The sequence below is a fragment of the Notolabrus celidotus genome, chromosome 9 (genome assembly GCF_009762535.1).
Source record: "Notolabrus celidotus isolate fNotCel1 chromosome 9, fNotCel1.pri, whole genome shotgun sequence".
Lineage (NCBI taxonomy): Eukaryota > Metazoa > Chordata > Actinopteri > Labriformes > Labridae > Notolabrus > Notolabrus celidotus.
In genome coordinates, this window is record NC_048280.1 from 14,647,944 (window position 1) to 14,864,138 (window position 216,195).

Sequence of the window (216,195 nt, forward strand, 5' to 3'; positions counted from 1 at the left end):
ATTCATCAGAGAAAATGGCTTTACCCCAGTCCTCAGCAGTCCAGTCCCTGTACCTTCTGCAGAATATCAGTCTGTCCCTGATGTTTTTACTGGAGAGAAGTGGCTTCTTTGCTGCCCTCCTTGACACCAGGCCTTCCTCCAAAAGTCTTCGCCTCACTGTGCGTGCAGATGCACTCACACCTGCCTGCTGCCATTCCTGAGCAAGCTCTGCACTGGTGGTGGCCCGATCCCGCAGCTGTAACACCTTCAGGAGACGGTCCTGGCGCTTGCTGGACTTTCTTGGGCGCCCTGGAGCCTGTTTGGCAACAATTGAACCTCTCTCCTTGAAGTTCTTGATAATTCGATAGACGGTTGACTGAGGTGCAATCTTACTCGCTGCTATAAACTTCCCTGTTAGGCCCTTTTTGTGCAATGCAATGATGGCTGCACGTGTTTCCCTGCAGGTAACCATGGCTAACAGATGAGGAACAATGGTGTCATGCACAATCTTCCTTTTAAAGTGTCCAGTCACTCAATCATGACAGATTGATCGCCAGCCTTGTCCTCATCAACACCCACACCTGTGTTAATGTGTGTGACACCTGTGTGTCATTGAAATTATGTTAGCTGGTCCTTTTGGGGCAGGGCTGAAATGCAGTGGAAATGTGTTTTTGGTGATAAAGTTCATTTTCAAGGCAAAGAGGGGACTTTGCAATTAATTGCAGTTGAGCTGATCACTCCTCATAACATTCTGGAGTATATGCAAATTTCCATTATAAAAACTGAAACAGCAGACTTTGTGAAAATTAATAGTTGTGTCATTCTCAAAACTTTTGGCCATGACTGTACTTGACACCTTATTGACTCTTGCTGGAACTGTACAAATAGCAAATGCAGACTGATGTTTATATTTTCTGATGCCATAGAATAATGAAATACTGAAATTATTCATCGCTCATCATTGAAGTTTCTCTACAAGGTATACTTGGATTTTAGTTAATACAATCTAACTGCACACTGTTTTTCTCATCCTTATATCAAAACTGGGCTAAAGATTTGACTGTTTTTTCTAGAGTTTCATGTACAGTTTCTTTTCATTACCATCCTTTATTATATGCATTTAACAGTCGACACAAACAACACCTGTCTGAGCTCTTGGGGATAAAATTAGCTGTATCAAACAGAAGTACACTGTTTGTGTGGGTTATTTTTAATAAGCAACTGTACCATTCATTTTTCTTCACTGGGTTTCTGAGTAGAAAATAAATTTGGATTTCACTTTCTGCATCACACTGCAAATGTTTAGTTAAGGAATAACAATCTGACTCTGATGTCTGCACGTGACATCAGCACAGTAGTTGTGACTGATGTTAAGGTTTGCTCCTTCAGTGATGGATTAAGCTTACAGCATGGACAAGCATTCTTTTTAACAAAACTATATTTTTATTCAACATGATCATATCAAATAATTTTATTACAATCAAACATACAAACAGAAGTCTACAATAACACAGAGGTTACAAAAAGTAGAATTTCCTTTAAAAAAAAAAAGAAAGCCCTGGTTTTTCAGTGTTGTTACAGCCTGGAGTGAGGTCATTTGTAATGTATGAAAACATGACTCACCTGGAAGTATTTCCAGTCTAAACTGTTAAGAAACAGATCATGACTTCAGACTATACAGTCATGAACTCACACCCACACACACACACACACATTCAGACTAACAGAAACTAACTTAAACACAGCAGCTCAGGTTCTTAAGCTTGAATGGAGGTGCTCTGTCACTACTCTTGACATCCTTCTTTTCCATCACACATTATTGAAAACAAGTAAAATGATGGAATGATTTTTCACAGACATAGTCTAGTCAATAACATTGTATCACACCACAAACAGACTTCTCAGATGTTCCTCTTCAGACTTGAATGAACAGAACATCTCCGCTCTAAAACTTGCCAGTTGGCCTCGGATGTGGAGTAAAAGCACATCCTTCTGGTGTTCTGCAAAGTCCCCTCTTCTGCAGAGGAAGAGGAGCTTAGTGCTGGACCCTCGTACAGCCTGTGAGCCAAGCTCCTGTCATTTCTGTCAGCAATCAGCAGCCTGGAATAGAGAAAAACATAGAGATTGGAGTTCTAAAGAACATATGGTAGATATCCACAAAACTCTGGCTGAACTGTTAGTATCTATCTAAAATAAAGGCAAACATTGAATACTATGTTCAGTCCAGATGTAACCCAACCTCTACTTGATGTTTTATGCTGATGTCAACTTTTTTACATGGGCATATCAGACAGCTATTTAAATTCCTTCCAACCTACTAGTTTAAAGTTAATAAAACACTCACATTATTAACCACAGTTAGACAGTGTCAAATTAACATTAGCAAAGCCAGCGCCACCAGTCTTTAGTCCTCCCATGCCAACGCTGGTTACAGATTGTTCCGGTGAGTGTAGGCTGGGGCAAATTGAACTGACATATAACCAAACAACTTTATCTTCAGATGACAAATGACTATCTGTCATCATGTGCTTGTTTACATCTGGGTAGAAGAGAATATTAGCATTACAGAAGTAGCCATTGACTGTTGATACAGCCCCAGCCAGTGGGAGACAGCTACACCTTAGAAACAACATTTGTCTGACATTTTGGGCCTGCAATTACAAAAGTATTAACATTTAATCTAACCAACTAGCAATTTCAATGCCAACTAGTGAGGGTGACAATAAATTAAATAAAATTAAATAAATTATTTAATTACTAAACATGCACATCCCTAATCTAAATGCAAATATGGCATTTTGCTGGCACATCTGGTTGTCTGCTGCTTATTGGTTCAAGAATGTCAATTTGTAAACTATTACTTCATTAATCCTTTTTCTTAAGTCAACAAAATGTCAGTGAACTGTGAAAATGTCAACTGCAATTTACTAGAAACTGAAGGTGACACTTAAAACTTGTTTGTTCTGTGATGTTAGTTATAAACCCAAAGAAATGGTGCAGGAAATTAAACTGAAAAAGAAAGACAATCATAATAAGGTCTGCTAATTCATTTGAATGGTTTGCAATTAAATTTGAAGAAATGAACTCATGGATCATCAACAAAAGGTTTATAGATATGAATGATTCATCTGCCAGCAGATAATAATACCCCAACTGATGTATCAGCAGTAAGAAGTTAGCAGTAAGAAGTTTAAAACCTAGACAAAGTTAAGACACTAATACACACTTTCATATACAAAGTTCTCAGAAACTCTACTTTGTATTAAGGAAATGAAGGGTCTACAAATACGTATTAGTTGTACAATCAAGGTAACATCATCTTTTGAGGAGTCAAACATCAAAACCCAAAGATTTTAAGTTCAGATTTTTAAGGAGAAAATTGGTTATCGTCACACCAGAAATTATATTTAAAAAAACTTTCAAATAAGACTCTCTACATGTCATTTGTCTAATCTGACAGCAGCTCTTGAATGTAAGGAAAAGGACAAGTCTTTGGAAACTTGCACTTGTGTTTGGTTGTGTTTTCGATGTTGAGTGGACTGGACTCCTGTTCCTGCTGAACTGAGCCAGTGATTCTATAGGACTGATAATCAGCTCAGTAGGCACAGGAAGCCGAGCCCAGGTACGTCTCTCCTTCTCATGAAACACTCGCTGGCTGTGAACACATACTTTTCCCTCTTTTTTTTCCCCTACTGCGTCTGTAATGAAGTAAAAAAGCAATGCCAATTTCAGGCTGCGTGTCAGGCTGGGTTCCGCTTTGCTAAACAGAAACCACACAACTGTCGGACCATTTCAACAAGATTGTTGAATTTCTGAACTGCTGGTGAAAAGGTGTGGTTGTCACGGCAGAAACCTCTCCACCGCAGTGTCAGCAACACCGCTGCTAAAGAGTGGAACATATCCAGAATGATTGGATGGCATAAAAAGACTGACTATTTCAAGAGTCTGATCATAAAAATGTAACTATAAATCCTTCAGTATCACATTCCTTCACCTCCTGTGTGGAGCGTGATACATACTGCTTTACTTAGAACCAAAACGTCCTCTTGTCATGCTGCAGCCTACCAAAAAAAAGACCGGACATTAAGGAGACAATCAGTCAAGTTAAAGTGCGTGTAAAGAAGAAGATGTCAGCGATGTGGGCTCAATAAGTTTATTTTTGGTGTCTCTATAATGTTGCTTTGTCCTTTGATGTGCACTGCACCATTTCCCCTCACATTAGACTGTAATAAATCACCTTTTGGATACGCGCTCTGATGGCAATTCCTCTTTTTTTACAGTCCTTTGATGGTCATTACTCTTTTAACAGGCCCTAAATATAGGTCTAAAAATGGCAGGCTCCACATGGCCCTCATTTCTAATTCACACATCTGTCCTCGTTTAGTCGCCATTTTGTCGACGTGAATATAGAGCGCTATAATATACCTCCTCACGGCTCATAGTGTGATCGCCAAAAAAAGTCTGACCAGTTCTGAAATAGATTTCCAGCCATCTGTCACTGTTTTGATCAGGGAGTGATTTGTCCCTGACAGTATAGCTTTTCATTTCAAAGAGTAGGTATAACAGTGGAGTCTGGCAGACCTCTGACACATTATAGTTCAGTGATAAAGTCCCACTGTCTTCTTTACATGACGTCCAGATGCTGTTATTTTCAGTGGGGTTGTTTGCTGATGAGTGCACTTCGCAGGACTCATTCTTTTCTGTGAAACTTCTTGTTTGGTAGGGAGATGTAAAATGAGTTTTTTGTTCCACTGTCCCTTAACAAATCTTTTCCTTGGGACATGTGGGACAGATTGAGAGTTATTGATCATTGTGTTGGCAGAAACAGTTGGCAGTCTGCATTGTTTAAAGCTTATCTCGACTAATTTGGGAACCCTCTCTCAGTACACTTTGTGATGCAGCAAACAAAGCGTGTGGTGTAACCCACTTACAATTCCTGCTTTTCTAGTTATCAGTGGGTGTTAAACAGGATCACAGTCTTTTGTTTCTCCTATCTGAGACTAATAGTTGAGACAGACAGTGTGCAGTAAATCCAATGTAGAAACACTTTATTAGCCCAATAAAGTAAAAGTGACATCTCTAAATGATGGAAAGTTGTTTTATGACTTCCATCGTCTGACACTTCGGTCTTGTTTTCCTTCCCAGTGTGAGAATACAGCATGTCTGCTTTATAGATTTCTTTTCTCTCGTCTTCCTCCGGCAGAGATTAGATCAGAAATCAATACGTATCAGCCAGGGATGCACAGACGGTATTTTCACAGCCAAAGTGATTTGAGGCACTTTAAGTACTTAAAGGAAAATTCTGATCACTGATTGTCTGCAGGCTTTGCAACCAGTTTCTCTCAACCCTAAGTTTAATGAATAGTTTGATATTTTAGGGAATGTTCTTTCTTGTCTGAGCTACTTGAGAGAAAATCGTCAATGCACTTGATCAAGAATAGTCTACAACATGCCAGCTACTAAAACTGCATAACCTTTTACCCTACAGTTTTTGTACAAATAAAACAAACAAGATATACATTTCCAATTGATGAACTTTAGAGGTGTTCATTTTCTTCCAGTGGACAGAGTCAGGCTAGCCCTCTAGTATCCTGTTTTCATGCTAATCTTAGCTAATGTAGCCTTAGAGCTGCACTAATACACAGAATGGTATTATCTGAAAGCAGATTAAGCGTTGTTGGATTAATGTTGGCTGATGATTTACATGAAATTGTATTACAGAAATGCCAAATTAGGTTTGAGGTCAACTGTTAACAGTTGTTACTGTTATGTTTTTCCAGCCAAGAAAAGTGAGGAGGTGAAATTGGAGTTACCTGCCCAATATCCTATTTCTCCACTAAAAAAGAAAAAAAAAGGTAAATAAAGATAGTCAAGATTGCTAACAAGCATACGGCCAACCTTTCAGTAGTTCCAGTGTGCCGGCGGTTAAACCTCTTTCAGCATGCGCTTTATTGTTTAAAGCCCAAGCCGAAAGTGTAATGAAACTCGCCCCACTAGATTTTTGCAGATACCTGCAATGTCATATTTTTGGGTTCATTATAACCACTGGGGTATGTGCCTTTCATCATTTTCAGGTGAGTCTCAGTTTCACAGTAAATAGTAAGCTAAAAAATGGGCCTCACTCTGGCTTACTACAGCAATATGACCCACAAAGTAATTTAATTTTCTTGTGAATTTCTAGCAATTAACACATCTTAATTTTGCTAAAATAACATCTTAATGCAGATTTGTAAAAGTTAAAATGCAGACTTTGTCAGGTCTGTTCTCGAGCAGAAAAGGAAACCTAGTCAGGAAACTGAACACTGATTGGCTTCAGCAGCAAGCAGATTGTTTAAGTTAAAATGTTTGATCTAGATCAGATTGACTCGTATGAGGATAACTGTTTATCAAGATAAATAAGTCATCATCAGAGATCCACTGATGGGTGCTGCTGGGAATGTCTTGAAGTATCTCATGTTTACTCAATTTTGTCCAACAGAATGTGTTACAGCACAATGGCTCCAGGTGTCTCTAGGGAAGGCTTAAAAAAGATCACCTTTGACCTAGGCAAATATATGGTTGACAGTGACAGCTGATGTCCTTGTAAATACTCAGAACAAGGCGTCCATAAAAAGGAGTCAAAAAGCAGCTAACTTGAAACTTGTGTTGAAGAGCCCATATATGTATATGTTTGAAGGACACCCTCATTCTAATTTGAGTGCACCTTCATAGTATTTAAGCCAGAACGTGGAGATAGAAGAGAGGCGACTTCATCTGGCCCGGTCGTCCTCCAAGCAGTCGCGATGCTTGTTACTGATGCTGATGCTGTTTGATTGTAATAAATCTGATTACTATCCAAGATGGCCAGTGTCACGAAGTTCATTCTACATCTACACATCACGGGCTGTTAAGATACGACAGTCTTCACAGTAGAATGCCTTCCACTTGCTTTTGCTCCCAACACTGAAGCCTGCCGGTACATGATTGGTCAACCAAATGTATCTTAATGTCAAACTGTTCCTTCAAAATGCTGACTAATCAAACCAACTTTAAGTTTAAGTTTAAGTTTAGACACAGCAAGTAGAGCCAGCGAAGATTGTGATGATGAGAGTGATGTTGGTGACTAGCTACTTCTCCTGGGTTGATGAAAGATCTATCCGCAGCATTAAGCTGAGTTTTGCGTCTCCTCAGGCCTCATTAGCACCGAAACTGCACTCTCTCAAAACCTCCTCAGCTCTCACCTTCACTAGATCTACCGACATCATCTGCAGGTTTATCTTTTCTACTACATAACTAAAAAGAAACTGAAGCAGAGGAGGTGGAAGTTGAGAGCAAAGGAAGGAGGATGAAAGAAGAGAGGAAGAACAACAGACAAAACAGACGAGACGCGCAGCGCTCATTAGTGATGTTACACAGCGTTTTGAGTTTGTGAGGAGGCTTGTGTGTATGATTCTTCTGAGTGAGAGGGTCTCAGTGGAAAGTTTAGAGACAGGCAAGAGAGGTTTGGAGAGAGGAGAGTTATTTAGACCGAGGAAGGGAGGAAAGGAGCGATATTAGATAAGAGTGAAAAAAGCAAGGTGAAAGAGGACAGGAAAATGAAATAAGGAGAAAAACGGGACAAAGGGGAAAGAATTGTGTGACTGAAATACGTAAGCACACATTAGATAACAGAAAACAGGAGAGGACAAATAGCAGCCACTGTAAAAACTTGAACACACTACTTTCTTTCTTTTACACTCGTTCATTGTCTTCCTTTTGTCTGCTTGTCGGGGTCATGCTCTCCTCAGGTGCAGAACTTAGCCACTGTGAACAAAGAGGGAATCAATCACTGTTCACCAATCAGCTAAGCTCTGTGCCTGGCTGGAGAGAGGACACAAAACCTGTCTGGGGGACTGACATGTACACACACACACACACACACACACACACACACACACACACACACACACACACACACACACACACACACACACACACACACACACACACTCTTACAAAACACCCACGTTAAGACCCCCCTGACTTCCTCATCATCCCTTTTTTCTTCTCTGCACTTCTCAAATCATCAACTCCTCCAACACAATCACACACTCTCTTAGATAATCATGTCTTCTTTAATTTTAAGTTTCAAGGGGAGGAATAAGTGTGTGTGTGTGTGTGGTGTGTGTGCATGCGTGCGTGTGTGTGTGTGTGTGTTTAGGACGGGTTTTGGTTGCTATGGCAGCCGGCTGGGTCAGGGCTGTGTGGTAATCCCTGGCAATGTGATTTTATCATAAGTCACAATCAGCACGCCAGGAACCCTCACAGCCCAGACATGAAAGAACAAGATCTTCTCTCTCTGTCTGTTTTTTTCCACATCCTCAAGTCCGGCTCCCGACTAGTTTTTTTTAAACCTCCCGCACCATAAAAGAAAAATCTCCAACTTCTCTCCTCTTTTACATCTGCCCTCTGAGTTCAGTCATAAAAAAACACCAGACCTGTAGCTCCTCTCTCCCTCTACCTCTTCCCTCTTCCCTTTTCTCTCACACTATTTCCTTAGTTACCCCTCTCCTCCTCTCCCATTCGCCACGCTCGGCTAACCCGGCGATATGCCCCTCATTAAGCGGATCAAGAGGGATTCCAGAGGCATGTACCGGGGGAAGAAAAGAACGAGGGAGGGGGAAAAAAGGACAGGGCAGGGAGAGACCACCCTTCTCCTTGTAAAGGGTTGTGCTTTTTTAGGTTTTAAAAACACAGAGCAGAAGAGTGCGCCTTGACAGACGTGTTGTTTTCAGTTAAAGCCTGCTCAGCCCGCCTCAGACTAATCCCACTGTACTGTGGTGTCTTTGTGAGTGTGTGTGAGGGTGAGGGTGCAAAAGGGTAAAAGGGAGGACTGCTCTACTTAAAAGAAGACTATAGGGGAACACAAACAGAACAGTAAAACATGACTCCATCTCCCCACAGTGCGATATGAAAAAGCAGCGAGGAGGCTGCTTCATCCATCATTTTAATTGGAGAGAGATCTGGACCCCAGCTCAGTTGACCAACATGATCCATTGATGTTTACAGAGGCATGTTTGGTCCGGTCCAATGGGAAGAAAAAGTTAAGATATTAATCTCTAAATTCTCCTTTTCTTCTTCTTTTCTCTTAAAGGTGTCTTATGCTGCTCTCTTTCATTCCTCCTGTACTTGTAGCGAGGCTCCACTGGGAGGTGTAGTGAGGGAGTGAAGGATGAGGATAAAAGATCTTTGGGCACAGACGGATAGGCGCTGTGAGAGTGTGTGTGTGTGCGTGTGTGTGCGTGTGTGTGTGTCAGAGAGATTTATCAGGACTGTGCCAGATGCCGAGCACTTGTCTAGAAAGCCTTTCACATCCTGCACAAATGCATAAAGCTGTGTGTGTGTGTGTGTGTGTGTGTGTGTGTGTGTGTGTGTGTGTGTGTGTGTGTGTGCGTGTGCGTGTGTGTGTGTCTGAAGATAAAAGCCTGTCTTGTAGCGGCTTGGTCACGGCCTAAAAAAGGATTTAGTGCTGTAAGTCACTCAGGTTGATGGGGACTAGTATTTAGCAGCACCTCTGTGTGGACCAAGGTCATAGACGCCTTGTTTGAACTTCCACTTGCTCATCTAGACATGGTTCTGAATAAAATGATAGGACATGAACATGACGTCATCACTAAGTTGAATGTTTTTGAATGCTCTTCTAAGGATCTTTTGGTTTACGTCACTTTAGATGGCCTCTGAGGACAAGATGTTTCATAATTAAAAGTTATGCTCTAATAATTTTGACCTTTATCTCACAATTTTGACCTGACAGTTTTTTTTTAACGGGAGAAATGGGCAAAGAAGTTAACAAGCCGCCATAACTGCAGTGGCGAGTCCCTTCAACATTAGCCTGTTTTACTGCAAGCTGTCTCAGAGACTGTGTATATTTCTACTTCTACAATGGCTTTCTATGTAAACTCTACTCCTGGACTCGATGTATAGAACATCAAGAAGAACCAGTGGAGCTTCTAGCTTTTTCTTTCTTGACCGCTGTGACAAACTGATATTTCATTAACTTTGCACAAAACACTCATTCACAAAGTAATATTTGTAATTCCCAGAGGACTAAGATATTCTTCAGAAGAGGATCAAGAATAGTAACATTATTTTAATTTTGTCCCTCTCCTAGTGACTTCTATGGTGTTTTGTTCATCTCCAGGCAATAAATAAATTGATTATGTACAGTATGTAATGTTCCCATTCTAGCTAGCAAGCTATTTAAGTTAGAGCTGCTTGTAACCATTGGAATCCAGATGTGTTCGAATAAATACATGCTCAATGAAGATGTATAGAATGTATTACTCTGTAATGGTTAAATGTAAGTATTGATTGTTAATGTAACCAGCATTGGAGAATAAACCTTTACATAGCACTTCATCACAAATATGTAGATGGCCATGTTTTATTTCTCCATGTAAGATGTGATCAAGTAGTTGCAGCCAATGCCCAGTATGTAAGATCTAAACAATGAAAGCCGGATTAAGGTCTAGCTGAAGACCGCTTCAACAGCGGCTGTCTAACGTCTTCAGTTTAACTTCGTATGCTGCCATCACAGTCAGAAGACAGCAGCAGATGCTGAGTTGCCACCGCAGTAATGGCAGCTATGCAAGAAGGCGCCGTAGAAATGGCTCATAACTGCATCTCCCCGATTCTTTACCAGTTGTTGACCTTTCATGTTAGATTGTGAAAAAGCAAAAGAAATGCTTGATTTAAGAGGTTCATAATTCTTTCAGCAATATCTAAAGGCAAAAAATGTCTCTTTTATATAGAAGCTGTTCAAGGGAGTTTGATTTCACAATCTCTACAGCTGTAGCATTTGATCCATTTTGCTTTTTGAGTCATAACCCTGGATTGTTAAGTGTTGAAGCTGCATGAAGGGGAAAAAATCTCAGAGTTGTGTTTTAACTACAGTTGAATGTTTCAGTCAGGATCTTTTTAATTGCCTGCTCTCATCATTCAAAGGTTAGCGTCAGTAATAACAGAAGAAGATCAGCAGCTTCAAAGAGACCTGTCTTCCCTCCACTCCTCCCTTCCGCTCTTTCTCTACCTCACTTTTCTTTCAGTCTGTCTGTCTGAACCATAAATCTCTCTCCTCCCTTCATTTAGTGTAACACCAATAAACCCCTCACTGTCAAAACGCTAAGAGGTTGATAGTTGTGGCAGTGCGAACACACAAAGGAGGAATTTCAGGGTCACCGGCATAAAATCACCTCACATTGAGTAAAGAGCGCCTGAGCCCCTCAGAAAACGCTCACTGACCCGTTCAATTTCTCTCTTTTTTCTTTCGTTTGTTTGAGGAACACATTCCCAAATTCCTTCTCTGACAAACACATCCTGATGGCGCTGCTGTGAAACCACGGAAAAGGCCCCATTCTGAGTCTACACACACACACACACACACACACACATAGTGAGCTCAGAGAGGAATGTGAGGTAAAGGTAGCCAAATGACTCAAGTGTGGACTGTCCGCTGGAATCAGGATCAATCTAACACAAAGCTTTCTTTTATGGAGCCCTTTACAGAATAAAACGTCAGACATGAGACAGAAATATTGTCTTTGGTGTGCAGAGAGAGAAGGAATGACTAAAGTGTAAAATGATTCAATCATTTGTCAAATGATCACATGATACAGAATATTTGACAATCTTTGCTGTAATAGTTATGAGGCGGATGTTAAAAGGTTCCTTCTCCTCGTGGAGTACAAGTAAACTTCACCAGCCTTCAACAAAAAAGACATTTGGGGATTTTGAAGAGTCTGAAAAAACCCTGAGCAGATTGTTGGGATCCTGTTTCGCAATCCTACACAAATATATTTTTAAACTTCTGATTCAGCTTGTGAGGAAACCTGTTGATGAATTCTCTGCCCACATAAAGTGCTGTTAAGAGCAGGTGCACTCAAATAAAAACTGGAGTTCCACAAAGTTTCAGAAAGAAAGAAAAAGGGTAAAAGATACAATTTAAAGTTTTCTGTCCGTCCACTTTTTCCTTATGTTAACGTAAGAATACTAACATGGACTTCAGGAACAGTATGTTCAAACCTCTCTGAATGAAAAGCAGGATAAAGGTTTCACCTCCAACATCACAAGACCATCTCCTCCACCACTCTGCGGGCTGATTGGTCCATTTCTTCCTGCACCAATGAGAGGCAGTGCCTGGCTAGAGCCTGCTGCTTAGAGTTCTCCTGAACCATCAGCTCGCCGTACAGATACACACCCATTGCCTGGAACACAAGCACACACACACACACACACACACACACACACACACACACACACACACACACACACACAAAATGAATGTGTTTATTTCATGTAGAGGTTTTCTTATCGGGTTGAATCAACCGTTCTGTGTATGTACCTGCTCATGAACCAGAAAGTGTTCCACGTCTCCATAAGCCTGAGTGTACACATGTTTGACCACCAGCTCACACCAGCGATGTCGCACCTGGAAGCCAAAACAGAGGAGAAAATACAACCACTGTTAGTGGAACCAGAAGAAATATGTTCATCCATTATTCTTAATTTGACCATTCATATTTACTTCAACATGGACAAACACAGAACCAAAACTCAAAGGAAGGAAGAAAGGAAGAAATTACAAGTGCTAGAGATTATTTCTTCAAGCTTAAACTCTACTTCAAAATGATTTCAAGTGCCCATATCAGTGCTTTTACTCTTGTTTTTCATTTAAAGCTAACAGAGCTGACCACATAAAAGCTTGACTAACTTGTATGTGCCCTCAAATTAATGAAAGATACTTCATACCAAGAAAAAAATATGATATGAAGCAGGCAATCATTTCAGTGGTTTGATTTATCAGTTTAAAAACACCTTATGTTCTGCTTTAGGCCTGTGCACTCTCACATTAATGCTCTCAGGTCTCCCTCAGTGCCAGTAACTGAAGACAAACAGCTCATCTGACACGCTGAGAGACAAAGATGGAAGCTGCTCGGCTCACAATGAATAGATTCATCCTGAATCACAGGATTAACCGACGAGAACTTCGCTCCAGAAAGGAAACATCTCAATCTAAAGGTTGTGTTTTTAAAAGGTCTGTTTCATTCTTTGGCAGTGTGCACGTGTGGCAGTGCAGTTTGTGCGCTTATAGGTGTGTTTTTACTGTATGGGTTCATGTGTGTGAAAGCTAAAGCCTGGCCTTTCTCCCAGAGGATCAATAGGAGCTCTGTTGCTGCAGTTACAGGAGAGATCAGAGGCTGGCTCTGTCCCTGCCTCTGCCATCATCCTTCATCATCTGCTATGAGCGTGCACGTGTGTCCGTGCATGTTGCGCTTGCGTTGATACCTAGCGCAAGTGTGTGTATGTGTGTGAGAGAGGATACAGGGACTGAAGGATGATAAAAGAGACAGCAGAGTGATAAAAAAATATCAAGTAGAGAAATCTTTTTTCAAGTACTGTTGCTTTCCTTTAAAGCCTGACAGTTTCACTTGACTGCTTTTCATTGGGGTTTTCAATCCCTCTTCATAACTATCTCCTCTCACTCAGGATAATAAACTAGTTCTTCTGAAAGTACACTGACCAAGCAAGGGATTTCTGGTGACTGATTCTATTTTAACAGCTCAAGCTTTGGGCATTTAAAAAGCGCTTGTACAGGTATTCATCTTGAGGCTGCCTTCAAGAAAAGAGGCCAGATGGATCAACCTGAGAGCTGTGTGACTGTGTGCACACTCTTAGGAGCTTTTTGCTTTGTTTGTTGCACCACTGCTCCACCTGTTTATGTAGTTTATGAGGATGGAGTCTGAGCAATGCTCCATTTACTCCAACAGCCACATTTAAATCCTCACAGTACCTCTGCAGTCTACTACATAAACATGAGTTTAATTGGTCTCAGAAGGGCTTACTAGTTCCTCTTTCATCAAAATCTTAAATCTTCCTTTCCACCATATATTCCCTGACTGTGTTTATTCTGGCAGGCTGCAGAAACCCTGAAGCAGACATGACAAAAGAAAAGGGTATAAGTCAAGTGTAATGGCTCTTTTAGTTCTGTCCACATGGAAACAAGGATGTGCGTGTGTGTAATTCATGACTGTGTACAGTATGTGTGCCCTCTGGTGCCAGCCCTGCCCTCCTGGCCCGCGTAGCCCCGGCAGCTGTTCCCTGTGCTGGGTTACATTCCTGGGGAGAGCCCTGGGGCAAAGCAGCTGCCTGGTGTACCTCTCCTTACCCCCCCTTTTTAACTCTGCTTCCTCTCGCTGGGCCTCTCTCTCTCTCACTGACAGCCCATGCAATAACACAGTGACATTCCTTCATTTATTACTGCACCCCCGGCCCTCCTTCACCCTCCTCAACCACCACAACCTCGAGTACAGAGTCCGACACACACAGAGGCTACAACTGATTCTAACAAACTCAGTGTGTGCTCACACTTACCGTGGCAAACAAACGTATATATCTTGTACAGTCAGAGCCTTAGAAGCATGGCAGATGGTTTATAGTATGTATCGCTAGAAGTGTTAGCAGTGTTGGCACCTAAACACAGTCTCAAACAGGAAATAAGCTTCAAATTGTATATAATTAAAACTAACTGCAACATAATGTTAAAGTAAAAAAAAAATCTTTCTGTTCTTGTGTCTTCTGACTAGAGCTAACCATGCCAAAACTTCATCACAACACTATCACATACGATACTGGGTAATAATGTGCAACAATATTTAAAATGTGCAATACTTTTTAATACATTTCAAGTGTCACAGTACCTTATATGGTCTCTAAAATCTCAGGAAAGGTTATCATAATATCCCAAAGGGTATGGTGTTATCTCCTAAATGCTTGATTTCAACCATACACTGTTTAAAACATTGACATAGTGTCAGTGATGTCACCCAAGTGAAGTGGGGTTCTAAAGCCTAGTGATTGGGGTCGCCATATTGCAAATAATGGCGCGATTTAAGCCTCCCAGCAAACAGCTAAATGTCAATTGAGTCAGCCGCACCCCTAGTTATGTCTAATTATGCAAAGTGTATAGTCTTAGTTTCTTCAAATAAGTCATGAAACAATTCATTCCTCTTACAATTAATAGTAATAGAGAAAATGGTTAAACCACAACTGTATTTTGTACCAGGCTGTAACAAGGGGCATGGCTTTGAGAGGGGTTTCCTGGGCTTCTGGAGTCAGCCTCAAGTAGACACTCTACAGGTTTCAGCACCTCCACATTGGATTTATTACATAAACATTTGAGGTTGCTGCTCAATTTCAAGAAAATGTACTATTAATACCGCATAAGACAATAATAAAGCAGAAAATTGTCACATCTGACAAGCTGACACAGGGGACTTTTCAGCATTTTTGTTTTATATCTTTGCTCCATTATTGTATGTAATTATAGCTGCTATTGTTTTTCCCATTTAGGTGTTTGCCCAGTGGCACCTACGTGTCCTGGAAGGGGGATCCCTCCTTTGTTATCCTGCTCAGAGTTTTTAAAGTTTCCCCGTAGATTTTTCAAGGGGGAGTTTTTCTTTTTCACTTGAGGAGCTGTTTCTGTTTCCAGTCTGTGAAGCCCACTGAGACTGTCAATGTGATGAAAGGCTACACAAATAAACTTGGTATGACTTTTTTTTTACTTCTTCCCTAAACACTCTTTGGTTTATTCATAATAACTCCTTTTCCTCTTCCTGTTGTTTCCTCTTCTTGGCTCCACATGTTGTGGTAAGACCAGACTTAATGTGGTCCAGCAGAGACTCCAGTCACTGAGGGAGCGAAGTTAACCTGAGCTCAAGAAGACAATGTATCCTGTGTGCTTGACCGACAGACGGCCTTTGAAACACACAACAGTGCATGTTCGCTCATAGAAGAAAGAAATTCAGAAATTTGCACATGGAACCACCGCACATGCATGCACACACATGCACACATGCACAGAGTCACACAGAATCTCACATCACATGACGCTCATATGAAAGAGACGGGTGGGTGGTTGGGGGGAAGGGAGTCATGAACTTTCTCTCATACATGCAAACACATGCTCCAGCTCACACACGTATTCATGGTCACTAACACCGTTCACAAAGCGGCACGCACACTGGTGGTCAGCCACATATTTCCTGTCGCTATCAAGTACATACGCAAATTACACACACAGGAACTTAAGCTTGCACGCCAGTTTTTACAGGACCTTTGACCCAGTGACTAGCTCCTTTCTCACTTTCTCAGAACTCCCTCTGTTGTAGTATGCTGTGCCTCCATAGAACACATCTTGTGCTGATCCAAATTGTGTGTTCACAGTTTGCTAGATTACATTTTGAAGCTATTTTCCCCACACTTTTATCCCTAAGATCAAGATCTTTGCAGTTATTGTAGAATGTATTGTTATTAATTAGATAAGGAGCAGCTGTTTAGCTATAAATAAAACAAGGGGCCATCCATTAAGTCTCATAGTGAGTTGTTTAAAATGGCAAAATAATCAGTAAAATAGGGCAACATGACAGAGACTGCAGCATTTCGATTTGTAAAAATGAGAAGCAGAGCCCTGTAAGGTCATAAAATGTCGAAATAATTCAACACAGGCCATCGCAGCTTTGTCACCACTTTGAGCTAAATTAGCTTCTAAAATGGACAAATATATTCATTTAAAACTGCAAATCAGAGGGTTTGTCATTAACACAGATTAAAATCATCATCAGAAGGATTACTCCATGCAGCAGGGGCCGACAATGCTTCTTCTATTTTAGGCCGAACAATCTGTGTCCTGTTTTGTCGAATCACGATGCTCTCTGAGTCAACGTCTTACTAACCGCTCCTCAGCAGCCAAGAATCATTTCTATAATCCAATATTCATCCACTCTGAAAAGCTCTCACTCTCTGTGAGGTAAACACTGAGATGCTGCAGAGGCTGAACTGCACTCAGTCTCCCAAAAATACATAGAACAGATCAATCTTCTGAAGAGGATGCATTACCAGACAGAGAGAAGCTGAGTGAAGAGATTGAATGCAATCAGACAGAGGGGAGACAGAAATGGAGAGAAAGAGAGGAGAATAAATGGGCACATTTATAAGGAGAGACGTAGGTGATTAACCTCTCTTGAATGAGATTACCAACATTAGGAGAGGACCATTGCCTTTGGACAGGTGCTAGCAGGTATGTGTGTGTGTGGGGTGTGTGTGTGTGTGTGTGTGTGTGTGTGTGTGTGTGTGTGTGTGTGTGTGTGTGTGTGCGTATGAGAGAAAAGAGTGTGCATATGTGTGAGTGTGTGTGCCGTTTCATGCATGACTTTGTGCATAATGGCCTTGTGTATTTTTAGCAAACACTGAAAGTTTTTCCTGGAAAGTGCAGATGTGAATCTGGTTTTGGCTGCCAGGAAGTGAGACTAAAGAGGTCCAAAAACCTAAAGCTGGACCCGAGGCCAAACACAAACTCACCCTAACTTGTTACCTCGAGTTTGATTACTTTAATTAAAGACGAGACAGAAACATCTAGAGGAGTGATGAAAAAGATGATGAAAAGTAGAGGGACCTTTTTGAACTCGTTAGAGCTGGTGATCTATGAAGCTTTAAAAATTGAAGTGTCCTTATATGCAACCTTTAACGTCTGGATTCAATTCATTTAGCGTTCAATTGGCTGAACATCTGAGCCTCATTATAAACATTACTGCCCCAACAAAACTCATATATTTCACAAGAAATAAAAAAATAAATAAACGAAATATGTATCATATTTTTCTTTTCAAGATGAGCCGTGTGTTAACAACAGCGGTGAGAGTGGACTGTTTTCACACTCAGTGTCCAGTACCGAGGGGTACAGGAGAACACTTCAGTCACCAACACACACATGCAGCTTGGGAGCACAAACACAGACAGGAAAAAAGTCATACACACTCACAAACAACGTTAATAGTACCATTAAGGAACTGTGTGCAGTACTAAAACATAAAGTGAATACTTGTGGGATTTAGTCGGTAATGATGGCTGTAAAGAAGAGAGCTGCTATTACTGCAGATTTACTACACATTACAAAGCGCTGCGCCTTGGGATGGAAAGAGAGAGGAAACCTTCCACTTTTTATTATTAGAGGGAAGATTATGGAGCTTGGATGCATATGCTCACTTGTCTGGGCATGTGTGCGTGGGTGAGTGTGTTTTTTTTTCTGTGTGTGTGCGTGTGTGGTCCCACCTCAGCGTCCTGGTTCTGTAGATTGTAAGTTCTCTGCAGAGTGCGCATTGTCGCCACTTTCAGTTCCTCTTCCTCGAGTAGAAGCTCCAAAAGCATCACAAGCTGCTCCGACGTCACCTGAGGAGACAAAACAGTTCATGAGATTAATTCTTCTGCCTGACACAAGCTCTCTCATTGAACATATTGAGACATTTTATTGGGCATTATGAGCAGAAAAGACACATCCTCCTTACACCAGCAGCTTTGAACTGCTAAACCAGAAAGTAATAAACATATTGCATGCTGCGAGACTGTTCTCAAATCTATTATTATTTAAAATGTTCATTTTCTTTCCAGTGCAGGGGAAGGCTTGATGAAAAAACACATCAATAAAGTCAGGCAATTAATGCAGCCTACAAAATGGAGGGAACAGAAGCATAATAAACAGAACTGAAATGAAATTAAATAATATGGCTAAACCATGCAAATCTTGTACAAGAGGGGAAATATTACAAAACAGGCAATAGAGGACAGATAAAGGGGAAATATTAAGATTTAAATCAAGGGCAGGGAGAGATGTGAAACAAAGCAATGAAGTTGTCTCTTTGATATTACCCTATTGTACAGAAACAAAGGGAGCAGCAGTGTTCAGACACACACACAGCCAAAGAAAGACATCTCTTAGAATAGTTCTTCTTGTGAGGCTGTAAGAAATCACTGATTGCAGCGATTGCAGGAGCTTAAAGTGTGAAAGAAAAAAGTTTACAGGAAATAAGAAATGCCTCACTGTTTCTGATTGAGTTAAACTGAGCTAAACCTTAAGGAAACAAGCTGTTATATTCCACTGTAATAATGACTAAAATCCACTGAGACAGTGAAAACTCAGCAGTGAATTCAGACGATTATTCTGAGGATGGATGTGGGCAGCGATATGAGAGAGCGACTTCCTCCTCAGGAGAGAGAGAGGGAGAGAGAGAGAGAGAGAGAGAGAGAGAGAGTGAGAGTGAGAGCTGTGCCCAGCCTTGCCTGCTTCTCTCCTGCGCACACCCAGCGCTCCCAGCCACACTTTCTCTCTGCTCCCAGTCTGGGACACAATTAATGGCTGAAGGCTCCGCAGAGACTGATGTGAAAATAGGTATGAAGCCGGTGTGTGTGTGTGTTTGTGACTGAGGGAAGCAGAGCGCGAGAAAGGGGGAGAGAGGACTGGGGAGAAGAAAGTGAAAGAGATGGAGGTTGGCAGACTTAACTCTTTTATCCAGGTAAACACGTCCAGAGTAAATAGAGGCATTGGTGCAATATATATTTTGTAAGACCCGATCCATTTAAAGCAATCCTTGGTAACAACCTCCTTAATGCTGCTGGGAAATACCTCAGCTAAAAGCAGGAAGTATTTCAGCTTGTAGCAGCTGGAGCATTGGGTGTTACACCCAGACCCTGGCTGGCAAATGGTCAAATCAAACACCACAACCCCTACTTCACACACACTCATGCACACAACACTGATGACCGTCTAATTCCGTGGAAAATCTGATATCCGGCCTCTCCCTTCACCCTCTATGGACTCTCTCCCTCCATTTTGTGAGGGCTGAGTGTAGTCTGAAGTGGTGTCTCCATCTCTAAAGGGTCTCTTTGGGGCCCACACATGATCCTCCTCACTCTCCCACCCTTTGAAAAGTCCACAGCAATAAAACACTGCTAATAAGACACATCCCCTGTGCCGACTGGGAGGTCCTGTTGTGCCTGTATGTACTTCTGTTGCTATGGTGGGTAATCAATATGTCTGCTCCAGTGTCTCCAACACAAATTCCTGGTCAATGATGGTACACTGCAAATCAATTCAAATTGTTTTGATTATCCTGACGTGCACACATTGTACACATTTTCACAGAGACATGATTGTCTGCTTCATCATGTGCAACATCTCCATGGTGAACAACAGCAACTAACATCTGCGTCCAAAGTCCATCCACCTCTCGTATACTAATACACAAAGTGCATGAGCTGCAGAGTTCTTTTGAAGCACAACTAGTAATCTACCTGTACTGCAGAACTTTTCAGTGCACTGTACTGCAGAACTTTTCAGTGCACTGTACTGTATTTTTACTTTGCTACTTACATGGATCTGTATTCTTGTGCTTGTGAGTGCATTTGCACAAAAACAGACTCCCAGAAAATCTAAATCCTTAAATGTTGCACCCAAAGATTACTTAAAAGCCTCTTCCAAGAGTGGAGAGCTTCCTACTCACCCAGCATGATTTCTGCACATTTAACTCCTACTGCATGCACCTGTAACCAGTACATTAGGTGGGCTGGGACGCTCTGGTTTGCAGTTCCGCCTCTTCCTATTTGAACCCTTGGCATACCAGGACTTTTTTTTTTGGCGTACCGGCACTTCTCACCAGCAGCTGCCTGTACTCTTTCATCTCCTCTTCATATGACAGTTTCTCTTGGCAATTATAATAGCACCTGAGAAAAACATGTGTGACACTCACATCCTTCACAGGCCTTACATGACACATATTTTCTGTTTTCGCTAGAGAGTAACTTCAAACTAACATGAACTTGCAAGTGTCTACAGTGTTGGACAAACTAGGAAAATCATGGTGAAAAGAAGATGACAGAAATGTTGGCCATGCTCCAAAAGGGCACAATGAGGACACGAACCGAAGCAGAGCTGCATGATGACACAGGTCTGCATCATGTCTCTGTTATGTGATGGAAGTGGAGTCCACTTGTTTTCATCACTCTCCGGTAAGACTTCTCCAGTGAGGGCCGGATGACTCCTTGTGCCACACATCAAACTTAATGAAATAAATTGAATGTAAATGTTTAAAGTGAAGCTGAAAAAAGTCTGGACAAAGGTTTCTTGATATCAGGGATGAAAAATATCAAAATGTCAATGTGGAATAAATTGCCGTCCTGGCCTGTGTGGTACAATTATCAATGCGCTGACACTGAACATCAACAATCTTATAAAGCACTCTAAACACATTCAGATCCCACCTACAACATGACTACTCATGATGGCCTTTAAGGCACAAATGAGGGAAGTAGTTGACTTCAAGTGAAGGCATGAAACTTTGTGTGCTGCTGGTTCTGTGTCATATTTCTGAAGTGATCAATAGAGTCTTAAGGGCACCGGCTTTTGGAAAATATGACTCCGAATCGTTGACTGAAAATGTTTCTCGGGGTAGCCTGAGTACAGATGAGTGTGTGTGCGGTGTGTGCGGTGTGTGTATATGTGGTGAGTGAGATAGAGGGAAAAAGAGAGCAATTATAGGGGAAAAGGTGAACTCCATGGCTGAGTACCCCCTTATTAATGGGTACAGCCTGGAGAACGGCACGCAAACACTTACAAACGGCCAACACACACACGCACACGCACACGCACACACACACACACACACACACACACACACACACACACACACGCACACACACACACGCACAGTGTCTCATGGCATGACCAGGTCATGGGTAGCTCTAACAATAGCCCTTAATAGTACAGCGCTGAAAGCCCTTTACCACTGAAGGGGGAAATGTATCCCTCTGTATCTCAACGATTCATGTGAAAGATCTCCTCCCTTACACACACACACACACACACACACACACAACAAAACACACACACACACATACACAAACACACACACACCACACACACACACCCACACACACACACACACACACACACACACACACACACACACACACACACAGACACACACTAGAATAGTAGAATTTGGCCACATGAAAGAGGCATTTGATTCCCGCACTGTCCGTCAAAGCTGAGGAATGCTAATGGCACAAAAGAGACAGGATCCACAGTCTAAATGGTGCACTCTGTCTCTCCAATAAACACACACACACACACACACACACACACAAACACACACACACACAAACAAAAACACACACACACACACACAAACAAACACACACACACACACAAACACTGCCTGTTTACCCTAAGTCATATGGACATTGTATATAAAACTGTGCACACACACTCCACTTCTGTGCAAACCACTGACATGGGCTGGTTGCACCAGCTCCATATTGAGTTGAGCCATGCAAGGCCCTCTGGGAAATATGCCGCTGAAATGTCCCCTTCACACACTGACCTCAGCTGAACAATGGAGCTCACAAAGCACAACCATTGAATGTATACATGCACAAATATAGAGTTTGCCCCAGTGACTGAGAGCTCAATGAGATGGTTATAGTAAACACAGGACATGATGTCCAACACAAACTAATATACATCACATGTTTCACTCAGCATATGTTAAGCAGTGTGTGTGTGTGCACTGCTTAACATGTTGTTCCCATGGGAATATGAGAGTTGTAGAAAACAAGTGTGAAGAGAGTCAAAAGGTCTGTGAGTGTGTGTGTGAGAGTGTGTGTTGTTGAGTGCTTAAGTGTGGGTGTGTATGAGACTAAGCAACAATGGTCGTGCAACTGCTGAAAAACAGTCCAAAGTGAATCGAAGCTCTTTAGCCCTTTGTACTGAATGTGCACACACACAAATGAAGGCATCAATAGAGAAATTTTTGTGTTATTGTTGCTTCAACTCTCACAGGACTGCAACAATGGTCAGGGAGAGAGCTGCTAAAATTGTGTTTCTGTGACATTTGTGAGTCTCTGTTGCCTTCACTGCACTTTTCTGAGAAGTGTAAAAGTCTGAAGAAAGGCTTGAATAAAATAAAACTGTTAATCTTAAATCTTTTTCTGTCCCCTTCCAATAATCCCTCACTTGTTCAGTATTTCCAATGGCAACGGCACAGAGTATCACTCTGTGTTCCGAACAGAAATATAGAGAGTAAGCACGTGTCCTTATCAGGAGCCCGAGGATTGATTTCAAATATTTCCATTTTCTCCATCTATTCCTCCACATTCTCCTCCTCCTCGGTGCTAAAGAGGGTCATGATCTGCGCCACTGCTCAGTCTCAAGCTTCTGTTAGAGGTTACTCAAAGGTTAACATCACATCTCTGCATGAGGAACCTCGGATAACCTCTGCAGACTGAATCATCTCAGCAAATATCTGCTGCAGTTTTTTCCCTATTACTTTGTCTTTTTTTAGCCGTGCTCTCACTGGACTGTGGGCAGGGCATGCCTGCTTTTTATGATAAGCAGAGAAGTAAAGCTCTAAGTGAAGTTACTTGTTAGAAGAAATAAAAATGGGGAATTGCATTAAGAAGGCTAACAGAAAGAGTAAGAGAGGAGAAAAAGACCAGCAAAGGTATTTTCTAAAGAGAAAAAAAGTCAAAGATTTGACTAAGTGGCCATAAAATCTATATAATGAGTCCAAAGAACATAAGAGAACCTGTTTCTATGCCCTTGGCACAGTTGAAAGGAATACAGAGGTGTTGCTAATGCTTTCTTTTCCTCACTCTACCTTCCTTCTAACTCCCTGCCTCTGTACCACCAGGGAGAGTGTGCTGCTTGTTCAGTCACACTGCATTATGGAGGCTGGAGACATTGAATAACTGTGACATTATAAAACCAAACTGTGAGAGGCTATTGAATGGTGTCTGTGTGTGTGTGTGTGTGTGTGTGTGTGTGTGTGATGCCATTCAGCCGCTCGGTTGCCTTTTATTTCCGTCTGACCGCAGGCTCGTAAAAGCACATTCTGGCACCAGCAGCTAAAGGCCTCAGCCCACGCCTCAGGTACTAAGGTTTCACTCATTCTTTCCCTCAAATCCCTCCCTTTTCTCTCTCGCTCTGCCTCTGTCTCCACCACTGTCTGCGCCCCCCCTGTCTCCATACCAACTCCTCCTTTCACTCCTCTTTTCACTTGACCAAACTGTGCGTCTGGCTCCTCCAATTATAAGCCCCTCCCTGCTTCCTTTATCTCTTACAGTCTGTCTTTATTTTACACTTGATTTAAGAGCCCAAGCATTCATCTGTGGCTCAAACTGCAAAGACAGTCTCAGGTCCTGAGAAGAAACAGTACACCAAGCAGCTGTTAAGATTCTCTCTGCAAGTCATGACAGTATAAATAGCATGACAATTACTTACACTTTTAATTTGCCTGTTACTGCTCTTATACAGCTGCATAGAATAAAAGTGTAACAAAAACAGGGCAGATGGTCAGGAATAAAAAGCTAAATTGAAAAGTAAACGATGTAAAGAAACTGTTGGCGGCTTGGGAGTATTAAATGACAGCAACTGGTAACTAAGCTTTCTGAATTCACTGTGTGAACTCTGATGCAATGTGTGAATATTGTTCAGCATTTTAAACCAAAAAATAAAGGTAGGGTGTAAAAAAAATGATGTTTTTTTAGCATATTGGGTCTTAACATCTTCTCAGGAAATAACACAACTCTACTTAATCAACAATTATACTGTTTGGTCTAGGGAAATTCTGAAGTTGACTTGGTTGACTTGACTGACCTGCGGACCAATTGTAGCTGGACGCCAAAGGCTCAACCTCTTTGCCTCTTGCCAAGTCGATCGAAAGTTAGGCTAAGCCAACATTTATGTGGCAATATGTCAATTGGCTTCAAGACTACATCCATGTTTTTACAGTCTATGGAATCGACTCATTTCCTAATCATTTAAGTGGAAAGTTAAATACCAACTAACCAACTAGTCTAAATGTCAGTAAATGTAAGAAAATTGTCAAAATGTAACACAATTTAACTGCGGGTCAATAATGTCAAATTGGTGGCTAACCAATCGAGTGTGGCGAACATTAGCAGAGCTAGCACCACCTGCCTTCAGTCCTCCTTGGAGTTGACAATCAAAATACTGCCACACCAAAACTTGCAAAACATGCTATGAGATGCCATCTGTACATGTTGACATCTACGTAGTAAAGCATTACAGCACTAGCTACAGCCCCCACTAGTGGTGGGTGGATGCACTACAGGCATAGACTGTATAAAATATGGTATCCGTGACGTCACCCATCTTTTTCTGAAGCGCTGTTTTGCGGCCTATCGGTGGTGGCAGCCATATTGCTGCTGTCGAGTGATTGTGACGTAAAGAGGCAGGCTTTGAAGCTCCTAGCTACAGTGTTCCCGCCTGTCAATCAAGTCAGCTGTGCCTCTCATTGGAAGACTCGTAATCTAAATATCTTTGAAATTGCTGCGTTAGAAAAAAATTCACCCCCCATACAGTGTGTGCCGATCTAGAAATGATCTATCCAGACTACACTCGTCTTTTGTACCAGGCTGTAAACATGTTTATTTCTGCTGTAAAGATCAGCTTTTCTGAATGGGTGTGTATGTGGTTTCCGGTACTTCCGGAGCCAGCCTCAAGCGGATCCTCAATGAACTGCAGTTTTTAGCACTTCAGCATACTCATATTTTTAGACTGGAGGTTGCCGCTTGGCTACAGGTTAGACACAACTTTAGATTGGTATTTTAGGCCTACAATAATAAAAAAAATTATTATTATTGTAATGACTTGTAATTCTGGTACTGAGCAAGGGTGAGGACTTATAATCATTTATGACTAATAGCGTATATCTCAAACCCGGCAACATAAATGAAGGACACTCCTCTAATGTCAAATCAGGAGTCAGTCCATAAAAAGTGTGTGGGAGATTTGGATAAAAGGCAGAGCAGCAATGACCAGACAATATAAATATAAAACCTATAAATATGATAAGTAGCCAACGAATAATACATCTTCACTCTGTGGGGATATGATACCGCAATCTTGTGGCCTTGCAAGGTCTAAAAACACATTAAAAAAACGGCCTGCTGACATCGTAGGTTTTGTAAACCAATTTCTGGTAATGGATTGGAGTGCACACACTCACAAGTACACACACACTTACACACACAAACGCACACAGGAGATGCTGAAAGGTTATCTTTGAGTCACATGTTACCCTTTCAACTTGTGAAAATGGAGCTGTCCTCCGTGCAATCATCCCCTGAAATGATGTCACACCTGCTGCTGCAGCACAGTGACGATCGCACCGATAGTGCTGGTCACAGACTGATGACCTCGTCGATGACCTACAGCAGCAATTGCCTATCTGAAGTCCAATCATTAATAACTTTAATTCTTTGTTTTTCAATTTGCAAGCTGCCATAATCAACAGCATCTAGAGCGAGCAAGACAGGGGTGTTTGTGTGTATGTGGCTGTAATAATCAGACTTGAAGCTAATCAGACGGCAAAACATAAAGAAGGGTTTTGAGAGAGGCAGACAGCGCAAGAGAAAAAAGAGCAAAAGAAGAGAAAGAGAAGGAGAGAGCTTTTGAAGGTTTGACCTTGCAATCAAAATAACTGTCAGGATCAGCTATCTCATCAGAGTGTCTTTTGACACAAGCACACGCGCTGACAACAAGCAAAGTGATGGAGAAATGGATGTTCACCAGCATGAGAATTATATAACAAGTATTCACAGCACGCACAATACTTGCCAATCAACAGAGCCCATTTGGAAACAAACAGTCTGTGTGCCTCATTTATGCTAGAGTTAAATGTGCTGGATACTTTTTGAAGCATGTGCCAGAATGTATGCGGGAAAGCTTGCAGAATGCGCTACCCAGTAATGTGACCTCTTCCCTGATTCTAACCCAGTCTGCACTCAGGGATGTTGTGTGAAAAGCCTGTGTTATTGAGTGGGTGTTTGATCAGCTGCTGCTTGTTAAGATGGGCAGCCCCTGGTAGCTGTTCTTTCCCCCTGCATTTCCTTACTGGCCTTCAAGTTCACAGTCTCGGGCCAATCAAAAAGCAGTGTGGGGTCACAGCAGGGTTGTGAGTCAGGGGTAAGCTGAAAAAGCTCACACAGTAGGCCCGCCGGTGAGGAATGACTGCTCGCTCTGAGGGGGAATCAACCAGGCAAACATACACACACACACACAAAGAGAAGTACACCCACATAAGGAATGTGTGCAAGTACATAAATGTGCATGCACTTTTAGGGGCATCTTCATCTCATTAGTAGCTTTCCTTCATTGTCTAGTACCTTGTGCAGCTGCAGGTGCAGCATTTTTATGTAAAAGTCTATGTTCTTGCGATTTGGCATTGATAGCCAGACAGTTAACATGTTTTCTCTCCTACTCATCACCACTCTGACTCACACTCATTCACACATACACACACCTCCAAATCAGGAGAAGTTTAATTAATCTCTGGCACTCTTCGCTTTGACGCAAGCCACAGATCTAACTGTCTCCAGTTGATTCCTCCCTCTCCTCCCACAATCCATTGTTCCAGTCCCGCTACTGACACAAACAAGTCCTCAACACATGCTCCCTTCAGGTAGGTCCTTTTTTTTTAATCCTTTCCCCCTTATCTTCCAAATTTGGGAAAGCACAATCCCCCTGTAGGACTACTTATCTTTTCTTGGGCTGTATTCCTGCCAGCACTGTCACCTTCACCGGAAGAGAATAACAAGCTCCCTTAGATCACACTACCCTCCGTGCTAGGTTCCTGAACCAACCAGCAGGAGGTCTCTACTGGGAACTGAACCTCAGTGGTGGCTGGCTGGTGTTTGGCCCCTGTGACACCACCCGTAATCCTTTGAAAGAGAGGGGCCTTTGAAACAGAACTGGAACAAAAGGGCCGCTGTTTCTGTGTGAAGGAGAAAAATCTGTTGCATTCGTACCACAGTGACACATCCAAACAGCTGGACGTCAGCTCAGACAAAGAGGTGAGAAGAAAGAGAGGGTCGAGCAACGGAGCCTGAATGATATTGAAAACAATACCCATTGTAGAGAGGGAATATTAAATGATGTCTGATACCTTGATTTTCTTTGTTGATTTTTATGTAAAATGTGCACAGGCTGCATTCTTTCATACCTAACTGTATTAGAAAATACTTTGAGTCATTAGACATGTTCAACCAGTATGCGCTGTGAACCACCTTCTGTTCAGCTGTGAATTCTCTGCTCCATGTGCTGCAGACAGTGCTGAGAGCAGTGTTACCTCTGGAGGTCAGGACAAACTGTGCTATGATACCAACGTTCAAAGCAGCTGAAACATTGTGTCCTGCAATACATGTTCTGCAAAAAAGCATGCATGTTAACCAACATTAGCATATCACTCAATCGTATTGACCGATATATGACTGGACTCAACAACGAATATGTGAGTCCGACTTTAGGGAACAAAAGTAGGACTTTAAGAAGTAGTATATTTTGCTTCTAACAACAAATCCCTTGAAAAATTAAATTTCCTTCAGGTCCTTGTTCGTGACCATCATTTAAAAATGTATATCATAAAGCTTGGGAGCCACAAGGCTTTTACAGATTGCCAGTTCAAGGTGGGATATTTACACCGCCTGTTACGCCTCGTCTGCAATACATAATGCACTAAGACTTAACGGTGTGCAAAGTTATTCCGCCTTTGATCCCCAATCCAAAGTAGCTCCAGAGGTGGAATGGGGCGAAGACTGTGGCATTATGTTGCATTGAGGCCAGTAGGGCCCAAACAACAACAGTGCCATGCAAGTGTGCATGTCTGAATGTGTGTTTGAGAGGTGCTTGAAAAAATTAGATATTTCGGTCCATTCATGAGGTTTGAGGATTTATTTTTTCATGTTTTATTTATTTGGAAGTATTTTGGTATTGCACATGACACTGTTTTTCTATATTTCCTTACATTTCTAATTATGAACTTGGAAGATTTTGGCAAGATTTCTCCTGAAACGTCTTGCCAAGGAACACGGCAATATCAACATCACCTGTTGGCTCATATATTGTGAAGGCAGAAAATGACTTTCTTATACACTGCATTTGCTGTGACTGATTGTGAAAAGTGCTCTAGTGAACTTCAAGTTTGATAAAGTTACACAAAATATCCCATCATTGCTGTTATTGTGGCTAAATACATCATTTGAAAGTAACATTATTTTGTGATGGTCTAAATCCTGCTTCGGTTGATTTCAGTCTGATGGAAAAACTGACATCTCAATCCTGTAATCATCACACCAGGTTTCAGATTAACTTAGATACTCCATACTTACACACACAGACCAAAACACACACACACACACACACCACACACACACACACACAACACACACACACATGGAGCACATCCGGTTATCTAAAAGATAACTCCCTGAACACATAAGGTACGGAAGTTTAAAATGTGACTAAGGCTGAAAATAGCAGAGCACCAAAGTTTAATTTCCTCATGTCATTTGTTCTGGCCTCATCCTGAGAGGGTGAGAGCAGCCTGGGGGACCTGGTTAAATATTATCCTGATGAGGAGATAAAAACAATGGTGGTTACCAGCCACACAGCAGTTTCCTTTAAGGGTTGTGGATAATAAAACCACTGTTTTGCTGCTCTTGTTTGTAATAATTACGAGGGTTAATAGGGCACAGACACACACAGGCACTCACACACGTGTGTTTATAAATGGTCAGAGAACCCTGACTGAATCGTGGCCATGTCACCGTGCCATTTTGTGGGTTTCTGAATGCCAACAAGGACACACACACTACAGTCACACACACACAAGCTGCCAGGGTTTGTCCATTTAATCCAGGTTTAGGTGGACAACTACAATATATGGGTAAAACACAAACACTGCAGTCTCACACACACACAGGCTGCCAGGGTTTGTCCATTTAATCCAGGTTTAGGTGGACAACTACAATAATATGGGTAAAACACAAACATGCTCCAGTGATGACCTCCAGCATGGAAAGATAGCATCTTACTGCTGTTGAAAGAGGCACTGAGAGAGAGAGGCAGAGAGCCAGAGAGGGAGGAGGAGAGATAGGACGACTCTGGCAGACGGTGTCAAACACGAGGAGGCAGCGAGGGACCAGAGGGGAAGAGGAGACAGCAGGGAGAACAGAACATAGCCAGAGCCATCAGAGAGAAAGGTCATGTTCAGGAAAAGACTCTGAGTGTGTCTTTACGCATTTGTGTGAGCTGTGTGAATGTGTTTGTTTGCCTTCGTGTGTGTTGTCTCCTGTGTGAACTCCAGGCTGACTGGGTTTAAACAGTCTGAGCTGACAAAGGTATGTGAGATGGACCAAGCCCAGATATCTGTTGCACAGACAGATGCACACACACAGCTGTGGAGTCGCGTACACACATAGAGAAGAGGGTATTATAAAATGATAGCAGACACCACAGATGGAGTAAGAAAGGCATCACAGACAAAAACCTATTGGAAAAACAGATGGAAAGAAATCTAAAACTCGTTGTTTACTTTGCGTTTAAACCCCACAACATGATCTTTCAGTCTCCTTTCAATGATAAGACATCTTCCCGCTCGGCAACACATGATATCCCAGTCTGGGGAGTGAGGAGCTGAAGCTGTCGCCTGCAGTGTGGCCGTTGGCAACAAGCGAATGGCTTTCATACGTGTCTGTCTGCCTGCCTTAATACTAGATTACTACAGACTTTTAGAGAGATTAAAACAGTTGTTCCATGTTGTCATCCCCTGGCAGCGTGAATGACACAGTGTTGTGTTGTGATACACATGTTCACCATACTGAGACTTGTCAGTGAGTTTCATTTGTGTCTATTTTTGTGTCACTAAATGCCTTTGAGCGAGGCCAATATTCCAAAATGCCTGTGTATGTTTTTTCACCGGGCCTTTAATGGAATCACTGACATTTCATAGGAAAATGATTTTACATCAAAGGTACTTTTGAAGCCTAAATGCCAAACATTTCCTCATGTCAGCTTCACTTTGAATTATGTGAAAGTGAACAGGGTATATTTGGATTTTTGGCTAATATCCAGACAAAAGTTCTGGAGGAAATAACTCAGGATTTAGGAACTTGATTTTTTTCCACTATCTAATATGTTTTAAACAAAATTATTTATTATGGAACCATTACACATTTCACTCAGTGTGGAAATGATTTGCAATACCGAGTCTGGAAATGTAATTCTTATTGACCCATTTAGAAAATGACTGGTTTAAAAATACATGTTTCCTTCATCTGGAATCACTCCAGGATTATTGCCCATTTGGATTCTTGGCAATAAGCCACATGATTAAAAAATTGGTTAGAGCAGATTTTCTTTTCTGCTTCTCATGAACTTATGATTGAAAAAGTACTATGGCTTAGAGGGAAAAATAAACACTGCTGATCATGTTACCACAAAGGGTATCAGAAGTCGGTTAGCCTCTGTGGAGACAAGCTGCACTAAAACACATCATCAGAGGTCTTGGACACTTTTTAATGATTTCATCACAAGTGACTTCTAAATTTGAAGCGTCTCTGAGTGTATTTGCACTGAGCTCAAAATGACTTTGCTTTTGTGTGTGTGTAAATCTGTGTGTGTTTGTTAAATGGCTAATTTCTTCAGGGCAGTCCGAGCACGTAGTCGGCTCCCCGGTCATTATACCAGGACAGACAGATGTTTAGAACTGAGAGCACACAGACACACCAAACCACAGCATTACGTACTGTACCTATGAAAGCTCTAAGGTGACGCCTAAATCGCTTTATGTGAAAAGCATTGATTCATTTCCCAACACTAAAAAGCGGGCGCCATTTTACAGCCCAGCCCTATGCTGAACATGACCCTCCACTAAATATCTGGCTAAAGTGCCCTGGGTTTAACTCAGCACCTCCACGCTACAGTGCATTTTTACAGGGCTCTGTTTTACTGAATGTCTCAATTTCTTGTTTGAATCGACTCCAAATAAAAAATGTGTATTTATGGGAGCGACAAAGTGCTTGTTTTGTACGTATTGTGGCGACGTATTCAGAGGGCGGTGTTCTCTCTCTCTCTTTCTCTCTGTCCCTCTCTTTCTCTCCCTGATGTGTTTTCCATGTGTGCTGGAAAGACAAACACAGCTGCACTTTAATGACACTCAAATGCTTCTGGGATTCAGTGAGCATGTGTGTACTTATGTGTGTCTGTGTGTATGTGGGTCTTTGTACGAGGTTGTGTGTTTCTTTTTGACCACTTCAGTGAAAAGCCTGTTGAAGCTACTCTTGCTCAGTACAACTACGCCCCAGAACTCCCTACCGCAACTCATGGCCTCATCTTGTGCGTGCGTCTTTGTGCCGTGATCGGGCATGGGTGTGTTCTTTAAAGAGTCATGAAGCTCAAAAGTGATTTTCTGAGCAGCTTTGCCTACCGTAAAATGGGTTGTCGGAATCACAAACTATGACTGTTTGACTTTTGCACCCATTTCTTTGACTGTCAACCCTCCCATTTACAAACACATACATGTAGGCCCAACATGCGCACACACAGACAGACGGGAGTCCCCGGACGAGATTGAGACAGGCTGTGAGCTTCAAATGACCCCGAAAACAGAACTGCCGCTGAGTGATAAATGAGACAAATACACCTGGCACTCTCTCTCCCTCTCGCTCTCTTCCTGTGTTGCTCTACCTCATTAGCACAACACAAATGGAGCATCTCCTCTCTCGCCTCTCCTCCCATCTCCCTAAATAAATCTTCCCATCATGAACACTTGCATCGCTGATAAAATTTAATTTGCTTCATTCTTATTCTATTGCTTTTTACTACCTGTCTAAAGAAACTTTCACTTTTCATCAGCACAGATGTCGTGAACTTCAAATGCACAAACCATGAGTAACTGAGCGGTACACAGCCTCATTTTCTATCATTTAAAAGACTTAGACCTGCTGTAGCCAAACTCACCAATGAGACAAAACATTTTTAGAGACATTCTGTGGATTTTACTTACTGTCAGCTTATTCAGCCATATCCTGTCATGATACGGCATGAGTTTTACAGGTTAAACCCTAGAGTCATATATAGTAACCACTGCAGTAAAGTATGTGAACACACATAGGAGAAATACGCAGATTCATAGCTGGTAACATCAGCTCTGAAAACCTTTGTTTGCCAGCCTGTTTGCTCCACAGCATACCAATTTAAGTCAGAGTTCAGAAGATGAATCAAAATATTGGTTTGCCACAATGATCCCTTGATTCCCACACAACCTGCTCCTCCTTGTCAGCACTTTCACAACAGTCCTCTGCAAAATGACAAAGCCAGTGATACCAGTATCGATCTGTTGGTTTACTCCAGCTCTGTTGTCTCTTTAGATGCCCTGGACTCACCCTCTCTTCTGATTCTCTGGTGCTCTTTCACTATCTCTCAATCTCTGTCAGAGTTCAGCCTTGAGGGACCTTTCATCTAGTGTACTCAAAGGAATGCAATAATGCATCCTTCTGCAGCTACAGTAGGCACGTGTGCCCTGGTGCCCCTTGTTGTCTGTCCATCTATGAATGTCAGTGTATTGCATATAAAAACGAGTCAGCCTTCCATCTCCAGTTGTCATACACCATTGAGTCAAAATACATCCATTGTCCGTCCATTTTTCCACCTATCCATCAATTTCCTCATTGTGTCAGCTCTGGCTACCTATTGAAGCCCACTCAAAACAACATTCGCACTGCAAAACATCTTCCCAAAATCTGAGCTGTATAAAATTGGTGATTCAGAGATTACTCACAAAGCTACTCGGTTGCTCATGAGACAGTGAGTTCATGGAGCTATTCAAACCACTGCACACTATTACTTTTATACGCCGACAGAGAGGGCAAAATAAAACTGTGAAACACATCTAATGGCCTGCAAAAGCATCCTCTAGTTTTTCCTTTCTCTTTCTCTTTAAGGTCTGCAAAGCCACAATGTGTGCTGTTGGTTAACAGCAACGAGCCAGGTTTTGGTTTTCACCAATTTTTTAAACCTGATATGAAAGACTTTGGAATATATTTTTGTAGTCTAACATGGAAGTGTTGCCAGCTATGGTTCATGTTGTCACGGGACTAAGGATGAATACCTCTTTTTCTACCTAACCTGTGTGTTTCGGTAACTCCTTGAAGCCTAAATCATATACTTATAGCCACTCCACAAAAGGGATTTTGTTACTCCGCCCCATGGTCCATCTTTTACAGTAGGCACATGGCAGCTGCTTCTTCATAAATCCAGTTATTGTTCTTGCAGTCCGTTACTTTTGAACAACACTTCAACCTTCAGGTTTACAACATAAAATCTTGCAATTCAAAGAACCAAAGTGAGATCCAAAGCACCGAACCTGGGGCGACAGGGCTTACTTCATTGCTTGCCCCCGCCCCTCTGGAACTCCTCCCCAAACACATACGCAACTCCACCGACCTACAAACATTCAAATCCCAGCTCAAAACACCCTCTTCAGAACTGCTTTTAACTGTTAATGTTTTATATCCACTGTGTTATTTCCATCATTTTGTTTCTTTATTGTGTATTTTATTGTGTGCTATTTGTGAATAGTCTTTGAGTTCTGTGAAAAGCGCTATATAAATAAAATGTATTTTATTATTATTATTATTAGATCTAACAATACAGATATACATGCCGAGAGAACGCATTGCTCTTGGGCTGACCTAAGTTGGCACCAGTATGGAATGGCAGTGTCCAATCAGGAGAGCATGATACTTCAAGCAACAACCTCCATCATGAATAAGGTGAAGATTAAAGGAGGTAAAGAGTACACCATAAACCTGCATTTGACCCATAACAGAGAGGCAAAGAGCCAAGCATAATAGTCTGTCTTGCAATTTTATTCATTGTGCAACAGGATGCATTCTACCAGAACGAGGTCTGTCTGTGTCTCCACATGTGTGCAAAGCTCAACTTTTCCTTTCATTTAGAAACAATCACAACTACTGTTCGAGGTCGTGGCTCACAGTAGTGGACTCAGTCTGAGCTGCACATAGCTGATCCCCAGCTGGTCTGATAATGCAGAAACACACAGACACACACTTACGCACACACCCCTCCAACCATTTCCTATCCTGATGTGATGAAGTCTGGCCGGAAACAGCCATTTCCCTGAATGTTCCCATCTCCTCCTCCGGCATACTCCCTCATCCCTGATTCATTGCCAATAAATCAGAGAGAGAGAGAGAGAGGAGAGAGGAGAGAGAGGAGGAGAGTAGACGAGAGAGAGAAGAGAGAGAGAGAGAGAGAGAGAGAAGAGAGAGGAGAGACAGAAAAGACAGAGACAGCATCAGTAAGAAAAAGTGTAAGAGAAGGGGAGAGCGCGCTGGAGATGAGAGAACAGAGATGAAGGAAAACCAGATGTGTGCTTGCGTCCCCGTCAACACAGCTCAGAGGGGGAGTTCACATATCTGAATAAGGCAGAGGGGGGCTTTGAAGTGGTGACATCTTATCCAAGAAAACAACGAACGAACAACAGCTGCCATGAAAACACGATTACCAATCGGAGTCCTTTATTTCATGAATACTGTCAGACTCTAAATAAAACAACCAAAAGAGGAAGAGAGCAGACTGCAAGAGAAAAACAGAGAAAAATGTTGGGTTCAAATCAACACAGACTGAAACAATTTCCTCATTAGTCTCCTGTCTTTTAGTCTCATCCTCCACTATAGAAGGAAAGTAAGGCAAAGTACTATACTGTACGCCACCTGCATACCACACCCTACAGGAGAGGCCTTTTGATTATGCTCTTCCTGATGTTTACCCTCCCAGAGGGCTCCAGTTACCTGCCTCAACACAAAGGATTTTCTCTTTAGGTTACAATCTATCTAAAAGTAGAGACTGGTATCTGTGTCCATATGGTATATACCTGCACCTCTAAAGGAGCAAAACCTTTGTGGTGAATTTAACTCTATGGTCTTTTGTGGAGTTTGAAAACAATCACAAAAGCTAAGGAGCAATTGATGGAGCTAAAGAAAATTCTGACGGTAATCAGCGAATAGAAGGAACTAATGAAAAGATAGTCACATGCTTGAAGCAGTCCTCTCTTAACAGCAATCATGGCAATGTCAAGTCATTGAACATGATTTCATTTTGTTCTGCAACTTAGTATTGATGGCCATAACAAGACAGCATAACTTTAAAAAACACAAATTTTCCAGTACCCTGATGAATGATTGTATATAACGTGGTCATGGTCTCAGTGACTCCACTTAACTTCTGACTACTCTCTGACTACTAAAAACGAGCAAGAAGGTGGAGTTGAGGCCACAGTCTCTAGCTATACTGACAGCTACACACCCAACTGTTAGTCAAATAAGCCCTGCCTCTAACCATGCCTAATAATGCGTACTAGAGCCTTAATATGATAAAAACGGAAGAGTTATACAAAATTCAGCAATTATACAGTTGGTATGAATAAGAAAGGAGCTGTGGAGATCAAAACCATATTTTTATACCATGCATATGGCTCCTATTGAAGTTTCTTTGGCTTTTGGAGCCTGCCCAAAGTGGACACTTAAGGAACTGCAGTTTTTTTACACTTGTGTATTGGCTGCATTTCAACACAAGTGTTGCCACTTGGTTGACGGCCAAATTAAATGACTGGAACTTATGATGCCTCTTAAATAAAAACACTGAGCTTGTTCAAAGTAGTGTAGTTGGTATAAATAGTTGCCCTTAGTAATTCTTTAAGTAGCTTCGAAAACAAAAGGTCCTTTTTCTGCAGCTTTCATCGAAATCTGATGCCCTTTCTTAGCTGATGAAGTTAAATCAGTTTTCATGAGGATAGCTTAGTTGACATTTTAAGAAACATACATGTATATCCACCACATATGGCCACAAATTATAATGTGATCTAAGATCTATTCTGAGCTACACCGTCGTGACTAAAGTTCATCAATATCAACTAAGAAACATTTGACTGCTGTGGAAGACCATAATAACATTGGAAATCCTGATGTCAGTCATCAAGGTTGTGATTCCTAGGTGCAAAGTTCAAGATGCCTCCATAGAAACTCTTTCAAGAATTATAAGCTAGTCCAGTTGCCTTAGTCTTGGAAAATCAGATAGACCATTAGAGAAGACTTTCTTTAAAACCTGAGATCCAATTCGATATGCTAACTGTCTTTTCCAAATGCTCCAAAGTGACGTATAAAGAGACCGGTCCAACATATCTGAAGTAAAATTAACTCTATCACTTCCAACAGATGACACTGTACAAACATAGAAGTTTGAGGACAGGCTGTTCCTCCAAACCTGCTGCCATCGACATGTCCTCAGACACAAACACAAACCTGGCAGTACATGTTTTCACAGCAACCCGTATCATTGAGCAGGAAGGTGCAGACTGCCATGAAGGTGCAAATGAGGTGACAGGGTGAGACTGATATGGAGGCTGACTCATCTTCTACCTATTCTGCTCCATCTGTGAGGTTAATGTGGCACACAGAGAGGTGTCCTTGTTCTGAGATAAATCATGCCCTGTACTGCTCTGTACAACCAATGTCACGATTTTATCGAAAAACATATGTTGCTGTTTAAAACATGTAGGATTACAACGAAAAAAATAATTACATGTGGTTCAAACGATTGATTTACCTTCACTCATTTTACAATATGTATCATATTTTTGACAATGCATGGCTGTTATCTAAAACAAAATAACCAAATAAATTGGTTTTTATTGGTTTTTAGATGAAATGATTGTGCTGCCTGCAATTTGGACAGGTGAGCAATGTCAAGTTAAAATTAGCTTGATACAAAACAGCTTCTTCAGAAATGAAAAGAATTTAGGATTACACCATTTCCCGGATTTGTTTATCCAGAGGAAGAGCTATTTAAACACTTTCTATATACAGAACCTTATCACATCTGCACCAGAGGAGCAAAGATGTGTCATCCAGTATCAAATATATTTGGTGCCTCAGTTCTGGAGGACATTGATCTTAGTGAAACCAATAATTATAAATGACCATGTTTAACTTATAGTTCTATATGTCAAGACTTCACATAATGTTTAATAAGTCATTAGGCATTAAAGCCCATCCTACAGCCCAGTTATTCCGTGAACCCTTGTTGAAGATATTCCATGTAAAAGCAGCACTCTGAGGTTTCAGGGAACAATCAGGTTTGTTGTAATGCCGATTGATCATCTTTGAGTCATTTAACGGTGGAGTCCTGTAGATCAATACGAGACTCAGATCAATTACAACTCACAGACAGCATCTTTACAGTAAGAGCAGAGGAGCACGTAGTTCCCAGGAAAATAAGCCATGGCCTCCCGCCATTCACAGCTCTTTCCCCCTACAGGGCTTCCTGTCCTGATCAGCAGGGGCAGACGGCCCCTCTCATTACGGAGACCACAGATGAAAATGAGAGCAAAATGAGGCCCATTACCAGGCGGGCGTGACTAATATCCTCCTGCAGACCCCTCCACAACGACTGGACTCATGCACGCTCATGGCACACACACACCCAATTTACACGTGTACAAAAAAAGAAGTCAGAGGCGCGCGGCAAGATGCTTGTGAATCAATAGCACAACAGAAACACAGGCGAGGAGGAAGTTGGTAATAAAGTTTGACTCTATTAAATGGACCAGATCTATGGCTGCACTGCAGGGGTGTCTGGCTCTTACCAATGAGTGTATCTATAGCTTTTTGTGACTGGTGTGTGTGTGTATTTTTCCTAATCATCCATGATGTCATTAGCGCTAACTGCGACCCTGGCTCTACCTAATTCCTGCCCGCTGAAAGTTTCTCTATTTCCTCCCTCGCCGACTCATTCCTCTTCTCCTAACCACTCTTACATCACCCAACCAGTCCTGTAATATCTCATCTCTTGTATGCTTCCCTCATCTCTTCAGATATCCTCATTTACTCAGATTCCCATAACAGATTCATTACCTTACTGGAATACTTAATCATTAACTTCTGAGTCATGACTAGTCTCACTCTTGCCTCAATTCTCGTCTTCAAAAAAATCCATTCACACCACTTTCTGTTCTGTTTGCTCTACTTTTCTCCATTTTCTTTATCCTCACTTTCCCTTTCCATGCTGTCATTTTATCACTTATTTATCCTCTTTCCAGAAGCATCCCCGGCTTTTGCCTTTCTTCTTTTCTTTTTTTCCACTTAAGTGCATCATTTTGTGGCCTGAAATGTTTCATTCCAGTTTGAATGGATCTATAACATAACCACATGGGAAACATAATGCCCAGCAGTGTCAGCGTTTGTTTTTTCAATCTTTACTTCCATTGCTCTGTCCTCAAGTTTTAACTTCATTCTTTATCCAGATTTTTTAAACATTTTCTTCCTTTTCTGTCTTCCTGTCTCCTGAGTTTTAACCAACTTCCTTCCACCGCTACAGATCAGGTCTGTAGGGTGATTTATAGCTTTGTAACTGGCTGGCAGACCCAGGAAAAAAAAGAGAAAGGGAGGAGAGGTAGATGAAAAGAGGTGGGGCCGGGTGGAAATTGGGCTGTTTGGTGTTTGAAGTACATGAAGGAGTAATATAAAATACACCTGGTCCATCCATGGGGCTCGCTCTGTACACAGAAACAAAGGGAGGGGAGGGAGACGTAGAGGTGGAGGAGAGCAACATAGAGCCTGGCCACAGGGGGAGAAAGGTGGATGGAAAAGGAGGGGGGGAGGGGTCACTTCGTGTTTCCTTTCAGGATGGCTTTTATGGTGTAACTTCAAACGCTGACCTCCCACAGCCCCGCCCGTACTTCCCCCTCTCTCCCTCTCTTCATCCATCCATCCGTCCCTCCCTCCTCTTTTCTCACTATTGTGTATGGCCAAGTGGACAGTAATTGGCTATTCTTTCATGGGACTGATTTCGGCACTCGCTGCCCCCCTCCCCACAGGAAGAGGCCCTTTTTGCTGCCCCCTTAGAAGTGAACGTATGTGTGTGTACATTGTAAATGCACCAGACGGTGGGTATCAGGTGGTTGGAGGGGGGGGCTGCACTGGCAACAGACTCTGTAGGTATTTCATTCACTGCAAGCTAAATTACAGCACATCTCAATTGGGGGTAAAATTATGTTCCAACATATAGTTAAATACTCTCCGAATTGCAGGTACGGCTTTAATATGCACAACTTTTCTGAGAGCTGTATTCCTAAATGTTTAAAAGGAACTCTTAAAAATGTAAAAAGTCACAGAATACAAACAGTATTCTTGGCAATGAATGAATGTTTTATTTCTCCTTACAAAATCTAATTCAAAGACACCCAGGGGCGCCAACTTAACACATTCATGCCATAAAATGCTGTGTGCAGAAGATGAGAGGTTTTGCAAATGTTTCCCGCAGTTTTCAATATATGAGCATATTGAGTGATATATAAAAGCTGCTCTAGTCGCGCTAATGACTTCTGGCCCTGTGTGGCTGATAGATCAGTGTGCGTTCATTAATGATACAGACGTGTGCAAGAGTGTGTGTCAATTAGTAAGAGGAGGGGATTAGCCATCCCTGGAGAGGCCTTATTAACACTTTGCACACCAGTGAAACTATCTTTTTTGGATATCTTAAAGCATTTTTCAACATTTCATTTGGTAGTAAACTGTGAGAATTGACAGGAAAGTGTGGGAAGAGATGCATCAGATTCAAGGATAGAATCAAAGGCAAGAATGACGAGGTTTCCAGCCCCCCTCCACACAGGCACAGGCTCGATCCCATGACCACACACACACGCACGCACACACAGGAGGAGGTATGTGATATACAAGCTCTTAAAAGGTTAAATACATGGAGGACAACACAACATAAACACAGACTTAAACAAGTACAGGGTTAGTGTCCTCGCAGACACAACACATAAACACACATGGGGATAATTGTGTTGTCTGAAAAACAAAAATACTGTGCGGCTCGTGAATCACAGCCACTAAGGAAGGACTTCCCATACGAGAGAGAGAGGGACACTTGCAGGAGTAAGAAGTAGAGCAGAGGGAATATAGGTCTTAATACACCTGAGTGTCTCCTACCTCTTTGTAGTTCACCTTGGGCTCCATTCTCTTCCGCTTTCTGCCCTTCCCCTGATGACTCTGACTGAGGAGAATCCATTTTACAACCTGCAGGAGGGAGGATGAGGGAGGGTGAGGTGGTGAAGGCGGGAAAAAAGAGGGGAACGTGGAGGTAGAGGGAGACAACAAAGTGGTAGGATTTGAGTGAACGGAATCAGGCAGTGTTAAGGAGAAAAGAGAGGATGAATCGGAGAGGTAGAACAATGACAGGGAGACGGAGAGGAGAAAGGAAAAAGAGAAAGAGGAGAGAGAGAGAGAGAGAGAGAGAGGGGGGGGGGAGTGAGTGGTCACATCCACTGGCAGAAAGTAAACATAAACAGACTTAAGGTGCTCTTTCCAGTGGAAGTGGAAAGGCACACAGGGATATGCATAGACACACTCTAAACAAACCACTAGTAGGCACACAAACACACACTTTGAAATATACAGCAGCCAATAGCTCCTTCTCTTCCTCTCTCTTACACACGCACATTAAATCCAGCCTTTGAGCGCTCTCTCTTGTGCTCCATATATAACCTACACAAACGGCTGGCTGAGACAAAAGAGTGATAGTGTAAGTATGTTGTGTGACGGAGCCTGGAGCGCAGCTACTCCCTACACCATAGATCTCTATTAAACAGCCAATCACTATCAAGGCAAAACTCAATCTCCTCTCCTCCACTTGAGGTTATATCTCAGGGAAAAACATCAGTGTGACATAGTTGGGAAAGACAAAAAAAGTTAGGTTTCTTAACTCTTAAACAGTGCGTAAAGTTGACAAGTCACTCCTAAGATGCTTAATCACTCTAGCAATCTTTTTGTTTAAGGTACTGTTACATATTTGACAAATATTCTTGACATGTTAAGGCAGACAGATAACAGAATTGCAGGATAATTACAGGTAACAAGAACAACATAGGAGCGTCATAGGAAACCTGATAGGCAGCAGAGAATGACACGCAACAGATGTACAGCGCTGTGCCGCACTTCACTCAGACACAGATAGAGGGAGAGACTGAAACAGGGAGCGAAGGAGAGGTAGATGGAGAGGAACAGAGGTAAAAGATAAGACCTGGTATCAAACAAGGCAGAACAAAGAGTGTCAGTGTGAAACAGAAGAGAAAAACAGGGATCTGGCAGCATGGAGGGGTAGTGGCAGAATAACTGAATGAAGGAAAAGAGACAGCAATGAGATCAGATGACAATCAAATCACGGAGTCTGAGGTAGAATATTTCAAATCTGAGCTGTCCCCCCGAGTCTGTCTGCCACTCCCTGAAGACGAGAAGAAGAAGAAGAGACAGGGAAAAGAGGAGGTGTGAAAGAGTGCTTACCTCTGCTTTGACTTCTTCCACCAGTCTCGCCTGTGACCACTCGGCGCTCCTTTCATACAGCCACTGAACAACAGAAGAGACGGGAAAGCAGTGAGCCGGGGGCAAGTGATCGGGACAGAGTGGAATGCTTTGCAGAGGCAGAGAGAGAGAGGGGGAGAGAGAGAAAGAGAGAGAGCAAGGCAGGAAGGGGAGGGAGAGAGAGGAGAGGTGGGAGGAGAGGGAAGAGGAGGAGGAGGTGGAAGCATGATCACTTGTTCCTCTGACGGAAACTCGCGATTTTGACTCCGGAGGATGAGAGAGAAAGGAAGGATGGAGGAGAAGAGAGACAAGGAGGAGAAGGATGGAAAAAAATCTCCCAAACAACTAGCAACTACAACACACACACACACACACAACAACACACACCAAAAGCAGCTAGTAGGCACAAACACACAGCACTTACTCTCTAACCTTATTAAGGCTTTCAGCAGAGCTCGAGTGATGTGAATCACATATCAGAGCTATGACGACAAGGCTTGTGTATGTGTGTGTGTGTGTTTGCCATTGTGTGCATGTGTAAACAAGGAGACAGACAGGAGAGGATGCAAGCAATGTGTTTGTAATGTCACACCACTCACCCACAAAGTCAGTCACAAACAAACCCGAACAAAAATCAGAGATACAGGAGAGACAAAATCAAGGATACCCACCCTCGTATGATCTCACACACACACACACACACACACACACACACACACACACACACACACACACACACACACACACACACACACACACACACACACACGAGATTTAGCGGTAACATAGCCACACACAAAGTTCAATACTATAACTTCATGCCTGAGTTCTTCTCTCTGTTTATTATAATACAGGTACTCCAGCTGAAATAGCACACACGCACACACACAGAGGTACAGAGATAGAGGGAGGTGTTAGAGTGGGCTGTATAGAATGTAGTGAGTGTTGAAGCAGTAAATTGGCATTGTGTAACAGGATACCACACGTAGCTCTTTTGCTGCCTGGATCCCCACTACCATTCCCTGAATAGCAAGGCTTTTGTCTACCTCAAAACTCTCTCTTCAGCTCGCGCCCCGTCTCTTTAGTGTCTCTCCAGTGGATCAATATGAGATATACTGTGTGGAAGTTCAGGAGGTAACTCTCACTCATAAACACACATGAGAAGCAAATAAATCATACAGGTTAAAGTGGTAATTTGTGATGTGTCATAAATCTGGCACTATATCTCTCTGGGATCAATACACAGTTTAGTGAGTGTTTGTACAGCCATACTTCGTTTGAATGAGCAACATTAAAAAGTACTTTAATGTAGCTGTATTTCAAATTGTATTTTTTGATACTTTGTTTGACAAACTACAAAAAATAATCTTATAAATAAGTCCAACCTATCACATTAAATAGTATAAATACCAAGCTTTATAGTAATCACCCTGTTGTGCTACCAAGCGGCAACCTCCAGTCTAAAAATATGAGTCCAATGCGGAAGTGTTAAAAGCTGCAGTTCATCGAGAATCTGCTTGAGGTTGGCTCCGGAAGTACCAGAAGTCACATACACATGAATGGGAAAAAGACGATCTTTACAGCAGAAATAAACATGTTTACAGCCTGCTACAAAAGACGAGTGTAGTCTGGATAGCTCATTTCTTGATTGGCACACTGTAGGGGGGTGATTTTTTTCTAACGCTGCAATTTCAAAGATATTGTGATTACGAGTCTTCCAATGAGAGGCACGGCTGACCGTGGGAACACTGCAGCTGTTGGCTAGGAGGCTCAAACTCTGCCTCTTTACGTCACACTGGCTCCACAGCAGCAATATGGCTGCCGCCGACGATTGGCCTCAAAGCAGCTCTTCAGAAACAGATGGGTGACGTCACGGATACTACATCCATATTTCATACAGTCTATGTGTGCTACCTACTTGATTCTGATTGGTCAAAACCCATAACAATGGTAATTCATTCTCAATAGCAAAGGTGACGCCAGGGAGAACCTGACCATACATATCAAATCAATCCATGAAAATAGGACTGAGGCATTATACCACTGCCTGTTGACACTGTGGCAAAAATGTAGTTTCCACTAGCATTCTGAAACGGTTGGATAAACAACATGGAGGATATTTTAATGTTGGATCCTGTCCTGCATCCAGGCAACAGTGCTGGTGACTGCTTTTCTAAGTTGCTGATCACGAATCACAAATAATAGCCACAATGCTAAAATGTCTGTTTAAAGGTGAGTCAACTGCAAAGCTCTGAGAAGGAGAGTCAAATGAGGACAGAAATATCAACAAGTATTCCTGCAGAAGTCCTGTTCACCTTAACTTTACCCTCAATATAAATGTTTGGATAACTGTGAGTTATGAAAAATAAGCAGGCTAACACATTAACTTGACGGATAGAAATGTTTAGTTTTATGTTTATTCATCCCGCAAGTAGACAGATTAGAATCCGTTGCAATGGAAGTGCTACCAATCAAAGGGACTATTGTCTTTTAAAAGTTGTAAACATAATTATCTGTAAATTAATATATATGTCAACTTGTTTAGCTTTAGTGGGTTGCTGGAAAATAATTCCTTCAGGGTCAACTCACCCTGTCAGGGTTCTAATTCCCTTCATCACCTGCTCATGTTTTACAAGATCCCTTACTTCATTTGACCTTTTCAGACACAAACATTCTACAATAATGTATAAGGATTTCCCATAAATATTCTTATACTGACACTTATTTATATATTTGAAAATGTATTTATTCATGTATGTATTCATGTATTTATCACTAGTGGTTTGATAATGAGTGAGGGTCAGGGCATGGTGACAGCGTTGTGGCTTTTGCAGTTTCTTAAGGGTGGCAGTAGCTCAGTCTGAGACTTCACTTGGAAAACAGTTTGGACCAAAGAATGAGAGCTGGTGCCTGGAGAGTTCCCAGTTCACCTCCCAGCAACTATTGAGCAAGGCACAGAACCTTGAACTGTTAGGCCCCTTTACCCTGACATTTCTTTATTACTGCATGTTCATAGGATCGTGTGTGCATAAGTGTATTTCTGGGTGTGTGTAGCCTGTTCAGTAATAGAGTGAAGTGATTAATCATCATCATCATATCATCACCTTAATCCTCAATGCTGCTAACACAGCTGAGCTGCTATATTCAAAAAGTACTAAAGTTTGACAGCCAGCCCATTTACACATCTTTGAATTCTTCAGCTTCAGTAATTGGCACTTTTTTCTTTGTCTTATGAGCCAAGTTGGCTCTTTTTTATAAGCTACTCTGGCCTAAAACCTTGAGACAAAACATTGTGTACATTGTTGAAGTTAGGAGAAGGTATCAGACTGAAAGCCGATGATTGAAGTGCCTTCCCTATTTAAACAAAGTATCTCAGCCGAGATTCATCCAAAAAGGAGTGCTTACTCATCTAAACTCTGAGGTCTAAAATAGGTCGGCAGTGGCCTTCCCATTCCACATCCTACTCCGGGATCGCTGAATGTCATTGTTTATTATTAGGCCAGGCCATTTCCTGCCTTTCTCCAATTCACGCACATTGTAGAGGGATGATGGGAGGCAGAGAGAGAGGAGAGAGAGAGAGAGAGAGAGAGCGAGAGAGAGAGGAGAGAGAGAGAGAGAGAGAGAGAGAGAGAGGAGAGAGAGAGAGAGAGAGAGAGAGAGAGGAGAGAGGAGGAGAGAGAGAGAAGGAGCTTTAAAAATGTGTTTGTGTCTTGTGTACATAATAGATAAGCACTTGCATTTGTAAAATGCCTCGATCGATCTGGCTGATCTTATTAGTAGGTGACTGGCACATCAAACATTTAAAAAAAGCCTTTGCGAGAACACTTTAGCCAATGCCATCATCACCCAATCAGGTGTGAGAAACAGCAGCCCCTCCACACAGCCCCAAGAGTCCCCTGAAAGGCTCCATTACATCATCACATAATCTAGAAGGTGAAGGTTCCCAGACAGCTACACAGGCACCGACACTCAAACATGCACACACACACAGTGGTAATTAAGATCAGTTACCATGGAGATGGGAGAACTGAAGAAGCTGTAAAGTGATTGATTGTGTGAGTGGGTTGTGTGGTATCCAGTATCTGTCTATGACGGTGGGTTTATCTTGGTTAAAGGGCAGAGGCAGAGGCGCTCACCTTGTCCAGATATGACAACGGTCGGAACAAAGGTGATGATTATGACTAAACAACATTACGATAGCATTTACAGTGTGATAATGATCACTGAACGAAGAGTGCCTCTTAGAAAATGGAGGTGATCACAGGTCATCGTAATATCTTTTTGGAACAGACTTGCAACCTTTTTTTCCTGTTGCTGTGAGGTTCCTGCTGTTATCAGGGAAAGCCATCACTGTCCTCGCAGTTCAGGAATGCCTTCTGGCTCATAGTCACGAGTCATTTAAGCTGTAGGATTGATATACTTACAACCATTTACTTCTAATAAGAGACATCATTCCATCAAAGAGTGTCATTACACTGTTATTTACAGCTGTAGCGTACTGAGAGAAACGCATTGCTGCTGCTTTAATCTAAGAGCACTGACATCCTCTCAAAAACACCAAATCGTATATTGTCATGTATCTAGAGTTAGTATTGTGTTAGGTGTGTGGCTTTCTAATCCATATCAAAGCCAGACAATTGTTGAATGCTGTCCCATAAATCATGAGCAGGAAGTTAACACTAATTGATAGGTAATTAGTGTCTCCACAGACATCCCTGCTGGCCCCCTTTGAACAGCAGCTTTTCCAAGAGAGGTCAGGTCTAACTCAAACTTAACAACATTAACTCTTCAATTTGGGTTTGAGGCTCTTTTGAACCTCAGGCAGTTGATGTAAAGTACACTGAGTCAAGAGCAAAATACATAAAAGCTCCTCCCTGTGCAATACCTGTACTGCACATGTAATTTTTAGTATTGTAGAGGTTGAACTGTTATGTTATACTTTTGTATATCACATGTGCAGTAATCTGATGCCAGACTTAAATAGTTAATAGAACAGCAGAACAGGAAAGACACAGGACAGGTGCAGCAAAAGTAAAGTTGGAATTTTACTGAAGATTGATACAATTACCTTAATTGTTGTAGCACTGGAAATTTGACAATTCTAACTAAAAACTAAAGATATGGTGTTTTATGGTTTCTGATATTCTTTATTGATTCTTATTAATCTTTAACTGTTATTCATTATCATTTAACCACTCATATTATCTTTATTTCATTATCTTAATCAAACTTTATCTCTTAATATTTTACTTTTTAACCACTCACGCATTCTTGGTATTTTTGTGTTTAAAGTCATCAGTAAATCTCTACTTTTTTATTATTTTAACTACTCATATTTTACTTTTAATTCTGTACATTTTATCATTTTTACTACATGCATTTTAACACTTTATGTGTGCATTAGTCTCTACAACCTAATTCATTTTGTTTTTAAATATATATGTTTTCTGTTGTCTTTATTTGCTCCTTTATTTCCATCACTTTGTTATCTCTTTGTACTAACAGATTTAATGATTGGAAGGAGCAGTATAAATTGATTAACTGACTGATTGACTGATTGGTTGATACATTAATTAATTGATTGAATTGATTGTGCAGTAAATCATTGCAGTGCAGTAAACAATTTCTGTTTTTGTCTTCTACATCTTCTCATTTAATACATAAAATATGATCACTGTTAATAAAGAAGATTGAGAACTTACTGATAGAGCCAAACTCTAAGCACAACCTAATGCATATTGCAAAATCAATAGCACTGGCATTGTGGTTTGTCAAATGTACATAAAGAGTAGTGATTTATGTAATGTGATGAATTATGTATATAAAAACAACATTATCAAACTTATATTTTGATAAATATCAACTGTCAGAGAGTAAGCAAGACTCTACATACCTCAGGAATTCCCGGTTGATCGAGCCACTCAGCATAAATAGCACTTAGGGTGAGGCCTTTTCTGCAACACAATGGCACAAGTGTTAGTATTATTCCTGTTATTATAGCAATGACTGTTATTGCCCAAGACACCCTACAAAAACATGGCTCCGGGAAAATATTGTTAAGGTCACAGTGGAGTGAGTTTTAGGCCAACACCTTAAACAAAAAGCGAGGCACACCCATTTTCCAATGCAAGGACAAGCAACAGGCATGTACTGACAATGAATTGGATTTACACAAATGCGATACGTGTATATGTGTGTGACAGTGCAGCTCAAACATACTTACACACAGCATTAGTGCTTAAAGGAAAATTCCACACATGGCTAGACTGAAACTATTACTGTTTAATCTACAATGCTGGGCACATTAAAGGCGCCATTTGGTAATGAAACGCTGTAATTTACATTTTTGTGTTTCCATTGACACTTTTTTTAATTTGGAGCTCAATTAGTGATTCTGCACATTTATTAAAAGTATTTTTAAGAGGACATTGCACCAATCAAAATATGCAGATAAGGGAACCTCAAGTGAATACATTTACATCTTGTTTCTTGTTACACAAAACCACCATAGTTCAAACGTGTTTTTTAAATGATGCCCTGGTAAAGAAAATACTGAAGAAACAGAACCACTTGTGCTATAAACAGAAACACACTCTGAGAAAAATAAGTAGGTAACTTATCTCAAAGACTCCTTACCAGGGAGACCCAGCAGGGTTTTCTAAACATAAGAAAATACGAAACACTACAATACAATATATCTATTCCAGACATTAAGGTATTATTTTGCCAAAGCTTGCAGCATAGAATTGAATTTAGGCAACAGTTGAAAAACTTAGTGCCAAAAATATGACTGTATGACAGCCAGGTGTACAGAGTGAAGCTAAAAAACATCGAGCTTTTAACCCTGTCCAAAGTGATAGCTTCATTTTTGGTACCCTGGCCAGCCTCTCTGAACAGGAGCCATGCAGAATGCTATCTACAATGGCCGTTTAAGGACATGCCAAATCCAGATTGTCACGCTCAGCTCTTGGTTTAATTTGCATGAGTGAAAATTTGCTTCATTCACCTCTCAATGACTTGAGCTGAAGGCTGATTTAGAATGCCAATAATGTGATGCGTTTGTCAGATTTCATGGACATCTGTTTAATAATAAGTTGAGATATATAACTTTGGAACATAGTGACTAACACCGAGCCACAGCACTGCTACAGTATTTAAAAATGCTTCAGAAGGGCTGACATTTTGCTGTAAAAAAAGTTCAGGGCTCTGCTCCTTGCTTCCACAAAACTAGTAAAATCCCCTGCGTCATTTCCTATTCTATATTTGCTGGCGTTTTTGGCAGGTGGAGAATGGTCTGTCAGTCAATTGAAGCCCATAAAAATCACTTTGCAATATAATAGAAGAGGTATTACTACACATAAAGCACCAATTTGTATAGAAATTGGACACTTTAACTTCAACATTGAGCTCACCACAAGAAAATTTCCACTCCTGGCATGTGGAGGTGAATCAAAGAAGGTATAGAAAGACTAAACATCTGCCAAATCATACAGTGGGATAACATGGGATTATTTAGGGATACTTTTTTGTGTGGGAAACAAAAGGTTTGTACAGTTAATGCACCGCATAACTTCTCAAATAATGTGTTATAATACGACGAGATAGAAATAAGCTCTAATTCTCACGAGAGCAGAGAAGACAAGTTTTTTCACGTTAATCTTTGTGACTGTATTTGCTTCATTGGTTGTTTAACTTAATGGGGATTAATGAGAATGTACTGTACAGTAAAAGAGTGCCTTTGTTATCTGGAAGCAGTGGTTTCTTATTAAAGAAAATCAATAAATGCATTGATTTTGTTTAAAATGTTTGTTAATCATTATAATTTATAATATCTCCTGTTTGGTCTGAGGGATAGGAAGGATGTGCACAAAGCAAACAGAGTGCCCTTGACCCCCAGCACTGTCTGAGTGTCTGTTCTCATCCTAAACCTCACTCCTCGTGCAGATTGTTTACTGAAAGAGGCATCAGATCCAAATATTGACTGTCCCCAACTCCCTCTGTTTAATTCAATCAATCCCTGTTTAAGCAGCAGCACTCTCCACATGACAAAAAAGGCTACATTCAGGGAAGAGAGGAGTGACAAAAGATGGAAAAAGAAGTAAAAGACAAACAGGGAAAACGAGAGGGACAGATAGGCAGGGAGAAGAAGAGGTTAATGAGGCAATTTGGAGAAATAGAGAGCTGAATGATTAAGCAAGCTCAGACAGGGAAAGAGAAAATTAGAGAGGAGGAGAGCAGGAGGAGCAGTTATCCCTTTACACTTCAATTAATATGAGAGGGGATGAGACTGCTCTCTTAACAGGATTGGTGTTGGAAGCTTTTGCTGGCTGTGTTTCCACAGCAGGAACAAGTTAGTCAGAGGCCAAATCAACACATACTCATGTATTTGACAGAAAACCTACTAACAAGGCACATCTGTTGAGTACGAAAAAAGCTTTAGGGCTTGGTTCAAAAAGAAAAATGATGAAAAGCATATTTTTAATTTGTCTGGAAATGGAAACTATGCTGCCAATACTTGAGCAAAAAACGAAGTGGTTTTAATGCGTCAAAGCATTTTTTTTTTCATTATTCATGAATCACACTGGAAGCATTATTCATAGCCACTTACATACCTCTCCATGTCGGGAAAGGTAATCAGCAGCATTCGTAGGAAATCCTGTTAAAAAGAGAGCAAAAAAAAAAGATACAGAGATGAAGGCATTAAGGGAGGTGTGGGAGGCAGAAAAAAAAGAAAGAGAAAGGCATACCTGATCTTAAGTCAGGCGTACAAGGTCAAACAGTGTTTATGTAGCATCCATTATTTAGTGGTAAGACTCAGTCTGCCACTGAAGAAACAGGAGCCAGGTGGAACACGTCACACGTCACACACTGACACAGACACACATGTGTGCATGCCAACATCCAGGTGGGATCACTCAGCTTCATTACCACAGCAGAATAAACACAGAGTATATGTAGTTTAACTGATGCACATGATGAATTTGAAAAGCCTCCTAGAGAATTAACAAATTAAGCTTACATCAGCCTTCAATTAATTTATGGAAATAACAGCGTGCCTCCGAGACAGGTCATCAAAACATTTCAAATCTTAGCTTAGATTTCATTAACAGGCTCTCAAGGAGCTGTAAGGCAACAAGATTCTCTGTTAAGTCAATTCACTTAAAGTTTGCTTTTTATGCAACAGCCTCACCTGAGACAAAATGAGCTGCCCGTGGAATTTCTTCACAAATAATCGGAAAAAGTTAATGAATTGTTGCTCTCCCACTTGACTGGCCAGGAACCTGAGAAGGAAGTAACCCTAGGATGAGACAAATACAGACAAACAAAAACTGTCATCAATCAATACAAACAAAGAGAAATCATTAAAAGTGCTGAACAGCGTTTCTACTCCAAAAATAGTCAGAGGATTGTTTTGTTTTTTTTTAGGTTTGATTTGTTTATCAGTTCCTTTTCCTTCCTTCTATTCCCACCACCACCATCTATTTTCCTCCGTTCCTTCCTGTCTTTCCCACATTTGTCTCACCTTGAGGTAGTGGACTTGCATGAAGGCTTTGTCAGGGTTTAGGGCATGTTTAACTATGGAGGCGCCAGACTCACTGACCTGACCAGTGTTCTCTGTGTTGGGTCTGCAGGAAGACAAATAGAGCAAAGAAACAAAAAGACACATAGAAGGAAAGGTAAGAACATGAGTAAACACAGAGAGATATTCTGCACAGACGGTGAGCAAGGGGTGAACAGAAATTCATACAAGAGGCATTATTTGATCTGGTTGGAGTTACAGAGCCTAAGAAGAGACTTTTAATTTTATCTTTCTTCTACAGACATTTTAGTTTCAGGAAAACCACAATTTCTGCAGAGTAGAAATACTCTGTCAGCAACACTGAATCCAGCCACTCAGCCAGTCCTCTCAATGGCAAGCACGGTGCCAAGTTGCCATAGTTTGCCTGAGGCAGGCTTGAAATCAGGCTGCAGATTTATAATAGCATGCTATACTGTTTATATGACCTCACAGTGCTGCGCTCTGACTTTACTGCCCATGACTCACTGAGCGAACATATAACACTTCCACACAAAAAGCACCCCCGTTCACAGGCACAAAGGAGGCATGCTCTAGATTTCTTTTTCCTGCCACACAGATACAAATCATCCCTTCAACCTCCGTAAACACACAAACAAAGACACATAAAACCAATAAAAGGCAGACAAACACGGCCCTGACGTGGGATGCTGTGCAATGATAGTTTCAGTTAGCCTTTATTGATCAGGCTGAGCAGATTAACTCAGTGTGCCAATAGGAGGGCCTTGAAGGATCACCCTCCTGCCAAGTCGATACGCCAGGCGCCTGGTCCACTAATCAATACACCCTTCATCACCGGCTAGCACTTTTCCACGGGGCCGCTTCCTGACAGGGCTAGACACACACATACACACGCACACAAGTGAACAGGGAGACCACAAACACACACTCATAGTAATTTCCCACACTGATTCATGTATGATTTACAGCATCAATGTGTAATCTTCCTAGTAAGGCTTCAGCTGTGAGCAACAAGTTGGTCAAATATTTGATCTAATGAAGTCCAGAAGAGTAGGAACATGAGAGAGATAAAAAAAAAAGAAGAAGAAATAAGGATGTAGGACAAGACGAGGAGGAGAAGGCAGAAGTGTGGGAGAAATCGAGGACAGGAGATTGACAGGGATGTTTGGTTTGCTCGGCGGAAGGAGAAAGGAAGACATCAGCTTACTGGAGTTTCTAAATTTGAGTGGACACCGTTACATCATGTAAACAATAAACAGTGTTTCCTCCTGTAGCTCATGTGCATGTCATATGAATGTTTTGTTTTAGAAAAAAATCAGTCTATTTTTGGGACACTTAATGATGCCTAGTGTTCTAAAATAAAAGCAGCATGTCAATATTATGAGCCAGTCAGAGCAGTGTTGTATATTTGTAAAGCAGAGGGGGGGCTACAGGCTAAACCTGCATTATTGCTTTTCTACCCATGGTGCCCATGCCTGCCTGTGACTGCTGATAGCATGTCAGAGACTCTTTTTAGGACAACAGGACAGGCTATATCTTTGGGAAAATATTGTGTGTGTGACTGTATCTATGTGTGTGTGTGTGTGTGTTTGACAGAGAGGTACAGAAAGAAAAAAGCGACTTGGGTAAGACAAAAACAATGACAGAACATGTATTTCCAGAGGAGAAGAAGTGTCTGTTAGCACGTCAGAGATACTGGCGGCAAAGCACAGCGAAAAAAAAATGTTGCTCCATCACTGCTGTGTTAGACAAAGGAACCCCACCCTTCCTACTGTCCAGAGCAGGTATGTATGGATGTGTAAATCCTCGTCTTTCACCGTCTCTCTTTGTCAGAGATGATTAACTGCAGCTTTAAGAGGAATCGCTACTGGCTGCCTTGGAGAATCACACAATAGCTCAATGTATTGCAGAATAAATGGTGCTCTTATCTGACTTGTAGGCCATGTGTGTAAGAGGGAGGGTGTTTGTCTGTCTGTGTGTATGTGTGTGTTGCCATGCATACACCTGGGTGTGGCTGAGATTGAGAGAGAAAGAAAGAGCGGGGGGAAATCAGGAGCTATTACTGACAGAACTTAATGTGAAACGTACACATACACACACACATACGCACACACGCAGAGGTTTATAGCTCCGAGAGTCATATCCTGACAAATTACACTGGGTTGACTGTGGAAACCGGATAAGGTAGAGCAGCACTCCCAGCAGCCCAGTGAATCAGCAGGGAGAGTGGCGTCTGGCCCAAGCTGCCCTAAATATAACTCATCTGAAATGGTCTGATAAACGCTGGCCACCAGGGCCCCTGCTGGATCAGGGGGGTGTCGATTGTGACCCACTGAACTTGGCAAGCACAATCTGCCATTTAGCCTTCTTATGTGTGTTTTTTGTGTGTTTACTGCGGAGGTTTTCCATATCTCTTGGTACATCCCTTTTTCTCTCTTCTTTCCCGCCATGAACTCCTCTCCAACATTTCTCTGTGCGTTGTGACGACCCGTTCATGTTTATTTATACCATGTTGTTATCCCGCAGTTAAAATTGGAACAGTTGGAGCCACATCAGGATTTGGACGTGCATGCTGTCTAGACCACATCAGAAACTGGATTTGCAGTCAAACTATGATTTAAGTCTGGGGGATGTAGTTGAAATAAGCATCCTAATACCAAGAGATATTTTTTTCTGTTACAGTATCAATATATATATCCTTACATGAGGAAAAAAAGGAAGTTTACAAACTAAATGGTCAAACTGGTTCCTAAGGGGGAATGACACACTGAGTAGACTGCATGAGACACTGGAACAAACTGGTCATGGCATCAACTGGGAGGAAGTCAGTGACTTTGGTTGGAGAAAGATCAAGAACGCTACTTACAACAACACAGACTTTCCTTGACCTTGGATTAGATTACAGTCTCCCTCCAAAACATTAACACACGTGGCCAACGCTACTTAGTGAAACCAAGAGTTGAGATTTTTTTGTAACATATATTGTTCCAAAAGGCACAGAAGTTTTCTCATGCCAAATTGTTTAAGCATTCAATTAAATTTTGCTTTAAACTTGAATTTGGTGCAAAAAACTTTGACTACACTTAATTTAAAGGGTCTGATGATTTATGGTCAGTGTTTCATACTTAAACAAAATGATTCAGTGACTTAATTTTACTTCTTTAATTTAGCACCCAACACTGTAGCTAGCAGCTATATTTCATTCTATTCTCCTAATTATAGGTAATATTGTATATTTAATAACATTATATATTATTGCCATTTATAACTCAGCTGTGTTAAATACTTGATTCTGATTGGTCAAAACCCCATAACAACATTGATGAATTCTCTACAGCAAAAGCAACGCCTGAGACCACCGGATCAAACATGACATATCAAATCGATCTGCAGAAAAATCTGCACATTTCACCTCTGTCTGTTAACAATGTTGCATAAACATTAGCTTCCATTGGCATTCAAAAATGCTAGCTTCTGTCTCAGGCTAGTCTTGACAGTTAATGGGGCAAGGAAAAGTGGAGCAAGATCCTGTCCTGTAATCTAGGTAACGGCAGCAGAGCTGGTGAGTTCGAGGGTTCACTACTAAGCAACAATAAGCCGTGGTGACAGTACCAACAATGTTAGAAATTGTGACACTCATTTCTGTTTAAAGGTGTGTCAACTGCAAAGCCCAGAGAAGAAGGAGAGCTGAATGAGGACAGAAATGTCAACATAAATATCTCTGCAGGGTTCCCATTCACCTTGTCTAATGATAACTTCAATAGAAATGTAAGTTTAATGTGATTTATAAGAAATAAGCAGGCTAACGTGTTTACTTAACTGTATACTGAATTCTTCAGCTTCGTCTTAATTCTCTTCAAAATGAGACAAGACCTCAAAGGCTCTCTGTCGGGATTCTAATCTGAATTGACCTGAATCATGTATATCTATACTGAGGCAGAACCCATCTGCCTTGAATGGGAAGCACCCGGATTGGACTCCTGTTGTTTTTCAATGTGCTTTTTAAATAAAAGTAAATGACCATGCAAATAAAGGACAATTAGGGACACAGGGACAAGAGTAATTTCCTTGAATAAACTAAGCCAGTTGACCTGCTGTCAATGAGACTCTCTCAGTTACACGGCAATTAACCTGAGATAATTGAATACTAGCACCTTTGTATTAACTCCCAAATATAAATGCAGGTCCTTCAAAAGAGACTTCTCGGAAAATGTTTAGACATTGCATACCCTCTGCACAGTTTCTGCAGTATCATCATGACATTACAGAATTTAATGTTAATGAATAATCATGCCAACATACACATCTGTTAAACTAAAAAACACATGTTCATACAACTACAAATCTCAAAACGGGTCACAAAAAGTATCCTATCTATTTGATAATGTTAAACAAGGCTCACAGGCTGTAAATATTCAGATTTTATGTTAATAGGTTCACAGGGTTCTTTTGTGTTTCAGCTCTTTTAAACTTTCTTTTAGAGTTGTAAGGATAAGAAATTACTTTTACTTGCGTGACATTCTTCAAAACAAATGCGTCTCCATGTAACATAATCAGTCAAATCGTATGCATTCAATGAGTACGGGCATGTAGTCTGTCTATGTGTGTGTGCATGTTATATTTGCATTTTTCAGATGTTGGCTTTATGTTGTTGATTTAACCCTGTCAGGTGCAGAGAAACCTAATCCTGATCCTCCAAACTGCCTGTGTCTGCCTCATAGGGGAACACCCTGTTAGACTGCCAGACAGACACACACACACAGCTCTCAAGTTCATGTTTAACCCTTTCACTCACAGACAGATTCCTATCTCAAGACCAGTTCTGTGTCACAAAGTGTACAAGTTTCACAAGTTTAAATTGGAATCTGTGTCATCAAAACATGCATCAGAGGTAACTAGCATTTGAGCATGAGAACAGTTACATTGTGAATCTTTAAAAGATCACCTTTTTTCCAAGGACTGGAGTTCCATAAACACAGATTGCACTTGTCAGTGATCCTGAAATAATTTGACTTTTAAATAAATTCCTAAATTCAAACTAACTATTGTGTGGTAAAACCCATTATTAGTTAAGTGACACAGTGATGAGTTAGTGCCAAGCAGAAGTGCCATTAAATCAATAAGTTATTGATTTGCTGCAAGGTTTACAAGCGTGAATTCCAATAGCACACTGTGCTACAAGTGTCATCTACGGAAAAGAGGGTGCTTTCTTATTTAAAGGGAAAATATGAAAGGTACAGCGCTGACAAGTGTTAACATTTCTCCCCTTAAACAGTTAACTCCAGGCGTGGTTATACACCTTTAATCCCCTGATGACACTGTGCTTCCACCCTGGATAAAACAAACAGGGTGTGGGTCCCACATCGTCAGTATGAAATGAAACGTTTGTGTGTTTGCGTTCGCTTGTCGTGCAAGAGTGCAAAGCTTTTCTCAGACATGATGGTACAGTGCACCGGCATATACTCGCCACACCTGCCACACCTGTACCCCTGGAATGTATGTACCTTTAAGCTCACGTGTGCGTCTGCACGTGCAGACACAATTTAAGACACAATTTAAACTCAGCATACTGTCTCCCACATTCATGAAAAGTCTATGAGTAAAGCAACATATCCCATTATTTCCTCCCCTGCTGAAATATGTTGCACTACATTTCATTGTGTATGGTTAGAATTTCTGAGGTGTAGCTGTGGTTACTTTACAGGCTTAAGACATGTTTTGTGGTTTAGCGTGGGCTGATTTTAACAGCGATGAGTCACTCCACTTAGAATCATCCTTTTGTCCAGTTATGTTTGCTTTGGGTGTGGCGTTGCTGGCACTGCTAAAGGTTATCATTTAGCTTCAGTTGGTGAGAATTATAAATGTCTACTTACAGTGTATATTTGCATAAACTCCATGAGATAACTGCAGATATTAAGCAGTAATTGGGAAAGAGGAAGTCAGTGTTTCGGGTGAGTTTCATGACCGTTAATGTGATATAGTTTGAGCATGCTGAACATAGAAGCAACAGTGGTTCATCGTTAAGGTAGATGTCCTTAACCGAAAAACATACACACCTGAGGATTTGAAGTGCCTCCTCTGAGTTCTGCAGCTCATCAGTGAGTCGCCTCCACCTCAACAGTGCCTTCAGGTCAGACTGCTCTGCTGTCTCTTGTAAGGAGGGCTGCAGGGAGAGACACGTGAAGAGTCAGAAAGATGTGAGAGAAATGATTAGGTTAGAGCGGAGAAACCAGAGGAGGGAAAATTAAGTATGGTGAATTCAATCAGCAAGAATATAGAAACAGATCAAATCCACACCACAGAAGTAGCACTGTCTACTGTTTCTGTGTCTGTGTCTTCTCGATTTAAGCAGAAATAACAGGCCTGCTTGGATCAGTTTTTTTCAGAGCCAAGCTCATGTCTGAAAGGTGACATGACGCAACAGCGCAGACACAAGAATAACATTTGAGTAACTCAAGATGGTGTGGGAAAGCAAGTGGGAGGATTAGATCTGTATAGATGTCAACTCCCTGATTAAAGCTGAAGTTAGTGTTGCAAGCAACATATTCATGCCAATAACTACACCCTTTCTTTGAGCTGTTGTTAATCTTATTTTCCCTGCAGGTGTCCTTGTTAACAGGCATTAATTAGAGGACATCTGGAGCTTTCTTTCTTTTCTCCCTCATGTGTAATCGCCTTCTTTAAAATGTTCACTTTTGTGAAAATGAGTAGGTTGCAGTACTGCAGTGGTTCAGTATCGTGTACTTACTTCTTATTAAGTTCAAGAAATTTCCAGATTTTTTTTTTTTTAGGTTGCCAGAAGGTCTACCCTTTTTTCTGTCTGGCCAACCCATCTGAGCCTTTCAGATGTACTTTATAGCTTTGAAACTTGGATTGGTGTATACCTTGTGTGTCTTATGTATGGTTTGATGACAGTAATGCAGTGGCCGACTCCTTGAGATGCATACCAACCATACCACACAGTAACGTTTGAAAGTCCCGGCACAGAGGTTGTGGAAATGTAAGGCTTCAGTATAAACCTTTGTTTCCATTGGTTGTTCCATGTTATGCTGCTATAGGCCTAGACTGCCGGGGGAACTGGCGCACTGACACACTGGGATCCTAACTCACCCCCTTCCCCCCAACCCCTTCATCACTTACTTTAACTCCCCCTGTCCCATTAAAGTTACTAACCATAGACCTTTCTGGAGTCCCTGAGCTCCATTGTCTCGTAGATTCCTCTGAGCTGCTGTAGACGTCCTCCTGCTGCAGACGATCTGGACTCCAGCTGATACGGACGTGCTGGACTCCAGCGGCAACAGCTTCTACTACTCGTCTCATCACTATCACCTCTCTCTCTTACTCCCCTCTATCTGTCTTTCCAGACCCAACTTAGTCAAGGCATGATGGCTGTCTAACATGAGTCTGGTTCTGCCTGAGGTTTCTGCCTGTTAAAAGGAAGTTTTTCCTCACCACTGTAACTAGCTAAATACTGCGATGTGCAATGCTCATGATGGATTAAGGTGGGGTCAGACTGAGTCTTACCCTGTCTTGAAGTTGGGTCTCTGTTCATAATTTGACATAGAGTGGTCTAGACCTCCTATGTTTGTAAAAGCGTCTTGAGATAACATTTGTTGTGATTTGGTGCTATACAAATAAAGATTGATTGATGATTGATGATTGATTGGTTGTTTGCATCATACTAACAGTGTAAGGGTGCTGCTTTCTCATCTAGTGACAAAATGAACCACAGAAACATCACAATTATTCACTTTTTAGGGAGTTTTTGGACAGATTTTCATTTTGAATTTCTCAGTTGTCCCTTCAACAAGCTAGCCTGAGAAAACAAGGTGCAATAAGTCAACTAAACGTGTATATCAAATGGAGCATGTTTTACAATGTTCTTTCTACTTCAGCTGTGGTAAACTACAGTCCTCAAGTATCAATTGCACTTCACCTTTTGTGCTTGGGCCCAGATGATGTCCTCCAGGTATGTGGCAAAGCCTTCGCTGATCCATTCCTCAGTCCAGTCTCGAGCTCCGATAACCAAACCAAACCAGGAGTGAGCAATCTCATGGCAGATCCTGGACCCACACAGTGAGAGGCTGTTTTCTCCAGATCCAGGACTCCCAGTGCCCAACACACTCTGGGACAGGAAGATGATATGTGGGCTGGGAAGGAAAAATGACAGAAATAATTGATGAAGAAGAGAGACGAAGCTGGGTATAAATCTTAAAACAGAGTGAGAAATGTGTGAGGGATAAAAAAAAGGACATGGATCAGAGGATGGGAGAGTACATGGGACAGGATGTACATCAAAGAGAAGTAAATGAAGTTGGGGACAACAACAGGTAACCCAGAGGAAAATAAATGACTGGTTACAAAGAAATAAAAACCTTAGGGGGATAAAGATGTACTGTCCCACCATCTTAAAAGATCAAAGCGTGACTAAGACAATGTTCCACACCTATGATTAGAGAAAATTTAGCCTGAACACGCCATGCAAGAAGAAGCAACATGTGTGCGTACTAATGAGTGTGAGAGTCACTCACTGCCCTTCCCTTCCTCTTCTTTCTAAATTACATTAAGAGGCGGGAAGCTTAGTCATCAAGTGTTCATGCAAAAAAACATACAGCCCTGTGTAGAGATCAAGAAAGCTCATCATCAAATTAAATAAACAAAATGTGTTGTAGAGAGGCCAGATGTAAAGTTTCAACTGCTCCTCTTGATCTTTGTATCGAAAGAGAATGCAGCCAATTCAAGACCTTTGAAAGCTGTCATCATTTTTTAAAGTGGACAATAATCAAACATTAAATCCTTACTCTTTAAAATCCTCATAAGCAAAACAAAAACATTGAACAAAGCTTGAAAAATGATGATATTTAAACAAACTGCAAGCAGCTGTTCTAATTAAATATTCATTACTGATTTATTGAGCAATTATGTTAATTGAGATTTACCTCACACACTTCACACGAGGAAATTCAACATATGGTTCTACTTATGATAAAATTTAAAGTGCATTTGAAGTGTTTGTAGATATGGTAAGAAGTGTTTCCTTCTGTGCACTCCTGTAAACAGATAAAATATGTCAAACATTCACATACTTCTTGACACACCAAAAACACTTAGAGGTACTTTCAGTATTTCAGTTACACTACAGATAAGAGGCTAGAGTGCCTTTGTACAGTATCTATGCATGGTTGTGTGAACTCAACTATTCAAAAGCTGTATTAAGTTTGTTTTAATGAGCAAGGGAATACAAAAACCCTTAGTTGTTAAATTCCAGGATAATTGTTATCAAATGTGTGTTTTTAATTGCTATTCTATACATAAAAGTTTCCCCTAATCTCTATTTCAGATATCTGAATAACAAGGGATATGTTAAGAATGTGGTTTTCCCTCAACTTTTCCTTTCTTCCCAATCAAGGAGGTAAATTTTAGGTTTGATGAGGCTTTGGAAAATGTCTTTTACTGCACATTAAACTTGGCAGCAGTGAATACTGTGCTGCTAAAATGGGATTGGCACAGGCTAACCACTCTGTCAGATGACTCCAAAGCGGACTTTTCTGTGAAAATGAGGTAGTGTTATAGGAAAACTTTTTTTTTTAAATGTAGTTTGGGATTTTCTTCAAATGGACCTATTCCAGAAATAAAAAAAGGATTTCACAGTCAAGTATCCAATGTTTTTCAAGGACTATACCCATAAAATATACTGACAAAGGCGATGTGTAGAGTGCCAGCAAAAGGTGCCAAAACCATATTACACTGAATCATATCTATTTAAGATGCATGCCACTTTGTAGTCATTCAAGGGATGAATTATGCAATGCAATCTCAGTAGGAGCATTAATCTGACTGCGTGGCTTACAAGATACTCAAGATACATATTTGTCACATCTGGGCACAGCAGGAGTCACAAGGTAAACACAAACATAAAAAAGGTACAATGGAAGCAGTCAAAGGAGTGACTTTGACTTTGATATTCTTTTTATTGTGCATCTATGTCAGCTCTGGGCTTTGACTGGTTAACATATATTCTAATTTAAAAAGCAAGGTGAGCAATCAAACTTAAAAAATAGAATCAAACTCAGATTCAAACTAGGGCTAAGAATAACGTTCAATCAGAAGGTTGGTAGTTTGATCCCAGCTCCTATACTCGCGTGCTGAGGGTTCATTGAGCAAAACAATGCATATGAATGGAATGAGTTAGCACTAATGTTCCTCTGCTATCAGTGTAAGGATGTGGTGTGAGTGGATGAACGTGACATGGAGTGTAAAAGGGCTTTGAGTGGTCGGAAAGACTAGAAAAGCACTATATGAGTAGGAGTCATTTTACCATGATAGCACCAGAGGAAAAGCTAAAGAGAACACCTAAGACACTATAATTCATCCTGAGGTGAAGATAAATGTGTGCAACAAACGTTGGGGCAATCCATCCTGTAGCTGTTGAGATATTTCAGAATTGACATTTCAAAAATGTCAACCTTCTGGTAATACAAGAAAAAAAAAGCCACTGATGTGAGTGGGATATATTGGCTGGGAACCTGAAGTTTCTGGATATAAGGATATAAAGTATAAAAAGGGACTTAGAGACAGATCAACACTGCCACACTTGGCTCTAAGAGGCTTTGGTTGTTGATAAAGAAAATATGCATTTGCCATTTCAAACCATTTTGAATCAATGTTATTCTTGTTAGCAATCAATGATACTATTTTGAGCGCCGAATACCAATGTTCAGCTCCACATAATGCAGGACATGTGACTATTAACCCTGGCTAATAGGAGAGCTCAGTCAAAGCCAAGGTCATGGCTGAAGACTCTTGTGGAGCATTCTTCACTTCTGCCTTACGCAACCGGCTGCGGGTGCCCTGAGGGGCTTAGGTCGGACTGTGCGTGAGAGTCGGGGCTATTCTTCAACAGAAGGACTGGAGAGGGGTCACGGAGGTGCAAAAGAATGCTCCCACCCTCTCTTTCACACTACCCCCTCTCTCTGTCTCTGTCTCTCTCTCCTGACCCATACAACAACACAGGACTGTCTAGAATTCCTTTCACACTCTCTAGACCTCAAGTGTCCCAGCCACTATTGACCTGACACTGGTGGCACGATTTATAGCACTCTACTTTAAATTAATTTTCAAGCATTTTTCAGAGGTGTCCACCCCACTTCTTTGCCAAACATGTTAATTCTGCCTTGTAATAAACTACAAAATGCCGTTATCTCTGGGTTTCATTGTATTCAGTCATTTTTTAAAATTCCTAATGAATGTTAACTACAGGCAATCAAGCAATAAATCACACAATTAAGTGTTTCCCCTTAAAAAAAAAAACAACTAACAGTGGTGCTTCTTGTCACTGCTGTGACACAGTAGCTACAATTACCTCACCTGCAGGTTTTAGTGTACTCCCATAGCTACAATAAGACCACATGCTGCAGTCTATGCTGAATTACAGCAAATTATAATATAAGCTGATGTCATCAAGGAAAGATTAGCATCTTAAAACACCAGATGACAGAGTTATTTTCTACCCTAGCCATAATCTAGTTATAGTGACAAGTCAATTACAAAGGAAAACATTGACTAAAGACAGAGGTTAGGCCAGGGTCTTCCAGACAGGCTATTTTGCAGGGAAACAAAATTGGATATGTGAAGAGCGCAACTATGTTTTATTTCCCTGAGGATAGTTTTATCAGATAGAGGGCAGGCCTTGCATTCTTCTGTTTAGCAACATGTCAACATCACACAATGGGGGTCTTACGGGCATCATTTCAGAGACATCATCTCAAATCTAATCCTATGTTTTTCCTGATTACACAAACAAAGGGCCTCACTGGAGCAGGAGATGCTAACATTAGCCTTATGAGTTTCTTTGTAGCCTAATCTTATTCCCCTACAATTGGATAAGCATGCCTTTGTTGTCAGCTCCAGCAGTGCGTTATGTGTGTGTGTTTGTCTGTGTGTGTCTCCATGTGTTTGTGTGTTTGTGAGCGAGTGTGAAACACAAAGACAGCCTTTCAGAGACGGCGCTTGCACATGCTCCTCTGAGGGATGCGGAATCCATCACTACAGTGACAAATAGTGTCATCCCACCATGGAGGGGATGAATAACAACAGCATCTTTCACACTCACTGATACACTGACTGACATTAGTTGACATCAGGGACCTGTCAGGGCTACAGACATAAGAAACTTGCAGAAACAGGCATGAATATGTAACACCTGTACATGTGTATAAACCTTTTATCTGATCCGAATCTATGGTCTGCTGTGGGGATGAATGCTTGTCCTCTGACTTTCAGGAACAGTTTCACTTCTTTCTTTTTTTTACTTTATTGTGCAATAAGAAAGCTGTTTTAATTAAATATTGTGTTAAGGGTTTTTCAGTTTGCAAATTAGTATATGTGACTTGCAAGGGCAATAAACCTGCTGATTAAAGCGGCAATTGCTGTATAATCAATCACGCATTCAGATATGGTTCTGCAACAGTCTGAAAATGTGCAGCTTCTTATCCATCACAACTTTGCGTCACATATTATTTTAAATTCTAAAACCTTTACAAAATGTTTCCAGATTTGTCCATTACTCATCATTATAACTACAATGTTAGTGTAACTCATCATTGATTATTCAGAGACCATTCTACATCTATCTAGTGTGATACTATGCCATATTCGGGGATGTGGTTCTTCCAGATTTATCAGTAATTCCAGATTGTCTGTCCATACTCCACGGTTCTTTGCACACCAAATCAAACAAATGGTGGACTCTTGTGCAATCAAGTAATACACTATTAAATATTATCATTTAAATACATTAGTATAGATTTCAACTCAGGGGACTGGTGAGGGACACAAATGTTTAAAAAGACAGACACATTGAAGCTCAAAATTATCTTCAAAGTCATGGTGATGATGGTTAAGCGATACGTGACGCTAGTTATGTTAGCTGGTTAGAAAGCTAGCTACCTGATGCTAGGTAACAGGAGCTAGTGATCAGTCACCAATGACCCTGCTCTTATGTGAGGGCTCAAGCTGCCTGTTTTAAACAAGCGGCAATTCCGGTCTCAAACAATGAGGCCAATGCGGAAGTGCTATAAACTGCAATACATCGAAAATCCGCTTGAGGCTGGCTGCAGAAACACCTGAAACCACATAGAAATGAATGGGAAAAAGATGATCTTTGCAGCATTAATAAACATGTTTACAGCCTGGTTCAAAAAACGGCTTGGCCCTATGAAGCTAATCTCTCTAATGGCACACACTGTACGGGGGGTGAATTTTTTTCTAACGTGACGGTTCAGAAGATATTAAGATTACCAGTTTTGCCCAAATAAGGACATGACTGACGTGACTCCCGGTCGGGAACACAGCTATTGGCTAGGATGCTCACACTACGTCACACTCTGCCTGGTTGAGTTCAGCATTTCCAATATGGCTGCTGCCGTCGATTTGCTTCTAAACAGCTCTCAGGAACAGATGGGTGACGTCACGGATACTACGTCCATATTTTATACAGTCTATGGTTTTAAAAGGACAGTGGTGAGCCTTCATGGCCGTTTGTGTTCATTTGCCATGCTATGAAAGAACTCTGAAATAACACAACATGCACATGTTAGTCGAAAGCTAACGACACAGATGTGTTAGAGGGTAAAAGTATGAGGACAGGATGCACTGTGTTTTGATGTTTCCTTTACAAAGATGGCTGTTAGCTATGACTTTGTCATGGTCCAGACTTTGGTTATTATTTCTAAATTAAAAACAGTGCTAAATATCCATGTATGTTATATAGTGGGGTGTGCAGTGTCTGTCACTCTGATACTTTCTTATCACTCTTCATTTTGCTGCCATAAAGTAATCTCAGAATAATATAACGATTTGTTTCAAACCTCAAAGGGGAGATGGTACTACAGTTGAGACAATAACCCTGCAGTTTTTTCATCTTGATAACTGAGATACTTTGGTGTGTTATCAGGAGGCTTTTTCAGATTCAAGAGGAGGCTCTTCAATTTATCACACTAAAATGCCTGAATAAAAAGTCTAATGTCTGCTCTGGCCGTGTAGTCTAGACCCTCTTATCGAGGTCACTTCTAATTTTCTGATATTTGAAGTCAGCTGGATTTTTAAATGTTTGATTTAGACTTGGTCACTGAAGAGCATGTAAATTCTTATAAGCTGGCCCTGTCTCGTGTCTGTTTTTGATGTTTGTGATCTCTGTCTGCTTTTTAATTAACTGCTAGCTGTGCAACAAATTGCCCCTTGGTAGTAATAAAGATTAACTGTCTGCTCTTCCTTCTTTAGTCATGTTGTTCTAAATAGATTTAAGAAATGGATTAACAATCTCTGACATTTCATTGGATGCCAAACATACATTTCTGACTCTACTGTTAATTATATTTTCTGTTCTTGATTGCTTTCATGTGGTATTTTAAAGAGGAAATTATGCAAAAATCAACTCTCACAAACTGTGCTATAATTTGTATCCAGAAGGCAATAAACAAGAGTAATCACAATGTAAGGCTGTGTGCATACAGAATAACAGACAAAGACCTGAGGTGACCTTTGTGATGGTGGTACCCCATCGAGTCTAACGTACGAAATTAAAGACTGACTAAAGCCTTCCTGTGCCAGCTCACACGACAACCTCATGACTCTTTGTCACCCAGGGTGGCTTGGCCCGCAGCCTGAGAGGTGTGTGCCAGGGAAAGTCTTCAATTTGCTTGAGACACAGATTGCAGTAGCTTCTTGCTCCTCCATCTCTCCATCCATTATTCATCCCTCCATCTCTCCATCTATCGTTCCTGGCTGTAGGCCATTTTTTCCCCAGTGGGACGCTTCCATGCATAATGCAGCAGGGGCCATATCATAGTCCTGTAATTGACATCCATAGCCCAGCTAAGCTCATAGCTGGGACACCAGTAAAACAGCCCCATGAGACTGAGGAACGAGGAAAAAGATGATGAGGGTTGAGTGTGCAGTGTGTGTGTAAATGAGAGAGTTAGTGAAGCAAAGTGAGTAAAGAAGGATATACTATTCAACGTGTTAGAGAGAAAGATTGGGAAAATACCAGCACAGAGAGGAAAAGGGATTCAAAAAAGAAAAGGCTTATCTAAGACTTTAGATATTTCTGGAGACAGAGAGAAAAAGAAGAAAAGATAGAGCATCCTCCATCTGTCACTGTGTCATGAGTTGTTCTATTTCCCCAAGTGCAGCATCAAGTCCCTGGTGTGATAACTGTTGAACTACTGAACCAGTGTGACACAGACATTTCACACATTGTGCACATAACTGCATATCCCAACACAAACACACAGACAAGCACTTCTAAGACACAATGACAGACAGGTAAGAAGACAGACAAAAAGGAACACAAAACAACAAGCACACAATGTATAACTTTATCTATTCTTTCCTTTTTCAAGCAAAGATTGGTGGGCTGGCCTTTCCTAATGTCAGCTTACGGGAAATAGCTTTGTCTCCTTTCCCTCCCTCACGGACAAAGTCTGTGGGCTATTTTAGACACAGGGGCCTATTTGACCAAACTCCTACCACCCTTCGTTCTTTTTTAACAAGTCTGACTTCAAATGTCTGGCATTCCAGGCTGGCTGCAGATCAGCTCTCTGCTCCCAGACGGGGCCCCGCAGGGCCAGGCCAAATGCCACTCCATGTAGGGCCTGATCACATGAACGGGGGCCAGACCGAGGCCCCAAGAGAGACACCCCACCCACATACACTGCATCGCATCAGAGCCTGAAAATAAATAGCAGAAAAGATATCAGAGGTCACCGGGAACAAGGAGTCAACTCCTGCTGCTCCAGTCTGAGGAAAATGAGGCTTTGTAGTGCCGGCACATGAGAAATAAGCGGCAGGTTTCAAGGTTAGACTGCAGATTGTAGCTGTTGTGAAGTGCTTAATCTTAAAAGCTCATTCATGCATACAAAGACAGCTGACTTCAAGCAGGTTAAGGTTTGTTTCACACTGATGGGATACATGTAGGTCACAACCTGATGAGGTCAAGAATGCTTGTGGAAACAGACAGAGATACACATGAAGACTCAGGCTTACAGAGCACTCTCATAAAGCAGCAGAAAATCACAAGCCCAGACATGCACACGCAGACACAAACCCCCACATACTTTCAACAAGTCTACTTTGAATCCGTATCAGCTGGGAAGTGATAGCAGATGTCAGATCCATCCTCTCTTAAGAGTAAAACAATCCACAGAGCGGTTTGTTCCTTGTTCAGAGCAGAGTCCAAAAAGTGATGTCATCCTGGGGGAATGTTCTAGTGTGTATTTGTAAGTGTGTGTGTGTGTGTGTGTGTGTGTGTGTGTGTGTGTGTGTGTGTGTGTGTGTGTGTATGTGTGTGTGTGTGTGTGTGTGTGTGTGTGTGTGTGCAGGATGCTGGTGCAGTGATGCTGGAGAACAAATTTAAAACAGTACGGGCACTTATTTGTCTATGAGGGTAAGCTCTATTTCAGTGACTGAACTCCTGTGCTGATATATTGAAGAAAAATTGCAGTAAATCCCTGTGACTGACACCTCAGGTAACACTGACACTTCTGAGAAGTCACCTGAACAAGCAATCTGAGGCAATGTGACAAGAATAATCCAAGTCTAGACACCTCCTGACAGATATACATTTCATTAACAAAACACTCCTATATAAGTTTCAGAGCTCTATACAGTCTCCATGTATACAATTTAATGATATTACTGTAATTGGTATGCACTGTGTTACCATAAGAACTAACACAGTGCACCATGAGTTCATCTGGTTACAACAAGCGCCTGTCAAAGGGGTGGAGTCAACATGATATTTATGTGACATTAACCACATTCCCGTATCACTGTAGCTATTTGCAGGCAAACATCATCAATCATCACACAGCAGTGAGAAATCCTCTTTTTGCTTCCTCTGCGGTCTAACCCAAAAGGAAAGGACAAATCTATTTCACAGGATTATAATTTGAGATATTTTCTTGCCTGTTGGGTAATGAATAGACTAATTTTTTCCTTGCTTACGTAACAAGAGAGAATGAGACAGTGAAGAGATGGAAAGTGAGACGGCTCAGTTCTGCAGGGCTATATGAGAAGTGTTTGACAGAATGGAAAGATGGATGAAGGAGAGATCGAAGTGAAATTAGCTAGCGAGCAGAGCTGTCTCCTCCACAGACGCTTCAGGCTGCCACCTGGTCAGACTGCCTACCTGTCAGACAGAAACCTTCAGTTGATGAATGTATTGCACGTTCAAGGTGTTTGAGGTAAACACTTTTGCAACAGCCCACACACACACTAAACATAATTGCTGGGAAAAATGTGTACAGTGATTGTCACTTGACAAGTACTGTAACAAGGCTCAAGAAAAATCAACAGGTATGTACACATGCAGAGGAATGCAGACCAAACAATGTAACCGTGAAGAAGAAGAAGCCTTTGAGGGATAAAGTTGAAGGTCTTTGTTTTTCTTACTGTCTTTCAATTTCATGACAGAAAGAATTACTACCGGCATGTGTGATAGTCTGTCTCCATGTAGTTCCCAAACCTGCATGTGGCTCTCAGTCACAGCCGCACTGCAACACAGATTGCAAATTTTTTGAAAATAGGTCAAGATGTAGATTTTCTATTTTTCTCAATGCAGAGTAATTTCATTGGGACTGCATAAAGTTGCAGAATTACAAGAAAGCAAACCTCTTGCACTGATAGTACCATATCGACATGAAGTACCATGCCCATCTTCATCATTGTGAGATGACATAGTAGCCATGAGCGTGGCTCACAGATGGGTTATGGGACAACAAGGGCTCCTCATGACTCAAGGTAACAAAATCTATCAGGCTTACGCTTCACAGACAACCCTTGAGGATCAGTTCTTTGTTTGTTTTGGTCTTTTTACAGGATTTGTTTCCAGAATGAAAAAATAAAGAAGATTACCACACTTATCTGTCAAGAAGGCTTAGACAGTTTAGGATGTTTGCAGGAGAGACTGCAGGCAAAAATAAATCAAATAAATCAACTACACATAACTCTAATTAAGTATTATTTAGATTTAAAACAAGAATTAGTATGTATGCCAGCAGCTCTGAGAGGCTGGCACAAGACACAGTCACTCTATATGCTAAGTCTTCAACATGTTCATAATGTCAATGCTTAAATGCCTTCCAGAAGTTTACAGCCTTAGTTCAGCATGCTAACATTTTCCAATTTACACTTATCCCAGAGTAAAACTGAGACTGATGGAACCGTCATTTTATATTTTAATATTTATGAAAGTAATGGGCAAGGAGCTTGTCATTGATTTTAAGAAGACCCCCACTGCCTTCTCTCCTGTTTTTATGGATGATCTAGAAGTGGGCATTGTGAACAGGCACAAATATCTTGGCACTTTTATTGAAGACAAACTTACATTACATCAGGTCGACGCTGTCTGTAAAAAGGCCTACCAAAGAATGTACTTTTATCAGAAGCTCAGGGGTTTTAATGTGGACACAACTTTTAAGAAGATGTTTTATTCCTGTTTTATTGAATCACTTTTAACCTTTTCAATGGTGTCCTGGTATGGGTCAACAAGTCTAAAAAATAGAAATAGACTGCAGGCTATAGTGAAGTTATGCAGCAGGGTTGCGGGCACACCCCTGCATGACATGTCGAGCCTTCACCAAGCCAGGACCCTCAGCGAGGCCTGGTCCATCGTGGCTGACCCGTGCCATCCTCCTTTTCATGAATTCCGCCGGCTTCCCTCAGGCCGCAGATTTGCGATGCCAAAAAGCAGGACAAATAGGAAAAGAAACTGTTTTGTACCGGTAGCAGCTAGCCTGTTTAACGATGCCAACATGGCTGTTGTTTCTATGTTGTTACTGTTGTTACTGTTTTGAATGTTTTGATATTGGTGTGACTTGTTGTACTGTTTTGTTTATGTCACCACTGACTGAAAGACAAATTGCCCCCCGGGAATAATAAAGAAACATTGAACTTGAACTTGAACTTGAACAAGGTAAACATTTAACCTTAGAATGCAATAAATTAAAAGATAAGGGGTCACCAAAGGGAAATGAAAACATCAGAAAATGGAAATCCATCAAATGGCAGTTGACAGATTTCACTCATTGTGCAACTAGAGATATAGTTGATCTCAGATGTCAAGATAAGATAAGATAAGATATTACTTCATTGATCCCCGGGGGGGGGGGGGGGGGGATTGTTACAGCAACCCAGACATAAGCACAATCAAGAAGAAGTTTCAATACGTAAAATAAAATAAGTAAAAATAAAAACAGATAAATAAGATAGAATACAATTTAGATATATACAATGTTACAAATGGAATTTAGATTAAATAGCATTAATTACAGTGAGATTCAGTGAGATTTATCCTCTAGACATCATAGATACCTATAGAGGTGTGTGCCTGTTTGTTTAGCAAATGTTAAAATAGTGTATGTCACAAAAAAAATAGTGGCGCAATGTGAACAGTCAGAGGATAAGCAAGTATTTTACGATTCATCATCTGAATGTTCATTAAGCTTTAAAACAAATTTTACATCAATACGTTGCTTTGTTTTTATATAACTAACAAGTTTTTCGTCAGTATGAGATCATGCATCAGAGGCACATGAGGTCAACTGCCTTGGTCCCAAGCAGCAACCTCTGGCCTCACAAAATGAAGCCCATAGGATAAGATAAGATAAGATAGTCTTTGACGTGTCCTACAACAGGAAAATTCAAGTGTCACAGTAGCAAAGTAGACAGTGCAAAAAACAACAACATATACATATATATATATATATATAAAGCAAACAAGAGCCTATAAAGTAATAATTATTAAAAAGTAATTAGCAATTAAAATTAAAGAGGTAAAAATAAGCATATCTTACACACATATATATATATATATATATATATATATATATATATATATATATGTTATTGGTTATAGAGTCTGACCACTGCAGGAAGAAAAGACCTACGGTATCTCTCCGTGAGACACCGCGGGTGAAGAAGTCTGTCACTGAACGAGCTACTTAGTGTTGTTATGGTCTCCTGGAGGGGGTGTGACGTGTTGTCCATCAGAGAAGATAGCTTTGCTATCATCCTCCTGTCAGCCACCACCTCCACAGGGTCTAGCGGGCAGCCCAGGACAGAGCTGGCCTTCTTCACCAGTCTGTTCAGCTTCTTCCTGTCAGCAGCAGAGATGCTGCTTCCCCAACAGACCCCCCCAAAGACGATGGCTGTGGGGAAGTGTTATAAACTGCAATTCATCAAGCATCCGCTTGAGGCTGGCTGCAGAAACACCAGGAACCACATACACACCGATTCAAAAAAGATGATCTTTGCGGCTTGGTTCGGCACACACTGTACGGGTGGGGTTTCTAACACGACAGTTCAGAAGACTTTAGTTTTGCCCATTTAAGGACATTACTGACTTGACTGACAGGCGGGATCATTGTAGCGTTGGCTAGGAGGCTCAGAGCCCGCCTCTTTACCTCACATTACATGTGGTTGAGTTCAGCATAACCAATATGGCTCCTGCCGACGAGTGGCTTCAAACAGCGCTCAGGAACAGATGGGTGAAGTCACGGATACTTTGTCCATTATTCATACAGTCTATGCTTGGTCCTCCGTTTTGTATCTATTTCTTTAATGTAAAAGCTTCAATGGGCTGATGTTATCCAAGAACATAAGCTTGATTTCAACAATTATGCTGATGACACACAGATATACTGTATACGCTTTTGGATTCAGATAATGACCGAACTCTCCACAACTTCAAAACTAGTTTGGCTATGTAGACTAAGTCTCTGAAACTGTCTTTAAATATAAATCCAATTTGTTGGTTTTCAAAACAAAAGAGAACAAGCTCTCTCAAAACTTAGTAATTTGACCCTCCAGGTAAAATCAGAGGCCTGACTGAACAGACTTAACTTTTACATCTGACAAAAAAAGGCTGCAGCAAAAAAAAAAGAAAAGAAATTTCACTCATCTCAGAAAGGCCTGACTACTGCAATGCTTTTCCACACTGGTCTTCCAAAACAACTAATAGACAAAGTGCAATTAATTCAGACCTCTGCTGCCAGGCTTTTAGCAAGAACAGGAGAGAAGGAGAACATCGCCCCAGTTTCAGCTAACCTGCCCAGGCTCTCAATGTCTTTAAGAATTGATTTTAAAGTAACTTGTTTACAAGGCTCTTAATGCTCTGGGACCACCCTGAATGACTAATCTTTGTTGTTTTACAATCCTTCACTACCTGTTAGATCCTCTGCAGGTGCTTCTGAAACACAAAATGCCTCACAAATAAGAAATCATTCCTCTCAGCCTTTTTTAACAGTGCACCAAAACAATAGTACGCCCCCCTACAGCTATTACAGGTGCTAACTTCATGAAATATTAAATTACTGTTTAGATTTGACCTTTTAGAAGTTCATCATTTTTTTCTTTACTCTGTTGTTTTCACAGTTCTTATATTCTAATTCCTGTCAGAAAATTCCCATGTTGGCTTTCTGGTGCCTGTTTTGTTTCAAATGTTAATTTGATTGCACGGAAATATGCTTATTTTATTTCCTTCCCCGGTGCTTTCAGTTTATTTTAAAGAAATTGGAACAACTTCATCTGTATGGAAGGAGAAAAATAAAGTAAGTTTATTATTATTGAAGTTTATCATTATTATAAATTCAAATAATGATGTTTGAGTCTGAACCAATTTGTCAATGGACCAACCATCAGATAGATAGACAGACAATCCAACACTGCCATCCCATGACGCTCTCCGCTGGCAGGGCTAAAAACAGCCAATTGCAAAAGCTGGTTGACCGGCTGGGAGCACAGCCCTTTCCCCAAGGCTAAAAGCACACCCAGACATTGGGAGCATTACCAGTGAGCATTTCACAGCACTTTGTTCCAAATATCTCATTTTGGCCGGTTCAGCACAGAGGTCCCTTGGACATTAAGCCGTCTGGCTTTGCACAGACAAATGAAATTACCCCCAGCTTCCAGGGTTCCACTCTCACACACACGCCCCAGGATGCACACCGAGAGCTGCAACAGCGTCCCCTACACCATACGATGGACCCATCCATCACCTGAGGGAATGGGTCCTGTGGACTCATCCATTAGTTAGTAGAATGGGTGTGCAGTGACAGGCCTGTCTTGCCAAAGCCTCTAATCCAGAGTTATGGTACAGTGTGTCTGTGTTACTGTTAAATGTACTTCTATATGCCAGCTGTTGCCAGCAGGTTCACATCTGAGGGCGGTTCATAGCAAAGCACCATAACTCTCAACAACCACCGAAAACAATGGCAGCTTATAAGACACCTGGGGATAAAACAGAACACATTACTGCGGTCATAATTTTGAGGATTGCTGCACATAAATCCAAGCAATCATTCATAGATATCAAATAGGGATTCACAATACTGGGGAAAACTGATATTGCAATACTTATCCTCTCTGTGAAGTACACAGCAACATGAAAAATACAATAACTTATACCAGGCGAATGCAGTGTGTTTTTATGCACTTATAAGCAATTAAAAAATTAATAATACAATTATACTTTTTATTATTTGGATCTTTAAGCCAATTTGTGGTTTCAAATCATACCACCCTCTTACTTTAACTTGCATAGAAAAGTAGAGCCAACAGGAGGGAAAAGTACAGATGGAGAGACATGTTTCTTCATGAACTTTACAAATTCATGTAATTGACTTACATGTCATCGATAATGTCTAACAATGTTTAAAGTTATGTTTAATTTGCGTCACCAGCCCTGTGATGGTAACTTAAAGGAAAGCTCACCGTCTTCTTCTGCATGTGATATTCACAAAACTACACTGTGCATGCGCTACAGGTGTAGACACTAAAAGTAAACACACTGCAGTTCAGATAGCAGTATTGCCTGCAAGTTTACCTTTTACAGTCATGTGAAACACAGATGCATGCTCAGTGGTCAGGTCTTTGTGTTCGTGTGAGGGGTTGCACTAAAGTGATATCAGACAGACTTTTATTGTAGGTTATTTCTGAAAAACAAGATACTGGTGACAGCATGATGTTTCAGGTCATATGTCTGACATTGCATGTCTTTGCAATGCAACTATTGCACATGAGCAAATCACAGTTACAATTGTCAAATGATATATTGTTCAGGCCTGATATCTAACTGAAAAAAACAGACTGTCTTTATCTCCAGTATTTACAACTTTGTTTCATCCTCTGACTTTGTTTTAAACATATTACAAAAACTGAGCATAATATTAGTTCAGCCAGGCCACGAAGTCAAGCTCAGCCCACAGTACATCAGCTGATCTTTACTCCAGCCCCTATCATCTGACAGCTCAGCCGATTACCTTGAATGCATCCAATTGGCAAATGTCAAAATGGACGTTCTATTTAAACTCCTTTGGTCTGCCTACTCTTGCAGCTTCCCCTGCAAACCGCTTTGCAACCCACCTCCACCCCAGTTCCTCCTTTTTATGCTGTGTCTGATTTTACCATTGCCATATATATTGTCACTGATGCCTGCTCTGTTCTGTACCCCAGGAGTGTTTGCTGGTGCTCTCCTTACCCTGCTTTTCAGGTATACACATGAAAAGCAGGGGAGGTCTCAGGCTTTGGTATTCCACATACCCACACGGAATGGCAGGGGGTTCTCAGAACAGAGCCATACCACCAAACATAACTTATTGCATGCAAATAATAACTATGTTTGACTAAAGTGGTTCTGACTGAAATGTGCTGGTATGGTTGAAACATGTGTATGACACTGATGAAACCACATTCAGAAGATATATCTACAAGGTGAGATATTTTATAAAATCATTAGAAACGTGCTCAAATTAGTATAGAACAAATAAATATTTTTGTTATCATGGAAAAGTCTCTTTTATTAATGGCACAGATATATTCATAAAACTAGTGTTTCTACTTCTCAAGATATCCCTGACCTTCAAGAGACACTGAGCATTGGATGTTTTATATGATGCATATTTGTTTTATTAAATCACATTGAAAACCGATTCACGTCTCCTGTCTGGTAGTTAATGAGTTAAAAATGTCTCCCTTAGCTGTGAGAAGGGACTGTAGGAGTGCAGGTAAACCTATACTGCAGATAGAGAAAGGGAAGTTGAGAGGCCCCAGATAACCAGCGAGGAATGTTTCTGCAATAACAAAACACTTGCTTAACTGGACCCTGTTATCTTCATTAAGAGCACAGAGAAAGGTCTGACAAGAAAGAAACAAGGAGGCAGCAGAGATGAATAGTAGTGGCAAACATTTTTGGGGCCTAGAGCTGTCCCGTGTGTGTTCAGCAGGACGTGAACAGGGTGAACAAGAGAAGCTGCAGAGAAAGAGTAATAAAGCTCACCTAAAAAATCTTAACAACTTGCAATCCTTTAAAAGTGTGCACAGGACCCTCCCTCTCCCTGTGTCCAGGTGCAGGCATGCAGAGCTGCCTTTTCAACTTGCCAGGCTCTCTTTTGTGTGGCCACAGAAGAAAAGGAGATCGACTCAAGGTGGGAAGAAAGAAACACCTCATCCTTGACTATTTGATTAACAGCTGTCTCCTGTGCCAAAAAATACGACCCCCCACATCACACCCGCCCCGCCATGAACCCCTCAATTGCCTCCTGAAAGGGCAGGTCTGTGTCGCACACTTCTAGGGTTACTGCACAGATCAAACCGGAGAGGAGAGCAGAAAGGCAAGAAATCCACCGAGACGTCAGAAGGACGAGGGGAGGACAAGCTGTGGGAGGACTGGGGAAGAAGTAGAGGCAAGGAGGAACAGAGAAGAAAAAGGGCGATACAGGTCAGTAAAGAGGCAGGAGGTGCAATTCAGTAAGGGTGCAAAGTGATGAGGATTCATGGCCAATGAGGCAAAGAAGAGAGAGAGTCATTTCCAAACTGGGGGAGGTTAAGAGTCAAATATAATCTTTGAAATTTGCATTATGTGGTCTTTTATTATATTTCATTAAGCAAAAAAAAGACATTATTTCTAACAACTTTTTATTTATGGAAATTGAAGATTGTTGTATTCTTGACAGCAGAAAGCATCAGTTTCTACTTCTTTTTGAACACGAATAATATCAAGCAATTTCTACAAGAGCAAAATAGATGAAAACAAATGTTGCTGTAAAAACAACAACTGTAAGATCACATTTAAGATGAGTGTTATTTTCTGAGAAAGTGTCAACATTCATGTGAAAAATCTGTGTTGATAGTTTGAAAAATGCAACACTGTTGGCCTGGACCTATAAAAGATGAAAAAGAGCTCAGGTGGTATTCCAAAGCGCTCCAGGGCAGCAGGGGATTATCCTGCGGGGTACTAACTCCCCCTGGCACTCCAGCTCCGACTTCCTCCCAACAGGGACCTATGACTGGTGTAACTTCCTGCTAGCCCATAAACAAACAATGCAGTCAACTGAAGTCAGGCCGAAAATCCTCCAGTGCCACTTAGAGAGGTCAAGAGGTATACACCAGTCATAATTTTGACATAGTGCCTGTGACAGTTATATGGCTGCCTAGTTTAGCTGCACTGGAAAAGGAACAAGCAGTTTTACTACTTGATCCTTTTTCTTTGTATTTCTTCAGGCGGTCACATCACCCCACGTGAAGTGAGGTCTGCGAAGGGGGAAAAAAAACTATGCAGGCGATAAGCATGTTTTCTAGAAGTGTGTATGAGCCATGTGTTTGTGTTCTTCTGCTTAGGAAAACAGCAAGAAAGCTGGTTACAAAAAGGAAATGAGAGCTGAGAGACTGATATGTTTAAATATGTTTTTGTTTGTGTGTGTGTGTGTGTGTTTGGGGGGTTGTTATCAGAGCCCGCCATCAAGTAGTGTAGAGTGGCCCTCCTTTCCCCTGCTCCAAAAAACTCCCTCCAGCAACAGCAGAAAACAAACTACTGCCTTTGATCTGGATGAACTAAAGCTATAATTTGGGATAATCCCAATGTCAAGAACATGTTACTACAACTCTAAAAAATGTTTTAATTTCACCACGATACAAAGAGGCAGACACCTGACAATGGCACATGATCCAAGTAGCATTCCTCTGACGTCATTATTGCACACAAAATACACATCCTTACCCTATTACTTACACTATTATTTGAACAATGGTCACATTCATATTAGCACAAGCAGGAATATGCCTGTCTACAGTGAAGCAAAAACAAAACCCACAGCCCCCACATTATGAGAAAAGACCCGTTTCAACTCTTGTGTCACTTTAAAAAAAATAAAAAAAATACAGGGAAAGTACCACTCTCTCCGGAGCATCAGACATGTCTTCATTTGGGCACGCTGCAAACAACAATGATCTCTGATTAGCACTTCAAGTCCAGCCGGTACTTTTTGGACACACAGACCTCAGCTTGAAAGAGGGGGAGGAAACGCCGTGCCCTTCCTGTCACTCCCTGACGGAACCCAATGACGTGGTTGCGATGTGATGAGATTACATATCCAAATGAAAATAAAGGATTACAAAAAAATGGTATGAGCTAAGGCATGTTCAAATAAAGGTGCAATTGTTTGAGCAAAGGCAAGCACAAACAAATTACTGAAGCTTTGGGATGGTTTCCCATGTGTCCTTAAATTACTCTGGACAATGAACTTTTATACCAACTTTAACAGTAACTTAGAGGGATTCCACATCTGTGCTCACTGATAGCATTTTATAAACATTGATTGTTTCCTTCTGTCCTGTACCCCTTTATCAATATTTAACCACACTGTATTTTTCTTCCTGTCAGCTAACCGGCTCCTGGATGTCTTATAAGTTTTACTAATAGCCTGGATACACAGCAGTGCTTCTATACTTCACTCCCTAAGCCTGCTTTGTGTAAGAAAATTAACGAAAAATGACAGTATGAAAGTCTACAGAAGGACAAAAAAAGAAGATGTATTGTTTGGTTTATAAAATCTGTTGATAACTTGCATCGTCAAACTCGGACATAAGGATTATGTTAAAACATGACGGATTGACGTTGTTATTGTAAAACAAACTAAAATTGATTATGTGGAAATCCTATAAACTGCTGACTGGCTTCATCGCCCAGAATCTGTGTGTGTGAGTCAGAAAGTGCACTGTGAGTGCACAGTGTAGGCGGTGCAGCCCTTGAATACAGACCTGCCCTTACTTGACTCCTTAATCTTCAGTTTCCTGCCCTCCCTCCTCGTATCTCAGTATAAAAACTTCACGCCACCGTGAATCCTCCCCTGTTTTCGCCTCCTCCCTCCCTCCTCTGTATCACACTACAACAGCTTCCTGCCTCCTTGCCACAGCTCCCCCTCCACTCCTGCTGTTTCCACTAGGGCACTGCTCAAAAAACTGTGCTTGGCCTGGGTCCCAAGCAATGGGGCCCACATACCTCCCAATCTCTAGATTAAATAGCGCCAGTCTCTGAAGTCCTTCCAGGGGCTAATGGCTTTTGTTGCTGGGAATAATCCACACATCCTCTCCCACATCCTTGGGGTCTACTGGCCTGTCGTGAACCCAGCCTTTACCCTCTCTGTCTCCCTCTCATCTCCATCTAAATCTACGCTTCCATTTTGGATGACCTCCCCGCCTTCCCATGGCACAAACCCTGTGGTTTAGAGCCTAGGCATGCAGGACCAAAACCACCCGCACTGAGGGGAGGATGCAGAGGGCTGACATTGGGTTGAATCCCATGCAGAGTTTAATAGGCAGTTGGTGCAGGTGATGTCTGAAGCTTAATGAAGGCCTTAAATCTCTTCTCTGTCATCTGCAGCTAACTGGAGTCAAAGCAGACGAAGCAGGAGGGATAAGTGCCCGGGAGCTATCCTCATAAGGGGAAAGAAAACATCCGTCAGACATCAGCCGCAGCAGAACAGCCTCTGTGTTTGCACTTGATGTTCGTTCAAAATAAATACAGCAGGGAGACAGATTTTCACAAGATGAGGGAAAGAGATCAAAGGAGCACTCTATTTTGGGTGTTGCAGTCAAAATAAGTATGCAGAGTTGTGAACTAAATCCAGACTGCCACCCTCTTGTCGCTCTCTGTCCTTCAAAGTATCTGCGATGGAGACCACTCTTGGCTATAACGTCAGATATTCACACTGAATACATATTCAGGTCTGAGCTCATATCCTGTCTGGGGCACTTTTCTCCAGGGAGGCCGCCGGAGAGAAAAAAGGCAGAGTAAGAGAAAGAGAGACTGTGGTTGCAGACCGCAGACACTGGGACAGCGTTCACGGACCACCCTAATCAGTTTACTTTATCAACACAATTTTAAAAAAGGTCATTGATGGTCTTCATTTTTTGTCATTTTAACTGCATTGAAAAGGCTCCTGGCTGACTTTCAGTAATCTCTGCAGAAATGCAATATGATAGCTTAAAGGACTTCATTGTAGACAAAATACAAAACTTGATTTCCAGAGAAGCTAGCACCATTGTAGAATGCTTGAGGACAGACTGAAGAGTGATTGACCGCACAGACAAGTGAAGAGGACAGAGAGGGAAGGCAAAAACAGGGGGCTTGAGGATTTAGGTGTATTATGAGGGCAAGGAAAGAGAGTCAGCAGATAAAAGAGAAAAATACAAAATAGAGAAGAAGTTACAGAAGCAGGACACTACTTTTAGGATAGTAGAGGAGCAGAAAATTGTTACAAAAAAGGGGATACACGTGGAGAGGAGGGGACATGGTGAGTCATGGAGAGAAAAAAGACACACACAGAGGAGCATTATCTATAGAGCGTAGGACAGGGAATCTGTCAACCTGTGGATTTTTCGCCCACCGGTCTGCCCCCAGACCTCCACTGAAAATGCTCTAAATGTACATATATAAATACACACAGGTCTGGTATGGAGCAGAGAGCATGGAGACCACCTGAAACCTCTGTTTGTAAAATAAAAATAGAAAAGACATTACACACTACCATCGACCATCTTATTCACTGCGCCAATGAAGCTGTGACAAGGGGAGAGGTTTGCCTCTCTTAGTGTGAAGTGGGCCAGGGTTAGGGGTCTTTGTGGTGGGGAAAATTAATTAAAGGAAAGAACAAACATTGTTATGTTTAGGGAAAGGGATTTAGAAAATACAGAGAAAAAAATGTTTGACTTGTGTGACCTTTTAAAAGCAAAAAAGAAATGTCAAAAAAAGGGAGCTCATTAGGAGACGCAATGAGAAGTGCTTACAGGTAGAGATTTGTTTGGGGTGGAATAAGGGACAAAGGAGGGGGAGCATTTTGAGAAAAGGGGGAAATTGAAGTGTAGTGTTTTGAAAAATAGATGATGAAGATTTGGATTGAACAGAATAAAGAATAAGAGTAGAAGGTTAATGATGGGCCAATGAGAGGAGCCGGGGTAGTGGAAAAAGGGTTTAATGAGAGGCCTAGTGAGAGGAGGCTGAAGTTGCCTCTGTTTGCCAACTGGCTTCCATCGAGTGCTTCTTGAGTATTTAAATGTTAGTTTTAGACAAAATTCAATCGTGGCAGCATTCAGATGCACAACACGCACTTAAAGTTGAAATACGTCCTTTAACAAGCAACATGGACATGCCAGCAGTCAGAAGATGAGTCCCACAGGCCAGTGCTGAAAGCAGTAATGTTGGAGAAAAAAAGGGAGATGAAGAGTGACTGGACGGAGTTTAGAGAGAGTTATAGTGATTCTTTTATAAAAGAATTCCAAATATCTACAAAGAAGATTGAGACAGAGTGAGGCGGTTTTGAAATGTGAAGTATGTCATTAATCACGCAACACAGGAAAACAAACCAAAAGCAGCAGCATCTCTAAATGAAAAGTGCTTGCCATGGCTTTGATGTTCTGTTGTTTTTTTATTGTCTAAATATTTTCTAAATATTCCAACTCAAAGCATCTGTTGAATACAACATTTCTATTCCTAGCATTACTTGAGTAATACTTCTCTCAGAAAGTGGTGGAGACCAAAACAGAGCAAGAGAGGGGGTGTTACTGGACACAGTAAGACCATCAGGAGGCTATAGGAACAAATAAAAAAGCAGTTTTCCACTCAGATGATACCTGGGTAGGCTGTCCATGTATATTTTTGCCCATCCAAGTATAACACCAACTAATTTTACACTTTTCTTTTACCTTTTTATAAGATTAATATCCTTAATCAATAATTTAGATGGTCTCATATCACTCTTTGCCCCTCAAGTGTGATAACCTGCAGAACCTGACACATGCCCTGCAACGTGTTCAAAGAGGGAGAGTCCTACAGTATGTCCATCTTAATGCATGTAAGTGTGAATTAAATATCATGTTAAATATTAACTTTCTCTTTCACTGTGTAATAGTTATGTCCAGCTGATTGCTGCTGTTGTCATTCTGCACTACCTTAGTTCTGGGGCATTGAGAAATGATTTCAAGATGTGAGATGTTGTATTTGGTCATTTTAGTAAACGTGCTGTTGATAAAATTCCATCACAGGAACAGTGTCTTTCTGTGGAAAACACTGAAAAGAATTCCAATGTTGCTTTTCATGTGCTTTATGTTTAAAAAGGCATCTGTTTATCATCAGTCCTTCCTACCCTATAGCTTTTCCAGCATTTAGCTCAAATGAACATCTCCCTCAGTTTGACCCAAGACCTAGTTGTGCTTACCTGGCCATGCCCAGACTAGAGAACCCTGCAGGGACAATAAGAACATCAAGGCGAGGAAAAGGGTGGACCCCGAGAACCGCGTAAGCTGCAGCCAAACATTGAGGCAACAGCTTGAGGACCATCTGCAAAAGAAAGCACAATGACTTACTTTAAACCTGAATTAGATGTTTGTTGATTGATACACATGGATAGATAGTTGACTTTGGTTTAAGGGTGCATGTATTTGGTCTTTAGCATAGTTCTCAATCTTTGTAATGGTTTTATGTGCTCCAATCAGTAGATTGTATTTAATCTACAAGTATTTAATCAAAGACAATGTACTGTTCTTTCATAAAAATGATTCACCACTCTCAAGAAGACTCATCAGGTCAGACTGATATATTTATGACGTAATTTAGTTTAAACATTCCACTTGTAGAATATAAAATTTGTGTAAAAGGCCCTCATGGGTGAACAGTGTAATACTTTAAGCACTCTACTGAACGTTAGCAGTAATAAGAGCTGGCACAGTGACACAAACACTGAGTGATGCTCTCTGTCTCCTCTGATCATTTAAATATTATTAGCTCATGTCTCAGAGGCTCTTTGTCAGATCTCCACCTGGGCATTGTGCAGCAAGCAGACGGGGCCAAACACACGGTGTGGGATCACCCACTGGGACCTCGCCAACTGCTCAGTAAATCGGCAAGGGTAGTCACCATGGGAACAAGAGATGCCGTCATCTGCAATGCCTGAACAATCCAATTCAGAGACCCCCTCATCCCTAAGGGAAGAGTAACAGAATGCAGAGTCTGAGCGGGGGGTTGGATCTTTGCTGTTACAGATTAAAACAGGGGGGAAAAAAGTTGAATCCAGGGTTAATAAAGACAGCTTAATGGCATTTCATACCAAGAGAATAAACAGTGTAAGAGTAAGAGACCCAAATGTGGTACAATAAGATCTGTCTGTCCTAGGCATGGAAATTAAAGCAGTGGAAATATGGAATATATACGTCACAAAAGCAAACCACAGTGATCCCAAAAATATCTAGGTGCCGACATGCAATCCCATTTGCTCTAAATCCAAAATCCATCGCTAACTCCATCCTCAGCATCAGAACTGTTCCAAAGGTTTCGAGCCACTTCCAAGTTTCCTTCCAGCCATTCACTGAAAATAAAGGCCTTCCTTGTAGCAGGAGATTCCTGGGGCCAGTGGCGGGCTACAGCTGGAGGAAAACCATGAGGGGAGGAGGAGGATTACTGGAAACCACTGGCAGACCTGCCAACCTGCTGGCCACTGAGGAGGGAGACCCCAGCCCAAACCTGCCCTCTCTAAAGACTCAACCTTCTCTCCATATCCTGTACCTCTTTAAAATATATGTCCACTTTACTTATTTTGCTCTCCAAAGATAATTTCTGCTGGGCATTGAACCCTGTGTGCTACGGTGCAAGCTTTAATGTACTTGTCATAAAAGGTAGATTGAGATCTGCACTCTATCCATCACCCTAACTTCACCTGCTTCATTTTTGGTATGACGAAAGGAAAGTTTTACCATGGAACGTCTAAAGGCCAGACTTGGGTTAACAACAGTCTGGAGGAGGAGAAGGACTTACAAGAAGAAAAGAATATAGGAAAAATAATATAATACCTGCCAGTCTGGAGTTGAGGGCCCTTTACTACTCCACTGGTGGAGCTTCCAAGTCCAGACAAACACTCAGCTTCAGTCCAGCCCCCATCTTGAGCCTTGGTTTTGGCTGCCTTGCTGCAACCAGCCCTGTCCATCACCCCACTTTCCATAGATGGGGAAGAAATATCTGCCTTGACTTGGCACCAGTGGCCCACAGCCAAAGTGAATGTGGAGGCAGGCATGGGCATAGTGACGTAGTAATTCCAGATTGAGAAACCTGCAAAGAGTAATGAGAGGGGAGAAGAGAAAGGATGAAAATGTCAAAAGTAGGGAACAAGAAAAGAGTCCAGATAACAATCAGAAAGTATGGAGGAAGAACGGAAGGAATTATTTGGACTGCAGTGCCATTTAGCTTTATTCTTCATTCTAACACTCTAACATAGTGATCCCCCAAACGTTTTCTGCAGGGCCTCCCTTAGTAGATGAAAATATTTTCAAGCCCTTCTCTACCCTCACCTTACACACTGACATTTAAACAAACACCTATATATTCTTAAACACACTATCAGACACTCCCTTTGCCAACAAATGTCTGTATGTTTAGAGTCTATTTGAAGAATTGTCTGGAAAAAAAAAACATTGCTGCAAAGTCAGAGTCATCAAACTAAAAAATCATTATCGGCAGTGAAGCCAATGCCATAATATCTTCATTTAGTAGTTGGGATGCTTGCTTTAGAGCATTGTCATCTCATTGTCATCTATACTGGGCATGTTTTACAAGCAGGAACTCTGTGCATTTATGGAGCGCCGCCTGCAAGCTAGTTCAGGCAGACAACTCGAGCTGCGCTCATTCATACTGACACGTCATCATCCTCCCTATTAGTTGATCTCAACATCCTCTCATTTGGCGGTCTATTTAAGCTGCAAGTCTCCCTTCCTCTGCCTCTGCTTTGCAAGTGCTCCTGCTGTCCTGCTCAGTGCTGTGTGCAAACTTCATACCCACCTCCTCCCCAGCATCCACCTGTGGGCTCCGAGGGGGGTTAATGGGGGATTAATGAAGTTCCGAGCCCATACGCCAAACACAATACTATATGCTGCAATAAAATGTATCTTAAGTAAATGTGAGTTGTCTGAGTGAACTGTTAATTAGCCTAGCCACACCCACCTATCTTAACTCCATGCCTCCCCTTAAGGGTCGTATGCCCATTAAGGGAATCACTTTTCTATCAAATCAGTGATGAGCAACAAATTCCTCTTCTGTGACATAGAGGTTAACAGATGGGTAATAGAAACAGCAAACATCTTTAATGTTATTATAAAATAATCATATCTCGCAGACCTTTTAATTCTTTCTGACTTGTCCGATTGACACAAATGCCAATAAACAAACAGCAACACCTAAGTGACAACATTTGAAAACTTAGATTTTAGACACCTGGAAACAGGATGGAGAATACGTGCTTGAAAAAAAAAACTGTCTTTTTTTAAATGTTTCTGCACAGATGCAAAAAAGATTCCCAAGTTAAGATCCTATTAACGCCTACAATCTTCTTACAGCAACGGCACCTAAATTGTTGCTGAATTATCATGGAATGTAAGCTGCTACGGGTGTCTTGGTCTAAACGGTATAAACAGATGTGGGTTGATATTGTCCTGAAGGATCATGGGAGTTAGTGTCCTCATTGGTAAACAACCACCACTGCAAATGAAAAGATTAAAACCAATCTAATGTGACTCACAAAAAGTATGTCCATGGATGAAGTATTGTTGTATTAAAGCTTTTTAAACACTTGGAAGTGCATTCCCTTTGTGCCATTTAATTCTAATGAAATATCAGAGTAATGTTAGCTAAAGATAACAGGCTTTTTATTCCCTTCACAGCTGTCTGACACAAGCAGGTATCTTTTGTGTCTCCTCTGATGACAAATGACCAAATGAAAGGCAGTGTTACCTTTGAGTCAAAATCCCCTTATCCAATTTTACATGTAGCTTAACTTCTGCTGTTATTCTGAAAATAAAGTCTTATTTTCTAATCAAAAGTCTTGACAGAAGACATCATATGTAGTACAGAATTAAAGCTGTGATGTTTTTTAATATTAAAATATACTGTATTCATGAAATCGACTCGACCTCTTCAGGGTTCAAGACAGAGTTTGTGAAATAGCAGCTTACGTGTGTCCTCGTCCTCAATAGGTACAGCCTGCTCCTCTCCACTCATCAAAACCACACACTCACTGGGGGCCCGTACTGTTGCCTGCCATGTTGACATGGCAACAGGCGGCTCCTGGCAGGGGAAGAGGGCTCGGTTGTTGATGGGAGAACCGGCAGTGTAAACACACACCCTGGAAGGGTAAACAATGGTAAACTATAAACAACCCTCATTTCAATGCTCAAAGGATCCACCAAATACATACAAATACACAAACACACACACAGACATAAAGCATACACACACAAAACACAGCAGAATATAATAGCCTGCAGCGTGTTTTTGTGAGCTAATGAATCAGAATTATTCTATTCTAACATGGCAGGCTCAGAATATTACACTGCAATTCAAGTGGCAGAAATCAGAGCAGATATGCTGCCAGTTGCCGGATTTATAATCTTTAAGAGGGGGTCTTATTGCGCAAAAAAATAAAAGCTTTGATTGAATGGTTTGAATTGTTCTCATCCTGAGACAAACCTGTTGTTCTGGTCTTTAGTCCACCTCACAGAGCCTCCTGTTGGCCTTGTCTCATAGCAGATCCTGAGAGCACGAGGGAACTCCTGAGGTGAAGCAACACCTTTCTTCCTCACCTGCAGACTCCATCCGTCTGTATGGAAACGCAGTGAGCCACCATCCTGAGCAGCAGGGGCTCGGCTGCACAACAAGAAGAGCTTATGTCTTTCCCTCCATTGGCTAGAGTGCATGGAGATAAGATTATAGACAAATGCTGAGTGTGGGTTCAGGGAACTGACTCCAGACTCCTCTGATGTGGCCTCTGGTAAGAGGCCAGACATGGCTGACACTGTGTTGATGTCCAACTCTTCCACCTTTGAGACATCAAGATCACAGGAGTCTAAAACCAGGGTGAAATCCCCTTCACAGTTGGTTTCCCACAGAACACTTGGGTGTTCAGCACCTGGCATCTCCTCCATCCTTGTCATTGCCCCCCCAAGTGCTTTCGTACCATCCTCCATGATATCCACATTCCTGAAACTGCCCACTTCTCCTGACTCCTGACTTCCTTCAGCATCTTTGAACCCAGCTTTTTCGTCAGCTCTAGTTCTACTGTTATCCTCAGTCTTTGAACCATCTCCAGAGCAAGGATCCAGGAACACAACAACACTGCCACTGATTACTTGCCTGTCAAAATGAACAGTCAAGTCCAGGACATAATGTCTGACAAGTATGTGGTTAGTATTGGCTCGAAGTGGAAGGTCATCTGTGTCTGGGTTTACATCCCCTTCTAGCTCCATGTCACACAAATTGCATCCAGAATAGCTTGACCTAGGAGGCAAAAAGAAAAATAAAGCTTTATTACTCAGCCTTGTTGTTTTTTGAGTACAAACTTTTAATTAAACTTATTATTATTGACCAAGTAAATGTTTATGCTATTTTCAAACACAGCTTTACTTGATATGCTATAGCTTCCTGTATGCTGAGATACTTTAGTCTGTGAATATAGCGTTCTGCCAGCACACAATGATGAAGCCAAGCCTCCCTGGGTCTGTATGCTTCACTCATATTCATACTTAAGAATCAAACTCAATCTGTTCACATTCAACAAATGTTTCACAAACAGGAAAATAGTTTCAAGATCCCATTTCTGATCTGTGTTAATAAAGCTGTGCTAGCAAAACAACTTAGCCCGATGCCAGAAACAGCTAGGTGTCTGCTATAGCCTACATTAAAGCTCTCTTGCTGTATATGAGTTTCTGCTGTCACAATCCCTCCATTTAGCCTTCTTAGGGCATGACGCAGACTTGGCAGGACCAAGGTGCAATTACCATTTACAACAGGAAATCCTTAGAGGCTATTCAGTGCAAGAGTATGTTCATAAAATCATGAACACACAAAAACAGTATATAATATCTGCAGCAACAGAAAAAGGCAGGATAGTTATAAAATATTCCATTAAAAACATCCATCTCGGACCCGTTTGACCTCTCTGGTTCATAAAATGATCTAAATAAAATGGTATAAAATTGATAATTGCACTGTCCTGTTGTGTACTGTCACTGTACTGTTCCAAATAAATGAGTACTGAATGGACGAGATGCAAAGGGACTCCTTATGTGAAGTGTCTGACAGTTCACATTTGTGAGAGTTAATGTAACAACATAAGCAGTGGTGGACAAAGTACACAGCTGCATTACTTAAGTCAAAGTATAGATCATCCAGGTCAAATATTACTCCAATACAAGTGAAAGTTGCTCCGTCAAATTATTACTTGAGTTAAAGTACTGAAGTACTTCCTTTTAAAAATACACAAGTATTCAAAGTACTTCTTATAAAATCTCAAAACTTTGTATTTTCACAATACATAAGTGCAGTCAAGAACACATAGGAGCACATTCAGTTAGATTATGTTTATTTAGAAACCATTACTTAAAATCTCAAAGAAATATACCATGGAATAAAAACAGCAACTAAGTTACTCCGAGCACAGACAACTTAGTTTGAAATGTTCATCTGGAATGAAAAAAACACACTCTCTCAGGTTGGATAGTGAATATTTGTTTGTATGTTTGGGCAGAGTGGGAAACAAGGAGAACATTTCCAACAATACGTATCATTCTTTATTTTTCATTTCAAAAAACCTCTAACACAGGCTGAAGATATGACCATGGGTGCTCAGGTGGAGAATTATAGTCATCATTACCACCTCTAAATGAACTGCCTGATCTGAGTGAAATCTGCTCTGTGTTTGCTCCACGTTCAACCGTGGAGACGCACGATATACAGGTATGACTAAACCACTGAGACAAACAGAACTACACAAACACATTTTACTGTCTTAGGCATCAGATTTCAGAAAAGAGAAGGAAATTCATGAAATGACTTCAAAGCAAAAGTAGTGAGTAGCTAGAGCATTGATAGAAATGTAAAAAGTACAATAATTCTAAATGTAGTGGAGTAAAAATAAGTACCCCCAAAAAAATAATACTCAAGTAAAGTAAAGATACTCAAAAATTTTACTTTTTACTTTGTTATTGTCCACCACTGCGTGTATCTAGGGATAAATGGTCTATCAACCATGACAGCCAAGGGATAACTTTCAACTTTGTTTTCAATTTAAGGCTACACAGTCAAAGTAGAAAAAAGTTCATTGTTTATTTCAAATAAAGTATATGAAGTTGTCAACTCTGCTATGTTAAGTACCTGCACAAACATACACATAAACTGGAAGGGTGACACAAAGCACGTCTGTCTTAAACCAGAGGACAGTTCACGAGATGTTTTTTCCGGAATCAACGCACGAGTGTAACGTGAACTCTGAGGCAAACTAATAATATGACAGGAATTGTTAAAGTCTCACGTACAATCTATCGTCCATTGTCTATCGGGTAAAAATCAACGGAAAGCAAGTCTACGGAAGTCACAAGCTTCACTGTGCAAGGAAACAGCCAAAACCATCTATCTGCAACACAGTGGGTCATGCAGCGCTTGTTTTGTTTCATGAAATCTACAGCTTACCTCTACCAGGCATGCCGAAGTCGCGGGGTGATGACGTCAGTGCGACAGTAGAACGTTGTAGTTTTCCTTCCTGCTTTTCCCGCTCGTTTTAAGACCTCACCTTCCTCTGTAGAGTATGTGTGCAGTTAATCCCAGACAAAGGAGAGAAAAACCCTGAGTAGACATTTACCTGAGACTGGTGTCATTTAACCCTCCTGTTATGTTCATTTCTCTGGAACAGCAATAATGTTCCTGGGGCATATTCAATTATTATTATATATAAGTGTCAGAACCCCAAAAATTCCAATACAATTTTTTTAAATCTATTTTTTAAATCCATCACTGACCATTTAAATCAAGATTTAGTCCATTGGTGTTCTCTAACTCTCACAGATCATGGTTCAATGAGGATAACTCACTCGTTTTACATTAAAATTAATGTTAAAACTTTCTTTACATGTACATTGGAAAGCCCTAAATATAAATACAGTAGTTTTACATGACATAGATTTTTGTTTATTTTATTTTACATTTAGATTTTTTATTTTTTTATGAAGTGATGTTGATAAATTAATGTGACACTTCTGTCACATGCTGCCCATATTTCTATGCTGTATTTAGCTGGTTAGGAAGGCATATATTGTCTAAAATAGAATTTTAAAAGGGTCATAACAGGAGGGTTAAGCAACTTGTTTATACGACTACATTAACTGCTGCACTAAACACATCAATTAAAACATTAGATTTGTTATGAAATGCCTACTGGCAATCAAAAAGTATTTATAAAAAGCCTCTATAACTAGAATAGAATGTACTTTATTAATCCCCGGAGGAGGATATTCAGGTGTCTGGCAGATAAAATTATAAAAATCACATAAAACAAGTAATTCAGGTGTCTGTCAGCTCATCTTCTATTGGCTAGAGAGTTATGAAGCCTAATGGCTGTAGGGATGAATCTGAGTCTGTATCTCTCAGTCCTGCAGCGCAGAGGGATGAGCCGTCCACTGCGGCTGTTTCTCTGTTCCACAAAGAAGTTGTGAAGTGGATGATCTGTGTAATTTAGAATGGCCTCTAGCTTCTTCTGTGTGAATCTCTCCACCACAGCCCCCAGTGAGTCCAACCTATCAATATATGAAGATTAAAACAGGAATTGTTGTCTTCTTGTTAATTGTTAGTAAGAAAGTTATTTGACAACTGAATAAAGAATAATAAGTAATAAGGTACCAGCTTAACAGCAGTGACAAATGTGCATATATTAGGTTTTATTCCGGTGTTTCAACAGCATTATATGCATGACAAGTTAGAGCTCCACATGATAAAACACAACAGGTAAGGACATTAAATGACAGATAAAAAAAATGCAGTTTCCAGTGGTTGAAAGCCACATATCAAATAATAACAACTTAGAGTAGCCTATGATGTGTTTCAAAAATGGGAGTACTTTTTAAATAATACACATGATTAATACGTTTATTGTAACCCTTTCATCTTGTTCAGCCATAAAAAAAAATGCAACAGTTCATAAATAGGGGGTGTACCTAGATCAAAACATGATCAAATGAGTATTATCAAGGTAAATAATGTACCTCCATTTCTGAAAAACAAAACTCTTTTATTGAAATACAGTATGAACTGCAACTTTACACCACAGAAGAGTTGTTTCATGGATGTCTATTAAAATAATTTTTCCACAAATTAATACTTTTTCCACTGGAATGTAATCTGAAAAATTGAGTAAACATAATTCACACTGCAAAAAACATCCAAATGGTGTGAATTTTCAAAATATTGTATTTCTAGTTAAGCATCTGAGCTCCTACATAAATAAATTTGGCACTGTTGTGTTGTATGTTGTCTATTTACAAACCTGTTTGAAACTACTGGAACTCATGATGAGATTGTGTCAGTACAATGAGCCACTGATCTAAGTATTTTCACTTGTGGTTATTGCTATCATTGATCTAAAAAATACCTTTCAATAAAATAAAATGCAAAATAGTTTTTCATACCTTTGTAAACATCTCTGTAACTATTTGATGCAATACCTCTAATATGTACAAAATGTGGAATAACAGGTAAGATATGTGTAATGTAGAGCCTCAGATGAGTCTATTGTCCTGCAAAATCACAACTCTTAATAAGTTAAACTCTTTGATTAGCTACTGAGCTAGGCCATATATGTCTAACAAAATTACACAAGAATAGCCTCCTTTAACAAAGGAAATTGTGTCTATATTTCCAGTGCAAATCCGTCAATACACTGTTCCACCTGGCACATGTCACACACAGGAAGTATTTCAAAGGCTCTTAAGCACATAACAGAATCATTTCACGTCACTGAGTACAAAGTGACTCCAGTATGGCACCAAAATCTTCTGCCTCAAACATTACCAAAGTAAACACATATCCATTCACACATTTACACGCACATACAGACAGGTCACAAGCATCATTAGCACACATACAGTCCCTGGGACAGCAGGAATATCGGAGGGATACCGTCTTTAGAAACCCAGAGGAAATGATTGCAGCATTATTAGGACTTGCAGTTTTCTATAAAAAGGAAATCGACAGAGCTAATGCATCTGAAGATTTTACAGTGAAATGCTCTAAAAGCTACACTTTGCTAAGATTCACACCTCTCTAATTTATATGCTCAGTCTGCTGTGCTTCCTGTAACAAACAACCATGAAATCATAAAAGTAGACAAACAGTGGACATCAATAAACACTGCTGGACTGTTGAGAGACTCAGTCTGTCACTATGGACACATTGTGCTGCTCCAGCGCAGAGAAGTGCAGGGGTATCATCAGCAGTTCCCTTCCTTGTCTTTTGTGCTCTTTCATCTTATCTTCTCTTTTCCTGTCTCGGTTGTGTGACAGACTCCCCTTCCTCCCTGTAGCTCTCTCTCTCTCTCTCTCTCTCTCTCTCTCTCTCTCTCTCTCTCTCTCTCTCTCTCTCTCTCTCTCAGACAAGCTGTGGCATCTCAGGAGTTTTCCTCCTGATTTCTGCGGAAACTTAAACGTTTGAAGGAATCCCTGTGAGAGCATTAGATGAGAGGAGAGAGGAAAAACACAGAAGACAAGATTAGTAGTTATGATAATGATGATAATAGGCAAAGCAGGTAGCAGATGGGCAAAGCAGGTAGAACGAATAATATGCGTAAGGTAAACGTTTTCATGATAAAGGCACAAAAATGTAATTTCAAGGTTAATTACCTGCTCTGCATAACCTGGAATGCCAGATTTAATAGGCCTATCCCAGTCATAAATGCTTGTGCTTCCTAAAGTGTTAATTTTTTTGTACCCAGCTCAGAGTACTGGCTTAAGTATTGGCAGTGCAGCCAATGCAATTCACCGGGGCACATGCACTTAAAGGGAGGCCCATGGAACGTCCACTGCGGCCACTTTATTAAACACATCGGGTGAGAGGCAACCTTCTGACCGTGACGTTGTAGTAAGCTTTCTAAACAAGCTGTGCCAGGCTTCCAATAGTTATTTGTTCCCCTAGCAATTGATATGGTTTACTAATGGTTTTGAATCAGTCTTAAATACTCTTCATCATTTAGGGTTATTTAAGTGTTCCTAAACTATTTTTTTTCCTAAATAAATATGATTTGTAGCAATCACCTATTTACTCTGGTTACTTTCTTCTCAAAATGTATAACCGAAAGGCTTGCTGGGAAATGTTATTTTGCATATCGAATGACCTTGTGACTCTACGTTACATGATAACTTGTGTGAACCTAACTCTTTCACCTTATGAGGACACAAGACTAAAAGTAATCCGATGACCAGTTATTTTTTTGCATTTATTTATTTATACAGTTATTATCTGCATAATTTATAGCAAACTAAAGCCTAAAAATAGTGCTCTAAAAAGAAGGAGATGAGACAACAGGATGGGTGTTAAACAGGAACTGATAAAATCATATTTAAGCTGCAGCATGGGGCAAGAAAGACTCAGCAGACTGAATGCTGTCAACAGAGAACAGCAGAACTAGAAATGTGTACTTTAACAGTATTATCACAGACTTTGCTGAGCACAAAGGCTGTAGGATGAACCTCTATTGGTAAGTAAAGGTTTCTCCTTGTTGTGGAGTGGGATGGAGTTGAAATATAATTGTTACCTCTCATATCCTGGGAAATGCACATCCACTGTGTATCTTTGATAAAATTTGGCTGCCATGCAATTGATAATGAAAGTCTGCATGTAACTGTATCAGGGGACTTCCATAAAGCTTCAGTGGTTTCCATTTGACATGTTTTATGCTTATCAGTATCCAGTGTAAGCTACCTTTAGTCCCGACACTATTTCCAATGTATTTTGTAGTTTAAAGAAATCAGGCAGTGGTGGTTTGAGGCAGGCTGTTAGATTGGGGTAGACAAATGTGTTGCTACAGCTTGTGTCTGCAATAATTGGCTGGTTTGGATGGGAGTTGTGCCGTGAGTCTCTACACTGTGATATGAATTGTCTGCTATAAAATTGTTTGGAGTGCTTGTGTGTGTCCATCCTTGTAAGTGCATATGAGGTTGTTCTTCTGTTTAGGGCAAGATGAAGGGGCCAAAAAAAATATTTGCACTAGGGCCCCATCCCAGTTATGTTATGCTACTGTTCCTATTTGAGACAGATGCAGTTTTTTCAAGTCAATTTAAGGCTAATAACCGTCCTAAGGGTGGTCTGCACTCCCCTTTCTTGTTGCAGTTGTATCTGTATCAATACATCTTCACACAGTGTATTGTTGTGATATTTCTTAAAATATTAGACAGCAAAATTGGAACTTATCCACAGAAACCCCTGCATTAGTTTTTATATCTTTCTTTAGGATTTTCATGTTGCTTCGCTGGAATTAATGCCTGCCCTCATTTGAGTTCTGTTTAAAGAGGTTCTGAATATGACAGAATGTATCCATTTAAAATACACACTTAACCTTGAGAGAAAAAAAAGCATTTCAAGATTTCTTCAGAATTATCAAAGGCGATCAGTAAAGCTCTTAGTGAGGAAAAATGCCTGGTTATACACCAGGCATTGCTTGAAATCAATCTGTGTACAGTGGCTGTGGTTCAGCTATCAATATTTGTGGAGGTGACACGGACAGTGTGAATGGATCTCTGCTCGATTCCATTTGTTCTCGCTTTCCTTCGGGTTCAGCAATCATACAACGTGATGAAAAGATCAATGATGTGTTTTTTCCCCTCCAGTCTCTTGTGTCAAAACAGAATTGGCTGTTTTGTTTGGTTGGTCTGTTTACCTGTTCTCCAGCCGGGGCCTGATGATGGGTTTATACAGCTCGGGGATCTTCCTCTCCAGCATAGGCCTCAGGCTCTCCCTCAGCCGGTTGTAGTTCTTCTTCAGCTCCTGCTGGTACTCTTTCTGGTCTGATGTGATGAGGTGCTTGTTTTTCTCAACTGCCTCCCCACACCTACAAAACAGAGAGCAGAGCAACACATGGTCTTATATGAAATTGCATGAGATGAATACAGAGTCTTATACACTCCTTGACCTTTATGGTGCAATTACATCAAACTTAAGAACAGCTCCAACAGTGATTCTATGCAAACCAATGTTGCAGTAATCCCCTCTCTATTCCCAAGTCTTCAGAAAGGCACTGCACTTCATTCTAACGACAACCTGTAACTACTTGACATAAATTGGACTGCTTTGCATGCCAGACATCTGAGTGAGTTAACAATGTGCTTGACTGTTAGGAACATCCATATGCCTTTCAGATCTTTCCAAGTACCTCAGCTAGAATAAACTGTAAATGACCCACAGGGCTGTTTCGAAACACAGTAAATAAGTAGTGGAGGTAAAATGCCAAATTCAAAATGACTAACAGAAAAAAATGTATTCTCTATTATGTGCTGGAATTAAAAAAATGTCCTGTGGAACATGAAAACAACAAAGCATCAGAGCTGAACTAGAAGCAGGGGGCAGGTATGGGGTCTCCATCATGACATGTATAATGGCCAACCTACAGGGTAGTCTGCAGGAAATCAGAGAGACTGAGATTATTGCAAACACATGTCTGGGTTTATCTCTTAGCTTTTAATGAGGGTAATATGGAAACTGCTGTCGTGTAACATTATACAATAAAATACGCAGGCAGATGTCCATTACAGACAGTTTATGAAAGTTAAAGATTTTCCAAGCTGTACATTTACTGACTTTAGCTCAAGTTATGACAGCTTGGTTTAAAATGTTAAAAACTGATTCCACTGTTGAGTATCTACAATATCAAGGTATCCTTAAAAAACAGGACTTTAAATACACTGTATGCTTTGCTCTCATACGGTCATCATTGTCAATACCCTACCCAGTCTCAAAGAAAACACTTTTTAATTGCAATGAATACAGAAGTGATATCATGTGACATGGGTTTTTGAGAAGAGGGTGGATTTTCCTCTATATTTAACAACAGTAAAGGTTTTTCTAAAAGGGATGTTAGCTTGTGCAGAGTGATGACGGCTTTTATTTCTTTCTATGCTTTGATGTTTTCTTTCACCATTCTTTCCTCAGATAACTGCCTGTTTGGTCTCATTTTATCTCTTGCGCCTTTGGCCAGTATTACAAACTAAAATTTGAAGACTCCAGAAAATGTCTGTTAACTCTCATTCCTTGCCTTTCATCTAAATGTTACAATTGAACCTGAACCCAGGTAGGCTGTTATTTCCATCACGTATCCTTTGTTGCTTGATTGGTATCATAACATAGTTTTGCTGACATTAACACTTACTGTGCTAAACTATGGTTTGGGTCATAACTAAGCAACATTAAATGCCCAGATGAATCATTTCGAACTAATCATAGGTAAACAGAATCTAAACGGGATATTCTTTTTTTATTTAAGAGTGAATAAAGTTTTGTCTAATGTTAACATAAAAGCAAAAACAGTACAAAGTATACAGGACTTAAACTGCAATATTTCATACATACGTATGTTGGAAGAATATACAAATATTCATTTATGGTTTAGTTCTTAGGAATGGATACAAACTGAGAACAGCCATCCAATGCAAGTATCATAGGGTTTGTAGCAATGCTAATTTGGAACACCCGTCCCAAAAAGGGCTTTTGAGAGAGTAAAAGAATTAAACAATAAGTTAAAATAAAAAAAAAAGGTATATATACTGCTGCTTTGTTAATGCAGCTTTACAATGCAGACCCGTTGTGAACATTAAAGTGCATCTTATCACCATTTTAGATCAAAGTATTTGCAATGATTACATATGACACTTGCAGATGAGATGTTTGATGAGAGACTCAAACGATGACAAGCAAATGTGACAGGAGAACTTTGATTCAGTGGAGAGAAAAAAAACTCATCAAAAAAAGAAAGAACAGTGTTTCCTAGGATGGATTTCTTTCTAACACCACAGTAAAGAAGATTGACATATAAAGGGTCCAGTGCCAGCTTCTTTGGATTAAGTATAGAAAATAAACCTTTCTAAAATTACAGTAAATATTTGCCAACCTGCTTATAGCAATCAGGGCTGGTGGAATGGGACATGAGGGCTGGCAAATGAAAACCACCTTTCTGAAGCAAATGGCACATGCTCACAAGATTAAAGCAAACACATATAAACATATACACGCACGCCTGCACAAATGACACACATCTGCCGCACAAAATCTGCATATCCTCAGACTGTGTGCTGCGAGTAGGGTGGTTTAATTTATGTTAGGAATATTCAAAATTTAATGAAACTCTTGGGAACAATAAACCTTTTCCACTTTAGGAGAAAAAAGTGGATAGCAATAAATATATATTTGACTGTCATTTGGGAAATGAAAAAAACAAACAATGGGTTATATTCCTACAAACTCTCATTATTGCACCTGTTTAGTTTCTGTTGCTGTGACGTACTGAGCAATTTGGCGAGGTTTGTCGCTTGCAAGGCAACATATTGACTGACACTCAGCTAAAACGGCAGGATATCAGTCTCCATCAGTCACAGTCGTCTACACTTCTCTTTTATCTTCTTTTACTGACATCAGCACTAATGTTTACAGAGAGCATCCTAGAAAAGTCTCTCATTCCTTCAAAGACATATTTGAAGTAAAAAGAAAGTGGATTTTCTCCTGAAGAATCGCTTTGATGTTTTATTTTTTTTTAACAATTCTACCAACTGAGCCATTCCTTGCCACTGGTAAGAATAAAAAAGGAGTAGAAATGAAAACTCTAGTTGAACAGGTGATGAACATGCTTTACGTTAATGGCTAATCATGAAAAGGTCTTGTTTTTCTTGATTCTTATGGTGTTGCTCCTAATTTTTGCCTGACTTTGGTGCAGTGCGTTGTCACTCGGTGGTGTTTCTTTGATCGTATCTTACCTCATTATAAACTCTTTGAAACACAGGCGCAGCTTATTGTGGTGACGGAAGAGCTTCGGGTCCGCTGGGATCTCATTCAAGAAGACCTGGGCCACCTCCAATGGGCCCTAGAACAGGGGGCGGAGAGAGGAGGGAAGGGACAACAACAAAGAGACAAAGTTAGAGACACAAAGAAACAGAGCGAGCGAAAACGAGGCGGAGGAAGGAAGGAGAGGAGGTAAGAGAGGAAGCATTTGAGAGCGTAGGAACAAAGGAGGGATGAGAATGCCCTTCATTCAGACGGGGAAATGACTTCCTAAGTGCATGCATAATGCAGCTGAGGGCCCACATGCTGAACTCGAACATGGGGAAGATATCAGATCGGAGAAGGGGCCATGATCAGCATCCTGCATGGCTAATGTCACTGCTAGCCCTGCATACATTAACCATTTGGCTCCCATTTGCCCGGCATGAGATCTTGTTATCCTAACTTATATTCATCATAAAACCACAGCACGCTCACACAGCGCCTGCATCACGACAGGCACAGTTAAACAGCTCTGATTATTATCATAAACGCATTGGGGCCTGGGCCTCAGTCCTTAGTTTGAGCTGCGGACCCACACACAGAAACCCAGCCTCCTGTGCTGATTACAGTCAAGACTTATATGTTTACGGAGCTGTTGAGCATTAACGTTATGTATACAACCATCAGAACGGAGCAAGGGACCTGTCAGATTAGACGCTGGAAGATAAAGCACAGAAAGGGGGGAAGGAAGCAGGGACGCTGTAGCTAGCTTCATCATTACTCCAACATTCACCATGCTGGCAGGACCTGGAAGCTATCAGATCAAAGAGACCTCCGGTTCAGCATGGCGTGCAGCAGAGACATGAAAGGAAGAGGGGGCCATGAATTGACAATTTAACTAAATCATGGGAAAAGCAAAGGAAGGATTAGGCTTGTGGATGGGGCGAGGGCTTTGATGTGTGATTGCTGTCATGTCTCCCACCTGCACTCAGTGACTACAATGGAAACTGTAAATGTGATAAGATAAATAGGGGTAAATTATTCTGCTTTATTTTCCCTTGCACATTAAGAGGGAACACTCAGGGGGGACAAAGGGGGCTGTGTGAAATAAAGGGGCAATCATTTTAGGAGGACAGCCATCATTTTGTTAAACAAGAAGTACCGGTAAGCGATCATTTCAGCTATAATAGAAGCAGACAGGCGGCAGTGTAAAAGAGACGCAGTGCTTCCATTCATGTGATGCTTGTACCTGGTTAACAGTAGCTCCCACAGAGCCTTGTAGCAACATCTGTAACATCTTAGCATCAGGCTGTTCTCTATGTGTGGCCACGGCTAGCTCCCTCGTCTTCTTCTGCATGTCTTCTATGGCAACCTCGATGGGAGTCAGGTCAAACTGGAATGTGAAAAAGAAAAGGTCATATCGTACAGACTATCGAAAGAGACACTATATTTTCCACACCATGAATTTGTTGTTACCTCTTCTTTCTGGATGACATTGATGCGAGTTTTGACATAAGGGAAGGCGTGCATGGTGGTGAGGATGGTCTTTCTCTTGTACTGCTCGTTGAGTTCACCCCGCGGTCGTCCGCTCTTGGTGAAAGGCGTGGTGTACATGAAGCGCCGCAGGTTGAAGTTTTTCTCAAAGTTTGTCAGCCGGTCTTTCATCTCGTAGTCATCGAAGTAGGGCTCCACATAAGTGATCTGGATATATGCCTAAAGAGGAGTGATGGTTTTTGGTTTACAGGTAGTGTTATCAGACTTGCATCATAACAAATGACAGTGCAGCTTGTGGTGGATAGTCATTTTTGTTTTGTAGGTAGGACTGAACGATAATGGAAAATAATCTAATTGTGATTATTTCCCTTAATATTGCGATTGCGATTTAATATAAGATTATTTTTTCAAGGTCCTCTTCTCATGTATTTTTCAACAAACACGAGCAATAAATCAATCTGTATTATAATAAACAATATTAGATTTATTATACACAATTTTTTGTTTCTCATAGGCTAGGCTTATGTTAAGATAAAGGCAAATGAAGCATGAATTAATATGAAATATGGTTTATTTATTTACTTGAATTACAGTTGCAAACTTACTAAATACTTTGACTTGCAGTCTTGTAAGCATTCACCACAACTACATAACAAAATTCTGCCAAACAAGTGTTTTAAGTTTAAAGCATGTTTGATCAAAACTTAAAGTGGCTGAAGTTGTTTTCTTCATCCCCCACTCGCACGTGTCTCGTTCTTCGGAGATTTTTGGCCGTCTGCAAACCAGCTGAAAGGTGCATTACGGTCACCTATTGTATGCGTGTCATGTAAGGTTGCGTCTGTGTACATGAAACTTTTTTTTTTTTTTAATCACAGCCTTTGCGATTTGAAAATTGCATTCTATTACATTGCGATGTCGGTTTGAATTCGATTAATCGTTCAGCCCTATTTGTAGGTTACACGTTTGTTTTGTGTTACTCTAAATGTGCATGTCCTTTTGGATTCACATTTCAAAATGGGTTTGAAGTAAAGGCACGTTGCCCATTCTATAAACAGTCAATGATCTTGTCCTGTACATGTGTAAGTAGTGCTTTCTGCCATTTTTCTGTCTCCTGACAGTGAAATGTGTCACTCACTGTGAATATTTGCTATGGCATGCTAAAAATAGTCTCAGCTGACATGTGACCCCTTGCAGCCATTTCAGGCATCAAATATTCAAACGCAGAAAGTGTCAATCTTGTCACTAATGGTCTCTTTTGCTTTTGCTTTTGAAGAGGTATCACTGTTAATTTCAATGTTAAAAAGTCCTCACATGAGCTTTGATATTTGTTATTACATATTCTGTACTGTCAATGCAGTATAGACAGATATGTAGAAGTCACTCACCTTGCTAGGGTCCAGCTGTTTCCTGTTCACTGGTGTAGAATCCTTGATCATCACTAATGTCGCCTCTCCAAAACACTGGCTGTAGAAGTTCTAGGAATCAGGAAAATGTTGTGGTTAGTATAAACGGTCTTCATTTTTGTATTCAAATCCAGCACAGATTTCATGGTATTTCAAAGAACTTCATTGAAGAACATGTAAAAGGAGCTGAATAAATGTTGCATGAATGAAACTTTGGCTTTCACTCAGCATCTGATTAAGTGACTCAAAATCAAGAATGTGGCTCTACATGAAATTTCTTCTCTGCATACACGTTTTCAAACCTCTATTTAAGCTCACTAAAAGCAGATGATTTTGAGTCTTGCCCTCAGTACTTATGTTCACCAGAGTCTCTTAGTCATTACCAGATTCCAGCAGTCCAGTGAGGCAAAATCCTCGCCTCGCCCTCCAAACTCATTCACACTTTAATTCACAGCATACATAAGAGTGCACACACAAACATTTTCCTTATGCTCATACCTCCAGCCGGTGTGATATCTCAGGCAGATGTGTGATCCCCGGCTCCTTGTAAATGAATTCTCGTCCATCCAGGTCCCCGAACTTGGCCCCATAAAAACCAACCCGGAAATAAGTTCCAAACATCCTCTTATGGCCCTGGAGGGAAACAAAGGAAGGTTTTATATTAGTCTCCAGTCAGAATGACATATTGTTTCTCATTATTTTCATTGCCCTTTACGGGATCCTATTGTTAAGAGCACTTTAAAGAGATGATTCTAAAATTTGATATGGCTGTGAATCCTTTGGAAAAAAAACACCATAATGGTATCTATCTTTTTCTAGTCTCTTAGTTACAGAGAAGCGTTTTAAAAGGAAAGATTATTACTGCCTGTAGAAGAATCTTTCTTTTAAATTGCTCTTACACTCTATAAAAGATCTCTCCCACAAGGTCGTCTACTGTATACTCTCTTTCCTATTTCCACCTTAATCTTAATTGAATAAATGAAGCAGCTAATACTTTATTAATCTGTTGTTTTTTTACCTTCTGTATGATGTTATCAAATGCTCTTTGTAGCTTGTCATGAGTGGATGCAAGTTTTCTGAAATCCCTGTGAGCCTCTAGGATTGGAACGATAATCTTGTAGACCTCATTCACCGCCTCATAGAGACCACCCTGTTGAAACAGCAATCACAACTGGTTAGCATGAGTTATTACATCATATAAATAAAACACTTAATACAACATTTTTTTTAAACAAAATGAGTTATGGCATGGCCACCACAGGGGCATTCACAACTCAATGTAAGCATTTGGGTACCTTGAATTCAAACTAAACACTACAAGGCTGCTTAGTTTCAGCATTAACAATTGTTTTTACACATACAACAACTCCACTACTACATGGTCGAGGGTGAAGAAGGGGTAACTCTTAGTCATCTTTAATGCCCACTTTGTCATTTGGACAACAAATCTGACACATTGTGATTTTTTCTACCAATTTAGGGCAATGTCCAAAAATCAATCTTTGGAAAAACTTCACATAATTCATTTTAAACAATGTATTTTATTAACCCTGGATTTAATATTTAATGTATTTTTTGGGGGGTAAATAATAAATAAAGTTGAGGAAACAAGACTAACTTTGGTGTACAGTGCCAGCTTAACTTCCAATGAGACAACTAATTGTTTCGGAAAAATGATCATCTAGCATTTGAGGGGCGCTGGTGGCCTAGCGGTCTAAGCGCCCCACATACAGAGGCTGTAGTCCTCATCCCAGAGGTTGCAGGCTTGATTCCAGCCTCGACCATTTACTGCATGTCCTCCCCCTCTCTCTGCTCCCCACATTTTTTTTCTCTCTTCAGCTGTCCTATCCATAAAGGTGAAAATGCCCAAAAATAAAAAATACAATAAAAAAAAAAAATAGCATAGATTTGCGACACAGCTACATGTTTCTGTGCTACTACAAAACAAAGAAATATCACGGCAGCTTCATTGTCTCACATTGCTGAACAGCTCAGCTGCCTGCTCCAGCAGTCCCACCAGGCCGCTCTCTGTGAAGTAGCGTCCTGAACACACCCCGTCCTCATCAGGGGACAGGATGTCATCCGACACCGCTGATTCCTCCAGCACGTTGGGAGAGATGTTCTGAGGAGAAAAAGTCAGCGAATCGATCAATTAGTTCTCTTAATCAAATGATCAATCACAGGGCTGACTTTAAAAGGAGATGTCCTACAGTGGGAAATGGAACTAATTTGATGGCTGTCCAATCAATGACCTGCTGACTGCTACAGGTTAGAGGGTCCTGTACCAAAGCACCACAGAGGTCCTGTGTGCGACACGGCCCATCGATAACACTGTCGTCATAGTGACTGTCATAACTGTTTGTTTTCGGTTCAAGGGAACAGTCTGTTCACATGATCCCGCAGGAGCACATTTGCCTTTCCCCTCCTTCATCTTCAAAGGCATTGTGTTAAGCAGTGCTATCAGGGGACCATATTTATATGTTGACGTTATGAGTGTACAGCTCCCCCCTCTGGACACACGACCAAATTTGGATATAATCCATGGGGAGATGTGTGATGTTGTGCGCTGTACAGGGAAGGGTTTGCCTCCGTTCAACTAAACAACCAACCGTCACAACAAACAAATGATGAATGCTTAGTTTGTGTGGTTGTACTTGCTCCATTGCCCTGTCTGAACATGTGTTTATTATTGGTCTCTTGCTAATGTGGTGTGCATATCTGTGTTTGTGTTCTCTACCTGGAAGGTGACGCTGCCAACAGGCAGGTACTTATGATCCTCCAGCATGCTGAGATACTCGGCCACCAGGGCAGCAGCATGCACCAGACACATGGCCGACTCGGTGTAACATTTCCTGTTGTTGTGCTTCTCTGCCATGTTCTGCAGCCAGGTCAGACGAAGGTCAGGAGACGTCTGGTAGCCCTTTGCTATCCTGAAGGGGGGAGGACAAGAAGTGCATTGTTACTTTTTTCATATTTTCTTTCCCTTACTTAACCAGGTAAACGTTTCAGTGAGATTATTATTCCCTTTTGTGGGGAGACTTGGCCAAGAAAACGGCAGAGAAACAGTTTGATACAATAAATACAATGTGCACAGGAGGCTGAGAAATCTGCCAAACCACACAAAAGTGGCAAGGTTGCAAATGAGGGTATTTGATTTGAAAAGCCATCCAAATAAAGTACTGTAGAACAAGTTTGTTAGTGAAATGATGAATTTGATAATCACATTACATTTATATCAATTCATTTTGGCAAAGGGCTTGAGAAGAAAACGACAAAGAAAACATCAACAAGTAAAACTGAGACCCCCAAGACTATTTTTAAAGCTCCTGTGTGGAACCTTTGGTTAATGTGATTTTGGCACCCCCTGTGTACCCTTTTGTTCTGTAAATTTTTAGGTAATGTTTGCTCACAAAAACGTATAATCTTTTTTTAATATTTGCAGTGGAACATGTAAAAAAAAGTTTCTGCAGTGGGCTGTAACTCACTTTGTCTGACACCTACCCTGCAGCAGCAGTTCAAGGCATAACATATTACTTTTTTAGAAATGAATCAATCTTAATGCTGATGGTCTTGTTTGCTTTTGTGGCTCAAAAAGAGGTATCAGTATAAATTTAAATCTGTTCCATAACCAGCAAATAACTCCTCAAAGTAGCTTTAACTACAAACTGAGCCAGGTGAAAAGAAGAAAAAAGAGCTGTAAAAGTTTATGTCAAACCCATGATTTTTAATTTTAGCATTGTATGTATTTGTAGAGGACTTCTCAAGACAGGAGCACAAAGAGCTTTCCAGAAAAAGTTAAAAGAGATGAGCAAAAAACACAGAGAGCAAAACACAAGCATACTCAAGCAGAAACAACATCACAAATAAAGATAAAAACAATACAAGGTCAAATAGAGTTAAAATATTCACACCAGAGCTCTGAAAAAATGAACTAACAGCTAAAAAGGCAAGTCTGTAAACATGAGTCTTAAGATGATGCTGATTGAATACAGAGAGGAATGCTATTCCAGAGCAGAGGTGCCGTCACAGCAAAAGTTTGACCGCAACTTTGACTCTGACACGGTAAACAGGCTGATATACATTTGTCACCGTCATACAGTTCAACCCACGATTCATGTTTTTATCTGTATGGAAAATGTTTTCCTGTTCGTGGACTGCATGAATAATCATAAGCATAACAACACAGGAATACATCTGACACAGTCTGAATGAATTTATTTTTCAAAGCAGGTGAGTCAGTGCGCTATACCTACAAATGAATTCAAGCATCTGGAGGCCAAATGTGTTGTGCATCAATGACCAGTGTGTTTTGGAGCTTGGGGTGAGTCTGGGTAAGAATATATAGCTAACAGGTCACCGTGTGCAGCCATCAAACTCTCAGGATCGAAACCGCAAAGGTGTGTGATAAATGACACATGTAGGTGACATTGGAACATGTTGAGGTATAGTGCCTGAATCAACATACAGCACATGTATGCTCTCTTTGTCTCAGTATTTCCCTTCATGTTCCTACACACAACTCTGCAGACACACACTGTTTGCATTTGCATATACACAAAGCCAGATCAGAAGACTAAACTGCTACCACATGGTTTCCATAGTGAGGGCAGCAAATAGAGGCAAAACAGCCCAGACCACAGAGAAATAGGAACCAGCAGCACAACATAGAGAGAAGCCACAGGGTGATGAGAGAGAAGAGAGTGGGATAAAGTGAGACAGATAGAGAGAGACTTGGAGACAGACTTTTTGTATAGGTTTTTTGTGTTTCTAACCTGTACATGAGATCCATGAGCATTTCCGGATCTTCCTGGAACTCCCTCATCTTTACTGTGTCTGACAGAATACTGTTAAGGTTTCTCAGAAGCTCATCCACCTGAAAACAAAGACAGGCTCATGAAGCAGGCATAAGCTGTCAATGCAATCAATATCAGTCATGTAAAGCAGTGCGTTATGTGAGTTTGTGTGTGTGACTGTATACCTGTGAGGGCAGCTGAGTGCTCTGCATCTCAGTGTCCTCCTCAGCGTAGGCCAGGATGGTGCGGAGAGAGCGTCTCAAGTATTCCTCCTGGAAGTCTGAAGATTTACCCACTAGCGAGGCCAGAGACATGGTGACCTGCATTTTCACTCTGGAGAAGTTCTGATCATGACAAAGAGGGCGAAGTGAATACCGATGATCACAATGTTGCAGAATTAATCACGCAATAAGAAACAGTCCTGATTTCTGATGTGAATCTGCAGGACAGCAAAGCAGGATTTCATGCCTCAATTAATTACTGAGGACTCCAAATTAAAACATTTTTCCTCCCCATGTGTTGACTGTGAAGTGAACTACAGTAAAAAGTAATATATTCACTGACTAGACAAAGCAAAATAACATATCCCTCCTCTGTGCCCATTTGACTACATTTGCCTCTAAATTGCTTAGTTACCATAAAAATGATAATATTCCCAGAGCCTTTATTAACTTTGACAGAAGAGGCTTTTTATTAGAGACAGGCAATTTTTGATGTGGATTTCCCGCTGCACTCTGTGTGGTTAATATTTCATGAGAATCATGAGTCATGAGAACTGTTCTATAACATAACTTGTTGTGAGCAACAGATTGACAGACTTCTTGTGATCACTCCTGGAAACATATCAATGAAACATATGAACAAGCTACCGTTATATTTGGAATAAAACAAGCTACAAAGCTCTACAAGTGTCTGAGTGTGTCAGCATTTCTACATGCATAACAAAAGACAACACACATTTGCATGCTGTACTAACAGACTGTAAAAACTTCCAAATGGTCTTTGTGATGTCAGCCATTGGTTTCTGGAGGGACAGTTTGAAGCTCGGTAATTGTGGGTGCCATGTCTGAAATGCTGACTCTGTCTTGCTTTTGATCAGCATAAATCAAACACAAGCAAAAAGGTGGAGCTGGGGTTGCAAACAGCTACAATTCACCCAACTGTAAGGCAACTCATCTGTGCCCCTCGTTATGCAAATGTATGTATAACTACTACCCATTATCCACAGGTTACAGTCTTACAAACAGTATGGAAAAACAAATTAAGACATATAGTTTTTAAAATCACATTGAAATGTTTAATTTTGCTGTAAAAAATTGCATTTGCACATTTACATGGGACCTAAAACAACCTCCACAGCACGGACTTAGCCTAATGGTTAAGTTGCGTGCTCATGAAGCTGTTAGCCCGGGTTCGAATCCAGCCTGCAGTCATTCCCCCCACTCTCTCCCTGTTTCCTATACTATCCACTGTCCTCCCCTCTATATTAAAGGTGAAAAAGCCCCAAAAATATAACTTTAAAAACAACCTCCCTGGCTTTTGCAGCCAGCATGCAGTGGACACTCTGGGTACTGAATTTTTTAATTCTCATCAACAGAGGTTGCTGCTTGGCTATGCTCGATTCACTATTTCTTATAATAATACCATACTTTTTTTTCTTTCTTTCTTTAATCAATTAGTTTCTTTGCTTCCCTGGCTTTTTTGCAATCAACATATTTTCATTTTTTTAGACTTCCCTATAGAGCGATAAAAAACGGAATAATATGGATTAACTGTACTCTGGAAATCAAAGCAGTTGCATATTTCACTTGGTTGGGTCCATTGTTGGATGTCTGGAATTTTTCAAACTGCAGTGCAATAAAAAAATATCCCACATCACCATTTCAATCAATATTTAGTAATATTAGCTTGTTGTTAATATTTAGCTTTGTATTTAGTTTACAAACAATATGCAGAATTGTTTCTAGATTATTCTAAATGCTTGTTTTATTATGTATATATATAACTATGATAATAGTTCCTTTTGCTAGTTATTTTTTGATAACCATAAACATATTAAGCTTTTGCATAATTAGTTTGTAATGTTTGGTAATTAGTTAGCACTCAGGGTACCTAAGGTTACACAGGTAGGCAGGCAGAGGACCAGCTTGTACATGGGTGGGCCGATAGTTTTTACAAGCACTGTGAGGAAGCAGCAGTCACGATTTTCTTTGTTCTGTTGTCTGCTTACTTGCTGTTGGAAAATAAATCTGAAGAAATGCAGAACTCTTGCATGGACAATGAGCGTCTTTTGCCTGCGTACACCACATCCCCCACGGCACGTCAGTGGCCCTTTGATTATGTTTGATGATGTTTGATGATGTTTGATTGAAACTTGATTTTGAATTTTCAGACAAATGGCCACTCAACAGTTTGTTGTGTCTGGAAAACTTTGCCTCTGCTGATTTTGGTAAATAAACACACAAAAAAGAGAGAAGAAGAGCTGCAAAAGATTTGTTATTTTAAAATTAAAAAGGCTAATGAGCAATGGTAATATTGGTGAGCTGTTTTTGTTTATTTTCCTCCATTTGTGTCCCTTTCCCCCTCCCTTCCTTTTCACTCCATCCTTCACACTACCTGTCAAAGATAACAGGCCTGACAAACACTCCTCCATCCTCTGCAGTGAGGACCGTGTGTGTGTGTGAGAGAGTGAGAGAGAGTGTGTGTGCTCGTGTATGTGTGACGTCCCATCTATCTCCGGCATGACCAGCTAAGCGGGAAATGATCTCCCATTAGCAGAGACATAATCACCCATGGATCATCTCTACGGCCCCATTCTGTTCAACTGAGCATGGAGCCAGGGCCTAACCACCCATCATTGCCCTCTAACTCGGGGCGTACGTGTGTGTGATTGTGTGTGTGTACTAAAAAGAAGCCTAAATGATTGCCTAAGTCAACACATAACCCTCCTTGACTTCCTCTCTCCCTTTCTTTTCTCGTCTGCCCCTTTTACTTTTGCTTTCCATCCAACCTTTCAGTAACTTGAGTGAATTAGTTTTGACCACAGGTATCTGTTTTTTTGTTTTGTGAATGGTTCCATTTCAGAGGAAAAATGCGATTTTTTTCTTTCTCTTTTACCACAAACTAAAATGAGAGTAAACGATGGAGAGGAAAAAATAGTGTGTGTGACATACAGAGAGTAAGGCGCAGGCGGACGAGGGGATGAAAACATAAACAAAGGAAGAGGTAGAGAGTAAGTTCTGTATGAATGAGTCATGCGGCTGCTACGCTAATTCAGATCACAGCTCCTTCTGTATACAACGAATAAACAAACAAACGCTGGGACACGCAGATGGGAAGCGCTCTCTTCTAACTGGAGACACTATATGCGTGTGTGTGCAAGAGTGCTCCACAGGCTGGTGTCTGACTTTCATTAAAGAGCACAGACTGTAAACACAGGAAATATCGACTGCAGAAGCACTTATCGAACTAGCAGAGAAATCGAAAGAAGAAACTCTGCCCTAAACCTCTCTTCCTTCAGCTCCGTCTCTTTTAAATCTCACCCCTCCATCGCTGCTTCACCTATGGCAAAAACACTCCTCTATCTCTATCCTGATTTCCTCCTTTCCGCCCTTTTCGCATTCCCTCTCTCTCTTCCTCTCTGCCCTTCAGGCGCATATACTTACACATTCACACATATGTAACTGACACACACACACGCACACACACACACACACACACACACACACACACACACACACACACACACACACACACACACACACACACACACACACACACACACACACACACACACACACACACACACACACGCGCGCGCAGAGGTCTGGCTGTCATTAGTTAAAGAGGGGTAGGAACATGGCGAGGCAGACAGTGACATATCTCTCTGCTCTCTTCTCAGAGACACATCCTTCAGCAGAAAGTTTCTGCGGCATGCTCAAAATAGACATGGAAAAGACATTAAAGCCAAGCGGGAGAGGAAAAGTGGAGAGAAGATGGGATAAGATGTGTGCGACATCCTGCTTCTGTGTGTTCATGAGAACATGCATCATAAGCAATTCGGTGCTCTCATGTGCACTTAAATCCAATTTAGCCTGACATCAATGCAATTTCTGCAGCAGGCTTAGATGTTAGATAAGGTTTTATCTGACAGAAAGGTAACACATGCCTGACATTTGCTTTGTGTGGCTGAATCTATGGGGTTGCAACCTTTTGGAGCATATACAGAGGATTTTGTGCATGATGTGTGTGTGTGTGTGTGTGTGTGTGTGTGTGTGTGTGTGTGTGTGTGTGTGTGTGTGTGTGTGTGTGTGTGTGTGTGTGTGTGTGTGTGTTTGTGCTTACACTGGCGTTGCTGTAGCTGTATCTCATGATGAGGTAGAGGGTAGCACAGGCCTGGCTCCTGTTCTCATCGACAGGGCTGCTGCAGTACTGAAGCACCTTCTGGCATAGGTCTGCACACTGCTCTGCCTCCTCCTCAAACAACAAGTCCCCAAACTGCACACAAACACACACACATGCAGACAAATAAAACAAGACACACACACACAGACACACACACACACACACACAGAGGAACACATTGACACACACACATTTATACAACCAAGCTTGGATCAGCAGTTTTCCACCCCCACAGGCTAATGAGAACATTTAATATAGACACAGATAGTGCCTGTGTATACACATCCACCCACACACACCTCCTTCTGAATTTTCACAAAGTGAAAAAAATTTAAAGTACCTTGACAACAAGCGCTCGGAGTGTGCTGAAGGTGTGAGAGAGGAAAGTGGTGCTCTGGTTGCAGGTGAGAGAGTGGAGTAACACCTTCAACACCCCACCAACCACGCTGTCCTTACAGTCAGCCAATGGCACTGCCTGAGCAGGAGAGGACGAGAACAGAGGTGAATCACATTTTTTGTTTAACAAGTTTCATAACAAGGATGTCATCTAAACGATTAAACATTATCACCCTTGCTAGTCAGCACCAGAAATCCTTGGGTCCTAAATGCAGGTTATAAGTCATCTCTAAGCTGTAGCACAGCAACCTACCACTATCTCTAGCTCCGGTTAACAACTACCACCATAATGCTGTGCTTCACTACCTGAATGTAAAAAGCACAACTGAGAGATGGTATCTCGTAGTATAGCATGGTTTGGCAGTATTTGGTGTAGAAAATTGAGATTAAGTTGTATGTAGACTGTGTGTAGTGAAACTGGCATATAACAACTTCACTAAAACAATTGGTGACCAGAACAGAAATGTAGCAACACCTGCAAGGAGGATCCATGGCTGGTGTTGTTAACACTACACATGTTAGCCACACTTTGCAAATCATTTTGACTTTTACCCCCAGACTCTGTGATCTTGTGTTCAGCTGTGTTAGATGAACTATACTTAATTTTGACTGCTTTCTGACTACTTCATTTTCTCCCTTTATACTAGTGAGGATTAGTTTTCTGTTTTAAGACTGGGAAATGAGTTGATTTAGAACATCCCTATTTCATAACGTGTTCACTTTCAGTGGTTAAAATAACTTTCAATTAACCCCTTTTCTTCTCCTCTTTATGTGTGAAAAGAGATGGCATGGTGCTGTTCTGGTTTAGACACAAAGAAAGCTGATCAGGGTTTACTCAAATAGCAAATCAGGATCTCTGTTGGTATTTTAATTATGCATACAAATTGACTGACTTTATATAGGGCTCACTGATGAAAGACAATCTCTCATTGACTCTTGGGATTTCTCTGCAGCTGAAAAATATTATGATGCGGTGCAATCCGATACAGAGCGTCCAATTGCTAAATAGGATGCATATCCATGTCCTGATCTTTTCTCTGTTTCATGTGAATGTTTTAGACATACTTTGTCCAAAGATGTTGCACTGGTGCAGGTAAGAGTTTTCTTACCTGTACGATGGTTTCCAGCAGGTCCAACACAATAAGGTTAGCCTCTGTGGCTAAGTTCCCACAGATCAGAGCCTCCTGGTCCAACTCTGCTTTAGTCCTGAGGGAAAAATAGAAATTTAGAAAGGAAAAACAACAACTTATAAAATATCAAAAAAGAGAAAGGAAGGCAAATCAGCTGACAAGCTCAGGACTTACTTATCCTGTCTGTCATTGGTCTGTCTCCACTGAGTGAGGTCTTTCCTCCATCGTAGATGCTCCCTCTGGCCCATGGTCCTATCCATTCCTATGAGGAGTAAAAAAAGAAGCCATTCATTTTATGAAAACACATTTGCTAGAGAAAACAGAAAATGTACTAAACCAGGAATGAAATGCATGCAGCCCATGAGACAAATTAACATTATGCAAAAACAGAATGTGAGGTTTAATGAAATACAAGAAGCAATTTAGATAATATGTGTAAAAAAAAAGAAAGGGAGACAAAGTCAGAGCTGTTTTTTCACAATCATGAAAGATTTACTTAGAGTGCACATACATCAGAATTTACCCATGTTTAAAAACTGCAGGCAGAGCACATATAGGATGCACAGAATCCTGACTATTGCAAGAAGGCTGGAAGTGCCTAAGCACACACTCTGTGACATGAAATTGGTTCCTACAGTGACTTGCTGACCGCACATTTCTAAAATACTGATAACATTCTAAAAATCTGAGTGTTCACTAGTTTTGTGGGTAGATCATGTTCAAAACTTTGAAATATTGCAGAAAACGCAGATCTAAATCTGACAGAGAAGCAACTTTACAAATAAAATAGGTAGTTGTTAAAGTGTGTGGGGATACACTACCTCCAACTCGTTTCATCATTTCCCCGCGGGCTCCCATTCCTCTCAGCAAGGCTTCTTCCAGCTGCAGCTTAGCCTGCTGGGATTTCTGTAAGGCCTGGGTGCTCACTTTGTCGCTGCTCTGTTTACCCTAAAAACATACAAACAAACATTCACATAGTGCAAATGCAAATCGCATAGTTTTAATATTCTGAACCAAAGAGTTTGAATTTATCCCTTCATTCCGGGATAAATACAGCTGCAGAAGAGAGAAAAAAAAACTACAAATTTCCATCTGTATTTATATAAACATATCATGAAACTCAAATGACTGTCCTGATGCAAAGTAATATAAACTAGTGGATTCATGTGCAAACTGACCCGGTACTCAAAGCAGGACACACAGATAGTGAGGAGCTCCAGCAGCTTGTTTAGCTGTGAGGGAGGCATATCTATGGTCCAGCGCTGAATCACACTCCTGTCAGCGTTCTTCATCACCCACAGGAAACACACCAACAGGTGGCGACTGGTGTCTGCTGCAAGGGCGGCGATGGATTTACTTTGCTAGTAGGAGAAAGGAGAGAGATGGATATGCAGTGAGATATGGGTTTAATGTAGAAGGTAAGGAGACCCTGCCAGAAACATAGACACAAATCTCCATCCATGCATCTGCCCTCATCAACACTGAGACATAACGCTCCAGGTCACTGGCAAACACTGTAAGATGCAGTCTCCTTGAGTTCCGCAGCGTGTATAATTAGTGTATCTAAAAAACTAACAGTGTTGCTGAAAGCTTCAGTACACCAAAAACATTATTGACCATACTAGCTTGACTGAATTATGTTCTCTTGCCCATTTTAATAGGAGTTAAATCTACTGCAGATTAATTTACCTTCATTTCTGTGATGATGAATTGCTATTATAGAGAGCTACTGCTGCTTCACTGTGTGGCAGCTTTGATAAATGTACCCATTAACCTCCGAGTGCTCTGGATGTCCCCCTAGAACCTGGTTTCCAGGTCTCTGTATAACAGCAGGACTGAGCGAAGCTCACCAGAACCAACGTCAAAAGAATTTGTAGGATGTAATCGAAACCATCACATGTTTATTTGTAAAATATGCACCATGTAAAAAACCATGTCTGTTGCTATGAGTAAAAGAGTCAAACATTGTTTGAAGGGGATCAGCATGAAAATGAAGAGCGAGCGCTCTGGCAGCCATGTTTGGATCTGTGATGGATACCAGGTGATGGCTCAGTTCTGTGAAAATCAGTTTTTCCAAAACAGTATTTCATGTTACAGCAGAGAAGGAACTGATTCATCTCCTGGAAAGAAGCAGGAAAAGAGGAAGAGAAGGGTGGCGCTCAGCTTTTTTATGTTGCTTGTGTTGTTGCTGTAGCTACACTTGATGGATCTGTTTGTCAGGGAGGACGGCCCTGTTCACTTATGATGGCAATTCCTGCCCATAAACCATCTCCTACAGACATGTGTGTGTGTGATGTATGTGTGGGTGTGATTTTTCAGGATGGATGAAGTGTGTGTGTGGCACCGACAGCGAATCAATCTGCTTGAGTGCAGCTCACCTGTTAGGACGCAGAATACTTTCACACACACGTGTGCACTTTTGAACTTTTCAAAACAATAGCACAAACCACAATCTGTTATAATCTTCACATTAAGAAATTATTCCTTAATTTTACCATGGCTGCCATGGAAACAAGAACATTCCGTCCCAGCGTGTTGAAGGGGTTCCCGGCGATTGCCATGGCAACAGACTGATTGATGGGTGGGACATTTTCAAGGTCATCCTCAGGTCCACCCGTCTTGTTTTTCCCGCTGCGTGTGTCAGAAACTACAGAGAAAATTAAGGGTCAGGTATGTAAAACTGAAGAAGAGAGAAACTGAATTCAATTAAAGCCTTCAACGTAAAAAAGCAAAAACTTTGGAGTCTTTGTCATGGTTAAAATAGACAGAATCTTAGTGTTCAAACAATATGGAGGGACAAGGCACCACTTTATGCAGTATATTGCAGAATACATGAAGAAGAAATATGGTAAGATACGAGTGGATTGAATGAAATTTGAATGAAATTTTGTTGCAAAAGTGAGTACAATAAATTGACAGTTACACTAAATTCATTGGAACATGCCAAAGACCAATCCTCCTGTGTCTATAGAGCAAATACAATAGGGCTCATCTTAAGGAAACAAGTTGATTTGTTGGCAAAAGTTTGCAAACATAACCTTCAAATTTTGCTCCTTCCAAGTTTAATGACACCACAAACTTCCTCTTGCATTAGTGCCTATGATCTGGCACTTGGCAGCTCCATCCTCACACAGTGTGCAGTGTTTAGGCTGAGGGATACAACCCCACTGCCCGCAGATTGATGCCAAAAAAAAGTTCGACAAAGCAGAAAACTAAAGAAAACACAGGCAGGGGGCGGGGCCAGGATCACACTACCAGTGCTTCGTAGCTTGTAGTGATGATTCACAGAGGTTATCTTTGTATGAGTCTATTCCTTGCTTTTAGAAAGGTCCATTTTGTTCTCCCTTCAAGGGTGAAGCCATTTTTCCATTCTCAAAAAAGCTTCACTTGAACTTAAGAACCATTATCTTGTGTTAAACCATAGTTCCAATAATGTGTTGATGTGTTCTTTCTGTGTTAATCTGCATTGACAAATCTAAGTATTTTGTGTATAGCACACACAGATTACATGTCAGGATGGTTATGAGTCTGTGAGTAGAATACCAGTGAAGTCCAGATAGTTGGTGGAGTCGATGATTATCCCCACCAGGGAGAGGTAGAGGGCTGCAACCTTGGCTCTGACTTCAGGTTTGATACAGCGATGGTCAAGATCATGAGAACATAGCAGACTGTAGATGGCGTTGATGGCCTTTCTCTGGACCTTTCCCCTGGGAAAACACAAACCTGTTATAATCAGTCTATAAAAGGCAGGTCCAGAGTTTAGGTCAGCGCTCTGCTTTCATTTGTGACAGTTTGATTGGTATAAGCTATGTCATTTATGTGGGAAACTTACAAGAAAACGTTTCTAAAACAACATCATTAGAGAGTAACAGCTGAGGTATATTTTGAAGGTGTTGGTGTTTCCATACCCCTCTGACTCCATGTCCAGGGCTGCACTGAGCTCTGTCAGCAGCAGGCCAGTGAGGTAGTGCTGCTGCTTGAACTCCTGAGAAAGCTCAAACAGCGCCAATATCCTCTGCTGCTCCTGGAAACCGATCGAGCCAGAACTCTGAATAGAATTATGAAATGAAGAAAAACAGGGATTGAATGAGAGGGGCGAGAACTAAAGGATGATATTTACCTTCTTACCTTCTAAAAAGAAATGACAAATTCCTTATTTATTAGTCTTTCTAGAAACCACCTTATTTTCCTCTGCTGATCTCTATGAAAAGCATAAAGGTCCAAACATTAACACTGCTAACTCATTATTATATTGCATCTATGATGATATTTTTCTCCCATAATGAATGGCAGTGCAAGGAGAGAGGCTGTCTTAGGCCATTCAGACGGGTGTATTCATTTGCAGCGAGCATGAAATCCCCTGAATACCTGATTTGCAAAAACACAGCAGTTGAAACTTTGACAGACAAAGTGTGCAGACCTGTGAGGAGATAGAGGGACATGGTGAGGCAGGAGCGGAGGCAGGGCTGCTGAAGAAGAGGCTCAGGTTGAGGTAGTGCTCGTGACTGCACAAGATTCGCAAAAACTCCAGACGCATGCTGATCAGTGTTGGCATCGACACATTCTTAGCTGACATCTAGGAGGAAGAAAAGATAACAGTGAAAACATAAAAGTCGACCGAAGAAAGTACCGAATTTATGTAATATAAGTAACATGCTAATGGTTTTTGTTTTTCAGAAGTGTTATTTGTATTATTTTGACCTGGTTGCAGTAGTTTTTCACCAGCTGAAAGACAAATCCTCGGTCCATGAGAGAAAGCAGGTCGTAGAGGAAGAAGGCCAGACTGATGTTGACTTTCTCTGCTTGCTCTACCTCCTAAAACAACAACAACCAACAAAGAGCAATCAGTAAGCCGCACTGAGTGGATCTTGCCAAGCAAATAGCCGTGAAAGCTGAGCTTTTGATACCGCAGAGGCAAATATAATTAGCACCTCCATCTCCCCTGTTGTTTGGAGGACACTGACAACATGTACGCTCAGGATGAAACTGCCTCTGCTGCACCAAATCCAAGGAGAACAGGAGGCAGACAGACACAGTATAGAGAATAGGATGAACCTCAGTTACAGTTAAGGTTATTTCACCTTATGTTGTTTGACAAGGATGGTCCCAATCTCAGCTGTAACCACAGAGACAATAGTGGTGATGTCATCCTTAAATCGATCCGAGAAGCGGCTCCTTCGAGGAACACTGTGCTTGTCGAGATGAGACACATGCTGAGCCATGCTTTTCACCTGTTAAAGACATCACACATCAACACACATAACAAATGAAAGTCAGATAAAAAGCAAGAGTAGATACCATGGAAATGAACGTTAATGGAAAGTGAGAGCAATGAATATGCATGTGAGTCAATAATCTGTCAAGAAACCTGACAGATGAGGAGCTGAGCTGATAAGACAAGGGCATTATTTCACTATTCATCAATGCTTTCAATCTGATTCAGATTATAAAAGATGCCTTACAAGATGCCTTATAAAAATTAGCATCCTTAAGTGAGGTTATGGAAGGAAGAAGCATAAATAAGTGTGATTAACTGGATAGATTTGGGTGAATATGAGTGATGATTCACTTCAAAAACTCCAAAAGAGTGATTCATTGTCAACCGGCTCCGTACATTACAGACTCCATTGACTGTAAAATGCTGTTTTATCCATCAAACAAAAAAACTATCATTTATCTTTTTAAGCGTGCCTATGAGGTCATGTACTGTTTTTTATTACTGCTTTCATTCATCATAAACACCAGATGCAGTTCTTATTTTTTCTTTTCAGTCAATCAAAAAGTAAACACCACACTGACCAGCAGCTCAAAGAAGAACCAGGCGTATTTGTACGCATTCTCTCTGCAGACCCCGGTGCTGACGACCATCTGCAGGGCCAATTCCTCATGAAACTGCTGCAAGAGAGAACACACACACACGCAAACTGGAGTTAGATAAAACCTTCATTTGTTAAACGCAAATAGTCTAAAGAGTATTCTATTTAATCATGCTGTAAGTATCACACTGACCCAGACTTTAAAATGATATATTGGCTGAGTTTTGAATAAACCAGAATATATGTGTCTTCAGTGTAACACCCCCACCCTCTGGTTATCAAGGGGAACTGATTGTTCAAAGCTTGACTGAGCAGCAAAGAGAGGCTGATTCATGTTTTTCTAACTGGCAGCCCAGACTTCTGTAATGCTCTCCTTTCTGGTCAGCCTAAGAACAAACTAAATCAGGTGCAGTTCATTCAAGATTCTGCAGCACGAATGCTACCAAGACCAGAGAGAGCACACATTACACCTTTTTTTAAAATCTACCTATTAGTTTTCCCTTTAAGCTAATGAAAATCAAAGTTTAGAGGGTGTTGCATGGCATCGCACCAGACTACATCTCAGAGATGCTTTTAGTTTGTGAACCAAGAAGGCTCCTCAGATCCTCCAGCTCTTCCTTTCTTAGCCGTTCAGAGTAAAACAAAAACATTTGGTGATGCTGCTTTCAGCCACTATGCTCCAAGACGCTGAAACAGCCTGCCAGAAGACCTGAGAAGAGCTGGAAATCTTGATACTTTTAAACATAATAAACTAACCTAAGCAAATCTCAATACATATCTAACGTCTACAAGGCTGCACAGTCGCTCACTGATTCAATGTCAGTGTCAATGTTCAGCACAGAGAGATCCTAACTTTGCTTTAAAGAAAGTGAATTCAACAAAATGCCCTTTTTGTTAAAATGCAACATGCAGACAGAAAAAACTGTCGTACCTTCCTATTGGAGGGCCTGGTGCTTCCTGTGAAGTTCTGGTGGTTGCTTACTTCCCCATATGTGGACATGCGGCTGCCTGGGTTGTTGTGGCCCTTGAGACGGAAACACAGGTTTCATCACCCTGAACGTGATTGATGCACTCATTATTAGGTGGGCATCCATTGGCCTATTACAATACCTGATGCACTGTGAGGATGTTTTGCTTTGCATACTGCACTATGTGTGTTTGCATTATGTCATGAATATACACAACCATCAGAAAAAATAAGGGTACATTTAGTCAAGGTTTGTCATGTACTTTTTAAATAGATGCACATTACTCTCTAAGTGTGCATGTAGAAGTCTATTTTAGCAGATGTAAAACTTTCAGAACAAGCCTAATTTAAGTGACACTTGAAATCACTGCAGATAAAGGTCTTCTAATGCTTGGTGACAGGGTTTTCCCTCTGTACCAGTGGTGTACAGATAAGACATTACCTACAATTTTTCAATAAAGTAACTGCTATTTCAGATTTGTCCTCTGGGGGCAACATACAATCATAGTGCTGATGGATCACACCTGAACGGCGCTCTGGGATAATATTTGCAGTTTGCATAGTCCAGTGGAAATTCAGAGACTTTTTAGAGCACTTCAAGATCCAATCAAGACTAAAGTTTTCGTAAATGTAACCTTGTAACAGCTGGAGCGGTGGATCCGTCTTTTTCATAAAAAGGAGACACGTATCGTACACATGCTTACCATACATGTGGTGTGTCATAGGTCCCACAATGAGACTCATCATAGTTCATGTAATGTGGAGATTTTCAGAATGTACTTTTCACTAAAACAAAGGGAAACATTTTTAGTTGTCCTTCTCTATAGGTTATTATGGCCGGATTATACTGATCCGGCCCACTTGAGATCAAACTGGGCCGTATGTGGCCCCTGAACTGAAATGAGTTTGACACCCCTGCTCTATACCTTTAGGATGTCTTTGACCTCAGCATCTTCAGCAGAGGTGTGTGGAGCAGGGATGTCAGGATTGCTGCTGCTGCGGATCCTGGACTGGAGTAGCATACTGCCTACTGTTGCTGCTGTGGCCCGGCCCATGGTGCTGTAGCGGCTCTCTGCTGAAGGTATCATACTGACTGAACCTTAACACGGGTTGATTGACAAAAAACTTTCATTCTTAAAACTATCTCAACAATGTATTGAAAAACAACAGTATTGATCAGTTTGTCAGTACCTGCATTCTGCACATCTTGAGGAGGATCAGGAAGACGAAACACCCAGTACAGGTAGGTTGCCAGGAGGCTGTTTCTCCCTTGCTGGTCTCTGATCAGCTCCTGACTGTTGTGTAGACTGTTGACAATCGACACCACTGATTCAAAGGCTATCTGGGCTAGATTGGCTGTAGGACATAAAACCAGAACAGAAAAAACAAGAGTTGTAATGTTAATATAATCAAATAATCGATACCTGACACTTATGTGCAGCTTAATCTATATCATGAAACAAAGGACTCTGAAATCACTCCTTTTTATCACTTCTTCCTAATATCTAAATAACGTTAAGTGCATCACAAACAACTTTTCAGTAATTACTTAACCTACTGGGGGAAACTACTACATAATAAGGAGATCATTTATCTGCAACAATTTCAGTAATTGAAAAATTGCTTAAAAAAATCCATTGTTAAGCAGAAATACTCAACATTTCTGAAATGGGCTGCTTTTCAAATTTGAATTTTTTTTTTTATTTATTTTTTTTCAGAAAATTATGTTCACAGTTCGTAAAGTTTGTGCTGTTAATTCAACAAAAGGAGCAATATGTGGTCGCCACCTTTAGCTTAAGGGTGTTTTTTCCCTTAATAGTCATTGTGCTCTTCAAAAATACACTGAAACTTAATCAATAGCTCTTAGTATTTCTGATTTGAAAATGTGCACCCTCTCTTTATCCATGAGTTAAAAAACTATCAGTTATTGATCATTCTCTTCCTTTTTTCATTTGTATATTTGAGTCAAAGAGTTGTAAATTACATAATCCTAATATTTAGGCAATGAAATGTCCAATTTTTGAATGATTCTCATCCCAAGATCTCAAAGCAGAATGTGTCAGTCTGAAATGTCTTTACCATTCCAACAGACACTGCTACACTGAAAGATGTTTAACTTAAAACAATGCTACACAAAAAAAAGTAGCAAAATGCAACACATGTGATTGACTTCATTCTGTGACTTGAGTCAAAATAACTCTTCACCTGTCTGGCCAGCGATGACCATCGGCTGCATGATGAGTGTGAAAAGCTTATCCAGCACTAGATGGAGGAAGAGGACAAGCGGCTCTAAACTGGAGGAGGACAGGGAGATGATGCTGAGCTTCAGCTCGTGCTCTAGCTTGTTCTCTGGAATCTTCTCCTCCCTGACCCGCAGCGGGAATGTGGCTCCACCCTCCAGGGCGTGACAGAGGGTGAAGAAACGCTCCAGGTGGTTGTCCTGGCAGAAAACAGTAATAGTGATTTTACAGAGAGCGAAAGGGAAAGCATAAGGATGACTAAGACACAAACAGAGAAACGAATGTAACCAGACAGGGCACATGTTTTACTCCAGGGGGGATGACTTAAAGCTGGGGTTGGTAGTCAGATTTAGATACACTTTTTGTTATACTGGTTAAAATTATCTGTATGTCCTGATGGCAATCAATACATAATGTGTTCTTAAAAAAGAGCTAAAAAAAGCTGCTATCTACAGCCGGAGTAAACCTGGGAAAACACCAACCAATCAGCCTTTTTTGGGTGCCAAAATTTTAAACCAATCAAATCCATTTCCCCGGCGTGCACTCTGAGTCCCTGTCTCCTGCCGCTGCTTCCCCTGACTCTATTGACTGCCCCTCTCGCTCGACCTCGGGACTGTCCCCTCTGACCCGATGAGATGCTTTGCTCAGGACTGTAGTCCGGATCAGAAAAAGCTCTCACCACAGGGGCTCTGACAAGCAGAAGAATGAATGACATTTACTAAGTCCTACAGAAAATGTAGATGTACTGCAGCGTCCGTCTGGACGCTGTAGGGATGACGAGCCGATTCGTGAACACGTTGAGCTTTAATAACCGGTCACTGTCGGCCATGATCACGACAACCAACAAAAGAACAATCAATGTTTGAATGAATGAAGAACTTCTCCTCTTGTCTCTCCTCTCTCCAGCTCACACACTCTACACCTCTCCTGATGCCTTCACTAACCGTCAACACTGTAGGAATTAAGAGCATCTACACTGAACACGTTTAACAAACAGTGGAGCTGTTACATTGTTATATGTGTTATAACTTTTCTCCTGATATCGTGTCACCAGTACAACTGGATAATGCTAGAATGACAGTTGTGAGTACTAACAGCAGCCATGTTTGTTTGTGTTTTTAACTTTCACTATGATAATGTTTTGGTGAGGACCGGTTTTGAATCAGTCACCATCATATGGTCGCAAGTCAGCGGCGCTCGTGCATGTGAGTGGGGGGAGGGGGGGCGTCGTTTTGGAGTAGCTCTGAGGGAGGAGGGGAGGGGTTAGACGGAGTCCTAAGGAAATGCTGCATTCAAATTCATGCTAGTTTTCCGAGACTGCCAACCCCAGCTTTAATACAGCAGAGTGGAGACTTGTTGTGCTATGTGTAAGTGAAGTCATGTTTAGTCTACTTTAGCGCATGACAGACCAAATGACGGTTAGGGGTTAGAGACAAAGGGGTTAGAGAAAAAAAACAGCCATCATGTTATTCTGTTTTTCTGTAGTGTGTAAATTCTTCTCACTTGTGTGTGCACAGATGAAACTGCCTGGATCTCGAGGTTGAACAGTCCTTTGTGACTCTCCATCCACTTGACTGGAGGGGTCTGCTGGGGAAGTTTCTACGTAACAAAACACAGGAAATGTTATGGTGTCATATACGTCTATGTCACAACTGATTCAGATATAGCCTTCGAGGAATAATTTCATGCTGCATGGTTTATTTACATGAGTGTGTTATGGATAGCTGTATATTCTGTATAATAGATTTGAATACCTCTGGCACGTGCAGGGAATAGTTGGGAGGTAGTCGCTCCAAGGCAATGGGCAGACAGAACTGACCAGTCTGAAGTCGGTCATTATTCAACATGGGCAGCCACTAAAGAAAAATAACCAGGAAGTGTTTGCACATTAACATCAGAAAATGTTTTATGTAGTCACTTCAGAAAAAGAAAAATAACTTTTTATAAGCACTAAAATTAAATCAACCTTGTCAATCCAGCATATCGTACAATGATGGCTTTGCTTCTGACACTTTTTGTCTTTGCAGAATGTGCTTTGAGGTAATTCCTAATGTTAGCATGCCAGCACTTTTATCTTTAAAGCCTTGAATATAAAAATGGGTAGAAGGGGACAAAGTCTCACTGAGTATCCAATGAGTGTTTCACAGCAACTCTGGTTCTGTTTCTGCTGGCAGCTGATGTGGTAGAAAGTGAACAGCAGGTGGTGTCTCTCCGTCAGACGGGCCGGGACAGCCAACTTCACTTCCTCGTAGAAATCTGGGGACCTGATGGAGACAGAAAAAGGAGGGGAACAAAGAAGAATAAACAGACCAGAGAGGGAGGGTGGGACAGAAACAGAGAAGGATAAATGAGCAAACAGGGGAAAGCACAGGCATGAGTATTAGAAGAGAGTCATGGACATAGAGAGTTACTAACCATGCTTAAATGACAGAAATAAGCTATAGCAATGTAACATAGTAAGGTGTACTTGCTTGTTATGGTAGGTAACAGGGGTGTAGACTTCTGATAAAAATTCAGGGCCATTTGATTTCCCAAAAATGACCTGAGAATGGACAGGAGAATAGGAAAAACAAAAATCAAAGGTAGGTTGGTACAAGTTTTTTTCTGTCCAGTCGCACAAAATTTGCTTGATACATACTGTATAGTTAGACTGGGCTGTTCAAATGCAAAATGGCATTGTAGTGACTGAAACAGGTTTAAAAAAAGTGCCTAAAAGATAGCTCAACATGGTTCTAAGTCTGTCTTAAACAACATCCTGTCTTACAGATTCCCCTGTTCTCGCTGGCTATGTAAGCATTATCATAATTTAAGTTTGATGCAAGTAATTAAGACAAAATACAAATTCCTGGGCAAGTTTGTGTAACCTATTATTTAAAAAAAAACTGTCTTCAGCTGTCCTGTTAAATTATATTAAATGAGTATCTTCTAAGTAACATCCTTTATATATTATATAAAATTCCATCTGTTTGTTACTGTCTTTCCAGTACAGCAAAAAAGATTGTAAACAGGTGATTCACTTGATTTTACCAGCCCATCATGAAAGCTTTAGATACATTTTGAATACAGAAGGAATAATCAATTTAAGCAAAACCTTCTCAGTGTTATTTCACATCCAACTATTCATTTGAGACAGTCTTGTAAAAATATGAACCTATTCTTTAACTTCAATGAATGCAAACATTTCTGTAACGGTAATCAAATCCTGCAAAGCACACACTTTCATAAGCACATATATTAGAAGCCTGATGGCAGTTATTTCCATTGTTATAACAGAGCTGTAACATTTCAGATTAAAAACACTCACAGGAAGACAGCAGGTCTGGTCCTCTCCGCTCATAAACTGGATTTTGATGGTTATGTTTTTTGCTGATGTGAGCCTGTTGACAAAGTTTAGCCTCTCAGGGTAGACATAGAGCAGGTTCCTACAAAGACAAAGAGAGAGCAAATTAGACTAAAGGGCATTTCCTGTTTAATTAACACATGAAATAATCAGCCAAAAATCCCTCTTTATGTGAGGAAGTGGTTCCAATATTCATCACTAGATGGCACTGTCTGTTCACCAACATCTCAGGCATGTAGTAAAGACACAGTTGTGTCATAGAAAGCCCACAACAACCAGTACTTTACTGTGCCCTGTGGTTTTTATGCAACATTGTAATCTTTACTGAAACTTTGAATACAGATTCAAGTGAACGAATGCTCAGAGAATGTCAGGATGTAATTACCACACAGAGGGCTTGTTCACACATGATGTTGCAAATGTTCCACGATGAGCGAAACAATTTGAGAACCGAGTGTTGATTTAAACCTCTGCTGACAAAGGCTGCTGTCTTACTGTTACACTATGAGGCAATTTTGCAGGTAGGCTGAGTAAAAAAGCCTAAAAATAGTCACCACACTGAAAGAGCAAAGCCGCAGAGGGATGTCAGCCCTTGAGTGATGAGTACAGCATGACTGTTTTTGTTGCTTCTGGCCTTTCAGAGAAATAAACTCTCTGTAAGAGCGAGCAAACCTGTTTACACCTCAGACCATGAATCACTTGCTCTTAAGGACCTTGTTTGTATTACATGATGTTGTGGTATCAGCAGTTCTCCTTGACATAATCTGTTTAACATTTAATTAGAAAAATAAAGAAACTCATTTATGTCTTTGTTTTGAGAGGTTTTGAGTAAAATGTGACAGGAATGTATGATGATTGACCCACCTGTAAATGTTGTGAGGGACGTAAACTTCACTGGATGCGAACTCCAGCACCTCTTTGACGGGCCGAATGTTTTTCTCAGCCACAGGTATCAGAGGGATGAGTTCAGTGGACAAAGTTGCCACTGGTGTGTCGTGGACTGGAGACATATCCACTTTTATGGAACCTGGAAGACACAAAATGAGTCAAATTCACAAATTAGTGAACAGAATTCTGTACGGTCTACTATGTGCTACATATATCATATCAAATATCACGGCATTTCAATCTTCACCTTTCTAATCAGGAAGCAAAGAGATAAGCTCCTATAAAAATCCCAGTCCACATTTTGCTTTCTTGCCGAGAGCAAGCTAAGAAGATCAATCTGATCTAATGTCTTTTAATTTAACAGAAGCTACAGTCAGTTTGCCCAGCTGACCTGAACAAAAGTCTTACCAAAATAAAATCCATCTGCCAAGTCTTAAGCTCACTGATCATTACATTCTATTCTATCTTTTTAAATAATGTGTTGATGATTTGAGAAAAGTGTAAGTGCAAGGTAAATTCCTGGTGCATCTGCTTCCTTAAGTTTCTTGTGATCTGGCAACATACTGGTGACAGAAAGACTCCAGGAAGTTACTGCACTTACCGAAAAAAAGCATTTTGTGTTTTTCCTCATACTTTAAAAAAATCTTAGACAGTTATGACAATAGACTCATAAATCTGCTCTACTTCTTTCAAGGCAAGTGCTGTTCCCGTAATGTGTTCCTTGATCTAAGATTAAAATAAAATGTTGGAGTGCGTGCTTCAGTGTGATGAGAGATGACCTGGTATTGTCTTGGTTCTCCTCTGTGGAGTCGAGGTTTTCTTGATTTCAGACAAGAACTTGAGACAATCCTCATCACTCAACCGATCTCCCTCCTGACACAATTACACAAACACACACAGGTAAACAGAGCAAATGAGTGATTATTTTCCGACAGAGCTAAGCTGCAGTACTACTGCAAAAGTAAAGAGGTGTTTTGTAGCAGCAAAGTCGGCTCTTCACACTTAGCAGTATTTATCCATAGTCATGGATTTATGGTGACTAAATCCTGATGGAATGGCATTTTGAGGTCAGGCAGTAAACACCAGCTGGTCCGTCTGAAACACTCTATCTTGCACCTCAAGGAATATACATTTTTTACAGATCTGTCTCTTTTTGTGCTCAGGTAGTGGTCCAACCTGCTTAAAGATGGTGCTGATAGTGATGGTAGCAGGTTTGAAGGCGGAAATGTTACAAAACTGATCATCGATGGTGCTGTAACGTTCAGAATTCCTCCTGGGAAACTGTGCTCTCCGGTCAATGCTGCTGGATTTACCTAGGATAAAATTGTATATGTTTGCTGTAAGTACATGGATACAGTATGATAAGTAAATGCATGTAAGTGACCACAAGGCATTCATGTCAAACAAAGACACTCTTTAGGACCAACACATAGGAACATACCTCCTTTCAAGCTGTCAGAGTCGGTGACATCTCGGTCTATAGTAGCAGTGGAGACGACCTCCATAATATTGACTGTTGCCCAGGCAAAAGGCATGCGATAGCGACCCAGCCTCTGGCAGAACGTCTCTGCCTGGGTTCTCAGCTTCTCAGCCTTGTCCTTGCTCTGGATGACCACAAGCAAAGTAAAGTAAATGAGGGCAGCAGTAACTTCTCTTGTGGTTGTCAAATAATTTCTCTGCAGCGTTACCTTTGTGGAGTCACATTCCCTTAATGTCATGTAGGGATCAGCACAGTCGCTGATCTCACCCTGCTGGAGAACCTTTTCAATCTAAAACACAGAGAGGAAGAACATGAGACTTTAGAGCAAATAATTGAACTGAAAAAAACACTGATTTACAAGGTACATAAAATAAGTTGGGAGTGTATATGCAGTACATAATCTCAAGCCAGAAAGAAAATAGCTAATTCCTCTTACTTATCAGCATCTTGTTCATGTGTAATAGACTGGCATATTACCTTGATGACCAGGTAGATATCTGGGGACGGGTAGGTGATTGAGAAGATGGCAGACCTGGCCAGGGTAGACTGATCCACATGTGGAGTGTGAGGTTTTAAGAAGTTTTTAAATTGCTCTGAATTCAGATCACAGTAGAAGTTCTCCGATATCTGCAGGGAGACAGAGATGATGTGTGTGAAATTTGAGAGCCAAAAAAATATTTTGCAACCAGGAGTGCATCCATGAGAGGGAAACTCAATTTATGCAGCATGCCACTCTTAGGTACAATCTCTTCCTGAAGTTTTGAAGAGGGATTAAAGAAAAAAGCACCACGATAGAGTCATTGTACAGACCAAAGACCTGAATCCAGAATATCATATGTTCAGTCCACTGTTCCCAAATGACCTCAGGCTAGGAACACCGCCATATGTCCTGCTGTGGCCTGGCCTGTGTGTGTCATGTGATCCTTTTCACTGGAAAGCCATTAACTTCTCATTGAGCTCATCCCACAGGACCTCTGTGACACCGACCACACTAAAGAAGACTTATAGACTGTTGATTGGACAGTGATGACAGGGAGTATGGTCAGACTACACACTCAGGAGGTATTTATCAAGAAATTATTCTGTACATACTTCCAGTGAAAGTTAGAGTTCTGCGTTGGAGGGGTTCACCAGGGGTTCACCACCCTCTGAGACCACCCTCAATCAAAGTCAGCTGCCTTTAATACAATATTTTTGCTTCACATTTGAACTCAATAGAAATAATGTATCAAACAAAGAGCATGCATTCACTGAGTGTACCATTCGAGAAATCAACCTTTTAACTCTAATGATGCAATGACATGACAATTTTTTGTTCGTGTACACCTTTGTAAGGTATTGATTATGCAATCCATCTGACTGACTGAAACACAATGTTAAGGACAAAGACTTCACATTTTCTTTTCTCTGAAGTTAACACACATTGAGCACAGCTTTAGTTAAAGCAGGCCATGAAGCCCTTCTCAACCCACAGAACATCAGCTGCTCTTAACACCAGCCCCTATCAGCAGATTACATCTATGCATCCAATTGGCAAACAGCAAAATGGTGTTCTATTTAAACTGCTTTAACCTGCCTTCTCTTCCTGCTTCCTCTGGAAACCGCTTTGCAACCCACCTCCACCCAAGCGCCTCCTTTTCTGCTGTGTCTGATTTTACCAGTGTCATATGTATTGTCACCCGCTCTGTTCTGTACCTCGGAGGTCTTTGCTGTTGCTCTCCCCACCTTGGCTTTTCCTATATGCACATGAAAGAGAGGGGAGGTGTGCTCTCCTCGCTTCAGGCTTTGGCATTCCAAGTAGGCACTTGGAAGGGCAGGGAGCTCACAGGAAAGAGCCATACCACCAAATATAACTTATTGCATGCACATAATTGAGTCTTTTGAGGAGAGGGGTCCTGACAGAAACATAGCGAACTGACATTATATACAAGTATCCACTGCATTCATAAATAACTCATCATGTCCTCCCTCACAGTTCAGTAAAAGTAGGCTGGCCTCATCTTGTACAACACTAACAAGAAGACTACCAATGCCTCGTGCTGATTTCCAAAACATTTCTTAACTCTTTTTTTTACTGTGCAGACATACTTGCCTGCTTGCGTGTCTACTCTTAAACCTTTGTATGTTTCTATCCATGGATCTCATATAACAAGTAGGCCACTTGTAGGGTCAAAATCCTGTGTCCACATCTCGGCTGATGGACCAAAGAGGCAACTAGAGTATTATATGGAATTATATGAACATCTGCTGCAGATTTCACAGATGTGAAACCAAAAAAAAAAAAACAGAGCAGCAGCAGCAGCAACAAAATTCCTACATGATACAGAGAAAACAGCAATGGAGGGGAACAGAGAGAAAAGAGGCAGCAGAAATGTGGCAGAAAATAAAGTATAACTCTCTTGAGGAGACAGAAAGAGTAAGAGAGATGTACTGAAGAAAGTTTGAGTAGGGTAAAAAAAGAAAGTGAAGGATTCAGAAGATAAATGGGTCAGTCGCAAATGCTTCACAGTTCCACTGAAATCAAATCTGAACGACAAGTCGAGCTTCTCCCTCACTCACAGACACATTTCATGGCTCTTTAACAGTCTGGATCCATCTCTGCTCAGCGTAATAGGCAGGGAGGTGTAGTAACCTTGACAGGGACACACTGGTTTAACACATAATAAAATTAGTCATCTTAAGTGAAACACACTGTGCCTCTAGTGGACTGACATCAAGCAGAACGGGGAAAGAATCAGGGATTTAAGGCGCACTCTTTCACATACTGGCAGAATATGTCGTTTGTGTTGTCCCCAGACTGGTTTATAAATCAATTTTCACAAATATAATGCATTCAATTTCCCTGTTTACCCAGTAGACAATCTCTGAGCCATCAGTCCCGAAGCAGCCCAATAGAGAAGAGGGTAAGGCCAGTGGCTAAAGCCCTGTCTCATTGGAGAGATCCATGAGTGCTTAAGTTCAAACTAAATCCTTCCAGCCCACCACCCAAAAAAACCATCCAGCTGTGTAAATCCTCAGAAAACATGCAAACAGCCTTGGCTCAAAATGAATGACTGGGAAAATGTGGAGTGGTATTAGTAGCTATAGAACCAAAACATGTCGACCCCCAGAGGGCATAAAAATCTGAGGATGAGGGGACATAAAACCTTGTAGATTACACTGATCCCTCACTGTCATGCTGCCTGCCAGAAGAAACTACAAGGCCTCCCAGAATCAAGTGGAAGCTCAAGGTACACAACAGTTATCATGAATAAAGGGTGTACATTTTTAAAATATTTACTGAAAACAGTTACTGGATTAGCATGATGATCAATAATGCCTTTAAGACTGTAGGCTGTTACATCCAAAAAGCCAATACTTTAGGGTTACATGTCTTGCCCAGGGACACTTTTGCATGCGGACCTGGGATCGAACCCCTGGTCCTCTGATTGGGAGACAACCAACTCTAGCACTGAGTCACAGCTGTCCCTCAACTAGGACTGTCAGCTTTAAAGCATCAATTGAAAAGTGATTTTTAAGTTAATCATGTGTTATTTTGTCCCTTTTGGCGCACCATAGTTAATTTGCATGGTGTCTTCTTGCTTCCTGCACCTCCTGTGACTAGAAATAACAGAGTCACTGCACTTTTGAGCGTCCCACTTAAAAAAAACTCCAGGACAGCTCAGTTGACGGGTCAAAAGTAATATGAACTTTGTGTCAAAAGAAATCAAAATAAAACTGAAGTACGGCTAATCAGACTGATGTTAGAGGCAAACCCCATCACTAAAACCAGCAGAGCACTATTTTTTGGAGGGTGTGGATCCCCACAGATCAGTGGATGAAAACTAATTGAAGAACTACAAAACTTGCTACAACGGCTGCAAGTGACTGCAGGCTGGTCAACATTGTGGAGGATTTCATTGCATTCATTTGACTCCCAATAAGAAGTGATTTACATTGTTAATGTGGACTTATCCTGTTTTGAAATGCAAAATACTGGAATATCAAACATGGGATTAAAAATGTGATTCATTGCAATTATAAAAAAAAGAATCCCTGACCTGTGATCACTGTTTCGTTTTCTTGTTACAGAGATTTTTAATACTTTTTTAATAAAAATACTTCATTTATTAATAAGATTAAGGTATTTTTTACAAACCAAATTGATGTGTCATCTATGGACTGAAATATAACTACATTTGGGGTTTCTAAGATCATCAAGATTTAAAATGTTGGTTCATTAACTCTGAAGTTTATGATTATCTTAATTATATTATTTAGGTTTATCTGATGAAATTTTGACTTTCAGTTAAATGTAATAGTGATTACATGTTCTAATATTGTTTCGATTTCAGGTTTTTACATCATTCTGTTTATCTTATATTCACTTATTGTGCCTTTGATAAGAGTTGCCCATGTCCTGCCTTTGTGTTTGTGGTTTTCTGTTGTTACTGTCAGAGTTAAAATTAAATCAACAAACAAAAAACACTATAGTCTGATGTAGCTACACAAGTCTCAAAATATTGCAGCAACTAGTCCTGTGGCTGAAAGTAGGCCCAACCTCTACTGAAAGACACTGACAGTCTCCACAACAAACACACACATAATGATCCTCACCCAAACTGTCAATTACTGCAAGGCTATTGTACTGTACGTGGTTATTTTGTCCCATCCCTGTACTGTATGTGGCAAGGTGAACATGTGACACAAGTTTCCAAGAACAAGACATTGGAAACACCATCAGGACAACATTAGAGATGGAAAAGATGATCTTGAGGCAAAGATTTCTCACCTTTTTCTTCTCTTTCAGGTCGTATAAGGCCATGGTGGCAAATAATGGCTCTATGTCAATCTCAAACCTAAGAGGCAATGAAAGAAAGGGAAAGAGTCATTTATTGATGCAAAAAAAGACAAGCACTGACCTAACTAAACATCTGTTTTTTTTCCTCCTGCTTTATTTTTTTCACTCCTCTTCCATTCCTGTAAATCTTTATTTTATTAGGAAGCAACGAAAGCAACAAAATGTTCTACGGTAAGTGATGACATGTTTGAACCCAGAGTCAAAGGACAAAGAGTGAGGTTGCCAAACCACTGCTAGCTGAGAAGTGATTTGAAATAAAACATTTGGCACTTTCATGGGTTGCAAAATGAGAATGAAAGGGATCAAGAGTGAAAGAAACCCAGTTCATTTGTGTGTGTATGAATGATAGAAGAAAAAGAGAAGAGACACAGATACGAAATCCCTCAGAGAGAGGGAGGGACGGTGAGTTTCTGGAGATGAACAACAACTGCTGCACAGCTCTCCTCCCACACTTTAACTGTCTATCTCTTACACTAAAAAGCCTTTTTGAACTATCAACTCAAACTTTAAAGTTAGGATCAAATGTGACATACAAGAACGCTCTGTATGTTAAATGCTAAGCTGAAGGTCACACTCATAATCAAGGGGGTGTTTGAATAGTTCCCTTTAACACACTCAACTGTCGGTTCCTTGTCAGACTTTTAAGAGAAACAGAAGGCAGCTGTTGAACGCCCCCCTCCCTCCTACAGTTTTATGAAAATGCATGACATACTTGATGGCCTGGCATCGGATCAGGATGCGGTCTCCAGTGTGTTCTTTGGGGCAGTCAGGGATGGGTCGGATCTCAACAGCATCATCCTAGAGAACAATGGCAGAGAATATTTTCAAACCATACGAAAATATGGAGAAATTGATACACTTGAAGGAGATTTAGGATAAAATAAGATTCATAGGTGTTTATTTGTCGCGGTTGGGCAGAAACCTTGCATCTCCAGATTTTATTGTTTTAATTTTTTTCCATTAATCAATGCTATTGATCTCACTTTATGTCTGTCAGTAGCTTTTTTTTTAAATAAAAGATGAGAAAATATCAAACAAAGGCTTGTGGTTGAATCTCATGCAGTGTTTAGTTATGTGAAAACCAAGTTTTTTAATTCCTGGAAAGGGGTAGTTTTGGAGATTTCTTTCTGGTGGTGATGTTATGTCTTCCAAGGAACTAAACTTGAAATAACAAAATGAAGAATATAGAACAAAAGAAAATACAGAACAAATCCATTTTAAAAAATAAATATCCATCTGTTTATCCTCTTAAAAGTAGTTACACTAGTATTTGTGTCTTTATGTTACCCAAACAAGTTTTTATAAACTTTTAAACACTAATACTGAGCATTTGTGTAACTTCTCCAATTCAGTGAAGTGCTCTTTTCCAGTAGCACAAATAAAGAATGGTACTGCCGTCAATGTTTTTGTTGAAATGTCAGAAAACAGTGAATAATGTCCTATTCAATTTAAAAAAAACTTGTTTAACTTTAGGCAAAAACTAAGCTATGCAATTGACAATGTCATAAATATTGAGACTGGTCTCATACTCATGTGATACTTTGAGAAACGTGAGAGTCAACTCTGTCTCCATACTTCACCTCGTCTGCGGGTGGGTACAGAGCAAACAGCTCGGGGTGTCTGTTTCCCTGCCGTGCCTCCTGATTGAGGCGGTCCAGCTCCTCGTGGCTGCTGAAGGCCAGCAATCCCTCCACTCTCTGGTCCGGGGTCAAACACCGCAAGTTAAAGTCAGAGGAGGTCAACGTGCGGCCAGAGTCATCACTCAGGCTTGCTAGAGTCGGAGACTTAACCTGGGGCAAAGACAGAAAGAGAGGGGTTGTGGTTGATGATGTGGACAGGGGAGGGCAGAGAATGAGAGGGGAATGAATTGCGTGAGCGAGAAAGATGGAGAAAAAAGAAGGAATAAAAGGACAAGAAAAGTTAGGGGCATTACGTCAAAATGGTCAGAGTGCATATGGGGACATCAAGAAAACGTGGTCAAACTAAAAAATAAAAAAAAGGCGTCCTTACTTGCAAACTCTGATTATCTATCCTGCTACTTGTTGGTGTTTATTAACAACACATTATTTACTCTACAGTTCATGGCTTTGTATGAACCATCAACAGCTCACACTGAACAGTAACTGCAGCCTCCATGGTTACTTTGGGAGCAAACACAACAAACAGACGCCTCAAAAATTCTGTTTTGGCCCAGAGACATGACAGTCTTTTGTGATTTCTTCTGATCAAGGCTTATCAAGTGCAAAGAACACACTACACACACTGACGTTCATGCTCACTGTATTATAAGACAGTGAAAATCTATTAATCCATTTCTTCTTTGTTATAAATATGCAGTTGTCCTGCTGTATTTTCATAGTCATATTCATAAAAAAAGGTCAGCTGAACTGAATTTTATCCTGATGAGTTACTCAGAACTAGTGATTTTAATTAATTGTGCATTAGCTGATGGAGTTCTGGAACCAGAGCTCTCCCTGCAGGCTGGATGCTTGCCAGACTAAAATGACAGCAGCAGGGAGGGCTGACCCAGAGACACAATAGCCCTGGAAATATTTTTGACATCCAGTGCCCTGCCAGCGACAGCACTAGACCACTGGACAAATGTGAGCACTCGGCAGATGCAAGAGCTTAAAGCCTTTCGAATCAACTCAGTCAACAAATCAGTGTGATGAGTAAAACTACACAGGTACCATGGGGGAAGATCTAGGAGGAGAAAATGACCAAAAGTGGTCCTCTGTTGTAAACACAGTACTTTGTATGCTTTTGTTACACAGGTGTCTTAAACAGTGGATTCTGATTGGTCAATACTCCAGAGCAATGGTCTGTTATTTCTCAATAGCACACACCAGTTGCTATGGATACTGTTCTAATAACTGAGTCCAGCAGTAAATCCTTACATTTGAAGTTGGTTTGTTAAAGGTTGGGGAAAAAAAAGGAAAGGGACTGAAACAGTTGAGAAAATGAAGTATAGATTAAAGACACAAAAAAACGTATGTTACTACAGAGAAATGTTCAAAACTGAAGATGGCACTTGAAGGAAAACTCTATCAGGTGCACAATCTTTAGTCCTAAATCTCTGGATTCCTCCCAGAAGACATTCTGGTTAGGCTAACTGGTAACTCAAATTTTTCTGTAGGTGTTGAGTGGTTGTCTGCCTCTTTGTATCAGTTTGTACCCCTACTCTACCCAATGTAAGCTGGGATCAGCTCTAGACCTGTATACGCAACCCTCAAAGGATAAGAGGTATGGAGAATTGATGGATGGATTTGGAAAACATTTGGGATAAAGTTGAGCATGCAACACAACAAAAAGTACGTAACAAAAGTCTAGTCAGTATGTATATATTTAATGCCCAGCTACTCCAATGTTATAGTCAAAAGCTCACAATCTCAAACCTTTATTCTCAGCATCATGCTAAATTTCCTTTATACTGTATTATAATCAGCTGACAGAAGCATCCTCTACCCATCAGTAAGAGATCTGCTGGCACTGGCACCATATGGAATTACTCAGACTCAGCTACAGGGCAGGGCACAACCCCACTGCTTCGAGGCTCCCTCCTGCTTCAATAATCACTGTTGCCACACTTCTCTTCCTGTCTCTTTCATTCCCATCATGCATCAATCTCACATCCCAGCTCTTCGACCACGGGCAAGGACTGACCGAGCTTCTACCACGGGTGAAGCTTTGCCCTTTTGAGGCTCAGAGGGGCGATCACACCATGATCCCAGGGCTATTACTAAACCAGATTGGACGAAAGAAGAGACCCATTACGAGCTGAAGGACAATAGTGCAGTTCTTCCTCTCTTCCTCTGTCACTCTCTTTCTGGCATGTAGATCATGGGAAGCCTGCAGTGGTAATAAGGGTCTTTTGGTTTGGGTGATTAACCAGAGTTGGCAAAGATGGGGTGACAGGAGGGGGGTGGTGAGACAGACTGGGTGCTGAGTGAGTGATGCAGTAATGGGACTTGGATTGGCTGGGGCTGCCTGAAGCTGGGAACCAGGGATTGGACCACTATGAGACAAAAGAGCGACAAGTGAGAGAGGATGGGAATTTGGCTCGAATAGAGGAGTGCTGAAGCAGGGATCCGTAATGAATTTAAAGGGCTGAGGCATGGAGATGTAAGCTATTCAGGGTTCCCACTCTTTTCCAGAGATCATATTCCAGGACATTTCCAGGACATTTGCATTGATGATCAAGCTGGTATGACAGTCTAAATTTAGTTCCTAATTTAGTTCCTAAATAGTCTAATATGTTCCTCTCAGTGGAAGTCTACATTAAAAGACATGTAGTCTACGGCTATCAATGAAATCATCTCTTACATACTTAAAAATGATGGCAACTTGATAATAGAATAATGCAGCCACAGATGTACAGCACTTCACTTCATTAGTGCAACCAAGTAACAATGATGGGCAACATCTCAGCTTTCTCTTTTCTCAAAAAATATAAAATGAGCTAAAAAAAACAAAAGAGCCAGCAAAGGAATCAGGAAGCTGCCTTACTGAAATAATTAAATAATAATAATGATCAGAGGATCAGTGCTTTAATGACCTAAATAGAACTGAAAGACAAAAATGGCCACAAATGTTTCTCAACTCAACTCAAACTCAAAATATACCTGCTTAATCATGATATTCATCCTGCTAAGTGGTCCATATAAAACAAAGCAAATGTCACGTTTTTTTGTTTGAGTTACCGTAAACTCTGAAAAAAATTGCACCGGTGTAAAGATGCACTCTGCATTTGAAGATCTCTCAGAGGTTTAAAAAAATGTAAACTGTCTTCCTGCGTGGTGATGTCTATTATGATCAGCGATGTCTACAACGTGGAGTTTCTGTGCAGCTGTGTCGCTCTTTTTGTTCCGCTTGTTTTCACTATCGGGAGTTTGCGCTCCTACTAGCTAGAGCAGGGGTTCTCAAACTTTTTGGAGCCAGGGACCCCTTACAGGTGAGAAAATTGTCCATGGCCCCCTCATTATTGTAACACAGATTAAGCACATTAGTGATGTGTCATGATCAAAAGCTGCGGCTCTGAGAGCCGATGCTTTATAGAGAATCAGAAGAGCCAGCTCACATAGAGAGAGAGCCGGCTCCCAGTTTTTTCCTTTCGCTGCTTAGTTCTCACAGTGCTCAGCCCCAGCTCTGCTCACAGCAGAACTTTGTTTTGATTGGTCAGCATGGCGGCCATGCGGCCAATCACATATGAGGATATAGGATTGAGGTGATGGAAGGGAGGCTGTGTATCCTGGCTACATCTGAGAAGGCTCTCTGAGAGCCTACGGTTCTGGTTCGGTTCTAGTTCGGGTCTGGTTCGGGTCTGGTTCGGTTCTGGTTGGGTTTGCTTGAGTTTGGTTCTGGTTCTGTTTTCTTGAGTTTGGTTCTGGGTCGGTTCGGTTCTGGTACGGTTCTGGTTCGATTCTGGTACGGTTCTGGTTCTGTTCTGGTTTGGTTCTGTTCTGGTTCGGTTCTGTTCTGTTCTGGTTCGGTTCTGGTTCGGTTCTGATATGGTTCTGGTTCGGTTCTGGTAGGTTTTCGGTACAGTTCTGGTATGGTTCTGGTTCGGTTCAGTTCTGGTTTGGTTCTGGTGCGGTTCTGGTTCGGTTCTAGCTTGGGTCTGGTTCGGGTCAGGTTCGGTTCGGTTTCGGTTTGCTTGAGTTATGTTCTTGTTCTGTTTGTTGAGTTTAGTTCTGGTTCTGTGTGCACGAGTTTGGTTCTGTGTGCTTCATTTCAGTTCTGGTTCTTATCACAACCCTAACCCTAATCATAACCCTAACCCTAACCCTAATCCTAACCCTAACCCTAATCATAACCCTAACCCTAACCCTAATCCTAACCCTGACCCTAACCCTAATCCTAACCCTAACCCTAATCATAACCCTACCCCTAATCCTAATCCTAATCCTAACCCTAACCCTAATCCGAACCCTAACCCTAACCCTAATCCTAACCCTAACCCTAATCATAACCCTAACCCTAACCCTAATCCTAATCCTAATCCTAAACCTAACCCTAACCCTAATCATAACCCTAACCCTAAGCCTAATCCTAACCCTAACCCTAATCCTAACCCTAACCCTAATCATAACCCTAACCCTAACCCTAATCCTAATCCTAATCCTAACCCTTATCCTAACCCTAACCCTAATCCTAACCCTAACCCTAACCCTAATCCTAATCCTAACCCTAACCCTAACCCTAATCATAACCCTTACCCTAACCCTAACCCTAATCCTAACCCTAACCCTAATCATAACCCTAATCCTAATCCTAGCCCTAACCCTAATCCTAACCCTAACCCTAATCATAACCCTAACCCTAACCCTAACCCTAACCCTAACCCTAATCCTAACCCTAACCCTAATCATAACCCTAACCCTAATCCTAACCCTAACCCTAATCATAGCACTAACCCTAACCATAACCCTAACCCTAATCCTAACCCTAACCCTAATCATAACCCTAACCCTAACCCTAACCCTAACCCTAATCCTAACCCTAACCCTAATCATAACCCTAACCCTAATCCTAACCCTAACCCTAATCATAGCACTAACCCTAACCATAACCCTATCCCTAACCCTAATCCTAACCCTAATCACAACCCTGACCCTAACCCTAACCATAATCCTAACCCTAACCCTAATCACAGCCCTAACCCTAACCCTAATCATAACCCTAATCCTAACCCTAACCCTAACCCTAATCCTAACCATAACGCTAACGCTAACACTAATCCTTACCCTAATCCTAACCCTAACCCTAATTTAACCCTAATACCTAATCATATCCCTAACCATAACCATAACCCTAACCCTAACCCTAATCATAACCCTTACCCTAACCATAACCCTAACCTAACCCTAATCATAACACTAACCCTAATTATAACCCTAAACCTAACCCTAACCTTAATCCTAATTTAACCCTAACCCTAAGCACAACCCTAACCCTAATCATAACCCTAACCGTAATCCTAACCCTAACCATAACCTTAACCCTAATCACAACCCTAACCCTAACCCTAATCACAACCCTAACCCTAACCCTAATCACAACACTAGGATCAGGGTGAGAATGGTTTTGTAGAAGAATAAATGCACAAATTTGGGCAATTATAAGGCTTCTAATAAAAACAGTACTTAAAAATATACGGCTACAAAAGATCCTAAATTAAGAGCCGATCTGGAGTCGAAAGAGCCGGCTCTTGTTCGGGAGCCGAGTCAAAAGAGCCGGCTCTCTAAAAAGAGCCAAACTTCCCATCACTAAAGCACATGCTTACTACCATTTGAACTCTTAGTTTCCCTTGGAACTATTTGTATTGTAAAACGTATCAATGTAAATACTTCAGACCTGTACCATAGTGATAAACAGATAACACTTCAATTTGAATCAAGTAAATACCACTTGTATACTTTAAAACAGAGGGTCATTTCATTCCTTGGACTCAACATGGCAGCATTTATACTTTTCAAGTAATTGCTCTGAAACGCTTTCAGAAAATGAACAGTAGCAAGACTGGCATATCCCTTCGAGGCACCAAATGGTATCATAACAATGGTGTATATGCTGTTTTGTAATGACACAGCACAATTTTATGATTTATTAGAAATGTATTCAAATTATTTCCCAGACCCCATGCTCTGGTTCGCGGACCCCCAGGGGTCCCAAGACCCCACTTTGAGAACAACTGAGCTAGAGTACGATAATTGAGCTCTCAGCCTGCAGAGAAAGTTGTGAGGCACAGGCACTTTTTCTCCCTTTTTCCAGGTGTTTTCCAGTACTGGAAAACTGGTCAACTGTTTTCCAGGTTTTCCAGGTTTTCCAGGACGCGTGGGAACCCTGCTATTGATTTAGAAAAAAAACATACCATGCCATGGATTAAACCACAGCATCTCGGTTTGTCTGTCTGGCTTGGCACATAGAGGTGACAAGAGTTAGAGTGTATAATATTACCAAGCTGAAAAAACCTTATAGAGCCAATAGCACAGTGTGAGTAAGCAAGTGTGAAAGGACAAATAAAATGCTGTTGTGTTCACTATTAAAGCAACTCCTAGCCCAGTCTCCCACTTGATCAGTATGGACCACCATACTGCTCTCACAAAAGGCCCTTTAACTAAGTGCAACACATCGACATTCAAGGACAAAGTTTGGAGACTGTTTTCTTATAGTTCCTTCTAAGAAAGCACAGTTAGGGACTTTAGAAACAAACTACAACAAGAACAAGCTAATATAAGGAAAGGTAAATAATCAATACCAGATCCATGTCTCGTGTCACATACAATATGGAAACACAAGCCTGATTTATACCACCAGGTCAAGGTGGGATATCTAAGCCCCTGTAATGGCTCGCTTTCAGTCTAAAGGTTTCAGAAGCATGACACTGTCCATGTGAAAATGAAGCTCCCGTTGAGTGTTTCTGCAACACCATAACAAAGTGGACAAATCAACCACTGGGAAATCAATATGACACTAACTATGAGATCAATATATAAGTATAAAGGCATGATGGCAGCAAAGCTTCACTATGTGGAATCAAAACATAACAAGGACGATAGAATACAACTGAGGTGATCAGCTATTCAGAGCCTAGCATAAAATCAAGGGGAAAAAACAAGCCTGGCTTTTAGAAAATCCACCTACCAGCTCATCTACAAGATACAAGAATGAGTAATTCACATGTTTCATATTGGAATTACCATTAATTAAGTTTCACCTACCAATCTAGGTAAAATTTTAACCATTTTAACAATAAGGCACAAACAGACTTAGTTCTGTCGAAACAATGGTGTTACACAACAGGGTAGTGATGAAATAGCAGCAACACAGGTCTAGAGAAATGTTGAGGAAGAGTTCAGAAAAGACTGGTTGTGTACCAATATGGTTGTTCTTGAAACGACTGTTCCAAGGAGGTTAATATGTCTCCTTCATTGAGTAACACTGTTGGGTGAGACGCAGGTAATGCAAAATTTGTGTGCGAGAACAGTCACTCATTTATTCAATTCTAAAGATTCAGTTAAATAAAAAAAGAAGGTTAAGTTGAAGATGCTGTTGAGTAATGCCTCACAGCTCTTTTAAGATTGCACAACACTAAACACCCACAAACAGCTGACATAAACAAACCCCTCATGTGCAATATTTATATTTATAACTGTGCAATAATATTCATGTCAATTCAAGATCAGGAACTGTGAAAAATGTTCATATAATGTGCACTATCTTAGACCCAAATACCTCTTCTCCCGACCTGACTGTATATATTCGACATTTGTTTTATATTATTCTATATTTATATTGTCTTTTATACATATTTCTACCTGTTTTTATTTTATTTGTATATATAACATGCAACTTCAGGAGCATCGGTCCAATTTCATTGTACACCTGACAATGACAAATAAAGGCTATTCTATTCTATTCCATATGGTTGATATCCATGTGGTACTGTTTGTTGTGTGTCTCTTACTGGCTTCTCTTGGTCCTCTGGCTGGACGTCAGACTCAAAGGTCTGTTTCCGGAGGAGTTTGTGTAGGCCAGCTCGCTCTGAATATGCACTCCAGCCATCCCCCTGGCACCTTCAAATATGTATAACACACACAGTAGACAGTCAAACACACTAAAGATAACATGCATGGTTACAACTGATACACCTCTACACTTGTAATCAATCTAGATAACAACAACAACAACAACAGAAACCTTACACAACTTATTCCAGTGTTTATTGTACGGGTGTGTGTGTGTGTGTGTGGTAGAGAGAGAGATAAAGAGAGTGCTACAATGTATAAGACAGGAGAGTTAAGTGTTTAATGTTTATCAGGCTCTCTCAGGCCTCTTGTATCCTGTTGCACACACATATGCAACCTCTCAGGAAGTTGGCACCTGTTCCAAAGTGTGATACATAAGATACTAATGAGGGCATTCTTTCTGTCAATAGATTAACACCTTACACAAGAAATCAGCTAAGTGAGCAGTTGTATCATTTCAACCAGGTCCACTCTTGTCAAAGATAATTAATTAAGTTATAGTTGGTGGAATGGCTCCCTTCTGGGAGCTCCCTGCGCTTCCATGGCATCCCGGAATGCCAAAGTCTGAGGTGGGGAGAGCACACCTCCCCTCTCTTTCATGTGCATCCATGAAAAAGCCAAGGCAGGGAGAGCAGCAGCAGAAATTACACCCAGGGTACGGAACAGAGTTGGCATCGGTGACAATACATATGCCACTGGTAAAAAAGGACACCACATAAAGTAGGTCATGAGGTGGAGATGGGTTGCAAAGTGGTTAGCAGAGGAAGCAGCAAGTGTCGTCAGGCTGAAGCAGTTTAAATAGAACGCCCATTCTGTTATTTGCCAATTGGATGCATAGATATAATCAGCTGAGCTGTCAGCTGATAGGGCCTGGTGTTAAGAGCAGCTGATGTACTGTGGGCTGAGCTTGACTTTGCGGCCTGCCTGAACTAACGCGTTGCTCAGTTTGTGGGTGTCTGGCAAGGTATCAATGTGAATCCAAACAACAGTCCAACAGTATGTATATCAGATACAGCCTGCTGAAAGTCCCTAACACTCACTGTTATTGTCGTGTTTATGTAGGAGCAAGTTTACCTTCTGGAAACCACGAACCACGGCTGGGTGTAACTCTTGACGCAGTCTCTTACATGCGGCTCCAACTCCACTCTACAAAGAGACAGACGAGGAAGATCAGAAAATATGTACACACATTCTCATGCATCATTCAAAGATTAACATCTGATAACTTTACATTCCTGTGCTATCTTAATTTACACTTCAGGGTCAAGGTGCAAGACAAGGTAATGCTCGACATAGACTGAGATAACACAAATTGTCAGAATAATTTAACACTTTCTAAAGATTATTATGTCCTGTGATATTATGACTGCTATTTGATCTGCAATCAGGGACATTTTGCAGGACATTTAGCATTTTCAAACTCTACACAGCTTACAATTCACCGAAGAAACACATTTGGTAGTTTTATCTAAACTCATGATCAGTGCAGTTTATATTTCTTTTCATAAACACAGCTTTTGAAGAGAGACATTTTTACCAAACTTTATTTGGTTCTTTTTTTTTGGAACTTTTTTTACAAATAACCTCAATTTCTACATTTGCAAGAAATTGAACCCAAGAAAAAGCTAGTAACAGGACCATGTAGCTGCTAAAAACAGGGTAAATAAATTTAATAATGTATTAATATCGAATATGTTTGCTTCTTCTCCATCATGTCTCAAGACCTTGTGGTTTCATTTTAAGGAGTATACTTTTTAGTCAGTGTGTCAATTACTCTGCAGACATCCTGTAACCCACCCATCTTCAGGGACAGAGGGGCGAACAGTCCGGCACTCCTTCTCCACCTGCTCCACGTTCAGGTCATCATCCGGGAAGTCTCCTAGTTCCTGCATCAGGGCTGAGTCTGCACTTCTTAACTGTGACATCAGGAATTCTTCCAGGTCCAAGGGCTCCACCGCTTCATACGACGGAGGCTGCAGAATGAAAAGGTGATGGGGGAGGGGAAGAATTAGAACACATTTCACAATTTCTTAGTTCAGAGCATAAATGAGGTTCCTATCAGTGTTGAAATCAGTAGGGTTTCTGAAGGGAGTTATTTACAAGGTGTGGGACTGTTGAAGTTTCCAAGACACTTGCCCATAATGCATTAAGTTTGGGTTCGTATGATAAGAAGAAATAAGGAGTGTGTAACAAGCACACATGTCAATATGTGTGAAAATCCTCAGGGTGGTGATTAGTTCGTACATACGTCATACTGTTATGTTGAAAATGACAGAGGAAGAAGAAAAGATAGCAAAGAAGGTGGGCACAAAAACATGTTGAGTCATGTCTTTATTTTGTAATAGCTCATACCTGACGAGTACCGAGAGACTGGAGCACAAACACAAATAGAAACTAGAACAAACTGCCCTGTTTCAGAAAGCCAGCATATTTTTTCTGTGATTCTATTTTTAGACAGAAACTCTATCTGCCTGCACTCCAGGGCTTCAGCAGATCAAAGGCAAAGCTGTAATCACTTTTATGTACAGTGCAAATGGGCTGAAATTCTCATGTGGGTCTTTGAATCAGTACATATTGTTCAATCATCAGCATACACAATGAAACAAAGTCCCTATAGCACTTAAAGAGGAAGAATAGACATGCTTTTTAACATTAGAAAGAGCCTACAGAGAAAGAATAAACACAACTGATGAGATAACACACGGCCCTTTGTGGTGCCCGGCTGGCCGTGGTTGAAAAAAGGGAACCTGCATGGAGCAGGTGTTTCTGTGGAAAGTGGATGCAAACCGGGCAGACCTCCAAAGTGTTTACAGTCTGCAGGTTGGGGCTGGAAACAAAATTCAGTATCATCAGCCATACGACATAAATGGTACAAAAAAAAAATTTAAACAACTAAAATGTTGCTCTTAGAGTCTCCCTTTAAGTAAAATACAAAGTGTTTGGAGAGGGAATGTGCTTCAGTCCTATCTAAAGACATTTAACATATTCATCATGCGCACTGTCCCACACAGGCAGCATCTGCATTACAAAAAGATAATGTGTGACCAGCAGAATGTAAAGAAAAGAGTGTGTACAGAAGGAGAAGACAAAAAAGAAAAGACAGAGCTGAACCAAGCCATCGCACACGCACTGACAGATTATGTGCACAGGAGAGGTAGAGATAACTGCAGCACCAAGGTGAGTCACCGCCGTACTTAAAAGCAGAGCAAATTCCATTTGCCTTCAGACATGTTTTTGCACATCAATCCACCCTGAGGTATATTTTTCCCTGCTGAGCACTCAAGAGCAAAACGCACCTCATGAGTTTGTATCAACGGTTGGCATGCAACACATGAAGGAAAGAATAAACAAACGCAACAACTAGTAAAAATGACAGGCATCCTTTCTATAGAGGAGGCGTGAGCGTCAACAGTTTCTCCACTGTGGCGGTGTTCTCCATATGTGCATTTCTCCGGCTCTCTGCCTCGAAGTTCAAACATTCATGGTTGCATGGCCTCTTTTCCTTGTTTAGTGTGGAGGCTAACGAAAACAAATGAATGCAAATCTATGCATGCCTCTGATCAGCGCCGGCTGCTCTATGGAGTCACGAGAGGAGCAGACAAGAAACTCCCTCTCCTTGCCAAATAACACCAGAGCATTTCTCAGCTTACTCAGAGGTGATAAAAAAGGGAATGCCTTTACTAATATGTATGTCAACAGGGTTTTATTTTTAACTGAAGCGTTGCAATTTGCAAGTGACAAGTGACAATTTGCAAGTGACAAATTTCTTTGCAGGCACATGCAGCAATCCAAAAAATAGGTAAGCTTTTGCTAAAATTACACATTTTTGAGGCCAATAAATGCTCAATGTGTAAACCACTACTTTAGCCTTATTATATCAAATTAAAAGCACAATATGTGTCCACCAAGGTTACTTATGTGAATGTGCACGGGCAAAAATTAGCGTTTGTCTTGACTTATGACAAAAAAATAACAAACAAAACAGCCACATTTGACCTAAATAACAACATTTAACAGAATAAATTTTACTGGTTATCTCATCCTGAAGTCACATAAGGACACTTATGCTTGAATGGATATTGTAGACTTACCGGACTGCAAACTGCACCATAAAAAGGAAGTGTACAAAATGGCGCACTCCGGATACAGGAACCAACAGAGTGCACCTACTGACGCAGAGTGCTTTTTGTTAAAACTGAGCCACAACGCAAGGTTCACATCCTCTTTAAACTGATCGTTATTAGAAACTAAGATCTGCTGTAAATCTGAAAAAGATGCAACGTCAACAGTCAGTCAAAATGAATAATTAAGTTGGGCTTCACTGAACTCCAAAAATGTTTTTAACAGCAGTTTTGAGTTTACGGGTGAAGTGCTGTGCAGCCAATAGATGCAGCAGAGAAACCACAAGACATTAAAGGAAGTGACATCAGCAGGGCGTCCCTCCATCAACTGGTGTTTCAACAGACAGGAACAGAAACTACTGACACACAAACATGCACGTGTAGGCTGCTTATACACACACAGGCGCTGCACACATGAACAATAACACATGCAGCTTAACCTTTTTAATCTCTCAATTAGAGTATTAAGCCTACAACAAACAACACAGATCAGTCTACATTCCTCATATTTAGACTCTAAATATAGCAGTACAGTGAGAGCAGGGGGAATTTGATAATCAACAAAGTGATCCAAGGCACAACTGCAGCAACAACTATCCTTCCCTTCTCTAAACAAACATCTCTCCATCATCCCCGAGCTAGTAGCCACTGCTGAATAATGGGAAACTATCATCCCGGAGATTATAGTATTAAAACCCCTCTCCCGCATCCCAAATCCGGCCATATTAAAGATTTGCCCGTGTAAGCTGCAAGGTAAGCAGGCCCCATCCAGCACCAGTCAGTATCCAATGCACTGACCCATTTCCCGAGCAGGTTAGAGATTAACCGTGTTGCATGCTACAAGCTTGGGTGGGATGTATGGTCCGAGCACTCCTCCTCAAACCCTGTCAGCTGACAAGCTCAAGGATCATCACTGCGGAAGTATCAAAGGGCCTCAGCTCAGTCAGACATGCACACAGATATGTCAGGAGACTTAGCGCCTAAGAGCTTTAGAAAAGTTTAACTGAGGGAGATGTAGGGCAGCAGAGAGAGAAGAAATGTAAAAGGAGACACAGAAATAGAAAAAAAAGCGGGAAGAGTGAAAGAGAAATGTATGAATCTGGGAGGCAGAGACAGAGGTTCAGAGGGTACCACAGAGAGATGAGTAGGAACAAATCCCTGCAAAGGATTACTGTGCATCATCCTGCCTGCTTGCTTGAGAGAAGGAAGCAGTCTAACTGTCTGCTGAGCTTCCACTGAAGAGGCAAGAAAACAACTTGTCATAATGACATGGAATCCTCTACCGAAACTAACAGATACTAGGTCTTCCAAAAACCCTGTTAAATCAAAGCACATCCAGTGTCAGCCTGGCTTTTACAGAGCATGTTAATCCATGACTAAGTTCTTGTCTTTTCTATTGTAGGAGGAAGAAAGGTTCATCCTAAAAAAAGCACAGCCTTTTTTTTTTGTTGTTGCAGAAATGCAGACAGCGAGGCTGAATTTCAATGATTCAAATTATTATCCTCCAGAACAGATATCACAACTGAGTCAGACATACTCATCGCTAATGATAGTAAAGAGGGTGTGAAGAAAAAATGCTGAAAGCCTTTGGTTGGTGTAAGCATAAACACTAAAGCTGGGTGAGTGCAGCATTAGAGGGGACCACTCAGTTGACTTCTGTATGAATTTGACCTTTTATAAATCATTAGTATTAAGACATAAGATACAGTCAGTGTTCACTTTTAGTCTGCTTATCTTAGACTTTATTTTAATCCACTACCAGTACCCTTTTTTCTTTTATCTTTCAGCTTTCTGTTTTTAAATTTCCTTCTTTTAGCTCTTGTATGGATTATTTTTGCCTTTTCACGATGTTGCTGTTGTCATACCTTGTGTATGTGTGTGAGTGTGTGTGTGTGTGTGTGTGTGTGTGTGTGTGTGTGTGTGTGTGTGTGTGTGTGTGTGTGTGTGTGTGTGTGTGCTCTAAGATGTCTGGTCTGCACAATACAGCTTTAAACAAGTACCATAAATCCAAAGTATCAAAAAAACTGCCTCATCTGCCTGCTGTTAGAAAATCAGATCTAATACAAAAAACCTATAGCATGTATTTTAATTTTGAATTAATCAAACATGTCCTAGATAAAATTAGAAATGTCACTTTTTTGTGAAACTTAAGTATCTTTGTATAATGGAAGAGAACTCACCACAGTAAGGCATATTGAGGCTGAAGCATTGGAGTTGCTTCGACTGTGCTGAACGCCATGGTTTCCACCGAAGTGTCGTCTGATCTCTGCAGAAGAGTGTCTGTGCAAAATATGGACACAAAAAGAGACATAAGGATTTGTATACAGAAGGCAGAAGACTATCATAATAACACAAAGTTAAAAGTATAGAAACAGGCACTAAAAAATATGGAACCTAACTCTTGTACATTGCAGCATATTTACACACTTGTGAATGTGGAAAGCTAAAATGCTGTTGCAATGTTTAACCACTGTTTTCCAAGCTTGCACATCCTGCATACAGTATCAGACAAATCATCAGTGGTGGACAGTAAAGTACATTTTTTGAGTATTCTTTTTTGGGAGAACTTATTACTTTTACTCCACTGCATTCAGAAGACAATTATTGTAATTTTTACTCCACTAAATTTCTATCAGTGCTCTAGTTAATCACTACTTTAGCTTTGAAGTCAGCAAATGAATGTCCTTCTCTTTTCTGAAATCTGATCCCAAGACAGTAAAATGTGTTTGTGTAGTTCTGTTTGTCTCAGTGGTTTAGTAATACTTGTATATCGTGCGTCTCGTTTCATTTAGAGGTGGTGATGATGGCTATAATTCTCCACCTGAGCACCCATGTCCATATCTTCAGCCCGTGTTTGAGGTTTTTAAAATTAGGAATGATACGTATCGTTTGAAATGTTCACCTTGTTTCCCACTCTGCCCAAACATACAGAAAGCGTGTTGAGCTACATAACATTTGTTTAATTCAGGATGAACATTTCAAACTAAGGTGTCTGTGCTTGGAGTAACTTAGTTGCTGTTTTTATTCCATGGTATACTTTTTAGAGATTTCAATTATTTTATTCTAAATAAACATAATGTAACTCAATGTACTTCTATGTATTCTTGAATGCACTTATGTATTGTGAAAATACAACGTTTGGAATACTTTAAAAAGTACTTTGAATACTTAAGTATTTTTAAAAGCAAGTACTCCAGTACTTTAACTCAAGTAATAATTTGCCAGAGCAACTTTCACTTGTATTGGAGTAATATTTGACATGGAGTATCTACACTTTGACTAAAGTAATGAAGCTGTTTACTTTGTCCACCACTGTAAATCATTATAGTTTTACAGCTTTCAGTTGTAGGAAACTGATAAGATATTCGAGATAGTGAAAATATGAAGGGATGGGACCAGAATTCAAGCTAAAAATACATTTTTGCTGACTCATCAGCTACTGTAAGACAACAGCTAACGTTAGCATTCAAATACGTCCTAGCTTACATTGCTATTTGACAGTATTACAACATACAACAAGAGAGGAGTAAATTATTATCCAATGTAGATAGATAGCACTTTAATAGTTGTTAAAACCTTCAGTTAGCTGTTTTTACTTAGCTGTCTCCACGAGTTTTACAAATGTGTTGTTTTGACAACTTGTTAGCTAACAACAGCTAATTCACAGAATAGCTACATTACTGTCAGCTAGGAAGTTTAACCTTTCCTACTTTATTGAGTCACATTACATGATTTCATACAGTCAGGAAGTGGTTTAATGCTAACATCACTTTCTGTCTGCAGATAGCTAATACGTTAAATGTGTTGTTTTAGCACATTACATGGTTTGAAGTGTCTCCTAAGTTTTCTTTGTCTTTTCAGTCACCAAACAATCAGGAAGCAGTTAAATGGTTCGAAATTCCCATCTACGTGTTGCATGAGAGCAATTTGTCCAATGAATATGGTGAATTAAACAGACTTGCACACAGTTTAGCTAAATGAGAGATGCAGCAGCAGTTCCACTATTGTTCCAGCTCACATTAGTTTGAATTGGTCAGCCATGGTGATTCCATTCAAACTATTGTTGGCTCTCTACAGAAGCACATCTCTGCTGGCTGTGGAAAAGGCTTTGTCATGCTGGCAGCCATACAGGCACTAGAACAAATATGGGGTCCTGATTTAAGGGTCAGGTTTAGCAGAAAATCAATATGACATAAGAATGAGGTAGTTTTCAAATATGCTGGGTAGATAGGGATAATGTGTGTGTACGGGTCTGCGTGTTTGCCTTGTAGCCCTTTCCTAAAAAAGGAGCATGACAAGAACAAAGCCAGTGTCCCAATTTGTCGTCAACATTTCATTTCTTGTGACACAGAGCTTATGCGCTGTCTACTTCTACGTAATTAATCTACCATATCATTTCAACCCTAACAAACTCTACTCACAATGAGGGCTTTATTCCCTGACGTTCACTGATGAAAGGATAGTGTGTGAGTGTGTTTGTGGAGCAATGTGTGTCAGGTTGTTTTTGTGTTTCAAATATGCTCATGTTTGTACAAACTTGGGCAAATGTCATAAACTGTTAATTTCAACATTGGGGGAAAGTTAAAGGGCAAAAACTGAAGTAAATGGGTCACATGTTCTGTTGCTTCCCCTGTGGTCAATCTCATGGGTTCATTTAGCCTCCATGGCCATTGTTACGACAGCCCGTTACTAATTACCACCACAAACTCAGAAACACCAGTGCAGCGGAGGAATGCCAGCATGTCAAAACCACTGAGGCTACAGAGTCATGAGGCATGTAAAATCTGTGCAACAGCTTCATGCAAACATTTGACATCTATCACTATTGTTGTGAAGCAACAGTGACTCACCAAACAAAGAAAAGAAATAAAAGCTGGTTAATGTTTCGTATATTTCGAAGTTTACAGTTGATTATCATAGGTCAACATTCTCTTTGAATCACGTCACTCCTGTCAATCAAAACACGTGCAGTCAGCACGATAACTCAATGCCAAGGGAGGTCGAGGCATGGGAGACCAGCCAACAAATTTACACAAAGAGCAGAGTCCAGCAGTGCACACCTTTTTTATTTGTACACATAGTGGCTGAACTGTAATTCAGATATCAAGTCAAGACTGCGTATTATAGAAATATCTTTGTATCTAATGTACTATTACAACAGATATGCATGCTATTGATGGAATGAGCAGCCACAGACCTTATTAGGTATACTTGGCTCATTATCAGCTTCAACTTGTGAGCAACCGCAGCTATGTGTGCAATTCAAACTTATTCAAAAGTCACTCTTCAGTCTTCACCTACACATTTTTCAACATTTACAACCCTTGTTTAACTCAGAGAGAAGACGGTGGTGCAGCAGGATTTCTCAGACTGAAACTGGTTATGATCTGAGAAGGGACATTTTTAAATCCAGTTAGTTGTATAGCCTGGCAGGAAATGGAAGTTATCATTATTATGTATTACCTTACATCTGTTTTGCACCAAAATATCAATGCAGAGGTACTTAGAGGGGTGCTTCCTCAAACAAAATAATTTTGCATCAATATGCATTAGATTATTTGCTTCATGTGCTGCAGACACTACTGAGAATACAGTAAACTAATATTCAGCCAATTAAATGGTGATGATTTCAAAACTGCTCCAAGCATTGCATTCTGCATTACTCTTCCACAAAGAAAAAGTTTGCATATTGGCTCTGATCTGAAAACACAAACCCTATTTTAATATGTCTGCAATAGGCTCATATCAGCCAGACACTAATGGCCAGGGCAATATTGTTCAGGCTCTAAAAACATCCAAAGGGAATATGCTGAGTTACTTCTTGAAATGTAAAGCTTCAAATAACATAAGCCTGTAAAGCTTAACGCTGCAGAAAGCTTCAGGTCAACAAAAGGAATGATTCTGCTCTCAGCTCCACCTCATTCGCTGTTTGAAGAGGAGACCAGAGTTATGACATCTGCCTCACACATCTCCTCTTTGGTCTTATTGGTTTAAGTGTGTTTCACTTTAGATAATGATTGAAGAGGAATGAGCTTTGTAATATACTGCTAGATTGAATAGCACATGCTTACAAAATAGGCCTGTGGTAGACAAAATATGCAGCCATATGTGTCTGTGCTCAGATTTGACGGTTTTTCATTCTAGCCAACACACAGGAAGGTCTTTTCTTGCCCAAGGACAGATTGTCTGTGAGCTGTATTGCGCTTTGAAGCACTCTAAACCTTATAAAATCTTCACATAAGTTGACTTCTGAGAAACATGCCCTACCCTGTGTACAGACCAAGCCCACACACCCTCTAATGTGTGCCCTCCCTCTATATATTTTACTGCTATTGGACACTTAAAGCTCAAACAAACCCTTACTATTACAGGCTTACACTGTGTCGACAGTAACACACATTCAGAAATGCATGCACAAGTGGGACCGCTTACCTGCAAACACAGACACATATTCAGAGCCTGTCTAAAAAAAGACCAAGCAAGTAAAACAGTAATCAGCTCTTGCCAGCAGAGCCAAGCCGACACTATTTAACCACTAGTAGACAAACAGATTGTCGCAGCAGGCAGCATCTGTCATTCTCTTCAACAGGGTTTGTGTTTTGGCATCCTTTGTTAAATAAAACCAAAGCTGCTCTTGTAAGGAGGACAAAATGATAGCAAAAGCAGCTTGTGTCAGAAGCCTAGTCGAAGCAAGGTCCATTATGTCTATATCTGCAAGGTTTTTACACACTTCTGGAAAGCAATGGGTTTATTTTTAGACCCTGAATTAAACCTGTGAGAAATAGAAGGAATTCTTCAAATAGATAAGCCAAGAGCAAACATTTTTAAAGACAAATTTGAGTGTAATGCACTCAGGAAAGAGGTCACAAGGCCAAGAGCAGTGAATACAGGTCAAAAGACTAAGTGTGGAGAGTTCTGTCAAACTTATTTGCACCATCTTGTTTTACCCGTCCTAAAACCGGACTGTTACTGAAGTCGACAGAGAGTAGTTTTACAAGGAGACGAGGGTTCTGGTCTGAGATCTCTCACAATGACATTCATGCAATTCCCTGGGAGGCATATTCTTCACCACCAGTCTTAGTCTGCTGAAGTCAAGCTGAAATAAATGCAAGCAGACCCGGCTTCATCTAACCAGGACATGCTGCAACTCCACAGAGCAGCAATATACAAGAGACACCCCAACATTTAAAAGATACGATACGAAAACCAAATATCTGAGCTCAGAACAGAACAATGATTAAAATGTAGCTTCTATCTCACAATGAAAACGCATCATGCACCCATGTTTTTCTTAAAGCTACTATAAAAAATTACAGTTTGTATGATTTTGATGACTCCCGTGGACACCTCACCTCACCTAAGCTCTTTGCTGATTTTGTCCTTTAGCTGTATACGTAGTGTTTTCAGACAAAAGTTCTCATCCTGCTGCATGTTAACAGAAAATGTGTCCCACATGGTGAATATGTGCTGCAGATAACATGACAAAAAGAAGGTATATTGCAGCTTGCTAGCTAGTATTCCTGTCTGACACCTACCCTGTGGCCGTAGTTACAGGTATTAAAATGTACATCATAGAAATACTTTATCCTTTGGTTGATGGTCTCATCTAAGTCTGTAGGTCATTAAAGCTGGGGTTGGTAGTCAGATTTAGATACACTTTTTATTATACTGGTTAAAATGATCATTATGTCCCGATGGCAATCATACATAATGTGTTCTTTAAAAAGAGCGACAAAAAGCTGCTATCTACAGCCGGAGTAAACCTGGGAAAACACCAACCAATCCCTGCCATCAGGAGCCAAAAAATTAAACCAATCAAATCCCGTCCTGCCGTTCTGCCCGCCTCCTGCACGTACATTTGATGTTGGTTTGTGTTTTTAACTTTCACTATGATAATGTTTTGGTGTTTTCTTACTGCTGAGTGAGACATGAGTTGACCTAGTGCAAAACACAAACGATGTTCTGAGGACCGGTTTCGAATCAGTCACGATCATATGGTCGAAAGCAGCGGCACACGTGCATGTGAGCGGAGGCGTCGTTTTAGAGGAGCTCCGAGGGGAGGGGGTTAGTCAGAGTCCTGAGGACATGCTACATTCAAATTCATGCTAGTTTTCCGTGACTACCAACCCTAACTTTAAGAGGCATCAGTGTTATTTCATTGTGTTTCATAACTAGCTAAAAATTACATACAGGAGCTTTAAATGAACCAGAGTTTATAACATACAATGCAATGACAGTGAAAGAATGTAGTGTAAAACCAAAACACACTTCAAATAAGTAAAATATTGTTCCAAAATAAATCTAAGATAGAGGCAGAATCAAATTGCAAATCTGGGGCATGTATACAAGTTTGTGGTGGTGTCCAGGTTACAACAGGGAAACATAATGTGGGATTTCCTGTGTAACTTGATATCTGGCAGTAACCTGATATCTTGTGTGCATGTTAACATGCTGGTTGTCACTTGACATGCCTCAAGGCCTCAAAAAATAATCTAATTAAACCACAAAACAACAAACCTGAAAGCAATAATCACCAGTTTCCTGTTGTCTTTTTTCATGAGGTATAATTAGAAGTGGTAATCAACACTGATGAGGATGGCACTCTTAAAGCAGCTGCTCCCGGGGAGTCGGCATAGAGCCAGAATTACAACTGACAGCAAAATCCAGCTGATTCAGAGCAGATGACAGATTAGGCTCAATGTTAAAAATTATAGTTATGATATGTGATTTAATGCACTGATTCATGTTATGATTTTTACATTAATCACCGACTTTAAGCCCTCTATCACACATTGCTAACTAGATCAGACTACATAAGGAAGAAAAGACTTGTCTCTCATTCAAAGACAAAGACCAGATGGTGAAAAATAATCAGAATGAAATAGCATCTGATAAGCAGCTTTGGGTGTGACAATTTTATTCCATGTACATTGGAGCTGTCAAACAACCTCCAATCTGTTAGTAATGCTGTTAGCCTTCAGGGGTCATTTAGTGTGAATACTCAACCAATCATCAGCTGCACCACAGCTGTTTAACATTTCTCTGAGAATGTCATTGTATTGCACCATACTTGAGGGGTATTTCTGAGGCTGAGTGATTTCCAAAAAAACTCACAGCCAAGGAATAAGAAGTCTCATTGTGGTCTCCAGAGTGAAAACCTTTCATCATCCCCTCCCTATAGAAGAAGTTCGGCCCCTTTAGTGACGTCACACTGTCTACGGCAGGCCTGAACTTGCTGTGTGTGCATATGGTGTGTTCCTGTCAGCATTTCTGGAATCATTGGACAAGCATTCCTTAAACCGAATCCTTCTCTAAAACAGAAGTTTCACTGCTTCTTCAAGCAACACATCAGATATCAACAAGCCCCCACAGGGAGACACATACGTAATTATTGCAAGTTTTATTCATTTAATCATTGTGATGTGACTCCCAGCACGCTCACTGCACAGCTAGATAGTCTACAATTATCCCTATTATCATCATTACTGTCAAGTCATTCTAGCAGATGTGCGTGGCTCCTTAAGCTTGCACATTACAGCCTTAAAAACGTTCCACCATCCCTCATCCTTAGAGAAACACAGGAGAACAGAGAGTGGTGTGCATGACAAGAAGAGGGGAAGCAGACCAAAGGGATGTCCCCACAGTGTGTCTCATACTATCATATGTCTGCAGACTAAATGGGTCTTACTGCTATCAGCACCATCACGACTCGACTTCCTGTCAGAGGGAGGCACGCACAAGCACAGCAGTCATTTAGCTGCACCGGGCAAGAAGAAGTGACCGAAAGAAAAAAAGAAGCAAAAGTTATAGCTTTGTTTGAAAGATTCCACCGCAGGGCAAGACACTTGTCAAAAGTTTTTTAGGGGGAAGTTGTGTATCTTTTTGACCGCCATGTCACTCCATAGGCGACCACCAACAGTCATGAGGGTTAACAGATGTCATTGAGGCGAGCCCAGAGGAAACCAGATGCAACTCAATCCGGGCCCCGTTGCCACTTAGGAGTATTGAACGACAGAGGCCCCACATCCACAGCTGTCCTCACACCTGCTACCATATGCCAGCATGCAACACAGTGGTCAACTGGGGAACATGATGGGGGTTTTTTTAGCTCCATTAAGCCTTAACACTGTGATCCACTGATTCCTCACATAATCTCAGACATATTTTCCATTCCCCTTTTCATGTGCTTATGTTGAATCAAGCATTTCCTGATTCAAAACTGACGGAAAAAAAACTGAAGTGAAACCAGAGCGACATGGTGTCCACAGTGCAGGATTTCCTCCACTCTCTGTCCTGATAAAGAGATAGAGAGAGGAACTGCTCTTAAGGACATTTAGGAAATGAAGGTGAGAATAAGATATCCTGCCTTTTTTCATCCTGAGGGAAATGTCCCCCAATGGTGGAAAACTCGACATATGTGGGATACATTTATTTTGTGCAGCAATCAACATGATTTCAGCCTCCTACAAACTACATACCTCGGTTTCCAAGTGAGACCGCTGTTCCTCTTTGTCTGTGTGGTTTCTTTGTCTCGGTTTTGTAGTCATGATTAGCTGTTTCCCTTCATAGATGAATTGATCCATATATTGTACATTATTCTTTTAAAGTAAACATATTGAGTGTCCAAGAAACTGACAGGGTAATCACAGCAGCCATTGGACTAGTATTACATAATCTTCAATCCCTGTAGAGAGGTGACAGGAAATGGGGGCACAGTCAATATATTAAGTAGGGAAGTGTGTGTTTAGTTGACTTATCGGTCAAATGTTGTCACCCTTGCAGGTCGGCATCAGGATTACTAGTCAGTTAAACAATGAGCACAGATGACAAATGACATCTCATAGTGTGGCACACTTTGTGGGTATTTTGACCTAGAGAACGGAGATGGAGTTGTATCATGTAGGCTGTGTCTAGTTAAACTGGTATATAGCCCCTTAACCAGAACAACTAGCGCAGACATGAGGAAGTAAACTCTGCTAACTTAAGCCAGACTTGTCAAACTAATTTCATGTTGTTTATTCGCAGACTCTCTGGGTGTGTTTAGCCCTGTTAAATATATTTTGACTGTTTTCTTATCTGTAGACTAGTAGGTTAGTCGAAATCGAATTTTTCTTTTAAACAGTGTGTCAGACTTTTTTAACTGGAGTGTCCAAACTGGGGCACAAGCTTTTGGAGGGGTGGCCAGGTATGTTAAATATCAGCAGCCTGTTGCACTAGCTAAGTTGTGTCCTAAGTTAGGATGTAAAGTCCACACTAAATCATACGTTAAAAATAGTTAGTTTGTACATTAAGTTGTGTCATAGTTTGGTTGCACCGCAGAGACGTAAGGTTCATCTTAACTAGTAGACCGTAACGTCCAAACTAACCAAAAAATTGTTGCAGATAAGACGTGGACACTTCCAGCAGCCAATCAGAGGAAAGCACCAATTTTGATGCATTGTTATCTTTCGTGCCTAATCTTCTCGGAACTGACCAACAGATGAAACAAACTAAAGTAAGGTGATAACTAAAGCCTAAATCCTTAATCTACAGTGTGTGAATAATAACAGTGACATCGAGTGGTAAAATTATCAACTACAACATATGTTAATGCTCAGGAGCGCAAATTTTGGTCTTCATATTTTTCCAAGGGATGTTATCTCTCGCGGGTATCGCGTTTCCGATGTAATCTAGTTGGGAGAACTGTCTTTATCTCCTCATCCTACAAATCATCCCACCTTTCAAAACGACGCACCATGGCATCCGGTACTCTACAGAGGACTTTACACCTACTAAGAGCTAAGTGTAAGAATTAAGTTTTAATTTAGGCTTACGTTGGAACTATCTCAGCTGGTGCAGCATCCAAAACATTAGTAGAGTGTTAACTTCATCCTAAATGAGAAATTGCATTCAAATTAGGCTACATTTGAACTTACACACAGTTTGTGCAACAGGCTGCAGAGGTTTGGGGAGTATCTCCTCTAATCACATCTACATACACTTTAAAAAAAAAAGGTAACTCCACAAGGGCTCCACAAGAAAAGTTTGTTCAAAATCCCCATTTAAAATCACAACAAAAGGAAATGTTCCACACTGAAATGCAAAGCAGTTAGTAGCAGCCAGCTGAAACACAACCCAAATAGTTGATTTCAATATAAGGGTCATCTCAAACAAGGCAAAATTCAGATATCAAGGTGCCCAATCAGATTTCAGGGGCAGGCTCCACTCTTGTGTTTAAAGGACTACAAAATGAGCCTCTTTGGAACATCTCTACTATGAACACTTAGATGCCTGGAGAAATCACACATGTCCTGACAACCTGATCTTTCTATGACAAAAAAACTGAAATCAATAACAGCCTCAATGTTGATATGTTCAGTTAGCTGTATATTATATAAAATCCACTAAATGTTTATCAATATGCAACTAAGTTCAATGTTTTTATTATTTCCTCACAATACCACTAAACACTGTGAGAAATCACCGTCAGTGAGTGTGACTTGCATTATTGCCTTGCAGCCGTGCGCTGTTTGATACTTTGCAGCCAGCACATTGCTCTGCTTCACACTACAGCATCTTCTAAACAAACCCTCCGCTGCTGCTGGCTCATCACTGGATTCAGGCTGTGAACTAAGATCCCTCACATCCCTCAGCAGCTGAGCTCTGCACAGCTCAGCATCAGCACAGCACAGCAAGTATACATGACTTCTCTTGCTGTTAAAAACAGGAGTCTGATGCGTTCACTGTGGGGGTAGTGGTGGAGGGAGGATTTCACAACAAGAAAATATTGTTATGCCACAGCTGAAATAATTTGTGGATTAGCAAGAAACATGAAATCTGCAGTTAATTTGATACGTTTGAAGTTATTCTTAAAGTGAAATACTAAATCTTATTTACTTTTGGTCTTTTAAGTGAGATGTTTCTCTGACTGAGTATTTTTTATCGATTATTTCAAACTTTTGGTGGACAAAATATACCACTGAAAGACTGTGCCTTGAGCATCTGACATCGTAATCAAGAAAACAACTACCACATCATCAATAATGAAACACATTCTTGCAGCCACACTCAACCCTCTTTCAGAAACATTTGAAGTAATTGCATCAGTTATTTTAAATGTTGATGCATCAAAAAGCCTCACTTAAGGCAAAAATGCATACACTCTAATCTTACATTTTCAATCCACATCACAAAGTTGTATGACTTTTGAGTGCAGAGCAGCTGAAGCAAAAAAAAATCTGATTTCCAAGGATCACAGGAGTTCTGTTGCAGGTTCATATTGACAACTGAGTTTGCCTCTGCACCATCCATCATGCTGAATGTGCCCAAAACAAATCCCTGCGTGCACTTTGCCCTCGCCTGCTTCAACAATGTGATTGAGTCCAACTGATCTGAGCCAAACTACTCTAACAGGAACGAAATGTATGACAACACTTGATGCTGTTTATCATAGGAAATGTATTTGTTTTAAGGAGCTGCACTACTGAGGAGGCATGGGACACAATAGACTTCCACTTGAACTTCCTCCACACCTGGCAAGTGTCATCATAGCCGGAATTATGACCACATCAGTCCATATTTATAGCAGCTGTATGAGCAAGTAAGACCCTGCACAGTGCACAGTGCAGGAAATGATCATATTAGAAACAGTAGCCTATAGTTTCAACATCCTGATCCTTTTCTATCAGGAAATGGCACTGGTCAAATATAGTTTTACCATCTTAAGTGCAGAGGACTTGATACTGTTGATACTGTCGATACTGTTGATACTGTTTCTCCACTTCAGGGAATTACTTTGTGCAAACAGCTTAATTAGCATACAAGAGAGGAACGTTTCGTGCTGTCACGTGGCTGTCACTTCTGCTAGGCATACATCCCCCCTAATAACTCCTCTTCTGAGAAAGTTGGTCGTTTCTTACCCTCCAGGCTGCCTTTCTTTTGGGACAGTGTACTAACCTGCTGCATTAACATTCACAACATGTGGCTGCCTGCTCCACTGTTGAAACCCTTCCAACTGTCAAGACAAGAGTGCTCACTCCCTCCCAAACCTCTAGGGAACCACCAAAAGTTCCCACTCACTCCACAACTAAAACCTGGAATCAAAACAAATTGAGCAAGAATGAATACCTGTTGATTTTCAGAGCGAAAGCCCGTCGCTCTGCGCTGCCCAGAGAAGCCATAAGTGAGTCTAAAGTCCAGTCCGCCCGCCCGCGCTGGATTTGGTGGTTCTCCTGCGGACTCGTGCCGCCTCCCTGTCAGCGACCAGTCGCTTCTTCTTCCCCTGGCTACAGCTCAACTGTCATGTCAACACTCAAATCATCCAGCTAGTGGCGGCACCAGCATTACTGGGTGTAAACTTCCGCATTTGATTTGAGCCATCCCGTAGAGAGGGAAAGAGAGAGAGAGCGCGCAAGGGAGAGGGAGAGAGAGAGGCAGACGCGAGGGTGGGAGGAGGAGGAGACCACAATGGGACAGCCGCTGGATGAGACACGCGCGCTCCCTCGCTGTGGGGACAAGCTTTTCGGTTTGCACAAAAGAAGCATCAGTGCTTCTTGTCTTCTCTCTGCTCTAACATGTGCGATGTTATGCGCGTTAGATTAGGGAGGATACAAGATTCGGCTAGTGAGACAAAATCACATACAAAGTTAGTTGGATGAATATGGGGCAATAGTAGGGGCAGTGGCGTGTCCAGAGGGGTGGCCAAGGGTGGCACTGGCACCCTTTGAAATCCAGTTGGCCACCCCACGAGCCACCCCAAAATCCCAAACTATGATTGGCTATTTGCCTTGTCAGAGGTGGGGTTTCTGTTAAAATCTATAATTTGGGATGAGTTAAAAGGCTAACAGTAGATTTCTTTATTAGTACCCTCAAATGTGACTTTAAAAAAACATCTTTGTAAGACCTTAAAGAATTAGAAGATTTATGCCACTTGTTTTGGGGTTTTTTTTAAGTCAAAAGGAATATAATAACTGTTTAATACTTTAATGAAAGTAGGTTGGTAAGACAGAAAGGGTAAATGTTATTTATTGTAAATGCACTGGCCACCCCTACCTATGTGAGAGCCTCAGTTGGGCCACCCCAGTCAAAAAGTTCTGGACACGCCCCTGAGTAGGGGAGAAAAGGATCGGCTGTAACAAAGTCACATGCACTTATACTACTATTACTGGGTTCAGTATGCATGTACAAAGACGTAGTGATGGCTGAACTTTACTGTACCATTGCATAATTGCAATGTGTAAGGGCAAAGCCGGCCCTAACCGACTTGGTGCCCTAGGCAAGATTTTAACTGGTGCCCCTTGTATTGTAGCCAACTCCACCAACAATCACATCACATATGCACATAAAGAAAACACATTTTCTTTTTCTTATTGTAAAGTTACTTCTAAAAGTACATTAATAAATTGGTAACAACACTGATATTTAGTGTGTGTGTGTGGGGGGGGACAATTTCAAAATACATAATGTAATAGTAGTAGAATGTATTCAGTCATTATATAACACAATCATTTTTACAGTGCCGGTACTTTAAACAAAGCAATGGTAATGTATTAAGTGATGACTGAAAAGGTAGAAGTAAAATGCTTATTTAAGCCTAGCCTACATTTTCTATCTAATTAAGCTAACAGCTTCCAAAGTGTAAGGAAAACCACAAAAACAAAACAAAAACAAGTAACTCATGAACACTTAAAGACTTCAAAATCTGATTTGCGTACCATTATTTATTAAAACCAAAAGTGAATCACAAGCTTTTAGATGATTTCTGGCATCATTCCTCAATTTAATCCAAAATTTAATTTGATAAAAAAATATTGTTTTTCCTATTAACTTCACGTTTTCTTCATCACTCATTTAGCGGCACCCCTTTGGATGTCCGGAACCCCTAGCATTTGCCTACTGCCTATGCCATGGGCCGGCCCTGATAGTAGGGGAGAACGGGGTCGGCTGTAACAAAGTGACATGCACTTACAGTATACTTACTATTGCTGAGTTCAGCATGAATGTACAAAGGCGTAGTGATGGCTGAACTTTGTTACTGTACTGTTGCGTAATTGCAATGTGTAAGGGGCTACATACAATGCTTTCATTGTGTGCACAAATGGAGAAGCTTCAGTCTATTTCTATATTTGTTTTGAAAATTTTCAACTCTGTGGTTATGACCATCTGATGTTAAGATGTGTACAATCTGATGCTTTATTTGCAAGAAGAGGGGGGCTTAAAGGGGTATCCTCTATTTTTCATGTGGACTCCTCCAGGGAGAAAACAACCATGGTGATGTCATCAGGGTAATCCCACTTAAGGCTTTGAGACAACAAATGTGAATGAATAAGGGTTATAACCTTAGGGCACGTTTGAGAGACAATCATGGTGTAATGGTGCATTCAAACTGGATTTTAGCCAAATGAAATGTACTCACGTCCTGCAGGTTAAAACTGAAATACAGAAAGAATAGCCAGGATAGAGTTGACTGAGGGAACTAGCACAGCAAGTGGTTTGACATATTTCCACAAGCTGCATGATAAACAGCTTATGTTGTATCTTGTGAAGTCAGACACAGCATGTGTTTTTCTGTACACCAATTAATTAATTTTTTTTTGTGGAAATGTTTTTAGATAATATTTTAGATGATAGATCTAGGCATGTTAAAATAGATTTGAGTACAAGCAGAACATACTCTTTGGACTGGGTGGGGTGGGGGAATTCATCTGCATAAAATGTATTTTGTATCAGGACTAAGCGTGACAAATGGTCTAAAACTCATCTCTTTATTCTTTTAAAGACAGCATTTTACATTGATCTCTATGTATAGTTTACCAAAGGACTTGTGATTTTTGGTGCCTATCATCTTGAAATGTTTCTGTGTTGTCTGTGCAATGGCATTCCCTGATTCATAAAACCAGGGTCAAACTGTTTGTTTGTAAATTGGGATTACCCCTGACTCTCTTGAGGTTACGTTGGATAAGAGAACTAGGACTAAATTGAACACTGTTCTGATCTTTGAAGGCAATCCCCTGCACAATGTTTTTAATGGACTGAGAAGCTCCTTCAGTGAGTGACTGGTGATGCCGCAGTGCTCCATAGAACGTCTTAGAAGGTCCATTGTTCCTGCAGCAGATTTTTTAATGAACAGTTGTAGTTATGGATCTGACTCATAGCTGTTAATTAGGCCTCAAAAGTTGTGACTGTGTTATTTGTTTATATGTTGTGTTTTTGTGACTGTACTGTCTTATTGTTTGTTGATTCTGTGAACAGACCCTTGTGGCATATGAATTTCCCCCACAGGAGACTAATAAAGTTCTGTAATCTTATCTAATCTAATCTAATCTAAACATACTTGGCCAATAAAGCCAAATTGGTCTCTGTCTAGCAACACTTGGTCCATGACGCCCCCTTGTGGTTGATGCTGATTATTACAATACTAGGATCAGAGAAACTTCTTTCCCCTGAATGGATTGAATTAAAATTAATTTTGTATATTTCTCTGCAGGTGTTTAAAACCAGAAAAATAATCCTCTGTTCACTATTTGTTTATTTCGTTAAAGTCGTCCTTTCCTGTAGACTTGAAGTTCCTTCTGTGAATGAAAGCGGAACGATTGTCACCACTGTGAGTTCAGGCGGATTGTATTCAGTGTAGGACGTTGTCAAAACGCAAAGCAGCAGCATTGCAGGGAGAGAGGATTACTTGTTCCACACTTAGAGAGACTGCATTCAGAAGAAAGGGAGGTAAAAAATAACAAGTAGTGTGTTAAATGAATGGCGGTGGGTTGTTTTTTTTGTCGTGTCGTTGTGAGCTGCTATAATGGGGAGACAAATGATAACAGCTAAGTGTTAGCAATACCCATTCAGAGAGAACACAGTGGTGCTAACTTCTCATTTTTTAAATAATTCAGAAGTAATTAAACAATACTATATGATCGTTGACATTTATCATGTTTTTAGTAGATGTGGGTACATGTTCTGACAGCTGTTTCTCCTCCTTCTGTATAGTCTTGTGCTGAAATATACTCAAATCATTCGATCAATCAGTTCTTATAGTCGAGATATTATGTTAAGTGTTTCTGTTGGATCAGATTCTGCATCATAAACCCGTAGACAAATATTGTACAGGTATGGATGGCATGATTGAAGACGAAGATGACTGCCCAGAGCTGGTGCCCATCGACAACCCGCCTGGCCCTCCTGCAGAGCAGATCCCTGTCACCATCATCTCAGGCTACCTGGGTGAGACTGTCACTCACAGCTTTAAGAAGATTATGATGGAGGTTATAATCTCATAAACCTCTCAGTCAAACCTTATCACACTCAGAAGTAGAGCTGGGCGATATTGAAAAAGAAGTTATCACAATAAAGTTTGTGATACAATAAAGTATCACAATAATTATCAAACAATTATTTCACTTACATTTAAAGGCAGAATTTTGAAAGTTTTAGAAATCAGACAGTTTGTTAGTTTGTATCTGGATTTAGTTCTCTGAAAAGCTTCTTGAATCCCTCTTTTCTGATGGTGCTAACAGGAAGCAGGTCTTTTTATTTTTTGGTTGTTTGTTTTTTTCCTCTTGCCTGCATATATAAGGAGGTCTTTTGTGTAAGACGAGATTTTTGTGAAGTTTTAGTTTGTAGATTCTTATTTTTCTCAGATTGAGGTTATTGACATATTTTGCTTTAAATTTACGAAAAAGATACATCACATTGTATGCTGTATATCAGTTTATTGAGTATTGTTGTGAGTAGTGCACTCCCGTTTAAGGTTGCTATGGCATCTTCAGTAATTTAACATGGGGCATTTTGTATTCTCACAACAATAACCAATTGTGTTTGACCAGAAGTAACCATGAAAAAGCAACTTCTAGTATTACCTTTCAACTTGATTTATTTATTCTTCTCTTCTCTGTAGGTGCTGGAAAGACAACACTCCTGAACTATATCCTAACAGAGCAACACAACAAGCGAATTGCTGTTATTCTCAATGAATTTGGAGAGGGTAAACATATAATTGTCCATCAGAAAAATCCAGACAAGTATCAGTTTCAAACAATATTGTTGAAGCCAAATATTGATGCTTCAAGCTGTATGAATGGTAAACTTGACTTGACACAAGGCAGATGCAGGTTGTGTAATTTCCTCAGCTTTCCACAAGAGAGCAGCACATTGACAAGTTTACAGATACCTTCAGTAAACCCACAAATATGTATCTATCGTTAATCCACTGATATATTAAAGCTGCAAGCTTGTCATCTGTTTCATTTCTCAAGACATAACTTTCTGATGGCCTGCTGATGGTTTATAAAGCACTGAATGGTTTAGGCCCAAAATACATTGCTGATATGCTCCTACTTTATGAACCACCTCGACCTCTGAGGTCATCAGGTACTGGTCTGCTTTCAGTCCCTAGAGTCAGAACGAAACATGGTGAAGTAGCGTTTAGTCAATATGCACCACATATCTGGAACACACTCCCTGAAAGCTGTAGGTCTGCTCCAACTCTCACCTCTTTTAAATCAAAGATTAAGACGTTTTTTATTTGCCACTGCCTTCCTATCTTAGCTCATTTTAACCTACTTTAAATGCAAATTTTAATGTAATTTTTAATATATTTCTAATTTTCCTTTTCTTTTCTGTTTTATTATATTTGTCATTTTAATTGTGTTCTTTTATGGCTGTCTGAATGTTTCCAATGCTTTTAATGTTTTAATGTAAAGCACATTGAGTTGTCCTCGTTTATGAAATGCGCTTTACAAATAAAGCTGCCTTGCCTTGCCTTCTGACATTTATGACTAACAATGCTGGTTTGGCAAATTTTTTTATGTTTTGCAAGACTTTGTTTAAATGGTCTGAAAGCCAAAATATCTTTATTTATTGAAAAAGATTTACAGCCCCAAGATATATTTGGTAAACATGTTCTGTCTTAATCAGCTAACCTTATTATGAATGCATATTCTATTTTCTTCTCCCCCTGCAGGCAGTGCACTAGAGAAGTCGCTTGCAGTGAGCCATGCTGGAGAGCTGTATGAAGAGTGGCTGGAACTGAGGAATGGATGCCTTTGCTGCTCAGTCAAGTACGTAGAGGGTAGATGGCCCTTTTGGTGTTACAGTAATTACATTCACTTTTTGCTCTAGGGATTTGAGTTTCACCACAGATGTTTTGTTTGATATCAATCTATAATGAAGTGTTTTGTTGAATTTTAGAGAGTACAAGTGTGCAAATTTTAATCATACATATTCTTTTCAGGGATAATGGTCTTAAAGCCATCGAGAATCTGATGGCAAAGAAAGGAAAGTTTGACTACATCCTGTTAGAAACCACAGGACTGGCGGATCCAGGTATCACATTATTTGCTTTAGCTATACCAAGAGTTATCATGTAAATAGGAATTCTATTGTGACATTGGCCATTTGTGTTATGAAGGTCTGTCTTAAAAATCATATTTATGTTTACTTGCCTCCTTTTGAAACTTGTCTAGTTGCCAGCTCTTTCACACAAATGTTGCTGTTGTGTGTGCGTGTGTGTGTGTGTGTGTGTGTGTGTGTGTGTGTGTGTGTGTGTGTCTGTGTGTGTGTCTGTGTGTGTGTCTGTGTGTGTGTGTGTGTGTGTGTGTGTGTGTGTGTGCTAGAGGCAGGGAGGACATGGTTTCCCCCACCCCACACAGATATGCGTCTATTACATGTCATGAAAGATATTAACGGTATAACAAACAGAACTCAAGCAATTACTGTTAATGGTTTTTAAAAGTATAATATCGTTACTCTCAACACCAGAATTACTAGTTGAAAGAATAATAATAATAATCATCATCATCATCATCATAATCATCATCATCATATTTTTTTGTAGCATTATTTGTATTATTATAATTATTGTTCTGGTTGTTGTTGTTTTTATCATTATTATAAATAATAATATTATTATTAAATATGATCTATTCTTATTTGTTGTAGGCCTGTCATAAGTTGTGTTTTCATAGCTGCAGCTACCCGCCACTATCTGGGTCTGTAGCTCCGATAAATGGCGATACTATAATGCCATAAAGCTCTACTCCCCAGATGTAAATGATCTAGAAAATCAAAATAAGTTTGTACATAGGCTGTGTCAGGTTAAACTGACCATTTGACTGGTGGAATGTGCAACTAGAACAGACATGTGGACGTTAACCCACAGGGAGGACCAAAGTCTAGTGTTGCTAGCTCTTCTTACACTAGCTACACCCTTTTACCAATTTGACATTGGTTACCCACAGACCCTGTGATCCTGTGTTTAGCCGTTCATTGTGCTGCATCTTGGGGTTTTCTTACCAGAATTTGAATCTCTGTCTAAGCCATGAGAAAAGTAGTTGCTTTAGAAGATTCCAGTCTACAGATTTTAAAAATCTAATGTTTGGACATCACTTGTTCATGATCGACAGACATTGTAATTATGCATATTTGGCTGGTTGGTTAGTGATTAATAGAATAATCGTCATTACATTGCCATTATAGACTGTGCTGTATACAAGCAAATTAATCTTGATTTAGGCTTCTCTTCTAATAATCTCTTCTTCTAAGCTGTGGTTTCTGTAGTGTTCATAGAATAGCATTCTTGTCCCTGTATTTAGGGACATCCTACAGTTTAAGGATTGCCAAAAGTTCCTGTTTTCTCTTTTAGTGTGTGAGAAGTCAAACATTTATAACTCCTGGGACTAGACTTCTGTTGTGACAGGAGCATCCAAGGAAACTATTTCCATCAGGGACAGCCAAAAAACCTAGTTGTCCATTTATCTCTGAGCTTTGAATCGAGAAATCAATATTAGACCATTACAGGGCGAGCGCTGTGACAACTGGGGTGTGTCGCTAAGTGACAGGTGTCAGGAGGAAACGCCATGGGCAGACACACACCACTTGGCCTTACAGACAGAACCAACAGAGCACGCTCAGACTGGGGCTGTCCTCTCTCCCCCGACATGTCATTGGCTGAGACAGGCTTTTTATCGACTGGGACGGGTCTGTCATTGGCCCTGGCAGTGCTGTCAATCATAACAGCTCCCGGGGGGGATCTCCTCTTCCATTCACGAGGAGGTTGGATGAGTTATGTGAAACATGCCACTCAAAAACAGTGTTTTCATTACGTATCCATCAAATATTTACAATGCTTTCTTATTCTCGCTTGGCAGTTTGACAAAAGTGCATTATGTGAACAAGCTGTGGCTGGCATGGTAACATAGGGTCTTGTAATAACCGCGAGCACTTGAAAATGGAAACAAACCAAATAAACCAGTGTGAGATAAACAATTTAAAGCTTCTGGTATTGGTTTTATTCGCTCCACAGAGCTCAGCAAGAAAAGAAAAACCCCTTAGAGCACTTAAACTTAAACTTTTTGGTCAATACTTAGATGTTACTAAAATAAAAAAGAATAATCTTATTTTTTTACAGATTGATGTAGATTATAGGAATGCTCAAATACATGATGGTTTGATCACTTTCTCTTTTTAATGATCCTAAATGAGTTTTGGATACTTGATCTATGTAAATGTAATCTTGATGTTCATGTGAAATTAGAAGGGGCATTGTTCAGTATTATTCAATGACATTTTATAGTGAAAAATCTCATAGTCAAAATAAAAAATGTCATCAATAGCTTTCACCCATCCATTCATTTTAATTATATTTTAGATGTATTAGACAAATGATTTGCTGTGATTTCAAAGATAGAGTAGTAGTAGATACTGTAGTTACTATGTGGCATTCAGGGCTATGTTTTTCACGTGGGTTTTTTTCTCTCTCTAAAGTGACATATAAAAGTGAATCATTTTATGGGCACTTGTATGAGGAAAAGAAAGACAATATAGCCCCTATTACCCTGTGGGAGTTTTCTCACGTGCTTCCAATTAAGAACACTTTGGACCTTTCTAGATGTTCTTCCTCTAACAGTTTATCTCCTCTTGCAGGAGCTGTGGCCTCCATGTTCTGGGTGGATGCAGAGCTCGGCAGTGACATTTACTTGGATGGTAAGTTATTTGTAATGATAAAAATGTATTTGCAAATCATCATGCAATTAATTTGGTTTTTAGATCGATCTGTTTTTCTCATGTGTACAACATAACATCTCAGAAACCATTAATCTTATTTTGGAGTAGCGATACATTTGCTGATAAATGGATTTGATTTGTGCATGACTTCAGAGTGTTTTAAGATAGTTACTGTAAGACTTGCAAAACACCAACTTAGCTTTCTTATTTAAATGGGGTTGAATTTGAGTGTTGTGTTGGAGTCAGACAGAACAAACGGATCTTTCTTGTGGAAACTCTTCAGAACTTTTGGCACTGTGTATCTGTATTTGAAGATCATTTACCTTGTTAAGATAGATAATTAAAAAAAAAAAGAAAAACTGAACTTAAGGGGAGTAGAGGGAATTCAGGGTGAAAGGAAGAAGCAGTGATGATTATGGTTAAGGTTAAGATGTAAATGATACTAAGAATTATGATAAGTACTATGGATATTATTACCGTTATTATTATCATGACTATGATTATTTACTATTTAGTTATAATATTTTTATTTGTTTATTTATTCATTTTTATTTTTTAGCAAATCGAACTAATTTCTATTATTATTAATATTATTAATATTATTATTATTATTATTATTATTATTATTATTATTATTATTATTATTATTATTATTTTAATACTATAATTATTATTATTATTGTTAGTAGTAGTAGTTGTAGTATTATAACTCTTTATTTATGTTAACTCAATCTCTCTCTTGCCCACTGAACTAGTTCATCCCCCTCCTTTTTATTTTTATGTATTTTTTATTTTTTCTTTTTTTATTTTGAATGTGTTTATCTGTTATTATAATTATTTAATTTTGGGTATCTCTAATAATTCACACCGTCCCGAATTGCCGTCACTACCTTCTCCCACCCAGCTTATCTCAAAATACTGCCCTATTTCGATACAATTATACATACAAAGAGACAAACGCCCACACATGCACATACACACATGCACATACACACTCACACAAACACACACACACGCACACGCATACACATACGCACACCGAACACATGCACACATACACGCACATTATTCTCTGTAATGTTCACTTGTTGTCTTGTCTTTCACTTTTTGTATATTGTGTACGGTATTTTCATGTCTCTCACCCGTTTTGTATCGTTAAGCAACGCTTTAATAAAAAAAAAATAGATTGATAATTCAAGATTTCTGTGAGCTGTAACTGTTTCAAATGTAGCATCATTTACAGATACTTTTTCTCACTTGCTCATATGTTGCCAGCCTTGTTTGTTTAAACAGTGTTTTGCTCCTCACACTAAATACTCAGCTGTCCTCTCTGTTGTGACACGCAGGCATACCAAAAGTCTGCTTCCATTAACTCAGAGAAAGTGGTTTAGACAAATATACGAAACTGAACACCAAAAGGCGACTGCAATTTAGAACAAGTGTGCACAAGTTGTATCACTGGATTTGATTACTGTTACTTTATTTTTCCGACAGGCATCATTACTGTCATTGACGCCAAGTATGGACTGCAGGTATGTTAAAAGAAGATATCCAAAAAGCCATTTTTTTGTAAATATCACGGTCATTGTAAGGTCTTAAACTGTTGTAATTTTCAAGAAAAGTGCTTCTTATAAATACATTTTCTGATTCTAGCTTTTGAACAGGAAGGAAACGCTACTTTTCCTAATCAGTGTCCATCAGAAATTTGGATTTTATAAGCTATGGATTCTTGGTTTAACGAAGAAGTGAATTATAGTTGTCTATTCGGCCTGTTGGACATTATGATAAGCAATGGATATTTCTTTTATCTTAACATCAACATCAAGATTATTATCAACTTTTTTAATTAAACCAATAAAAAAAAATAACACAACAGAAGCTATTAAAAAAAAACATCTGTAGTTGCTGCCCCTGATTTCTCATCACCAACTTTCAAAGCACTGGCAAAATCTACATTTGAGCAGTAGCTAAATAGTAGCTAATATTTGGCTTTTTGTCACCTTAAATCCAAATGAAGCTGTTAAACTTGAAAGATTGTGCGTAAACCTCCCAGTATGTTGCCACACACATCCTGCCCTAGCTATGTCTTTTAAAGAGGAACTTGACAAGTGACACCCAGATAATGGGCTCTAATTTGAAGGTGTCAGACTCGGTGAGGTGACACATTTAATGGCGCCAGTGCCTCACTGAAGAGATGCAAGAAGAAGGAGACAATGACGGAAAGAAGAGAGGATAACTGATAGTGATGGAGTAATTGATATCAGAGATGTGGCCATTGTAATAGGACTGTCACATCCACTCATCTGCCTTTCTTCTCACCAGTCCTATAAAATATGTGTCTATTTGAGGGGTTTCATGTTAGCCTGGGCCCTTTACCTCACACCGTCTCAAAGGTGTTTGTGTCTTGGTATAGAGGGTGGTGAACAAAAACCCATCAATTGGACATCCCATTAAATTTTTCTCACCTCTTTGTCAGTCATCCTCCAGAAATGAAGCCATTGTGATGCAGGCAGTGACAGATAAATGTCAGATTGGCACTCAGGGGTCAAGATCCAGATTAACACCCCCTGCTCTCTCTCTGTTATTATATATTTAACGGTTCTGGAAAGTGCTGTGTCCCAAATGAAAGCAGATTCAAGAAGAAGATTAAAAGTCATCTCTTGTGGTTTAATGTGTTGAGAAGATCACTTAGTTTGTTTGGATGAAATACTGGCCTTTCTTTTACCAATTAAGTTGTCACATTTTTGGTTGGCTTTTGCAACAATGTTTTTATTCTTTAAAAGAAGAAAGTGTTAAACTTATGACTTCAAACTGAGCAATAATGCACTTCAAACCCTGTTTTATTCCTCTATCATTTCCTGGCTGTATGTCAAAGTTTTATCCCCTGTTTCTGCTTTCTAGCAACTGTTGGAGGAAAAAGCAGAAGGGCTCATCAATGAAGCAGCCAGGTATGTCTGCTTTGAGGTTTGGAAAATAACAGAGGTGTCAAAAGTATTCACATTCATTACTCAAGTAGAAGTATAGATACTAGGGTTTAAAGAGACTTCTGTAGAAGTTGAAGTATCAACTCAACCTTTTTACTCAAATAAAAGTGTAAAAGTACTGGTTTCAAAACTACTTGAAGTATAAAAGTAAAGTAATTTAAGGGGAAAAAAATGCCATTAAGGAAAAAAGCTTAGGCTGCGCCACAGGGGCCTATAGTGCACAACCCTACCTTCCAAAAAAACATTTTCTAAAGGCCATAATGACTATAATGTTATATTAATATGTTAATGTTGAAATATTTGGGTTGCACCTGTTTCAGCCGCATTCATGCCCATTGAAAATGAACGCATTTTAGTACAATGCAAATACATTAACAAACCGTATATGTGTACTACTGAGCATTAACGTGTCTCATGGAGCGGAAGATATGATGACTAGTTGCCTATCAGTATTTTAATGGTGCAAAAAGTCAAACTTAACAGGCATGTTATCATTAGCCTTTATTGAAATGTCAATGTACATAAATGTTTTATTTTAACGATGACAAGCCGGAATGAAATAAAAGTAATGAGATTATTTTTTTAAATGTAAGGAGTAGAAAGTAAAGATAATTGCGTGAAAATGTAAGGAGTAAAAGTAAAAAGTCGCCTGAAAAATAATTACTCCAGAGAAGTATAGATACCCAAAATTTCTACTTAAGTAAGTTACTTGACACCTCTGGAAAATAAACACATTATCCTTCTGACACAGAGAAACTTTTACGCACTTCTTTTTTTACGCATTAAATGAAAAAAGATGGTAGTCAGCTAGATTTAGAGATATCAGTAGAGTTAGTTGGTAAAGCTAGCTGTCTCCCTTTTTCCCTAGTCTTATTGCTAAGCTCTAAGCCACTTTGTTTGTAACATACAAACAAGATAATAGCATTTAATTGGCAAGAATATATAAGGCATTGTATCCCAAGATGCCAAACTCCTTCTTTAGGATAGAAAGACCAGTCAGTGTCTACTACCGTCGGTCAAACTGTTACCTGAAGTCTTTGCCACCCGCCTGTCTGTCTCCCTGGGCGTCTGCGTGTTTGTCTCCTCCGGCAGCTGTGTGGTTGTGTTGTTGTTGAACAAATACACCGATGAAGAAAGACCAGTTGCATGACCCTTTGCATTCTTGGTCTTTGTTTGTGTTTTCACCTCTAAACCAAACAGCACTTAACTCCCATTTGAGTTTGGCATGCATCACCCACTGCCACCCATGAAAAACTAACACACGTACACACAGTTTGACATTTTTAGTGCGTAAAAGACAGCGACTCCTTGATTTAGACTTATTTTTACACTGTTTATTATTTTTGTGTGAATATCTTAATGTGTTTTCAGGCAGATTGCTGTGGCTGACCTGACTATTATCAACAAGGTAGACCTGGTGAATGAGGAAGACCTCAATCAAATCCGAGATGCGGTCAGGTCAGCTTCACAGACTTTCACCTCTTTTGTCTCCCTTTTCAAATAGAATTTTGTGTTTTTCTATCTCAACATTATTTAGCCCTTTGTGTTACCATGGGACAGGATTTGAAGAACAACATTAAAGGGTGACAAGGTGGTCCGAATAGGTCTTTTTTTCTTTTAAATAACTTAATATTAACTGTTTTTCACTCTCACTTTAGGTCTGTAAATGGCCTTGTCAAGATTCTTGAAACCCAAAGATCAAAGTAAGTCTTTTTTGTGTATCTTTAGCTTTTCACTGAGTTCCCTGCTTTGTTTAGCAGCCAGATGAACCCCACATGCTGCCCCTGCTCAGATCTTTATATCAAAGATGAAGCCGGTCAGGCGTGACATGGCTCTTGCCACACACATTTACGCACACAAACTGCTGCACCCTGAGTAAACACCAGGCCTTCGATGGTGTCCAGTTACCCCCAAGTCTTTACTCTTTGACCCTAGGTCTTGGGGCCAACATGGTTGCATATGTGTCAATGTGCGTACGTGCAACTATGTGTATTTATGCTCTCTCTGTGTTAGCGTGATGTGTGTTATCAGACCCAGGTAGCATATGGCACAAGCAGTGTGTATCAAAGGTTTGGGTGTGTTTTGGGTCCCCCGCAGAGTTCAGACCAGGGTGAGCAGATGAAAGAAACTGCACAGTGAGGGGTTAATCGAAAAAACAACCCCACAACTTACGCACTAAAAGCAGTTAACTTGGTCAGCCTTAATGCTAGTTTTAACTAGCTTGTGACAGCAGCTGAGGTTTCTAACTAGATTTATTACCTGCTGATGTTTTGTTGAATTTTTTAATAGAACTGGAAAACAATTAATGGTCTCTTCTCACAGGGTGGATCTCTCTGAAGTGCTGGATCTGCATTCCTTTGATAGTAAAGATGGAGCAAAGTGAGTTGGTTTGTTCTAAGTTTCATATGAACAGAAATGCCCTGATTCAAAACAGCATTCAGTGATCAAGGAACTTACTTTCCTTAAACTAATAATAGTGTTGGGATATTGTCTTTTTAACAATAAGTGTAGTTGGTAGAGAATTTGTCTCAAGTTTTTTTTTGAGTGGCCTATCTGGGTACATGTACCCCAACAGACTATTTGTGACGTAAAAAATATAAGAAGATAAAAAAAAAAAGTTGATATTAATTAAATCAATAAATTCCAAAAGATACCAAAAAAAAGTTAAATGAATAAACAAGTAAATAATTAATTAATCAAAACACCATTTATTTTTAAAACATCTAATTTTCAATAAACAAAGAAATAGAATTGAAAGGGGGAGAAACAACATAATAAGTACATAAATGACAAAATATATACAAATAAATAGAAAATTAAAATTAAATCCCCCAATAATAAAAAATAAATCCCACAATTCAGAATTAGAATCTCTCGTTTGGGTTCAAAGACCAAGTACCCAGAATTAGGATACAGGGGTAAAGAGCTAAAAAAAAAATAGCATTGCTGCCAAAGCTTCCTTGCATGCTTCTGTTTAAGTTCTACTTTGATTGTGATAAAAGTGGTAGTAATGGAAATAGACATGTGGCCTTGTTAATGAAAATGTCAGATCTTGGACATAAAACTGCACATTTTAACACAGCTGAATTAAGTTACTGGTTATTTATATGTATCATATTTTTATTTTTTTAAGTTTCTTTTTCATGTTATTTACATCTCTGATGTGAATGAATCATTATGATGAGAAGAAATGTGAGAAACTTTACAGATCCAATCTTTACAATCTGAAAATACACTCTTTGCTTTTCTGCGATGGTCAAACCATGTGACAGACATGCTGGAGTACAGGGCGCTGTACTGATACAGATGTGTTCACTGACAGTGCTGTTGGATAATACGTGTCATGTTCTTTTTTAGAACAAAGGTTGACAACTTATTTGGACTCCACTGCTGGCCTTTATTCCCAGTGTGTCTGAACTGTGCACCCAGCAGTCTTTGATACTGTTGCTCACCATGTCTCTCTCTAATTAACAGACTCTTTTATTGAGCGTCCCCTGTTACTCAGCAGGGTGGTCATCATATTGTATCCCCTGTAGAATGTCATTCTCATGAATAGAGTCAGCGTTCATCCTTTCATGTGAATGAAACAGGCCGCAGTGTTAAAGCTCTCTTACATGCCTTCAGTCAGTGTCTCTGAGACCAGCTGCAGAGGATTAGAGCTGTGTGTGTCCAGCGGCTCCCGAGGAGTCCCCCTTGTCCCGACAGATAGCTCCTTTCCCCCTGCCTTTGAGAGTTCGAGCCCCTCCTCCCCCCTCCATCCCACGCGGGCTGTTTGAAGCGGCCCCCCGCCGCTCCGCCTGTGTGGTACTAACAGCACGCAGGGCTCAAGCTGCTGGACACAACATTTAGCCTCCTTGTGAGGTCAGGGAGGAGGGGGCAGGATGAGGAGGTCTGATGGGGAGAACAAGGGCTGTAGTTTGTTTGGGGGTGGTGGTCGGTGTTTTGTAGGGTTTAATTGCCATTTCTAAAGTTTTCACAAGTCCATTCAGAGCTGTGTCATTAAGCACTGATACAGCATTAAGTGTATTTTACAATGACATAAAACACAGAGGCAGAAACTGTAAAATCTTGTTTCCTCAAGCGAAGAGAAGATGAAACATAGAGGAGAGTTTCAAAAAAATATTGAGTACACTGTCTAATGTTAAAGCAATGGAAATGATTGATGTATATATAAAAAAAAGATTTTAAAAAAATGCCTATTTTGCCTCAAAATCAGAGCTAAGCAAATAACTCAAATTTAAAATACAAGCTCATTAAAGGCTTTATCCTGGAAAAAACTTTTGGAGCTTGTGAGCCCTCAAAGCAACATCTGCATCTTTGGGAAACTTCACATTTATTTGCGTAATCCTTGTATGTCTTCTGGTTCTTTCAAAATAAGTTTTTTTTTTTTACAGTTTAAGGTATTTCAAATTTAAAATAATCAATAGACTCACAAGATTATGTGTAAAGCTTTGATAAATCTTTGAAATACCGGCATGCAAGTACGTTGTAAAAATGCTGTCAAACAACCAGTGAGTTCTCGAAAACCATAAAAATAGCTATAATAAATACAAAACAGAATTTAAACAAAGCTCTAGTAGGTCCTGTTTCAAAGGCTTGGGGTATAGAGAATAATGTACATGCCAAAATGTGATCTGGTCAGTCAAGTCACTCAAAAGTAGTCTTGTACATTTGCAGATATGGCATGCATATGTTATCTATGATGTGTTTCGGTAAAATAAATTGATGTGCCTGAATTTGAATAATGTAGCATGGTCAACACGGTAATCTTATTTTCTGTGATTTTAAAATAGAATAAACTTTTAAATCTTTCCTCTCGCTCTAAAAGTCTCGCAGAGAAGCTCCAACTTGTGAAATCTACAAGACCTCACCTTGACAAGGTATTGTTTTTACCCTCCTTTATACCTCTCTATGTGTTTTTTTTATTCATCCCTTCCCGATACTTACCCTTCATTCAATCCTTCCCTCTCATGGTTTCCTTGTTTTGTTTGCTAATTTATTTCAACACATCATTTCCTCCGGGATACAGAAGGGGATGCATTTACCCCAGGGCTAAGATTGTGCTCTGCATCCCCCCAGGCTGTGACACTGTAGTGAAAACTCCCTCCCAGCTTCTGGTTTTTATGTGGAGATCAACTCCAGGCTTTTTGATGTTTTCTTGTTACACTACAAATAGACCCAGTCTGGGTCATACACTGTAGCATAAAGCTTCAGTAGACTGGGCACGCTGGATTGGCTAGACTGGGTAGAGTCCTTGGCTATGTATTACTGCTTTACAGTTGTTTAAAGTGAATTGAGATGCCATAAAATTCTGTATGCAGAGATATTTAACCATTCAATTATCAACTGAGTGATCCTTTGGAATGGGAAGCCTCTAGTCTGCTAATCTATTAGAAAATATCCAGTTTATCCTCCATATCCAAACCTCATGTGAATAAAGCTCCCTTTGGTGATGATATGGACAACTCAAAATATCACTTTGAGGATCAGCTTCCTTCTCGCGATACTCTCATCATTTAGAACCAATACTTGACACCTCAATTAGGCCTCATCTTGTTCTCAGTTGAGCTTTATACCCATGAACTTTTATCACAGGATGAGAAAGAGATGAGGGTTGTTTGTGTGTGTAAATAACACCATTGTTGTCTGTTTTCTCCAGGTTCCCTTTCCCGCATGAAGCTAAACCCTCCCCCTTTTTCTCCCCCCATCCCCTCCTCCCCTCTTCTTCCCCATGTTGCTCTTTTCATGTAAATGAGAATGCTGTTTTTCTGTTGTTATACCAAATGACAAGGAAGTGTGTAACCTTAACACTTAACACAAAACCCCCCAAATATCTACAAAGTGCCCTTTAAACGCTGTAAGGAAGTATGGAGAGGAGGGAGTGTGTGAGAGAGAAGAGTGTGAGAGAGAGGGAATATAAGGGGGGCGTATAGAAAGGGGAGCTGTTACTAGGTTTCAAGTGCCGAGTGGAGTTGTGGTTTTTGACACAGTCATTGACAAAGTCATCAGCCGGGGCGTAAAAACACTTCTTTTGTTTAACTTGCACAAAGACTTTTCTGGTTTCAGTAATCACAAAATATATGTTGGAACGTTTTTAAAGTACCCGTGATCAGTGCACTAAAAGACCTCACAACAGATTGAAAAGTCATTCTCAATGAAGGAACATGTTGAACTCTTATTTAAGAAGAAAAAGTAGCTGAGATTAAAAAAAATCTATTTTTCAAGAGTGTCCTGGATGAGACAGGCAGTGCAGGTAACAAAGCTTCACACAAACAATGAGCACCCATACATACAAACATAATATAGAACACATTATTATCAAATGTTAAAAAGACAGGAAGAAAAAATGTGTCTAAATCTACCTCAATTAAAACTTTACAGCCACATTAGCTCACTCCAAGTCCTTCAGAATCGATTAAATGTAAGTAAATACTTCACTGAAGTAGAAATTGAGTACATTTTTAGTCTCGCCTTTAACTGAGTTTTATTCTTATAACAGTTTTAATTATTTATTTATTTATTTATTTATTTATCATCTAGTTCAAATTTTAGTCACTTTTTATTCTATTTTATTTATTTTTTAAGTATAGCATCTTATTTTCCTTTTATGGTTTAATATTTTAGTGTTTAGAATCTCAGTTTTAAATATTTTTCTACAAAGAAATGATGATTTTTTCACATATGTACTGTAATACACTACTCAGAAGTATATTAAGTTGTTGACATGAGCTCCATCTTTACAACATTAAAACGATGACATTATAAGTACAATTGGCTGTATGATAAATGCTGTAATTTGAGTTTTACATGTAAATGACTGTGGAGGAAAACTTCCTACTTTCACCATAACTCAAAGCACTTGTAATTGTTCTCTATCTCTTTCATCTTGTTTTTCAGTTAGTGAATAATGTTGAACATACTGAAATATCAAACCACAAAATTACTCATTTTTACCACATGTTGATAATACCTATTTTTTTTGTCTTCCTCAGAGTATTTTGACTGTGACGTTTGAAGTGGCTGGAGATCTCCCTGAGGACGCCTTGAATGTCTTCATACAGGTAAACCCACACTGTGCATTATTTAGACCCTCCACTGTGCATCCCTGTTTTCTTCATGAATAAGCTTGTATTCAGTACAGTCCTTTGTAAACACATTTTCCACCACTTCAGGATCTGCTTTGGGAAAAGGCGTTCAAAAACAAAGAAGGAAAGCCCATGACTGTCATTCGGTCAAAGGTACAGTGCAGAACAATAGTCACCCAAGCAGCAGCAGTGATCAATTACTGCAGCTTTATTATCCGTATCAATCAGTCCCAAAGGTTTCTTTCAGTGTGGGTTAATGTGTCACTGTGACTTGTGACTTGTGTGTTTGCAGGGTATAGTATCATTTGCAGGTAAAGACCACCAAGTGATGCTGCAGGGGGTCCATGAGTTGTATGACCTGAATGAGACACCACAGCTTTGGGAGGAGAACCCGCGGATCAACCGCCTGGTTTTTATAGGTGAGGAGACGCACACGCGCCAACACTTCTTTCTCATATGCAGCTTCACACAATTCTAAGACAGTGTGATGCAGCATGTCCTTTGAATGGTATTAAAATTGATCAGGTTGATGGTCTCACATCTACTTAATATTCACTTATAATAATAATAATAATAATAATAATAAACTTTATTTATATAGCACTTTTCTTAACAAGGTTACAAAGTGCTTCACAACAAAAAAGCAGAGAATTACAAGGCATAAAAAACGGTGCGAACAGGGGAGAAAAAGACAGAAGCAAAACAAGACATCTGACTGCAGAGCAAATTCAAGAATTAGGGCTGGAGAAATGCCTTCTTATTCAAACTGTTTTTAGTGAGGATTTAAAAGCAGTTAAGGTTGTGGACTGTCTAATCGGCAGTGGTAGGGAGTTCCACAAACTTGGAGCTCCGATTGAAAAGGCCCGGTCACCTTTTGTTTTAAGGCGGGCCCAACCAGCAGGTCTGCATCCAAAGACCTGAGGGGCCGCCCAGGCACATAGGAGGTTAAAAGGTTGCTTAAATAGTTTGGGGCCTGTCCATTTAAAATGTTGAAAGTAATCAATAAGATCTTAAAATCAACACGATAAAAAACTGGTAGCCAGTGTAAGCTGGCAAGGACAGGAGTGGTGTGTTGTAATTTTGATGTGCCTGTTAAAATCTGAGCGGCTGCATTTTGAACTAGTTGGAGTCTGTGGAGGGAGCTCTGACTGATACTGAGTAGTGCTACTAAAATAAATACATTGACAGACACAAAGTTTCGGTTTCTAATTCTTGCGTTATATTCATATGGTCTTGACCGTAAACCTGCATGATAACTGAAGGTATGACTTTATTAAAGTGTCCACAATATCCAAAAAAGTCAGACAATCTTCCAAAAACAAGGTTCCTCTTTTGAGTATTTGTCTCACTGCAAAGCAGCACATATGATCCTGCAAGACTTTTAGATTTGTCAAAACCTAAGCATTATATGAAACTAAATAAAAGGTCAAATAATACATGAATACTTCTTTAGGTTGAGATTGCACTTTTCTTTCAGAGGGAGTTTCGTGGAATTGACAGCTCAATGATCACTTTATTTCTTATTTTATTCAACTGTTTGTGCTTCAACTTCCTCTTTCTAGACAAATTACCATAATATATGATATTTTTTCAAACATTTGTTGCTTTATCTACCTTTAGAATGATTTTCAATGTTTTAAAAATGTCCATATCTGCATCATTCTGCAGGTAGGAACCTGGATAAGGACATTCTGAGGGAGCATTTCATCTCTGCAGTGGTGCAAAGAACAGAGGGACATTAGTGACTAGCTCTCCTTAGATACTGCTGTATCTGGAGCAAAAGTTGTGGCTTTGGCCATCAGCTAATCTGGTACCGTGCACCAGATATTCACCCCTCTCCTCCAAGACCAATAGGTACGTCAGAGGATGGGGAAAATTCCAGGAGTGATGAATATGGCACTTTTGAGTTGTGATAATCCATCACTACATACCATAAAGGCTTCAGCGAATTGAAGAGTGTTTGAGTTGCTGCGGTGCCTGAGTGAAGAGTGAATTGCTGTGTGATACTGAAAATATAGACTGAACATGACATCTTAAATGTGTGCATAGACAAGAAGGCCACATGGTCCCTTAATGTAATGTATGCATTATGTTTTTAAAATAATGGTTTGTGAAAATCTGCAGTTTTGAAGGTTGAGATTTAAAGCAGTGTATTGTTATCAAAAGTGGGACAACACTGTACTTTGTAAATGAAGTACCCTTGCTTTTGTTTCAGGCTTTTAAAACCTTGTTCATTTTAATAATTTAAAATAAAGTTTTTCTCTCTACATCTGTGACTGCTCTGATATTACAGAACAAAACGATGCTTAAGCAGGTTTAGTCAAAATGATCAGCTCTAGTTGACGATGGCAGATTATTAACATAACAAAGTGTCTTTGTGTTAAAGTGTTAAGTTCAGTATGATACTTGACAGTGTGAAAACACCTCAAAGCATTAACATCTTAGTTTTAAGTAGAAAGAGCTTTAAGATTTTACACTTGGTAAGCAGGCCATGATTATATACAGGGTGCTTGTTACACAAGCGTGGAAACTTAAACATTGATAGTATATTATTATAGTATTATCTGATTTACAGACCCCTTACATTAAATCACCTTTTCGCTACAGTCAATGAGATTTTGCTGGTTTTATTCCATCATAAGCTAACACCTGTTTATGTACATATTACCAATGGGAATTTAATTATTGTCTTTAAATTGGTAATTTCTCAAAATCATCTTCTTGTGTGTCATCCGTTCATCCTACTTCAGAAATATTCCCAATGTCTCTAAACAAATCATGTAGATGTAGTATTAATATGGGGTATTTAAAGATGTGGCTCTGTAAAGTGAACACTAGCTTGCCTCCATGTAAATATTTTGCAGCTTTATGTGTTTTCAGTATTTTGTTGCATTAGTGGAGTTTATGATTGTAATATGACAGCAATGCTGTTTTCTTGTATTTGGTACCTTATCGATGCAGTCATGTGGGGAGCATCTCACACAACCGCACGCTCTCACACAGTGGGCCCAGTTAGGTGACAAAATAGGTGGAGCTTTCCCAACTCGATCATTTGCAATGGAGATGCTTTAGCAGCACTGTTTTTGTCACATATCCGCTGTTGGACCGGTTTGCTTTGAGGATGACCCTGCTTATTCATCCCGGTCGTAAAGCTGAGCTGAGCCCCGCAGCCCAGGGCGCACTGTGCAGCTGAGCCGTTTCCTACTCGATTCTGATGCTGATGGCCTCGTTAAGGCGACTATTACCTCTTTTCTCTGCTTGCAGCGGGGAGCCCCACCACGGCCATTTTCATGGTCACACCACCTGCGGGCATCCAGAGGTGGCAAACTAAACGAACCCACAGGGGTTTCAAGAGGGAAACACTTTGTGTCTTATCACGGCTGGGCGTGGTGTCAAAATTCTCAAGGACTTCACACCGAGATTCACAGCTCAAACGATCAAAATATTAAATCAAATAAAGCGTACAGTAAATCATCCAAATAGGTAACCTTAGAACCTGTTCATCAGACAACACACTTCACTTGAATCAGGCTCAGATGGTGCAAACACTGGGTTTCGGGAGTGCAAGAACTGATGAGTAAACTTACTCTTAAGTGACATTTAGGGCTAACTCTAATCCTAACAGGTCTTTTTTACAAAATTGTATTTGGGGCATACACTTTCCTTTTTCTGTTGTTAACTTACCTTTACTTCTCTGGGGTTTTCCTTTGGTGTCATTTTGTGTTTGTTACTCACCAATAACCACTTTGAAATAGAAATGATATGAGTTAAAAGTGTCATATTTGCTAAAATATGACATTTTCCATCCATAGGGTTTTCTTTGCATTAACAGTCTTGCGCACTTAAGAACTTTCAAACCCCCTGTTCCTGCCTCCTCTGGCTCCCCGCGGTGAGGGGGTCCTCTGATAGGCCCAGAGGGTTAATGGGACTGGCCTGCAGAGGCAGCCTTGATGCATATAAGCCCCAACCCTCTTTACCGAAGCGCACATTCTATACACAAGGCTTAAGAAGAACGATACTGTAGGTGCGCTTTTACGCATTAATTGGGGTCTATTAGTTTTTACGCACAGCGATCCATCGATGTAACTTTGGAACAGTTAACTTTTATGCGTGTTTGAACTTTCAGTGTGTGGCAATGACTCTCTCCAGTGAGTTTGATGCTTCCCAACACGCAGCCTTGCCTCTAGAGGAGACTGATATTGACATAGTTGGCGAGGATGAGCCTCCACAAGGAAGTTTTTATCGGAATGAGTGCTCTACGGACCCCGGCTTCTCAGCAGAATCTGGAGCTGAGTTTGACTCCTCAGAGCCTGACTCTTCTGGAGAAAGTGAGAGCAGTTTCTGTGCAGACACACCAACCTCCAGGAAAGCCCAGAGCAGCACGGTGAAGCCTCCTTACTCCTATATCGCCCTTATCACCATGGCCATCCTGCAGAGCCCACAGAAGAAGCTGACTCTGAGTGGCATCTGTGATTTCATCAGCAACAAGTTTCCATACTACAGAGACAAGTTCCCCGCCTGGCAGAACTCCATCAGACACAACCTCTCCCTCAACGACTGCTTCATCAAGATTTCGAGGGAGCCTGGGAACCCGGGCAAAGGTAACTACTGGTCCCTGGATCCTGCTTCAGAGGACATGTTCGACAATGGCAGCTTCCTGAGGCGTAGGAAGCGCTTCAAGAGGAATCAACCTGAGCTCGGCAAAGACGGACTAATGTTTTATACCAACTTGAATTGTTACCGGCCTTACGGGCAACCGTATTGCGTACAGGGCCAGGTAAGCCCACCGCCCGCTGCGCCTTTTCGCTACAATCCCCTGCAGGAGGGAATCATGATGCCTCCTTCTTCCTATCACCTCCTGCCACAAACTCTTAATAACCACGGAAAAAGCAGTGGTCCTAAAGACTTCAGAGCGCAGCTTTGCGCAACAGAGCCAAAGCCTGGCTCGCAGAGAAAGTGCTCCTTCAGCATTGACAGCATCATGAGCAAACCCTCTGCCACCAGTCCGCAGAACCCAAACCCAAGGCAGACCTCTCACAGCTCTCTCGGGTACCCTCATCTCATGTCAGGCCCTGCTGCATGTTTGGTGCCTTCTCTCCTGCAGGCGCCAAGGACTCCTTTCTGTCCTCCTGCCATGCTGAGCTCCGCTCCTTTCATAAACGAGCATCTCAGACTGTCTTTCCCTCACTGCTGAGGCCTTTAGTTGCACAAAACATCTGAAAGTGTCTGTATTTGTATGCGTACTGTATGTGAAGGCACGTTGGTGTTGGACATTTCTTAAAGAAATATTTTGATTGCATGATATTTATGTGCGTTGACATTCAAGTTCTGTCCTAAGTGAAATCATTGTAAATAAGATAAGTGGTAATATATTTGTTGGAACAGTGTTGAAGGTGTGTTTTTGTTAGTAATTAATGTTTTAAAATAAATGTCTGAAATTGATCTATGATGTTGAAAAGTTATTTACTTGATTAAACATTAGGTAGGCCTACACAATCATTTGGGTCAGGTTGCAGCGAAATTGTCTGCTAAGAGAGGGAAAGTAAAGTCAATGTATGGAATAAAATAACAGATTATAGTACTTATTTACCATTTAATGCTGCAAAAAATATCTTATACTATATTTATTACAGCAGCCAGCAGGATTTCAGAAGTTTTATCAAGAAGTCTAAATTGAAATAGAAGGCAGACAGTAGTTATATCATTTTCATTCACACATTAAACACTTGTTGAACTTATATTTTTCAGTCAGCCCAGACAAATTTAATTTTAATGAATTCACAAGAGCTTTTATGTGCCAGTACATTTTAAGGACTGCTTAAATCCCCTTAATTTCATTAACATTATCTGCCAACAATTATAAGATATAATGTACAAGGTTAAATATTAAGACATTTTCAGAAATGTTCTAACTCAGATAAATGAGAGAAATAAATAACGAACCTTTAAAATAAAACATGCTGTCTGTTCTGGCCAGGATACTCTTGAATGAAATATCTTAAACTTCAATTTAAAAAAAATACACGTTGCATTTACTCTTGGGTGTTTACATGATTGGCAATCTTAACGATTAAATTCCTCCATATTATAACATACAGTTGAACATCGAAAGTTTAATTGTAAAACAAATTTCAACTAAATATCCGTTAAATTATACAGTCTATTGTTAAATTATTTTAAAGTTTGGCTTCTTATTGAGTGAAATGTGTGTGTGCGCGCGCTTCAACCTTTCCAAGAAAACTGCAGTTCCTTCTTTTCGCCTCTTGGTCGCATAGTTGCACAGAAAAGCAGACATTAAACCACACAACAAGCGTATGTGTATGCAGCAGGGCCAGATGTCACAGTCTCAGGACCTCAGGACCGCTGTTCCGGAACCGCCTCTCTAGGACCCGTGTTTTATTGAGACAGTTATGGTTAGGGCAAAGGAAAGGGTTGGAGGAAAGGTGACGTGCACTGTGAAACCCTGTTAGACGCTTAACATGTGACCACTAGGCGGCGCTGTCGTTAACATCATGGGTCTCAGAATTGTGGTCCTAGAAATGCAGTCCTGGATCTGCATCCTCAAGCTCCAGCGCAGGAATGCAGCCTGATTCAGACTTCTCAGTAGGCTTCAGGGACGGCACACTGTAACGTCCGCAGAAATTATTTTCCCTTACAGCTTTGTAAAGAGATGACGATCATTTCTTAGAAACGCTGAAGAAGTAAGAAGTGAGAAATGGGAACGAATAATCTGGATCGCGCATGAGTCAAAACAATTAGACTAACTATGAAAGTAGTAGGCCTAATAAAAGTTTTCTCAACACAGTGTCATTCCCCTTTATAACCTTCTGCAATAATAACTGGGCAGTGTCCGGTTGCAGTGCGTCGGTCCCGACACAATCCTCTCTGCCATCAGTCAAAGGTCTATTTCTGGCCTGAAGCTCAGCTGATTGTGAGCCTTGAGGATTCTGGCTCTCCCTGTCTGTGTCTGTGTGTGTGTGTGTGTGTGTGTGTGTGTGCGTGTGTGTGTGTGTGTGTGCGTGCGTGCGTGCGTGCGTGTGTGTGTGTGTGTGTTTTCTTGTAGTCAGTTGTTCAGGCTTATTAGGAAAAGAGGGAGTTGTCCAGCAGCAGAGGGGAGTTTTGCTGAATGTTGGAGGATGCAGCTCTCTGGGCTCTAACAGAAGTTGCCGAGGTGAGAAGTTATTTTGTTTGGCTGATTGTTTTCCTTTGATTTCAGCCGATTCAGCCCTGCTTGAGACTGCTGTAACATCACATCTCAGGCTTGCAATCCTCCACTTTACCTCTACTTTCACTCTGGGGACGGATACCCCCAGGATCGAACTTCTCCACTGACTCCAGGTTGTTTAATCGGGGAGGATGGAGACGAGTCCCATCCCGGTGGTGACGGTCCAAACCGCCCCCTTTGAGGACCAGCGGCCCGGTACCAACGGGCTGCGAAGGAAGACTGCGGTGTTCGAGGGGAAGAAGAATTACTTGCAGAACTACATCCAGAGCGTTCTGTCCTCCATCGACCTGCGGGACAGACAGGGCTGCACTATGGTGGTGGGCAGCGATGGACGCTACTTCAGCCGCGCTGCCACTGAAGTGATCGTGCAGATGGCAGCTGCTAATGGGGTAAGAAGAGAGGGGGGTATTGACAGTCCAGGGACAGGGATACAGACTTATGTGTGGTCCTCCAAATCAGCACTCTTTCAACCACGCACTAAATCAACATTTCTGCAATTTCTCAGACACAGGCAACAGTTAAAACAAGGTTAATGTGTGTGTGTGTGTGTGTGTGTGTGTGTGTGTGTGTGTGTGTGTGTGTGTTTGGGCTACTCAACACAGCAGTGATTAGACATTGTTAAAGACACTATCAGTCATTTTTTAATATTAGGTGTTCATACATTTTTGCTGCAGCCGAGTGGTCTCCAACATGAGGTCTGGATCTCATTAAAGGGTCATGTGATTACTTTCTAGGGGCCATAAGATGATAACCACTTGGAAAACAAAAAAAACAAACATCCAAAGTTATGTTTATACTTAGCTACTGTTTATTTCTCCTTATCTTTTACCCTTTCCTTTTAGTGTGTGGGTATAATTGTGCATTAAAGTGCTGATGGATTCATCTTTTATTTTGTTGCCTTTAAAAGGAAATGTAGCAATACTTTCTGCAGAAAGTGACAAAGTAGCTTCTCTTAATGGATTAATAGCCTGACACAATTACACCCCACAAAGCTGTATCTGTCATTATTTATGTTCATTTGTAAGGCTATTTGTAAAAATATTAAAATCATGGTCTTAAACATGTTTTTTCACATGCTTTGTTTAAGCAATACTGGCAGACATCACTTCAGCTGACACAGTAAGTACTCATACATACAGACTGAAACAAGGGAAGTTTCAAATGAGGGGCAGGATATAGTCAGTGTCCAAAGTGTGTCTTAACTCTTAATTGTCGACCACAGATAACTGAAAGTTTGAAGACAGTTTGAGAGTTAGACACACAGGGAGGAGGATAACCCCCACTGCTCATTTTGAAATGCTTGCCCTGAGATCCCTGTGATTGGTTTGGATGGGATCCAAAGGAAAATCTGAAGGGAATATAATTTGTTTTGGACATCAGTCCGTTTTTTTTTTCTGCTGGCCCAGCCAAATGTCTCTTGATGTCAGCCTTATCAGCACTTCCATCCATCCTGCTTTATTTTCCTGCCTACGGACATCCCCCTCTACCTCTCTATTGCAGATCCAACTGTACCAGGCCAAACTTTCTGCTTTGGGGATGCCCTGTTTTACACACCAAGTCAGGATAGGGGCAACACTTACAGATAACCAATCAACCCATTCAAACATATAGTGGATAAAAACAGATTGATGTTTAAATGTTTCCCTCATTTGTCCTTTATGTACACACACTGAATGCCGGATGTTAGGAGGATGCACTGATGTCAGGAGAATACATTCTTCTCCAGTGAGAACATTTTTATTTAGAATAGCTGATATGCAGGGGAATTATGGGATGCTGGTGGTATTACCACTTTAAAAGTAGCATACACATTATAAATAGAGGGTGCTGCTCAGTTATTTAGGCTCCCTCTTGGGGCAGATCGTTTACTTTTTAAAGCTGGCTGTCAATTAGTCACCTGTGGAATGATGAGGGGCTTTGAGCCAGTGTTGCTTTCACTTCCAGACAGACTGAAAATCTGTTGTGTTTTAATTTTTGTGCAGCAGCCAGTTCAGCCATTATATTTGCATAATTTCCCCCTAGATGGTCATTCTTTCAAAACAAATTTTCACAATTACACAGCACTTGAGAAACAAGTGAGGCAGCAACAGAAGAGAGTTGACTCCTAACTTTCAATGACCATTCAGTCCTTCAGAAAGTTCGGTAACAATAGATTAACCTCTACATTATGTGCAGCTGACATTTTACCTTATCCCTGTCTGCGTTGTGCAGATTGGTCGTCTGGTGATTGGCCACAATGGCCTCCTGTCCACCCCTGCTGTTTCCTGCATCATCAGAAAGATCAAGGCCATTGGTGGGATCATCCTCACAGCCAGTCACAACCCTGGAGGTCCTGGTGGAGACTTTGGAATCAAGTTCAATGTAGCAAATGGAGGTGAGGGCTTCTTTCTAATTCTGATTCTGAGATTTTCTTAATCTATCAAAAGTGAAGCCAGGTTAGAATAGGTGTGCACATGTTAATAGATGTCCTCCTGTTGTTTGTTAGGCCCATCATCAGACACAGGGATGGAAAGGATCCACCAGGTGAGCCGAACGCTAGAGGAGTACGCCATCTGCCCTGATCTTCGCATTGACCTGTCAAGGCTGGGGCGACAAGAGTTTGATCTGGAGAACAAGTTCAAACCATTCAGAGGTACAATCCAAGCCCTTACTCACTCAATCACCAACTCACTTGCTCATCACTAATAGGCCTAAATGTTAAATTAATTAACCAAAAAAAATTAAAATGTTCAGGCTTTATTGCCTTTATGAATGCTTGATAAATCGCTTACTTGTGCTTTAATACAAAATGTTAAAAGTCATAAAAGAAGTAAACCACTGGGCTACTTATTTGTGGAAAATAAACTTTTCACTACGTTGCAGACAATGCTTTCTTGTTGATGAATTCAAACTTACCCTGTATGTATTAAGTATATATAAGTCTGCTTCATTTTTGGTTGAACAGTGCCAGATATTTTGGAGGATCTCTAGTGAACAAATGCATTAGTTAAAACTGCATTGCTATCAATGACACATCCTCTTTCGTCTTTGTCTCTAGTGGAGATTATTGACTCAGTTGAGGTGTATCTACAAATGCTTCGAAACATCTTTGACTTCGGTGCCATCAAAAGTCTGCTCACAGGACCAGAGCAGCTTAAGATCCACATAGACGCCATGAGCGGAGGTGAGACGATTCACTATGTACGTTGTATAGCCTATGAGCTATTGTAAAATATTATTGGACATCAAAATGTACATGTTTCACACCTCTTCGCCTCCCCTCTTCTCACTTCTCCTTATGCTTGGTGACAGTGATGGGACCTTACGTACGTCGGATCCTGTGTGATGAGCTGGGAGCTCCAGCTAACTCTGCTGCAAACTGCGTCCCTCTGGAGGACTTTGGGGGCCGACCTCCGGAGCCCAACCTGACCTACGCCACTACTCTGGTTGATGCCATGAAAGGAGGAGACTTTGGCTTTGGAGCTGCATTTGATGCAGATGGGGTAAGACAGCAATGTCTAAGTGAAGTCCCCCTTTTACTTTTACACAAAATTGAAACTTTCTCTGTTCTGGAAAACATGTTGATGGATCAAATGTTTTCTTTTGTGAAGAACTGGGTTTGTTTTTATCCAACCGTCTGACATTTAACAAATCTCTCAAAAGTATTGCAGTGAATTTACAGCCCTATTACTTATTACAAAGGAGATTCAATACAAAATCCAGCTTATTTTATTAATAATAATTATGCTTTTTGAGGCTAGAAGAGGTTGATTATATTGGTTGGTCTAATTTGTTTACAAACCTTAGCATCGACATTGTTCATTTTTGTCAAATAGATGTCTGTTACAGGATATTATACATTTCAAAACCTTCTTGATTTAGTCACATCCATTTGATTTAGCCCGGTTTACACATAACTTTATCATTAGATCTGGGTGATCTGATCGCAAGTGTCTAGCCTTAACTCCAGGTGTGAACGCACGTCAAAGATGCTAAGATTTGAGCACTCTGTCATCATACAGAAATGGTCTGGAGGGCATTTGTTTGCATTGGTTTGGTAGACTAGTGTGTATGCTCATGTGTGATTGGTCCCATTAAGGACTGCCCACTTATAGCCTGGTTTATACTAAAACCTTGAATAGTGTTAATTTGCATCTGAAGGGGGAGAGTAAGATCCGATCTCTGGAGCCCTATGGTTAATGCAAGGTGTGGACACTTGTACTTAAAGCTGGTGGCTTCTGTTCATTTGTTGATGCATGGTCAGAACAGCCTCTTTGACTACGACCATACAGATAGTGAAAAGGAACTTATTTATTTTGTATTTATTTGTATTCGCTTGTTGATAAGAAAAAGGCAAATGGCAGCTGAATAACATGAATCCATTATGGTCCAATGAGTTGTCAGTTTTTCCAGAGAGTCATCCATAACTCAATACAATTGTGCACACACACACACACACACACACACACACACACACACACACACACACACACACACACACACACACACACACACATACACACATACACACACACACACACACACACACACACACACACACTGCCAAAGCAAATTAACCTAGCTGAAGAACTATGTCATATTTCCTCTGTTTCTCCCACCAGGATCAGTGTCTTCACAGTCATTAGCCGCATTGCTTGTAATCATATCAGGTTAATGTTACTTTTTTGAGGATGCTGTTACATAATACTGTGACCAATATCTTTCAACTCTAAACATTAACTGTGTTTATTGGCTCACAGTTTGCTTAGTCTTTCTCTTATCTGTGACTGATATTATTCTTTACAGCAAACTCAACTTAGCTGATTTTGATAAGATCCCAATAGTTATGTTTTTTTCAAAGCCAACTGCAGTCATGTTGACAAAAAGCCAAAGCAGAGTTCTGTGTATCCTGTCTTCATTTTTGTGTTTTTGCTGCAATCATCTTAAAACCTTTCAGATTTATCTTCTGACCTCTTGAGGGCTCTGACTCTAAGGTTAGGACCCAGTGGTTTACTGCACAAAGCTCTGAGCCAATTGAATTCCTTTTATGAGTCACAGTATAAACCACATTGATAGTTCCTCAGTTTAGACTCGAAGTGCACTTAGAGATGGAAGACCACCATCAAGGCCTATGGTTCAGTTTTCCTGTGATATTCTGTAAATCTGTTTATATTTATCAGTTATCAGATCTGATATTATTGCTTGTTCTTGAGTCAGATCAAGAACTGGTCTAAAATGTAATGTTTTTTTCTTTCCCCATGTGCATTGTTTGGGGACTATTTTCTGCTGTGGATGGATACACACTTGTTGAGCTACTAAGTATTTAATTCACCAGGGCAGTGTAGAAAATGTTGGTTGTCATTGTGATATTGGAGCATATAACTCAATGCATGAGTGTAATGTATTGAATTGTTTTTAATATTTTTAGAAAATATGGAGGTGGTCCAGGAGAACAATTTAACTGCAAAATAAAAATAAGTTTGGCTTTGATCAGTCTTTTCACTGAATTTATCCAAAATAAAGAAGATAACTTTCCTTATACCTTAAACTTAACTGATTGTGAAACAGACTGAAATGAATACTGATGCCTCTGTATGACCTTCAGAAGCGAACAAGACCATCAGCAAAAAATCAGATTTTTTCCATATAGGTGTTTTTAATGTATGAGACTGTAGTGGCAGGGGTAGGTATCCCAAAAGGGATTAACAAACACTGCCATCTGACCTCTGTTTTACATTTTTCTTGATAAATGATATGTTTGACTGTCAAGAAAAAGCAGGTTGAGATATTTTGTTAAAGAATATTGTTTTTTCATTTACAGGACAAAATCAGCACAGACAGTTTTGACCACAGGCTCCAAAATCAACACAAACTAAAAGTTCCTCACAGGAGCTTTAATATCACCTATATTGCACAGTTAGAATACTTGAGTCCAATTGTAGTTCTCTCTCCACCTTATTACAAAAAGATCTAATAATCAATGATGTGATCTGACTCGTGCTCTTCTTCTTCTTTGCTGCTGTCAGGACCGCTACATGATCCTCGGGGACAACGGCTTCTTTGTGAACCCGTCAGACTCAGTGGCCATCATGGCTGCCAACCTCTCAACCATCCCCTACTTCCGACAGATGGGAGTGAGGGGCTTTGCCAGGAGTATGGCCACAAGCACCGCACTGGACAGGTATAACACACACACACACACACACACACACACACACACACACACACACACACACACACACACACACACACACACACACACACACAAACACACACACACACACACACACACACACACACACACACACTTCTGCAATCAAACACTCCTATTACACTATGTCACCCCTCGACCGCCCTGCACAAACTCCTGCAGCCACCCAGTCCCCTGAGAGAAATGACACTCTCAGATAAAGACTCACCCACTATGAATAAGACTGTGAGATCACATATCCCCACACACACACACACACACACACACACACACACACACACACACACACACACACACACACACACACACACACACACACACACACACACACAACTCCACAACACACTCATTTACTCACAGCCTATAAATATTGTCCGTTATGTAAGACAAGAGCCAAGCAGAGAGTGCTGAGTGAAAGGATGTGATCCAAGCTAAAGTCATCCAGGAGGGGGGATCCCAGCACTGCACTGCACTGAGGCCTAAACAGTGTGCTGAATGGATGAAAGGTGTCTCATGTTACAATAAAGGAACCAGAAAAACTCAACAAGATAATATATTTGCACAAACTCGCCAAGTATATATACTCTTCAAGAAGTCACATAGAATCAGTGGACGTTAAATGAGTCCTGAACTTACTTGACAACAGAATGACTAAGGTTGATTTCCTGAAATTGCGTAGTAAATGAAATTATGTAAACATTTCAAACAAAATGATGGCATTAGTTTTTTTTTTTTTTAAAGGACCGGTGACACTGTAAGGGTTGTTTGCGGTCAGTCACCGCGGTTGTATCTTGTGTTTATAGTTCAGCTTTTAAAGCTACTGTTATGAGTTTTTAGTATCATTTCAAAGACAGTATTTTTCCAGTGCTGCAGCGGCACATGCATTGGACAATTCAATATACACTAATGTTTGGTTTCATGGTTGGGATGCAAGGGTCATCAGAGGCCAGATGGTAGGATAGGTATCTAGAGCTTGCATAAACAGAGCCTGGCAATGCTGTATGGGTTCCGTTAGCCACTTAGGACTACTCAGTAGGCTATGTAACCTATCACTAGTAAAGCAAAAGCACTTGGATGAAGGCAGAGATGGGGGTGGGTCAGGTTTCTCACTGAATGCTTATCCTTTTCATTAGGGCACAAGTATCTTGTGTTTATTTCAAAAGGTTCCCAGTAAGAGCTCTAATAATGTTCAATGGAACCGTGAACCCAAACTCTCCCTTTTTTTATACATATTAGACATCACACTATTTCTCATAATGCTTCTAAACACATCCAAAAAACACATAATATACCTCAACCAGTGTGTAAAAAAACCTCAAAGGTTAACATCCACAAAATATGCTAGTTGGATCACAAATTTGGGCTCATACTTAAATGTTTGTGTGTGTGCACATTTGTGTGTGTGTGTGTGTGTGTGTGTGTGTGTGTGTGTGTGTGTGTGTGTGTGTGTGTGTGTGTGTGTGTGTGTGTGTGTGTGTGTGTGTGTGTATGTGTGTGATCCCTGGCAGGCATTAAGGAAGTGATCTCACTGCCAATCCTGATCCCTGTGGGTTTCACAGTTATAAAGGAAAAGTTATGATTGGATATGTGAAGAGGGCTGTTACATCACATCATGTCTTTGTGGGACACAAACGCACACATCACTTGGACACTGGTATATGGTGTTGTACTACTCCTTGCCTCAGGCTGTGTCTCATGACGCTGACCAGTGATGATCACACTGAAACAGCTGCTTCAAAGTTTTGCTCACTCTAGCTGTCATGCCACTGTTGCCTCGCACACACACAATCACAAGTATACACACTGAATGCATCTACAGACACAGATGTCACATGTCCGACTCTCACTACAACCCTGAGCCATGAATCTTTCATGCAGCACACACACTGACAGGATTGCGTTGTTCCTTTCACTAGTTATGTCTACTTCTTCCCCCATTTTCTATTTCTCTGTATTTCCCTGTTAGCATTAATAATAGAGAAATTCAATTTCCTGGAAACTCTCACTTAGTTGTGCAATCCCTGAGAAGCAGAATTACCTGACAATATGACGTCTATCATGGATAATTACAGATTAAATCATGTTCCAGGCTTTCTGAAGAGCTTTGTCAGAAAGACATTTCATCAAATGTTTAATTTTTTTCTCAGTTTAATACAATTTCTCAAGGGAAAGTGGTGTTACACGAACAACTAACACCTACTCTACTGGCTGTTGCTTCATTCTTGGACAAAATGTAATCAACTCTTAGCTTCATAACCCCCACTTTAACTTCTTCCTGTAGCAGTGCCATTTGTGAATATCTACATGTAGGAAGTGTTAGAGTAATTTGTAGTGCGTTAGTGTTGGGCCTTGGAGCTGGATCATGCATGCACCTTTTTAGGAGAGCGAGTGGCCTGTGTGTGTGTGTGTGTGTGTGTGTGTGTGTGTGTGTGTGTGTGTGTGTGTGTGTGTGTGTGTGTGTGTGTGTGTGTGTGTGTGTGTGTGTGTCCGTCTGCTGAGTGTTTATACTGAGCAAACTCTGCTGTGTGTTTATGCACAGTAAGGCAAACTGTGTTATTAAAGCCTTGACAAATGTGTCATTGTATATACAGGCTGATATACTGTGTGTAGTTGTTTGTGTCCAGAGGGCAGAAGGGAGAGAACAGAGACAGTTTTTTTGTTGAGATGAGGAGAGGATGTTTTGTTGAGCAGGAAGAGGATTTGGGATCAGACAGACCAGGGTTATGGGTGTTAAATCTTTTATTCCTCGGTAGAGACTTATGAGTTATGTTCTGTGCATAGGTGCCTGAATGTGTCTCTCGGTTCACTTACTGTAACCGGTTTTGGGAGGGTGGGGTCAGAGGAAGACAAAGTGGGAGGGGTATTTTGGAAAAGGAAACATCTGCCTCTCCTTGAACTGTTCCTGGGATGGGAGGATGTAGGTAGAAATGTGGACTAAAGGTGCATTTCAACCAAGAGTTCCTGGGTCTTTTAGCCCCCAGAACTACTTTCCCCAGAACTAAAAGGTTCCTGTGCCCCCATTGTTGTCTACGTTTCGATCTCGGGCTGAAGTCCCGGGTAGATTGTGCGAATCAGGCCAGTGACGTATGGAGAAAAAAAATTATATGAAATAAAATTTTGAAATCTTAATAAAAAACTAAACTAGTATGCATTCCCAGGAACTCCCTCTGTGTTTCAACAACTGTGTTAACTCCACAAACACCGTTACGTTCAAACAAATTCCCAGGACCTTTGAAAAGTACTACCCCCAAAGCAGGGGCTTTTCAGGGGGGAGATTATCTACCCCTGAACTAAATTTAGACCCTAGTTCCTCCAGTGGAAACGCACCTAGTTCAGGGGTAAAGTCCCTAGTTCTGGAGTAAAGTTCCTACAGTGGAAAACGCCTTAAGCTATTGGAGTGACTGTTACCTGTTACTGTTCCTGTATTGAACTGTTGATTAGAAATATAGTAGAAGGCTGAAGCTTTAAATGTTGTTTGTAGCCAAACAGTTTTTCCCTTGTTTGTTTGTTTTACAGAATGTAGTGGTGGTTACCAGGATGACCAAAGCAATCAGGCTCTCTCACAACAATCAGAGCTTAAGCCCTTTTAAAAACATGGCCTTCTACGTCTGTGGTATTACCATCATATTTTTAATGATGTTTTTGGGAAATGAGAAGTTGGCGAGAAACCAAAAAAACAACAATAAGCAACTGTAATAAAAAAAAGGGTTCAAGTAGAGTCAAATACTCATTACCAAACTACACACTCACAGACTCACAGACTTTGAGGTGTGTTCTCTGTGAGTGTGTGAGGGCTTGTGTGTGAGCTTTCTGTGACGCTTTACATCACCAAATGTTGGACTTTCCATGGGTCTGTATGCCTGCAGACTTCATTGTGAGACTTTCTGAGATTTCACCACAAACTGGGTTACATGAAGAGCATCAGTTGTCAATAAAGTTGGAATAAAAAATTAGAACAAAGCAGGCATGAAGTTAATTAATTTGTAATGACAAGAATTATTTTAATCACTTTTTTACATTCCATATTTGTTGCCAGATTAAATTTGGTACAAGGCTTGACTGGGAGTTGCCAAAGTTCTCTTGTTTAGTGGATTAAATGTTTTGGAAAATAAAAATGAATACTTTGAAGAGCTTTCAACATGTTCAATTATTCTATTATACGCCAGTGTTTTCATAGGAACCCTGATGCAGAAGGTAGCCAAGTTAAATATTATCACAAAGCACACATTCTCCCCCTGAAAATCTTTTATCACATAGTAAATACTTTTTGACACAGCTTTTAATAGCCTGGAAAATTTGTCGAAACAATGTCAGAGAGCTTGTTGGACACTGATTCCTTGTAACAGCGATGACCATTTAAAGGAATAATTTAATCTGTAAACCATCTTATTAAGTTTCACTGATTTCAGTCTAGTCTTCTTTGGTTTTGTCCGATAAAGGTTCTTGGTTTGGGTCAAGAAGAACTCCCATTTCAAGTCCAAGTTAAGCTCCAGCATGCTGCAGTTTTTGTCTGAATGCCAGTGTGAAGCTTTTAAGTCCAAGCTGAGCTCTCTTCAGAGGGGGAGGTGAGGAGAGAGGCCACTGGATGCTATGTTTGGTCAAATATAAATCCAAGGCCAAAAGCTGGCAATATTTCACTCAGGATGTTGTGCAGAAAGATCTCATCCCTCAAATGTTAACTTTGCATATCTATAGGAGAGATACACAAAGGTGGAGACAGAAGCAAAATAGATACTGCTTGTGTCTTTATGTGTGTGTGTGTGTGTGTGTGTGTGTGTGTGTGTGTGTGTGTGTGTGTGTGTGTGTTTATTGTCTGTAGAGTGGGCATGACAGTGTGTGGATTTGTTTGTGTGTAAGTTTACAACCCTGTATTTTCCAATTTAAAAAATTCTACATTATCTTCCCTCATGGAGATACATAGCATCACTTCAGACCTTTACCACCTCCATTTATTTTGATACCATCTTACCAACAACAGGACAGATTTAGCTGGAAGTCTGTATTTTAACATTGTCTTTCTCTAATGCTCCTCTATTGTTCGATGAAGACATTAACTTAAGATACAATCTAAAATTCATTAGAATCGAATAAACTTTCAGATTAAAAGGTAAATCTTTTTCTCTCTTAGCCGTATCAGTTTTAACATTTAGTATTAAAAATTGCTGGAATGTCACAAATTGTACCTCAACTGGATTAGTGCTGCTTACCTTGTTTGTTCATTGTGCTTTTTCCCTGATTCTGTGTGCATTGAGGCTCTTTATGGGTATGACTGTTTTGTTCCCACCCAAGTTTTGATGTTTTTTTTCAATACAAGCTATCATCATAATCATCATACTTAAGAAACATGATTCTCCTTATTCTCACACAGTTTGTCTTATATTTTTGCAACATTGTTTGAAGCTGAGTGCTGTGAGGGTCAGTGTCAATGCTTATATTGGCTGCGGACGTGCCATTAAAGACGTCAAAAGCTCGTCAGAAGGCCAGAGTTTCTGATTTCTTTTTAGGAATGCCAGGCTTTCCGTTCCAGCTCTCGTTTCCCCAGAGAGGAATAAAGCTAGTTAGTCTTATTTGGTAATTTATCCCATCCTCTTGTAAACAACTGTGCCGGGCACTGTGGGCTTTATTTATGTGCTTGATGATTGTGAGGACGTGCACCACCACTTGAAACCCACCCACATCCACATGTATTGTGCTGGGAATTCCCACAGCAGCCCACAGCACAGGCATTTGAGATTTTTAAATGTTTGTATCTGTCAGAGCAGCAAATGTTTAGTCGCTTTGGATATTTTCTCCTGAAACTCTGAGGTCTCAGAAGTGTGTTAACATTTAGTGGCTGTTACTGAGGAGGCGTAGATGATGTGGCTGAGGAGTAATCTGTGGGGAGAGAAGGACATAGTGTGCACTGTGCAGCTATCTTTGTTTCAAACTTAATATCTCTACATGCAGAGATGACAAGATAATATGTGTTTTGTCCCTTTTTTGAAAAGCTGAAATATTTAAGTGTGGTCAAAAAGAGTTTCCTAGCGCACAATGGTCTGTTTTTACTCCGCCAATAATGCAGTTTTGAATTTTTAATAACATCTATCATTATTTGTATGACACTCTAATCACTATAGTTAAGACTTGCATTAGCTGACTTTATAGTCCCTGCAGTTCAGCAGCAAAATCTGTAAATTTTACACATCAGCTGATCAGTTTATGTGATAAACTAGTTAAGCTTTTATTTGGGGTTATTTAGCCACATGATGAATGGGAGTGCTCTATTAACTCTCCTTGTAAAAGCCTTCATCGACTCCTAAAGGCAAACGTGTATCTCTTACTTCACTATAAGCATGCCAGATGCCAATTGAGTCTCTCTGCTATTTGGTTCTGGTCATCCATGATACAAAGTGATTATTATTATATATATTTTTTTTTTTTTATCAAATCTGCTGCTTCTCACTACTGGTATATATGATATGGGAGCATATAGAGTAAAAAGATTGAGCTGTTAGCTATAAAAAAAAACTATTAGTTAAAAATTGATAAAATGCCCTTTACAACTGGGAACAGCATTCTTCTAAGTTTTCAGTGCATTTACCTCCAATGGAGTCCCTTCATTTGTTGCTCAGTTATCATCAAATATGAAACACATTTTGTTATATGACTAAATGTTGTACAATTGAATTATAAGCAAGGGTACTTCCTCTCAAAGGTTTGTAATCCAAATGAATCAATCTCCTGCATTGGCCTTATCCATGAGGCTTTCACACGTTGCCATTGGCTGCACCATGTAGTATAAATGTATAAACTAGGTTATGGTCACTAGTCCCAACAGACAGCTATTCAGTCAATGTTACAGAGAGAGTAGCTTTTAAGGAGGTGGGGACTTTGGTCGTGTTTAAAAGGAATCAAAGCAAATATCTCTTACATGCTGACTTTTTGTTAATGAGGATCACATTTTTTTAATGGGTTTTATTTATTTTTTTCCCCAAATGTATCAAAACATTTTTAAGTAATCATCCCATTTTTTAATTAGACTTCCTCTTTCCTGTTTTCTCATGGATTTTTTGGACTCCACATCTTGTACTCTCTGCACCCTCTTCCCTCGCCAAGAACATATGTTCATTATTATGTTCAGATTTTTCAATCATGTATTTGCACACATAAAAACACACTGCCTCTCCTTACATGTGCCGGGCTCAGGTTCAATGCAAACATCAGCTAAAAGGTTAACTTACTTTTTTCTCAGTGCCTTTGCCTTATTAACTGAGTGGATGAGCTGCAGGCAGATTACGCTTGTCATACAACATTTGGTTTGCTTCATTTCAAAGGTCAGGAGGAGATTGTTTGCAGTCTTATCCTTATGTCAAAACTGGGAAAGGCTTATATATTAGCAAGAGAGAAATGTATAGTTTGTATTTTTTTTTCACTCTTTCTCTCTGAATATTTGCAGGGTAGCTAAAGCCATGAAACTGGCGCTGTACGAGACTCCCACAGGCTGGAGGTACTTTGGGAACCTGATGGATTCTGGGCGTTGTTCCCTCTGTGGGGAGGAGAGCTTTGGAACAGGTACAGTCTGTTACTCTTTAGCACACTTACTTACCAAAAGACTCCACCTATAAGGGTTTGTTTGAGAATGCTGAATTCAGGTCAACAGATACAGCAGATAGCTGATCAAAAAAGCATAAGGCAGGGCACATTATAAGAGAGGGTCAGTGGTTTTAATCACTTGACTGGTTTGGAAAATGTGAGTGTGTGGGTGTTAAAGTGAGAGATCCCCTCCTTCAGCAGCAACAGTTGTTGAGGTGTCTGCAAACAAGGCCAACAGTGGAAGCTGCACTGACCAGCTGCTGCTAACCCTAAATATGTACCAGGGACTTGTTGTTTTTCGTCACCCCTCACTTAAAATCAAATGAAAATTGCAGTTTATCACATTATTGGTCTTATTTTGATGTCCTGCACAAACATTGCATTACGTTACAAACAAAGTGGACTGATATTTGACTTTTCCCCCCATATTTTTGGTCTCTTTTTGTGTCAGCACATTGGGTGTTCTACCACAGCCCCACTGAAATAAATGAGAGGTTGTGTCCTTAATGCACTGCTTATTTCTGTCCAAACACGACAATTGATAGCAGTAGTAATCAGTCATTTCATAGAGAACCATATGCATGGACAGAAATGGTCCAATTTAAACAAGTCAGTTTTGTTTATATTCTCTAAAAACACAAATCTGCCTCATAAGGCTTTATAATGTGTGCAGTGAATGGTACCTTCTGTTCTTGACACATATAGCAGAATCAAGGTTTATTAAGGACGTTGTTCTATGAACGTTGACCAAAATATGCTTGTGTAAAATTTGAATACGTTCTGTCATTGCTTATGTTTCATTCTTGGTATGTCTGCAATTAATACACAGTGTATAATATTATAATTACTGGACTGGAGTGATTGCTGTGATTAGAACAATAACATTCAAGTGTTTGTAAAATTTAAAAAAATCTCTTAATTCCAGGTCTGGAGTTGTAAGCAGTGCATCCTGACTGGCTGTTGCTGCAGTCAGAGATGTGTAATAGATCTGAGAGCTGTGACCCTGACTGCATGTGTAAATAATCCCCATTCTTCTGCTATAAAAGGAGACAGGGGCTCCTTGAATCGCTGCAACATGCACACATGTCTACACTGTCAGTTTTGTTCTGTGAATGCAAACGCGCATACACATACATGGTCAGAAAATGTAAACAATGTGTGTGTACAAATACTACTCACACATTCGCTCTCACCCTCCCTCTATATCTGCCTCTCTACATCCTCTATACAGCTCTGTTTCTACTGGCTTTACATCCATCTGTTTGTCTATTCATTTTTTTAAAACACTGAAAAACTCTAATGTGATTTTATATGAGTCTGTCACTGGTGTTCACCTGTATGACTAATCATTTCCATTAGAGATAATGTCTAACTTTTAGAGGGAACAGGGATAAAAAAAAAAAGCTCAGAGTGAGAAGAAAAAAATGTCATGGACAGATGAGAAACTTGTAGACAGAGTGTTTTGGCGAGTAGGAGAAATGGAGCAGAGATGCAGAGAGCACAGAGGACTATGGGAGCTTACTCGATGTCTACCCATGTAAGGCCAAAAGCTCTGAGAGAGCCCAGAGTAGTAAATCATCAGAGCTGTACACGGCTCATGCTCTTCACTAACTCTCAGACACACACAGCATGTACTCTTGCACAAGTTAATCTTACCAGTTCTGTCAAACATTGCTGTTCAAACTTTTGAGGTTTCATTTTTGTAAGTTGATTAAATTGGTTTCTGAAAGGATGGAGTTTAAAGGCATTTCCACAAAAAAAACCTAAATGCCATTCTAAAACCAAAAAGGCAGCAGTGTGAATGATTATTTTTAGATATTTTCTGCTTTTCATTCTCTTCATATTTCACTCCAAATAATTAAAGCTGGGGTTGGTAGTCAGATTTAGATAAACTTTTTGTTATACTGGTTAAAATGATCTTTATGTCCCAATGGCAATCAATACACAATGTGTTCTTAAAAAAGAGTGAAAAAAGCCGATATCTACAGCCGGAGTAAACCTGGGAAAACATCAACCATTCCACGCTTTTGTGGTCCAAAATTTTGAACCAATCAAATCCCATCCTGCCGTTCTGCCCGCCTCCTGTGCGTACATTTCCCCGGCGTGTACTCCTCGTCCCCGTCCCCTGCCTCTGCTCCCCCTGACTCTACTGACTGCCCCTCTCGCTCTACCTTGGGCCTGTCCCCTCTGACCCGATGAGGTGCTTTGTTCAGGACTGTAGCCCAGATCAGAGTCCAGAAGGCTCTCACCACGGGGGCTCTGACAAGCAAAATAATTAATGACATTTAGTAAGTCCTACAGAAAATGTACACGTATTGTAGCGTCAGTCTGGACGTCACCGGTACAACTGGATAATGCTAGCATGACAGTTGTGAGTACTAACAATAGTCATGTTTGTTTGTGTTTTAAACTTTCACTATGATAATGTTTTGGTGAGGACCGTTTTTTGGATCAGTCACGATCATACGGTCGCAAATCAGCGGTGCTCGTGCATGTGAGCGGGGGCGTTGTTTTGGAGGAGCTCCAAGGGGAAGGGGGGAGGGGTTAGACGGACTCCTGAAGACATGCTACATTCATATTCATGCTAGTTTTTTGTGACTACCAACCCTAGCTTTAAATCAGTCACCCATAAAAACACTGACAAGGAATGATAATTTTTGTCAAGCTGGGTGACTTTGGTCACTGCATGGATAATGACGTTAGAAACTGAGAGGCTGCAAATCTTCCCCAATGGCAGAATTTGTGACATTTTTGCAACTTCATTAAAAACTTTTGCTTAAAAGACAACTAGTACAACTAGGCCATCTGGTTAATTTGGGGAAAAATGCAACGAGGTGGGATCTTTAAACTGAAACTGTAACCAAAGGAAAAACAACAAAATAAAACTGAGATTTGTGTCTTTCTATGTGAAATGGTGAGACAAAAGAGGACAGACAGAAAGACAGGGATTGAATAAGGGCAGCTGTCAGTTTCCAGCTGTATACTGCTTGAGTTGGAACCATGACTTGCTAGTCCACTCCCTGTTTTCAGCATTTGATGGAGGAAACAAAGGAACCATCATGTTTGCTACAAAATAAACACATTAATAACGTTTTGCTTATAAAAAATATAGCATGTACCTTCAACTGGTACCTCACAGTTTTGTCCATTTTCTACACCAAGCTCTGCCATACAAGATCCCAACTTCATATTTAATCTTGTCAAAATGTCAAAGCGTCCCCTGAACAGATACCTTTACCATGCAGCTGTTTTCGAGAACAGGCTGATTGCTCCCCAGTGATCAAGGGTGTGAACTCCTCCTCTGTATTTGTGTATGTGTTTGCGTGGGGAGCTGGAAACAATATTTGTGTGGGGATGTTTGGTACATCTCCAAGCCAAAGCACTCTCCCTGACCTTCTGTCAAATACAGTAGAGTTAAATCCTGAGGCACAGTGAGAGCTGTGATCAAGTAATAACAATCATTCTACATTTGATTGTTATAGGTTATAGATTACGTCATTATTGCATAAAGGAAAATATGTAAGAATCGAAGCTATCACTGAGTGCTCTGCCTTTACTTTTAGCAGTGAAATTGCCAAAGTACTGTAAGTGTTTCTACAAGATTGGAGTGACAAGACCAAAATGAAACAGAAGTCGGCTGCTAAGCTAGTTAGCCAGCTCTAACAATAGACAGGGCTTCTAGTTAAACATAAAAAACAATGTTTTGGGTAGCATAATTTAGAAGCCAACAATCATTTGTACAAGACATGCCTATGGGATATACTATAGGATTAGGGACACCTCACCTCCATCTCTTCTCATTCTGAGAATTGAGGCTAAAATACCGCCTCAATTGAGACTGATACTGGTGAAGCTGTGGGATTGTCGTCACACCTTTTCTGCTAACAAAAACACCCTTTTAACTCACCCGTTAAATGGCAAGGATCCCAAGGTGGGCACAGTCCAAAGATTCCCATGTTAATTTGAAGCAGACACTCAATGCTATGTGAAGTTCACTGACTCTTTTGTTAGTGTTTGTTTCTTTTTCTCATGCCGTCTCTCCTCTACTTTGCTAATCCGTTTAAGAACGCAAATTAAAACTAAACTTCTCTGGAAAATGAACTCCACAGAATTAATAAGTATGACATGCACTGCTTAATCAGAAAATATGTTTAAAAAATAAAAAATAAAAAATATTTGACTTGTATTTTAACTTTGTAGTTGGACCCATGTTCCATCTATTGTAATGGAGGAGCCAGGCTTTATGACCTACACTGCAGCCAGTCACCAGGGCCGAGCTCTAAATGTTTTGGCTTCTCTTTTGGAAAGCTGTTGTTCTGTCTATCAATCTATCTGAATATGAGGGGACCAGAAGCATTTGCCAGAACAAGTAAAACATTGGCTTCTGATTCATGTGGTTCACAGGCTAATTTCACTCCAGGGTCTTGAGGAAGCTTTGCAGCTCTAGTTTTGTGTTCTTCCTTTGACATTTTGGGAAATCACTTATTCTCTTGTTGAGAGTTACATGAGAACATCACTCTCATGTCTGTCTTAAGTATGGAGTTAAAGCAAGGAGAAAATATGGAAAAACGGGGAAATAACTAGCTTGTCAATGCCCGGAAATGAAAATATCAAAATACCAATACCTCTAACACCCAGACAAATTAGTTATGCCCCTTCGTCTCCGGGGCTAATCTGTGTAACGTGCTCATTCTCATTTTTCCTACAGGACACTTTTTGGGGGGCTTGCATAACATCAAAATTGAATTGGACTCACAACTGCATTTTGTCGAGGCCATGTTTTATCTCCCATTACCTAGTTCAGTAACAAAATGTGTGAAAAATGTATGTAGATCATTTTTGGTGTTTCCTTTCTCTCCCAGGTTCGGACCACATCCGTGAGAAAGATGGTCTGTGGTCAGTCTTGATGTGGTTGTCCATCATGGCCGCCAGGAAACAGGGAGTGCAGCAGATCGTCAGAGAACACTGGGCCAAGCTTGGAAGAAACTATTTCTGCAGGTAATTGGACAAATAATCCCCTTTAATTTGTGTTACATTTTTTATTTATTTATTAATGAGTCTGTTCTTTATTTTAGTTGTTGAGCCATTTTCCTGAATTTGAAACAGTATACCTTGAATTTATTCAAACCTACAAGTGCTCCTGAGATAGACGTGACGATCCTCTTTTCCCAGAAGTCTCAAAGCCAAATATGTCTCCAAGGCCTTTGCCTTTGTCCATTTCTCTTCCATTGCTCCCCATTGGTCGTCACTTGTTCTTATTTTAACCTCTCCCTTGTGATAGGCAGAGATAGTTACTGCAGTCAATGTTCCCACTGACAGTTGGTGCAGCTTTATATGTTCCCATAGAGAGCTTTCCTAATCTGATTCAGTCTTCCCACAGCATGTAAATGGAGAGGACCAGCCAAGGATCAGCCCCCAAAGAAGCTCTTAAAACTAAAACATCTTCCATCATCAGAGGAAAATTCCATAAATCAAAACCTTGTCTTGAGCAGCTTTAGGGTCATTTAAGTACACGTTTGTTTGTTTTTTGATATTCCATAAGTAATCCCGACAAGTTGAATATGTCAGAGTGACACTTTTGAAAATGTCCTCAGTTCATCAAAGTAAAATTTAACTAAAAAACAACGCTTTCTCTTGGTATATGAGTAAAGAGGGTTTTTAAGGTGAAATGAACACCTACATATGTCTTTGTGTGTTGTCAGATTTGATTACGAAGGCCTGGACCCACGTGCAGCCTTTTACCTGATGAGGGATCTGGAGGGAGTGATTACAGACAAAGCATTCACCGCTCAGAAGTTCGCTGTAGGAGACCACTTATACAACGTGGAGAGGGCTGACAACTTTGAGTATATCGACCCTGTGGATGGATCAGTAACTCGAAACCAGGTCAGTCATGATCAAGAGATGGAGTACACATGTGGGTTTTCATTGGCCTTGCAGTGTATATCACTAATCCAGTGGTTTGGGCTTTGTAAGTAAGATTTAGTAAGTAAGATTTATTTATAGAGCACCTCTCAAGAACAGAGGTCACAAGGTGCTTTACAACAACAACAATAGAAGAACGTTAAAAGGCAAAACAGCGATTGCAAAAACATACAAAAACATGACATAAAAACAGACAGATTAAACAAAGTCTAAACAGATAGGTCTTCAACTGCTTTTTGAACATGTCAACAGTGTCCACAGTTCTCAGTTTCACATGGAGACTGTTCCAGAGTTTAGGATCAACAACCTGGAAAGCACAGTCTCCTTTAGTTTTTAACCTGGTACGAGGCACAACCAATAAATCCTGATCAGAGGACTTCAGAGTCCTGCTGGAGTTATAAGGCTTCAGCAGTTCCCTAATGTAGACTGGAGCCTGACCATTGAGCGCTCTGTACACAACAACAAGAATTTTTAACTGGATCCTACATATTAACTGGAAGCCAGTGCAAAGACATGAGGATCGGTGTAACATGAGATCTCCTCGATGATTTCGTCAACAGTTTAGCAGCAGCATTTTGGACCACTTGTAGGCGGTTCAAGGATGCATTGCTAAGACATGTAAAGAGAGAAGCATGTATAATCATTTCCAGCTCAGTTGTGGACACAAAGGGTCTGAGTTTGGCGATATTTCTTAAGTGGTCCATAGTTGGTCCAAAGTAGGGGTACTGGTGGTTTCTTAAAGTATCTAGATATAGATTTTGTGACAAAAGTGAATGTACCCACAGCGATGTCATACATTGGTCTGAGGGCTGCCTTTTTGAAAACCTTGAGTTCAGGGTTTTTGGAGGTGAAGGAGGGAATGAAATAAGGAAAAGACAAAATAACACATGCACCAATAGAAACCAGTGTACTAGGTGCTTGGTTGTGAATGAGGTAGGTTGTATGAAAGGCGTTGGAATAAATTGGGTCTCTTAGAGTGTATATTGGGTTCCCTGGTGCCCTCTGTGGCATTAAAAGGCATAAACATCCACTGAAACTGCAACTCCAGACCAGCAAGGACCAGCAGGTGTTGGGTTACATTTTTGATTATCTGACTTAGATGCAGGGTGTTGCTCATGTTATTACACTGGTAGTTTTTAGATATTTTCAGCTGTAGCCATCTGAAATATGAACTATAGCACAACGTGTGGTTCACGTCAGGTCCTGGGGTTATCAGTGGAACAGGCCCGCCTAAAGACATCTTGCATATTCACATATGCTAACACCTCTCAGTTCTCTCTGTCAAACACATGCAGTCACTCAACAGCCAGTTGCAAGCTTGACCACCCACTGTGCTTCAGTGTTGTCCCTTTAGAGAGGTTCCATGTTTGGACATTGCAGTCTATCTTCCATTTTTGAACCAGAAACATGTGCATACACACATAGGAGCCTCAGCACATATCCTGACACACATTGATAGCTCTGTGGGTCAGTTTACCCTGCATGTCCTCTTCTTCCCCCCCTCTTTCCCTCCCGGTCAATCTCTCTGAAGTTTACACAGCTGACTCCCTCTGTTCTTTCCAGAAATGTGTGGAAACTCATTCCTGGCGTCAACACTTCACTGCCCCACCTTAATACCTCATTAATACACACACACACACACACACACACACACACACACACACACACACACACACACACACACACACACACACACACACACACACACTGTGCATTTTGGATTTTGGTGCCTGTACAGTCCATTGGTCCAGTTGTCCATTTATATAAGTGTGAACAGATGCACTGACTTGGCCTACATGTGTTGTTTCCGGTAAGGTTGTTGCTTCAGCCTTTTCTGCCACAGCTACTTTTAAAGATAAAAAATATATTAATATAATTAATAAGACATTATATATATGATTGTAATACTTCACCCACCTCCACAGCTAGTTAGTCAGTCACCCTAAACTGTGATTTAACCTCACTGGAAAATCCTCAGCGTCCAAGTTGCCCCAGTGTGTGTTATTACAGCAGACATTCCTCCTAGGACAGAATTATATCAGCTGTCGTCTCACTTGCCGTCTCTCCGCCGCAAGTGTGTTTGAAGGGGGAAAAGTTGGCGCATGGACACCAACACATCAACACGCAAGTCAGAGCATGGGGGATTTACACAAGCTTGGTGTGGCAGCCTTTTGTATTCATCTACTGAATTCATTCTGCATTGTCTACATATCTCAGACAGAAAGACAGGGATGGGTGGGAGTCATCGCATGTAGCATACAAACTGTAGTAATTTATAGCAGATACAGTTTTGGGGTAATTATCAACCAGTGTGTTCATAATTTATTCATATCAAATTAATCTGTTTTTCTGCCTTTTGATATAAGTGTTAATATTCAAACCAAGTGTAAATACATCCTCTAGTTTAACCCTCCTATTATCCTTGGGGTCAATTGGACCCCATTCAATGTTTAAAGTCTCTAAATTCATGACTAACATAATTTTTTTGGCTTCATATTTCATGACTTCTCTTAATTTAATGGGGACAACTGGGAAGACATAAAATTAAAATGTTGATATGTTCCAATTTCCTGTAAAAAAAAACAACGCATCGGTGTTCCTTTGGGTCAATTTGACCCCAGGCTGTTTTGGATGATATTGAGGTCCCTATAACTAAGGACACTTCCACATTTGACTGCCAGAGCTGGGATTGAACTGCCAACCTTGAGATTGAGATACAATATTTCCAGCCACCATGTCTCTGAAGACATTCAATGATGTGTCCTGTGTCATATGTTTTGATAACATAGAAACATGGCAGGCAATCAGTTTCTGGAAGTTTAAATCGTTGGGGTCAAATTAACCCCAAGGATAAAATATGTCAGTACATTTGAGGGTAACAGGAGGGTTTAAAGAGGACAAAAGGGCACTTCAGAACACATAAAAACCTCATATGAAGCTGAAATTGCAGTTAAAGCTAAATTCATTTTTTTGCTAGGCTAGCTACCTCAGCAATTTATGACTGGAAAGTCACAGTCTAATCTAAGTATGTGGGATAATAACTTAATAATAATAAAACATCAGTATGTTGACATCGAGCACCAGTTAGCTTTACTATTCTTGCTAGCTACATAACATAGGCTAGCTTGTTTTGCTGTCTCTGATGATAATACTGTACTGCAGAAGCCATGATTTTGTGAACTTACCAAACAGCCAAATTAGTTCACAGTTACTTCTGCACTCTTACTCCTTGTTAACTAAGATCATTAATATATTGAATTGATCTTGTACAGTCTGTATTATTGTACATATTTGATAACTTGCTAGCTCTGCATTTCTTCTCAGCTGGACCCTCTCTCCCAGTTTGAGAAAACTGTATTCCATGCTTCATAATCAAGATTCATATTTTACATTGTTTACAAACATCATAAAGACAGTATGCACTCTGTGTTTGGCATGGCTAAGACAGACTAAAACAGACACACCTTGGCTGGTATGCGCTCCACTCAGGGCCTCTGAGCTTTACAGCGGACATTGTTTTTAGCAGGGATTAGTCAGCGTCCTGATAACTACTTCTCTATTGTTAGAGATGAGCTGACACACTCACATAAAAGACAGACAGGCGGACCAACATGTCTTATTATCGCTTTCTCTCCTCATTCAGACTCTCACATGTAGATCTTGAACCAAAGTCAGTATAGGAGGAAGGGGAGCAGTTTTTAATGTTTATTGCTACAGTCTATAAATGTTGAAACTGAGCCACAGTTTGAAGAGGTTAGCAGTGTTATGTATGAAAGAGGGTTTTGTTCTACTAGGGCAATGAACCAACTTGACTTTTGACTCTATAATAGTCAATAAAACTCTTCTGATGGCTGCTATAGGCCTACTCAAAAAAAAAAAAAAATTGTCAATATGAAGTCATGTTGTACATGATTTAGGCCTGAGGTGATGAATTCAAATGGCACACAATTCTGTGAAAAGTGTCTAAAGTGCACCTTATTAAAACCATTTGGATGTTTTTGTTTCTCAGAGGATATTGCTGTATTTCTCTCTAAGCTTGACTTTTACTCTAATGGGATAGGGAGAAGAGGCTCTGTGGAATTTAGGACAGATAACAGTCATCACACATGCATTTGTCAAACAGTCTTATCGTCCTTTTACGTCAGCCAGCAACAGTTATGGCTGGTTACCAAAATTCAACAATATCCTGTTTTTCTCCAAACTGCTGAGGTGAAGTTTTCAAAGTACTGTAGCCAATTGAGGACATCCTGGGTGTGATGTTGCACAGTGCTTTTGGTGTAAGATTGTTCTTCACTGTCAGATCCTTTCGGGAGAAGTGGAAAAAAACACAACATATTAGCTAATGTTGAAGAATATCTTTGCATTTAAAGTAAATATATATTCAGTTTCATTCCACCACTGACAGACAAGAGAAACCTAGCAAACTCAGCTCTTTTAAATTTCACTTCAGAACTAACTATTGCATGAAGACCTTTTATAGTACATCTATGCTTAATTGATCAAGTAAGAAATTATGGTATGTTATGGCTCTTTTCCCCCCACTTTAGTTAACCTTATTTAACCTATTTTTTCATTGGCCTACAATCTGTTTTACCAGATCTGTATATATTTTTAATAATGACTTTAAAAAAAAAATCTCAACTTTGTTTACTAGTGCCCCAAAATACATTTTATATGTTGTAATTCAGAAATCTTTGAACAGTCCATTTTAAACACACAATGAGAGGGACATCTAGTGGATATGTGTGGTTACTGCATGTTTAATACTGTACTGACTTAATAAACCTCTTTTTGATCTTTAATATTGTCTATTCAAATGATGGAATACTGGAACATAATGAGTGGTTAAGTTCTTGTGTCTCTTTTATGACTTATAAACTTATTAGAAATTGATTTAATTAGATTTACATTACAGGAATCTTATCATCCATCAGTGTCCTTGTCATTTGTATGATAAACTTTTAGCAGGCAATAAAAGGACAGTTCAAGTGATCCTGAAAAATAATGTCCAGTCAATTAGGCATTATATATTTATCCTCATGTCTGACAAACTGTTTCTGGTGTCTATTTAACTTATTTTCTTCAAAGCACAGAATACTTTGGCAATTACAGTTTAGTTTTTTTTTTTTTTTTTTTACCAATTTGTGAGACTAATTGTTGAATTTAAGAGCATCATTTATGATCATCAGATTAGAAAACATTGCTTTGTATTTTTGCAGGGTCTGAGGATCGTCTTCAATGATGCGTCCCGCCTGGTGTTTCGTTTGAGCGGGAGTGGTGGGGGCATGGGAGCCACCATCCGCATTTATGCTGAGAGCTTTGAGAGAGATCCTGAGAGACACAACAGAGAGACACAGGTACAGAGGGAGTGTTCACATGCTGCATGTAAACATCTGTTTCTGATTTCACATCCAAAATGAATTCAGTGTCCTTCCAGTTAAGTTACAATCAAACCGATGATATCAAATCTTTATGAAACATTGTTCTTTATTGATTATAAATAAACATTCAATATAATGGATTGCAAAATATTCACAAGAGTGAAAACTCCCACACAAAACCATGCAGTAACCTTGTGCTGGTTCATTTCCATGGTCCTAATTGTTCCATGAAAGCCCTTTTCATGTCTTTAAGAGAGAGTTGTCATTGTGTTTCTGTTCATCAGAAACTCTCTTATGTTGACCACCCAAACACCAAGTTGTTTCATTAGTTTTTTATCTTTCCTATGTATTTAATTGCACATCAATGAGAAAATACTGCAATCCTTAGCAGCCTCAGCAGTAGGGCTGATATAGCCTATGAGATGATGGTGAAATGCCATGTCGTGATCATATAATGATAGTGTGTAAATGAAGTGTACTTTAACCATGCCCAGGGATTGTAAAGCTGGAGTTTCGATGACCAGACACCCTAATTTAATGTAGGTTTGGTCAGCTAACCATGCAGTTTTGTCAAACAAGCAAACAGTGTGTGCTTTAACTGAAATTAAAGAAGAATTTGGTGCAAACTTACAAGTAAAAAATAATAAATAGTGTCTGTAGTTTGTGGAGTCAAACATGCTGGCATCAGGTGAAGTATATAAGTGAAAGCTGAAAAAACAGATCTGTATATTGTGTTAACGTCAAAGTAATAACCAAAATGTGAGAAGATTCTTAGTTTCAAACCAAATAAATTGTGTATACACCCATAAGTGGTGTAAAAAACTCCTCAGACACATCGTTTGAGCTACTGCATCTCTTTGTAAGAAAAGCTTTAAATGTTTCATGTTATGTTGTTGGTCCTGGACCTGGTTGTACACCTGTCAGCATTTCCTCACAGATCATTTTTTTATTACACTACAGTATTCTCATTGCTCACATTTGATCAATAAATCATCTTTAACAAATAAAAAGATGAGGTTCAACAAACTTTTCTGACGCCTGGTAATGATTCTTGACCCCCTGAGAGAGTTTTTACCTGAGGGCTGAACCTGGCCTCTGCTTTAGGCATAGTTGTTAGTGGCTGGAATTTATTCAGTGTTAAAATTGTCTCATCGATTACAGTATCAAGTTATTAAGCTGTTAGGGGTGCTTTTGACATTAAGGGATTTTTTACAGCTCTGTTAACACTGTTTAACTGACTTAAGAGTTGTTAACTTAATGCAAAATGGAGCAATTTCAGCTACTATAAAATCTAAATTTAGTTACATTTAAACAAATAAACACAGTCAATGGAGGGAAAATAAATAAAAAGTGTTGTATATTTTTAATGTCAGTGCTCTACGTCCCAAAAGTTCTCTCTCACTATCCAGTAACTCTATCCAAAATGGACCTCCTTCCTCTAATGGTTCACAGGTTTTTCTGTTCACCAGCTGTTGCATTGCAATAATTGTTCTGTGATGTGACTCTCTCTGCAGGTGGTGCTGGGTCCTCTCATTGCCATCGCCCTGAAGATCTCAAACATCCACGAGAGGACGGGACGCCGCGGCCCCAATGTCATCACATGAGCCGCTGGGAAAAACACACCTGCAATCACACACATGCATCTACCTGCTCACACTCACAAACACCCACACACACACACACACATACACACACACACACACACACACACACACACACACACACACACACACACAAACACACACACACATTTCAAAATACTCTGTCCTGTGTTCATTTGCCATTTTCCTGTCCCTGCTTTTTCATCCTAATGACTAAACAGACGGTGCTTAATGTTGGAGTTTCTGTTGCACACTTTTCAAGCAAGTGTTTTATGACCTCTATCATCAGTAAGCCATCAAATAAAATGTATGAAAAGATATTCAAAGTCCAAACTAGGGAGGCTAATTAATTATTTTTATGTATGAAGAACGTAACAAATATCTACAGAGCAACATATGATATTCAAGGAGCAGAATAACTCTTGATGTTTGTGGATTATTTACTAAGAGCCTGTAATTGTTCACCATATTGCTTTTACCTGTCCTGTCATTTATATTTCATAATTTTGTTTTTTTAAGCATTTTCATGAAGAAATATTGAAACGTGTAAAATAAAACAGGCTTTGCATCACAACTAATTGACTGATGTTTGATATAAGTGTATTGTTCATGTATATTCATCGCAGGAAGTGGACTGACCGATGTTTACTACCCAAGTAAAAAAGAAGACGTGAAGATAAAACAAATGCAAAGAAAAAATATCTTTAAGATGTTCTCTTGTCTGACTTTTTCTTTATTTTGCTAGTATAGGCCTAATAACCCTACTTGAATGCATTGTTTTTTTATCCAAATAAACTTTTTTTGTGTGTACTTGCCTTTTTAATTAATTTGGATCTAACAGTTACATTTAAAACCAATCAGTATGAGATATTTTGTTTTGGGGCTCTTTAAAGTCGTAATCAAACAAATATGTCATGATTAAAAGCACCTTGCACTGAAAATATTGTATATCATGTATTGATTAAACAATACAGTGCCTTTGTTTTCCCAGCGCAGCCCCTGAGTGTAAAATGTGTTGAAGCTGTTGTGTTGAGATAAGACAGAAGAGGGTTGATATTTATGGTGTGAATAAGACACAGAGAGCAGGAACTCATAAACATGCTGATTGCCATCATTATGAGTTGAGGATATGCCAGTGGATATCCGTAAGGATGTGTTCACTCAGTCAGTCAGACATTACCTCTCAGCATTTACAGGTTATTGACCTATTCTTTTATAATGTCAGAGGTTGTTTCTGAGTTTGGACAAAGATCAGTCTTTGTTTTTCACCTTTGAATTTGTTGTTTAGAAGTTGGTTTGTTTATTTGCTGAAGTTGTGCACGTGTCACAGACAGGTGACTAATAGGTGGACACATGATTAGATGAACGCATTCTATTGAAGCACTTTGCAGTTAAAACAGTGCTAAGAGCTGCTTATCATTTATAATGTGCATGAAGGTGAGCAAGCTGCTAAATTGCAGAACAGTGTTGCACAAGCAGTATTCTTACTGTGGTGAACTTTTCAACTTAGCAATGTGTGCTGAAGAGAGAGAGCCAATAATCTATCTAAACAGTCCAGCATATGTCATTCTGTCACATGGAATAAATGTGCAAATTCACCATAGACTGAAAAATCATGTCCTAACATTTAAAATACATTATCATTCTTAAAATGCTCATAGTGTAAAGATGCATGCAAAAAACTGAGTTTTATTGCCAAATTAAAACCAAAAACATCCTATTTAACTGTTTGTGCAGAGCAAAGCCAATTCAATTATACTTGTACAAACTTGTATTTTTCCAAATCAAATTCCAAAGCATTAGCTTTGATCAGAAACATTAATTTTCTGTTTCTGAATACAGAGGGGGACAGAAAACATTCAAATCCTGACACTTAAAACTCTCTGTGAAGGACTTCTAGTTTAAGTCTTTTTGGTACTAGCTTCTCATTTTGTATTCTTTACCCTCCTCCTTAGCTGTTTAGTTTTCTTTTGCAGACTTTTACCCTTTCACCTTTTCCAAATCTCTCTTAACCCTCCTGTTATGTTCGTTTCTCTGGAACAGCAATAATTTTCCTGGGTCAATTTGTTACAATAGTTTTACATTACATACATTTCTGTTTATTTTATTTTACATTTTTGTTTATTTTTTTTATGAAGTGATGTTGATAAATTAACATGACACCTCTTTTGTCACATGCTGCCCAGATTTTTATGCTGCATTTAGCTGGTTAGGAAGGCATATATTGCCTAAAATTTACTTTAAAAAGGGTCAATTTGACCAGCAACATAACAGGAGGGTTAACAAGAAATTTCAAACTTTAATGGGACTTGTTCAGTAAAACACAGTTTTAGGACTAAGTTGAGACAGTCTACAGTATCTTATATTTCAAGTCTGATTGGGAGCAATTACTTGCGCGTTCACTGTTTTCTTTAACTTCTCCTACCCCAATGCAGCTAATTTGAAGTTGTTTTGTTATATTCAATGGTCACTGTCAATTCTATCAGGCTGCCTTATAAGAACAACTTTTTAAATTTACTTTAGTGCTTCTTTCAAATAGCTTGAGAAGTTTTTAACACACTGCAGCGTTATGATACAGAAAAGCTATCGTCACTTTGTATTTTTATTCACAACACAAATCATCCTAGAACAGGGTAAGCATCATTCACTTCAGTGCAAAGATCCTTGTAAACATGCAGTGTTAAGGTGCAGACATTTCAGTAAAAGTGCAGGTTAAAGTAAGTCCTTTATGCCTAGATCAGTACTCTTCTCAGTGAACTGTCAAACCACAAAGCAGTACTGCAGCTCATGTGTGCAGAAGCTGCACCCTTGCTTTGGGAAACCTGAGAAAACCCCATTTGAGCTGCAGTCACTCAAAAAAAAAGTTTAACCCAGTAGCTTGTTACTTTTTAAGAAGCTCTGTGCTCACACAGGCATTTTCATGTACGGGCAGCACAGACAGAAAAGTTCAGGGGTTGATCCACACTCTGTAGTCCATCATATGGCAGCTATGAAGTCCATCCAAATAGAGGCAGCTGCTCTCATTTGTATCTCTTTCTCCATGCTCAGTCAAAAAGAAATCTGTCTTTCTTTATTTATCCTCAGTCAGTTAGGGAAAAGAGTCCCTAAGCGTCCAAATCTCTGTTCCTCTGTTAGCTCCACTTCACCCAGCTGAACACGCTCCACCTGACTGTACCGAGGAGGACGCTCCCAGCTCCACCTGCAGTCTGGAGCCTCTGAGCCGTCCGGGCTGTACAGAGGAGGAGCGAGGCTTATCACCACATTCACCCCGTCAACCTCCACCATGAACTCAGAGGCTGTTTCAGGAGACAACTGGCTGCTCTGAGACTCCTCGTATGATGGAGGGAAGGAGCTTGGTCTGCTGAGGAAAAAAAATAACACATTTATTTTTGTGACATTATTTGACTAATTTGATTGATAAGAAACTTTAAGAATAAGCACAAGGGCACAGATTTAATTTATGGGACTTATTTTTATTGAGTTTCTACAAGTAGAATAATCACTATGAATAAATGTTTGATGTACGTGAATAAAAGGTACAGTATATATGAAATATTTTTTGTTACCTCTTTTTTTATTTGTAATTAAAATAAAATAATTTTCCTATTCACCTTTCCTGTGCGTTTTTTTGAGAGTTGAAATATAAATTATCTTCCGCTCTTACTACAACTGTTCTGCTTTCTCTTTTCAAAGTTTATCTGTGCTCAGGTTCTCTCACCTTTCAATTGAGTAAATCTGGATTTGTTGTTCCCATTCTCTTCCTTCTCTGTGGTATACTTTGCTCCTCATGCTGTGGCAGATGGTCCAAAAGGTTCCAATCAGCACAGCCAGTATTCCGAGCCCCATGGCGATGTAAGCAGGGATGAGCCTCCATAGAAGCCCGTTCTCTGTCTGGTGGGACACTAGGTAAGCTCCCAAACAGGCCAATATAAACCCCACAGCAGGTAGGAACATACGGGCCAGAGACCACAGGTGCTTCTTTACAGACATGGTCATTTATCTCTCTTCTGTCTGCTCTTTCTTGTCTTCTTTCTCTGTCCTCTGGTGGAGCAAGTGACCTACACAAGTCTGGATGTCAGTCAGACAGGAGGTTGTTGAGGAGTCCTGAGTTGGAGCTGAGTGGATTTAAGACCCATCAGAAGAAAAGTAAATTATGTCACAAAGTTTCACAACAAACAGAACTAGGTGCTGTGTAAGGTGCTCAATGTCTTGAAATGTCTTTCCCTTCTCAGACAGGAGGAGGTGTCTGGGATGTCCCGGCCCTCTCAGTTGTATATTAACACAGTTTGAATCTAGGGTCAGAGTGATGACAGAGACAGGGCTGGCAAAAACAAAAACAGTTGACAAGCAACAACAGAATAAACTTAAAATACAGGATGAGGGCTCCAGGTCTTAACATATTGTTCACTCTTTTTAAAAATAGCCTTGAATGGGAGATTTTTGAACTTTTATATATATTTGGCAGATTATGTGTCAGCTGTCTGAGTCCAAACAAGTGAAAATCATATAGGTCGGTGGAGGTGGAAGCTGTGTAAGATATGCTTTACATAAAAAATACTTTCATTTATTTTAAGTTCACTGCTTATGAAATGTGTTTTCAGCTAAATAACCTGGGTTGTAGAAAATTACTGCAACTCACTTTTGACAAATGAT

General features: G+C 40.3%; 6 protein-coding genes across 12 annotated transcripts; 3 read left to right on the forward strand and 3 right to left on the reverse strand.

Moving 5' to 3' along the window:
- Positions 1-1,399: 1,399 nt before the first annotated feature.
- On the reverse strand, positions 1,400-89,517 carry aopep (aminopeptidase O (putative)). Of its 2 annotated transcripts, none has more exons than XM_034692635.1 (18): positions 89,445-89,517; positions 86,448-87,254; positions 85,934-86,103; positions 83,783-84,038; positions 82,756-82,918; positions 82,156-82,277; positions 59,544-59,757; positions 57,664-57,770; positions 51,593-51,695; positions 51,260-51,367; positions 50,682-50,725; positions 47,963-48,023; positions 42,052-42,114; positions 40,702-40,788; positions 18,103-18,219; positions 12,338-12,424; positions 12,052-12,200; positions 1,400-2,079 (listed from the first exon to the last, which is right to left on the reverse strand). In XM_034692635.1, exons 2-17 carry the CDS (start codon positions 87,221-87,223, stop codon positions 12,060-12,062), a joined length of 2,619 nt encoding a protein of 872 aa, XP_034548526.1. In that variant the 5' UTR covers positions 87,224-87,254; positions 89,445-89,517; the 3' UTR covers positions 1,400-2,079; positions 12,052-12,059. The 2 variants fall into 2 exon arrangements, with proteins under 2 accessions (XP_034548526.1, XP_034548525.1); XM_034692634.1 differs by having other exon boundaries at positions 89,291-89,466.
- Positions 89,518-90,661: 1,144 nt separating this feature from the next.
- On the reverse strand, positions 90,662-158,987 carry dock8 (dedicator of cytokinesis 8). 4 transcript variants are annotated; one of them, XM_034692219.1, is made up of 49 exons: positions 158,709-158,987; positions 146,783-146,882; positions 142,279-142,454; positions 141,556-141,627; positions 140,421-140,529; positions 132,535-132,744; positions 131,667-131,752; positions 130,886-130,952; positions 126,592-126,741; positions 126,323-126,403; positions 126,076-126,238; positions 125,811-125,947; positions 125,414-125,507; positions 124,611-124,773; positions 123,711-123,828; positions 122,878-122,948; positions 122,529-122,670; positions 122,161-122,262; positions 121,910-122,005; positions 120,372-120,606; positions 119,358-119,522; positions 119,093-119,238; positions 118,131-118,223; positions 117,183-117,278; positions 116,465-116,614; positions 116,085-116,198; positions 115,804-115,959; positions 115,292-115,431; positions 114,927-115,090; positions 113,879-114,030; positions 112,562-112,744; positions 112,205-112,331; positions 111,558-111,645; positions 111,363-111,459; positions 110,198-110,332; positions 109,798-109,950; positions 105,639-105,797; positions 105,433-105,533; positions 103,398-103,590; positions 102,639-102,782; positions 101,679-101,810; positions 101,159-101,293; positions 100,643-100,732; positions 99,240-99,476; positions 99,013-99,156; positions 97,757-97,863; positions 94,675-94,845; positions 92,393-92,461; positions 90,662-92,348 (listed from the first exon to the last, which is right to left on the reverse strand). In XM_034692219.1, the coding sequence occupies exons 1-48, from the start codon at positions 158,759-158,761 to the stop codon at positions 92,410-92,412; spliced, it is 6,249 nt and encodes a 2,082-aa protein (XP_034548110.1). In that variant the 5' UTR covers positions 158,762-158,987; the 3' UTR covers positions 90,662-92,348; positions 92,393-92,409. The 4 variants fall into 4 exon arrangements, with proteins under 4 accessions (XP_034548110.1, XP_034548109.1, XP_034548107.1 ...); XM_034692218.1 differs by having other exon boundaries at positions 119,093-119,241; XM_034692216.1 differs by having other exon boundaries at positions 119,093-119,265.
- A 3,200-nt stretch (positions 158,988-162,187) lies between these two features.
- On the forward strand, positions 162,188-179,917 carry cbwd (COBW domain containing). Of its 2 annotated transcripts, none has more exons than XM_034692741.1 (16): positions 162,188-162,302; positions 162,672-162,800; positions 163,474-163,560; positions 164,539-164,635; positions 164,809-164,900; positions 167,499-167,558; positions 169,074-169,111; positions 170,481-170,527; positions 171,935-172,021; positions 172,222-172,266; positions 172,886-172,942; positions 175,392-175,443; positions 177,556-177,624; positions 177,736-177,801; positions 177,941-178,067; positions 179,317-179,917. In XM_034692741.1, exons 2-16 carry the CDS (start codon positions 162,689-162,691, stop codon positions 179,388-179,390), a joined length of 1,110 nt encoding a protein of 369 aa, XP_034548632.1. In that variant the 5' UTR covers positions 162,188-162,302; positions 162,672-162,688; the 3' UTR covers positions 179,391-179,917. The 2 variants fall into 2 exon arrangements, with proteins under 2 accessions (XP_034548632.1, XP_034548631.1); XM_034692740.1 differs by having other exon boundaries at positions 162,687-162,800.
- A 1,713-nt stretch (positions 179,918-181,630) lies between these two features.
- On the forward strand, positions 181,631-183,040 carry foxd5 (forkhead box D5). Its single transcript, XM_034692742.1, has one exon. The coding sequence runs from the start codon at positions 181,784-181,786 to the stop codon at positions 182,840-182,842; it is 1,059 nt and encodes a 352-aa protein (XP_034548633.1). The 5' UTR covers positions 181,631-181,783; the 3' UTR covers positions 182,843-183,040.
- A 1,647-nt stretch (positions 183,041-184,687) lies between these two features.
- Positions 184,688-212,250, forward strand: pgm5 (phosphoglucomutase 5). The gene is made up of 12 exons (XM_034693047.1): positions 184,688-184,819; positions 184,962-185,262; positions 187,085-187,247; positions 187,359-187,505; positions 187,911-188,036; positions 188,165-188,355; positions 190,879-191,033; positions 198,499-198,614; positions 203,498-203,633; positions 204,338-204,521; positions 209,780-209,917; positions 211,456-212,250. The coding sequence occupies exons 2-12, from the start codon at positions 185,005-185,007 to the stop codon at positions 211,543-211,545; spliced, it is 1,704 nt and encodes a 567-aa protein (XP_034548938.1). The 5' UTR covers positions 184,688-184,819; positions 184,962-185,004; the 3' UTR covers positions 211,546-212,250.
- A 1,694-nt stretch (positions 212,251-213,944) lies between these two features.
- LOC117819350 (transmembrane protein 252-like) lies at positions 213,945-215,846 on the reverse strand. 2 transcript variants are annotated; one of them, XM_034692657.1, is made up of 2 exons: positions 215,261-215,846; positions 213,945-214,900 (listed from the first exon to the last, which is right to left on the reverse strand). In XM_034692657.1, exons 1-2 carry the CDS (start codon positions 215,536-215,538, stop codon positions 214,627-214,629), a joined length of 552 nt encoding a protein of 183 aa, XP_034548548.1. In that variant the 5' UTR covers positions 215,539-215,846; the 3' UTR covers positions 213,945-214,626. The 2 variants fall into 2 exon arrangements, with proteins under 2 accessions (XP_034548548.1, XP_034548547.1); XM_034692656.1 differs by having other exon boundaries at positions 213,945-214,903.
- Between the last annotated feature and the right edge of the window lie 349 nt (positions 215,847-216,195).

What these genes read in the sequence shown, in the direction of transcription:
- dock8 (XM_034692216.1), bottom strand. Translation starts at nt 158,761, where the DNA reads ATGGCTTCTCTGGGCAGCGCAGAGCGACGGGCTTTCGCTCTGAAAATC. An exon ending in CCCTCTGTCCCTGAAGATGG is followed by an intron (nt 141,628 to 142,278) that starts GTGGGTTACAGG and finishes GTCTCTTTGTAG; the next exon opens with AGTGGAGTTGGAGCCGCATG. An exon ending in TCAAGATGTGCAGAATGCAG is followed by an intron (nt 119,266 to 119,357) that starts GTACTGACAAAC and finishes ACCCGTGTTAAG; the next exon opens with GTTCAGTCAGTATGATACCT.
- foxd5 (XM_034692742.1), top strand. Translation starts at nt 181,784, where the DNA reads ATGACTCTCTCCAGTGAGTTTGATGCTTCCCAACACGCAGCCTTGCCT.
- LOC117819350 (XM_034692656.1), bottom strand. Translation starts at nt 215,538, where the DNA reads ATGACCATGTCTGTAAAGAAGCACCTGTGGTCTCTGGCCCGTATGTTC. An exon ending in CAGATTTACTCAATTGAAAG is followed by an intron (nt 214,904 to 215,260) that starts GTGAGAGAACCT and finishes TTTTTTCCTCAG; the next exon opens with CAGACCAAGCTCCTTCCCTC.
- aopep (XM_034692634.1), bottom strand. An exon ending in ACTAAAGACCAGAACAACAG is followed by an intron (nt 86,104 to 86,447) that starts GTTTGTCTCAGG and finishes TTACCCTTCCAG; the next exon opens with GGTGTGTGTTTACACTGCCG. An exon ending in TGCAAGTCCACTACCTCAAG is followed by an intron (nt 51,368 to 51,592) that starts GTGAGACAAATG and finishes GTCTCATCCTAG; the next exon opens with GGTTACTTCCTTCTCAGGTT.
- pgm5 (XM_034693047.1), top strand. Translation starts at nt 185,005, where the DNA reads ATGGAGACGAGTCCCATCCCGGTGGTGACGGTCCAAACCGCCCCCTTT. An exon ending in CAAGTTCAAACCATTCAGAG is followed by an intron (nt 187,506 to 187,910) that starts GTACAATCCAAG and finishes CTTTGTCTCTAG; the next exon opens with TGGAGATTATTGACTCAGTT. An exon ending in GGAGGAGAGCTTTGGAACAG is followed by an intron (nt 198,615 to 203,497) that starts GTACAGTCTGTT and finishes TTTCTCTCCCAG; the next exon opens with GTTCGGACCACATCCGTGAG.
- cbwd (XM_034692741.1), top strand. Translation starts at nt 162,689, where the DNA reads ATGGATGGCATGATTGAAGACGAAGATGACTGCCCAGAGCTGGTGCCC. An exon ending in GATAGTAAAGATGGAGCAAA is followed by an intron (nt 172,943 to 175,391) that starts GTGAGTTGGTTT and finishes TCGCTCTAAAAG; the next exon opens with TCTCGCAGAGAAGCTCCAAC. An exon ending in CCTTGAATGTCTTCATACAG is followed by an intron (nt 177,625 to 177,735) that starts GTAAACCCACAC and finishes CCACCACTTCAG; the next exon opens with GATCTGCTTTGGGAAAAGGC.